Source organism: Haliotis cracherodii, unplaced genomic scaffold (assembly GCF_022045235.1).
Source record: "Haliotis cracherodii isolate W230 unplaced genomic scaffold, xgHalCrac1.p SCAF_17, whole genome shotgun sequence".
In the NCBI taxonomy this organism is placed as follows: Eukaryota; Metazoa; Mollusca; class Gastropoda; order Lepetellida; family Haliotidae; genus Haliotis; species Haliotis cracherodii.
In genome coordinates, this window is record NW_027266272.1 from 20,999,244 (window position 1) to 21,287,601 (window position 288,358).

At 41.0% G+C, this 288,358-nt stretch overlaps 13 protein-coding genes and 2 pseudogenes across 16 annotated transcripts; 7 read left to right on the top strand and 8 right to left on the bottom strand.

Annotated features, from left to right (window-relative positions):
* Window positions 1-7,309: 7,309 nt before the first annotated feature.
* LOC139464677 (uncharacterized) lies at window positions 7,310-10,417 on the top strand. Its single transcript, XM_071246199.1, has 2 exons — window positions 7,310-8,647; window positions 10,406-10,417. The coding sequence occupies exons 1-2, from the start codon at window positions 7,310-7,312 to the stop codon at window positions 10,415-10,417; spliced, it is 1,350 nt and encodes a 449-aa protein (XP_071102300.1).
* A 9,625-nt stretch (window positions 10,418-20,042) lies between these two features.
* Window positions 20,043-53,645, top strand: LOC139464951 (late secretory pathway protein AVL9 homolog). 2 transcript variants are annotated; one of them, XM_071246581.1, is made up of 15 exons: window positions 20,043-20,194; window positions 24,560-24,680; window positions 27,799-27,884; window positions 29,621-29,692; window positions 31,020-31,176; window positions 32,279-32,358; window positions 33,512-33,581; window positions 34,946-36,246; window positions 39,225-39,359; window positions 39,804-39,942; window positions 43,943-44,035; window positions 44,407-44,521; window positions 46,498-46,551; window positions 48,110-48,198; window positions 50,263-53,645. In XM_071246581.1, the coding sequence occupies exons 1-15, from the start codon at window positions 20,114-20,116 to the stop codon at window positions 50,382-50,384; spliced, it is 2,715 nt and encodes a 904-aa protein (XP_071102682.1). In that variant the 5' UTR covers window positions 20,043-20,113; the 3' UTR covers window positions 50,385-53,645. The 2 variants fall into 2 exon arrangements, with proteins under 2 accessions (XP_071102682.1, XP_071102683.1); XM_071246582.1 differs by having other exon boundaries at window positions 43,955-44,035.
* Window positions 53,646-60,249: 6,604 nt separating this feature from the next.
* Window positions 60,250-92,377, bottom strand: LOC139464953 (uncharacterized). 2 transcript variants are annotated; one of them, XM_071246583.1, is made up of 12 exons: window positions 92,308-92,377; window positions 90,561-90,659; window positions 88,149-88,258; window positions 86,207-87,344; window positions 84,704-84,827; window positions 81,917-82,004; window positions 80,207-80,299; window positions 78,385-78,550; window positions 74,469-74,572; window positions 70,482-70,550; window positions 67,591-67,675; window positions 60,250-65,797 (listed from the first exon to the last, which is right to left on the bottom strand). In XM_071246583.1, the coding sequence occupies exons 1-12, from the start codon at window positions 92,315-92,317 to the stop codon at window positions 65,556-65,558; spliced, it is 2,328 nt and encodes a 775-aa protein (XP_071102684.1). In that variant the 5' UTR covers window positions 92,318-92,377; the 3' UTR covers window positions 60,250-65,555. The 2 variants fall into 2 exon arrangements, with proteins under 2 accessions (XP_071102684.1, XP_071102685.1); XM_071246584.1 differs by lacking the exon at window positions 92,308-92,377 and adding an exon at window positions 92,068-92,300.
* A 335-nt stretch (window positions 92,378-92,712) lies between these two features.
* LOC139464525 (uncharacterized) lies at window positions 92,713-117,015 on the top strand. Of its 2 annotated transcripts, none has more exons than XM_071246050.1 (11): window positions 92,713-92,808; window positions 98,963-99,072; window positions 100,699-100,845; window positions 103,052-103,204; window positions 104,129-104,229; window positions 105,769-105,892; window positions 107,439-107,540; window positions 108,946-109,014; window positions 110,901-111,041; window positions 114,399-114,474; window positions 115,477-117,015. In XM_071246050.1, the coding sequence occupies exons 1-11, from the start codon at window positions 92,766-92,768 to the stop codon at window positions 115,569-115,571; spliced, it is 1,161 nt and encodes a 386-aa protein (XP_071102151.1). In that variant the 5' UTR covers window positions 92,713-92,765; the 3' UTR covers window positions 115,572-117,015. The 2 variants fall into 2 exon arrangements, with proteins under 2 accessions (XP_071102151.1, XP_071102152.1); XM_071246051.1 differs by having other exon boundaries at window positions 92,714-92,796.
* Window positions 117,016-118,074: 1,059 nt separating this feature from the next.
* On the bottom strand, window positions 118,075-128,332 carry LOC139464527 (uncharacterized). Its single transcript, XM_071246052.1, has 3 exons — window positions 128,072-128,332; window positions 119,460-119,837; window positions 118,075-118,221 (listed from the first exon to the last, which is right to left on the bottom strand). The coding sequence occupies exons 1-3, from the start codon at window positions 128,112-128,114 to the stop codon at window positions 118,130-118,132; spliced, it is 513 nt and encodes a 170-aa protein (XP_071102153.1). The 5' UTR covers window positions 128,115-128,332; the 3' UTR covers window positions 118,075-118,129.
* A 7,021-nt stretch (window positions 128,333-135,353) lies between these two features.
* On the bottom strand, window positions 135,354-138,562 carry LOC139464678 (uncharacterized; annotated as a pseudogene).
* Window positions 138,112-149,248, bottom strand: LOC139464954 (serine/threonine-protein kinase 16-like). The gene is made up of 8 exons (XM_071246586.1): window positions 149,188-149,248; window positions 147,507-147,668; window positions 146,370-146,610; window positions 144,899-145,038; window positions 144,007-144,127; window positions 142,981-143,076; window positions 141,531-141,655; window positions 138,112-139,611 (listed from the first exon to the last, which is right to left on the bottom strand). The coding sequence occupies exons 2-8, from the start codon at window positions 147,614-147,616 to the stop codon at window positions 139,485-139,487; spliced, it is 960 nt and encodes a 319-aa protein (XP_071102687.1). The 5' UTR covers window positions 147,617-147,668; window positions 149,188-149,248; the 3' UTR covers window positions 138,112-139,484.
* A 244-nt stretch (window positions 149,249-149,492) lies between these two features.
* On the top strand, window positions 149,493-169,675 carry LOC139464956 (dynactin subunit 2-B-like). The gene is made up of 13 exons (XM_071246587.1): window positions 149,493-149,552; window positions 152,195-152,266; window positions 153,019-153,115; window positions 154,349-154,416; window positions 155,618-155,716; window positions 156,624-156,784; window positions 157,155-157,296; window positions 158,160-158,225; window positions 158,630-158,668; window positions 160,401-160,550; window positions 161,554-161,656; window positions 163,195-163,286; window positions 166,973-169,675. The coding sequence occupies exons 1-13, from the start codon at window positions 149,517-149,519 to the stop codon at window positions 167,057-167,059; spliced, it is 1,212 nt and encodes a 403-aa protein (XP_071102688.1). The 5' UTR covers window positions 149,493-149,516; the 3' UTR covers window positions 167,060-169,675.
* Window positions 169,676-175,614: 5,939 nt separating this feature from the next.
* On the bottom strand, window positions 175,615-186,391 carry LOC139464679 (uncharacterized). Its single transcript, XM_071246200.1, has 5 exons — window positions 185,093-186,391; window positions 178,547-178,700; window positions 176,879-176,979; window positions 175,878-176,178; window positions 175,615-175,793 (listed from the first exon to the last, which is right to left on the bottom strand). The coding sequence occupies exons 1-5, from the start codon at window positions 186,389-186,391 to the stop codon at window positions 175,615-175,617; spliced, it is 2,034 nt and encodes a 677-aa protein (XP_071102301.1).
* Window positions 186,392-186,979: 588 nt separating this feature from the next.
* Window positions 186,980-192,202, bottom strand: LOC139464680 (uncharacterized). Its single transcript, XM_071246201.1, has 3 exons — window positions 190,904-192,202; window positions 187,769-188,557; window positions 186,980-187,207 (listed from the first exon to the last, which is right to left on the bottom strand). The coding sequence occupies exons 1-3, from the start codon at window positions 192,200-192,202 to the stop codon at window positions 186,980-186,982; spliced, it is 2,316 nt and encodes a 771-aa protein (XP_071102302.1).
* A 14,777-nt stretch (window positions 192,203-206,979) lies between these two features.
* Window positions 206,980-218,389, bottom strand: LOC139464957 (slit homolog 2 protein-like). The gene is made up of 2 exons (XM_071246588.1): window positions 218,259-218,389; window positions 206,980-212,157 (listed from the first exon to the last, which is right to left on the bottom strand). Exons 1-2 carry the CDS (start codon window positions 218,259-218,261, stop codon window positions 209,746-209,748), a joined length of 2,415 nt encoding a protein of 804 aa, XP_071102689.1. The 5' UTR covers window positions 218,262-218,389; the 3' UTR covers window positions 206,980-209,745.
* A 15,304-nt stretch (window positions 218,390-233,693) lies between these two features.
* On the top strand, window positions 233,694-241,391 carry LOC139464528 (uncharacterized). The gene is made up of 7 exons (XM_071246053.1): window positions 233,694-233,712; window positions 234,687-234,863; window positions 235,507-235,609; window positions 237,977-238,113; window positions 239,173-239,260; window positions 239,702-239,859; window positions 241,142-241,391. Exons 1-7 carry the CDS (start codon window positions 233,699-233,701, stop codon window positions 241,281-241,283), a joined length of 819 nt encoding a protein of 272 aa, XP_071102154.1. The 5' UTR covers window positions 233,694-233,698; the 3' UTR covers window positions 241,284-241,391.
* Window positions 241,392-244,394: 3,003 nt separating this feature from the next.
* On the bottom strand, window positions 244,395-262,513 carry LOC139464958 (heat shock protein 60A-like). The gene is made up of 13 exons (XM_071246589.1): window positions 262,436-262,513; window positions 260,494-260,675; window positions 259,062-259,314; window positions 258,571-258,653; window positions 258,014-258,109; window positions 255,688-255,781; window positions 254,232-254,400; window positions 252,776-252,875; window positions 250,544-250,651; window positions 249,445-249,582; window positions 248,034-248,208; window positions 246,879-247,057; window positions 244,395-246,343 (listed from the first exon to the last, which is right to left on the bottom strand). The coding sequence occupies exons 2-13, from the start codon at window positions 260,659-260,661 to the stop codon at window positions 246,176-246,178; spliced, it is 1,731 nt and encodes a 576-aa protein (XP_071102690.1). The 5' UTR covers window positions 260,662-260,675; window positions 262,436-262,513; the 3' UTR covers window positions 244,395-246,175.
* A 209-nt stretch (window positions 262,514-262,722) lies between these two features.
* LOC139464530 (10 kDa heat shock protein, mitochondrial-like) lies at window positions 262,723-278,035 on the top strand. The gene is made up of 4 exons (XM_071246055.1): window positions 262,723-262,807; window positions 273,342-273,503; window positions 275,021-275,110; window positions 277,757-278,035. The coding sequence occupies exons 1-4, from the start codon at window positions 262,805-262,807 to the stop codon at window positions 277,808-277,810; spliced, it is 309 nt and encodes a 102-aa protein (XP_071102156.1). The 5' UTR covers window positions 262,723-262,804; the 3' UTR covers window positions 277,811-278,035.
* LOC139464529 (transcription factor AP-2-alpha pseudogene) lies at window positions 264,154-265,413 on the top strand (annotated as a pseudogene).
* Window positions 278,036-288,358: the final 10,323 nt, after the last annotated feature.

Below are 288,358 nucleotides of genomic sequence, written 5' to 3' on the forward strand. Positions count from 1 at the left end.
ATCCTAATCAAATTTATTGCATGACTTACATACGGACCTAACCAAGTATATACTTTACATTTTGCGGGTGTGGAGGATGGGACTGAGGGAGAATGCAAATGTTTTTTTCTAACTGTTTCTAATAACGAGTTGAAGATATTGGAAATGACTGAACATGATGAAGAAAGCATCATCAAATTCGTGACAGATCCCACAGGGTAACATTCAACACGCTCATTACCTTGTGATCACGTTAACGTACGCGTGTTTCTTAACAGTTCAGAAGAACTGAAAAAATGAAAATGAATTACATGTAAATTGTAGTCACGTGAAGATGCGGGGTAGAATAGGTCTTCAGCAACCCATGCTTGCCGTAAAATGTGACTATGCTTGTCGTTAAAGGCGAATAACGGGATCGGGTGGTCATGCTCGCATGGTTGATGCATGTCATCGATACCAATTGCGTGGATCGATGCTCATGATATTAATCACTGGGTTGTCGGGTCCAGACTCGATTATTTACAGACCGCCGTCATATAGCTGGACTTTTGCAGAGTGCGGCGTTAAACAACAAACCAACTAACCAACATGTAAATTGGAAAGTGAGAGAAGAAATGAATAGTCTCCGTTCAATAAACAACAGTTGTTTTTATGCTTGTGTACTGTAATACCATCTCCAAAACCTTCTCTTACTCTGTTATGGTATAAATTTAAAAGTACGCTGTTAGTATAATTGGTACCGATTAAACAATTATTTTTTTTTTCCATCATTGCCTTCTATACAATTATTTGTCCATTATTAGGTTCCTTAGCACTAAGTAGACACGAGTTATGGATAACAACTTCTTTAATTACTGTAACAAAGCGACGTTTCGCTATAGATCTTTATTACCGTTGTCAAGCAAGACTGAAAGCTAATTTCTCAAGTACCTGAATGCAAACTGCATGTTTTTGTGTAACCATCCAGTGTCCTAACTCTCGTGTATCACAAAACACTGTGTCATAGCGACTGATTTATGACTACCATTGTCTGAAGTACATTTGACTCCAAAGGCAAATTACCCTGTAGCCATGTCTCCATAACTTAATTGTCCTTACGTTTTAGGCGCTAATCCCTGTTGTTAATCTTCACCAACATTTCATTTGATATTGAATGACAGCCAACCTGGGCTACTTTATCACTTCCCGTTAATTACTGTTATTTATTGTATGACATTTATTGCCTTAATTGTTCATCCCCTGAGCTGTGTCTGTTAGTCACCCCCAGAAGCCCCATGTCCAGAGCAACGTCATTGTATTTCCATTGTTGTTCATATATGTGCTACCATTACACTGTTACTACGGTGTTAGTCAGGCTTGGTATTCCGAGTGCTGGTGTAGGGACGACCTCGAGCAGGATGTGCCGCTCGTAGGAAACACCCGGGGGTGAGCTGGTGCTCCACTCACCTCATGTATGCCTGAGCTGGAAGGTCCGCTCACCGCTGTGTTTGTGTTGTCAGAGCAGGTATTCCGCTCATTGTGGATTGTTGTTTATTGTTTACATGTTCTGCAGAAAGCGTTCCGGGACACTGATGTCGATTTTGTCCTTTATTCCCCCTTTTCTTCCCCCAATTCCCCGTCAACATGCGCGTTGACAACTATAATGTCTCGCCCTCGTGATCTAACGATATAACATTTTGGTAACCTCCCAAACACAGTGTCCCCACAGGGAATTGAACAAACCAGTGTCCACACTGGGACAACTGATCGTAATTCATTAAGTAATTGAGGAAGGAGGGATTACCAACTAGTTCACAACACAGTCCGAAGGTTGTTGCCATCATCAAACCTGAAGGTCACAGTGGGAATTTTCACCGTAACCAATTAAAACACGGTGGCCACACTGGGAAGGGCCACACTGGGAATAAACCAACATTTCTGGGCATCTGAATACCATTATCTTATACATAACAGATGTTTCCTGGACATGTTACATTTCGGTTCCATTGCCTATACTGTCGTATACTTGATTGTAATAGTCTTTAGCAAATAAGTGGACTGTCAATAACAAATAATTCATGACATACAACTTTTTCATAGCTATCACAAAAATCCTTTGACGGATTAGATGACTCCTTCCGACAGAGTGGGTTGGTTGTTGAAAGCGATTCCCTGTGTGGACCCTGTGTTCAGTGAGGCGTAGGTAGGTCGGGGGCCACACATCCGTTCGAATAGAGATTGGTATTCCGAGCCGTCAGCTTCAACTGTGTCAATGAGATCGAAGATGAGATGCATGTCCTTCTATAATGCCCAGTATACGAAGAAGAACGAAGAGATATCCCAACCAAATGTCAACAAAACGTTAAGTTTCAGTATCTCTATATGCAAGATAAGTTACCCTAGGTTTTAACCGACAAGGGCCTTATCTTTCATGTTCCCAAACCTGCCAAAGTATTTTATTAAAGCGTCGTTTAACTTTGTAAATCTAATTTTATCCTTTTCATTGTGTATTTTAATGCCTGTTTACTGTTTATACGTTGTCTTAACTATATGTATAATTTTATAGTCTCTCATAAATCGACGGGCGATTGGTCATGGTTTAATTTTTCATGTATTTTATACTTTGTGATTAAAGCGTTCGCTCAATAGTCCGAAACCCCGGGTTCGATTTCCCTCATGGTTACAATGTGTCAAGCCCATTTCTGGTACCCCCCGCTGTATTATTGCTGGAATATTGCTAAAAAGGGAGTTCCATCCTTCAGCTTCAGATACAGATACGAACATCGGGTCATTTCAGCCTTCAGTCGGACATACAGGTAGGAAACATCGGATCATTTGATCCTTCAGCCTGAAATACGAACATCGGATCTTCTCATCCTTCAGTCAGAGATACAGGTACGAACATCGGATCATCTCATCCTTCAGTCAGAGTTACAGGTACGAACATCGGATCTTCTCATTCGTCAGCTAGAGTTACAGGTACGAACATCGGATCTTCTCATCCTTCAGCCAGAGTTACAGGTACGAACATCGGATCTTCTCATCCTTCAGCCAGAGTTACAGGTACGAACATCGGATCTTCTCATACTTCAGCCAGCGTTATAGGTACGAACATCGGATCTTCTCATCCTTCAGCCAGAGTTATAGGTACGAACATCGGATCTTCTCATCCTTCAGCCAGCGTTATAGGTACGCAAATCGGATCATCGCATCCTTCAGCCAGAGTTAAAGGTACGAACATCGTATCTTCTCATCCTTCAGTCAGAGTTACAGGTACGAACATCGGATCATCTCATCCTTCAGCCAGAGTTACAGGTACGAACATCGGATCTTCTCATTCGTCATCAGGAGATACAGGTACGCACATCGGGGCTTTTCGTCTTTCAGACAGACCGTCTCCGGGACTGGGTGGAGGAAGAAGCATTTGAAAGCTGTTTACGACTAAAGAATTGTTTGTGAACATGTTATGTCCGTTTAAGTTAGCTTGGTATAACGCCACTTTGAACAGAAACATGTATAAACAATATTGCCTTGATGGAAACTTCTCTTCTACACCAATAACGTTGCCATCTCCATGTCATGGAAACAGGGAAACAAGAGCTCCCCGCTGTTTCAATGGCATTTACAGTTCTCAGTCCATTGCATTCTCGTAAGATAAATAGAAAATAGAAATATCAATAGATTTTTTTATTCTCCGACTCCTAAAGAGAATTATTATGACAGAAACAAGCTTATATATTTCAGAACAAGTTAAATATCACATCAAACATTTGCCATAAATATTGATTTCTTAAAGATAATATAAACCCAGGAGCCATTTCTCCAAACAGTCTCGGCTTATGACTTTGTACACAAATCTACATCGGACAATGTAAAGAAAAGTCAGTTAAGACAGACATGCTGAACTCTCTAAGGTTGCTAATGACATATCGCAGAAGAGGTCTTGGCGGAAGCTGCGAATGTCATGAGATCAATTAGTGCTATTATATTAATTGTACAGCTGTCATTACCCGCCTTTAATGTAAATATGTGAGACTCATTATGAAGCCAAGGGGTATGACAAATTCAATGTTGTTGACGAAAAGGATAAAAGCAATAGCGGAAATGGAAGGCACTGGCTCTTCATTTCCTAACTCCGGTTGTGATATTTCTGAACCGGTCGCTGTATCACAGCAGTGAGAGACGATCTTGTTGTGACATGGAGGAATACGGAAAGTTATGAGTCCGGGAATTTGTTTTCTGGTTGTCAGGGATACAAATTGTTTGTCTTGAATACAAGGTAAATTCACACGGCATATATACCACTGTTTTGAACAGCATACATCAAGCACCTGTTAAGTATTTATTTCATGACATGGTTTGTGAAAAAGTATTATTCTTGAATTGTCTCCAGCCTATTGCTGGTGTCCCCCACCGTAAAACATGGAGCACTGCTAAAAGCGGCGAAAAACAATACTCACTCACCAAATTGTCTCCAGATAACAATAATGTAATAGGATTTTGCAGTCATTACGTTTGTCTTTAATACATGTAGCTCCCAACAATGAGTTTGTAAAATAGATTCAGATATGACGTAATTCATACCCAGATTTAGCTCAAGGCTGTTCTACATCTATAGAGACAGTTTGATAAATCAAAGCAACTCGAACGTATATAAACAGAGCAGCCAAGGATAAAAATGAAATCATATCAATATAAGAAAATAGAAATCATATCAATGCAAAAACAGAAATTATGTGAACACCGAACTCACAATAGATATGTGAACCCTTCTCACACGCAGGAGTCCCAAAGAGGGACAGGTCAGCCGAAATTGCCTAGGCAGAAGGCGACCTCCTAAACACTTAATGCAACAACAACAACAACAACTGACTGGCAATCTCATCACGAGTTTGAAACAAAAACGCCATGCTTACGATGCTGAATTCCAACTGCGAGTCTTCGCTCTAGCTGATATATTTTCTCACGGGTTCATACTTCTATATACACCGATTCACAAAATGGCGCTTCGTTGTTGATGGCAGCATATAACGATCATTTTGAGATTAAAAAAACCCAAGAGAAACAGCTTCCCACATTATGAAAGTGGATGACTGGTTTGTTAAATCTTTATTAGAAATAATAATGACTTTTTCAATATAATTACAACGTTAAGCACATTATTGACTTCTTTGTCACCTTGGAGGGACGTGGGGTGATTAAACATATCGTCTAATATATGGATTGAGCATTTTAAAGGACTGACATCATAACAAAGTAGACACAATTTATGGATAACAACTTTAATACTGTAAAGGTTGCGTTTTGGTATAGATTCTTACACCGTTGTCAGGTAAATAAGGATCTATTCCGAAACGTCGCCTTTACAGTATTAAAGAAGTTGTTATCCATAAGTTGTGTCTACTTTGTCATCCGCCAACTTCAAAGCAATGCCTATCAAACGACTTACATCATGGCTACAGTCCGGATTTTAATACAGTAACAGAAGTTGACAACACAGTAACCGAATACATTAAATGTCAGCGCTTTACAGAGGATTTATACAAACCATTATCTGAAGACGAAATCTATAAGAACGTATGCTACTGGTGAGGATGGCATTGCAACAAATTCAAAAGTCTACAAGGCACTATATAACTAACCCCCTTACTGACACTACTCTTTAATAACTCACCAATGGGAGAAAAGTATCATCTGTCCCCTCTAAGCGTCTGGAGATGAAGACAATACAGGAAACTACAGAGGAACATCTAAATTCCATATGTTAAGTGTTTACAACAGTCATCAACTAACGACTACAGATATGGTGCGACATCAATAGTTTCACTGATGAAACCCAGGCTGGAATCAGACCAGGATATTCTACTGTGGATCAAGTTTTTACTCTACAAGCTCTTGCACAAAAGTATCTATCTAAACGAAATTGATTTTTTTCATTGATTTTACTAAATCTGAAAAGGAAATCTATATATAAGACCTTATGCTGTCTAAGCTCCCGGAGAGAATGAAATTGCAAGCAACTTCCAAAAGTCAACAAGGCACTATATAACCCCCATACTGACAATACTCTTTAATAACTCACCTGCCCCTTCTATAAGCCTGCAGACAAAGACAATACAGGAAACTACAGAGGAATATCTTTAATAAACGCCATATGTTAAGTGTTTACAACAGTCATCAACTAACGACTACAGATATGGTGCGACATCAGTAGTTTCACTGATGAAACCCAGGCTGGAATCAAACCAGGATATTCTACTGTGGATCAAGTTTTTACTCTACAAGCTATTGCACAAAAAGTATCTATCTAAACGAAGCTGCAGATTATATTGTTTATTTATTGATTTTACTAAAGCCTTTGCTTACGTCCATCATGATATTCTACTGAATCAACTCAATGATATTGGTCTCAGAGGGAAAATATTGAACATATTTACTTATGTATGCAAGATGGTCTGCTTGTTTTCGGACAGGAGATGGAATATCAAACTACTTCAGCTGCAACATGGGTACCCGTCAGGGAAGCATTTTAAGTCCTGAACTATACATCATATTCATAAATCAACTTGTATCTATGTTGAAAGAGAATGGTGGAAGAGGCATATTTGTATCAACAGACACACCTAACGTCCTCGCTCTGGTTAAAAAGAAAATATATGTACTAGATATTAACCTTTGTGATGAAACTGACATGAATATAGACTTAAATAAGAATACAACAGTAGTATTTAGAAATGGTGGACCACTAAGAAATAATGAACAATCGTACTTCAAAGGTGAAAAGATAAATGATGCTAATCATTACAGATACCTTGGTCTAATGTTTACGCCTAACTTATCATGGAGTAAAAGCACAGAGCTGGTATGTATACATGGACGTGTTTTGTGTGGTTAATTTATCTAGACGTTAATATTATCATCCCATTCTGGATTACTGCTCTTACACAGCGACGTGTATGTTTGTGTGGCTGCTTGCTTGTAGTCCGGACTAATGCCTGTTTTATAGTGCTTGCCCACTGAGATGCAATGCCGCAGTTTAACATGAATACCCCGCTCTGTATACTGTACACTGTATACTGACAAGACCTTGTTTTATCCATCTAAAGCCGAACGACAGGCAGGATAACAACGAGTACCATATTTAAAGGTCTTCGGTATGACGCGGACGGCGATCGAACCGCCGACCTTCCGGGTCACTTACTTTCGAAACGCACGTGGTAGTATTACTAAAGTCCGTCGTTGGTCAGTTATTGATTACACAAGGCAGGGTCTGCGATTGGTCAGCTGCACCTATTATCATGTACAGGCGTATGTTGACGCCGCTTCACTAAAGGGCAGACAGCACACCGACATGGACAACACATCAGCCGTGAGTTTTAACATCTCTGACATTTTACCTCCTCAGGAAATAGCCACAGAATGCAACGCTACTAATATTTCATCTGGATGCGATGGTCATGACGCTAACCAAACTAATCATTTGTTTGATAGCCTTCAGCATATCATGGATATCACTTTTACGTGCTGTGATGTTCTGAACGTACTCGGTAACGCTGTCGTGACGTTGCTGATCTACAAGGCCACCACAAAGATGGAAGCTTCAGGACGCCTCCTCATGAACCAGGCTGTTGCTGACGCAGGAATGGGACTATCCTGGCTTGTTCTGTATGGGATCATTTACACCAACCCTCACAGAAATATCCTACAGACGGCCATCCTTGTACACCGGATCGTCATTGGCATCTTTGATAGTGAGTCTACGCTGTCATTGGCCATGACGCTCTTCGCCCTCCACATGGCCATCTGCAATCCTATTCTCTACAAAGTCCACTACAAACCCAAACAAATCTCTATCTTCATGGTAGTATCCTGGCTCGTGGTCATTGGATGCGGCGGTTTAGCATTGGCAGCAGACAACGTCTTCGTTCTGGAACGTGATAATATCCTATTGATGAATGTTAGTAAACAGAATGCCTGGTTTGTATGTCTTGCTATGTTCCTTCACACCATTCTACCATTTGCAATTATCATCATCGCCTTCACACGCATATGCCTCCATATGCGCAAGAAAGAGAACGTTTCCATCACATCCGCCTCCGCTACCAAGGTTTATGTCCATCAAGCAAAGGGCATCCTTGTCGTATATATCACCTGCATATTAACACATATCCCTATGTGGGTTTTTTACTCCTTCAACATTAATTTTAAAAGTGACAATGGCATTCTTCTCTTCATTATTGGAAACAGCGTTATTTTCCTGAACTATGTGTACCTTGTCTTCAAGCTACCCCTGTTTCTGTTGGCCTTCAAATCCTACCGTCGAGTTGCCTCCCAAATCTTCTGTCAACACCTGACATCGGGATCTTCATCAGTGTCCTCTGACGATCGAGGCAAATTGCCACAGAGGAAATACCAGACTGCAGCAAACATCAACCAAACGCTTGATGACAGTGGCCACCAACGCTCTTCAGAGGCTGCCAGATCTACTCCGATACAGATGGATGAGACAACCGAGATGAAGGGGAATATTGGAAGAGTTAACCATGGCTTCACCAGCACCTGTTCTTTGTACCATGGGGACACAGCGAGAATAAACGGTGCAAACGATGACGTCAGTTCCAGTACAAGTGATGACGTCAGTTCGAATGCCAACAGCTCCAGCACTAACGTTTACGTCAGTAATAGACCGGTAAGTGATATATGTATATTAATTACTGATACACAAACAATTACCCATGTTTTCGCATCCTTGCCATGAGTAATCAATTGTTTTCTTATACCGAAATTTACTTCATAAAGTGTTACTGTACTTCCTGTTATCAAACGTTTGAAAGAGACTTTCTTCAGCAAGATCGGCAAGCCATATATTGCCACTCGCAAAAACACCATATTGTTCATAGCAAACGAAGGCACGTGATATGGATTATTCAATTAAATTCGTAATAGAGGTATAGCAAATGTGTTTGTTGTCTTGAGAGATTTCAAGTCGTGGTAGAAGAACGTTTCTCAAAATACCAATCAACGGATTATCTGGTCCAGACTTAATTAACAGTATTTTGTACAAGCCGTCACCTTGACATAGTTAAGTGCGGCGTTAAGCAACATACTAATTACTGCTACTACAGTCACTACTAGCATTATTACAATTATATTATTATAACTACTGAAAATAATTATAATAAAAATAAAAATAACAGTGCTACATTAACAAATTCCAAAACCGTCGAAAATAATCATCTCGAAATCGTAATTGATCTCCAAAAGATATATGGAAAGGACTGATGAAATGGCAAGTCTCGTGCGAGGAGGACAAGCCGGTGACGAACTGCAAATGACTTCCGCATTTTACGTACTTCTCCAACCGCACAGTTATCTCCTTTCTATTAGTTTTCGGGGCGGTCGGGTAGCCTAGTGGTTAAAGCGTTCGCTCGTCACGCCGAAGACCCGGGTTCGATTCCCGACATGGGTACAATGTGTGAAGCCCATTTCTGGTGTCCCCCGCCGTGATATTGCTGGAATATTGCTAAAAGCGGCGTAAAACCATACTCACTCACTCACTCACTATTAGTTTTCACCAATATGCCAATTTCACCAATATGCCAATTTCACCAATATGCCAATTTCACCAATATGCACCCCCTTCGTAACTCCAAACTGTATATATTGAAGTAAGGTCACTTCCATCACTGCCACGTTTTCATTCTAATTCATTTATAATGAGAATCAGGCTTAAGCTCTCTGTCCCGTAGCTATAAAAACTTTGTATTTTGCTATTATCTTATCATAAGCTGGGATTTTACAGTCTGATATACAAGAAGTTGTTTCTGAATAATTATATAAATAACCTGTCGTGAATAATGTTCTTTAAAATTTTAAAAAATGAGTGAGTGAGTATGGTTTTGCTTCACTTTTAGCAGTATTCCAGCAATATCACGGCGGGGGACACCAGAAATGGGCTTCGCACATTGTACCCATGTCGGGAATCGAACCCGGGTCTTCAGTGTGACGAGCGAACGCTTTAACCACTAGGCTACCCGACCGCCCCTTAAAATATTAAATAAACATGACGGATTGCCTTATATATGTCGGAGCTGTTATTTGTATTACGGTAATTACATGTGTTTGAAACAATAACACACAATCACTCACAAAAAACCCAAACGCGATTCCAAAACGGGGACAGTGTGTAATTACCATTTTGGCTCTCCCCTTCATTTATATCATTGCTCAAAGGCGTACTCACGCTCTCCCCTTGCAAGACAACAAAAAGGGCATTAAAACATATTGTGATATAGACGATAAACACCATTTCGATATCAACTGACACAGACACGTTCATTCCTTCTTTTATTACCGGACCCTCGACAGTATATTTTCAATGAAAGCATCTTCACATAATTGTATGCTGCATGTGAATATTTTCCTGTATCTGTTTTTGTTTTAACAGGTCGCCACCTAAAGGGCTATGGATAGCGCCAAAACCCAACAAGCTGTCGCCTACAGGGGCCAACTACATGGGGACAGGGTCTCTCTGCTCATACCGATAGGGCAGTATCCAATCTCATTAAAATCAGATCTGCCGCTAAACAAAGATCTGAGGACATCCCATTAGGGGTCACGTCAGAACGACATTTCATCCGACCAATCAGAGCATCGCTTACCAGATTATGAAAGTGACAGTCGGAATGTGATTTCTCATCATGTAACCTCGAAAACTTTAACTCCGAACGATAGTTACAGGTTTAACGACTGAATCCATACAATCTAGACCATCTATTACCCATTCCAGAATGTTCTTTTGTTCAGGTTTCAAATTTGTAATCGAGAATTTGTCAAAATATATTTCGAAGCGTAGTCGCCAATTTGAAATTAGTGCCGTAAAGCACGAGAAAGCTGCCTTCTGATTGGTCATTCCATTGGTCGGTCAAAGTTCGCGCAAGGTCGGTCTGACGTGACCCGTAATGGGATGTCTTCAGATCTTTGTTTAGCGGTAGCGAGAACTAAGATCTGATTTTAATGGGATTGGGCAGTATCTGAAGCTTGCACACCTGTTCGTATACACTTCATATTTAATCATTCTTAAAGGAGCACCTGTCTCGGGCAAGTTGGCAGCCCCAGCAAATGTGACCGACTTCGTTCAAACGCTACTTTGTCTGTCTGTTTCCTCAAAATTTATCATGTATACTTATCTCAATAATTAAAACACCTAAGCCAGACTATTGACCAACAGACCCAAGAGTCTAATCCTATTTAAGGTGTCTGCAACCGTTATATCAATTTTCAACCCTTGTGAGTCGCTGACACATGTACTTCAACAACACGTCTTATTGTTTCAAATACTGAGGTGGGGCTTTGTTGGCTTGTTGTGGGTAAATATGCTATGGATCTGTCTCATGTTTATGGTTTGTTTATTGAAAAGTGTAAGACCGATTATAAGGCTTACGTCACATCAACACAAACTTCAGCCCGCTGCCCACCACCCACACAATTCCTGAAACTCCAGCCTCAACCTTCCAACTCAATACCTGAAACGCCATCTGCCATACTCTCGCATATACATTATTCACCCTACAAAACAAAACCTGAAACTGCATCCTCCTGCAATACACCACCCATCCACCCCCACCCCATCCCCCATGCCCATGCCCCAACCCCAAACCCCCATCCAACACAGAGAGAGAGAGAGGGAGACACAGAGAGAGACAGAGAGAGACTCAATCCTTCACTCACCCGCACATCACCTTTCTCCATCTCCCACACAGGCACCTGAAACTCCCATCCCCCAGCTCCAACACAACACCTGAAGCTCCATCCTCCACTCTCCCACAAAAACCCTGAAACTCCATCTTCCACCTTCCCACATATCACCTGAAATACCACCCTCAATCCTCCACACAATACCTGAAATTCCATTCTCCACCCTCTCTAACATCATCAGTAACCCCATCCTCCACCCTCCCACACAACACCTGAAACTCCATCCTCCACTCTTCCACAAAGACCCTGAAACTCCACCTTCCACCTTCCCACATATCACCTGAAATACCACCCTCAATCCTCCACACAATACCTGAAATTCCATTCTCCACCCTCTCTAACATCACCAGTAACCCCATCCTCCACCCTCCCACACAACACCTGAAACTCCATCCTCCACTCTTCCACAAAGACCCTGAAACTCCATCTTCAACCTTCCCACACATCACCTGAAATACCACCCTCAATCCTCCACACAATACCTGAAATTCCATTCTCCACCCTCTCTAACATCACCAGTAACCCCATCATCTACCCTCCCACACAACACCTGAAACTCCATCCTCCACTCTTCCACAAAGACCCTGAAACTCCATCTTCCACCTTCCCACACATCACCTGAAATACCACCCTCAATCCTCCACACAATACCTGAAATTCCATTCTCCACCCTCTCTAACATCACCAGTAACCCCACCCTCCACCCTCCCTTGAATGAGGATGTTTTAATGTTTTGTTTTTGAGATTTGCCGCTGTCGCTCCACTTTCCTTTTTGAAACCACACGGAGCTTGGACGTCTCATGGATATAATTCCATGTGTATATACGTATCTACGTTTTGACACATTGCCCAGTCATGTTTATGGTCAAGGTCACCTTCCGAATTATAGATTGATGAAAATCAATGTCACATTCCACTAAAATGCCCTTTTCTGTCGACCTTCTTTAAGTTATATGCATATGGTGATTATATTGTTTGTGAAAATCAATGTCACATTCCACTAAAATGCCCTTTTCTGTCGACTTTCTTTAAGTTATATGCATATGGTGATTATATTGTTTGTGTCTTGTAATATCACTGGTAGGTCACTGTCACCTATTTTTAATTGTTCATTTTTCGTTGTTACGTTTCATTCCACAAAGGGACATTTGATTCATATGCTGGATTGCCATTTGAAATATTCATGAAATACATGTAACTGATATTGACGTTCAGATTTACTTTCTAAGTCATGCACTCCAAAACTGTTTAATGTTCGTGACAACTCAAGTGTTGACATGTCATCCTTTGGGAGGGCATTGAAGTGGCCAGGTTTTGAGCGACCGTAATTGAAGTTCAAAGTCGCTGGAATTGTCATTCCTAAGGTATTGTGATGCTTCTTTGTGTACTGCACAAACTCTCTATGTTTGTCCGAGATGTTTGGAAGAGCATGAACCCATGTTTTCATCTCAAAATAATCAAGGATGCGATTGGCAAAAAATGAGGATCAAATCCAGTGCAACAGGAAGTGCATCGTTGTTTTTCAGTTATCTAGAGTTTGGTACTTTCTGTTTTAAATATTTCTTATATTCCTAATGCGTTTTTATAAAGGAGCAAAGTTATGAAACAGGAACTGCATGGTAAATAAATACGACAAAACCATCTCCATAATCATAAGAACTCTGATCTAATTTGGCAGAGATCTCTTTAAACATGGAAGGGCTTTATTGTTAGTCCAGCTTAAGAGGTATGGAGCTTTCTGTTTAAAAGTGGCACTGCTTATGGTATGTATGTCCTCAAACCGAAAGTAATAGGATCAAACGGGAGTGCACATAACCTTATTTTTAAGGTAGTTACAGGCATAGGACGTTTGTTTAAAAGTTGACATGCCTTAGATATATGTTCTCCCAAACCATAAGTAATATCACCAAAAAGTGCATTTCATTTTGTTATTAATCTTGTGAAAGGCATAGTAGTTTCTGTTTGAAGTGCTCTTGCATTAGACAGATTCGCCTAAACCGGAAGTGAAGTCATGAACCGGAAGTGGTTTTAAATTTTCAATGAAAGCGCAATATCAAATATGACATTTATATAGCTTTTTAGGGGGGCATTCGGGAAAGTGTGGAGGCGGGTCTGATTCTGTTTTGTTCATGTAGTGCAAACACCTTTCTAGTTGTGTGAAATTTTATACGTTTGTTTTTGTATATGTGTTTTTATCACCATACTGCTTTCTCAAAATTCTCGATTCAATTTCTACCAGATTTCCCGTGGATGCATCCGTGTACGCTGGTCTTCGCTCAGAACACATGGTCCAGAGTACCCGGATAATGCGGATGCATTGAAGTTTAAACTTTACAAAGCGAGGTACAATCGTACGAAAATGCAGTCCACGAGTTTAATCGGGAGTTGCTGCTAAATTTGATATTTTAAAATATTTATCTCATATTGGACCACATGATGGATTTCTAAAGTGAATATGCTAAAGAAGATATCATTATCCGTTTTCAGCACTTAACGTTAAAAACAAACCCTAAGCTCGATGATCATTCCACTTAGATGTAAGCCAGTGTTGTTGTTTGGTATTGTGTTGTGTGTTAATAATTAGTCATTTTCACTTTCATTTCATACGGGACTGTACACAATAACACCGGAACATCCATCATGTATAGAAAGTTTCATTGTCATCTAATCAAGATAACGGTCACTTGACCCACCTCAATACCATAAGATATATTGGTCAGCATTGGTGGGAATCCATATTTCACAAGGTCAACTGTTCACGTGACTTCGATGTAACACAATCCGGTGGCAGTCTGATCATCATACAAACGTTGCTAGATATCAAATTATTTGCGTATCATATGTTATTCTTCAATCAATAAACACCTACCCTCATTTTGCGGGCACTAAAGACATCAGTGGGAGTGCAATTTACAATGAAATCATTCAATATCACCCCTCTACTGCAGTCCAGGGTATGACGTAGGTAACGGAATAAGCCGAGTGGATCCGAATCCAAAGGTGCCAAGGTGCAAGTGGTCTTATGATATACCATCTGTCAATCCGTTATCCATCCGTCCGCAACATTCAAACTTCACTCCGATTCGATACCGTTAATCGTTGACGGAGAGAGGTGTCGATTCTGGGTACAGAGTTTAATGATGCTGATGTACCAAATGTGGTCGTACAGGAATGTTTGTTACAATAACATTATATTGATTTGTGCATGAGGGTAATTTGGATGTTACGTCAATGTCCTGCTGCCCTCACTCGACAAGCAGATCACATGTATTTAGCACTAACTTATTGTCATGAAATACATTTACTGCCAACACGCGTTCTTACGTTTTGGCTAAACATTTGACTACTTATATCTGGCACGGCATGGACATATGATGCATAAAAATAACGTGACTCAAAAACTATATTTTGACAATTTCCACATTGTCCTTTTTGCTGCATTCAATACGCCCAAAAGCCAATTGCATGGATCTTTACATAACCCAAGCTGTCTACAATATGACAAATAAAAATAATCTGAAAGTGAAATATGCTGTGGTTTTTGTTGTTTCTGGTTTCGGGATCAAATGTAGTCTGTGTGAAGAGTCCCTCGTCCATTTGCCATTAGCAACAGCAGGTCGGGGTGGAAAGTGTCATGAGCATGGCGAGCTCTTGGACAATCGGACAACAGCTGGTTGGTCCTGAGGGCAAAAGTGATCACTTGACCGAATGTTTTCATCTCAGATTCCATCCACCTCTGCCTGACTGAAGTGTTTGTTTGTTTGCTTGTTTGTTGTTTGACGCCACACTCAGCAATATTCCAGCTTTATGACGGCGGTGTGTAAATAAGTGAGTCACGACAAGACGATCCAGTGATTGACATCATGAGCATCTATCTATGAAAATGGGACACGATGGCATGCATCAACCAAGTCAGCGAATCTGACCATCCGATATCGTTAGGCGCCTCTACCGACAAGCATAAGTTTCTGAAGAACACATTTAACCCGGATCATCATTGGTTCTGACTGAAGTGAGTGAGTGAGTGAGTTGGGTTTAACGCCGCTTTTAACAGTATTCCAATTACATCGCGGCGTGTCAGCTTAATGTGGGAGGAAGGCCAGAAGTGATGCAGGTCTCAGACGTTTACCACTTCGGTGAAACCAATGAGCACGGGTATGGTTCTGACAAACCTAGAAACATAATCGGGGCGAACCGGGATTCGAACCCACAATCATAGGTTTCTGGCGTGCTCAAGGGACGCAACTCTGCACAGCGAATCGCGGCGCCTTAGACGACTGGGCCACCCGTGCCCCCACCTGACTGAAGTAAAGATATTATCTACAAAACAAGGATAAGTGATATATAGGCCAAATATCCCTCTTATTAGTGAAGATTTTGGAATGCAACCCCCAAAATGTACCACGTCTTTATATCTTTTTCAACAGGGTTAAAAAAACACAATATGCATACATATGATTTGTTGAAATATAACTTAAACACTTACTGCTAAATCAATATCTCTGCATGATGAAATTATTCAAGAAACATCTGCTGGAAGCAGAGCCCAAAGAACGATTCCGATCATTATACCACAAGCATGGAATTTTTAGGATTTATGGAATTGGGGTGTGTGGGAGATTGGGGGTGGTTCCTTACAATATTTTACAAACCATTGGGCAAAGTAAACATATCAAACATGAGACAGATATATTTTACACTAGGCATAAAAGGAAGCTTTACCAAAACCAAATTAGTTGCTTCATTAACGCTGTTTCAGTGTTGAACTGACTACCGTTTTAACGCTGTTTCAGTGTTGAATACAGACCACTACTATAAAGCTGCCCCTGTTTACAACAGACTACCGTATTAACGCTGTTTCAGTGTTGAACAGATTACCGTTTTAACGCTGTTTTAGAGTTGAATACAGACCGGTAATATAAAGCTGTCACTGCTTACAACAGACTACCGTATTAACGCTGTTTCAGTGTTGAATACAGACCACTACTATAAAGCTGCCCCTGTTTACAACAGACTACCGTATTAACGCTGTTTTAGTGTTGAACAGACTACCGTTTTAACGCTGTTTTAGAGTTGAATACAGACCGGTAATATAAAGCTGTCACTGCTTACAACAGAATACCGTATTAACGCTGTTTCAGTGTTGAATACAGACCACTACTATAAAGCTGCCCCTGTTTACAACAGACTACCGTATTAACGCTGTTTCAGTGTTGAACAGATTACCGTTTTAACGCTGTTTTAGAGTTGAATACAGACCGGTAATATAAAGCTGTCACTGCTTACAACAGACTACCGTATTAACGCTGTTTCAGTGTTGAATACAGACCACTACTATAAAGCTGCCCCTGTTTACAACAGACTACCGTATTAACGCTGTTTCAGTGTTGAACAGACTACCGTTTTAACGCTGTTTTAGAGTTGAATACAGACTGCTACTATAAAGCTGTCACTGCTTACAACAGACTACCGTATTAACGCTGTTTCAGTGTTGAATACAGACCACTACTATAAAGCTGCCCCTGTTTACAACAGACTACCGTATTAACGCTGTTTCAGTGTTGAACAGACTACCGTTTTAACGCTGTTTTAGAGTTGAATACAGACCGGTAATATAAAGCTGTCACTGCTTACAACAGACTACCGTATTAACGCTGTTTCAGTGTTGAATACAGACCACTACTATAAAGCTGCCCCTGTTTACAACAGACTACCGTATTAACGCTGTTTCAGTGTTGAACAGACTACCGTTTTAACGCTGTTTTAGAGTTGAATACAGACCGGTAATATAAAGCTGTCACTGCTTACAACAGACTACCGTATTAACGCTGTTTTAGAGTTGAATACAGATCGCTACTATAAAGCTGTCACTGCTTACAACAGACTACCGTATTAACGCTGTTTCAGTGTTGAATACAGACCACTACTATAAAGCTGTCACTGCTTACAACAGACTATCGTATTAACGCTGTTTTAGAGTTGAATACAAGACCACTACTATAAAGCTGTCACTGCTTACAACAGACTACCGTATTAACGCTGTTTTAGAGTTGAATACAGACCACTACTATAAAGCTGTCACTGCTTACAACAGACTACCGTATTAACGCTGTTTCAGTGTTGAATACAGACCGCTACTATAAAGCTGTCACTGCTTACAACAGACTACCGTATTAACGCTGTTTCAGTGTTGAATACAGACCACTACTATAAAGCTGTCACTGCTTACAACAGACTACCGTATTAACGCTGTTTTAGAGTTGAATACAGACCGCTACTATAAAGCTGTCACTGCTTACAACAGACTACCGTATTAACGCTGTTTTAGAGTTGAATACAGACCGCTGCTTTAAAGCTGTCACTGCTTACAACAGACTACCGTATTAACGCTGTTTCAGTGTTGAATACAGACCGGTAATATAAAGCTGTCACTGCTTACAACAGACTACCGTATTAACGCTGTTTCAGTGTTGAATACAGACCGCTACTATAAAGCTGTCACTGCTTACAACAGACTACCGTATTAACGCTGTTTCAGTGTTGAATACAGACCGCTACTATAAAGCTGTCACTGCTTACAACAGACTACCGTATTAACGATGTTTCAGTGTTGAATACAGACCGCTACTATGAAGCTGTCACTGCTTACAATAGACTACCGTATTAACGCTGTTTCAGTGTTGAATACAGACGGCTACTATAAAGCTGTCACTGCTTACAACAGACTACCGTATTAACGCTGTTTCAGTGTTGAATACAGACCGCTACTATAAAGCTGCCCCTGCTTACACCAGACTACCGTATTAACGCTGTTTTAGTGTTGAATACAGACCGCTACTATAAAGCTGTTCCTGCTTACAACAGACTACCGTATTAACGTTGTTTTAGTGTTGAAAACAGACCACTACTATAAAGCTGTCACTGCTTACAACAGACTACCGTATTGACGCTGTTTCAGTGTTGAAAAAACAGACTGCTACTATAAAGCTGCCCCTGCTTACAACAGACTACCGTATTAACGCTGTTTCAGTGTTGAATACAGACTGCTACTATATAGCTCTCTCTGCTTACAACAGACTACCGTATTAACGCTGTTTTAGAGTTGAATACAGACCGGTAATATAAAGCTGTCACTGCTTACAACAGACTACCGTATTAACGCTGTTTCAGTGTTGAAAATAGACCACTACTATAAAGCTGTCACTGCTTACAACAGACTACCGTATTAACGCTGTTTTAGTGTTGAAAACAGACCACTACTATAAAGCTGTCACTGCTTACAACAGACTACCGTATTGACGCTGTTTCAGTGTTGAAAAAACAGACTGCTACTATAAAGCTGCCCCTGCTTACAACAGACTACCGTATTAACGCTGTTTCAGTGTTGAATACAGACTGCTACTATATAGCTCTCTCTGCTTACAACAGACTACCGTATTAACGCTGTTTTAGTGTTGAATACAGACCGGTAATATAAAGCTGTCACTGCTTACAACAGACTACCGTATTAACGCTGTTTCAGTGTTGAATACAGACCGCTACTATAAAGCTGTCACTGCTTACAACAGACTACCGTATTCCCCTCAAGCCTGTTATATAGCCACCTCACTGACTAATTCTTCTCGTGCCACACACAACCCTAAGAAATCTGGCCATGTGACTTTATTACGCTTATTGTGTTTTGGTTTGTATGACGTGCAAATCTGTGGGCTATCTTTCATGATGAGACAATTCTTTTGGACTCGGACTGTGTCTGCAGTCTTGTGGTATCGCTGGCTCAATGTAAAAAAAACAACAGAATTCATCAGAAATTGTCAATCAATCCTAATTCATAGGTTGAGCTCAACTAATGTCATATCACACGTATTTCACTGATAACAGGGCATGTGAAGAGAGGGAGAGAGAGATAGAGAGAGCGGCTTTATATTTTTAGCTTTACTTTATTACTTTGAATGCAATGTCAAAATACCACCGAGTTTCAGAAAAAAAAATGTATTATATCCCAATGTTTAAAAAATAATTCGATTTGAGCAGGCCTAGATAAATTCAAATCCTTGCCCAATCTTAAAAGAGTGCATAAAACATGTTTCATGTCCATTGTTTCAAACAGGGCAAGTTCCTAATTACCATAAAGAAGACATCATGCTTTAAGTGATTGATATGGAATACAACACGCAAACAACCATTTGTTTGAGTGGTATGCAAAATATGTTATCACGTTGCGTTGTCTCCCCTTATGAACTGTAAAGTTAGTTCTGATTGGATAAGCTTTTCACGATAAACCAATGAACTGAAGTGTATTTTGTTTTCCATTGCAGTATCAACACGTTCCCCAAGTTCATGGGGGTGGAAGTTAGCTAAAATGTTGCAAAAATCTATATATTGACGCATCTGAAATATGGCAGATTCAAAGGTTGCAGAAGACAGCCCTATTTTGCATGTTGTAGTCATTGGATTTCATCACAAAAAAGGATGTCAGGTAGAAATGTCTTCCTCTTTGCGAAACAGGCGTCGTTTGACAGCCATCATGTAAATATTGGAATCATGGATTACAAGTATGAACGTATGCATGTTTTGCCTGAAATAATGCAAAAAATAACTCACATGTCATGCTTGTTTTGTCAAAGTGCGTGTCATGTACAAGACTTTAATTGATGATACACAGCCCAGACTACCTCTGAATCAGCTGTGAATGCCCATGCAAACCAACAAATCATTGACTGATCGAGACCAAGATTAACAGCTAGTCCACTGAAAATAAGGTTTACGATGAACACGAGGTATACTAACGGCTGCCAATGGTAATATTGATTTTTTTTTTCATATTTTATGTCATTCAAGACAGTCAACAATGGCTAGACTCTATATCATGTGTATTCTCTAGTAAGTGGGGGTGTTGCCTCTGAAGACTGAGTATTGACCAGTGTAAACCCAAACATGGACCCTACATCTTGGTAGTAGTATGATGGTTGCATACCTACTAAATTTGGTTTACATTAATGTATATTATATCCTTAATAAGTAAGCAAAAACTGAAGTTTAGTTGGAGTAGCTATATCGTCTTCACATACTTAAAGGGGGGCACGGGTGGCCCAGTGGTCTAAGGCGCCGCTATTCGCTGTGCAAAGTTGCGTCCCTTGGGCACACCAGAAACCTATAATTGTGGGTTCGAATCCCGGTTCGCCCCGATTATGTTTCTAGGTTTGTCAGCACCATACTCGTGCTCGTGGGCTTCACCGAAGTGGTAAACGTCTGAGACCTGTATCACTTCGGGCTTTCCTCCCACATTAAGCTGACACGCCGCGATATAACTGGAATACTGTTAAAAGCGGCGTTAAGCCAAACTCACTCACTCACATACTTAAAAGGGAAACAACACTTCAAGTTTGAAAGCATTGAAATATGGATCGTCTTTTTCTTCGCGGATTCTAAATTTGCTTATTATGGACTATAAGTTTGACTGGTTTGACTTGTGTTCAGAACTATTCTCGCTGCGCTTAACGACATCTTTCAGAGGCTCAAAGAAATAGAAGCTGTATATCATAACAATGGTATACAATAAGGAGCTGCAGCCAAACTGACATGTTTTTGTTGCTGATTAATGCATACATGATTTGAAAGGGTGAAGCTTTTGTTCAACATCATATTATGTACAATAAAAAACTGAATATGGTATCCCTTCAGAGCATCCAGGTAAACAAACAGGTGATAACAAACTTGGTCAATAAAAACATGAAATTTGAGATAAATTATCACTTAAAATGATGATTCACCATTTAATTTGTATTTTCTGATTTGCTAGGCATTGTTTTTGTATGCAGAAATATAGATTACCGTGTGTATTTTCTTGTAAACTTCGTGGAAACAGAGACCATATAATAGATTATAATCTATAAAATAGTCTCTAGTGGAAGTAGCTATCAGCTGTAAACACCTTTTCGACCAATCAACTGGTGATAAAATACATATAATATACTAATAATAACCATAAATGTAGCATAGCATTTTGGAACAATGTCTATTGCTGGATATGTTTTATGTATGTAACTATTTGATCAGTCTCCGCTGAGCAAATGAATGAAAACAAAATACAAATATCTTAATAACAACTGACAAAAGTTAATACTTATAATATTGGGCAGTTACCTTGTTTGAGGAATGTATCCGTCAATATGCTCATATAGAATCAATATCCCACGCAGCTGAAACTGTACAGAGAATCTTCTTTGAAGTGACATGTCTTGTAACAATGTAAAGATTTAAAGTATGTATTGTGTTTTGTGATATTAATATCTCTGTTCGTCTCTCAACTGAGCACCTAAGATTGTTTCAGGTCAAGTCTCATTGATCAGCTGACATAGTACACATGACAACTATGTTGCTGATGTCCATGTTTCTTGCTGCTCTGCCATAACTTGTAATACCGTATTCGACGTAATAAGCGCCCCGCTCTAATAAGCGCCCACGGCAATATTTGCTAATATATTGGCTAGTGAACAATCTCAATTAGCACCCCTTCCGATTGATCAATGTACACAAGACTTATTTATTCATGTATAATACGCATTCGTGTGTTTTATGCACCCTTAATTATGGGCAATTAAATCCTGGAAAAATATATTTGTCGTATATAAATATTTCAGGCTGTCAGAATAAACGATGAAATTTACGAACTTTTTTCACCAAAATAATATTCCAATAAGAGCCCCCTATTTCTAATTTTGAGAGCGCCCTAGGCGCTTATTACGTCGAAGACGGTACATTGCCTTTTTTTCTAGTGTGTTTAGAAAGTGATCAAATGTCACTTGCTCTATATGGAATAATACTTTCTCAGTAAACTACGGATTCTTTACCATGTTTACTAAGAAAGTGTTGTTCCAAACATAACATTTGTTACATTTGACCTCTTTCTAAATGGCAATTGTGTGTTCATAGCTTTCGCATGGGAGACATGCCAATTTACACACGTCAGGGGTACACAAAGTATGTGATCTAAAATAATAGTTGTCAGACTTTCATTTTTGTGGAAGCCTTGGTGGCTGAGTGGGTTATGTCGCTGACTTTGTGTGCTGGCGATTAGGTGCCTCACTCTGGCAGTGTGGGTTCGAATCCCGAATGGGACTCAACCCCCAAAAGTACTAGAATCTATACTTTACTTAGAAAGTGTTATCCCAAATGTAACATTTGTTACATGTACATGTAATACATTCACCACATCACATAGAGCTCCAGATAAGCTTTTGGTGTTGTGGGTATTTTACCCATGCATTTTAAAATCATTGGGTATCAGTAATTCTATCTGTGTATTCAGTTAAATATTTAAAAACACTATTCATCTAGTCCCTGCAAACTGGTGTCGTGTGGGTTTGAGAGCTCCATAGGACTAAAAAATACCACGATACTTCCACATGAAAGTGTGATGGCAAATGATCATGTTGTGACTGTCATCGTGGAGTTTGGCAAGGTTGACGGAATGCCCGTTTATAATTTCAAAATAAGTTGCTGATTTGCTAATCGAATACGCAGGGTTACTTCACAATATTTTGACGATACGCACAAATTTTATTTTTGTAGCGTATCTGTAATGTTTGTTGCGTATTTGATACGCTTGGATTATATTTCACTGCGTATTTCTGCATTTCTGATGCGTATTTCACGCAGAAACGCAGCTTATCTGGAGCTTTGATCACACCTGTATTTATTACCCATGCTAAGATTGAATGATTACCCCAGACACAAGAAATGCCAAATGTGAGCCACTGATTGCTATATACTCTTGACAGCCTCAGAGGCTGGGGTGAACATTATTGAGTTATTTTGCATTGTCTTTGTCTGGTAATTTGAGTGGTTCTGCCACTAATTATACCTGTAATAAAGTCATTAAATGAGCTTCAAATGAATAACAACAAATACACAGGTGTAGGGTTTGACCATGACACATGGATGACAAGAAGGGAGTAGTATTTGTTGTAGAATATGCACCCTACTGTGCTATAATAACACCATCAGTCAGTATGGACATCTTGATTACCTATTTGCTTGTGCCACAATAGCCAACACTTTGTCATCTCTATACCTCGAGTTTACTAATTAATTGAATCCTCTCCTGTTGATTCTGTTGGCTTCTTCATTAAATTGTAATCTTTGTACATTTAACCCACCTTGTTTTGCGTGAACATGTCATGATTAACAAGAGGTGGTGAGGTGAAATAGGGTTTAGAGTGTGTGCGTGTGTGACATTTTAATTTGAAGTTTACACGATATATGGCTCTTCCCTTCAACGAGAGATTGGTCACATGGCCCCAAAATTTATGTTCATAAGCGTAAGAACAACACAATTTGATATTTTTCACAAGACCATGTTTTTGAAATAACATAAACCCTGATGGACTACTTCAACATTCCTGGAAGAACACCGGGGAATTCCCTAGCACGAATATATACAGAAGCGTTCTTTCTGATTATTTAGACCCTTTAATCTTTAACTTAGCATTTTTTGATACATTGTGAAACGTCAGAGAATTTGACTGCATGATCGTTCACGAATATCTACGCTACAACCCATCGTAGTGAACAAAACAAGGAAACACACATCCAAACTATTGTAATATCGACTCGATCTGTGTCTCACCTGACAGTGACAGTCTACAGCAATCTATGAATTTACCTTAGTGTCTATTTGACACATCCTAAATCGAAATGAACAAAATATACTGCAGTTAACTGGTGCATCAATAGGTCATTTCATCCATCAAGAGTTGCATTCTAAATTTACAACACTGATGGGTGTGAGGATTGTGAGTGTGCTACTTCCAACTTACAGATGTGATATGTCTTTGGGCAGGTGGAGTATTCCTACCCGCCACTGATACCGGGGAATGCAGTCGACAGCCATGATGTCCCTGACAAGTGGAGGCACCTGCCATCCCTGGCCCTTCCTGATGGGGCTCACAACTATGTTAAAGGTAGAACACGTGATTGGATGTTTGTTTGTTGTTTAACGCCGCACTCAGCAATATTCCAGCTATCCAGCGGTCTGTAAATAATTGAGCCTTGACCAGGCAATAGATTGATTGACATCATGAGCATCGATCCACGCATTTGGGATACAATGATATGCGTCAACGAAGTCAGCGAGCCTGACTACCTGATCCCGTTAGTCACCTCTTACGACAAGCAGAGTCACCTTTTACGTCAAGCATGGGTTGCTGAAGACCTCTTCTACCCCAGATCTTCAGGGGTCAGAACATTTGAACAAATATTGGCCAGATTGCAATATACCGGATACCTTCCATCATCTATATCTCAGGGGCTAACATTTCAGTAGACCTACACTAACCCCTGTATCAATTCCCATGCTTCTTGCAATCTCAAATTATCTTCCCTTCAGAGCTCCAGATAAGCTGCGTATCTGTGTAAAATACGCATCAGAATTGCAGAAATACGCAGTAAAATGATATCCAAGCGTATCAAATACGCAACGAACATTACAGATACGCTACAAAAATAAAACTTGTGTGTATCATCAAAATATTGTGAAGTAACCCCGCGTATTCGATTGGCAAATCAGCAACTTATTTTGAAATTATAAACGGGCATTCCGTCAACCTTGCCAAACTCCACGATGACAGTTACATCATGATCATTTGCCATCACAGTCTCTTGTGGAAGTATCGTGGTATTTTTGAGTCCTCTAAAGCTCTCGGGACTAGAGCTAGGACTAGATCATGTAGATGAATAGTGTTTTTAAATATTTAACTTAAATACCCACATGTGTAAAAACTAGTGGGTAACAGAAATTTGAATACCCAGATAGAATTACTGATACCCAGTGATTTTAAAATGCATGGGAAAAATACCCACAACACCAAAAGCTTATCTGGAGCTCTGTCCCTTGGTTTTCATCAGCCACTTTGCTTTGCTACGCTGCTCTGTTTAACGGACCAATCATAATGCATGTTACAAACCAGCCTCAATGTTGGGATGGCGATATCAACAAAATGACGGCCAGTTCCATTGTCAACATTGGCAATCTGACTGACACGCAAAAGAAAGCCCTAAAAAATCTTTTTGGTGGAAAGGATGTCTTCATGTCCATTAAATGTGGCAGTGGCTTTGGTTTCTGGGCAATACGAGTTACTAACCTAACCATGTCCTTCCTTACAGCAATGTTTGATTGGTCGGTATAAATGTTGATCAAAATCAAGGGCGGGTAATTAGAGATTGCGAGAACCACATCTATGGATCCAGGGGCTACTGTTGGTTACACATTCATTAAACTATTATTCTGTTGGTAAAAAAATCATTGTATTGCTTCAGGTGAACGAAACAATGCGATAACAAACTTTGTCAATGAAAATGTGTAATTTGTGAAGACACATCACTAGACATGATGATTTACCTTTTCAGTTGTATTTCTTGTCATGCTAGGCATTGTTTTATCATGTGTATATGCAGGTGTAGCAGGGCATGGAGTCATCCGACAGATGACATACTTACCTTGTCAGCTTGCTGACGGGGTTAACGTCTTTGGTCATGTGGACAAGGCGTCCGATCTCGGATCAGGTCCATGGTTCAAATCCCATCACGGGACTCGGAAATTTTATGGCCGCTACACAGGGATTAGGATAACTGTGTTTATTTTCTCATAAACTCAGCTTGAAATAGCAATCAGCGGTACCCATGTTTCCTCCCAATCTACCGGTGACTAAGTTACAACATACCCAATAACATAACGGAAAAGAATTTTGATGTAATAATCAGAAAAAAATAGTATCTGAAACTAGTATTTTGACAGGATATAATCTGATATCATGTTATCTTAATTGCAAGTTTTGCTATGTATATTTTAAATGATAATAACCATAACCAGAGAAGCACTTTCGTATACTCTTTTTATGTATGGAATAATTTGACCAGTCCAATGCAAAACCAATGCCAAATATATATAATGCATATAACAGTCAAAATAAAACAAATTCACTTTTAACGAGTCAAAGTATGGCAGTTGTGATATAATATGTGTTCATTCTCTGTCAACTGAAGTTCGTTTCAAGGTGTCAGTGGTGGTAATATGTTCGTGGTTGTTGTGACTAATGTGAGTTAGTGCTGTCAAGGTATGTGGTAAAGTGGACCCTAGGGAACAGGGTAAACGGAAGTAAGTATCGGAGGGACACACAATTTGGCCAAAATTTATGTAAGCATTGAATGAAATATTGAATGAGATCATTAAAATAGGTCCAGGTATGCAATGAACAACTTTCGTCATTACCAGATAGTGTAACAATAGGATTAACATGAGTAGGCCAATATGGATTTGTTATTCTATTCATCATGGCGAGAAGATGTAGGTAGGTTGTGGTCCGGCCTATGTTCCAGACATACCATTTTGATACAGATTTCAAGGAGCAAGTTTATGCATTGGCTTATCTATGAGATCGGCTTATCTACGATCATATACAGTAATGCTATGCATAGACATCTTTAGTCCATCCAAAATATAACTCCATAATTTCAGCTTAGTTCGGCAAGGGTGGAAACAGATAACTGTTTGAGCAGTTGAGTTTTTACTTGACGGTTTCTATTTTAATTGGTTAATTACATTTTTCATTGGGTAACCAATATTTTTTTCCTCATCTCTTCATCTCTCCTTGTGTTTTTTCCCAAAATGAGTAAACATTTTAAGATTTAAAAAAAAATGAAATAATGTTTCACATATAACGGCTCTAAATATTGGATTGACCCGGAAAGTAAATTAGCTCGTAATTGTGTTTCTGAAATTAGCTCCATTGTACGCACGCTGAAAAAGCTTCATTGTGTATTTACGCGTGGTGTTGTTATACATTTGAGTTTTTCATTTAGTACATGCATTTCTGTACACAAGTTAGTTGAAAGTGATTGGGTTTTGAGGGGTATTTTACACTAATACGCAGCTTATCTGTAGCTCGGCTTTAATAGTTCAGGGGAAACTATACATTGTTGAATTACGCATGGGGGTAGAGCAAACTTTATTTTGTTAATTCATTATTCAACTGACTCAGTTCTCTTACTTTACTTACTTAACTTTTTTGTGATTCCTTTCAGATACAGTATTTTTCCACCTTCCTTCACAAGATGGTGGACGCAAGACAGTGTACTGTGTGTCCTGCTACAGACAGATGGATGCCAAGGTAGGCCTGTACTTCTTGTATTGATAAGGACTGTACTAGTTCGTCTGGGATCTCTGTGGGATAGGTCCCTTGCCATGGGGAGAAGAGATCGCTGTGGAGATGGTGGGCAGAATAGATCGCTGTTGGTATGGTGGGTAGATTATGGGGGAGAGTATGTAGAATAGATCCCTGTGAAGATGACGTAAAGAATAGATCTCTGTGAAGATGACGTAAAGAATAGATCCCTGTGGAGATGAAGGAAAGAATAGATCCCTGTGAAGATGAAGGAAAGAATAGATCTCTGTGAAGATGACGTTAAGAATAGATCCCTGTGGAGATGAAGTAAAGAATAGATCCCTGTTGAGATGAAGGAAAGAATAGATCCCTGTGAAGATGACATAAAGAATAGATCCTGTGGAGATGAAGGAAAGAATAGATCCCTGTTGAGATGAAGGAAAGAATAGATCCCTGTGGAGATGACGTAAAGAATAGATCCCTGTTGAGATGAAGGAAAGAATAGATCCCTGTTGAGATGAAGGAAAGAATAGAACCCTGTGAAGATGACGTTAAGAATAGATCCCTGTGAAGATGAAGGAAAGAATAGATCCCTGTGAAGATGAAGGAAAGAAAAGATCCCTGTGAAGATGACGTAAAGAATAGATCCCTGTGGAGATGAAGGAAAGAATAGATCACTGTGAAGATGACATAAAGAATAGATCCCTATGGAGATGATGTTAAGAATAGATCCCTGTGAAGATGAAGGAAAGAATAGATCCCTGTGAAGATGAAGGAAAGAATAGATCCCTGTGGAGATGAAGGAAAGAATAGATCCCTGTGGAGATGAAGGAAAGAATAGATCACTGTGGAGATGACATAAAGAATAGATCCCTGTGAAGATGACGTAAAGAATAGATCCCTGTGGAGATGAAGGAAAGAATAGATCCCTGTGGAGATGACATAAAGAATAGATCCCTGTGAAGATGACATAAAGAATAGATCCCTGTGGAGATGAAGGAAAGAATAGATCCCTGTGGAGATGAAGGAAAGAATAGATCCCTGTGGAGATGAAGGAAAGAATAGATCCCTGTCGAGATGACGTAAAGAATAGATCCCTGTGGAGATGAAGGAAAGAATAGATCACTGTGGAGATGACGTAAAGTATAGATCCCTGTATAGATGAAGGAAAGAATAGATCCCTGTATAGATGAAGGAAAGAATAGATCCCTGTGGAGATGACGTAAAGAATACTAAGTAGATCCCTGTGAAGATGACGTAAAGAATAGATCCCTGTGGAGATGAAGGAAAGAATAGATCCCTGTGGAGATGAAGGAAAGAATAGATCCCTGTGGAGATGGTGGGCTGAGTAGATCGCTGTGGAGTTGATGGGTAGATTATATCTTTTAGGGGAGAGTATGTAGAATAGATTGCTGTGGAGATGCAGGTTAGAATAGATCCCTGTGAAGATGCAGGTTAGAATAGATCCCTGTGAAGATGCAGGTTAGAATAGATTGCTGTGGAGATGCAGGTTAGAATAGATCCTTGTGAAGATGCAGGTTAGAATAGATCCCTGTGAAGATGAAAGAAAGAATACATCCCTGTGGGGTTGATGGATAGAATAGATCGCTATGGAGATTTTGGATAGAATAGATTCTTATGGTTAAAATTAAGACAAGGACCCCTTGACTTCCATGTATATATTCGCCCACTGACAAGTGTGTTTGTATTGTGTTTGTACCTGCTGTTGTTGATGTGTACAGGACCTGATCAACAGGACAGCGGATGTGACTCGCAGCACGGTCCAGAAGAGTGTGTGCGTCCTCAGCAGGCTGGTAGGTAGTGCTGGTGATCAACTTTTTTCACTTCAGTTTGGAGGGACACACTAGTGTTTACATTGATACCTCTATTAACTCAAAAGAATATCATAAAGAAATATGTCAAAACAATGAAAATAATAACCTCCCTGTGGACTGATTAAGGCTATACATTATTCCATGTGTTGTGTTTGTTCATAGCCTCTGTATAGACTGATCAAGGCAATGTAATCCCCATCTGTTTGTGTTTGTTCATAGCCTCTGTATAGACTGATCAAGGCAATGTAATCTCCATTTGTTTGTGTTTGTTCATAGCCTCTGTATGGACTGATCAAGGCAATGCAATATGTCATCTGTTTGTGTTTGTTCATAGCCTCTGTATGGACTGATCAAGGCAATGCAATATTCCATCTGTTTGTGTTTGTTCATAGCCTCTGTATGGACTGATCAAGGCAATGCAATATTCCATGTGTTGTGTTTGTTCATAGCCTCTGTATGGACTGATCAAGACAATGCAATATTCCATGTTGTGTGTTTGTTCATAGCCTCTGTATGAACTGATCAAGGCAATGCAATATTCCATGTGTTGTGTTTGTTCATAGCCTCTGTATGGACTGATCAAGGCAATGTAATATTCCATCTGTTTGTGTTTGTTTGTAGCCTCTGTATGGACTGATAAAGGCAATGTAATCCCCATCTGTTTGTGTTTGTTCATAGCCTCTGTATGGACTGATCAAGGCAATGTAATATTCCATCTGTTTGTGTTTGTTTGTAGCCTCTGTATGGACTGATAAAGGCAATGTAATCCCCATCTGTTTGTGTTTGTTCATAGCCTCTGTATGGACTGATCATGGCAATACAATATTCCATGTGTTGTGTTTGTTCATAGCCTCTGTATGGACTGATCAAGGCAATGTAATCCCCATCTGTTTGTGTTTGTTCATAGCCTCTGTATGGACTGATCAAGGCAATGTAATCCCCATCTGTTTATGTTTGTTCATAGCCTCTGTATGGACTGATCAAGGCAATGTAATCTCCATCTGTTTGTGTTTGTTCATAGCCTCTGTATGGACTGATCAAGGCAATGTAATCTCCATCTGTTTGTGTTTGTTCATAGCCTCTGTATGGACTGATCAAGGCAATGTAATCTCCATCTGTTTGTGTTTGTTCATAGCCTCTGTATGGACTGATCAAGGCAATGTAATCTCCATCTGTTTGTGTTTGTTCGTAGCCTCTGTATGGACTGATCAAGGCAATGTAATCTCCATCTGTTTGTGTTTGTTCGTAGCCTCTGTATGGACTGATCAAGGCAATGTAATCTCCATCTGTTTGTGTTTGTTCCTAGCCTCTGTATGGACTGATCAAGGCCAAGCTGGAGCTGATTACACATGCCTACTTCGATGAGCGGGACTTCAGCAAGGTGGAGCTGCTACAGCAGACCTTCAACAACCTCAGCCAGTCCATGACCGACAGCTTGCTGGATGGGTCACAGGTCTTTCTGGGTAAGTACTGTTCTTATATGCTAGCATCTAGGAGCCACTGTTTCCTATGCTGAATTGCGTTCTTTAGGTGGGTTTGGATCCTGGGTAGCCTGGATCTTGTTTCCAGGTTTGTCACCCAAGGTCAGCTGTATCAGTCGCAGACGTAACGTGTACGCGTGACGGCTCTGCCGTCTCTTGTATGCGAGACGGGTGCGGTCCGCAGTACTCAGTGAAGCGCTTGATACTAATTAATTCAATCACCGTGGCTGTGATGTCACCCGCGACCTCCGCGAAAGTAATTAAAGCGCTATGTAAAATCATCCACTGCCGAGAGGGACCTCAACAATCCACCCAAGGTCGTGACTGGCGGGTCGCATGTGCATTGGGGCATCCGCCTTCCTATTTTCACATACCCTATTTTCGAACAGTTAAAACATGTCAACATGTCATTCTGGACTGGATACACTTGAAAGTGTACACGTCGAAGCTAGCGACCAGTTATCGCCATTTTTTCATGTTATTTCTGACATATTCCATGTATACTCGGACCTCGTGGTACCGCGGCATTCATCGTATCGCGCCATTAGTGTGTATGGTTCAACCTTCAAAGATCTGCATTACCTTGGACTGTCCTTCAGCATCCAGCTGACACATTGTAATGTAACTAAAATAATGTAAAAGCCACTCACTCCCTCCCTCACTCCATTTCACAAAACACCTCCATGTCATTTCCTAGAAGGGGGGCCAATCCAAATCCATTTTTTTGGCTAAGAAAATGTAATCCCAGATATGTTTCATATGATCCCTGTGGATCAAACTTTTGGCAATGGGAGCCATGCCAATTTACAGAGGGGTATATGATCTGTATGTGATCTGGACTAACAGTTGTCAGACTTTCATTTTGTTGAAGCCCCGTGGCTGTGTGGGTTAGGTCGCCGACTTTGTGTGCTGGCGATTAGGTGCCTCACTCAGTGTGAGTTCGAATCCTGTCTGGGTCCCCACCCAAAAAATGACTAGAATTTGTACTTTATTAAGAGTAATTCCAAATATAACATATGTTACATTTTTGTTTCAAACAACTATTTTGGTGACTTACCTTTGTTTTTGTTGGTAATACTTTCAGGCCTGTCTGCTAGGGATGTGGTGATGAAGTTCAAGCACAAGATTGTCGTACTCTTCAAGCTGCTGCTGCTGGAGAGGAAGGTTTGTTTCTTTGTTTATTTGTTGATTAACGCCGCACTCTTCAATATTTCAGCTATATGACGGTGGTCTGTAAATATTTGAGCACGGACCAGACAATCCGGGGATTGACATCATGAGCATCGATCTATATGATTGGTTGGTTGGTTGGTTTGTTGTTTAATGCCACACTTAGCAATATTCCAGCTATATGACGCGGTCTGTAAATAATCGAGTCTGGACCAGACAATCCCGTGATTAATATCATGAGCATCGATCCACGCAATTGGGAACCTGACCACCCGATCCTGTTAGTCGCCTTTTAAGACAAGCATAGTCGCCTTTTACGGCAAGCATGGGTTGCTGAAGACCTATTCTATCCCGGATCTTCGCGGGTCCTATATGATTGGAATACGATGACATGCATCAACCAAGTCAGAGAACCTGACCACCAGATCCTGTTAGTCGCCTCTTTCAACTAGCATAGTTGCCGTTTACGACAAGAATGGGTTGATGAAGACCTATTCTACTCATAATCTTGACGGGTCTTGAGAGAAAGGTAGAACAGCTGATATATTGTAGTTTGATTACACCAGTCAGTAAACAAATGCCTTAGGATGCCCCTCTGCATTATGATCTGAGGAAACTGCCTCTGTGCTCTAGTGGTAGATCGTCCGTCCTCAGAGCGGAGGGTCCTGGGGTCAGTCCCAGGTCGTGTCATACCAAAATATGTTAAAAGATGGTACTTGTTGTTACCCTGCCTCGATTGACATTAAGGGGCTAAAACAAGGACTGGTCGTCTCGAAGTCAGTACACTGTGTCTGAGTGGGGTATGCATGTTAAGCTACGGCATGGTATCTCAGTGGGTTAGTACAATGAAATTGGCATTTGTCCAGACTAGCACAAGCAGCCAAACACGCATGCACGCACGCACGCACACAATTTAATGTTGTGGCCTTCTTTCTGTACAGTTGGTAGTCGTCACACATTTGTACCCCTCTATGTGAAGCAGTGTTAAACAAGATCTTTTTTTTAATTTGGTTAATTTCATTGATATTTTGTTGGTATTTTGGTTAATAATGTTGCTATCATGTTGGTATTTCAGATGTAGTTCTGCTAACATCTTGGTTTATGTGCTAAATAGTGTCCCTTCAACACTTAATATGTTCTGTTTCAGATTCTGTTCTTTGGCTCACCAGTAGAGAATCTAAGCGGAACTCTGCTATCTGTTTTGGCTCTCTTTCCAAGTAAGTCACAAGTGGATTAATAGAAAGAAATGCTTTGTACGAGGGGCATTCAATAAGTTTTGCAACTTCAACATAAGACCAAGTCGCAGAATATCTTTTGCACTTCTTTTTTTTCAATATAATCTCCATTCACCACAATACACTTATTCCATTTGTCCTTCAAGCTTTTAATACCACTTTTATAGAAATCTGCAGATTGACCCTCTAACCACGCCTCTGTGGCAGCCTTTATGTCCTTGTCATCCTGGAAGCGTCTTCCACGTAGGGCAGATTTCATTTGGGCTGTAGGGTGGGTGATTTAACTGTACAGCCCAGACTTAGCCCCCAGTGACTATTTCCTGTTCCGGCAAATGAAATCTGCCCTACCTGGAAGACGCTTCCAGGATGACAAGGACATAAAGGCTGCCATAGAGGCGTGGTTAGAGGGCCAATCTGCAGATTTCTATAAAAGTGGTATTAAAAGCTCGAACTGTTGAAAGAAAAATGGAATAAGTGTATTGAGGTGAATGGAGATGATACTGAAAAATAAAAGTGCAAAAGATATTCTGCGACTTTGTCTTATATTGACGTTGCAAAACTTATTGAACGCCCCTCGTATCATTTGCCTGTATTTGTTTGTTTGTTAGCCATAGTCAGCAGTATTCCTGTAAGAGATAGCAGTCAGTAAATAATCCAGGCAGTCATTGATGGTATAAGCCTTCCCTCATCGTCAGGGCCATCTGGTCTAATAGTTATCCTAACTTTGAATTCCTGTGAGGTTAGTCAGAAATAACTGACCACAGTCACTGTGATATGGTTGGAACAATACTAAAAGCAGTGTAAAACACTCACGAACGAACGAACGAAAGCAACAACAAACGAACGACAAATAATTTAAGATATTTGTTTTGAGGTGACATTGGTTGTGGAACCACATGCTCCTGTGCAAAGTTCTGGTCAAAACTCAAGCAGAATTGGGTAAAGTTGGTTGTGGAGAGTTGTTGGATGGGAGACCTGAGAGTTTCTAGGGAAAGTGACTTTTAATATTTAAAATATGCCTCTGTTCACCCAGCAGTGAATGGGTACCCAGTAGTATGAGATGGTAATGTGACTGTTAACCTTCTAGCCCCTCACAGCCAGCTTTGGTTGTATACTCCCCAGGGAGCTGAGAAAGAAAATCAGGTGCACACTGATCCATTGACTGGGGTAATAATGGTTAGCACTTTGAGCAGGCTTTACCAGGTGGATTAAGCGCATTACAAATATCCATTTATTATTTTATGTTAATTATTATTTTTTACATGTTTATCAAAGACATTTTATGGAATCAGGGCACCTGTTTCTTTGACATGAAATTTGTCCTCATTTTTAACATCTGCTTTCAGATATGGTGGAGTTTGGCTTAGATGAGTCGGTAATGAAACAACTTAGGGAACTTTCGCCCACATTAGGCATGGCATCCTTAGACAGTGAGGGGGATGAGAACGAGTCGTTTCTGGAGGTCAGGTACTCTTCTGAGAAGGATGTTAAGAATATGTCTGACATTACGATGCACATGAGGAATGAACCGATTAAACGCAGTAACAGTGTCGAGCCTCAGTCACCAACTATACCAAGAGATGGTAGTTTAGTCATGTCAGGGACTGCGTATAATAATGACAAGGACATGCAGGACTCTTTTCATGGGCAAGTGCAATCGTTGGATGGACAGAGGTCTAAAGCTTTGAAAAACTCTGAAAACGAACAGCTCAAAATGGCTGTCGGACGTGATCAGGTAAAGAGCTCAAAACCAACACGATGCTCTTCTGTTGACGAAGATTCAAAAGTTCACGACCATGCCAAAGTTCACGACCTCTCAAAAGTACATGACCTTTCAAAGCATAAGGGTGATGGTGGAGGATCATCAAAAGATGATCCAAGTGCTTCATGTGATATTCAAGACTGTTTTCAAGATGAAGAAAATTTTACTGCATTTGGAAGCCCGAAAGATAAGGGTGCGATTGTGTATAGCAAGGAGGACAGCCCCCTACAGCACATGCCAAGCATAACTCAGATAGAGGCTGTACAGACTGGAATAACGATGCCAAACAGTAGCGAGAAAATGGAGGAATACTCACACGAGGTTGAACTGGCATGTAGCCCTGAAAGCCCTCAGCCTGACCTGAGGAGAGACTTGCCACTTTCTCTGGAGGACAAGGAGACTGTGCTTTCTCTCAGGAAGACAGACAGCTTTGAGGACCTAGATTCTCCAGAAAGTATCAGCAGAATAGACAGGGAAGATTGTTTCTCCTGGGAAGATGACCGCGTTCTGTTGTCCATCGAGCATGAACCAGAAATCAAAGATGGCATAGATTCCAAGGGAGATAACTCTGCTAATGTTGGTTCTGCATCTGCCACGGGGCCTGTCCTGCAGACGGACGGTAGTTTTGATGAAAAGAGTTCTGTGTCGGAGAGTGATAAGGGAAGTGTTTCCTCTGAGAAAAGTGTAACCCGGCGGTCTGGTCGCCATGGTAGCCCCGGAGTGAAGGCTGCTGCTCTGAAACATAAACTGACTGCTGCTTTTGGGAATTTACACATTAAAGGAAAAGGGAAGACTACTGGTCAGATTGAGATGAAACCGATGTCGAGAGAAGAGTCTTTGATTCAGCAGGATGACTATGGTTTTCCTCTTGCTGTTTTCACAAAGGTAACTGTCAGATTCACCCCTTCATCACTCCTTCAATTATGCTATGCCCAAGCCAAAACGAGCCCCAATCAGACCTTGTCCTTTATTCAAGCCTTTTTCACTGGGCACAGCGTTGTCCTGATAAACTTAGCACCACTCGCTCCACATGGGACCCAGAATGACCCTGTGCCTAGTGAAATTGACAAATAAAGGACAGGTTCTGATAAGGGAATGTCTTAACCCATGTCATGAGCATAACTTAGTAAGTGAAGAAAATGTTACAATTCATTATCAAAGTGGGGCGGTTGGGTAGCCTAGCAGTTAAAGCATTCGCTCATCACGCCGAAGACCCGGGTTCAATTCCCAACATGGGTACAATGTGTGATGCCCATTTCTGGTGTCCCCCGCCGTGATATTGCTGGAATATTTCTAAAAGCGGCGTAAAATCAAACTCACTCACTCATTATCAAAGTAATTAGATGTGTTCATATGAACGAGAATTAAGATGTATCTAAAAACAGTACAAACATAGGGTATCCTAATTCTTGGGTCACAAACTTGCTCATACTTAGATGTATTCTTGACGTCCAAAAAAACAGACTTATGGCTCATTTACCCATACTGATATATTTATTATCATGCCAGAAGTCCAAAATTTGGAAGTGTAAGAAGGGATAAATGGCTAGGTATCAGCCATTTCAACATGCCTGATCATTTTCACCTAAGACGAGTACAGTTGAGGCTCTTCAAATGAACCGGGATTTATTAGGTTATCCAGGATTCTAAACTAAGTAGCCCTGGGTCTAGATCTTGAAATGATCTTAGCCAAGATAAATCTTAACTTAAGTTCAAAGATAGGATAGATAGATTTTCAAAACAGAGCTATGATACCTATCGTAACTCTGACACTCATTTGTGTTTATTATTTTAAAATCAGTCCAATAATTGCAAAATTCAAAGATTATTATGGTGAAAATATCTATTGTATATTGATCAGTAAATTTCATTCAAATAAACTTTTTCTGCCAAAATATATTGGAAAGTGAATTTTGGACAATGTTCAAAATATGCTACCATACTCTTTATACGAATACACTCAAGAAATATTTGATGACATGTATTGCCTTGTTAAATCAATAAATACTACACTGTATTGTTAAAATGAAATTGTTAGAACTGCTTGTCCCACACCATTTAAGATGTAATAACCGATGAGAAACGCTTATGGTTTTGCACTTAGTCACATGTAGATTGATAGAATTTTATAAAATGCTAAAATAAAGACTAAAGCATTGACACAAATGCAATCGAGAAAACATAACAGCTCTTTATGAAAACTAACATTGAGCAAGGTCTCGCCAGGCGAATACAAAGCGAAACCACTCTCAACTAGAGTATGTACTAAGATTTAGCTGCTCCTGAGTTATCAATAAGGTCACGGTCATTACTATAGCCTGCCGACACCTTCTCCAAATTAGCGAAAAGGTATGTTGTTTAACTCTTCTTCAGCATGGATTCAGCTAGAAAGATATTGTAAGCTATCGACTCCATAGTTATGGGATCGCTGTTGCGATTAAGAACATTTCTGATGTGAATTTTTTTATGCGTTCTTCATGTTTTCGACGTGTCAATTTGAATCAAACAGTTTAGCAAAATGAAATGTCAATGTTTGAACGTAAAGCTTGTTTGAAAAATATCTAAGGCACAGTATTTCTTCATCTTTGATGAAGATGAAATATACTTTCGACAGGTATGGCTCTATTTTACATTTATGACAATCTTAGGATATCTTAATGCTGTGTAGGTTTCGAAAATAGACTACAATAGTCTACGATTTCCTTACGATAATTTTAGGGCTACGATAGTTTCGAAAATCTAGGCCCTGGCAGACAAGTTAGGAAATCATCATATTTATACTTATCCTGACTCATACACTAAAAACACCCACCCAGCCACCCCCTCTTCCATAAGGATGCATGTTTCAGCGGTTAAGTAGGGAAGTGACAGAATGACGAGTACACCGGCTTAGTCAGGTGGTTCCTGGTGCGCCTTGGCGGCTCAGGTGTGCGTTCAGGTGAGATTTGTTACTGTTCTCCGTGAACACAGCACAGGAAGTTTCCACTACATTCCGAAAATGAGATGAGATAAGCTTTTTAGTATGAGTTTGGATAAGTATCAATGATATTTTACTCTAAAAGATACTTACTAAATATTAAAACCTCTTCCTATTTATTGGTTCTGTTATCTACAAAGCCATCTCTCCCATAGTATTAGTTGTACATACTAGGGCCGTTACGAGTCACTCGCGTATTCGGTGAATCGAACCGTATCCATTCATGGATTGAATTGTAGCCACTAGAATCAAATATTTATGAACAGTCAATCATGTGCATTTACATACCCTGTACCTAAAAACATCCATGAGAAGATATGATATGCATAGATTTCTTCAAAGACAACACTCTTATGATACTTCATTTGACAGTATTGTGGTCACTGGTCATTGTAGCATTTGAGCAGATACTGGTACTTGGACAAGTGCAGTATATAAATGTATAATATATATAATTAACAAACCATGTCAAATAACTTATGTTGTTAATGTTTCACTGAATATAACAAATAATACATCAACTGCTGACTTGTTATTGTATTCGTGAATTGATATTCGTATTCATTACCCTATATCCGTGATATGAATCGTATTAGCCTCATAGTGTATTCGTTCCAGCCCTAGTACATATATTAACATGAGTTGGGCAACTTAAAATTCCAATTTGCGAATTTATAAAGACATTTGCTGCAGGTGGGTGGCCAAATATCAGCCTCTGAGCAGGTCCAGATGAAACCTGGTGCAGGAGGACAATGACTGTATCTTATAATGGCTGACACATAAATCTCATGAAAATGTTGCTACTGGCCAAGTTTGGGCTGGTAGATTCAATTATTGGCACAGTATGTCCATGTGTTTTATACTGTTTGTCCATGCATGATTTCAGGGCAGTGTCTGCCACCCGTACTTGAGTCTGCAATACCATGACATTCTGCAGGACGTCAACATCAGAAGCTTCTTGATTGGGGCCACCAACATTCTGTTTAAACAGAGGAGATCCCTGATGGACGTCATTGTAGAGGTGAGTCTTCATCTTGATTGGGGCCACCAATGTACTTTTTTTTAAACAGAGGAAATCCCAAATGGACGGCATTGTAGAGGTGAGTCTTCTTCTTGATTGGGGCCACCAATGTACTGTTTAAACAGGAAATCCCTGATGGACGTCATTGTAGAGGTGAGTCTTCATCTTGATTGGAGGCACCATTGTACTGTTTAAACAGGAGATCCCTGATGGACGTCATTGTAGAGGTGAGTCTTCATCTTGATTAGGGCCACCATTGTACTGTTTAAACAGATCCCTGTAGACGTCATTGTAGAGGTGAGTCTTCATCTTGATTAGGGCCATCAGTGTTCTGTTCAAAGAGAGGAGATCCGTCATTATCGGGATAGATGTCATCCTTTGACCCAAAAATCCTTAGGCCGTCCGCCGCTGTCAGGCGATGATAAACTGTGTTTCATGTGGCAGATTGACGAAGGCAAAGTTGAAATCCTGGACAAGGAGCTGCAGCGGTACTTACACCTAACAACAGCCGACCTCCGCTTTGCCGACTACCTCGTCAAGATGGTTGTGGAGGACAAGAATGACATCTACCTGGACGGGACTGGTAGGGAGCATGCATTGCAGTTGCTCTACATTTTGTTAGTCATCATGACAAACTTTAAGAAATAAGACAAAATTATGTTTGCGTATGTCATTTCAAATCTATTTCACCAGCTTTGTTTCTCCGTCAGCCCTGAATAGATTTGCGGTGTAGTCATTATTTTTAGCACCTGGTTCAAGCGATATAGAAACCAGCAACAATCAGTGCTTGTTTTACTAGTGGCTCAGCCGTATGAGATGCATCAATTTGCTATGCCGGGTTGTGCCTCTGGGGCATGCCAAAAAACCTACGATTGTGGTAGGGCTGTAATGATTCACTGATACCTATGATGTCATCATTTCTTAGTTACAGATGACACTATTATCGTAAGTTTGTGGGATCGCAATGTGCTATTAATAGAACAGAAATCAATGGCGTAATGGCAGAAGTAGCATAGCAACACCTGTATTCATGGCAGAACATGAAGATGTGGTAGTAATAGAGGACACGCCCGCTACATATGGTCTTCAGTTTGGTTTTGAAAAGTCCTCAAATAGAAAATAGGTTGTATGCAGAGATTTTAGAGTTGTATTTCAGTAATTTCATCGTTTATTTGATGTGGATTATCATGATACAAGTGGTATCGTCTGTCTGTATTGTGATATGTATCATTTCGGGTGATATGTTTCATTTTGCGAGATGTCGGGCAGTACTCACCTCTAGGTCGTGGGTTCAAATCCCAGTTTGCCCCGTTCATGTTTCTAGGTTTGTGAGCACCATACCCATGCTAGTGGGTTTCACTGAAGTGGTAAACGTCTGAGACCTGCATCACTTCAGACTTTCCTCATCATCAAGCTGACATGCCGTGATAAAACTGAAATACTGTTCAAAGCAGCATCAGACCAAACTCACTCATTTGACTACCATGAGTAATAAACACCCTGATATCATTAACTGACTACAAAGAGACTTCCACCAATGTTACACCTCAAAGTGGTCATTTGATCATCTTCCCCAGGCAAGGGAGTTAACTGACTGTAAAAGTCCAGTTTCTATTGTGGCTATTATGAGTTATGTCCCTTCTATGCCCCTCCTATTGACCAATCAGATTCCACCTCATATAACTTGCATTTGCTTCAAACAAAATGGCAGCACCCAGTGAAGGCGATCTGATTGATGATAAGGATATGTATTGTAATAAAACAGGTCTTACCTCATGAAGTGCATCAAATCACGTGAGCACCTTGATTAAAAACATGAAAACATTAGGAAAATGTCTGTCAACGCCCAGTTGACGGTACACATCGTTTGCAAATTCTGCAGTCAGGCGAAATCTGCATGTTTAAATCCATGTTTACGAACTGGTTGTCCATTTTGTTACACGATTTTGATTTGACCATGCATGGACTCATTGGTCGAGCCAAAATATAACTCCATAATTGCAGCCAAGTTCGGCAAAAGTGGACTTTTATAGTCAGTTGACTCCAATGGCTGGGGAAGATGTCATATGATGGGAGAGGAGTGTAGTGTGTTGAAAGTGTGAAGAATTGATGATGATCAGATCAAATAAATCACTATCAGACCCATGAAGATCTGGGGTAGAATAGGTCTTCAGCAACCCATGCTTGCCGTAAAAGGCAACAATGCTTGTCATTAGAGGCGACTAACAGGATCGGGTGGTCAGGCTCGCTGACTTGGTTGATGCTGGTCATTGTATCCCAATTGCATGGATCGATGCTCATGATGTCAATCACAGGTTTGTCTGGTCCAGACTCGATTATTTACAGAACGCCATCATATAGCTGGAATATTGTTGAGTGTGACGTTAAACAACAAAAGAACAAATATCACTATCAATATTAGTACCTCTTCAACATGTTTTGCCTGAGGAATTTAGATCTGCAACCATGCTAATTGCCAGTAATGTTGGTGAGGGTGTTAATGGGAATACGTAGCAGCATTCAGATGGATTTATAATGACAAGTCCTTGGTGTTATTTGGTCAAGCTCTGAGTATTACTTTCTGATCAAAGTAGCCAGAGGCTTGAAATTATCTTTGTAAAGATAGCACTGTACTGCATCGGAGAAAATAAGTGAGTAAAGGTGAATATTGAATATTGATTGATATTGATATTTGTGACCTGATTTGATCAGGTTCAAGTGGTTCAGGATACATATATTTGGAAGGAGAGTTTGGGGCATTAAGCATGTTTGATCAAATGTGGATGTGGCCCATTTCTTCTAGTTACAAGTTATTTTTGCAAGTTTCATGAGGCTTATGTTTTTAGACCCCTGGAAGAAGTTTTAAACAGGTCATTGAAAGAGAGACGATACTCTCTTGGACATGGGCCCACTCCCCCATCTTCCTCACTCTGTAGGTCCACACATTCCTAGCAGTCTGATTGAAGAAGCACCCAATCTTAACCCATCTCCCCGAGGTAAGCGTGTCCACTTGCCTATATAAAAGCCTAGTTTCAAACCCTTCCACATCAAGGCAACTAATTTTGGCTCGACCCTGGCAACACCTCGCCTAGATCAGGATTTTTGCCCCTTGCAATGAAAACGTCATATCCAATCAGATCGCTGTTCTAATCTTGTGCAGCTTCACAAAGATGGCGACTACCATAGGCGATGATTTAGCTGATCAGATAACCTAAAACATTCACAGTTTCATCCCTGACACAAAAACATAGGCAATCGTTTGGAGGGGTTAAGAAAAAAAAGAAGACATTTTCGTGTCAACAAAGACCATGAAGACCGACAGCGGTAAATCACTTTCATACGAAAGTGAAAAGTCGTGGATGTTGATTTTGTAAAAGGTTCTCTGATTGGACTATTGATATGTGACTTAGTTACAGGAAAGTGGGCTTGATGTGGCAAGGGTAGAAACATGACTTTGATGAAAAAAAGGCTAGTGGACGCTCTTGCCCCGGGAAGATGCCCCTAACCTTGGAGTGACTATATTAACTGGTCCATTACAATTAGTTTGAACATTTCCGATCTCACGCAATACATATTATCATGCACACTTGATAAGTCTTCTGCATGTGGCTTCCGAGGCAGAATAGGACCCCAGTATCCGATGGGAGTCCCTGTCGGGATTTTAGGGAAGAATAGGTCCCCAGTATCCCATGCTTGTCTCCCTGTGGGATTCCAGGGCAGACTAGGTCCTGAGTACTCCATGCTTGTCTCCCTGTGGGATTCCAGGGCAGAATAGGACCAGACAATCCAGTGATTGATATCATGAGCATCGATCCACACAACTGGGATACGATGACATGCACCAACCAAGTCAGCGAGCCTGACCACCCGATCCCGTTAGTCGCCTCTTACGACAAGCAAAGTCGCCTTTTACAGCAAGCATGGGTTGCTGAAGACTTATTCTACCCCGGACCTTCACGGGACTAAAGACGTGGATTGATGCTCTTGCTCTCAACCACTTGTCTGCCTGAACCAAACTTGATGTGGCCGTAATATCTCTGACTGCAGTAAAACAACATTCACTCACTAACTTACTAAGTTCTAACAGCTGGTAGATATGTATACATGTATACCTTACAAGCATTGTTTTTCTTTTCTTTCTTTATTTTTTGGGCATTTACAGAAGGATATCTAAACTAATTGTAACATGCTTATTACAGCTGGAAATTTAGTTAACTTTGATGCAGTGGAAAAATGTATGAATTTGCTGACACTAATGGCTGGTGGCGTGTCTATTCAATTGCTCAAAAACTCTATGATATGCTTGCTAAATTTTTAGTCAGTCAGCTTCACTCACTCACTCACTCGGGAACTCTTAGCAGTTCACTCACTCACTGAATCCCTCAAGTTACATTTTTTATGCTGGCTCAACACTGACTCCCCAACACCAATACACAGTTGATCCTTGTAGACACATCCACATACACATCCCAAGCCAAGGAGTCCCCTCTGGTTGCCACACCCTGTCCACCCCACCCTGTCCACCCCACCCTGTCTGCCTACCCCATGTGCACTGTTGTTGATCCTTATTGGCTATGTGATAGTCTCCTTTCCAGAGTGGGAGGGTGGAGACGAGTGGATCCGTGCTCAGTTCCGCCTTTACCTGCAGTCTCTGCTGGCTTCAGTCATCAATGAAGGTGAGTGTCAGGGAGACAGAGAAAATGTATGTTGGAGATTTAGAGGGGACTGATATCAAATAGCTAAGCGATAAATAAAAAATTAAGAACAAGGCATGGTTTATTTCACGATATGACATTTTTAGCTCACCGGGTCCGAAGGACCAAGGTAATTTGTCTATATTGCTTTAAACGACTTCCCCTCTGGAACTAAGAGATAGTTATCAACCATAATTTGTTGGACGCATTCTCTGGTGGTGAGGATGTGCATGTGCATGCACATTGTTAAATAAGTACAATAATCTTGGACCCAACGATAAACCTAATTTCACCTCACCTCACCTCACCTCACCTCACCTCACCTCATGCTGCTGGTGTTGTGCTTGTTTCAGATACCAAACTTCTAGATGATTATGGCTCCAGCTTTGTTCAGGCATGGAAGATGACCCACAACTTCAGGGTTTGGTCTAAAACTGATCATGCTGGTCTCAAGGAGTTCCCTCCCGGGTAATCAGCCAATCCTCTAAGTCATCTCATATTTGTGTTATATATATATCCCCATGTAACATGTTTTCCAGCCCCTACACAGTACCTAACCACGCACTTAATGACATAAGCAAGGTAGACACTTCAAAGCTCACTGAAGAGCATCAAAATGTTTGCCACTTGGCACTGAAGGTATGATACCATTTAAGCTATACAAGGTAAGATATTCAATAGGTAATGAAAACATACCTCAAAACTTACTTTTCCACTAATGCAATTTTCATTCAAACTTGATCTGATGATAATTTGGCATCAAAACGATCATATGCACCGCTGATGTATCGGCTGCTGTCTGTAAACTTCCTGTCAGTAATGTCATGTGACTGACCATGTTGTGCATCTATTTTTAACTTGACTGTAATGAAGGATCTTCCTGAGGCAAGAGAGTTAACTGACTTTTAAAGTCCAGTTTCCACTCTTTCCGAACTAAGCTGGAATTACTGGGCTCGATCGTAGTGCAACCAGTGGCTATTGCCAGTTATGTCTCCTCTAAGCCTCTCCTATGGACCAACTAGTTGGCGGTGCACATGCTTTGCAAATCCTGCAATCAACCGAAATCTGCACGACAGTTTACGAACCAGATTTCGATTTCGGTGCGTGATTTTGTTTGGACAATGCATAGACTCGTTAGTCCAGCCAAAATGTAACTCCATAATACCAGCCTAGTTCGGCAAGGGTGGAAACTGGACTTTTATAGTCAGTTAACTCTCTTGCCTCAGGAAGATGGTAATGAAGGGGCTCAAAATCAGGTGACGGTAACAAGAGGGCACCTGATTGACTCGTCTCGCTTGGCGAGGCATTATCATGAGTTAATTGACAAGATGAGGTCATTCAACTTTCCAATTGTAAATAGATCCGTGAAGATCCGGGGTAGAATAGGTCTTCAGCAACCCATGCTTACCGTAAAAGGTGAATATGCTTGTCATAGGAGGCGACTAACGGGATCGGGTGGTCAGGCTCTCTGACTTGGTTGATGCATGTCATCGATCCCAATTGCGTTGATCGATGTTCATGATGTCAATCCCTGAATTGCCTGGTCCTGCCTCAATTATTTATCATATAGCTGGAATATTGCCGAGTGCAGCTTTAAACAACAAACCAACCAACCAATTGTATATAGAAATAAGTGTTCTCAAAGGTAAGACTTAATTTTAGTGTCTCCCTGTTGTTATTAGACACGTAATGAGAAATATTTCTTAGGGGAAACGAGGATACTACAGAACTGCTGAAAGTCCAGACAGCTTATGCCATAGCGAGTTGTCTGCCAGTCCGTCTGTCGTAAACATATATCTTTTAAACTTCTGCAAATACAAGGTCTATGCCGCTGCAACTTGCTGGATGATCCCAGCAATGACATTTCAAATATCCTCAAACAATTGCAATTCATTGCGTGGGACATCAGACTTGTGTGGGATTGTTACAAGGCGATCTGGGCCTTGTTCCACAAAGTGACTGTATCTCCAAGACAATTATAAGTCCCATACTTTAACTTTGACTTACAGCAGTCATAGCACTATGATCACTTCGTAGCCCCTGCCAATCAGACTGCTAGATTCTCTGATACTTTTGTTGACATTGGCATGAAAACATTCTCTCCATATTACAAACCGTGACATTGCCAGATGTTGACAAATGATGACGAAGATTTGGGTCATGATATCAGCTGTAATTGATGAACACAATGGACTTACCCCTCGCGGGGATTACAGTGTACAATTGGTCACTAGCAGCCTATGCTGGTCGTAAGAGGAGTCTTAATGGATCAGGTGGTTAGGCTTGGTGACTGGTTGATTGCGTGCTATCATCTGATGGCGTGGAACATTGCTCATAATGTCAGTCACTGGATTGTCTTTTCCTGAGAACAAAACAAACACACACACACCAGAGTTACCTTGAGGTGAAAAACTCTAATTCAATGTCTTTCTTTCAATTTTCAGACATCCATACCAAGGGCATTTGAATGTTGCAGATCTCAGAGTGAGGCTGTCCCAGTAAGTTCCAGTAGGAAGTCGTTATTTTTAGTCATTTCATTTGCTGATTGGTTTGTCTGGTTTAAACTAGTTTTGTTACTATGTGCTATTGCCAACCTTTGTCATATCACCATAACTCCCTGCAGTAAGAGGCATATCACCATAACTCCCTGCAGTAAGAGGCATATCACCATAACTCCCTGCAGTGAGGGGCTTATCACCATAACTCCCTGCAGTAAGAGGCATATCACCATAACTCCCTCCAGTAAGGGGCATATCACCTTAACTCCGACCAGTAAGAAGCATATCACCATAACTTCCTCCAGTAAGGGGCATATCACCATAACTCCCTCCAGTAAGGGGCATATCACCATAACTCCTTGCAGTAACAGGCATATCACCATAACTCCCTCTAGTAGGGGAATATCACCATAACTCTCTCCATTAAGGGGCATATCACCATAACTCCCTGCAGTAAGGGGCATATCACCATTACTCCTTGCAGTAAGGGTCATATCACCATAACTCCCTCCAGTAAGAGGCATATCACCATAACTCCCTGCAGTAAGGGGCATATCACCATAACTCCCTCCAGTAAGGGGCATATCACCATAACTCCCTCCAGTAAGGGGCATATCACCATAACTCTCTCCAGTAAGGGGCATATCACTGTAACTCCCTGCAGTAAGGGGCATATCACTGTAACTCCCTCTAGTAAGGGGCATATCACCATAACTCCCTCCAGTAAGGGGCATATCACCATAACTCCCTCCAGTAAGGGGCATATCACTGTAACTCCCTCTAGTAAGGGGCATATCACCATAACTCCCTCTAGTAAGGGGCATATCACCATAACTCCTTCTAGTAAGGGGCATATCACCATAACTCCAGCTAGTAAGAGGCATATCACCATAACTCCCTCTAGTAAGGGGCATATCACCATAACTCCCTCTAGTAAGGGGCATATCACCATAACTCCCTCTAGTAAGAGGCATGACACCATTACTCCCTCTAGTAAGAGGTATGACACCATAACTCCCTCTAGTAAGGGGCATGAAAGGTTTAAGTGGCCACAAATTCATTGTGCAGAATAGTTTGAGTCCTTAGTCAGGATCATCTGGCCTGGGGTTCAAATCCAAGATTCATTTTGTTTATGGACTTTCTGAACCACACCTCACAGGTTTCACCAAAGTAGAGAACATCACTTCAGGCTTTCCTCCCACAATAAGTTGATGCAGTGGGATGTTAGAGAAATCACTACCCCAGCTCCTGCTACGGAGTTACTTCATGGTAAAAGTGGAAGTCTTTCATAAGGAAATGCCACTTGTCCTTAGACATAGACTTTTAATCCTGTGTGCCGCTGTGGAACACTGCTGTGAAGAGCTGCTTTCACTCACTCACTCACTCACTCTGGACACACTGTGATGTAAATGAAGCAATGAAGTCTCACTCACTCACTCACTCTCACTCTCACTCTCACTCACTCACTCACTCACTCTGTTGCAGCAACCTGCAGAACACGGACCGTGGCACTCACTCACTCACTCACTCACTCACTCACTCACTCACTCTGTTGCAGCAACCTGCAGAACACGGAGCGTGGCAAGAAGATCAACGCAGCCGTTGTCCAGACAGGGAAGTACATGGTGCAGACAGGCAAGGCTGTAGGTATGTGCACCACACACAGACATCCTCCCAGGGTGTTCCAGCTCCTTAGTTATGAAAATAATAATAATAATATAATCTATTTAAATAGTTCCACCAAAGATATAGGCATGTCCACCACACAGACGTCCTCCCACTGGACATTCCAGCCCCTTCGTTATAACAATAATGGTAATAATATCAATATAATCGATTTACATAGCACCAAGTTCCACCAAAGATATAGGTATGTCCACCACACAAAGACGTCCTCCCACTGGACATTCCAGCCCCTTCGTTATAACAATAATGGTAATAATATCAATATGATCGATTTACATAGCACCAAGTTCCACCAAAGATGTAGGTATGTCCACCACACATGGACGTTCTCCCACTGGACATTCCAGCCCCTTCATTATAACAATAATGGTAATAATATTAATATAATCCATTTACATAGCGCCAAGTTCCAGCAAAGATATAGGTATGTGCACCACACAAAGACGTTCTCCCACTGGACATTCCAGCCCCTTCGTTATAACAATAATGATAATAATATTAGTATAATCTATTTACATAGCGCCAAGTTCCAGCAAAGATATAGGTATGTCCACCACACAGACGTCCTCCCACTGGACATTCCAGCCCCTTCGTTATAACAATAATGGTAATAATATTAATATAATCCATTTACATAGCGCCAAGTTCCAGCAAAGATATAGGTATGTCCACCACACATAGACGTCCTCCCACTGGACATTCCAGCCCCTTCGTTATAACAATAATGATAATAATATTAATATAATCCATTTTCATAGCGCCATGTTCCACCAAAGATATAGGTAGGTGCCCAAAACCCCAGTGGGGAATCTCTGTTAGGATTAGTCTCCATCAACCCAAGAGGGGACTTAATGGCTTGGATGTCTTAGTTGATTGCAGGTCATCGCACCCTGACCGCATGGATTGTTGCTCCTAATATCAATCACTTGAGTGTCTGGTCCATTATTTACATACCACTGTCATTCAGCTGTAATATTGCCAAGTCTGACATTAAACAAAAAACACTTACAAATGTTTTTGTCTCTCGGCATCAATTTCAGTAGATCTCAGTGTCCCAATCTCGATCATTATTTGCTGAGTTTACTGGAACAAACGACCCGTGAAAAGACCCCGGGTAGAATAGGTCTTCAGCAACCCATGTTTGACGTAAAAGGTGACTATGCTTGTCGTAAAAGGCGACTAACAGTTGGTTGGCTTGGTCAGGCTCGCTGACTTGGTTGCTGCATGTCATCATAACCCAATTGGGTGGATAGATGCTCATGATGTAAATCACTTGATTGTCTGGTCCAGACTCGATTATTTACAGAGCGCTGTCATATAGCTGGAATATACAGGCCTTAAACAAGTACAAGACCAAATAAAATTTTACTTGACTCGAGCTTTGGGCCAATGACTTTGTTTGCAATCTGTTAGTCTTGCTAGAAACGTTACTACTGGATGGTTTCAATGAGCTGCACCCTGGCTGATATCGTCTATTGTACCCAGACAGCCTGATTTGTATTCTTGTGCTGGTCTAGAGGACCAAATATTTTTACCATATTCGACGTAATAAGCGCCTCGCTCTAATAAGCGCCCACGGCGACATATGCTGAGATATTGGCTAGTGAACAATCCCAATTAGCACCCCTTCCGATTGATCAAAGTACACAAGACTTATTTATTCGCGTATAATACGCACTCATGTTTTATATGCACCCTTAATTATGGGCATTTAATTCTGGAAAAATATATCTGTCGTACATAAACATTTCAGACTGTCAGCATAAACCTCAAAATTTATCTTTCAACTCTGTTTTTTTCACCAAAATAACATTCCAATAAGAGCTCCCTATTTCTTATTTTGAGAGCGCCCTGGGCGCTTATTACGTCGAATACGGTATATACATTAGTTGCTATGATATAACTGCAATATTGCTGACCTTCATCGACACTCATCCTGAAAATATAAACAGCTGAAATTTTTACCAAAAAAATCTAATAGTCCATCCACTGTCATGTCATTCATCGCTGATTTTCTTCCACCAGGGGGCGCTTTAAGTAATGCAAGATCAGCCCTGTCGTCATGGTTCAGTGGTTTCTCCGCGGAGAAGTCCCAGATATCGCCGTCAGAGTCAGCGGAGACAGTGTCAGAACCAGAGTCCAGCTAACCCCTCCAGGCGTGGATGCTGTTCTTGTTTATGCATATTACTTTATCTGAGGTCTGCTCATGTGGTTGTTTGTTTACTAGGTCAAAGAGACATCAATGGCTCAGTTTGTAAACTTTGTATCAGTGTCACTGCATACTTGTAACTATTGCAAGATGCAGTTTATTACTCATTCCAATACTGATATTGTGTATTTTCACACGTCGCTTACAGTATCATATATGATAAAATAAGGATGCAATAAAACATCTCTTCTGTTAAAGTCAGAAATCGATGCAGCGTTAGAAATTGGCACTAGTCCTATAGTCCTTGCGATATTATACAGTATGAAAAAGATAAGATGGCTGAGAAAGTGGATAGGAGAGGGGGAGATAGAACAACGGTCAGTGTCAGTAGTGTCTGGTGTTGCTTGGGCGATGATAAAGTGGGACTCACATCGAGTACTGTGGAAATAGGGCTTGCCATTATGAGAGGAGCTCGAATTGTGATTACAGTATTTTAATTAGATTCATATAAGAATGCTGTCAGAACACTTTGTGTTTCATGTTCATCACTGAAGGGACGGCTTCAGTCCCCATAGGTACATTTTCTTAAGTTCTTATTTTTTTAATTCCGAAGGAGGCCCATTTTTTTGCCATAATATATAACTTAGCCCCTTCGTCCTGTTGTCAGTGAAATACAGGTTATCTCTACAAAGCCATAAACTTAGCTATTTGTTATTAGCATTAATAGGTAAACTTTAAAATCCATTTTGGGAATTCTTTAATGTTGTTTGCTACAGATTTGGGGCTGATTATCAGCTTCTGAGCAGGTCTAGATAAATCCCAGAGAGTGGTTCCAACATGAGAAGATGACGTGGGTGCTTCAGTTGTTTTAAATGCCGTAATTCTGCGGTCATGCCATAATCCACTGATTGTAGGTTTGAACTGGGATTTGCTGATTCTTGGTTTTGTTGCACCATTCCCATCACTTGGCTTCGTCACGTCCAACGGCGTTGAATATCCATCACTTGGCTTCGTCATGCCCAACGGCCTTGAATATCCATTACTTGGCTTCGTCATGCCCAACGGCCTTGAATATCCATCACTCGGCTTCGTCATGCCCAACGGCGTTGAATATCCATCACTTGGCTTCGTCATGCCCAACGGCGTTGAATATCCATCACTTGGCTTCGTCATGCCCAACGGCGTTGAATATCCATCACTTGGCTTCTTCATGCCCAACGGCATTGAATATCCATTACTTGGCTTCGTCATGCCCAACGGCGTTGAATATCCATCACTTGGCTTCGTCATGCCCAACAGCGTTGAATATCCATCACTTGGCTTTGTCATGCCCAACGGCGTTGAATATCCATCACTTGGCTTCGTCATGCCCAACGGCGTTGAATATCCATCACTTGGCTTTGTCATGCCCAACGGCGTTGAATATCCATCACTTGGCTTCTTCATGCCCAACGGCATTGAATATCCATCACTTGGCTTTGTCATGCCCAACGGCGTTGAATATCCATCACTTGCATTCCATGACTCAACCCTACACATTACCATGTTTCAAGTAGGGCTGGGACGAGTCCAAATTTACCACCCGGGTACCCACCCCCCTATTACCCGACTCCCACTGTACCCTCTGTAGGACTCAAGAGATGGGTACAAAATGTCCGATTGGGAATTCTTCTACCATAGCCCTGGCAAAATGTATTTAGACACATGCATTAAACAACCTGGCCATACATACACTGAAGTTGAATTAAGTTAAATATTTATTCAACCATGTGAAAAGTCAGAAGGAATGGGTGCATAGTCAGAAAGAAATGCGAACATTAGTGACTTGTAGTGTAACCATAGAGTTCTAGATAATTTTTGTCAGTAAACAATATATCACGTGACTAACCACGGGTCCGGGTAGTCCTGTGGGTACCCGGGTCCTACTCAGTACCCACCCGACCCGGGTACCAGTGACCCGTCCCAGCCCTACTCAAGGAGCCCCTTTTATTCTGTGAAACCAAAGACGTTATGTTGATACAAAAGGCCACAACCATATTGCCAAAATCCCCACATGTCCTGAAGTGGTGATTTGGATGCACCCAGCTATTTCCCCACCCGGCCTTACGAGCCTTACTGTGACAGCGTTCTGCAGTAGACAAGAACCATGATTGTAGTTTATGTTTAATGTAGAAGATAAATAAACATGATCTTGTCCTTCTCTTCTATTTTTAGAACAACTGGGTTGAAATTGAAAGCAAACGATCAATAAAAAAAATATTCTGCAGAGGTCAAAGTTTGCCATAATATACTTCTTTGAGTTTGACAAATGTTCAATATTAAGAAGTTTTTAGCATAGTAACCATGACGGATAGTGGCAATTGTTCAACCATTAAGGTCAAATGGGCTCGTTAAGGCTTAACAAAATAAAAGAATGGGTTCTCAGGCAACAGTTTTTGGAAATATAGTGCGGCGGGCGTTGTCTTTATATTTTTTTGTAGTTCGAACTAGTATGTTACCAAATAAACAGTTGTGAAACCAAATAAACAATTGTGTACAATCAACCTGGGAAAGGGCCTCCCTACCTAAATGTATTCCTTGATGAGTAAAATACTGGAATAATGTATTTGACTACCGTTGGACTTGGAATATTTAATTTAGGAATGGAAATAAAAACAAAACATGCGGCGAACTTTATGATGATGCGGGCAGTGCCCTGAGAACCAAGACTATTATTTTTTTTAGCCTAAATTAAGAGATTTTCTTTCCCAGGACTCATGTCAAGTTCTTGGACTCACGGCATTGATATACAATGAAGTGCCCAATGAGTTACCATTTACTATGACAGTTTCTCTCTATAAGATTTAGTCACCAGAGAAAGAAGGGGGTCGTTGTCCATGCTTTGGTTCTCTTGGCACTTATCAACTATTGCGCCAAATTCACACTTCACTGTAGACACATTTGTATCATTGATAGTATTGTACTTCAAACATAGCTGAACCACATGCTGATAAAACATGCTTCTATAAGACAACTTCATTTGTATATGTTAGTGTGCTAATATAGGAGTGAGTGGACAAAAATGTGCAATTACTTGTGTTTCTTCAACTTCTAACTCGCTGTGCAGAGTTGCGTCCCTTCGGCATGCCAGAAACCTATGAATGTGGGTTCGAAACCCGGGTCGCCTCAATTATGTTTCTAGGTTTGTCAGCACTATACCCGTGCTCGTGGGTTTCACCGAAGTGGTAAACACCTGAGACCTGCATCACTTCAGGCTTTCCTCCCACATTAAGCTGACACGCCGTGGTATAACTGGAATACTGTTAAAAGCAGCGTTAAACCCAACTCACTATTATCTGACCTGCTCACCATCTTGTTTTAAAAGTTGTAGTGTCTGGGAAGAGATTGATACACATGATGGTCCTAGCATCTGTTACTGTTAAAACCTTTTGATGGATGGCCTGAAACTGCTAACAGTGTTATGTGGACTAAGGGACGGACAATTGCATATCTTTGGGATGCCTGGGATTTTGTACCTATAATCCCAGCCCACCCCAACCCCGCATCCAAATAGGAAATAGTCGGCCCCTAAGACTGGATGCTAAGTCATATAAACTCTCTATCTCTGTACTGAAACTGCGAACAGTGTTATGTGGACTAAAGGGACCGACCATTGGATATCTTGTGGATGCCTTGGATTTTGATGCATAAACCAATCACATGATAGTTTTCATGAAATAGAAATTCAAATTGACAAACAAAGAAATTTAGCAGAGGTAAGTGTATTCGGCGTCACGACAGTCGTCACTTGTTTGTAAACATAACAGTCATTCGGTTGCGAGTTCAACTCCAAGCATGATAGTGGTCATCTGTCACTGTGGGGAGTTTTGACTGGTGGCACCAATAGTATAGAGAGCTCTGCGAACGGGATATCGCTGTGAGAAGCTTGCCTCTCTTACTGACCCTACACCCTGGCACCAAAAGCCAGCTCAACATCACTGTTCACACCAACCCTGTTCCAGTACCAGGGCCCAAACTACCATCCACTCTCACACCATCCCAAAATATCAACCCCCGAGGATCCTGATGAGTAAGACTACAGGTCCCCAGGAAACTATGTTTGTCGTAAGAGGCGACCAAATGGATCGGGTGCTCCGGCGCGGTGTCTTGGTTGATTGCGTGCCATGCGAGTGATACTCATGATGTCAGTCACTGGATTGTCTGGTCCAGACGCAATTACTTACAGACAGACGTCATATAGATGCAACAATGCAGAGTATGGCAAGCAAACTATCTCAAAATAATATCTTATCAACACGTAAGGACAAAGATGATACATGTTTCAGAAGATAAGGCATTTAGACATGAAGGTTGTGTATTTGAAGATAAGGTAATGCTTATGCTTAATCTTAACCTATTCTGCGTGACCTTTACCTCGTGAATGACCTTGACTTTATTATGGCTGACTTTATTCCAAGTGCAATGAGTATGTTTTTGCTAACAAGCTTTATCACATTTATACCACAATGAAACCAGATGCATGTGGTGACAAAAGAGGTGATACTGTTTGTGGTCTTGTATTTATGTGTGATATGTATGTTTTAAGTGTATTAAGTCATAATTACAACATTCCTGCAAAAAAAGGAAATCACTTCAACACATTTGATGTACTTATATTTCTGTACCTTTTATCAACTTGTATATTGGTTGTATGTGTGTATATTCTGACATTCATCTAATTGAAGTGAGATCTTTTACCCTAATATCACACCCCTCTGCATGAAGATCCGAGGACACCACCAGAGAAGATTGCATCCCCTGAACTTTATTTGTTGTTTAACGCCGCACACAGCAATATTCCAGCCGTCTGTAAATAATCGAGTCTGGACCAGACATTCCAGTGATTGACATCATGAGCATCGATCCACGCAATTGAGGTACGATGACATGTATCAACCAAGTCGGCCTGATTCAGATATTTTGATCACTGCCACAGAGCACCTACCAGGTAAATGCTCTCCATAGTAACCCTAATAGGTGTAGACGAGAAGGCACTCAAAAACAACAGGATGCTTGCCGTAAAAGGCAACTATGCTTGTCGTATGAGGTGACTAACGGGATTGGGTGGTCAGGCTCGTTGACTTTGTTGATGCATGTCATCGTATCCCAATTGCGTGGATCGATGCTCATGATATCAATCACTGGATTGTCTGGTCCAGACTCGAATATTTACAGACTGCCGTCATATAGCTGGAATATTGCTCAGTGTGGCGTTAAAGCACAAACAAAAAAACAAAACAACAAGATGTATGAAATATCCACAACAATTGACAGAGCGGCGTTATTTTTCACATTTGGATTTCCTCGATTATATTTGTTTTCAAGAAACAGAAATTAGATATGCTTGTCTGAATGCTATGCTCATTCCAACCGAGGAATTAGAAAGTTTGACACTGATTGGTTGATTAGAAAGTTCCCGAGGCGACCTCCAACAGAGGTGTCCTCAGATCTTTTCACAAAGTGAGGTTTCATGTTGGAGAAAGAAATATGATTTTAATGAGATTGATCATGACATGTTATTACTTTGACCTCAGATGACTGCCTTGTTTGCAATTTGGGGTTCAACATCAGGGCCCCGTTCCACAAAGCGATCGTAACTACAATCAATCTTAGAGACTTACGTCGATTATAAAATCGTCTTAGCTAAAGTTTACGCCCGTTCCACAAAGCGACTTAGGGCGATTGTAACTTTACAAGTTCTTAAGTAGCCGATCTTAACAAAGATCGGAATCTTCAGCCAAGAGTGGCCTCCCTTGGTCATGTTTAGCAGACGACGCATTGTCGAAATATGGCCGAATCGCAGACCTCTGTCGGCGTCAAACACTTTCGTCACAGCAATTTTTCAGCAAGCGAGATCGCTGTCCTTGTTGATGAGGTGGCTGTTCACCACACGACACTGAATTCCTCATTCAGCTCTACCGTCACCAATAAGCTGAAAGGCAGCATATAGGAGGACATCGCTAACAAGTAAGTGAGCTGTGGACTGTCAGAATGTTATCTGATATAATAATAATAAGTCAACATACGCCATCTTTGTTGTTATGGTACAATATTTAAGATCGATTTTAGCGATCCTAAGTTGGTCCGGAGCAACTTAGCATTTTGATCTTAACTTACAACTCTCTTAGTTAAGATTGCTTTGTGGAACGGGCGGCCGATCGTAACAAAAATTTAAGATCGCGTACTTAGTGAGTTACAATCAACTTAGCCCTAAGATCGCTTTGTGGAACGGGGCCCAGGGCACCGTTCCACAAAGCGATTTTAGCGCTATGATTGTCGTAAACCAGTGTTAAAGTATGGGAGTTACGATCACCTTAGCGCTAAGATGGCTTTGTGGAACGGGGCCCAGGTCTGTTCTGGTTTGTATTTCCTGCAAAATACAATACATAGTTCTGGTGGAACAAGCAGGAAGGTTAGGGAGAAAAAATATCATCTGATGTGTTTAGTGCTGTATAATAAGGATATTTTGATATATATATTTGGAATTTAAAATATATATCAAAATATCCTTGTTATAGAGTATGGTAATTGCTAATTACTTAGAGAGAAGGCTATCGCAAGCCCAACTTCTAATGTAATATCTGTTTTTGGTACTGGGAATAAAGTTGTTTCAGTTATTTTAGCAGAAAAAAAGTTATACTATTTTTGTATTCTTTAGAGTAACATGTCAGAAGGCTTTGTGCCCTTTGTAGGTTGTTTTCTGTTGAAGAGATTCTAAACAGTGCATTTGATCAATTATTATTGAAAAGTTGGATGTTAATTTGTTTGATTTTTGAAGTAATATTATTTACTTTTCTAGTCTCTCAAAACTAGATTGGTCAGAAAAACACAATTAATATAAACCATACTAGTATCAATTCTTTGGGCTTCAGTCTGTCAAATTCATGTGGTCAGTGAAATCCGTAAACGGAAAAATACAACAGTACTGCTTAGTGATGATGTTTTGGATTTCTACATTGGTAAAGGTAGCTCATGAGGTTCGATTCTCTTCAGACTGCGAACCAGATCCAGAACTGTTGCCAGGACAATACCTTCGTCCACTATCATAATAAATACTGTTGGTAACCATGGTAACAGAAAATATGGTTTGCAGATGATTGGATGTACATAGCACTTCAGGTGTCCACAGGGAAGAATAGTGATACTGAAATAGGTTAAAGTGGGTTAGTTTCAGATTGCCAAGCAACAGATTAACAGTGATAGGTAAAATATACAGTGAGACTATGACTGGAGAAGCCAACAGCAGGCACGACGTCATACAGGAAATCTTGCTTGATAGTCACAAGTTTGGTTTCAACAGGGAGATTTTAGTGTCCAAAATTTATGCTGGCCATTACCATAATAATAGGATTGCTATACTTTGTTGCTGAGTCTATTCCCCCAAATTTGTTGTAGTGACTTTTGTATGATTTAATAAAAGTTCAATCCCATTAAAATCAGATCTTAGTTCTCGCTACCTCTAAACAAAGATCTGCGGACATCCCATTTCAGGTCATGTCAGAACGACCTTTCATCTGACCAATCAGAGCATAGTTTATCAGACCATGAAAGTGACAGTTGGACTGTGATTTTTGATCGTGCAGTCGTGCAACCTCGAAAAACACACAGAGCGTATTCCGAATGACAGGTTTGGGCTTTATGTATTCATACAATCTAGACCATCTATCTGCCATTCCAGATTCTTCTTTTGTTCAATTTTTAATTTTTTCATCGAGTATATGTCAAAATATGTTTCGAAGCGCAGTCGCCAGTTTGAAACTTGTGCCGTAAAGCTCAATTAAGCTGCCTTCTGATTGGCTATTTTCGACTACTTGTTAGTCATTCCATTTGTCGGTCAAAGTTCACGAAAGGTCGTTTTGACGTGACCCATAACGGGATGTCCTCAGATCTTTGTTTAGCGGTAGCGAAAACTAAGATCTGATTTTAATGAGATTGATAAAAAGTGTTTTTTCAGGTGATCTCATAAACATGCTGTTGAGTTACCTCCCTTGCATGTCAATTCATTTTTTTACTTGTACTTGAATTTGGTGGAAGTAAAATTACTTGTTAAATCTTTGTTGCATTACTTGTGGATTTCTTATCAGCAGATGCATAAATAGAATGAAAACAAATATGTCAAGTACTTATAGATAGACTGAGAGCCAATCTCATTAAAATGAGATCTAAGTTCTCGCTGCCGCTAAACAAAGATCTGAGGACATCCCATTACAGGTCACGTCAGAACAAACTTTCACGAACTTGTGACCTGTAATGGGATGTCCTCAGATCTTTGTTTAGCGAAAGCGAGAACTTAGATCTGATTTTAATGAGATTGACTGAGAGCCATAATAAAATAGTGTATAGAAAAGGTTATAGAAATACATCTTGGCTGGTTCAGTGTATTGAGAGGTAAATATCAGATAGATTGTGATTCAAGAATGATACCGAGGGTACTGACTGAGCTTTTTCACTCACACATCTTAAAAACAGCACCAGTATTTTCTAGAAATGATTTCAGTCTGTTTTTATTTTACTCCATGCAAATAAATTGGAGAAGTATTTTGCATCTCAGTCCGTACTGATATGTTCCATGTATTTAAAACATCATTCCTGTTGGGTAGAAGTAAGTAATTGTGATTTTAGTGCCTCGCACTTCCTAAGAGTTATCTCCCCATTATGGTTGTTGTCGTGGAGATTTGGCATAAATTTTGTAATATATTTACAAACCTTCATTCTGGTTATGTGGTTTGAAAAGTAATATAGACATGTTGATACTGAATATCAATTAAAATTATGACATTAATGAACTATTAAATCATGTTTGTGATTGTCTTGGGCACTGCTGTAGATTTTTTTTTATCAGAATTCAAAATATTGATGTGTTATGATGTTGATCATAATTGTTCAAGTTTAATGAAATAAATATTAATATATTTCCCAAACTTGTTGATATTTCCTGTATGTCCTGCGACACACTAAATAAAACATTTTAATGGTTTGTGCGTTTTGGTTTTCATTTTGAAGGAGTCAATCATTTTTGTAAACCAAATGTATGTTTGTTTGTTATTTGTTTGTTTGTTGCTTAACGCTGCACTCTGCAATATTCCACCTATATGACGGAGGTCTGTAAATAATCGAGTCTGGACCAGACAATCCAGTGATTGACATCATGAGCATTTGTGTAATTGGTATAAGATGAAATGAATCAACTAAGTCAGCAAGCCTGACCACCCGAGGGGCAGTCTGGTAGCCTAGTGGTTAAAGCGTTTGCTCGTCACGCCGAAGACCCAGGTTCAATTCCTGACATGGGATGGGTACAATGTCTGAAGCCCATTTCTAGTGTCTGTCCCCCACTATGATATTGCTGGAATATTGCTAAAAGCGGCGTAAAACCATATTTACTCGCTCAATGACTGACTGACCACCTGATCCCGTTATTCATCTCATATGACAAGCATGTTTGCTTCTTACAAGACCAATTCTTATCCGGCTCTTGAAGGGCAACAAGAATGGATTTGGTGGTCACTGGCTGGGCGGATACGGCATTTGTAAAATGTAGGGGTCCAAAATATCAAGATTCTTTCAGTCAATTGTAATGCCCAGAACACACACACACACACACACACACACACACACACACACACACACACAGATACGCGATTTTGTTGGACTATCCATAGACTTGTTAGTCCAGCCAAAATGTAACTCCATAATACCAGCCTAGTTCGGCAAGGGTGGAAACTGGACTTTTATAGTCCGTTAACTCACTTGCCTCAGGAAGATGTCACTCAAATGAAATAACCAACAGATACAGCATGCAATAAATATACATTTATTTCACACAATATTTTCTATCAAGCTGAATGCATACATCTTTTGTCTGATGTTCGATTCAAGAAGAGGGACTTGAAGGAGTTCTTGCCCGCTATAAGACGGTGGTCTGTAAATGATCAAGTTTGGACTAGACAATCCAGTGATTGCATCAATCTACACAATTGGGACATGGTAATATGATTTAACCAAGTGAGCGAGTCTGACCATGTCTCTTTCGACACGGGCATAGTAGCCTCTTACTGCAAGTATGGGTTGCTGAAACCTATTCCAACCCAGATCTTCGCAGGTTTTGTCATACAACACACCCCGCAACTTACCAAAGTCGTAAGTCTCATCTCCTTGTGATACCTGGGCCCACTTGTAAGAATCAATCCTATTTGAATACAATATGTAACATGTCCACTTTCTGCATTCAGAGGGCGTTGCGGTAGCCTAGTGGTTAAAGCGTTTGCCTGTCACTATCAAAACCCGGGTTTGATTCCCCCATAGGTACAATGTGTGAAGCCCACTTCTGGTGTCTCCTGCTGTGATATTGCTGGAATATTACTAAAAGCAGCATAAAACCATACTCACTCCTCATTCACAAGAACTATTTGACTTTTGCCAATGTAGTAATTTTTCAAATCAAATAAAAAAGAATGAAGTGGCCTCGTAAAATGGGAATTAATTCCTTTTTGTTTCTATTACCCTGTATCTGTGGCAACTCGTCTGAGTCAATGATGCTCGGCCGGACTGCTTCATTCCAGCCATTGGTTGACTAAAACATGTCGAACACCACCACATACGCCGTGATTAAAAAGTCGTACCAGCAGACACCTTCCTGGTTGTGCTTCATCATTCGTGACCAACTCGTGCTAATCCGGGACAAGCCAAAAAGAGACTCGTGCCCCTCTCGTGGCCATTTTTTCTGACTTGGTTCCGTCTAAGCTCAAACGGGCATAGCTGAAAGAATTTTCAACTCGTTGTGTAATGATTCACGTATATTTTCCCCCATGTCATATATCCAGATGCTATTTAAAACACATCGTGACTTACGATATTATATAGCATGTTAGAACACATTTAACTGTACGTTCGGTATATGTTTATATGCAAGATATATGTAAAGTACAAATATATTCCTGAGGGATTCTTTGACCGAGGTACTAGAAGTCATATGCGCAGTTTGTGTGGTTTGTCGTATTTTTGCACATAACATTCACGAGTCTTAACAAGGTTACGGAATGGGGCGAGTGGTGACGAATGGTGCTTCATCAGACCATGATTGACCATACTTTACTGAACCAAAAACGTAAGGGATCATGAACATTTTGGGGTTATTATCATGAAATCGCCTGCTCATTGTTCAATACGAAACAACATTCACAAAACTATTCATGATCCTTAACTTTGGGGGTTCAGTATATGAACATGATATGGGATAAACATATGATTTGAGAGTGTTATTTAGTATTAGATGTCCTGGAATTCTGTTTTTACTGACAGTTAGCCAAAGGTTTTAATGATTTGCAGCAAACACTCAATAACATCTGCATCTCTGGCAACATAAAAATATTACTGAACTAATATATACAAATGATTGAATGTTTTCATAGAACTTGCTTTGTATCTAGATCTACCATATTCGACGTAATAAGCTCCCAGGACGCTCTCAAAATTAGAAATAGGGGGCTCTGATTAGAATATAATTTTGGCGAAAGAGTTGTAGATCGTAAATCGTAAATTTTGTGGTTTATGCTGACAGCCTGAAATGATACAAAAGAAAAGTCTGTGCGACAGATATATTTTTCCAGAATTTAATTGCCTGTAATTAAGGGTGCGTATAACACACGAGTGCGTATTATACACGAATAAATAAGTCTTGTGTACATTGATCAATCGGAAGGGTGCTAATTGGGATTGTTCACTAGCCAATATATTAGCAAATATCGCCGTTGGCGCTTATTACATCAAATACAGTATTCCAACCAATGTGAAACAATCATGTCATCATATGTTTCCATGACAAATAACCTCTTGGTTATCAGAATGCAGAAAACAAATAAAGCAAAGTTTTACAATATGGGTTATAATCAAAATAAATGAATATACATAATATGATATTCAATCGTGCCAAACGCAATGTCTTTTCAATAATCAACTATCTTCCCGAGGCAAGGGAGTTACCTGTCTATAAAAGCCCAGTTTCCACCCTTGCCAAAGTACACCATAAGCCGTAATGACATAGAATGGTTAGTACAAAAATATGGCTGATAACTTTCACGTTTCACGTGAAAATGGCAAATTCATCTCTGCCCTAAACATATCACCAGAAAATCAACCACTATCATTGACTATCAACAAAGGGGCTATGGAACATCAACCATAGCGGCACGGATATATAATGACAAAAAAACCATCTGGATCAACAGGTTTCTCCATGTACAGGAGAGTAAGTCTTCATATATTAAATGAATGTTTAATTTATTTGGCCTTACCATGGAGGAAAGCAATCGCCATATCACGTCTGAGACCTGCATCACTTCGGGCTTTCCTCCCACATTTAGCTGACATGCCGTGATATGACTGGAATACTGTTAAAAGCGGCATTAAACCCAACTCACTCACTCACTCAGAATAGTGTGACACATGCTTTGTTCACAGCTTGTTCCAAAGTCCGGCCGACAAATGCAAAGGGCTGGGTATGATTCATTCATGTTTATTTAATAACACGCCAACTCATTCACAACTGCATGATCAAATATGTCCTTGTCAATATGTCAAACGATACAAGATCGACACTGACGAGAAGTTATACACCAAGTGGTCAGCAGTATATATACTCATCGCCAAAAGAAACATGAATACCACACATGTTGGTTAATATATGATATTACTCATATTCAAGAGATACATTTATTATATTGGTTCGATGCACAAATGAACATAGTGGTAAGTTGAGTGAGGTGAGGTGAGGTGAGGTGAGGTGAGGTGAGGTGAGGTGAGGTGAAGTGAAATGGGGTTTAACGTCGCGTCAAAGATCATTGCACTTGTATAGCGATGTGCATGCACATGTGTGTGTGTGGCTGCTTGTACTTGTCCGGATTGATGCCGATTTATAGTGCTAGCCAACTGAGATACCATGCCACAGTTTAACGTGGATACCCCACTCCGAGCCGACCAGTCCTTGTTTTAGCCCCTTAATGCCGAGCGCCAGACAGGGTAACTACAAGTACCATCTTTTAACGACTTTTGGTATGACGTGGCCGGGCATCGAATCCCGGACCTTCTGCTCTCCGGGCGGACGCTCTACCACTAGACAGAGCAGTCTTAAGTTGAGTGAACAGACGCTCATGAATGTGAAACATGTGATGCGATTGATCCATGACTCCAGATGCACCATTTGTCTCGTGCAGGATTCGCATGTAAAGTTTGGAAATCACGAGCAGCATATAGTGATAAGAATAAAGACACTGTGGTAACATATGACTGATTGTTAGTTTTGTCATTAACTGATACACATTGCAAACATCTCTTCTTAATGTACATACTTCTCTATGTTTCTATGGTTTTCATTTCTTTTGGCAGTGAGTAAAAATGGAATTATTTATAGCTGAGCATTATATTTGTTTCATGCTGATTGGTGAGTTTGTTCCAATTGCTCTATTATTTTCATTGGTTGTTAAAATGGCCTTTTGGGAAATTGGAAATTATGTCAATTTTGTGTATGATTTGGTTGGTTTGTTTGTTGTTTAACTTCACACTCAGCAATATTCCAGCTATATGATGGCGGTCTGTAAATAATCGAGTCTGGACCAGAAAATCCAGTGATTAATATCATGAGCATCAATCCACGCAAATGGGATCGATGACATGCATCAACCAAGTCAGCGATCCTGACCACCTGATCCCATTTAGTCACATCTTACGACAAGCACAGTCACCTTTTACGGCAAGCATGGGTTGCTGAAGACCTATTCTACCCCGGATCTTCACGGGTATTTTTTGGTATGAAAACAAGAAAGGTGTTTGCATTGCATGCAAACACAGAAACAGTGCCATCCCCATCTTTTCCTAAATGCCCCCAAACATTCCTACCAGACACATGTGAGTGAGTGAGTGAGTTAAAGTTTAACGTCACATCGGCAATATTTCAGCCATATCGTGACGTCCAGACACATGTAACCATCTTAACATCACCAAATTAGGAGACAGCAAACCTGGCCATTGGTGTATCTATGTCAAATGCAGTACAACTTTTTATTTCTGCCTTGGGAAAACATACATCAAATGCAAGACACCTTTAAAACGGATTATCCCTCTAGCTACCATAATAAGAAAGTCATATGTACTTGACGATCAATTTCAGCCAATCACACGCTTTATTATTTCTAGCTGCGGTTATCTCCAGCTGAAAACATGGGTAAAAGCTCTGGCAAACATGTCATACAAACACTGGGGTTGATTCAGAATGCAAAGAAGCAAAGCTACCTTCAGAATGACTATTCCAGTGACCTGACCTTCAATGAAGGTCACGTAAAAACCTTACCACCAATGACCCACTCTGAGGATGATATGTGCCAAATTTCATCCTACTACAATGAACACTTCTTGGGTTATAGTGAACTTAATACATTCTTTAGCATATGACCTTGAGAGTGAATTTGACCTTTAATATCAATTTCAAGAAGATTCCCAAGGGCTATCTTGCCTGTAACCCAATATGATGATCCTCAGTGGAATTCAACATATCCTTCTCGATGTTAGGTGGTAAACAAACTGTATTTCAGGCTATGGCCTTGAGGATGACCTTGACCCTTGATAAGACATGTATTCAAATAACATAACAACTACACCCTTAAGACTTTATGAAACTATCTGCAGAAAAAGCATTTTAGTGATAATGGCAGACATACTTTACAAATAACCTTCACTGTGATCTTGACGTCATATGTAGGTCACTCGCAACAACTTCCAATCTCGGCCCCACCCTAAGAAAGAACCATAGTATCCCATGGGCCAAAAAAGACCCCATATCACACCTTGTCTTTTGACTAAACTGATAGAATGCCGAAGCAGTCGCTATCTTTTTAAAACAAAATGGCAATAATATAAACAAGCAAACAAACAAACTTTACAAGAACAAAAACATACACTGAAACAAGTTTAACTGAAGTCATGATGACTTAATTGAGTCAGAAACTGCTCCCAGTCTGTCCTGCACTCTCACCATTATTACGGAGGGCAACATTAACTTGACAAATGTAGTCACAGTTATTAGTCTCAAAACAGTTCAGCATAAGAGATGGGAATTTAAAGATTACATGCACAATTTCTCTCATAACTCCTCCTCATAATACAACAGCAAAGCTTGGTCTAAGTTCATCCCCGACTTTTGCAAGTAGTCCCTGGCCTTCTGAACATTGTCAATCTTTGTGACCTCGAGGAAGTCTGAAATGAGACTGCCCATCACCATCTCTACAGTGTCGTCTTCCGGTTCTGCAGCTAGTGACCTTGCAGTTGCAAGTTCAAGGTCACTATCATTATTGTTGTTAGTGTTATTTGTTGTGAGGCTCCCAGCTGCGTAAAAAAATGAAAAGAATTAGTGAATAACAGCTTCAGTTTCAATGCATAATTCCAGTTTAGAAGGAAAAAAAGCATTCATTCAACCTTTCCTCATAGTTGAGATGTTCAAAGAAGATACATGTCTGTATTATTTTACAAGTAATGGCCAGTGTCTGCTGGTAATAGAGGGTGAGTGTCAGGATGTTATCAGGACATAAACGACTAGTTGCAAGAACAATGGGCGAGGCGAAGCTGTCACAAGTCCTCTATCTGTCTTAGAGCACAGCCAAATACTCTAGTTCTACAAATACATCTACACGTAAAGAGTGGACAGTTTGCCAGACAGGACTTTTCACATTTCCACTGTGGTCGAGGACCCTACAACCCAAGCATCTGTGTAAATTTTGTGGTACACACAGTTAGACTCACATTGCTGTAGACAGTGTATCAGTCGGAGTGCCTATCAGGAAATAATTGTACGACATGTGACCAAAGTGATGACTGCAATGCTCTAATCTGAATGAGAGGCTTGTTTTGCATTGCACATAGTATTCACCAAGACTAGGGCTGGGATGGGTAACTCGGGTACTCGGATGGGTTTTGAGTAGGACCTGGATACCCACAGGACTACCCGGACCCAAGATTAGTCATGAGATATATTTTAGTTAAATGGCAAAAATTACCTAGAAATCTATGGTTACCATGGTTACACTATAAGTGACAAATGTTTGCATTTCTTTCTGACTATGCACATATTCCTTCTGATTTCATATATATGGATAAAGATAAAACATCAGTCAACTTCAGCATTTACATGACCATATCGTTTTATATGTGTATCTAAATACATTTTTACAGGAGTAAGGTCGAGCTTTTCCCAATCGGACATTTTGTACCCATCTCTTGTGACCTATAGCGAGTGCCTGGGTTGGGCCGGGTACCAAATTTGGACTCATCCCAGTCCTAACCATGAACTAACAATGTTACTTGTGGGTCACATTTGATAACGTCATACTATTGTTTATATTCATTATTCTGAACCAGCATTTCAATTAATTTACACTCGGAATAGAGGAAATATTTTGTTATATTTTGACAAGTGAATGATTTCAATATTTGTAGGAAAACGAGTTGCCTGCATGTTCGAACCCGCATCGTATGATTTGATAATGTCTAACAGACGATCTCAGCTTCGGGACAGTACTATGACAGAGCGTTGTGAAATTAATCATGAAATATCTTCAAATATTTGTATAATCCTTAACCTGTTAACATTTGTATACCGTTTTCCACGTAATAAGCGCCCTGCTCTAATAAGCGCCCACGGCGATATATGCTGATATACTGGTTAGTGAACAATCCCAATTAACATCCCTTCACATTGATCATTGTACACAAGACTTATTTATTTGTGTATAATACACACTCGCGTGTTATGTGCCCCCTTAATTATGGGCAATTAAATTCTGGAAAATATAATCTGTCGTGTATAATACACACAGACCTTTCTTCTGTATCATTTCAGGCTGTCAGCATAAACCACGAAATTTACAATCTTTCAACTCTCTTTCTTTTTTTCACCAAACTTATACTCTAATAAGAGCCCCCTATTTCTAATTTTGAGAACGCCCTGGGCGCTTATTACGTCGAATACGGTAATCCTTGAAAGAGAGACAAGGAAGAGATGCAGACAGCGGAGACTGACATAAGGAGGAGAGACAATTAGGAGAGACACTACTAGGAGAGACACTACGATGAGATTCCCGAATAATCATGGCAGGCTCTGATTATGATTCTTCCTGGCTTACCTCCACTCGCTGCAGCCTTAGAATTTGCATCCTCTTGCTCTTCTTTCTTTAAGTATTCAAAGATTCCTACCGCATTGTCATAGCCCTGAAACAGGTGAGGTGAAGTGAAGTTTAACGTCTCGTCCAAGATTATGACACTTATGCATGCATGTGTGTTTGTGTGGCTGCTTGTTCTTGTCTCGACTAAAGCGGATTTTAGTGCTAGCCCACTGAGATACCAAACCGCAGTTTAACATTAATACCCACTTAGACACAGTATACTGACTGAGCCAACCAGTCCATGTTTTAGCCCCTTAATGCCGAACGCCAGACAGGGTAGCAACAAGTACCATCTTTTAAAGTCTTTAGGTATGATGGGGCTAGGGGATCGAACCCCGGACCTTCCGCTCTCTGGGCAAATGCTCCAAAACTAGATCACAGTGGCGGCCCCCCCTGAAAAGGGTGACTAGCTTGTTGATCACCATTAACCCATCGGGTCTAAATGATGAAGTTGGCAACAGTTTTGATGCAGGCTGTCAGATACCCACAAGTGACCAATCTTAGTGAGGGAGTGAGTGATTTTGTTTTTACGCCACTTTTAGTAATATTATAGCAATATCACGGCGGGGGACACCAGAAATGGGCTTCACACATTGTACCCATGTCGGGAATCGAACCCGGGTCTTCGGCGTGACAAGCGAACGCTTTAACCACTAGGCTACCCGACCGCCCCTACCAATCTTAGTGCTAAAAAAAGTATTGGCACCAAAATATCGATCTTTTAACGTTTTTTTGTATGACACGGCCAGAGATCGAACCCCAGACCTTCCGCCCTCCGGGCAGATGCTCTTACCACTAGACCACGGAGGTCACGAAGAAAGCATCTCCTATAAAACTAAACAGGCAAGTTAATTTTTTCTTGGAGATCATCCACCAACTTAGTTCAAATATCATTAAAACTAAAACATTTTTGATGATAGTTACGAGGCAAATACTAGGCTGCTGTTTTCTGTAAACAAGCTTGTAACTGTCTGGTAGTTCGGGGCGCTTATAAAGATTACTTACTGATTGGTTGAGTAGTCGGTCATGGTGTGCATATTTTTTTGGAACAGGGGGTTAAATACGGGGCATACGGTACTCTCTTTTATAGATACCATCAACATTATGGAATAATTAATTATTCACATTAATCATTATTATATTTTGTTCATATTTCAGGAAAATACATTTTGTGGTTACATAATTACAAAGGATGATTATCGCAGTCAGCAATATTCGAGCTATATCACAGGTCACCCTGTAAATAAATATATCTGATTCTGAACTGACAACCACCAGGCAATCTGTACTCTGACAACCACCAGGCAATCTGAACTCTGGCAACCACCAGGCAATCTGAACTCTGACAACAATGAGGCAATCTGAACTCTGACAACAATGAGGCAATCTGAACTCTGACAACCACCAGGCAATCTGTACTCTGACAACCACCAGGCAATCTGAACTCTGACAACAATGAGGCAATCTGAACTCTGACAACAATGAGGCAATCTGAACTCTGACAACCACCAGGCAATCTGTACTCTGACAACCACCAGGCAATCTGAACTCTGACAACAATGAGGCAATCTGTACTCTGACAACAATGAGGCAATCTGAACTCTGACAACAATACGGCAATCAACCCAGACCATGTTTGTCCATCCCATCCAATGTAGTTTCCTCCATATACAGACAGACTGCTGGGATACTATTGCAACGACCTGTGAAGATCTAGGGTAGAATAGGCCTTCAGCAACCCATGCTTGCGGCAAAAGACGACTATGCTTGTTGTAAGAGGTGACTAACGGGATCGGGTGGTCAGACTCACTGACTTGGTTGATGCATGTCATCGTATCCCAATTATGTGGATTGATGTTCATAATGTCAATCACTTGATTGTCTGGTCCAGACTTTGTTAATAGACCAAAGTCATATAGCTGGAATATTGCTGAGTGCAGTGCTTAACAACAAACAAACAAACAAACAAACAAGCAATTGCAACCCGTGTCCCTAACAATGGGTGACATTCACTGGATGAACTAGATCCATAAAAATTGTAAACACATTGAGGATCAGAGACTACTGAATCTAACAACAACAAAAAATATCCCCCAATTAGCATGTCAGGGGCACTTGGCTTGGAATTCTAGATCCATCCCTGGTCACTGCATGTTTTCCAGCAAGGGACATGTATTTTTTTCATTTATCTCACCACGTACAAGCTTGCATTAGCTTGAAGATTTAAAGTGTTCATTAGAAGCTGTTCCTGTCATGGTTGGATGGTACGCTATATTATCACTGTAGTTAATTCATCATGGATCATAATGGCGTACGCTTACAGACCTATTACATATGTCATATACAAAATGTTCTTTGTTCAACTTTTATGACACATTAATTAGTATTGATCGATGCTGATTTTCTTTTCTGAGTTCGGTAAACAAAGTACCTGTCATAGGGACTCAAGGGCGGGTAACTCCATATTATCACTGTATGGCTATTTTGTGGTGTACCGGGTAATACGTGTGGATTATGTGGTTTACATCACTTCCTGTTTTGGATTATGCATAATCAGTATGCATACGAACTAGGTTGGGTCAAGGGACTTCGCTAAACAAATGGGTTCTTTTCTAATCTTTTTCGAATGGAGGTAGGGGTACTTAAAAAACATTCCAGAAACCATCATAAAAAGTTAATGTGTACACTTACTAGAAGCCATGACATACCACAACAGTCCTGTATTCGATCAACTGTTGAAATATCGTGCTTAGATTTCCATAAGTAAACAGTCGACAGGGGGTGTGGATTATGAGATTTACCGATACCTCAATGATATAGAGCCCGCGATAATATAGTGTCATATACTGTACCTCAGAGCCGGGTGGGCAGGTCACCTTTAACACTCGTCTCCAAACATCTCGGTCCTTCTGCCTCTGAGCCTGAGACATAAAACAACAAACAAGTCCTCAACTAAACAACAAATATGTCCTCAACTAAACAACAAATATACATATGCTTGTCTGTCACAATGCTCTCACTTAGGGGTGAAACAATACATTGGTGCATCGTGTGTTTTCGTGTGACGATACGATACACGATACGTTTTTTCTGTATTGATACAAGATGATACATTTGGTGAAATGTATTACTTACTACTTGTTTAATGACCCTTGCTGTTTTTGTCGGTCAGATATTGCAAAATGTGTTGTAATTAGCATTTTAAGTTCACTACTTAAAGGGGCACTGATCTAACGCAATTCCCCAGGACTGGTTGTTGCCTTTGTTATTGTTTTTTCCCAGTGAGTACCCGGATGTAGAGCAGAAATCTAGACTAGCTCGCGACCTCTGTTGCGCCATTCGTAAGCGCATTAGTCACTTTTATGGATACCGGTAGTAATAAGACCGTATGGTCACATTGATTAACAAAATGAAATACAGTTTTCGAGATAATAAGGAAATGTTGGCATCTTTGTGGGTAGCATCGGTAATGGTGACGAAGTTTTGATAAGTCACTTGCTTGGTAATTTTGCGATTTTCGTTTACACTATTTTGACTTGCAACACAAAGTAAATATTTCACCTGAGCATTGCTTTTTTATAGTGTGTATATTTTTTTACTGTCAAAATGTGTAACATATTTATTAAACGTCTAAATATTCAGTTATTTTACAAAGTGACTGAAAAACATTTCCATCTGTATTATTATGATAACGAATTCCAAACATTTTGATGTTTAATGTCATCACCAAGAGACTGAAAATGTTACGTTGAAAAGTACATTTCTATGTTGTTTGGCTTCTAATCCTACATAATAATCTGTTGTGATGTTTGTAGGCCCTTTTGATCGTCTTAATCAATCTGGACAGATTTTTTAGTCAAAATGACTGAAATATTTACACATTATAAAAAATTGCCTGAGAGAATCACATTTTACAAATTGACGGTAATATATACACGCTTACAAAGGAAATAACCTGTGAAAACAACGTCTATCGCGCATTGAAGAATTTCCCAACCAAGACGTAGAAAAACAAGAACGAATCGGTTCAAATGAAGGAAAACAAAATGCAAATACCATAATTACAACTTACCAAATTTATGTGTATAAATAGGCAGCTTCCTTATTCGAGGAATGTATCCGTGAATATCCACACAAAGGAATAATATCCCACTTGTCTGCAGCTATACAAAATAACTTATTCGATGTCACGTGTCTCTGTAACTATCAAATATTCTAAAAGATATATATCGTTTCGGGTGTCAAGTCTCAAGGGTCGGCTGAGAAAGGCCACGTGACAACTATTTTCATTACGTCGACGGTTCCTAAAAAATCCATTGAGTTTGATAACAATGAGCAACCAATCAACGTATTATCAGTTAACCCTTTGAACAAATTGTATGTTGTTTTTACATCGGCACTTCACGCCATGATATGAGTGTATTCCCTTTGTTTTAGTAAACCATGACATGTAAACACTCACTTTTGACATATCCACTGTGCAAGATAACAGTGATTAATCAATCAACGTATTTTCTGTTAATCCTTTGATGACTAGGAACGATCCGTTGATTTACAAAAAAAGTAAATCAACTGATCATTCATCTCTTGCTGGGCTGCCACGTGCATATTACATAACCTCACTTCAAACCTGGATTTAGATTGAATAATTACCCCAGACACAATAAATGCCAAATGAGAACCTTTGTCAGGTAATCTAAGTGGTGCTACCACTAATTGTACCTGTAATAAATTCATTAACTGAGCATCAAGTGAATGACGACAAATACACAAGTGTAGGGTTATACGAGAAAACGTGTATGACAACAAGGGAGTAGTAATCGTATTACACAATCCGAAATCCGAAAATGCTTTCACTGCATGGATACTTTTTTTAGTATTAAACTATAACCATCTGGGGTATTTCCAAATGACGACTTGCGATGAGCTCCGCCGTTCTTTTTGTCTGTTTGTTTAGGCTGAAGAAATCATTTAACATGCACCCTTTGTCGAATCTTTATAGATCACAGTTAACCAATCAGTGTTTATGCAAAAATGCGTAAAACAAATATTGCCACCAGCCTCCAAGTTTATTTAGCTGTCCTTGCAGACGGTAGCCCAGTCTCTGGTCACGCTCAGTTGCGTTACATATCATCCGGGTACTCACGGGGGAAAAAACAATAACAAAGGCAACAACCAGTCCGGGGAATGGCGTTAGATCAGGGCCCCTTTAAAATAGCTGCTACAAACATGTGTCTTCAGCTAGCTTTTCTTTTTGAACCTGCTCTGTAATATTTCTTGTCAAGAAGTTTCCATGCGATATGACGTGAATATGCATCTCGGGATCCGTATTGTATCATGACCTTGCTGTATCATTTCACCCCTACTCTCACTGCGATCATCCTGCTTACAAACTTTCATGGCTGCCTTGCCATATGAACAATTCAAACAAGGCATCAGGTTTTTGTAGGGACATAATTCTGATTCATGATGTGATTCCCTTTGGTGTTCTTCATTTTTACCACTGTGAGACCAAGATTTATCATCAAAAACTTACTTCTACAAGAGAGGTTGATCAAGCAAAATCTCCCCAGAGATCTCACATGTATTTGCATCACAATGCTTTGCAGACAATTGTGACGGCATTGGTTACCATGACATCACAATCAAATGACATCATTCATATCTCTGCCACTGAGATTCAATAGCTGTTCTTTTCACACACAAAGCAATCCCCACCCCCTCGCCAGTATGAGACCAGTATACCTCTCCCCCTTTACCTCTGAGGACAAGTATATATACCCCCCACACATACACACACACTCACCTCTGTAGGGCCAGTATATATCTCTCCCCTGTCAATCCCCTACACTCACCTGTGGGGCCAGTATATATCTTTCCCCTGTCAATCCCCTACACTCACCTCTGTGGGGCCAGTATATATCTCTCCCCTCTCTTTCCCCTATACTCACCTCTGTAGGGCCAGTATATATCTCTCCCCTCACCTTCCCCTACACTCACCTCTGTGGGGCCAGTATATATCTCTCCCTCTCCTTCCCCTACACTCACCTCTGTAGGGCCAGTATATATCTCTCCCCTCTCCTTCCCCTACACTCACCTCTGTAGGGCCAGTATATATCTCTCCCCCCCCCCCCCCCACACACACACTCACTTCTGTAGGGCCAGTATATATTTCTCCCTCTCCTTCCCCTACACTCACCTCTGTGGGGCCAGTATATATCTCTCCCCCCCCCCCCCACACACACACACTCACCTCTGTGGGGCCAGTATATATTTCTCCCTCTCCTTCCCCTACACTCACCTCTGTGGGGCCAGTATATATTTCTCCCTCTCCTTCCCCTACACTCACCTCTGTGGGGCCAGTATATATCTCTCCCCTCTCCTTCCCCTACACTCACCTCTGTAGGGCCAGTATATATCTCTCCCCTCTCCTTCCCCTACACTCACCTCTGTGGGGCCTGTATATATCTCTCCCCTCACCTTCCCCTACACTCACCTCTGTAGGGCCAGTATATATCTCTCCCCTCTCCTTCCCCTACACTCACCTCTGTGGGGCCAGTATATATCTCCCCCCCTCTCCTTCCCCTACACTCACCTCTGTGGGGCCAGTATATATCTCTCCCCTCTCCTTCCCCTACACTCACCTCTGTGGGGCCAGTATATATCTCTCCCCTCACCTTCCCCTACACTCACCTCTGTGGGGCCAGTATATATCTCTCCCCTCTCCTTCCCCTATACTCACCTCTGTAGGGCCAGTATATATCTCTCCCCCCACACACACACACACTCACCTCTGTGGGGCCAGTATATATCTCTCCCTCACCTTCCCCTACACTCACCTCTGTGGGGCCAGTATATATCTCTCCCCTCTCTTCAGCTCGTTTTATACGGATCTCCTCCCGGACTTGTGCGATTCTTTTCATGTGGTCCTCAACACTTTCCTCTGAAGAAATTAATAAAATCTATATATTTTTTACATTTGTATACTTATCCTGCATTTCTCCTTAATGCATTCACTGCTTACCTTAGGACAACAAAAAGACAGTGCACAGGGATGATTTTGGGTGAAGAAATTGTTTCTATAAGGTCCATCGCCGCTGTCATGTGACCTTGATGCCAAGTTACCTTCTTCACATCACGGCCTGTCGCCCGAGCTTAAAAAACATACTTTTGAGGTTTCTGAAGCCAAAGTGGGAGGCACGTCTGCGACGGGTGGGCCTTAAACGTAGTAATGCAGGATAAGCATACAAATGTAATTTTTTTTTAGATTTTACTATATTTTATACTTATCCTGCATTACTCCTTAATGGATCTGTATCGGACAGTTTGGAGGCGGGAGACCTTCAGAAAGTCCCAAACCTCAACAATTCACCCCCCAAAACAACGACACATGTTTGTCAATAATCCATGAGGTGTAAAAAGCACAGAAAAAACGCCATTACGGTAGGGTCGTTCAATCTTCTTACAGAAGGAACGTAAGAAATAAAGGGTAGATCCCTATACATAATTAGTAATAAATAGAAACAATCTAAACGGCTAATTCTTTACCTACTGTCATCAAGCCAAAGCCTCATAGAAAAGCTTTCTTCCACTGGCCAAGCGTCAGCGACTTGCGGGGAGTAAAAAATATCGTTTCTACTTATCCTGACCTATACTAATGGCTTCCCTTACCTCATTTCCGAAAAGGTAGTGGAAACTTCCTGTGCTGTGTTCCGGGAGAACAGCTCACCTGATCACACCTGAGCCGCGCAGGCGCATCAGTTCCACGTGACTAAGCCAGTATTCTTGTCACTCTCAATTTCCCTTACCTATCGGCCAAAACACACGAGGGGATGAGGGGACGAGGGGACGGCTGAGAGGGTTACTCTAGCGTATGAGTCAGGATAAGTATAAAAGATATTTTTACTCTAAAAAATACATATATGACTTTATCCTGACTCATACTTATGGCTTGAATCACACAGAAGGTGATGGGTTCCACCTGTGTGCGTGATTCAGATGGTGATATAACATGAAAACATCCTGATGATGATCTTACATCTAGTGGGGAACCACCTCCTTATTGATGAAATAAGGAGTGAAAACTGTTTCTGTGGATTTGATAAAGTGCGCCGAGAAAAGATTTTTCCAGCTTACTTGAAACGATTATTGTGTTAAGAGAAAGTCATAAACTTATCACAATGATTTTCAATCATGTTCTGAATTGCAAAGTAAAACAGGGGAGCATGGACTCTAGGTCAGTGGCTATGGTAACCTGACCTCAACAAGTCGGCGCGATCGTGGGTGAGTGTAGTGGTCTATCTTCTGGGAGGGATTGTAAGTCGTTGTGCGACTACTAAAAGTGGGAATTGGTGAATTCTGGCAACATCATGAGTGGAGAAATCTCTGAGATAGTGATTTGCGAAGACAGTGTCTGATCTCAAGAAACAACCTTCCATAATGGTCGGATGGAGCAGTTGCTGTGATGAGTGAGTGAGTGAGTGAGTGAGTGAGTGAGTGAGTTTGGTTTTACGCCGCTTTTAGCAATATTCCAGCAATATCACGGTGGGGGCCACCAGAAATGGGCTTCACACATTGTACCCATGTCGGGATTCGAACCTGGGTCTTCGGTGTGACGAGCGAACGCTTTAACCACTAGGCTACCCGACCGCCCCAGTTGCTGTGATGTGCTAGGGTAGATTTGGCTCTCACTAGGAAGAGATTGGATGCTGATGGTTGATGGAGCCCTGCTGCCTTGCAGGCTCTGAGAATGACTGCTCTCATCCAGTAGGAGATGGTTGTTCTGGATATTTCTGCTTGATGAAAGAATTCTAATTTTTGTCTTCTGGAGCTTGTCCTTTGCAGGAATATGCATAAGGTTCTAACTGGGCATCATGAAAACTCTCCAACGTCTGTGAGGATCACGATGAGAAACACGCACATGACATATACCGGTAGTACATGATTTCATTAGGAGAACAGAGGTAATGTTAAGTCCCCCAAAAAGAATTCATTTTAGCCAAATACAAAAATTATTTGTTAGTTATGATGCACAAAGGAAGAATGTAATCTGAGTAAATTTCTTTTATAAAAAAAAGAGTTAATTTTGACAGGATTACAGAGCACACAAAAAAATTCAAAACTATTCAGTTGGCACGAAAATGGGAGAGTGATGAGTATAAGAGCTTGGTAACGTGGTTCTGGAGTGCCTGCGTGGCTGGCGGGGTGTGTTCGGGTGAGCTGTTGTCCAGGAACACAGCACAGGAAGTTTCCACAACCTTTCTAAAACGAGATGACATAAGTTATTTGAATCAGTAAGATAAAATTCACATATAAAAAAAAGGCTTGAAAAAAAAAAATAGGTTCTCACGCAATGGTATATAAAACAAATAGTGCAGTCAGTGTAGAGCAGTGTTTTTTCCAGTGTTTTTTTCTTTTGGTGGGGGTGGGTGGGTGTTCAAACTAATATGTAACCAAATAAACAGTTTGTATTCTTTGATGAGTGAAAAATACTGGAATACAGTATACAGTATTTGACTACCTTTGGACTTGGAACATTTAAGGATTAAAAATGAATAAATTTTTAAATTGAAATTAAAATGACATGCAGCAAACTTTGTGATGATGTTGGCAGTGCCTGAGAACTAAGACAAGGAATCCTGAAATCGGTCTGTGCACTGCACTTGTCGGATTGTGACTGCAAAATGTCCGATTTTGAAATAGTGCAAACCAGACATTTTACAATTCGGTCAACATCAATGGCAACTGGCACACTATTATTTTTTCTAGCCTATGGAGTCAAGACTTTTTCTGAACCAAAGTTTTCTTGTTTGTTATTCAATGACGTACTCAGCAATATTCCATCTATATGACAATGGTCTGTTAATAATCAAGACCAAAATAATGACTGACATGACGAGCATCGATCTACGCAATTGGAATACATTGACATGCATCAACCAACCAAAGCCGTTAGTCGCCTCTTAAGACAAGCATGGGTTGCCGAAGACTGATTCTAACCCGGATCTTCAAAGGGAATAAAACAGTGACACAGCATGTCAAAGTGTGAGGAGACGCCGACATATCCCAGCCCATACTTTAACAAAGGCTTACGATAGTCTTAGCGCTAAGATAGCTTTGTGCAAGTGGGCCCTGAGGCAATCCAGACAGATGGAATACCAAGTGTCAACCCCCGTTCCTCTTTTCTTCTGGTATTCAATAACCATGTCTAGTATGTCTAGCACCAGAATGGTGATTTTAACTATGTTACCATTTTTTAATTATAACCATAATGAGCCCTCTGTTTGAGTTTGTAATTTGTAAATTGTCTTCACAGGTAGAGATAATGACAGAAATGCTATACAGCTGCTGATGTGAAACAAGGCAATTAAGCACTAAATAGAACGTGGTGTTCTTAAAAGTCATTTTAGCGAATAGGCTCGAGATTACAGTGGCGTGAGAGAGTCAGTTTTGTTGTAAAAGAGTGAGTCTCACACCAAATGGAAGGTATGGATATGTGAATGACAACTTCAATGGAAATCTGTCATAAGAGGTGACTTAGAGGATCGGGTGGTTATACTCGCTGGCTTGGTTGATGCATGTCATTGTATACCAATTGTGTGGATCGATGCTCATGACTTGACGGTATGGTCCAGACTCGATTATTAACAGACTGCCATGATAGAGCTGGAAAATATCGGAGTAAGGTGTAACCCACAAACAAACAAACAAACAATCAATGCTAATCCTACTTGTTGCTGAAAGATCACTACATACCTAGAAGTAATGGAGCAAGTGAATTGGCAGCTACAGCTCCGCCGACCTCCTCCTGTTCTGTGTCATCGGCTGGCGCACCCTGTTGGCGTTGGAATGTGATGATGTACTCAATCATGGCTCGGCGGTTTTCATATATCACATATTCATTGAAGTCAACTGGTCGACCCTGCAAGAAAGATGCATCAAAAGTTGACATGATGCACTGGCAGAGTAGTCTCTCATGAAACATCAGAACAGACCAGAACAAAGGCTATTTCTCTCATATCAAGATGTACAAACGGGCATGAGTGGCAAACAGTGGTCAAATTGCTTTTTTCATCAAGGTACAGTCAGCACATTACTCAATTACCGCCACAGCCACAGCCATATCATCCCTCGATGACAAACAGTCAGTACATTACACCATGACAATCACAGTCAGTACATTACTTGACAACAACCACAGCCAGTCCATTACTCCATGACAACCACAGTCTGTACATTACTCAATGACAACCACAGTCAGCACATTACTTGACAACAACCACAGCCAGTCCATTACTCCATGACAACCACAGTCTGTACATTACTCAATGACAACCACAGCCAGTACATTACTCCATGACAACCACAGTCTGTACATTACTCAATGACAACCACAGCCAGTACATTACTCCATGACAACCACAGTCAGTACATTACTCCATGACAACCACAGTCTGTACATTACTCAATGACAACCACAGCCAGTACATTACTCCATGACAACCACAGTCTGTACATTACTCAATGTCAACCACAGCCAGTACATTACTTGACAACAACCACAGCCAGTACATTACTCCATGACAACCACAGTCTGTACATTACTCAATGACAACCACAGTCAGTACATTACTTCATGACAACCACAGTCTGTACATTACTCAATGACAACCACAGCCAGTACATTACTCAATGACAACCACATTCAGTACATTACTCAATGACAACCACAGCCAGTACATTACTCCATGACAACCACAGTCTGTACATTACTCCATGACAACCACAGTCTGTACATTACTCCATGACAACCACAGTCAGTACATTACTCCATGATAACCCCAGTCAGCACCTTGCTCGATGACAACCAAGTCAGTACATTACCCTATGACAACCACAGTCAGTACATTACTCAATGACAACCACACCCAGTACATTACTCAATGACAACCACACCCAGAACATTACTCAATGTCAACCACAGTCAGTACATTACTCAATGACAACCACAGTCAGTACATTACTCAATGACAACCACACCCAGTACATTACTCAATGACAACCACACCCAGAACATTACTCAATGTCAACCACAGTCAGTACATTACTCAATGACAACCACAGTCAGTACATTACTCAATGACAACCAAACCCAGTACATTACTCAATGACAACCACACCCAGAACATTACTCTATGACAACCACAGTCAGTACATTACTCCATGACAACCACAGTCAGCACATTACTCCATGACAACCACAGTCAGTACATTACTCCATGACAACCACAGTCAATACATTACTCGACAACAACCACATCCAAACAGTCATAAACCACCTATCTGAGAGGTACATTACTACCCTGGTTTAGCTGACAAGGTACACAACAACCTCACCCGAACAGTGAGTGAGTGAGTGAGTTTGGTTTTACGCCGCTTTTAGCAATATTCCAGCAATATCACGGCGGGGGACACCAGAAATGGGCCTCACACATTGTACCCATGTCAGGAATCGAACCCGGATCTTTGGCGTGACGAGCGAACGCTTTAACCACTAGGCTACCCGACCGCCCCTCACCCGAACAGAGTCATAGAACCTCCATCTTCCTGCTGGGTCTTTTTTCGGTGGTTCTCGCTTCAAGTCTCGTTCCATTTCGCCCCGAGGATATATCTACAATTGAAAACAATATGTCAGTAATGTGTGCAATCTGATTGGCTAAGAAACGGTTATAAAGGGATTCAAACTCAGAAATCTTTAGTACTTAACATTAAAATTCAAGGCATATTAAAAAGTTAATTGAGAAATATGACAAAAGTCGCATATTTTCAGTCACACCTTTGAAAAACTTTGTTTTTGACCTTGTGACATGAATACCCAATATAGTCTTTTTAATATATTTGTGAGAAAACACTGGAAACAACTTTATTTTCCACATTTCTGGTTATACAGTTTCGAACATTGCATATTTAGTACGTAAAGTGTCAGGAAATGCTATTAAACTTCATAAACATGACAAGATGTCTTGTGATCCAGATTGCAAGGTGACAGATGACAGACAGTACCCCATGAGCGAACAGACCAAGGGCACATTCCACAAAAGGAAATATTAGCACTACAACTTTCGTAAGGCTATGTACAGGAGTTGGCATCAATAGATACAGTGATGCCTCGCTATTGTGCTCTTCGATAAAGCGCTACCTCGGTTACTACGAGCGGTAACGCATGGCTCCTAAAATTTATGTACACTTTTAATACTGAGAGTTTTACACAGACATGATTGTATTGTTGTTCTTTGTTCATTTGCATATAACGCTTCTCATTGCATAATCAACCGTTTATCGCTGAATGGAGTTCTAATAATCTGTTTGAAAACATCCGCGGCAAGTCCCGGATTGTTCTACAAGTTAACTTTTCACACTATACATCCTTTGATCTTAGAAGCGCAAGCATGCAATAAAAGAGAACCACAAGCGAAGTTTATATTCTTAATTAGGGGGCAATCCAATTTGAGGCGACACTGTCACACACATGTAGTTGCTGTCACAACACGGCGGTCACTTCTTTTGAATCAAGTAACCGTATCAAACCAATTAACCTGGCTTGAATGTGTATCTATATTTGTATGAATGTGTATGAATGCGCGCATAGTGCTAGTCAAAACTTTACCAAATCTATTAATGTTTTTAATCAAGGTCCTCATGTGATTTGATGCACTTCGAGAAGTAAGACCTGTTTTATCACAATAGAGATTTTGATTATCGATCAGATCGCCTTGACTGGGCGCCGACATTGTGTTTGAATAAAATGCTGGCGATGTAAGAGGTAGAATCTGATTGGTCAATAGGAGGGACATAGAAGGGACATAACTTGTAATAGTCACTGATGGGGCTACGATCGACCCAGAAATTCCAGTTTAGTTCGGCAAGGGTGGAAACTGGACGTATACACAGCTGATAAAGTCAGTTAGCTCCCTTGCCTGGGGAAGATGGTAAATGTAGTGACAAGACTGCAACAAGCCAATAGCCTGCAGGCCCCGTGAAGATCCGCGTTAAATAGGTTTGTCGTAAGAGGCGACTAACGGGATTCGGGGTGTTGAGGCCTGCTGTCTTGGTTGATGCATGTCATCGATCTCAATTGCGTGGATCGATGCATGATATTGATCACAGGATTGTCAAGTCAAGATTTGATTATTTACAGACCGCCGTCATATAGCTGGAATAATTGCTGAGTTTGGCGTTAAACAACAAACAAACAAACAAACAAACAAAACAGCCTGTTGCGTATTACCTTGGCCTCGCCCAGCATGACCCGACACATGAGAATGTACTTCACAGATGACCTGGACACATACTGAACACACTTCTTGGGGTTGTCGCTGAAGAAAAACACAAACACAGTGAATGCTGTTGCAAATCCCTTCATTGTACGCATGATGTACTGAACGAGAAATCCTGCATCCTATACGCAAAAACAAGTAAAATGGACACAAAAATAATACAGTGCATCTAGTGGGACACAGAAGAATAGAACTATAACACAAAACCACAGTAAAATCATTTATTATGAACCCAAAAGGACCACTAATTTTTAGTTGGTTATCACTGTAGTTTGTTATATAATAAGCATAAATACACAGTGATAGAAACTAACACTGTTAGTCCACAAGTCCTTGTGATGATAACATACAGCAAAATCCTTAAAAATGACAAATCTCTTCTCGTCCTTATCATACCTTAACTATTGGGCAGTTTGGCAAGGACTCCAGGACTAAAGTACTCATGGAAATGAAAAAAAATATGTTTTGATGGATTTAATAATCGACACAAAGCATTACGTAGATGTAAATACGAAATAACAAAACAACTGGAAAAGTACTAGTCTGGATTTGCTAGTTTTATCTCAGCGCTCAAAACAAAATGTACTTTACAGGAGGTAATTTGTAGGCACTTTCAACATTCAAAAATAAAACTAAGTCCAAATTGACATGGCAGAAACAGGCTATAGGCATTATGCAAATTAGCCTGGAAAAAAGTTATCAAAACAACAATAAAAATAACAGCTATGTCCATGTATATAATAATAATAATGACATGTAAGTTGTTGTTTGAGAAGGGAATATGTTACTTTTACGTTCTGATATTTTGACGATGATTCACTATCCCACAATGCCACTCACAAATCACTAATCACTGACAAATCACATGCACGTGGGTTTCAAGCACCTGTTTTCACCTGTCGTCAGGTGTCATAGGTCATGGACATTCACCTTGATCTACTAACACCTTGTTATGCTCAGTTTCACAATAGTCTGTTTTGTTCATATTTTTACACACTTTTACGTGTAAAAAGACATAAAAACCTTTGATACGCTGTATTTGCACCAAGGCCCAATTAGTACTAATTGAGTTGTTTGAATATTTATATATTTTGTATAGTAACTGCATTTATTTAAAATCTGAGATCGAAAAACTTTTTTTTTTCATTTCCGTGGGTACTTTAGTCCTTATCATACCTTAACTATTGGGCAGTTTGGCAAGGACTCCAGGACTCCAGCCAATTTCTAGCACTGCATAAACCCATATACAGCAAATGACTGGGACCAAAAAAACAGTTTGTTATATCCATCAGTTTGTTATATGCGTGTTTGTTATAAACTTAGTTTATTGTATACAGTAAAGTATGTTTATAACGAACATGCTTATAACAAACTGGCAAATATACCGAACTGTTGTTTTGGACCCATACATATGTTGTATATATGCTGTATATATGCTTATAATGAACTACGGTTTTAACAAACTAAATTTAGGGGTCGCTTTTAACCATAGTTCAATGTAATACAAAGTCGAATGCTTCACAATTTTCTAGTGTTCTAGCTTTGTTTCATTTGGGGTTTTCCATATCTATTTTAAACTGACGACCTCTGACCATGTACAATCTTACATCACTTTCGGTAGTGTGCTGTCTCCGTACTAATCAGGGTCAAGCGGGTTCAACAATGGCAAAAAAACAAGAATTGTGACAGTTGACAAGGTAGAGTGGACAATTTTTAATGTGGCTTCAAGTGCAATTTCAGCAAACAAATATGAGTAAAAGTTATATATGATATTTTATATTAGTCTAAAATTAATAATAGTCTGGGTTCACAGGCACCGCCCGCATCATCATAAAGTTCGCCACATGTTTCGTTTATATTTCCATTTTATAAAAAACAAAAAAATCATTAATATTTCCAAGTCCAATGGTAGTCAAATACTGTATTCCAGTATTTTACTCATCAAGGAATACATTAATGTAGGAGGTCCTTTCCCAGGTTGATTGTACACAACTGTTTATTTGGTGACCCAACTGTTTGTTTGGTTACATACTAGTTTGAACAACCCAAAGAAAAAAAAGACACAGCCGGCCCGCTCGGATTATATTTTCAAAAACCATTGCTTGAGAACCACTTCTTGTATTTTAATAAGCCTTATATACAATAAAAAGAAGCAGGAACATAGTTGCTTTATTTGAATTAATATTGTTACATTTAATTTTAAATATTTCTACCAGTATTTTGCAGCTTTTAACCTTGTTATGCCTGAAGTGTATAGTGTGAATGGTTGGGTGTACGGGACTTGACAAGCTGGGCGTACTTGTACACCCACACCAAAAGGAGTTTCAGATTGCAAAATCCTGTAAACCCTACCAATGACAAATTTATCATTATTTATATTATATCATTCTCATTCGATGAAACAGTCATTTGTGACATTAAGTAGTCCCGCTGCCACACCCCAGTTTGTTTGTTTGTTTGTTTGTTTGTATGTTGTCTAAAACTGCACTCAGGAATATATCAGCCATATGACGTGGGTCTGTAAATAATCGAGTCTGGACCAGACAATCCAGTGATTGACAAACAATTGGGATAGGATGACATGCATCAACCAAGTCAGCAAGCCTGACCACCTGATGCCGTTAGTCCCCTTTTGACGTCCAGCATAGTCGCCTTTTACGGCAAGCATGGGTTTTCATTCTTCCCAAGATCTTCACGTGTCCACACCCTAGTTATGATATTTAGTTCCTGGTGTTTACCTGAAATAGATGCCTTTTCCAAAACATCCACTCATCCCGAGCCTGGCATCCAGCCCCTCTTCACAGAGAATCATCTTGTTGGCCGCAGACCCGTGGTACAAGTACCGGGCGTTTACATCAAAATCTGAAAACGTTACAATGGATACAGAAGAGAATTATACTCATGTTCTCATTTCTTTTGTTTAACTGTAGGTGTATTGCCCAATATGCCTCTCCTTTTCCCTTACAAGTGTATATGTATAATACAACGTTATCAAGCTGCCCTTTTTCAGAGTACAGTGTTACCGTTTATTGGTAATTACCAATTGGTGTTTTACTAGTGAAATTAGGCGTGGATAAAATTTTGTTTTGTGTGTTTGTTTGTTGTTAATGCCGCACGTCTGAGACCTGCATCACCTCGGGCTTTCCTCCCACATTAAGCTGACACGCCGTGATATAACTGGAATAATGTTAAAAGCGGCGTTAAACCCAACTCACTCACTCACTATCAATAGCAATTGTTGCCCTTCTACATACAGTATGGCAGACCGCCTGTGTTTTGTTTGTTACCACTCAGCAATATTCCAGCTATATGACAGCAATCTGTAAACAATCAAGTCTGGACCAGACAATCCAGTGATTGACATTATAAGCATCGATCGACACAATTCGGATACGATGACATGCATCAACCTAGTCTGCAAGCCTGACCACTCGATCCCGTTAGTGGCCTCTTACGACAAAAATAGTTGCCCTTTACGGCAAGCATGGGTTGAGGGTCACTGTATTTGAATTTAATGACGCCCTAATCTTGAACTCCTACTAGGGCTGGGACGGGTAACACGGGTACCCGGGTCGGGTGGGTACTGAGTAGGACCCAGGTAGCCACAGGACTACCCGGACCCGTGGTTAGTCACATGTAAATAATCAATGACATGCATTGTTAGTAAACAGAGAAGTGATGACACAACTAGGGCTGTGATGAGTAACTCGGGTACTCGGGTCGGATGGGTACTGAGTAGGACATCTGTACCCACAGGACTACCCGAACCCTTGGTTAGTCACATAATATATCGTCTAATGACAAAAATTATCTAGAACTATGATCATGATGGTTACACTGTAAGTCACCAATGTTCGCATTTTCTGACTACGCACCGATTCCTTCTGACTTTTCATATGGTTGAATAAAGAAAAAACTTAAGCATGTTAAGTGTATGCTTAACCAGATTGTTTAAAACATGTATCTAAATATGCTTTGCCAGGGCTATAGTAAACAAATTCCCAATCAGACATTTGTACCTATCTCTTGAGACCTACAGTGGGTACCTGGGTAGGGTCGGGTAATAGGGGGATAGGTACCCGGGTAGTAAATTTGGACTCATCTCAGCCCTAACTCCTACCATCAAGGCAGCGACGAGGACTTAATCACGAACTCTGGTAAATGAACACATGATGAAAGCATACAAAATCAGAATCTTTTTTGAATAAAAGACACAACTGATATAATTAGGAAGATCTTACCTCTTCCTCTGCTCTTCATTAAAAGCTCCTTTTCTCCCTTGTACCGATCCAGGAGATGAACATTCTGGAGACGCTCCATCTTCTTAACTTCAAGGTCGGCGATGTGGAAGTCACGGGCTATCGTCTCGTACTCCTCTTCCCCTGGCAATATTTCTACAAGCTGGAACAATTCGCCTGCCATTCCATCTGGAATTCTTGATCTCTCCCAATTCACGGGGAATTCATCATCGGCAAAAGGAAAGGGATTCTTGAAGTCTATTCTATGATTCTGAGGTATTCTAGTGTTAGCATGTGCTCGTGTTTTCCGCCTCTGAACATGATGGTCTGTAGGGTCTTCACCACCACTGCTTGGATGTAGACTGCCGTCACCAAACAGTTCACTGTCACTGTCAGGCATTGCACCAGATCTGTTGGAAGACAGAGGTGCTCTGTGATCCGGTTTTATAATACCCCTTCGAATGAGTTCTTCAATTTCACGGGAAACTTCCTCATCTTCACCAATGTTAACAGTTTCAACAGGTCTTAAACTTCTTTTCCGCATTGGCAGATTATAGTAGGTGCTACTTTCTCCATTTTGACTATCTTCCAACATTTGTCTCCGCATTTCCTCTGCCATTTCAACGCTCCGCCTACGACCGGTTGGGTGAAACTGTTCATCATCACTTCCTTGTGCTGACACTTGTCTCCGCATTTCTTCAGCCATTTCAACGCTCCGCCTACGACCGGATGGGTGAAACTGTTCTTCATCACTTCCTTGTGCTAACACTTGTCTCCGCATTTCTTCCGCCATTTCAACACTCCGCCTACGACCGGATGGATGAAACTGTTCACCATCACTGCTCTGAGCTCCATCTAACATTTTCTTTCTCATTTCCTCTGCCATTTCAACACTTCTCCGCCGACCAGACGGATGATTCTGAGTTGAATCCGTTGAATCCTCTGCATCCTCTATAACCTGTCTCCTCATCTGTTCTGCTAGTTCAATACTGCGTGGTCTGCCAGATGGGTGGCTACCACTATTGTAATTATCTCCCCCTGAGGCCATGGCGTCTGCATCAGGTGATGAATCAGTCACAAACCGTCTGTTCTTTCTGGAATGTTGTCTTCGATTACCTGGCTGATCAGCAACTAAATTTTCCTGAAATTATTTGTTTTCCATTCTGAACATGCTGAATACACATCAAGTACAATGTCAGATTAAATTCAAGGATTACAAAATTGTTTAAACATAATTGTAATTATTAAAATATAATTCCAGATACCAAATGTAAATCTCTTTATTTATGGCAGGATATTTCCAGATACAAATTGCCCATATCTGTCCATAAAAGATCAGTTTCCACCCTTGCCGAAATAGGCTGGAATCATGGAGTTATATACATTTTGGCTGGACTAACGAGTCTATGCCTAGTCCAATCAAGATCTTGTAATGAAATCAACATCTGGTTTTGGTTTTGGTCGTTTGCAGGATTTGCAGGATTTGCAATGCATGAGTACTGTCAACTGGGCGTCAACAAATATTTTCTAAATCTTTTCATGTTTTTAATCCAAGCGCTCATGTGATTTAATGCACTTCGCAAGGTAAGACCCATTTAATACAACAAAGAACTTGATAATCGATCAGATCGTCTTGATTGGGAGGTGGAATCTGACTGGTCAACAGGAGGGGCATAGAAGAGACGTAACTCATAACTGCCACAGGTGGCGCTACAATCGAGCCACGAAATTCATGCCTTGTTCGGCAAAGATGGAAACTGAACTTTTATAGTCAGTTACTCCCTTGCCTAGGGAAGATGATCCAACTAAAATTTGAAGATGAAGGTACTAGTCCACTAACAAATGCATAACTCCACATCACTGATAAGCAGAATGATTTCAGTGTGTTTTCAGAGTTCTCAACTCCATGGGGAGTATACAATTGTTGGTAAAGCGTGGTACTTACATGTGGAAAATCTATGACAGGGTCGGTGTCACCTGACTGTGTTCCCGTGACAACTGTTTCTTCACAGAGGCTCAAGGCTAGAGCACGCTCGAGATCCTCTTCGAACTGAGCTAGAAAAAGTAGAACATACTATGAATTTATTTTACTGGCATCTTGTGTCTATTGAAACTCTCTCCTAATAATGTTTTAATGGCTTTCCCTTTGGATGAGAGGTGAGTGAGTGAGTGAGTTATTATTTAACGTCACATCGGCAGTATTTCAGCCATATCGTGACGAGAACTGACAAATAACACATAGATTTAAATGGAATGAATATCTGTCAGCGCTGGTCACATGACCACAAGGCTGTATCTTAGATATAATATAAACACTGACTGACTAACACATAGATTTAAATGGAATGAATATCTGTCAGCGCTGGTCACATGACCACAAGGCTGTATCTTAGATATAATGTAAACACTGACTGACTACTTTCACATTCCGAAATGTGAAGATCCGGGTTAGAATAGGTCTTCAGCAACCGATGCTTATCGTAAGAGGCGACTTATGGGATCAGGCTCGTTGACTTAGTTCTTGCATGTTATCTTTCAAAATGTTCAAAATGTAGAAATGTTTACAAAGACAAGACTTTTACATGTCCTCAGCCCTGTATCCCATCTGCTTATACAAATTTGGTCACATATGTAGTCTCTGTGCTTGTCAGTGATGTACAGGGAAAACAGGATATATCCGGTATAGTATTTCATTAAATTCCTTGACCCCAGCTTGTTATTTTTATAACAAGACGTCACTTCCCTAGCAAAACAGACTGGAAATGAAACAATACATTGGTTCATCATGTTTTCATATGACAATACAATACACGACACATTTTTTACTGTGTCGATACAAGACAATACACTTGCTAAAATAAATTACTTACTACTCTTTTATTGATCCCCTGTGCTCTTGTCAGTCAATAGGTCAAAATGAGCTGTAGTTTGCGTTTTAAGTTCACAACTAAACATAGCCGCTACCAACATGTGTCTGCAGCTAGCTTTTCCTTTTCAGTCTACTCTGAAATATTTAGTGTCGAGAGGATTCCATGCGATTTGACGTATTTGAGTATCGTGATATGTATCGTACCATGACCGATGTATGGTGATACGTATCGTATATCATGACCTTCATGTATTGTTTCACCCCAAATACAGACCATGATTCCTCATCAATCATGTCAGCCTCCTAACATGGAAATACAAGATGCAACTTTTTTAAAAGAAATATAAAAAAGGTGTTATAAACACCATGATTTTAAATTCAATCAATTTAATTTTAGTCAAATATTATTTGGGAAATTATTTTATGACATAGAAGAAAGTACAAGAATCATTTTAATACATTACATCACAAGTATAAACTTTATAAAGAGGTTATACATAATATCTACAAAAAAGGGTCACATTGTTGAAAATATTAAACATAAAAATAATATTATTTTACGAAACCTCCGGTTATATCATTTGGTTGTTTGGATTACTTACATGTACTTTGTTTAAAACACATTAATATGCATTTTAGCTCACTGTTTAAATACAAAAAATAAAAAATGGTGAATTAATCATGATTTTGAGAGATTGTTTTTTCCTTACACTGGAATAACTATGAAAAACTGTTTCTAAAAAACAATCAGTCTTTCAAGAGAGCAATCTAGTGAAATGTCAGCCTTGTTCCTCCTTGTTCTTGCAAAAGCCTGACTCAGCCACAAGTTGCCTACAGTGAGTCAAGTTAATGAAGTCCTGACCGATTTCCTCAAACAGGCCCCACACAAGGATGGTGGCAAATTCTAAAGTTTTATCATAACCTCAACATGTCCCTGATCAGGGCTCGATTTAACGACATATACATGTACATGTGCATCCTATTATTGAAAAATAATATTAAATGTAGCTTAATATTGCATGTAAAACTACTTCAAATTTGTGGTTGGTTGGTACTTGTTTAATGCCACACTCAGCAATATTCCAGCTATATGACGGTGGTCTGTAAATAATCGAGTCTGGACCAGACAATCCAGTGATTGACATCATGAGCATTGAACCATGCAATTGGGATCAATGACATGAGGTCACCCTAATCTATTTTCGTTTTCAAGAGAGAGTCGTCAAAAGTTTCAAACAAATGCATTTTTGGACATTTTCACTTCGTCGATATGAATGTGTCTTTTAATTTTTTTTGCCAACGAGGTAGGTTTTTGTTAATTTTAAATTTATTACAAAAATTGGAATGAACCGAATCGAAATCTAGGCATTGTAGATCGAATCGAGACGACAAGTCCCTGATCTCGCAGCCCTACCTTTCAGGCACTGAGAACTTATTTAAACTGTACCAGAAGTCCCTTACAACAAAGACTTTCAAACCCTGAACTACCTTCAGCTTCTCTCTCTTCTTCCTTCTCCTCGTCTTTGTACTTCGCCAACAAATCAAAATATGCTTGTTCTTCTGGGGTCCTCTCATTTGCCATCAAACCTGAAACAACCATCACAAACCATGACACCTGGTGTCTTTCACAAAAATAATTACCGTATTCGACGTAATAAGCGCCCCGCTCTAAGCGCCAATGGCGATATTTGATAATATATTGGCTAGTGAACAATCCCAATTAGCCCCCTTCCGATTGATCAATGTACACAAGACTAATTTATTTGTGTATAATCATGATAATACGCACCTGTGTGTTATATGCACCCTTAATTACAGGGAATTAAATTCTGGAAACATGTATGTGCGTGCATAATAAGCACATAATTTTCTTTTGTATCATTTCAGGCTGTCAGCATAAACCACGAAATTTACAATCTTTGAACTCTTTCACCAAAATGATATTCTAATAAGAGCCCCCTATTTCTAATTTTGAGAGCAGCCTGGGCACTTATTAAGTCGAATACGGTATGTTGGTGAAACCTTTGTGAAGTACTGTAACTACACCTAATGAGCCATATGTAAGCAATAAAACTATCCAATGGGAGGATCCCTCCTGATGAAATGAGTTCCTGAAAACATAGCCAGGGAAAAATATATACGATGACTTTTATATATTTGAATGAAATAAAGTTATATCTTCATTCAACTTCAGTACATGCATGATCAGATCATTTTATATGTGTATCTATATACTCTTTGCCAGAGCTCTGAAAAAACCATTCCCAATCGGACATTTTGTACCGAATCTGGAGGCTTACAGTGTGTTCCTGGGTAGGTTTGGGAAATAAGGGTTCGAGTATCGAGTAAACTTAGACTTGACCCAGGCCGAATAAGATTACCACAGCTGCCTTGAGGTTTGCTGCTTTGTTTATTAATCTAAGGACTCCTTTGACAAACAAATCTGCAGTAAACATGGTATACGTATAACTGTGATGCTTCTTATAAACGATTTTTGATACTGACTTTTCTCTATTATCAAAATGGTTTATAGAAAGGAGACAGGCATGCAATAACCGCGGACAAAGACTGTTGCAATATCGAGTAATGAACGCTCCCTAGCACACCACTGTCCATTACAATAACTGATCCCTGTACATCCGGGCTTTTTAGATCATGGCCTCCGAGAGTAAATGTGTCAAGTCAGACCTGTTTCTTGTTTATCTGTAATTAGTGTTTGGATAACACGGAATATTGAAACAAAGACAACTTTGGCACAATAGTTTATAAGTGTGTCCCATGCATACTAATCACTCTCTTTTTTTCATTTGGAAAGAGTGATTAAACTATAAAGATTCTCAATATAGGAAGCTTATCTCCGGAAAGCTCTGAATACAGACCAGCTATAGTATTAGCAGATTAGTAGCTCATTAAGCTTGTAGTTGTTAATTTATTTCCCTACTCAAGCATTCTATTTTTTACATTTTAACAAGATGTCAAAACATATTACTCTCACATTTGCAACATGATGCCAACTTAGATCAAGGAAGGACTATCATAATCGAGTATTAAACCAACTGCGTCGATGTGTGTCGGTTCGGAGTCCTTCAACTGGTGTGTCGAACCTATTGTAAGTTTTCTACCATTTGAGTGACAGGTCAGCAACTTGGCAACAAGTCTGAATATGTCCTTCGGGATGGGAAGAGTTGTATCCTATCGTGATAGCATATGTATATATATACGTATATATATATACCTTGTGTCATGCGCAAATCCGCAAACAGAAAGTAAGCCCGTCGCGACAGACGGAAGTCTGGAAGTGTTGATCACTAAGCTCTGTGTCACCGTTTTCTCTTCGTGCTTGCTCTGTTGAAAATTAGCACAGAAAATACGGTGTTAGGAGCTTAAGGGTGATAACACACCAGAGTTACTTCCCCTGAATCTTTATATCGATATAACCCGTAACATACTTGAATATGTTTTCATTAATAAATTACATTTGCCAAACAACCTGTGAAATTCACATACTATACGTGAGATATTTACATGTTTAACCTTTTTTAAATTGAGTTTTAATTTACAAACTACAGTAAGATGTTTATAAGGAAAAAGATAACGGGAAGAAAATGTACTTGTGAGTAGTTGAGGGAAAATATCTATGTGTCACGTCCATGTGTTCGGATTTGGACAGCGGATTCTAGCTGGATTTTAAAGATGCCAAAGAATAAATTCAAGAAAAAGCCAGGTTCATCCCTTGGTATACACATTTTGCTTATGTAGTTATCTCACTGCTATGTGTCGATCATGTTTTTCACAGTAACAGCTCTTGGAGACATTACAGATCAAATTGCAATACCCTCTCGCTTCACGATCCAACACCCGTTTTCGGACTTAGGGAGACTTACACGTCTTTACGATCCAACACCCCTTTTTCCGTCTTCGGGAGACCCGTGAAGATCCGTGGTCTTCAACAACCCTTGCTTGCCGTAAAAGGCGACTATGCTTGTCGTAAAAGGCGACTAACGGGATCGGGTGGTCAGGCTCGCTGATGTGTGGATCGATGCTCATGATGTCAGTCACTGGATTGTCTGGTCCAGACTCGATTATTTACAGACCCCCGTCATATAGCTGGAATATTGCCGAGTGTGGCATTTAACAACAAACCAACCAACCAACCATCTTAGGGAAACTTACACGTCGATCCAACATTCCTTTACAATCCTTAGCGTTAGTTGTGGGTTAGGGTATGGGCTAGCTGTCTCTTTAAACAAATTAATCCAATGTAATTTGTGGTAACTCTGTACAAACTTTTCAAGTTTCGAATTTCACAGAAAATCGCTACTGCACATGCATATAAAGGTAAACAATCAGGTATTGATGATGTGGTCAATGAGCGCAAATCTTTGGGTAGGGTGTTGGTTAATTAGATTAGCCCTTTAGACTATCTTAAGTTCAAGCTGGCAATCTGTGTTTCATCCTCAATGTTGCGCTGGTTGAAATTTAAAAAAGTACACCCAGTATTAAAATTGCACCACTCCCATTTCATGAACGAGGGCCATTAATTATCTCATTTTTTAACATATTTATGGTGCCAACTGCATCACTGCAGTAGCACAGATAGGATAGTGAGTCTCCTTATATATAGTCCCAGATAGATTGTCAGTTATAAGGGCTAGACTGAATAACCTGCACTTTTCAACTTAGGTCGAGAGTAGACGATCTTATAGCAACTTCTTTTGATACTGTAAAGGCGACTTACTTACTTACTTACTTACTTTGGAGATTTAACGTGCGCTTTCCGACTGATGTGTATTTCGCACACGGGCCCGGCCAGGCCATTTAATGTGTTTCCGAAAGGGGCGAGGGTGGTCTGTGCAACCCAAGAGGGGGCTTTAGGGGTTGCTTATATAGAATTTGGGAATTTTGAGATTTGGAATAGATGCTGATGGGGTTGGGGAGGAGAACTAAGGGAGCTGGGTATGGTGGATGATTGTTTGTTTATGTGATTTTGATTTGGTAGGTTATTATGGTTTTAGATGCGTTTTATTAGTTCCGTTTTTATTAAGAATACGCCTAAGGCCTTGAAGTTTTCTAGTTTATTTTGTGGGTTTAGTATTGCTTCTAGAGTGAGAGCCTTGTTTAGATTGAGGGTGGTTTGTAATGCGGTTCGATGTGTTAGGTAGTGTGTGCAGTGGATGAGTGCGTGTTCTGGGGTTTCTGGTTGTTTGCAGTGTGGGCAGTTACCTGTAGTGTGTTTTTTAAATTTTTTTAGGTGGTTATTTAGGTTGGTGTGTCCTGTTTGGAGTTTAGTGATTACTCTGTCGATTTTTTTTGATGGATGGAGAATTTTTGGTTTGGTTAGTGGTTTGCTGAGCACTCTTTTGATTTTGCTATTTGAGTTTAGATATAGGTTATGCCATTTTTTTGTGATTTTTTGTTTGTTTACACTTTTAATTTCTGATTTTGAGATGGGTAAGTTTAAGCTTATTTCTGGGATTCTAAGGGATAGTTTAGCTGCTTTATCGGCGTTTTCATTACCGTATATTCCTACGTGGGCGGGTATCCACAAGAAGGTTATTTGTTTGCCTGCTTTTGTTAGGTCGTTGGAGCTTTTAAGTATTTGATTTATTAATTTAGGTCGGTTTTTGGTATTTTTGTTTTGGAGGGCTTGTAGTCCACTTAGGGAGTCAGTAAGTATTAGGATTTTTTGGTTGTTTTTGGATTCTTGATTGTGGAGGGCTGAGGCCATGCCCATTAGTTCGGCCGTGAATATTGATTGGTTATTTGGGAGTCGGAAGGATTGTGTGGTTTTAGTTGGTTGTGTGGTATGGACTCCGAAACCCGTGTGTTTGGAGGTCGGATCTGAGGATCCGTCCGTGTAAATGTGACACCAATTTGGCCAATTTTTGTGTATGTATGCTAGTGTGGTAGTTTTAGCTATGTTTGGGTCGGTTTGTTTATTTATTTGGCTAGCTAGTGTTGTGTCTATTTTGGGTATTTTAAGTTTAGGGGTGAAGATATTTGATTGTTTGCAGTTTTGTTTAAGATTTTTAATTTGGTGTTCATTTAGGTAGTTTGTTATTCTTTGGGATATTGGGGTAAGTAAGGGGTGTTTACGAGCTAGAGCTTGGTTTTTAGGGCTGATGTTTTGGTTTATTAAGTTTTGGATGAGAGGGTTTGATTGGGACGCGGCCCAGAAATTTAAGCTTAGCTGTTCCCTGCGTAGACTTAGTGGCATTTCTCCTGTTAAGGCCTGAAGTGAGGTGTAGGAGGTGCCATGTTGGGTGCGTGTAATGAGTTTGAGAGCCTGATATTGTATTGAGTCAAGTTTTTTGGATAGAGAGTTGTTTAGGGTGTTGTATATGGCGCAGCCGTAGTCTAGTTTTGATCTAATTAGGGATATGTAGAGAGAGAGGAGAGTATCTTTGGAGGCTCCCCAGTTAGAGCCAGTTAGGCATCTTAGGGTGTTTAGGTCTTTACTGCATTTAGTTGTTAGGTTTTGGATGTGAGCATCCCAGGTGAGATGTTCATCGAAAATAAGTCCTAAGAATTTGGTTTGTTTTTGAAATTTGATTGTTTGGTTGTTTAGCTGGAGGATTGGGGAGGCGGGTTTCATGTTTTTATGTTTGAATACTATTCCTGTTGTTTTTTCTGAGTTAAGGGAGAAGCCCCATTTGTCAGCCCATTGTTGTATTTTATTAAGAGATTTTTGGAGTAGATTTGTGGCCATTTTCATGCTTTTAGTGCGGATCCAGATGGCTCCATCATCCGCGAATTTTGATGTGTTTACTTTAGGGGATAGACCCTCGAATAGATCGTTTATCATTATATTGAAGAGGGTGGGGCTGAGGATACTGCCCTGTGGAGTGCCATTTTCTAGGGGACATTGGTCCGATAGAGTTTGGTCTATACACACGGTTATTTTACGATTGTTTAGGAAGTCCAGGATGTAGTTTATTATCTGACCTTTGAGTCCTATTTTTTTAAGTTTTTGTATTAGCCCATCGTGCCATACCATGTCGAAAGCTTTAGAGAAGTCTAAGAAGATGCCTGTGGTATATTGTTTATTTAGTTGTCCTGTCTTAATATCTTGTTCTAGTCGGGCGAGGTTATCTAGGGTTGAGCGGCCAGGAGTGAAACCGCTTTGATCTGGGTTTATGGTGTTATTTTGGTTTAAGTAATGTTGTAATCTATTTTTAGCCATTGATTCCATTACTTTACATAAGTTTGAAGTTAGGGATATTGGTCTGTAAAGGCGACGTTTCGGTATAGATCCTTATACCGTTTTCAAGATTTCACTTAAACATGTTAAAGGAAACTAACAGAAGCAGTCCACATTCGCCGCCACTCGCCATCAATCAACAGAGATCAAGGCTATTTCATCCCATCCGCCTACTATGAACTCATTAAGCATTAACCACTACACCTATGCAATTTATCCTGTTTAATTGGCTTCGTGTCCCACTGGCTTCCACCTATGTGTTCTCTGTCCATCGTGTTGTGACAGTATTATCCTTCTGTTGTCATTACTTATTCATGTTATCCCACTCATGGATGCTATTGTTGTTACTGTTAATCCTCTACAATGAATCCTCCACCTACGGTATATATTCTGTACAATGTTCCTCATTCAGTTTGGCTAGTGGTTTTCTGAGCACTTTTTTGATTTGGCTATTTGAGTTTTGATATTGATTATGCCATTTTTTGGTTATTTTTTGTTTGTTTACACTTTTAATTTCTGATTTTGAGATGGGTAGGTTTAGGCTTATTTCTGGTATTTTGAGATAATTTAGCTGCTTTATCGGCGCTTTCGTTGCCGTAAATTCCTACGTGGGCGGGGATCCACAAGAAGGTTATTTGTTTGCCTGCTTTTGTTAGGTCGTTGGAGCTTTTAAGTATTTGGTTTATTAATTTAGGTCGTTTTTTTGTATTTTTGTTTTGGAGGGCTTGTAGTCCACTAAGGGAGTCAGTGAGAATTAGGATTTTTTTGTTGTTTTTAGATTGTTGGTTATGCAGGGCTGAGGCCATGCCCATAAGTTCGGCCGTGAATATAGATTGGTTGTTAGGGAGTCGGAACCACTAGCCAAACCTAAAATCCTACACCCCTCTAAAAAAATCGACAGATTAATTACAAAACTCCAAACAGGACACACTAACCTAAATAACCACCTAAAACAACTTAAAAGACACACCACAGGCAACTGCCCCCACTGCAAACAACCCGAAACCACAGAACACGCACTCATTCACTGCACCCACTATCAAACACACAGAACCACACTACAAACCACCCTCAATCTAAATAAGGTTCCTACTCTAGATGAAATACTAAACCCTCAAAATAAACTAGAAAACTTCAAGGCCCTAGGCGTATTCCTAATCTCAACAGACCTAATTAAGCGCATCTAAAAACTCATTAATCTACCAATCCAAAATCCAATAAACATACAAACACCCACCTCACCCGGCTCCCTTAGTTCCCTCCTCCACCCACCTCGGCATTTATTCCAAATTTAAAAATTTCAAAAAATCAGTATAAGCAACCCTTAAAAGCCCCCTCTTGGGTTGCACACACCACTTTCACCCTTCTCGGAATACTTTAAATGGTCCGGCCAGGCCCGTGTGCGAAATACGCTGTAGTCGGAAAGCGCACGTTAAATCTTCTATATCAGTCAGGCAGTCAGCCTCATTCAGTCTTGCTTCACAACAGTATAAGGATCTATACCGAAACGTTGCCGTTACAGTATTAAAGAAGTTGTTATCCATAAATTGTGTCTACTTTGTCATCCATCAACTTCTAAGAACCGTATTCGACTTGATAAGCACCCCGCTCTAATAAGCGCCCACTGCAGTATTTGCTAATATATTGGCAAGTGAACAATCCCAATTAGCACCCCGATTGATCCGATTGATCAATGTTCACAAGACTTATTTATTCGCGTACAATACGCACTCGTGTGTTATATGCACCCTTAATTATGGGCAATTAAATTCTACAAAAATATATCTGTCGTACATAAACATTTCAGGCTGTCAGCATAACCCACGAAATTTATCTTTCAACTCTTTTTTTTCACCACCAAAATAATATTCTAATAAGAGCCCCTATTTCTAATTTTGAGAGGGCACTGGGCGCTTATTATGTTGAATACAGTAATGCCTATCAAACAATTGTTCTGTAGCAGGCCCCATCTCATTAAAATCAGATCTAGGTTCTCGCTGCCGCTAAACAAAGATCTGAGGACATCCCATTACGGGTCACGTCAAAACGACCTTTCGCAAACTTTGACCGACCACTGAAATGACTAACAAGAAGTTGACATCAGCCAATTAAAAAGCAGCTTTCTCGAGCTTTACGGCACTTGTTTCAACCTGACGACTTCCATTTCAGACTACGCTTGGAACATATGTTGACACAGTTCTCGATAAAAAAATTTGAAAACTGAACAATCGAATAATCCAGAATGTCTAATATATGGTTGAGATTGTGTGGCAGTGCTTCCCACGTACTGTGCAATGCCTCCTCCTTTCAAATATTTATCCCATGGAAGAGAGAGACAAACGATAATTTTGACGGAATCAGTCGTACGGGCCGTAACTGTCGTTCAGAATAGCCCATGTTAACATTTTGGAGGTTGCATGATTAGAAAACACATTCCAACTATCACTTTCACAATCTGATCAGCCATGCTTTGATTGGTCGGATGAAAGGTCGTCTCAGGGATGTCCTCAGATCTTTGTTTAGCGATAGCGAGAACTAATATCTGATTTTAATGAGTTTGTAACAGGCCCAGACAAATTCGGCAAGTTGTCTGCAATAGGTAATTACTATTTCTGCAAATCTTTCCCCAATATGACCAGTAGGAATCCCTCTGAAACTGTGTGTACAAGCGTGGTGCATTGTGTTTCAGTGGAGCGGAAGAAGGCTCTGAGGGAGGCAGCTCGGGAAGCCAAACAGGAAGAAGCCAGATCAAGCCTGAAGGGAAAACAGAACTACTCTGTAGACCAGCTTCTGGACAAGGTGAACTGTAGCTTTGATGTACAAGAGGGAATTATCTAGGATACCTAACTAAATCCCCATCGCAGACAATATAGGAAAAAATCCCAAATGAGAATAAAAAAGTTGTCAAGTTACATTATCATAGTCATAAATAATGTTTTTTCAGGGGTGACTTTCAAGGCATTTCAATGACAACAGGACCAATAGACAAGAAGAGGCTTTAATCATGTTAATGTTCACTTTTACATTTGTGAATGAAATATTCTAATACACCTGCATTTTAACAAATTAAGGACTTTTAAAAAGTCCCATTTGTGACATTTTGAACAAAATTACTCATGTTTACTGACAATTACTTCAGAATTGGGGCTAGATGTCAACCCCTGAGCAGGTCTAGATAAATCAGCGTTAGAAATTGGCACTAGTCCTGTAGTCCTTGCCAAACTGCCCAATAGTTAAGGTATCATAAGGACTTGTAGAAATTTGCCCTTTTTAAGGGTTTTGCTTTGTCATTATAAGGACTAGTGGACGAAAACTGTTAGTTTCTACCACTGAATAAATCCCTGGTTAAGCAAACAATGAACACAAGTGTTACAGGTCTGTTTGGTTGGTGCCTTAACTGGTCCAGTCACATTTACTGATCAGGAAGTGCTTTTTGCTAATTAGGTGGTGGGCTTGATCATGGAGATGGGTAACTTTACATTTTTACTTAACCAGCCAAAAATGTGTATTTATTGGTGCTGAAAGATGGGCCTACACCAATGTTGTATCCCCAGTCGGTCAGGTTGCCGAGTGGTTAAAGTGTTCACTCGTCACGCCTAAGACCCGGGTTCGATTCCCGAGATGTTTACGATGTGTGAAGCCCATTTCCATTGTCCCTAAAGCATTGATGCTTTATTAACTAATTGCTGCTCATGAATACTTCCAATATCCTGGGGGGCGGTCGGGTGGCCTAGTGGTTAAAGCGTTCGTTCGTCACGCTGAAGACCCGGGTTCGATTCCCGACATGGGTACAATGTGTGAAGCCCATTTCTGGTGTCCCCCGCGGTGATATTGCTGGAATATAGCTAGAAGTGGCGTAAAACTACACTCACTCACTCACTCACTCACTCACTCACTCACTCACTCACTCACTCACTCACTCACTCACTCACTCACTCACTCACTCACTCACTCACATGTCCTGGATAGAGATGCCAATGGTTTTATTCTCCGTGCTACAGATTTTGGAGAGTTCGTATTTGTGAGCAGACAGGTTCAATGTGTACAATGTGTTAAGTCCTGGTGTGTATTGATGAAGGTGACACAAGGGGTCCAACAACATGACGGGGATACGGGTGGCCCAGTCGTCTAAATCGACGCAATTCGCTGTGCAGTGTCCCTTGGGCACGCCAGAAATCTATGATTGTGGGTTCGAATCCCGGTTTGTCCCGATCATGTTTCTCTGTATGTCAGCACCACACCTGTGCTCGTGGGTTTCACCGAAGTGGTAAACGTCTGTGACCAGCATCACTTCAGGCTTTCCTCCCACAATATTCTGACACGCTGTGATATAACTGGAATACTGTTAGAAGCGGCTTTAAACATGTTAAACCCAACTCACTCACTCACTCCACCAACATGAACATGGTACATGTCTATTCACAGGCAGAAGACTGCATTGACAGGTTTGAGTTTGAAGTGGCCCAGAAGTTCTGCCAGCGAGCATTGGAGCTGGAGCCCGATCACATCCGAGCCCTAGAGACAGTAGGGACGCTGCTGCTGGAGGTCGGAAACACTGATGGCGCCAAGCAGGTAGGTACATAGTTTGGGGGGACTACTAGGAGCATCTTTACTGGGTCACTGAGTTTGACAAGAGTTGTTCCCCTTAGGTATGCCAGAAACATGATCGACAATTCAAATCCAAGATTCACCCTGTTTTTGTTCCAAGCTTTGTCAGCATTATACCCGTGCTCATGTGTTTCACCAAAACGTTAAAGGTCTGAAGAAAGATGTGCCTCACTTCATGCCCTCCTCCCACATCAAGAGACCTGTGAAGATTCCGGGGTAGAATAGGTCTTCAGCAACCCATGCTTGCCGTAAAAGGCAACTATGCTTGTCGTAAAAGGCGACTAATGGGATCGGGTGGTCAGGCTTGCTGACTTGGTTGATGCATCTCATCGAACCTTATTGCGTGGATCGATGCTCATGATGTCAATCACTGGATTGTCTGGTCCAGACTCGATTATTTACAGACCGCCGTCATATAGCTGGAATATTGCTGAGTGCGGCGTTAAACAACAAACCAACCAACCAACCAATTAAAATGCAGGTCGTGTCATCACTTCTCTGTTTACTAACCAGGCCAGATGCCAGTGTTTAGTCTGGTGGAGTCCACGGGAGGGTCATACCAAGTTCCTGGGTCATCAGCTTCTCTATTGTCTGACCCATGAAGATCTGGGATAGAGTAGGTCTTCAGCAACCCATGCTTGTTGTAAGAGCGACTATGCTTGTCATAAGAGGCATCGGGTGGTCATACTCACTGACTTGGTTGATGCATGTCATTGATTATTTACATGTGACTAACCACGGGTCCGGGTAGTCCTGTGGCTACCCAGGTCCAACTCAGTACCCACCCGACCCGAGTACCCGAGTTACCCGTCACAGCCCTAGTCGTGTCATCACTTCTCTGTTTACTAACAAGGCCGTGACTATGCTTGTCATAACAGGCGACCAACGGGATTGGATGGTCAGACTCACTGACTTGGTTGATGCATGTCATCGTATCCCAATCGATTATATACAGATCACCGTCATATAACCGGAATATTGCTGAGTGCGATGTAAAACAACAAATGAAACAAAACAAAGAATCATTGTCTGTTACGTTAAATGAGGGATGAGGCACTGCAACTGAGCTACAGATAAGCTGCGTATTTGCATTAAATACCCCCCAAAAATATTCAAAACCCAATGACTTTCAATTAACTTGCATACAGAAACGCATCCATCAAATGAAAAACTCAAATGTATAAAAACAGCATGAGTAAATATCCAATGAAGCTTTTTCAGCATGCGTACAATGGAGCTAATTTTCAGAAACACAATTACGAGCTAATTTACTTTTCGAGTCAAGCCTATAGTTAGAACCCTTATATACATCTAAAACATTATTTCATTTTTCTCAAATGTTAGCTCATTTTGGGAAAAAACTAACAGAGTAATGAATAGATGAGTGAAAAAATATTTGTTACCCAAAGAAAAATGAAATAACCCAATTAAAATAGAAACCTTTGAGTAAAAACTCAATTGCTCAAAAAGTTATCTGGAACTCTGCTGCAAGTACCAATGGTACGGGGGGGTACGGGTGGCCCAGTCGTCTAAGGCGCAGAGATTCGCTGTGCAGAGTTGTGTCCTTTGGGCTCACCAGAAACCTATGATTGTGGGTTCGAATCCCGGTTCGCCCCGATTATGTCTCTAGGTTTGTCAGCACCATACCCGTGCTCGTGGGTTTCACCGAAGTGGTTAACGTCTGAGACCTGCATCACTTTGGTCTTTCCTCCCACATCAAGCTGAATGCTGTGATAAAACTGGAATTCTGTTAAAAACGGCATTAAACCCAACTCACTCACTTACTCACTCATCAAATGGTAAGATGTTCACACCCTAACTTCTTCCACTGACGCCTCCGTGGTCTAGTGGTAGAGCGTCCGGCCGGAGAGCGGAAGGTCCGGGACCAAAAGACGTTAAAAGATGGTACTTGTTGTTACCCTGTCTGGCGCTCGGCATTAAGGGGCTAAAACAAGGACTGGTCGGCTCGGAGTCAGTATACTGTGTCTGAGTGGGGTATTCATGTTAAACTGCGGCATGGTATCTCAGTGAGCTAGCACTATAAATCGGCATCAGTCCGGTCTAGTACAAGCAGCCTCACACACATGCACACACGCGTATATGCATATATAAGTGCAATACTCTTGGACGCGACGTTAAACCCCATTTCACCTCACCTCACTTCTTCCAGTGTTTTGGGCGGGCGGTGGAGGTGAGTCCGGAGGAGGGTCACGCCAAGTACATGTACCTGGGCCAACTGATGGAGGGCGCCACCGCGGTGCAGTGCTTCCAGAAGGGCATAGAGCTGATGGTCAAGGAGAAGGGAGAGAGGGAAGCCAAGGAGGTGAGACCACCATTGTCAATAATTGGCCTTCAGCAGTAGAAGCTAACATTTTTAGTCCACTAGTCCTCATAATGGTAACATATAGCAAAACCCTTAAAAATGGCAAATTTCTACCCGTCCTCATGATACCTTAGCTATTGGTCAGTTTGGCAAGGACTACAAGACTAAAGTACTCACGGAAATGGAAAAAAACTTTTTTTCTCAATTTAAAAATCGACACAAAGTGTTACGTAGCTGTAAATACGAAATAACAAAACAACTCGAAAAGTACTAGTCTGGATTTGCTAGTTTGATCTCAGTGAACAATACAAAATGTACTTTACAGGAGGTTATTTGTCGGCACTTTCAACGTTCAAAAATAAAACTAAGTCCAAATTGACATAGCAGAAACAGACTATAGGCATTATGCACCTGTTCTCACCTGTCGTCAAGGTGTCATAGGTCACCTTGATCTACTTACACCTGGTTATGCCCTGTTTCACAATAGTCTGTTTTATTCACATTTTTACACACTTTTACGCGTAAAAAGGCATAAAAACATTTGATACACTGTATTTGTTTTGTTTGTTGTTTGAATATTTACATATTTTGTATATTAACTGCAATAATCTAAGATCTGAGGTCGAAAAAACAGTTTTTTTTCATTTCCGTGAGTACTTTAGTACCTATTTCTAACGCTGGTCTTGCGCACACCACATTTCTCCATCACACTTCAAAACAAACAGATATTTTGCAGTGTCCAATATGTGTCACAGCTTTCTGGGACAGTGAAACTATAAATTTATTCATGTTTAGTGATGAAGTACTTCCCTTCTGATTGTATAATATAACTATTCCCTTCGACATTACTTCCCAAACTCAATTTGACAAGACTGGCCAAAGATCGTCAAACATTTGTTACAACTGTGTTTGGGATGTCGTCAGGTTGCAGCGGCATGCCGAGGAGCCGAAGACACCACCATCACAGACAGAGACATCTCCAACGCCTTCTGCTCCATCGCAGAGATATACATGACAGACTCGTGGTGTGTACTTGCCCCAAAACAAAATTTTCTCCTTCAAATTCCTCTGCTTGACATTTGTTCTTGGAAGAAACAGGACCCCGAATACTGTATGTCTTGAAATTAATGCGTCTCCAGATGAATGCGACTGCGGCCCCCAGCCAAAAATGCGACTCAGTATGAATTTCTAGTGTTTGAATGACATTGTTAGATACTTGTTACAAGGGCTGCTCAAGAAACACTGATATGCAATATATATATATACTTGTTTATTTTTTACCGAGATGGTATTTCAGCTATCCAAAATGTGAAGTGAGCCGTCTTCTTGTGTCATTTTGAGATATAAATGTGATGTTTAATCAATGCAAGCAAAGACCACTCTTGTTATTTCGCATTTAGTTCATGCTCACATTAGTTTCAAGATTTACAGTAATTAATTTCAAGGGTCCTTACAGGAAATATGAGGGTCCTGCAAAGTAACAAAGTTTTGACAAAGGTACAATGAATATTATTGTGTGTGTGTGTGTGTGTGATGCAACATGTTACTTCTCCTGCGTCCACTGTTATACATCTGTTAGTACTGGATGCTCCTCTCTGTGACAGGTAAACCCTGGGATTTGCTGGTTTGTCTAGTCTAGACTCAATTTGTGACAGGTCCCGTGATATAGCTGGAGTATTTCTTACTGCCCTGTTAAAAGCATGCACATACTCCTCTACTCTTTGTGCCAGCCGGGTGGTGGGGTAGCCTAGTGGTTAAAGCGTTCGCTTGTCATGCCAAAGGCCTGTGTTCGATTCCCCAATTTTCTGGTGTCCTCCGCCAGCATGAGCAACCAACCAACAAACCAACCGTCCACCCAACCAAACAACCACCCATCCACCCACCCACCCACCCACTCACTCACTCACCCACCCACCCACCCACCCACCCACTCACTCACTCACTCACTCATCCACTCTCTAATCAACTCGCTCACCCACTCACTCACTCTCACTCACCCACTCACTCACTAATCAACTCGCTCACTCACTCACTCACCCACCCACTCACTCACTAACCCACTCGCTCACTCACTCACTCACTCACTCACTCACTCTCACTCACCCACTCACTCACTAATCAACTCGCTCACTCACTCACTCACCCACCCACTCACTCACTAACCCACTCGCTCGCTCACTCACTCACTCTCTAACCCACTCACTCACTAACCCACTCACTCACCCACTCACTAACCCACTCACTCACTCACTAACCCACTCACTCACTCACTCACTCACTCACTCACTCACTCACTCACTCACTCACTCACTCACTCACTCACTCACTCACTCACCCACCCACCCACCCACCCACACACCCACTAACTCACTCACTCACTCACTCACTCACCCACCCACCCACCCACACACCCACTAACTCACTCACTCACTCACTCACTCACTCACTCACTCACTCACTCACCCACTCACCCACTCACCCACCCACCCACCCTCATCTTAGTTCACGTTTGATTATTTTCATTTATCCACACGGTTTGGATTTAAGCTGTGTCGTAATTTCAGTTTTGACGAAGATGCAGAAAACAAATGTAAAGAGAATGTGGAGAAGGCGATTGAGACAGACGGAGAAAACCCCGAAGCCTATCAACTGAGAGCCAGCTTCATGCTGTCTAAAGACAAGAAACATGTAAGTTTAGTATTATGCTATTCATTACTTTTGCTCCATAGTCTAGTGGTAGGGTGTCCGCCTGGACACCCAATCAGGGGTTTGATCCATGGCCATGTCATACCAAAAGATGTTAAAAGATGGTAGTTGTTGTTACCCTGCCTGGCGCTTGGCATTAAGGACTGGTCGGCTCATCAGAGTCGGTATACTGTGTCTGAGTGGGGTATTTATGTTAAACTGCGGTATGATATCTCAGTGGGCTAACTCTATAAAATCAGCATTAGTCCGGACTAGTATGAGCAGCCACACACACAAACGTGCACCCACGCAATAATCTGGAACTCGACGTTATGCTCCATTTCACCTTACCTCACAGCACCTCACCTCACCTCACCTCACCTCACCTCAATTTTGTTCATGAAAACTTCTTTGTGATAGATATTTTGAATACTGACAAATAACAATACAGTTGTGCCATATTAAGCATTCTCTTCTCTTCTGTCCCGTGAAGATTCCGGGTTAGAATTGGTGTTCAGTGACCCATGCTTATCGTAAGAGGAGATCGGGTGGTGAGACTGGCTGACTTGGTTGATGCATGTCATCGTATCCCAATTGCTAGGATTGATGCTCATGATGTCAGTCACTGGATTGTCTAGTCCAGATTCGATTACTGTAAACAGGGAATTTTTTGCGACTGTTTTATTATTGCGAGTTTTGCGAACGAGACTCAATCGCAAAAATTAAAAACGCAAAAATAAGTATAAATGATACATACATACTTTATTCATTGCAACACGTCATCAAATGTTGAAATCATCAACCAGAACTACAAGTTACTCAATAAGTTAAAAACACAAATGAATACAGAATGGTCACACAATACATCACAAATGACAGTGTAAACAGACCAGTTAGTGTCACTGTTACCTCACAGTAATTCTGCCTTCTTCCAACCTCGCTTGATTGCGTCAGTGTCCTTTGCAATTTTGTCCACACATGACATGACACTGAGTTGAGTCAATTATCGTATTTGATAATTGGTCGCAATCTCTTCGGGCCAACTTTCCGGCCAACTCAGAAAAACTAGCTTAGGAGAGAAGCTGTCTATTGTTTGGTACGCAAGGGGTCATCTCAACACGGCAACTCGCAAAAATATCTCGTCGCAGTATTGTCTTTGGCGTGGTATTCGCAATATTTTAACGGCGCAGAAATAAAGCTGTTTACAGTACTTACAGGTTGCCGTCATATAGCTGGAATATTGCCGAGTGCTGCGTTTAACAACAAATAAGCATAACTCTTGTCTCTTCTACACACACACACACACACACACACACACACACACACACACACACACACACACAGACACACTTGGACGCGACGTTAAACCCAATTTCACTTCACTTTTTCATAACATATGTCAGAATTAAGTTTTGAGATGAATTTGCTCAGTTTTGTCAATATGTTCAGTAAACAAATATTAATTTCATGTGTAGAGGTAAAACATCACTGGAAGTAATCCTTCCTCACAGCTGGTATTAACATTTTAAAACTTATTTCTTGTGAGTAGGAAGCAAAAGAAGATATTAAGAAGAGTGTGTCGCTATGGTTACCAAAGGTGCAAGCGCTGGATAAAGGTGATGTCCCTGATGAAGAATTTGACCCAGTTGAGGTAAGGACAATTAATGAATTTACTGTGATGAAAAAACTGCACAATCTCATTTTTTAGGATTATGTTAAGTGAAGGATAAATTGTTTTTAAAGTGATTGATTTTTAAAACAAGTTTCATTATCTTACAAAAATGGATTTAGGCTTGGAAGGGTAGTTGACTGTGTGCCCTTGTGTGGCCTGGTGTGGCCAAATGTGGCCTAGTGTGGTCTAGAGTGGCATGGTGTGGCCTAGAACGGCCTTGTGTGGCCTAGAGCGGCCTTGTGTGGCCTAGAGCGGCCTTGTGTGGCCTAGAGCGGTCTTGTGCGGCCTAGAGTGGTCTTGTGCAGCCTAGAGTGGTCTTGTGCGGCCTAGAGTGGCCTTGTGCGGCCTAGAGTGGTCTTGTGCGGCCTAGAGTGGTCTTGTGCGGCCTAGAGTGGTCTTGTGTGGCCTAGAGTGGTCTTGTGAGGCCTAGAGTGGTCTTGTGTGGCCTAGAGTGGTCTTGTGTGGCCTAGAATGGTCTTGTTTGGCCTTGTGTGGCCTAGAGTGGCCTTGTGTGGCCTAGAGTGGTCTTGTGTGGCCTAGAGTGGTCTTGTGTCGCCTAGAGTGGACTTGTGTGGCCTAGAGTGGTCTTGTGTGGCCTAGAGTGGCCTAGAGTGGCCTTGTGCGGCCTAGAGTGGTCTTGTGTGGCCTAGAGTGGTCTTGTGTAGCCTAAAGTGGTCTTGTGCGGCCTAGAGTGGTCTTGTGTGGCCTGGTGTGGTCTTGTGTGGCCTGGTGTGGTCTTGTGTGGCCTAGAGTGGTCTTGTGTGGCCTAGAATGGTCTTGTTTGGCCTTGTGTGGCCTTGTGTGGCCTAAAGTGGTCTTGTGTGGCCTAGAGTGGTCTTGTGTGGCCTAGAGTGGTCTTGTGTGGCCTAAAGTGGTCTTGTGCGGCCTAGAGTGGTCTTGTGTGGCCTAGAGTGGTCTTGTGTGGCCTAGAGTGGTCTTGTGCGGCCTTGAGTGGTCTTGTGTGGCCTAGAGTGGTCTTGTGTGGCCTAGAGTGGTCTTGTGTGGCCTTGAGTGGCCTAGAGTGGTCTTGTGTGGCCTAGAGTGGTCTTGTGTGGCCTAGACTGGTCTTGTGTGGCCTAGAGTGGTCTTGTGTGGCCTGGATTTGCAAAGTGTGGCCTTGTGTAGCCTCAAGTAGCCTGGTGTGGGCTAGGGCCGTCTGGTATGGCCTTGATGGCCTTGTATGGCATCATGGAGCCCAGTGTGGCCTAGTGTTCAGGTAGTATAGTTTGATGCTCATGTTTTTAGTTGCAGCTTTGCCTTGTACAGACTTGATATTGCTGAAATATTGTTGACTGTGGCATTATTGGACAATTACTTGCTTTGAAATACCCCTACCGCTTTGTAGTATTCTCATGCCTGTAGCCATGGTTACTTGTATTTCCAGACCGTTTCGCTGACCTTTGATGCCAGAATGGCCGCAGGGAAGATTCTGATTGAGGTGGAGGAATTTGAGGTAGCTTACACATGTGTACACCTTCTTTTATACATGATATTATTCCCCCATGGAGCCATTTGCTACCATAACTTTGGAAGTGACATCACTACATCAACAATTAAAATGAAAACAAAATGATGGTCCAGGCAGTCTATTCACAAAACTGTCTTAGCGCTAAGATTGACTTCAAGGTGTCGTAGCTAAAAACTGCTAAGTCTATTCTTTAAGCTGTCTTAGCGCTAAGATTGATTTCAAGGTGTTGTAGCTAAAAATATCTTAGCTAAGTCTATTTTGAAGCTCTCTTAGTACTAAGTTATCTGAAGTTGACGACAAAAATTAAGACAGGGTCAGACCTGTATTAGGAGCTTACAATAGGTACAATGGCGGCCCAAAGATGGCATGTTGAAGAAAACGATTCGACAGTATGGGTCTGTTGTATCATTTCTTTCATTACGCAAACAACAGATGCAACCAAACACCACTGAAACATTGTGTGTTTACTGATTATGACTTACGACTAACTGTGAGTCGATAACAGATGATAGCTTATATTCATTCCATACAAAATTTTACTTGAAACAACATCCCGTTTTTTTGTTTCTGTTAAAACACTAGCAGCGTATGTGCATGCTGTCGCAGTGACCTTTTCTTGTTAAAGGCAGTTAGTTTATATGGAGAGTGAGAGTGGTTTCCCTTTGACTACGAGTACAGCGTAGGCAGTAACAAATAATCTCAACCAATTTCAAACATTGTGCCTAGCAAGTATAAGGAGAAAGGTGTTAGCATCACAAAAAATTTATATTCCCTTGAAAAATCTACGATTGGGGCAACATCGACTTGATGTCTAATGGACTGAAAGCCACCAATCATGCTGTGGACAAACTAAAGCATGGCATATTAGACAGCTGGATTTTCACAAACCTTCTGCAACTTTCTTTGGAGTAGTGAGTGAGGTGTGGGTCTTCAGCAACCCATGCTTGCCGTTAATGGTGACTATGCTTGTTGTAAGAGGCAACTAACGGGATCAGGTGTTCAGACTTGTTGACTTGCTTGATGCATGTCATTGTATCCCAACCCTGTAGTTCGATGATCATAATGTCAATCACTGGATTGGCTGGTCCATAATGTCAGTCACTGGATTGGCTGGTCCAGACTTTATTATTTACAGACCGCCGTCATATAGCTTGAATATTGCTGAGTGCGGCATTAAACAACAAACAAACAAACAAACAAACATAGACTGGGGGCGTGGGGGGCCTAGTTGTCTAAGGTGCCATAATTCGCTGGGCAGAGTTGTGTCCCTTAGGCAAGCCAGAATCCTTTGATTATGGCTGGGACGAGTCCAAATTTACTAACCGGGTACCCACCCCCCTATTACCCGACCCTACCCGGTACCCGCTGTAGGTCTCAAGAGGTAGGTGAAAACTGTCCGATTGTGAAAAGTTTGACCGTAGCTCTGGTAAAATGTGTTTAGATATATGTATGAAATGACCTGCTGTATACACTAACGTTGACTGAAGTTATATTCAGAAGGAATGGGCGTGGTAGTCAGGAAGAACTGCGAACATTAGTGACTTGTTTAAACATAGAGTTTTAGATACCTTTTGTCATTAAACAATGTATCACGTGACTTACCAGGGGTCCGGGTAGTTCTGTGGGTACCCGGGTCCTACTCAGTACCCACCCGACCCAAGTACCCGAGTACCCGAGTTACCCGTCCCAGCCCTACCTTTGATCATCGGTTCGTATCCCGGTTCACCCCGATTAAGTTTCTAGGTCAGCACGACATCCACATCCAGACTTGATTATTTAGAGACTGGCGTCATATAGCTGGAATTTTGCTGAGTGAGGCATTAGACAAGAAACAAACAAATACTAATGCTGTCGTTCACTTGCTGTTCTAGCTGGCGTGTGAGGTGTTGGAGTCTCTGCTGGATGAGGATGACGAGGTGCCGCCGGTGTGGTACATGCTCGGCTGGGCCAACTACCTGCAGGGCCAGGACTTCAGGGAGAATGCTAGGTACTATCTCACCAAGGCCAACAAGGTAAGGCACCCAACATGTCAGGAACACATAGTACCATCTCACCAAGGCCAACAAGGTAAGGCACCCAACATGTCGGGAACACTAGGTACCATCTCACCGAACATGTCGGGAACGCTAGGTACCATCTCACCGAACATGTCGGGAACACTAGGTACCATCTCACCCAACATGTCAGAAACACTAGGTACACCCAACATGCCGGGAACAGTAGGTACACTCCACATATCGGGAACACAAGGTACACCCCACATGTCGGGAACACTAGGTACACCCTACATAGGGGGAACACAAGGTACACCCTACATAGGGGGAACACAAGGTACACCCCACATGTCGGGAACACAAGGTACACCCCACATGTCGGGAACACAAGGTACACCCTACATAGGGGGAACACAAGGTACACCCCACATGTCGGGAACACAAGGTACACCCTACATAGGGGGAACACTAGGTACACCCCACATGTTGGGAACACTAGGTACACCCCACATGTCGGGAACACTAGGTACACCCCACATGTCGGGAACACTAGGTACACCCTACATAGGGGGAACACAAGGTACACCCCACATGTCGGGAACACTAGGTACACCCCACATGTCGGGAACACAAGGTACACCCCACATGTCGGGAACACTAGGTACACCCCACATGTCGGAAACACTAGGTACACCCTACATAGGGGGAACACAAGGTACACCCCACATGTCGGGAACACTAGGTACACCCCACATGTCGGGAACACTAGGTACACCCCACATGTCGGGAACACTAGGTACACCCTACATAGGGGGAACACAAGGTACACCCCACATGTCGGGAACACTAGGTACACCCCACATGTCGGGAACACTAGGTACACCCCACATGTCGGGAACACTAGGTACACCCTACATAGGGGGAACACAAGGTACACCCCACATGTCGGGAACACTAGGTACACCCTACATAGGGGGAACACAAGGTACACCCCACATGTCGGGAACACTAGGTACACCCCACATGTCGGGAACACAAGGTACACCCCACATGTCGGGAACACTAGGTACACCCCACATGTCGGGAACACTAGGTACACCCTACATAGGGGGAACACAAGGTACACCCCACATGTCGGGAACACTAGGTACACCCTACATAGGGGGAACACAAGGTACACCCCACATGTCGGGAACACTAGGTACACCCCACATGTCGGGAACACTAGGTACACCCCACATGTCGGGAACACTAGGTACACCCCACATGTCGGGAACACTAGGTACACCCTACATAGGGGGAACACAAGGTACACCCCACATGTCGGGAACACTAGGTACACCCCACATGTCGGGAACACTAGGTACACCCCACATGTCGGGAACACTAGGTACACCCCACATGTCGGGAACACTAGGTACACCCTACATAGGGGGAACACTAGGTACACCCCACATGTCGGGAACACTAGGTACACCCCACATGTCGGGAACACTAGGTACACCCCACATGTCGGGAACACTAGGTACACCCCACATGTCGGGAACACTAGGTACACCCCACATGTCGGGAACACTAGGTACACCCCACATAGGGGGAACACAAGGTACACCCCACATGTCGGGAACACTAGGTACACCCTACATAGGGGGAACACAAGGTACACCCCACGTGTCGGGAACACTAGGTACACCCCACATGTCGGGAACACAAGGTACACCCCACATGTCGGGAACACTAGGTACACCCCACATGTCGGGAACACTAGGTACACCCTACATAGGGGGAACACAAGGTACACCCCACATGTCGGGAACACTAGGTACACCCCACATGTCGGGAACACTAGGTACACCCCACATGTCGGGAACACTAGGTACACCCTACATAGGGGGAACACAAGGTACACCCCACATGTCGGGAACACTAGGTACACCCCACATGTCGGGAACACTAGGTACACCCCACATGTCGGGAACACTAGGTACACCCCACATGTCGGGAACACTAGGTACACCCTACATAGGGGGAACACAAGGTACACCCCACATGTCGGGAACACTAGGTACACCCCACATGTCGGGAACACTAGGTACACCCTACATAGGGGGAACACTAGGTACACCCTACATAGGGGGAACACTAGGTACACCCCACATGTCGGGAACACTAGGTACACCCCACATGTCGGGAACACTAGGTACACCCCACATGTCGGGAACACTAGGTACACCCCACATGTCGGGAACACTAGGTACACCCCACATAGGGGGAACACAAGGTACACCCCACATGTCGGGAACACTAGGTACACCCTACATAGGGGGAACACAAGGTACACCCCACATGTCGGGAACACTAGGTACACCCCACATGTCGGGAACACAAGGTACACCCCACATGTCGGGAACACTAGGTACACCCCACATGTCGGGAACACTAGGTACACCCTACATAGGGGGAACACAAGGTACACCCCACATGTCGGGAACACTAGGTACACCCCACATGTCGGGAACACTAGGTACACCCCACATGTCGGGAACACTAGGTACACCCTACATAGGGGGAACACAAGGTACACCCCACATGTCGGGAACACTAGGTACACCCTACATAGGGGGAACACAAGGTACACCCCACATGTCGGGAACACTAGGTACACCCTACATAGGGGGAACACAAGGTACACCCCACATGTCGGGAACACTAGGTACACCGAACATTTCGGGAACAGTAGGTACACTGAACATGTCGGGAACACTAGGTACATCGACATGTCGGAAACACTAGGTACATCGAACATATCGGGAACAGTAGGTACTATCTCAGTGCACCGAACATGTCGAGAACACAGTGTTCGAAATTAGCGCCTGTGGTAGGTAGATCTTGTGTCAGGCCTGAAGTTTCAAATTTGTATGGGTCCTTATACAATTGTCACAATAAACTGCATTTTTTTTAATTGAGGTCCTGAGCTTCTAAAGTCTGTGGGTCCTGATGGCAGCCTGGCAATTTCTTAATTTCAGACACTGCTTGAACATGTTGAAAAGCTACAAAATAGCTCATGAGTACTTCAAATTTGACAAGGACGCTTGTAAAGACTTTGATTTATCATTAAGAAGTTTAGTATAAATAAGCACTAATCCATACGAACAGTACGTACGTACTGCCATTTTCATGCAAAACTATAGATGACTTTTTAAATACATCATTAAGTCATCAACTAAAACCATTGTTGTGAATTAATGTTTTACAGAGGTGTGGCATCGATTTAATTCACTTGTCGGACCTAAATTCAATTGGGCTTCTGTGATATGGCTTCAATATTGTGATGGTGACATACACTCATTCACACTTGTGTTTCCTTGGTTACAGGTGTATGCCAAGGTGAAGTACGAGGATGCTGATCTGTTGAAGCATATCACAGATTTGTTGGAGGAGCTTGGACCAGGTGAGCTCCAATTGTCAAACCGATTGCTCCACTTTCTTCTGCCTAACAGGGCTGTCGGGTAGCCTAGTGGTTAAAGTGTTCGCTCGTCATGCCGAAGACACGGGTTCGATTCCCAACATGGGTAAAATGCGTGAAGCCCATTTCTGTTGTCCCCCGCTGTGATATTGCTGGAATATTGCTAAAAGCGGCGTAAAACCATACTCACTCACTCTGCCTAACAGATGCCTCACTTAACATTGCTTGGTTTCTTGAAACTGGAGAGGTGGGGTAGCCTTGTGGTATAAACGTTCAAAGACCGTATATGGTATAAATCTGGCACTAAGACCGTTTGAGGTATGAATCTGGCACCAAGACAGTATTGGGTATATATGTCATGAAGACCGTCTTGGGAATAAATCTGGCACCAAGACAATATGGATTTAAATCTGGTATGAAGACCCTCTTGGGTAACGGTCTGGCAACAAGACTGTATATGGTAAAAACCTGGAACCAAGGCTGTATTAGGTATAAATCTAGCACCACAACTGTGTTGTGTATAAATCTAACAACAAGACAGTATATCATCTAAATCGGGCACCAAGACCTTATTGGGTATGTATTTGGCACCAAGACCATATATGGTAAAAATCTGGCACCAAGACCGTATAGGGTATAAATCTGGCAACAACACTGTATATGGTAAAAATCTGGCACTAAGACCGTATAGGGTATAAATCTGGCAACAACACTGTATATGGTAAAAATCTGGCACCAAGACCGTATAGGGTATAAATCTGGCAACAACACTGTATATGGTAAAAATCTGGCACCAAGACCGTATAGTGTATAAATCTGGCACCAAGACAGTGTTGGGTATAAATCTGGCAACAAGACCGTTTGAGGTATGAATCTGGCACAAAGACAACATTGGGTATAAATCTGGCGCCAACACTGTATTGGGTATAAACTCATACACAACAGCAGACACGCTTGTCTTTGAGTCCATATTGTTTCCTTCTACAGGTGAAGGTGATGAAGATGATGATGACGCTCAAAATGGCGTCAACGACGTTGAACCAGACAGTACTGATGATGAGGGCGAGGCTATGGAACACTAGACTGCATGGCCAATGTACACCGTTTGTTGTATCAGAAATGTGGTGATAGTAATTAAAAGATGCTGTAAATATCACCAAGATGGATCTGTCCTGGGGGTGCATGTATGTGGTCCTGCCCAGATTATTCGTGTGGCAGTATGTTTTGCATGCTGTTTTGTCTTGTATCATAAGCTTGACAACAACAAAACTGTTCTGGTGTGCCTTAAGGGACAGCAATGAAATTGGGACAGCTTTAACGCCTTTTACAGCCTTCTGTAAGTACACTCGTGACAAACATAAATCAAGACTACCAGTAGTGATTTCTAAGTCAAAGCTATCCATCTGGCTTGTGGAAAAAATGATGCTTTGGTGTAGTCTTGCAAATGTTCTCTAGGCCACATGAAAAACGTGTTGATACCCAGAGTGAGGGGTAAAGCTTTATCTTGTGGCTTAAACAGTTTATTCAAGATATGATGTGATATTTGGCTAATTGCAATGTACAGAGGCTGCTTGTTATGTGTAAGTATGTAAGACATATATTAGCATTACCAGCACAGCCAGGGTGTAGAGGTTTGCAATGTACAAAAAACTGCATCCTTGGTCTCGTTCCACAAAACGATCGTGGCACTAAGATGATCATAACTCCCATACTTTAACAAAGGCTAAAACTGTCGTAGCGCTACAGCCGCGTTGTGGAAAAGGGCTCTATTCAAGAAACTGCGAGACATGGACTGCCCACGGTTTGTTCAGTTTAAGTCAAGATCTGGACCGTGGAGTGCAGAGTTATCATTTCTGGTTTGTCAGCACCAGAAACTTTCGTTACACCTGAGTGGTAAAGTCTTAGCACCTGCATCACTTTGGGCTTGCTACCCACATAACGTGACACACTGTGATAGCTGAAATATTGTACCGAGTGGCCTTCTGTGCATCTCGCTGATGCGGATGCAGTGACTGTTACAGGCATTTGTAGGGCTGAGACTGAACTGTCTGGGCGTGGCACTGTCTTATTTATCAGGGGGCACAGGAGGCCCAGTCGTCTAAGGCGCCGCGATTCGCTGTGCAGAGTTGTGTCACTTAGGCACGCCAGAAACCTATGATTGTGGGTTCGAATCCCGGTTCGCCCCGATTATGTTTCAAGGTTTCTCAGCACCATACCCATGCTAGTCGATTTCACCGAAGTGGTAAACGTCTTAGACCTGCATCACTTCGGGCTTTCCTCCCACTTTAAGCTGACACGCCGTGATATGACTAGAATACTGTTAAAAGTGGCGTTAAACCCAACTCACTCACTCACTCACTCTTATTTATCAATGGTTTCCGTAAAACAGTAAAACGTTAATAATCCACCTGACTCCGATGCTTCTATAAAATGGGTTTGTTTGCACCAGTTTGTTTGTTGAAGTTTGTTGATGCTATGAAGTCAGTACAAATATTGGTTCATGTGAAAGTTTGTTGAGAAATAAAGTTGTCAAACAGTTTCAGAAGTTGTGTTATTTTGCGCTCATTATTAAAATGGGCTAATTGGAACCTAGTCAGGCCACATTACACATTCCAAGTACCATATTGATTGTAAGAGGCGACCAAGGGATCGGGTGGACAGGCTCGCTGATTTGGTTGATGCATGTCATCGTATCCCATTTGCGTGGATCGATGTCAGTCACTGGATTGTCTGGGCCAGATTTGATTATTTACAGACCAACATCTTTCTTTTTGGATGGCATGGCCAGGGGACTGATCTATTAGACTCAAGGCAGATGCTCTATCCACTAGACTGACATTGTACTCAGACAATGTTGCTCATTATATCGACCACTGGTTTGTCTGCCTTGATTATTTACAGGCTGTGGTAATATAGCTTGAATGAGCTGTGTCATTGATTAAAACATTTAGCAGTGATGTATCAACTCAAAAGTATCATGTTATATTGATATATTGATTAGGTTTAGAAGAGGTCTTCAGTGACCCATTCTTGTAAGAGGCGACTATTCTTGTACGAGGTAGGGTGACGGGTGGCCCAGTCGTCTTAAGGCGCCGCGATTTTGGTGTGCAGAGTTGTGTCCCTTGGCCACATCAGAAACCTATGATTATGGGTTTGAATCCCAGTTTGCCCCGATTATTTTTCTAGGTCTGTCAGCACCATACCATGCTTATGGGTTTTACCGAAGTGGTAAACGCCTGACACCTGCATCACTTCGGGCTTTCCTCCCACATTAAGCTGACACGCCATGATATAACTGTAATACTGTTAAAAGCAGGGTTAAATCCAACTCACTCACTCATAGGCAAGTCTCACAGGAATATCAATTAGGTCAGGCTCACAACCTTGGTTGATGCATGTCATTGTATCCCAATTGTATGGATCAATGCTCATGATGTCAATCACTGGATTGTCTGGTCCAGACTCGGTTATTTACAGACTGCCATCATATAGCTGGGCGCAATGTTAAACAACAAACAAATAAACTGTGTTTGTAGTTATGCAGCTCACTCACTCACTCACTCACAATACACTACAGACACTGAGCAACTATTGTATAATTTTATGATGATGATGGTGACAGTGTACAATGAGGGAACATTTACATCAGCAGCGATTTGGCCAAGAGGAGGATGCCTAGGTGTAGAACGCTGATGGTGTGCCATGGAGCTCCACAGGGCTCCCCGACCTCATCTGGAATACACAAATATCAATACATTAATTCACTGTATTAGTTATCAATAGCAGGGGGCATGGGTGGCCCAGTCGTCTAAGTCGCCGCGGTTCGCTGTGCAGAGTTGCGTCCCCTGGACACGCCAGAAACCTATGATTGTGGCTTCGAATCCCGGTTCACCCCGATTATGTTTCTAGGTTTGTCAGCACCATACCCGTGCTCGTGGGTTTCACCGAAGTGGTAAACGTCTGAGACCTGCATCACTTTAAGCTGACACGCCGTGATATAACTGGAATAATGTTAAAACAATAGCAATTGTTGCCCTTCTACATACAGTATGGCAGACAGCCTGTGTTTTGTTTGTTTCGCACTCAGCAATATTCCAGCCATATGATGACGGTCTAAAAACGATGGGGTCTGGACCAGACAATCCAGTGATTGACATGATGAGCAACGATCGGATACGATGACGTGCATCAGCAACCTGACCACCCGATCCGTTAGTCTACTCTCCATTTTATGTACTGGGGATAAGTTTGGTATTCTCATAATTTTCACGTGAATTATCTGTACCTTTTCTCCCAATACGGATTTTGATATCTCTTCTGCTTTTGGGTGTGATCGTTCTGCTATTGCGTTTATCTGCGTTGCCCAGCTACATGTACGGGCAGCAACACACCAGACACTTCCCTCTCAAAAATAGCGTCCAAAAGTTGCGAGCACATGTTCAAATCTCCAGATATGTGCAGAGTTGCGCCCCTTAGGCAAGCCAGAAACCTATGATCATGGGTTCGAATCCCGGTTTGCCCCGATTATGTTTCTAGGTTTATCCGCACCATACCCTTGCTCGTGGGTTGCACCAAAGTGGTAAACGTCTGAGACCGGTATCACTTGGGACGTTCCTCTCACATCAAGCTGACACGCCGTGATATAACTGGAATACTATTCATATCAGCGTTAAACCCATCTCACTCACTCACTCACTCACTCAGAAGGCGACTTACGGGATCGGGTCGACTTGGTTGATGCATGTCATCGTATCTCAATTGCGTGGATCGACGCTCATGATGTCAATGACTTGATTGTCTGGTCCAGACTCGATTATTTACAGACCGCCGTCATATAGCTGGAATATTGCTGAGTGCGGCGTTAAACAACAAAGCAACCAAACCAGATTTGATTATTTACAGACCGCCGTCATATAGGTGGAATATTGCTGGGTGCAAACAAACAAACAAACAAACAAGGTGCTACTTACCCAACACATCTATTGACGTTGTACTGTAGATTGCAAGCCTTTCATCAGTGCTAGGCATGATCTGACATTTATATTTTGCAGTGTCGTTGCATTGTGTACTATAGAGGTTTAAGCTCACAGATCCATTCGCCATAGACAATTCAGCTCTGGCTTTAAGGTCAAGGCCGCTTCCTTCAAGTTGGGATGTATTCCTGGAGATGCTGAAGCGGGCCAGGGCCTTCCACGACCCATCAGCCCTCCTCATCCTGTCGATTGTCACCGACAGCGCTTCACCCGTATAAGTGCATTTCAGATCAACGGTGGAGTTGCCCCGCGTAGGTGTAGAGTCCGTCGTCGTGATGTTGACCGTGTAGTCGCTTGTATCTGCACCAATGGACACTGCAGAAGACAGAAATTGTTGATAAAATACATGTATATTATATAACCTACACGAATGTTGTATCATCCCGTATCCGTCGAAGTTCCGGGGTAGAATAGGTCTTCAGCAACTCATGCTTGTCGTAAAAGGCCACTATGCTTGGCGACTAACGGGATCGGGTTGTCAGGCTCGCTGACTTGGTTGGTGCATGTCGTATCCCATCTGTGTGGATCGATGCTCATGATGTCATTCACTGGATTGTCTGGTCCAGCCTCGATTACTTACAGACCGCCGTCATATAGCTGGAATATTGCTGAGTGCGGCGTTAAACAACAAACAAACAAAAAACAAAAACTCAATTTGTCGAGAGGATAGTCAACAGCCATTACGTTCTTTACGTTTTCGGGGTCTCTAGGTACCGGTTTTATGTGTTATGCCTAATCCATATGGCCACGGGTTCGAATCCTGATAATTATTTTTAGTTTGTGGTCAGAATACCCACGCATCGCAGTAGAAACATCACCAAGGAATATCTGGAATACGATGTTTTTCATAGATTAGGAGACCGCTAATGGTAGAGCGTCCGCCCGGAGAGCGGAAGGTCCGGGGTTCGATCCCCAGCCGCGTCATACCAAAAGACGTTAAAAGATTGTACTTGTTGTTACCCTGTCTGGCGCTCGACATTTAGGGACTAAAACAAGGACTGGTCAGTATACTGTGTCTGAGTGGGGTATTCATGTTAAACTGTGGCATGGTATCTCTGTGTGCTAGCACTATAAATCGGCATCAGTCCGGACTAGTACACGCAGCCACCACACACACACACACACACACACACACACACATACACGTGCATGCACGTCGCTATATAAACCCCATTTCACCTCACCTCAAAGATTAGGTACTTCCTGAGATAAAGTTTGATTTTCTCCTTGTGCTGCGGTTAAATCTCCAGGAATTCCAATTTTAACATAATCTTATGTTTTGAACTTTGCTTTCTTGTGTGTTCGTTTTTTTATGTTAAAGCATGATCGCCATGTAAAATGACAGTATGGTATAATATATATCACTGAAGTCTTTGATTGTGACATTTTCTGCACAGTCAGTGGAAGGAAAAGGCGTCAATATCAGCTTTTCTACAGTCCCTTCTGAAAACCAAATGTAATATGTTGTAAGCATTAAAATTGACTGAGAGAGGAATTTGTTATTTTTGACCCGCCCTTGCAAAGTCTGTTTCCGTTCACATTTTCCAGGTGAAAGAAATCACGCTTCTCTCAAGACAATATTCATTGATTCTTTTGAACACATGTTGCGTTGGCCAAGGAAAAATCTATGTTGTTTAGTGCAGTCTATTCATCACAGTAATATGTGTAGGCTTAACGCTCTCTCTGTCTATTTCCGATCAATGCTTAAAGTTAGAAATATATATGCGACATGCCATGCCTCCGCGTGTCTGCCACCACAGGTCGTATGGGACGTCGCGGTTCACACAAGATACACCGTCAGGAAATAGTATTTGCATGAATCAACACGTGACATGGTTGGATTCCCACCATATCACCATCGTGGCGGCTTATTCCAATCGCATCATTATTATATTACGTTTGACATTTAAATAGGCCATTCGTCAGTCCTTCCATTGAGAGACCTGTCAAAATTTTCACAAGTGCAAATGTCAACTTTTTCAGGTCACGAGATGAGATAAAATATGTCATGTGACAAAAAAAAGACATATTCTGTTTATTATGTATTTTCATAACGATGTTCATTATCTTTCTCTGAAAATTATAATGTCACTGATGCATACAGAAGGTAATTCCGACATAATGGGTGAAATAAATCGAGTGAAATATCAATTTTATGTTTTTTCAGATAAATATAGTCAGTATTTCATCACTTAAAAAACATAAATGCTTCTATGTGATATTTTGTTTTTAAAATGTAACTATGGTGTATGTATTTCTGGTGTCCCCCACCGTGATATTGCTTGGATATTGCTAAAAGCGGCGTAAAACTATGCTCACTCACCGAATCCCGAATACTACTTAACACAATTCTCAAGGACCATGAAAAGGGTGTGATTTGAAGTTAAATTACTGAAAAATTAGCAAAAAAAAATAAAATATTTGTACACCTTTCTACACCATTATATCTTTTTAAACTTTGCATCTGAGAACCAAATACGATTTTATTTGCATCCCCCCAGTACCACACTACCGAGTACCGAATATCCTCTAAATAGACACCTGAATCTTGGTACAAAAAGGGCGGTCGGTAGCCTAGTGGTTAAAGCGTTCGCTTGTCACGCCGAAGACAAGGGTTCGATTCCCAACATGGGTATAATGTGTGAAGCCCATTTCTGGTCCCCCGCCGTGATATTGCTGGAATATTGCTAAAAGCGGCGTAAAATCAAACTCACTCTCACACTCACCTGGTACCAAAACGGGGTAAACAGTCTCATCAATAAGCTTTGGAAGCGTGATACGTGTTTGTATGGGGGTAGTGCGTATATCTTCGGGAGTTGTATATATGTTACACCCTATCTTTGCAACTGCCCAGTGCGTGCATTGGGCAGGCCGTTTGCTCAATGCGTGCAATGGGCAATACAGCTTGACCAGTGCACGCAATGTACAAACAATTATCTGCTCATTGCATGCAATGGGCAATAGTTGCGAAAGAAGACTAACTCTCCAAATTTCACAATATGGGCAACCAGCTTGCTCATTTCACGCAATGGGCAGGTAATTGTTCTGCCCAAAGCACGCAATTGAAATTGGTATTGTTTTACATATCTTGTTTTTAACAAGCATCACTATATGTTTTAACAAACTCTCTTAATTTGAGTCGATATAATTATTGTCCTTATAAAATAACTTGGTCCTTTTGACTTCTGTGAATAAGATTTTAAAACTCATACACGTTACTGTCCATCGCATGCATTGGGCAAGCTGTATTGACCATTGTGTGCATTGGGCAAGTTGTATTGACCATTGCGTGCATTGGGCAAGCTGTATTGACCATTGTGTGCATTGGGCAAGTTGTATTGCCCATTGTGTGCATTGGACAAGCTGTATTTCCCATTGTGTGCATTGGACAAGCTGCATTGACCATTGCGTGCATTGGGCAAGCTGTATTGACCATTGTGTGCATTGGGCAAGTTGTATTGCCCATTGTGTGCATTGGACAAGTTGTGTTGACCATTGCGTGCATTGGGCAAGTTGTATTGCCCATTGCGTGCATTGGGCAAGTTGTGTTGACCATTGCGTGCATTGGGCAATTTGTATTGACCATTGTGTGCATTGGACAAGTTGTGTTGACCATTGCGTGCATTGGGCAAGTTGTATTGCCCATTGTGTGCATTGGGCAAGTTGTATTCACAATTGCGTGCATTGGACAAGCTGCATTGACCATTGCGTGCATTGGGCAAGCTGTATTGCCCATTGTGTGCATTGGGCAAGTTGTGTTGACCATTGTGTGCATTGGGCAAGTTGTATTGACCATTGCGTGCATTGGGCAAGCTGTATTGGCCATTGCGTGCATTGGACAAGCTGTATTGACCATTGCGTGCATTGGACAAGCTGTATTTCCCATTGCGTGCATTGGGCAAGCTTTATTGCCCATTGCGTGCATTGGACAAGCTGTATTGACCATTGCGTGCATTGGACAAGCTGTATTTCCCATTGCGTGCATTGGGCAAGTTGTATTGCCCATTGCGTGCATTGGGGTAAGCTGTATTGCCCATTGCGTGCATTGGGCAAGCTGTATTGACCATTGCGTGCATTGGGCATATGGCCAATGCACACAATGGGAAGTAGCGCGGATTGGGTGTAACATATATACAGTTCTCATATTCCACACGATATGTCTACATTTCTTATAAATATTTCACGAGTTAATTACTGGTTTTACATGGAACCATTATTTGGTGCCACTCTTCGTGCATGACTAAGTAGATTTCTGATTCTAAGAATATAACATGGGCACGTCTCTTGTTTACTTTCGTGAACAAAACTACCGGATGGTGGCTAACATTGATTATTGTTTGTTTGTTTGTTGTTTAACGTGACACTCAGCAATATTCTAGCTATATGATGGCGGTCTGTAAATCATCGAGTCTGGACCAGAATATCCAGTGATTGACATCATGCACATCGATCTATACGTAATTGGGATACGATGACATGCATCAACTAAATCAGCAAGCCAATCCCGTTAGTCGCCTCTTAGGACAAGTTTGGGTTGCTGAAGACCAATTTGAAACAAATACGAAAAGGTATTCGCGGGTGATGTATTTGATGTGAGTGTCATAGTTGTGTTTTTATACCTAAGGTGTGTAGTGTTTCAACATTTATAATGTTTTGGTCTAAGGAAGCCTACAGGGCATTTTTATGTTTTTATTGAAATTTCAAGATACTGGCCTGAAATCGTTATGTTATATTCAAGGTAATGTCTTGAAATTTTAAGATTATAACTTGAACTTTCAACTTAGTATCTTGAAAGTTCAAGATGCTATGTTGAAATTTCACGATACGAAAGTTGAAATTTCAAAATAATGATCTTGAAAAGTCAAAATAATGATCTTGAAATGTCAAGATAATAAGTTGAAAGTTTAACTTAGTATGTATCTTGAAATGTCAACTTCGTATCTTGAAAGTTTAAGTTAGTATCTTGAAATTTCAAGAAAAAAATGAAAAAACCCAAAAACAAATGGTCCTAAAAGGCTTCCGTACCAATCCGATTTTCAAGCATAGACCTTCTTTTACCCGACAGTTCTGTTGTGCCAGGGATACCAATATCTCAGTGTCAGTTTGTCTGTTTGGCAGAGAATGTGCCGCACTGACAGCTGTTGTACCGATATATCAAGCCCACAACGTACATCACTCAACATGTGTTGCCATAGGCAAGTCTCGGGGGCACGGATGGCCCAGTCGTCTAAGGCGCCGCGATTCGCTGTGCAGAGTTGTGTCCCTTGGGCACGCCAGAAACCTATGATTGTGGGTTCGAATCACGGTGCGCCCCGATTATGTTTCTAGGTTTGTCAGCACCACACCCGTGCTTCTGGGTTTCACCGAAGTGGTAAACGTCTGAAACCTGCATCACTTCAGGCTTTCCTCCCACATTAAGCTGACACACCGCGATATAATTGGACTGCTGTTAAAAGCGGCGTTAAAACCAACTCACTCACTCACACAGGCAAGACTCACGGAAATCTCAATCATATAACGTGCAGGTATTTGTGAAGTGAGTGAGTGAGTATGGTTTTATGTCGCTTTTAGTAAGATCCCAGCAGTATCACGGTGGGGGACACCCGAAATGGGCTTCACACATTGTACCCATGTCGGGTAAACGTGGCTACGCCAGCGCCTAGCTTTTGTGTAGAACTTAACGCAAAGCAGAGGTTAAAAAAGAGACTTGAATATTTATACTCCACCAAACACGCCACATCCTATGGACATCCGTGCCAACCTCTTCCATATGGAAATATAAGCAGTAAACATGCATACCTGTTCTTGCAACAAAATATCTCCAAAAGAAACTTTTGTATTTTTGTGACTGAGTCAACTTATGTTTAAACAATTTTACATGAAGAAACCTAGACTTATTTCTAACGACCTTGAGTGTTTGAGTGCCACAATTATCAAGGCTTCGCGAAGGACTTGTAAACACAGATGCGGCCCTGTTTCTTTGGGGAAGACGTGCTTCGCGATGTAATGTGCGGGGCTTGCCAAAACATATACACGTTTACACTGTATATGCTAGACATTCATGTTTATCTCACCTTACATTAGATTACAAGCTTCTGGTTGGTTAAGGAGCGGGCAATTATTTTATTACCCCGCTCATGTAGGTCTCTGAGAAATCAATCGGAAAGGTAGCTTGCTTGGACATGTCTAGCATGAGTATCGTTGAACTGAGATGTGTTGTGTTATATAGTCTGTTACAAGGATGTATGTATATCATACAGTGTTGTGCTATATAGTCTGTTCCAATGATGTGTTTATCTCAGATAGTTTTGTGTTATATAGTCTGTTACAAGGATGTATGTATACCAAATAGTGTTGTGTTATATAGTCTGTTACAAGGATGTATGCATATCAAATAGTGTTGTGTTATATAGTATGTTACAAGGATGTATGCATATCAAATAGTGTTGTGTTATATAGTCTTTTACAAGGATGCATGCATATCAAATAGTGTTGTGTTATATAGTCTGTTTTAAGGATGTATGCATAACAAATAGTGTTCTGTTATATAGTCTGTTACAATGATGTATGCATATCAAATAGTGTTGTGTTATAGTCTGTTACAAGGATGTATGCATATCAAATAGTGTTGTGTTATATAGTCTGTTACAAGGATGTATGCATATCAAATAGTGTTGTGTTATAGTCTGTTACAAGGATGTATGCATATCAAATAGTGTTGTGTTATATAGTATGTTACAAGGATGTATGCATATCAAAAAGTGTTGTGTTATATAGTATGTTACAAGGATGCATGCATATCAAATAGTATTGTGTTATATCGTCTGTTACAATGATCACTGTTGTTGAGTGGTGCGTTGCAATTTAGCAATATTCCAGCAATATCATGGCGAAGAAATACCAACAATACGTTTCACACAATGTACATGCAGGAAATCGAACCCGGGCCTTCTGCATGAGAAGCGAGCGTCTGAACCACTAAGCTACCCCGCAGCCTCGTTATTTTTGGGAACAGTGTGAAATAGTACCGACTGACTGGCAACATTCTTCACACGCCGAGCCTTACAGTATTACACACAAGCCCATGCCATGTAGCATCCCCCAGACAGTAGATGCTGGAGGTTCAAGGTCAAATGAGCGTAAAACTTGGCGATGACTATGCGACACGCTCCTCTCCTATGGAATGTTTAGACAATGGCATATAACGGCACCCGGGTCACGCGAGAATTTCAACACGTGATAAGTCATGTCGACATGTGTGTTTGTTTGTTTGTAATGACTGATCAGTGTCATGTTTAACATTCCATACAGTCTGTTAACCCTTCGTTAATCTTGGTCCAATGATACGCGTGTATTGGAACTGTAATGAGCAATGGCTCAGATAACGTCCTTGCTGTGGCTCTGGTATACAAGTATACAGTGAGAGTTGAATATGTTCAGGGGCGGAGGGGAGGGGCGTGTGAACGAGGTCATATCGACCCGGTAATAAGCCCATGCGTTCATTTCACTGTGAATAGCGTCATCTCTCACCTGTCTTCAGATTAACCAGTTGAGCCGTGACTATATGTATCCATTTTCATAACTATTGGTACCGCCTCCGTGGTCTAGTGGTAGAGCGTCCGCCCGGAGAGCGGAAGGTCCGGGGTTCGATCCCCAGCCGCGTCATACTAAAAGACGTTAAAAGATGTTACCCTGTCTGGCGGTCGGCATTAAGGGGCTTTAACAAGGACTGGTCGGCTCGGAGTCAGTATACTGTGTGTCAGTGGGGTGTTCTTGTTAAACTGCGGCATGGTATCTCAATGTACTAGCACTATATATCGGCATCAGTCCGGACTAGTACAAGCAGACACACACACACCATGCTCGTCACTATACAAGTGCAATAATCTTGGACGCGACGTTAAACCCCATTTCACCTCACAACTATTGTCACCTCTTGGTACAGACGTGGCTATATTTAAGAGCATGGGTATATATCCATGTGTATAATCTTGTTGATGTATGGTATAAAACCCTACAAGCATCTACAGTCAAATACCGTTGTGTCGAAGTTGAAGGAACCTACGTAAATACTTCGAGTTAACCGAGGTTCGACACAACCGAACATGATAAATAAATAAAGAATACGCATGCAGTGACCAAGCTTTTACATCGAGACAACCATAAGTTCGACACGTCAATGTTCAACCGAACGGTATTTACATGTGATTCGGAAAACTCTGAATCCTAATAGCGCACCCTCTCCATATCAGACCTTTACTATTTTTTTTAGAAATTGGCTTGTTTTGTTCTGACATATGCATTCCTTTTGAAAACACACGAGGATTTCCTTATGAAATACACACGACAAAAGTTCTTATACCAACAATGTTATTTAAATCGGTAGCGAGAACTAAGATCTCATTTACATGACATTGAAATATTGTATATATGGATATTTTATATTGTCATATGTAGCTATGGTAAATATGGTAGCTATGATACACGAACTCAGTGCAAATAAGCATACTGTGACACAATAGATCGTGAAATGCACATCAATGACTTACCCGTACAGCAGAGAAGTACTATCCAGAAAAACTCCAGCACCATTACTGCGCAGTGCTTTCCGCGTTGCGAGATCTCCAAACTAAAACTTGCTAACGGCCCACTGAGGATATAGTCACTATTAGCTGCTTCATGTGCGAACGCTGTGCCCGGTGAGTGAAGTACACATCCGCCAGCTGCTACATAGTTTTGAACGATGGCAATACCATCGACACACTAACTCTCCCCATACCAGGGAACCGTATATGGAAGCTCCCGATGCAAGTTCTGCAGTGCACGGGTTTTATTGGACTGTGCATCTTTACAAATAACAACAAATCCTGCGCGGTTTCACTAAGCGAAGAGGGTAGCGCGGCGCTCGGTTGTTATCCGCCATTAGTATACGTGGTAACGGTGAATGTCAGGTTTTATGCACGGGGATAGTTTAAGCTCTCATCTGAAGGTCAAATTTAAAAAAGAGAATTTTACAGCTTCGTAGTAAATGCTTTCGACTTTCTTCATGAAGTATGATATCCGTGTGCATATGAATATATAGACATACTTATATTTCATGTATCAATATTCTTTATGTAACGAAGGAGGTTTTTCTTAATTTTTGAGGCGTATATTTCCTCATTGCCATAGTGATGTAACATTTGCCACTAATTGTTAAAAAACCGAAAACAATTATAGTTCTAGATGAGATCACTTCTTCCCTAGGGAGATATAAAAAAATATAACCTTGACATTTTGAGGAGGAACCAGCAACGGGGTCAGTAAGATGGATTGAAAATGGATTGTGAGCTCTTTTTTGGAGTTCTGTGTGACGCCTCAGTGCATTCGACTATTTTATCTCTGGGTTCCAGAGCTCCGAAGACCCCAAGAGTTATCTACCTTTTCAGCTGTGCGTCACAGATCGCGCTAACGAACATCAATTCACAGACAGACTGGGTAGCTCGATCAGTTTCTCTGGCATATGGTATCAAACTGGTGAGGTAGAGAGCACTTTTAAAACTATGTGAATGAAAACATGTGAATGTTTTATTTCGTTGATAGAAATAGCCAAAGTAGCCAATATAGTTCCAACTGAAATCTGTTTCTTATACAGTGGCGAAGCAACATATACGCAAAACAGCTATTGTTTTTATTTGCCTTTCGCGGCAATCCATCGGTCTGTCCGCTAGAGTAACTGCCCTTTGTCAAAGGGAAGCTACTCTAAACCTAGTCTATGAGACGTCACGGCCACGGTCAAACGTTGTTGACAGTCGGTCTGTCCTGTCATAACGATAAGAAGTGTACTCAGATGTTCACATAGCGACAAAACGAAACCAGGTAACAATTCAAACATATTTCCGTCAAATCCAACTATTTTAATTTGTGGGGAAGGTTTCAAGCCGCAGAGGTCTACAAGCACAGATATGGCTACTGATCCCGCTTGGCTAGCCCTCGTGCCCTCGCCAAATTGTTTCGAAATTTATATCTCCAAAGTTGCCAAAACTTATAAAATGCCTTAGCTGCGTCACAGTTAGACACAGATTTTCAGTTTATTAGACTGTTCTTTTGATAATGATAGCAATTATCTCTGTAGTTTATCCAGATTCCCGATGGTTAATTCTGGCTCGATCGCCGAATGACGAGTGCGACCCCATGTTTGTTTATAAACAGTGAAAGTAGTCCCTACTTGACCTGTGATATTTGCATCTCTATCTGCATATGACCCCAACGGATATCGTTTTTATCCGTTGGCTTTCTCCTGCCGAGAAACCTACCCATTATATGATAAAGCTAAATTTTCTGCAGGTTTCGGACGTGTACCACTTCGATGAAACCCAAGAGCACAGATATGTAGTCTGTCTTACAGACCCTGCTACAAATATACCAACTACAGCCCATGCAAATCTATAATGTTTGGAAAGTCTAGATTACTGCAGTATCTGAAAATGAAGAGAATCACTGGGCTCCCTTTTTATTATATTTTTATTAAGATAACTGAGCAACTTTTTTTCTGTACGATATGTTCATTTCAGAGACTATATGTTAGTCTAACAGATATGGTACTGACAGACCTAGAGAAACATAATCAAGTTCGTTCTTAGTCCTGGTGGTATATGTGTTATCAAGGCCGTAGTTAACTTTTTTTGACAGGCAGGTCAAATATTTGTACAAGTATCACTTGTCCCCAACTTGATTCAAATAAAACTGTTTCCTATACAAAAATCCAGGGGGGCAACTGACAGTTACGACCCGTACCACTGATTCCGTCTAAAATTTTATCGTATGTCTCTCGCTTCAGTGACATAAACATTTGAACACGGAGGAGGCGTTGAACAGTACGTGGGAAGCACTGCCATACAATCGCAACCATATATTAGACATTCTGGAGTGTTCGTTTGTTCAGTTTTCAAAATTTTAACCGAGAACTGTGTCAACATATTTTTCAAGCGTAGTCTGAAATGGAAGTCGCCTGGTTGAAACGAGTGCTGTGACGCCCGAGAAAGCTGCTTTATGATTGGCTGATGTCGACTTCTTGTTAGTCGTTTGAGTGGTCGGTCAAAGTTCGCGAAAGTTCGTTCTGACGTGACCCGTAATGGGATGTCCTCAGATCTTTGTTTAGCGGCAGAGAGAACTAAGATCTGATTTTAATGAGATGGTGAAAGTAACACTTGCACCCTTTTGATACGACTTTGAGGGTCCAGCAATCGCACGTGATCTGCTTCCAGTTCTGTGCGTATGACAGCTAGGACGTCCCCGATTTCGGTTGTATCAGAGGTATTAGATGACACGGCTGTTCAATTTGCTCCGAGGTAGAGAAATGAAGTTGAAAATCTCCTAACGGACCATAATCAGGTGAATCGAACGTTTCTTCAACTTCCTCTGAATCTGTAGAGTCAGAGGTAAACCTTGGGGGTGATAAAGCCTTGCGTATGGCAGCTGGATCAATCAAAGGATCCATGTCATCATTCTGCGAGTCATCGTCGGAGGGTGATCACGACTCGGGGAGGATTAAGGTCCGTGGAAAGTAAGACTCTTATCTATATGGAACGGTTCCCGAACTGTCGGTGTGGTCTTGATTGTCTTCTATAAGGTCGTTATCCCAACTGTCACCGGTAGCCGAATTTGAGTGCTTCTCAGACGCTCAAGAGTCCATGGACTTGGGCTTAGAAGAACCCATACGGGAACCTTGCGGTGACCGTGAGGATCCGGTAACGGACGTTGGCTTGGCTCCTGCCTGGTCCGTGCGGGTTCCATGCGATGACCGTTGAGATATGCTGTGCTTCGACGGCTTGTTGCTCGTCTGGTCAATGTGGAGGATATAGTGAGTGAGTTGGGTTTAACACCGCTTTTAACAGTATTCCAGTTATATCACGGCGTGTCAGCTTAATGTGGGAGGAAAGCCCGAAGTGATGCAGGTCTCAGACGTTTATCACATCGGTGAAACCCACGAGCACGGGTATGGTGCTGAAAAAACGAGAAACATAATCTGGGCGAACCGGTATTCGAACCCACAATCAAAGGTTTCTGGCGTGCTCAAGGGACACAACTCTGCACGGCGAAACGCGGCGCCTTAGACGACTGGGCCCCCCTGGAGGATATATGGTTGGCTTCCCTCGCCATGGTCTTGGTCATCGTGCGGTGACCGTACTATATGTGATTCTTGGTGAAATAAAGCTGACTGGCTTCCAGCTCTCTAGCTCCCTCATGCGGTGGTGCGGCCGAGGCTTATCCAGCGGCTGCACCCATTGTAGCCGTATGCCAGGAGACTTCTTCTTGGCTTGTTCCGTTGTTGTTCTTTCAACTGTTCCATCTCGGTGGATAGGACCGTTTGGGTGGGAAGCAAACATTGATTCCATCGCCGTCCTCTGTCTTGGAAACAACTGTTCTATAAGGTCCACCGGTATGACGGAGCAGGAGTCTTAGGTGTTTCGGATCCTGATGGCGACTCAAGATTTTGTATCAAGATTAGATATTTTTCAGCGACAGCTACAAAACCAGGTATTTTATCATTTAAAACTATGAGCCTGAATTCTTTTACACCTTGCAACAATGTCATTTTTGTAGCAGGCAATTTATATATTTTTTAACAGTGTGAAGCATAATCATTGTTTTCAAGAATTCTCGGGGACATTTTTGTTCCCAATAAAATCCACCCCGACCCCCACCCATATCAAATGGTTGGTTCCTAAGTGCTAGAGGACTCTAGCACACACATGAAAAGAAATGAGGTTTTCGGCATTGACAAGGTAAAGATCTAGATGGTGATTGGCGTTCCTATTGTCTTGACAACTACTTATGTGTGGCTGACAGTGAAGAGGACTTCTGTTGAAAATTCTGGAGATTAGTTTGTGTGATTGCATCCAAAATACATGATTTATGGCAATGATGTAATAGAGGTAGAGATAGAGGATTTATAAGAATTAGAGGATTCTGGCATGCCCAAGGGATGCAACTCTGAACTGCGAACTGCAGTGCCGAAGATGACTTGACCGGGCCCATGAGACAACAAAGTTGGTTATCTCAGAGATGAGGTTTTATTTGATACAAATATGGTACAATGATACAAAATTTGTCACTCCTTTTTATGTACAATACTAATGTGAAATATGTCTGGAATGTAACTATTGCACCATTATTACTATTTATAGCTAAAATGGATAGAATTATCGCATGTAATCAGAAATTATAGCTAAAATGAATAGAATTATCATTAAACCGCCCGCATGTTATCAGATATGAGCCGGCCACTGTAACTTTATAATGCCCTCATATTGCTTGAAGACGGGCCATTATCACGCCCGTTGTTAGGTGACGTGATAGGATAGGGATAGGTGACGTCACGTTGAATGGTGAATTCATCTGGTTTATTCTATGACGTCTCTATATTTGTAAAAGTGGTCAGTGACATTCGTGTTGATTGCAGTAAATGTTTCTAAACCGATATTGTATTTATCTTTTTAATTGATAAGAAATTCCATCCAATTTAGCTATAATATCGGTAACGATATTTTTGAGAGCATTATCATTTGCAGAAGCCCTCGGTCTTTTCAATTGGCCTCCTTCATCGGCCGTTAATGGAAGACCTCAGGCTTCTGCAAAAGATAATGCCCTGAAAAATAGCATTACCCTTATATTATCACTACATAGTTTGAGCTAATGGGTTTGGTTGAACCCTTCTTTGCACAATATTTCAGATTTTTCACGAGCCTAGCGCCTACCTGGGAGGCAAACCTGAACTGGTCTATGACGTTAACCTCTTTGGTGAAACCCACCAAACTGGGCATGGCAATGACAAACCTAGAAATATAAACAGGACGAATCAGGATTCAAACCCACCTGTGTCATCTAAACATTTTGAAACCCTGAAACAAAAAGCCAGAATTGCTCGCCACAACTGCTTATCCCACGATGATGACCCTGAATGAATGTCTCTTCAACAGTCACAATATTTCATGGCAATTGGTATCTGCAACATTGAAACTTGTGTATGGTGTATTGACACACACCTCTGTCAATTCTCTAAGCCCCCAAGGCTCTTATTACCACAAATACGGTATCACGATTTCTATGAAATAGTAAGAACAAACGTGACTAAGTGAGTGAGTTGGGTTTAACGCCGCTTTTAACAGTATTCCAGTTACATCATGGTGTGTCAGCTTAATGTGGGAGGAAAGCCCAAAGTGATGCAGGTCTCAGACGTTTACCACTTTGGTGAAACCCACGAGCACGGGTATGGTGCTGACAAACCTAGAAACATAATTAGGGCAAACCGGGATTCGAACCCACAATCATAGGTTTCTGGCGTGCCCAAGGGACGCAACTCTGCACAGCGAATCGCGGTGCCTTAGACGACTGGGCCACCCGTGCCCACAAACCCATGGAAATCTGTGTAATTCTCGATGTAAATGCAGCATTGATGTGTAAGGTTGGTCTACAATTATGGGATATAATTGTGCTGCATGTGATTCAAATGAGTAACACCCATTGGATGAGAACCTTGAACTATGCCCCAGTTGCAAGTGTATGATACAATTCTGTCCTGAAATCCCTTGGGCCCTTTGCCTGTGATGCTATGAAATATTGTAATGATCACTATCAAGATCTGCACTTGAAAAGATGAAGAAACACCACTTAGGGACTAGTAATACTTATTACAGGCGGTGTGGGGGTGTCAGATCTTTTGGAAACACTAATTTAATGAAAATAATTACCTTGCTAAAAGCTTGTCATATTTTTGGATGACCCACCCTAAATCTTTATAAAAAATTGTGACCCTCCCTAAAAAAGACAAAATGCAAAAGCACTTTACATTTTATTATAAAACATCCATTTTGCCATGACCTTCCTCAAATATGTGTACATGTAATATGTTTTATGACCCTTCCCTAGAGTCATATTTTTGGGTGACCCTCCCCTGATTCCCTCAGACTCCCCCCCCCCCCCCCGAATAAATGACCTTATATATTGCCATGTAAAATAGCCATTGTTCTTAATCATATCATGACTTAACTGTGTATGTGTTTACAAAGTGACATACTCATATATAAACAGAAACTGAAGATCTAATGATGTGTTTGTTGTTCCATGGCACTAGTTATAAGACTATCCATTCAATAGCTCCATCTGCCCATGTTTCCTTAACCATCAAGTGCAGCCATGAGGTTATCTCATTTAAAATCAGATCTTCGTTCTCACTACCGCTGAACAAAGATTTAAAGACATCCCAGTGAGGGTCATGTCAGAACGACCTTTCATCTGACCAAGCAGAGCATCGCTTATCAGATCATGAAAGTGACAGTTGGAATGGGATTTTTGATCATGCAACCTCGAAAAAAAAACCACAGGATATTCGGAACGAGTTTTGGGCTTTATGCCTGTATTCATACAATCTGGACCATCTATTAGCCATTCCAGAATGTTCTTTTGTTCAGTTTTTAAGTTTTTAATGGAGTATATGTCAAAATATGATTCGAAGCATAATCGCCAGGTTGAAACTTGGGCTGTCAAGCTCGATTAAGCTGCCTTCTGATTGGCTATTATAAACTACTTGTAAGTTGTTAGTCATTCCATTAGTCGGTCAAAGTTCGCGAAAGGTCGGTCTGACGTGACCCGTAATGGGATGTCCTCAGATCTTTGTTTAACGGCAGCGAGAACTAAGATCTGATTTTAATGAGATTGAGCCATGAGGAGAAACAGTGTTCTTATACCAACATTGTAGCAGATATTCATAGTAATCTTGACATACATTTTAAAATTAGATCAATCCAAAAGATTGAGTTAGTGAGTGAATATTGTTTTATTTCCATTTTAGCAATATCATGGCAGAGACACCAGTACTAGGCTTCACACATTGTACCCATGTGTAAAAGATTGATGGAAGTTCAGGATATATGGAAAAAAATCTCATTAAAATCAGATCTTAGTTCTCGCTACCGCTAAACAAAGATCTGAGGACATCCCATTACGGGTCATGTCAGAACGACCTTTCATCCGACCAATCAGAGCATCACTTACCAGATTATGAAAGTGACAGTCGGAATTTGATTTCTAATCATGCAACCTCGAAAACTTTAACTCCGAACGATAGTTACGGGTTTAACGACTGAATCCATACAATCTAGACTATCTATTAGCCATTCCTGAATGTTCTTTTGTTCAGGTTTCAAACTTGTAATCGAGAATTTGTCAAAATATGTTTCGAAGCGGGAGCCAATTTGAAATTAGTGCCGTAAATCACGAGAAAGCTGCCTTCTGATTGGTCATTCCATTGGTCAGTCAAAGTTCGTGCAAGTTCGGTCTGTCGGTCTATGGGATGTCCTCAGATCTTTGTTTAGCGGTAGCGAGAACTAAGATCTGATTTTCATGAGATTGGTATGGAAATAAAGAAGGGTGGGGCTTATGTGTTTTTCATGTGTATAGAGTGACATAATCATGGTGCAACCAGCAAATATTATACCACAAATACGGAGTGAAGCCACCGTAACATAAACTTGAAACAACAAATTGGTTGAATCTGTTTACATAAACACAAAATTATCGACATAAACACCTAAATCCCTATAAAATAAGCTACCACCTCATTCATCAGCTGTAGAAAACCACCAACGTAATGTTTGCTGTCATTGCCTACCTTATTCTCATTATGTCACAAATTTCGGGCACATTGGCCAAGCAGATTCTGAAACTTCCATTCAGCATATGGTTCTTATCGTCACAAAGAATATTCTCTTTTCTTAGTCAAGTGTTCTTCCCAAAAACTGAACGAGTGGGGACAGGGACCCCTTCAGCATTAAAAAAATTTGGAAAATGAGACACTAAAAAGAGGAAATTTACATTCAATAACAGCTGCAACAGATGCGTGAGTGATGTAACAATTTTTGAGACAGTCAGTAGCCCCCATAACTATATATAATAAACCTAGCTACATGAACGCGCCCTATGTGCCACTGAGTGTAAAAATTATGCATCAATCATAAACTTATTGCATGAATCCCGCAAGGTCACAACCTCGGCACAACGCTGCTTAAGTCATCCAATTTCTGTGTTGACAGATGAATAGATTGTATACATTATCATTTATAATAAAACCAAATAAATATATAATATAATTTTTTAAACTGACTGAAATCGTCACTCTGCTTAACAGGGGAGGACACCATGAATAAAATCAAACCAAGTCCAAGATTCTTTTCGGATTAGGATGGTATGTACTTTGTTTCAGGGGCATATAGAAGCTGTCCTGACAATAAGACAGGGTTCACTTGCGGAATTCAACTTCTTTAGTTTTTTAACGTGATGTTTCAGCACAGCAGACTCTTGCTTGACAAAGGGTAAAGCATCCTTCATTGGTTTAAGAAACAAAATTTTAATTTTGGGGGAATTTCACAAAAACTTTCAGAAAAACAGTTGAGGCTTGAGTAGAATTCCTTTTGCCGTTACAGTTATTGTTTTGAAACTATCAGTATTCATATTGTGACAATTTGATGTTTTCACTATAAAATAGTACACATTTCCAAGAATCAGACTGACAAGCATGGTTTGTTTTCACACAAGTCTTACCTATGCGTCAATCTGATTCAAAGCAAGTCCAGGCAAAGCAGACACTAATGCAATGAATTTCATTCAGGAAGCATAGTGGAGTGTGTTAATCTTTTGGGACAGTTGTACCTTCCACTGAAGAAGGTTTTTATGCCATAAACAGTTGATCAGATACAAAACAGTTTTAGTAAGATGACTTAGTTACCGTTCAGGATTTTTCAAACCATGACATCATTATACAAAAGGTTATCAAAAGATCTGAATGTATCTTGAAACATGAATTCAATAGAGGAATATTTTATTATTTCTAGCAACCCGTTCCAGAAAGCAATCATTGTTTCACAACTGTCATATGTCAATTATCCTGAACAAATCGTAATGCCTGTGTCCCCACCATGGCCTGTGTCCCCACCATGGCCTGTGTCCCCACCATGGCCTGTGTCCCCCCATGGCCTGTGTCCCCACCATGGCCTGTGTCCCCACCATGGCCTGTGTCCCCACCATGGCTTGTGTCCCCACCATGGCCTGTGTCCCACCATGGCCTGTGTCCCCACCATGGCCTGTGTCCCCACCATGGCCTGTGTCCCCGCCATGGCTTGTGTCCCACCATGGCCTGTGTCCCCACCATGGCCTGTGTCCCACCATGGCCCGTGTCCTACCGTGACCCGTGTCCCCACCATGGCCTGTGTCCCCACCATGACCTGTGTCCCACCATGGCTTGTGTCCCACCATGACCTGTGTCCCCACCATGGCCTGTGTCCCCACCATGACCTGTGTCCCCACCATGGCCTGTGTCCCCACCATGGCCTGTGTCCCCACCATGACCTGAGTACCCACCATGGTCTGTGTCCCACCATGGTCTGTGTCCCACCATGGCCTGTGTCCCCACCATGGCCTGTGTCCCCACCATGGCCTGTGTCCCCACCATGGCCTGTGTCCCCACCGTGGCCTGTGTCCCCACCATGGCTTGTGTCCCCACCGTGGCCTGTGTCCCCACCATGGCCTGTGTCCCCACCGTGGCCTGTGTCCCCACCATGGCCTGTGTCCCCACCATGGCCTGTGTCCCCACCATGGCCTGTGTCCCCCCCATGGCCTGTGTCCCCACCGTGGCCTGTGTCCCCACCATGGCTTGTATCAACAAGGTGTGCGGCTATACCCCTTGAGATCTCCGAATACCAACACACTGCACATACACATAGTATATTATAAATATGTAAAAAAGCCTATCAAATATGAAAATTGATCACATCCTTCTAAGAAAACAAAACATTCAAAATTAACAATGATTTCATATCATAATTCATATCATATCATGTACTTATGATACTGATCACAGCCAATGAAATTGTTTGATTTAATGTGACAAACACAACCTATACAAAATTGACCCAAAATCAAAACAGCATCAGATAAAAACACTTACCGTATTTCCTCAATTAAATTCCTGGACAAATCTTTCAGAAACTCTTTACCCCTGCCATTATTATAATTGGGGAGAATTCCGTGCATAAAAACTACCCAACGATAATTGTGGTCTGCCATTTAAATGAGGAATTACGGTAATACCCTCTGAGGCTAGAAGTCTGAAACATTGACCAGTCCTTATGAACAGGAACCTAGTAAAATCCTAGATATTTTATATATTTGTATACTTATCCTGCATTACTTCTTAAAGCATCTACTGCTTGTTCTTAACAGAAAGAAGAGCTGTGTGAGGTCTTGCTGAAGAAGAAGTTGTTTCAACTAGCTGTGAGGACAACCTTATCACACAGCTCCCACGTGACCACGGAACTGATGACATCATGGATCAGCATATTAATCACTTTAACATATTAAAATCCATTAAACTAAATCATCTGATGACACGTTTTTGCCAGAAAACTATTAACTTCTTAATGTTTGGATAACAAATGCAAATTGTTCAACAAATTATGTGCTATCAGATTTTTATTCTAAGTGCATCCCCCTTTTACAAAGAGCTGTATCTGCACTTGCATTGTATCTATGGGAATAGAACCCAGGTCTCAGGCATCAGGAGCCAACCACTGGGCCATCCAGTCTCACCCTTAAGTTAACCTAACTTACTCTTAATACATTTCGACACATGTTAACTTGTCTCTAGCAGTGGGCTTGTGTTAATTTCTGATGCTGTAAATGGATGAGTAAGTCCGTTAAGTTCCATATCACAGTGTCTCCCACAACCAAGACAACCAATACATCAGAGACAATCACAGGAAGCAGACAGAATACTGTATCTGTTCTCTGAACAAAGACCATCGTTAATGGTAGGATGTTAGGGCAGATCACACGATGCATACGGTCAAGTCACATGACACAGAGGACAAGGATGAGTCACATGATATGAATAACTAATCACTTTGATCACATGACAAAGGGAGCCAATCAGACTCGGTTTTCACTTGCTTGTGTGACACTGTCCACTCGGGAAATAACTTGGTCAATAAATGGCCGCTCCATTACATTCACGGTCATCAGATAGAGAATCATATCTTCCACAGACTTGCTGAAACTGACAAAAAAGTGGGAAAATTTCAATATCTTACACACTAAACCACTTTTATATAGGTTACCCAAATCTCCTTTACATGTGAACTGTAATAACACACCGATACTATTTAACATGATTTAAATATTTGGTTTACAGATTTAAAAAAAAATCAATTTGGTTTGTGATCCAACAAAAATCAACATGAAATTGTAAAATTATGTTTAAATGTCATATTTAAGGCCAGAACTGTTTAAGGAGTAGTTAGGGAGTCCATTGATTCAAATTATATAGCTGGAAAACTTAACGACATAAAAACAAAATGAACAAAATAAATCATGTGAGCTCTCTTTTTGATTTTTAGTACTTCTATTTACTATTAGTTAAGAATGTTTGCTGGTGTTTTTTGTGTGCATTTTTGGCATTAACAGAGTAACTGAACTGTCCTGTATCTGGAGCCCTTTAAAAAGTCTTTCAAAGTCATCTGATGGATAATATGATGTTTGTTTGATGCTTAAAGATGCACTCAGCAATATTCCATCCATATGACAGTGATTCGTAAATAAACGAGACTGGCCCAGACAATCCAGGGATTGATATTGTGAAGAACGATCCACGCCATTGACACATTGACACGCCAACAACCAAATTACCGAGGCTGACCACCTGATCAATTTAGTCCAACTCTTACGACCAGGATAGATTGCTGGGGACCTATTCTAACCCTGAATGCATCACTGAGAATTGTAGACAAAGAGTTAAACTGTCGATGATACAGACAAGAATTGTAGACAAAGAGTTAAACTGTCAATACAGACGAGAATTGTAGACAAAGAGTTAAACTGTCAATACAGCCAAGAATTGTAGACAAAGAGTTAAACTGTCGATGATACAGACAAGAATTGTAGACAAAGAGTTAAACTGTCGATGATACATACAAGAATTGTAGACAAAGAGTTAAACTGTCGATGATACAGGCAAGAATTGTAGACAAAGAGTTAAACTGTCGATGATACAGCCAAGAATTGTAGACAAAGAGTTAAACTGTCGATGATACAGCTAAGAATTCAAGACAAACAATTCAACTGTCGATGATACAGCCAAGAATTGTAGACAAAGAGTTAAACTGTCGATGATACAGCCAAGAATTGTAGACAAAGAGTTAAACTGTCGATGATACAGACAAGAATTGTAGACAAAGAGTTAAACTGTCGATGATACAGACAAGAATTGTAGACAAAGAGTTAAACTGTCGATGATACAGACAAGAATTGTAGACAAAGAGTTAAACTGTCGATGATACAGACAAGAATTGTAGACAAAGAGTTAAACTGTCGATGATACAGACAAGAATTCAAGACAAAGAGTTAAAATGTCAATACAGCCAAGAATTCAAGACAAACAATTCAACTGTCGATGGATACAGACAAGAATTCAAGACAAAGAGTTAAACTGTCAATACAGCCAAGAATTGTAGACAAAGAGTTAAACTGTCAATACAGCCAAGAATTGTAGACAAAGAGTTAAACTGTCAATACAGCCAAGAATTCAAGACAAACAATTAAACTGTCGATGATACGGACAAGAATTGTAGACAAAGAGTTAAACTGTCAATACAGCCAAGAATTGTAGACAAAGAGTTAAACTGTCAATACAGCCAAGAATTCAAGACAAAGAGTTAAACTGTCAATACAGCCAAGAATTCAAGACAAACAATTAAACTGTCGATGATACAGACAAGAATTGTAGACAAAGAGTTAAACTGTCGATACAGCTGAGAATTCAATTCAAAGAGTTAAACTGTCGATGACGAAACCAAGAATTGTAGCTCTGCAACGTTCATTAAACTACAACATCACTGCACTGCAACTCATTGTGGAAGTCCCATGGCTAAACCCTTTGTGTATTGACTAGTACACTTGAAAACCACATAAATCACATACCTTGAATTTTCAGGGAATTTAACATTGCGTCCGAGTGAAGCCAGTGCGATACTATCCCCTCTTTGGTATGCCTTCTCAAAGGGAGACTCCAGGAAGGCCATAGCATACAGCACACAGCCCAGGCTCTGTCAACAAGACATGAAACATCAGGAATTGGTTGACATAACATGCATAATTTCTTACATTCAATGTCTCTTATCGTACCTTCATGTCAGAATGTTGTGATCTCATTGGTTCACATGATCTTGATAAAATACTATGAAATAATTTCTGTGGGGGAGAATAAATCTCTTTGTCCCGCCACGAAGAAAACTGGCTTCACAGGGTCTTCTGAGTGGAAGAACAAATCCCCTATACCCAGCCACAAAGAAAACTGGCTATACATGGATTTCTGAGTGGTAGAATAAATCCCTTATACCCAGCCACAAAGAAAACTGGCTATACATTGATTTCTGAGTGGTAGAATAAATCCCTTATACCCCGCCATGAAGAAAACTGGCTACACATGGATTTCTGAGTGGTAGAATAAATCCCTTATACCCAGCCACAAAGAAAACTGGCTATACATGGATTTCTGAGTGGTAGAATAAATCCCTTATACCCAGCCACAAAGAAAACTGGCTATACATTGATTTCTGAGTGGTAGAATAAATCCCTTATACCCCGCCATGAAGAAAACTGGCTATACATGGATTTCTGAGTGGTAGAATAAATCCCTTATACCCAGCCACAAAGAAAACTGGCTATACATGGATTTCTGAGTGGTAGAATAAATCCCTTATACCCCGCCAAGAAGAAAACTGGCCATACATGGATTTTTGAGTGGTAGAATAAATCCCTTACACCCTGTTACGAAGCAAAAAGCTGCACATTGTTTTACGAGTCAATGAAAGTCACGAGGCATAGCACAAGTTAGCCTCAGCTCAACCAAACATCTGTTTTCCATCAAATATTAATTTATTTTAATTCTTTTATAATGGCAGATTAAACATGGCAATATAAATTCTTTGTAGCAGTAGGACTTGGAGTATATGTGGAATCAAACCTAACGTGTGACGTATAATATCACATATAACCCCGTGTCATACTGCTAGAAGTTATAATCTAATCATAAAAGAACAGAGTTAGGCCCTCACAAATTCATTTTGGTTCTCCTCTACCCCAAACATTTGATTAAAATAATTTTGCTTGCAGTCAGACTCACACAGGAAAACTTCCAATCTTTTATTCCATTAGCTTATGAAATATTACATGCTGTTCTGAGTTTCCTGACATAACTGGGTCCTTAAGTTTTGCTGCTGTGTAATTTGAATCTATGGCCTCCCTATCTCCTCATTAAACAGATCTGGGGCCCTGATATTGTATACTCACCCAAATGTCTGTTCTTTCATCGATATTAGCGTTGGAGTCCACGTTAAACAGTTCCGGGGCCCTGATATTGTATACTCACCCAAATGTCTGTTCTTTCATCGATATTAGCGTTGGAGTCCACGTTAAACAGTTCGGGGGCTCTGTACAGCATAGAACACCTCTCTTCTGCCGTGTCCTGGAGTTACATACAGGTTAAATAGGTAGTTGTCATGGCAACCCTACACAGGACACCCTGGCAACCCTGCAAGGCCACCATGCCTTTTTAAAAACTGCACAATGATCGGAAAAGACATTGTTAATAAAAGGGGATTATTCCATGGACTGATCACCATATGGTACCTCACACATAAAGGAATTATTTTCACTTAAATCAATTAATGTTTCAAAACATTTTGATGCTGTCTAAAGATTTTCAAAGCATTTCCAAAATGTTTTGGGGAACTTGTGACCCCATCCTCGAGTATCCAGGGTACTATATCTCCATTCTATATTGATAAATACCCTAGACCCAATTGCTACCACAGCTTGAGTCGTATAGTATGATGCTACACATAGCAATCCAACCAAATTAAACTTGGGAATGAGAGAAATTATGGGCTTTGATAGAGATGGTGGTGATGGAGGTGGTGACATCACTTCTGAAAAGAAGCTACAGTGGGTTCAGGATATTATTTTCCTCATAATGGAAAGCTCTTATAATACCCTGGATAACTGAGGATGGAATGACCCCTGCAGTGCTAGGCCTGCCATGTTACATTCCAGTGTCTGAAATAACTGCCTGCCTGTCTGCCAGTGGCTGGTAACTTTTCTGTCGGACTGCATGAAAATTTCCTCCACCTGCCCGACTGTCTGGCAGATAATTTTTAGACTACTTTAAAACTCCTAGAAGATTCTCAAGTAATTGTTAGCATTATTTAAACTGAATCATGACGTGATTTGTTTCTTAATTTTTGCACTTTTTCAATATTTACAACGTCTGAATGTGGGCAGGTAACTTTGAAGATGGGCTGGCACCACTCACAGATCACCTGCCTGACTGTCTTGTACTTTGTAGGGTTCAAAAATTATTTCAAACACTGTGACACTGGATACCACGGATACTAACCTGCAGTGCCCGAGCCTCGCGGAGATTCCTGACATCCACCCTAGCTTTGGCTGCTGAGCCCAGATCCATCAACACTGGGGTTTCATCATCTGCTATCATGATGTTAGCCGGCTTCAGGTCTCTGTGAGTGAACGAGTGAATTTTGGTTAAAATCTGCTTTAAAAAGAACTGCAGTGTGTTGGCTTGTTATGGAAGGAAAGCCCACTGGCACTGAGCCAGCCAGTCCGTATTTTATCCCCCGAATACTAAGTGCCAGGCGGGATAACAAGTACCATCTCTTACATCTTGTGGTATGACACGGACGGGGATCGAACCCCCGGCCTTTAATTTTCCGGAGAACGCCCTATTCATTACACCACAGAGGCAGTATATGAGACCTTGTCAACCAATTTATTGAGAGACCAAGGGAACAAACCACGGGCAGATGCTCTATCCACTGCACCACAGAGGCAGTATATGAGACCCAGTTACCCAATTTATTGTGGGTCGAAGGGATCAAACCACGGGCAAACGCTCTATCCACTGCACCACAGAGGCAGTATATGAGACCCAGTCAACCACCGGGAAGATGCTCTATCCACTGCACCACAGAGGCAGTATATGAGACCCAGTTACCCAATTTATTGAGGAACCAAGGGATCAAACCACGGGCAAACGCTCTATCCACTGCACCACAGAGGCAGTATATGAGACCCAGTTACCCAATTTATTGAGGGACCAAGGGATCAAACCACGGGCAGACACTCTATCCACTACACCACAGAGGCAGTTTATGAGACCCAGTTACCCAATTTATTAAGGGACCAAGGGATCGAACACTGGGCAGATGCTCTATCCACTGCACCACAGAGGCAGTATATGGCAGCATGTGAGTGAAACACTACAATATCACCTGTGTGCATATGGAGGGTTGAATGAATGTAAAGCTCGGACACCATGACAGATGCCTAAGAACATTCTCCACAGCTTGTCCTCCGCCATCTTCTCAGACCTGGCGGTGAGGAACTCCATCTTGTCTTGTAGGCCGCCTCTCTGTGGGTGAGAGAGTGAAAGGAAATAAACTTTTTTTCAGATCTGTGGGTAGTGATGAGCATTCTAACCCGGAACCCGAAATTTTAATGTTTGAAATGAAATGTCCAAGGCCCTGTTCCACAAAGCGATCATAGTGCTAATTTGGTTGTAACTCCCATACTTTAACACAGGTTTATGATCAACATAGCACAAAAATCGCTTTGTGGAACAGGGCCCTGGACGTTTCATTTCAAATGTTAAAATTTTGGGGCACTGAACACTCAATAACACCTGTAGATCTGAATACACATGTTTATCAACATTTTTTTGTTTGTTTTTGTTTGTTCAAACTAATATGTAACCAAATAAACAGCAGTGTATCATAAACCTTGGAAAGGGCCTCCCTACATTAATAAGCATACGAACTCCTTTTGCCGCCATAACACGAGCTGCGCAGTAAAGCACATTCGTCACCACTCGCCTCTTTCCGTAACCTGCAAGAAGACTCGTCCCCCATACGATGAATGTTATGTGCGAAAATATGACAAACCAATCAGAACACGTGAATGATTTCAAGTTCTTCAAAAGGGAACCCCTCAGAAATAATATTTGATTTTACATATGTCTTGCATCTAAAAATATACCCAACAGTTAAATGTGTTCAATTATACTGTATAATTCTGCACGTCCCGATGTGCTTTAAATTGCATCTGAAATATATATAATATATGGGGAAATATTAGTGAACCATTATGCAACGAGTTGACAATTGTTTTAGGTATGCCTGTTTGCGCTAAGACAGAACCTGATCGCAAAAATGGCCATGAGAGGGGCACGATGTCGCTATTCAGCTTGTCCCTGAATAATACGAGTTGGTCACGAATGAGTAAAGCAGTGCCCTTGTAAAGGGAAGTAACTGCGTGCCATATTGGATCGCATTGTTGCGCTGCAGACTTTAGGATGGTGCAGGTGGTGCCAGAGAACCAAGACTATTATTTTTTTTAGTAAAGTAAAGTTACTCTGATAAATATTGATCAAACTTAAAACAAATTAATGTGGTGTCCATTTTGCCTGTGACGAACTAATTCAAATTTCAAATTTGAGATTGAGAAAGAAAAGATATTTATCAAAAAAGTATTCATCATCTGATTACACAGTAAAAAGTGAAAAGATAGCTGGGATTGATGTGAATCCCTACTAATGGTTTTCATCCAATCAGAATGCAGCATGTGTGTGCGCACATAAACACACACGCAGACACACGCACACGTGTCTTTTGGTATAACAGAGCCCGGGATCGAACTACTGACTTTCCTCTCTCTGAATGTGGGAAGTACTGTCCTTCTACCTACCCTATAATACGGCATGATGATGAACACCTCACTGGTGATGTCGAGTGTTTTGGTGTAGTGTCCGACAGGCTTCATGCAGTGAGCTTCAAGGGGCACGATGTTGTTGTGGTGAAATGTTCCCATGATCTCCACCTCTTGCATGGCCACCCTTTCATCATCCTTGGAGTGACACGTGATTCTCTTGAGGGCAAACAGCTTGTGAGACCGTGCCTCTTCTATCAGGTCAACATAACTGAACCCTCTGAAGAAGACATTGGAAAACATAGCACTTAATTTTTGGTCTTGACTTTGAAGCTTTAGGTAGTGAGTGTGTGTTTATTGTGTTTATTGAAGCACTTTGCAACATTCCAGCTATACGACACTGATCTGTGTATAATCGAGTCTGGACTAGGCAATCCAGTGATTGATATTGTGAGCAACTATTCACACCATCACATTACAATAACACACAATCAAACAAGTCACGAAGTTTGACCATCCAATTAACCAAGTCACTGAAACCTGACCATCCAATTAACAAAGTCACTGAAACCTGACCATCCAATCAACCAAGTCACTGAAACCTGACCATCCAATCAACCAAGTCACCGAGCATAACCACACTATCCATTTGGTCGCCTGCTACAAACAGCATAGGTTCCTGCATGGGTATATATTCCCATCACTTCATGGGTACTGGTAAATTGCAGTGCAGTTATTTGTAATTGCAATATCATGAGAGAAAATAATAAGTTACACTTTTTAGTTTGTGCTGACCACCCGATCCCGTTAGTCGCCTCTTACAACAAGCATAGTCGCCTTTTACGGCAAGCATGGGTTTTTGAAGACCTATTCTTACCCAGATCTTCACGGGTAGGATTAACTTCTCATCTTAATCCCTCTTATGTATGATAATTGTTGTTACTGTTAATCCATCACCTACCACATATAATTCTGTAGCATGTTCATTATTCAGTCTTTCTTGACAACGGTATAAAGATCTATACCTTAACGTCACTTTTAACAGTATAATAAAGAATTTTGTTATCTATAAACTTTTGCCTACTTTGACACAAACTTATATCAGACCCCAATTTTAAAACCTGCAACCCCAAAATTGAAGTGTAAATCAGATCTTGATCTTGTTGTCATTATTACCCTTCTCCAAGTCTTGACCGAATGTAGAAGTTCCTGTTGTCAATGTTGATTGATTCCTTGCCACAAATGCAGCCCATTTTTAACATCAAACTCAGTCCGAGTGTATTCATACGTGGTTGCTTGGCAACTATTCTTTATGAAGATGCTCCTTCATTTCACATCCTGTTATTTAAAAAAAATTAAAAGCATAGTCACAAAATAGTACCAAGGCAGGTAAATGTGTATCTCGCATCGTATTGTCTTAGAATGTTATCAATGCATTGATATATTGTGAGCCATGACATGTTAAAGCATAGTACCAAGGGAGGTAATGTGTATCTCACATCGTATTGTCTTTGAATGTTATTGATGCATCGATATATGGGGAACTGTGACATCCCTAACACATAGTACCAAGGGACTGCTGTTCACTAATTACCGTAATAAGCCCCCTGCTCCAATCAGCACACACTGGTAATGTGGTCTGTGAGTGAGAGGACAGTAGGAGCTCAACAATGTTTAACATTGTTCAAAGTGATATTCTTTAAACTTCAATATGGTAACATACATCAATATCACATTTGGTATGCAGTTCTGGGATAGGCCTTGTAAGAAATCTAATCTTAACATCAACAACACATTGTTCGAAATTAACATAACTCTGCTATTCCGAGACTTGTAAGATTCAGCAGGACGAGTTATTTCCTTGTAGACTACCACTTTTACCATTATGTACATGGCAGATCATTTCTGCGGACAGGTGAAAGTGTAAATTAAATTCTAACCCTACAGCAACAAAGATAAATGATGATGGTCCCTAAATGTAAAGGAAACTGTCAAGAATTATCATTTTTTGCCACAACTGATGACGATATTTACAATGTGAAACAAGTTATTAATTTTCTCAATTAATTCAATGCCATGACCAAATCAAAGTTACATTATGTGACATAATCATGGAAATTCAGCTCTTCTGGCCTACTGATATCTGATTTTCAAAATTACTGGCATTCATGATCAAATTTGAGTCCAATCACTGCTAATTGTGTGTTGCCACACACAAGTCCGATGTCCAGATGCCACATTGTGGAATCCTCATGATTAGAAAGGCGACAATGACAAATGCTTCCTGACCAAATATTTCCAAGCTGTCTTCTAACGTAAAATCAGGTATGCTGTCAAGAAGGAAACAACCACATGTAATGCCAGATTCTATTCAGGGTAATAACCTTAAGGAGACTGCATTGATATAATCAGGTGCTACAATAAACAAGCTTGTAATGGAAATATGTCACAAAATCATACTTGAAACTTGACACTTCATGCTGATTACGTCCATATACGCCTTACTGTTGAAACGAACTCAAATATTGATTTATCATGAAAAGACAAACCTATAAATAAATTTGACCCAGAATATAGTAAATCAAAAACCGGATAACGGATTTCAAAATGGTTCCATAATTATACTAATTATAACCGACAGACATTATATGCATAAAATCAAACGCTATCTAGCAGACGAATTTAGGGAGGTGATCAACTGCTCATACGCATATAAATATGAAAAAAGGTTTCTGTTGTGAACGTAAAACGTTCCGACTACCTAAAAAGACACATCACTTAAAATCCATATGGGGCATCACTAATTTAGATACATTACAAACTATATAAGCGGCATATAATCTAAAACGACACTTACACGAACATGTATTGATTGTTACAGCATTGGCTAGCCAAATGAAAACAAGCACCTGTCTTCTGCTACCGGAAGTGACATTGCATAGTCTATTACCCACTAAACTGCTTAACTAGTGTAAATTTGTATGGCATTTGAAGGGCAAAAAAACGTCATTTAAATTATATTTTCTTGTAGATTAATATATGTGACAATAACTTTATACATTATGCGAATTGTAACACCCACAAGTATTGAATAAATGACAAGAATTACAACATGATTGAAGGAGTTGTAATAAGTGGTACACCTTATAATATCGGTCTCGCGAGAGTTCATCTTGGACGATAAAGATGGCTGACCCAAAATATGCTAATCTTCCTGGGATTGTAAGTCATAATTTCTAAAATGATGTTCAAGAATTATGTACTGAACTTACAGTTTCAAATGTAGTGGCATTGTTTTAAGGCGGGTGAAACAATTAGTGCTATGCATCACCAGTTATCACGGTACAACCCAGCCGATTTCAAGTTTCTCGCTATGTCAATTGTCATTTCAACAGACAACACTTTAGTCAAGTGACTCACCTGACATATACACATTTAGTGGTAGTTATTTAGCAGATTACTCATATTTCCTTGTTTCCGACAGTTACCGGGCGCTAAGTGGCTGTTGTTCCCGCTCCACTGATCTTACGTGCCTCTACGTTTTCGACCCGTAGCCCTAGGATCAGTTCTACAGATTGCCCCCCAATTCTATCCTTATCCCCAGATCCCCATTTCCTAACAAGCATACTTTTGCAATCATTAGGATTAGGGGCACCCGATACCCTCTTCCGATCAAACCCCCCTTCATGTCCTTCAGTTTAGGCACCACTTTACTATCCTTAGGGTTAGTTTTGAGTTGGGGTATGGTATGGTAGGGACGGGCCAAGTAGCTCGAGTATCCGGCTCAACGGGGGGGTCCAGAACCCAGGAACCCACAGGATTATACTCGGACCCTGTGGTACCACGGCATTCATCGTATTGAGGCATTTGTGATTTCTGGTAGTGCACACATGAAAAGCATCCTAGCTGCCATTTACTAATGCAAACCAGTAACCAGGAAGTGCTCGCTTTGTAAACAGTTTCAATTTCTGTGGAATGTTACGTCTTCTGTAAGTAAGGTTTTATAAACATGTTGATACTTACTTCTGGCATCTTTTTAATATTGCCTTACACCTATCTATCTATGGACTACGATATAACCCACTGTTTCCCAAGTGAAATTTCTCTATCGACCTGAACTTGATCATCTACATATTCCTGGTGATAAATAAGGTAACGGAAGTGATGTAGTCCGCACATTTTTGCCACTATGTGGCCAGAATTTGTTTGGAGATAATAAGGGCCTTAATGCCCTACTTAGCAATAAGTTCTTCACCAGTAGCCAAATGATAAATACATACTGTTGTCATTTAAGGAGTGCTATTATGTATGAATTGTTAACTTTTAACATTTTTTTCCCATTTTTTATCGACAAATTATTTTCTTCCATTTTTTAAAAGAAAATCTTAAAATATTTTTTCTGATATTTTGTTTTTGTTTTGATATTTCTTTTCTTAATTTTTGTTAAATATGCATTGAATACCTATTAATTATTACACATACTAAATTTTACTGGTGCTGTGTTTGCATTTGTCTGGATAAAATCACTGAAGTCAGGCATCATCATACTTAGTGGTCGGTAGAATCATGTCCTGTTTTTGTCCAATTCGGACCTCCAAACACAACTTGTCCCTGTACCACGATACGCTGGAGTACTCTCCCTTGTCACACCGAGCACGAGGCCCACCTCTCTATCTGCATGACTCATGTAAATAATGAACTTTTATCGGTAAGATACATGATATGGGCATAGTTAGTTAAAATAAATGACATCTGACATGGAGAACAGGAATAATCATAAAGCTTAGCAAGTGTATTTTGTTCCATTTTGTTCCGTTTAGCGTACATAACAAGTAAGGTGATACACCGAGGTTGCTGGCTACATCATCAGCGTTTAGTCACATGATGCATTGTTTAATGACAAAAAAATCACTACTATAACTACTGGTTACCCTCAAGCCACTAATGTTCACATTTCTATATGACTATGCACTCATTCCTACTGCCTTTTAGGCCTTGATCTTTGAATAACAATGAAGCTTCTGTCAACTTCAGTGTGGATATTATGAGATAATTTTATATTGGTATCTGAATAGTTTTTGCCAGGGCTCCAGTAACACAATTCCCAAGTGGACATTTTGTACCCAACTTGAGACCTACATCGGGTACCCGGGGATTAAATTTGGACTCATCCCAGCCCAAGGAAATGGGTTACTTATATCATCCTTTTAACAAATTAAATCAATGTGATCAAGTTTTGATTTTCATCGGGGGAAAATGGCTACTGTGGGAGTGGACAAGGCAGCCTGTGCTCAAAATGATAAAACCTACTAGCTGGAACTTGACTACAACTTAGTATAAGGATGACTTTTCTGTAGATTGTGATGTTGTTATTGGACTATTGCTAGCTGAGCTTACTAGAATTTTACTAGCCTGAGGCTTTTCAGACTGAAGGAATACAATCAAGTGCTGATCACTTGGTAAACAAGCACTTATTTTCTGTGATGGCACTTGTGGTCATGTCACAATCTAGGGTGAAGTGTTGGCAAATTAGACTATACTATTATCTTATCTTAGTTCAAGCTGGCTGGGTACAATGTGTGAAGCCCATTTCTGGTGTCCCCCCGCCGTGATATTGCTGGAAAATTGCTAAAAGCAGCGTAAAACCATACTCACTCACTCACTGATTAGATCAAGCTGGCAGTGTGAGTTTGATCCTCTTTGGATTAGTTGTGTTAGAGTTAGAGTAGAATACCCTAACTTTTACCTTCAGCCCTCATATCCTTTTTTCAGATCAAGCGCCCTTTCCAAATATTATTGTTATAGAAGTTGCTCTAAATTTGGTAGTCTTGACATGAAATGTATGTCCTGGTTTTATGTTGCAGGATGTCAACTCTCCAGATGTCTTTGAGACGAATGAGCTGCCTGAAGATGACCAGGCTATTCATAAAGATGCCGTAAGTTGATCTCTAGACGGAGGTGGGGCGGTTGGGTAGCCTAGTGGTTAAAGCGTTGGCTCGTCACACCGAAGACCCGGGTTCGATTCCCGACATGGGTACAATGTATGAAGCCTATTTCTGGTGTCCCCCGCCGTGATATTGCTGGATTATTGCTAAAAGCAGCGTTAAACCATACTCACTCACTCACTCACTCACTCACTCACTCACTCACTCACTCACTCACTCACTCATTCACTCATTCATAACCAGATGACATGGGACTCGTAGTACCAATCATTGATTTGTCCAGTCCTGGCTTACTTACAGACTGCCGCATGTAGCTGGAATATTGCTGAGTGCGGGGTTAAACAACAAACAACCAAAACCAATACTCTTTTTGAAGACTGCGCTTATGTCAAAGGCAGAACAAGGTCCTATTCCACAAAGCAATCTTAGTGCAAAGACTGTTGTAAGTCTGTGTTTAGGTATGGAAGTTAAATGTTTTTTGTGTAAGCGGACACAAGTTCCCAGTACCAGATGAGATGAGAGGATGAGAGATCAGATCAGTTGCTATCTGTTAGTTTTATTATGCCTCAAAGTACTGATAGAAAGATGAAACTAAATCGTTCAAATGTATGTTTAAGGATACACCATTTTGCACAAATATTGAAAACAAGGGTGACAACTCTAGTTTGCTTTGTAAAATTAGAGTGATCTCCCCTTCCCAATATAAGCCACTGATAATGCACTTTCACCCTTTCCTTTTGCAGACAGATATAAGTCCTGACTGTGTAGAGAAGTTGCCTATAGACACCAAGGCTGCCCACGGTGTTTTCAAGGGGAAAGAGGCCAGCTCTTCTGGCATAGGTAATCAGCCCAGATGTAACATGTTTCAGAGACAAATATGTTTTGGACGGCATAACGACACAGAGTGGAGTTCATTGTGTCCACCTTTAAGATGGTTGTTTGTTCTGAGTCGATCATTGCAAAGTGGTTCTGGGCCAGTTTGTTCCTCGCTTCATCCTTCATCCTTCACCCTGTTGTCATCATGTAGTCCTTGAAGTAGGCTGGCTATCGATATGGATCATAGATATCGATAATTGTTGAATAAATATCTATCAATTATCGATAAAATGTAACTTTGAGCAAATATGCAAAAAAAGTCTAAAAGAAATCAACACACTTCATGCCACTGGTGGGGGGCACGGGTGGCCCAGTCGTCTATGGCGCCGCGATTCGCTGTGCAGAGTTGGATCCCTTAGGCATGCCAGAAACCTATGATTGTGGGTTCGAATCCCGGTTCGCCCCGATTATGTTTCTAGGTTTGTCAGCACCATACGCGTGCTCGTGGGTTTCACCGAAGTGGTAAACGTCTAAGACCTGCATCACTTCGGGCTTTCCTCCCACATTAAGCTGACACGCCGTGATATGACTGGAATACTGTTAAAAGCGGCGTTAAACCAGACTCACTCACTCACTCACTCACTCATGCCACTGGTGAGTGGTAACACATTTATGCATGGATTACTCTGTGGACAATTACGTGTGACAAAAACAGTTGCTCTCCGTCTTTGGCAGTTCACATGATTGACAATAACAAGTCGTTTTGGTAAATTTAAATTTTATTTCATCTCAATTTTTTATGTAAGATATTATCGATGACACAATTTTCAAATCGATAATCGTTAATATTTCTTCCCATCGATGATAATTCTGAATAACAATCATTTTAGCCAGCCCTACCATGAAGTCTGTTAATGCTTCTCCTTGTGGACTTTTTAGCAATTGAATCCACTCATATGTTGACTTGATTCAATGAAACAAGGGGAGGGGTCTTTGTACAGACTGTGAAATTCGCCATCTTCTTTGTCGGTCACAAGTCACCAATTAAAGAAGATAAAAATTTGAAAGATGGACTCCAGATAATATTTTCAGCCATTGTGTAAATTGTTTGCTTATTCCGCATTACTCCTTTATGAGTATTGCTGCCGCCATTAAATTTCTGTGAAAGTAAGAATCCTGAATGTATCTTCAAGCAGTGATTCAGGGCTCCACGAATAAATTCATCGTCTGAGCGTTTGTGTGGCCTATCTGTTTCAGATTTCTCGGACAGGATCAGTAAGTCACGGCGCACTGGCTACGATGTTCATCAGGCTGAATATGAAATAGTAAGTTGACTGATTAATACCGCCCTGGGTGTCGTTGTACAAAACAACCTTAGCGCTACAACTATCGTAAGCCTATGTTAAGGTATGGGAGTTAAGATCACCTTAGTGCTAAGATCGCTTTGTACAATGGCACCCTGCACTACTTTTATATAATCATTATTAATTGGTATGAGGTCAATAGGTTTATTGCTTGGACGCAATGATTGAAATGTGTTTACTTGATCTGAAGATTTATCAAGTGGGAAAAACGTGAGCAAATTCGATTTTGTTTCCACTCTTGACGAAGGCTTTTCTTGTCTCTATTCGGGGTGCAGAGTTGTTTCCCTTGGATGTGCCTGAGATCTATGATCGTGCATCAGAGCATGCTCCTGTTGTTCACCAAAGTGGTAAATCTTTAACACCTGCATTCCTTCAGGCTTTCCTCCCACATCAAGCTGACATGCTGTGTTACTGAAATACTGATCACACAGCATTATTTTGTGTGTTTGTTTGTTGTTTAACCCCACACGCCATATTCCAGCTATATGGTGCCGGTCTGTTGATAATTGTGTCTGGACTAGACAATCCAGTGATTGACATCATGAGCATCAATCCACACAATTAGGATACGATGACATACATCAACCAAGTCAGCGAGCCTGACGACCCGATCTCTTAAGTAGCCTTTTACGACAAGCATAGTTGCCTTTCATGGCAAGCATGGGTTGCTGAAGACCTATTCTACCCTGGATCTTCACTGGTCTCAAACGGTATTAAACTCACTCACTCATGTTTCCCTTTTAACAGTATTCCAGTTATATCGTGTCAGCTTATTGTGAGAGGAAAGCCCGAAGTGATGCAGGTCTCAGACGTTTACTACTTCGGTGAAACCCACGAGCACGGGTATGGTGCTGAAACCTAGAAACATAATTGGGGCGAACCAGGATTCAAACCCACAATCATAGATTTCTGCACAGTGAATCGCAGTGCCTTAGACGACTGGGCCACCCGCGCCCCTGTTTCTAGTGCCCAAGGTATGGCAGTGTAAAGCTGACTGAGGATGCTGCCTTGTAAAGTTGCACCAGAAACCAAAAGGAATTGTCAGCATCTGGAACAAATATAGCTGACTGTCCCAGGGCATACGACATTTTAATATTCAATTTTAGGGAGGAAGCCTTGACATTGCATTTGAAATGCCCCAAGAGTTATCTCCCTTTTCCAGCTGGAACAGGGGTCAACGGCCAGGGAAACTCCTCAGCAGAAGTACCAACGCCTACAACATGAGATCCGTGAGCTTGCAGAGGAGGTCAACAAGATCAAGGTCAGTTGTGGGTCATTGTTTAAAGTTGTTCAACAGACACAGTCACTTGTTCAAGTAGTTCTCTGTGACACAAGATCACGATCATCGCTTGTACAACATTTGTAGTCATTTTTATGTGTAGGTCCTTGTCCACATCATTGTGGTGATTCCAGGTTAGACGTAGCCCCCAGCAACCTAGTGTGTGGAGGCATCATAAAACAGCAACTTGTAATGACTCCTTTGGGGAATCTGAGACAGGAGAGGCTTCTGGTGAACAGTGCTTGTAAGATTCATCAAAAATGAATTTGCTAATAGAGTCATCATGACCCAATGGTGTGCTCTTGCATTGGCTTACCTGGGCCCACTTGCACAAGCGATCTTAGCACTAAGAATGATTGTAACTCTCATGCTTTTACATAGGCTTACAATAGTCTTAGCGCTAAGATCGCTTTGTGCAAGTGGGCCCAGGTCCTTATGGTTGGAATATTGCTGACTGCAGCATAAAGAACAATTCACTCACTCACAGTCTGTGTGAAGCAAGCACCTGTGTGTATTCTCCAGGACTGTGTGAAGTAGGTTTGATGTGGTGGTGTTACATTGCTCTAGTGTTGAAGCAAGCACCTGTGTGTATTCTCCAGGACTGTGTGAAGTAGGTTTGATGTGGTGGTGTTACATTGCTCTAGTGTTGAAGCAAGTACCTGTGTGTATTCTCCAGGACTATGTGAAGTAGGTTTGATGTGGTGGTGTTACATTGCTCTAGTGTTGAAGCAAGCACCTGCATGTATTCTCCAGGACTATGTGAAGTAGGTTTGATGTGATGGTGCTCTAGTGTTGAAGCAAGCACCTGCGTGTATTCTCCAGGACTGTGTGAAGTAGGTTTGATGTGGTGGCTCTAGTGTTGAAGCAAGCACCTGCGTGTATTCTCCAGGACACTGTGAAGGATGAGAAGTCCACGGAGAAGCTGTCGCCAGTGCAGATGGGGAAGCAGCTGGAGTACCTGCAACACCAGCTTGTGGACCTCCACCTGGAGAAGCTCCTGGGACCAGAGGCGTCCGTGGATCTCTCTGACCCTCAGGGAGCGCTCAGAAAGTAGGTCGACATCACTCACAGTTTAACAACAGCAATATGCACTCAGACCTGAAATAGCCCATTTTCTGAATAGGTCACAAAAAAGACATGTATGAACATTAACCTTTGAAAATGCAGAAACGTCCTGCTGAGCATGTCTATATCTTGAATTTAGCTATCTGTAACCATGGTAACTCTGCATGCTAGACATGCAAATTTGTCCAATATTTTTTCACAATTAATCTTAATTTGTAAAATAATTTGGAATTTGTGGATAACAGTTAGCATGATTAGAAGTTGACACTGAATAGTAAGTTTAACTAGTCTGTAAATCAGTCCAGACAGGTTGTTGTGTAATATTATGTTTACAATATCATATTCCCCTGTGTAGGCGTTTAATGAGTCAGATTGATGCATACAAGCCTGTTCAGGCAGCCAAGAATGTGCCAGCCAATCAGCAAGGAGGACCAGATCATGTGACTTATGAGCTGTACTACAGACCTGAGCAAGCTCAGTTCAGTAAAAATGCTCGGGTAGGTAATTGTAATCATCAGTACATAAGGGTTGATGCTTGTTTGCATAAATAATAAGTGTGTGAGGTTACCGGTGTATCAGTAAATTAAGGTTCATTCTTTCCACGATTTTTTTCATGCTCGATATGTCGGATGATTTCAATTTGGGATCTTGATTATGTGTTTAATGTTATATACTTGCCAAATGCCTTCGGTGCCCAGGAGAGAGGATCCGGGGACCCAAGATGGCTGCATATTTATTGAATGAGTAGCGTGATACGTATCACAATACGACCTTGTGCATTTCAAAATATTGTGATACACTTTAAATCTCAAATACCTATCCCTAGTAAATAATTATAAAAAATAGAAATGTGTAATATTTTCATGGCTATCCACATAAAGTTCTTATTAAATTTGGCGATCCCTTTTTTTCGCTCTCATGTTTTTATGACATCACAAATCCGAGTGGTGCAAAAGTAGGGCTGGCTATCGATAAAGATCACAGAGATCAATAACTGTTATCAGAATATCGAGCAATTATCGATAAATATCAGAGAAGTAACTTTGAGAAAATATGCGAAAAAGTCCGAAAGAAATCAACACATTTCACATCAATGGTGAGTGGTGATACATTTATGCATGGATTACTTTTTGGACATTTTAGACATTACAAAAACATTTTGCCATCCGTCTTTGGCAATTAGCGATTGACAATAACAAGTCCTTATTGGTATATTTATGTATGAAATTGTCGAGAATACAATTTTCATATCGATAATCGTAAATATTTCTCCCCATTGACTATAATTCTGATTATCGATCTCTTTAGCCAGCCCTACGTGTTTGTATATCGTTCAGTTAGTGGTCTGTCTCGCTTACAGATGGCAAGTCTAGAAGAGAGGCTGGAGCGTCTGGAAGCTGTCCTAGGACAAAATGGAGATAAGATGGTAAGGATACGATGGCTCTCAGTGGTTAAAGCATTTGCTTGTAAAGCTGGGGTACAATTTGTGAAGCCTATTTTCCTGTGTCCTCCGCCGTGATATTGCTGGAATATTGCTAAAAGCGGCATAAAACCATACTCGCTCCCTCCCTCACTCACTCCCTCACTCACTCCCTCTCACTCACTCCCTTCGATCCTTTTATGCCGGCGTAAGGCTTCTAAGTTTGTCAGCATCATGAGATTGCTCGTGGGTTTCATCAAAGATGACAAGGCTCCGCAATTCACTGTTCAGAGTTGCGTCCCTTGGGTGCGCCAGAATTCTATTATCGTGGGTTCCAATCCCGGTTCGCCACGATTATGTTTCTGGGTTTGACAAACAAAACATAATCACTCAACATTGTAATGTTTCAGACACTGCTGACAAATGACACTGACAACAAGAGCGTTGTGGTAAGTTATTGTATGATGTCATATGTATTGGACACTGTTTACCAGTATATATTCGAGCACTTAATCAGAAGGTAGTGGGATTGGGGGAAGTGTAGGCGCTCAGAGTTCAGTCTCTAATCATATACTGTAAATCATGAAATTAATGCGTCTCCAAAAGAATGCGAACGCTGGCCCCTTGCCAAAAATGCGACTCAATATGAATGCGACACCCCCTCCTCTCAAGCATCAGTGGATATGTTATCTAAAGAAAATGTCCTCTGTCAGGTTTACCCAAGAATCCTCGCATGAATCCAACCTTACATTAATCCTATCACACACCAAATAGAACTGCTTATTAGCGCTGAGTAGTGTATTTCTGCTAAAACAATGCATGCGCGCTGGCTCGTGTCAGCCTTTGATGCAGTCGTAAAGAAAAAAGGCACTGTGTTGCGTGGATGGCGTCTGTCTGGACTTGCAGGTGTGATCAGTGATGACATAAGTAAGTAGAACTCTTGTCATGACCCCAGCAGTGACAATTCACAGGATGTAATTAGTGTTTGAATGACATTCTTTATATACTTGTTACAAGTGCTGCTCAATAAACAGTGATGTGGAAAACATAGTTGTTTGTTTTCAGCGTATTTCCAAGTTGGTATTTCTGCTAAACAGTTATTGTTGATATAAATGCGATGTTTAATAATGCGAGCCAAGACCTATCGCATTTTTTCGCATTTAATTGACGCTCGCGTTAATTTTAAGATTTACAGTATATATTCGTATATATTATCTCCATCCAGGAGAGTCATGGGGTGTGTTGGAGACAGTGGGGTAGCCATGTGGAGGAAGTGTTGAGTCATCACACCAACACTTTGGTTTGTTTCCCGAGATGGGTACAGTGTGGCCCATTTTGAATCCTCTGCCATGATATGCCTGGAATATTGCTGAAAGTGAAAGAAAACCTCACTCGCTCATTCGCTTACATACTCAGGCATGTCCTCAGAGCTGAAACTTGATGTTGAACTATGAACACAGATGATTTGATGTTATCAGCTACCATTTTAATAATGTGATCTCAAATCTTCCATTCAGTCGTCACATGGCTTACAATGATCACACATTGTAATCATCATCTCCTGGGCCCACTTGCACAAAGCGATCTTAGCGCTAAGACTATTGTAAGCCTATGTTAAAGTATGGGAGTTACGATCATCTTAGCGCTAAGATCGCTTTGTGCAAGTGGGCCCTGTTCTGTAGATCGGTAGTGTTTATTTAGTCCACCATTATCATTGATGACTTTGAAGAATGTGTGATTCTGATTAAAATGAGGTATCACTTTTCTGATTGATACCTCTAAATTAGGCCTTTACTTGAACATGTCGATAGCCTGCATGTTGAGCCATAAAAAATGGCTGCTGATAAACCATCAGAACTGAATAGGTTCGATATCGGAACATTAAGTAAGTCACAAGAAGAACATCCAAGCGACTATGCTTGATGCAAGATGTGGCTAACGGGATTGGGTGGTCAGGCCGGCTGACTTGGTTGATGCATGTCATCCTATCCCAATTTTCGTGGATCGATGCTCATGACGTCAATCACTGGATTGTCTGGTCCAGACTTGAATATTTACAGACCGCCTTCATATAGCTTGAATATTGCTGAGTCTGGCGTTGAACAACAAACAAACAAACACCATACTTGCATTGTTTGTTGCTACGAGCAGCCATGTTGCAGCCTGTTGTTCCTTGTGCAGGGAGCCGTGAGTGTCCTCAACTCCAAACTGTCGCTGCTGGAGCAGAGTAACCTAGAACAGGTGGACATCCGCTTACAGAGCGTGCTGCAGAAACTCACACAGATAGCAGAGAAGAAGGCCTCACAGGAAGACGTGGAAAAACAGAAAAAGGTAGCATTGTTTGCTGATCATAGGGTCAGGTGTCACAGTGGTCTTTTGCACTGCACTTTACTGTGCATCTTGCATCCCTTTAGATCCGATGTTGGTTCAACCCGTGAAGAATAGGTCTTCAGCAACCCATGCTTGCTGTAAAACGTGATTATGCTTGTCGTAAGAGGCGACTAACAGGATTGGGTGGTCAGGCTCCCTGAATTGGTTGATGCATGTCATCGATCCGAATTGCGTGGATCGATGCTCATGATATCAATCACTGGATTGTCTGGTCCAGACTTGATTATTTACAAACAGCCGTCATATAGCTGGAATATTGCTGAGTGTGGTGTTAAACAATAGCCTATGATTGTGGGTTCCAATCCCGGTTCGCCACGATTATGTTTCTGGGTGGGTCAGCACCATACCTGTGCTCATGGGTTTCACCAAACTGGTAAACGTCTGAGACCTGCATCACTTCCGGCTTTCCTCCCACATTTCAACACTTGCATGTTTTGGATGTAATATAAGAAGCAAAAAAGTATATTTATGAGTCATTTTTCTGATTGTGGTAAAATCCAAGACCTTCATCACTTCAAACTTTCCTATTAATCTGACATGCCATGATATAACTGGAATACTGTTCAAGGCAGCGTTAAACCCAACTCACTCACTCATTTCACTCTTATTAGCAGGAATATAAGGATTCACTGTTTATGTCCACCAACACCCCAGCCCCTACACCCCAGCCCCTACACCCCAGCCCCTACACCCCAATTTGGAAATTCTTAAATGTCTTTATACTAAGCATGAAGTACTGTTTGTTCATTATGACTGCTTCCAATTGCACAATACAATCTATCATCGAAACTAGTCGGGTAGCCTAGTGATGTAAGCGTTCGCTCGTCAAGCCAAAGACCCGGGTTCAATGGGTACAATGTGCGAAGCCCATTGCTGCAATATTGCTAAAAGCGGCGTAAAATCGAACTCACTCACTCACTTATTAATGCTTTCATGTTTTAAGGTGTCCGAGTTATACGAGCTAGTCATGAAGTGGGAGAGTGTTGCTGATTCCCTTCCTCAAGTAGTCGACAGGATGGTGGCTCTCAAAGATCTCCATGAACAAGGTACTTTTCTGAGGAGTGGAACACTCTGCTTAAAAACTTCGGGTTATATTTCTCATGACTGAAAACCTATTAGTATTTCTTCATGAGACCCGTGAAGATTCCGGGGCAGATTAGGTCTTCAGCAACCCATACTTGCCGTAAAAGGCGACTAACGGGATCGGGTGGTGAGGCTCGCTGACTTGGTTGATACATGTCATCGATCCCATTTGCGTGGATCGATGTTCATGCTGTCAGTCACTGGATTGTCTGGTCCAGACTCAATTATGTACAGACCGCCGTCATATAGCTGGAATATTGCTGAGTGTGGCGTTAAACAACAAACAAACAAAACATAATGTTGTATAATATGAAATATCAATAGTAAGGATTTTATGATTCACCATTTGATGCCATGTAGATTGAATGTTGACGAGTGTGCCATTATACAACAAACAAAAAATGTGATGATATTAGGACTGGCTAAAAAGATTGATGATCAGAATTATCGTAGATGGGAAGAACTATTAACGATTATCGATATGAATTGTTGTCATTGATAATCACTAACATAAACTATTGGGATGAAATAAAATTTGGATTTACTGAAATAGACGTGTTATTGTCAATCACGTCAATTGTTGAAGACGGAAAGCAACTGTTTTTGTAATATCTCAAATGTACACAAAATAATCTATGTATACTGGGTCACCATTCACCAGTGTCATGAAATATGTTGATTTCTCTCAGGACTTTCTTGCATATTGGCTTATAGTTACTTTTCCAATATTTATCAATAATTGATTGATATTTAGTTAGCCATTATCGATCTCTATAATCTCTATCGATAGCCAGATTGACAAACAGAAAATAATTTGGCAGGGGTAAGAGTATTCAGGGTAGTCAACACTTGTTTGTAAACCTAACGGTCAGTCGGTTGCGAGTTCAAGGCCAAGCATGATTGTGGCCACCTATCACAGTGGGGAGCTTTGACTGGTGGCAGCGATAGTAGAGAGCTCCGCGAACAGGATATGGCTGTGAGGAAAATCTCAACAGAACTGATGGGTCCTGATGAATTTTAATGCTTAACGTAAAACACCATTCAAACACTATCGTAAACATAAAATTCATCTTTTTTTATCGTAAATGCTTAACGTAAAATACCAAAAAATAACTGCTTAACATAAATAAATAATTTACTGCTTATTGTAAAATGATTAAAATGGTCAAAAACAGTCTTCAAGACCCAAATGCTTCGCCACAGAAAGCAGGCTGCGCAACTGACGCAGGGGACCAGTCTAGAATGTTTAGCGATTTGAGATTTTACCCGGTATAAGAAATATGAATTGTCAGGATGAAACGAAAGCAGAATTAAAAGTCCCATGTCCCGCCATGGCCGATTTAGGAATTTTCACGACGATTTTATGGAAAAAGAAGAAAAATTACTGCTTAATGAAAAAGTACCCTTAATTTTACTGCTTACTGCTTAAGGGACCCCCCCATCAGGACCCTCTTTCATTTTTTGTTAAACAATAAAATACGCTGCCATATTTATTTCCCAGCTCTACAGTTCAGCCAGGCCTTAACCCACCTGGACACATCTCAGCAGGAGATTAATGGCAGTCTCAAGGCCCATACAGACATGCTGGCACAGGTACGTGTCTAGGTGGAGATTCAGCATTGCTCCCCAGAAACCGATGCTGGTGGTAAGAAGCGACTAAATGATCAGGGTGCCATTGTACAAAACAACCTTAGCGCTACGACTGTTGTAAGTCTATGTTAAGGTATGGGGGCTACGATAACCTTAGTTCTACGACTGTCGTAAGTCTGTGTTAAGGTATGGGGGTAAAGATAACCTTAGCGCTACGACTGTTGTAAGTCTATGTTAAGGTATGGGGGTAACGATAACCTTAGCGCTACGACAATTGTAAGTTTATGTTAAGGTATGGGGGTTACGATAACCTTAGTGCTACGACTGTCTTAAGTCTGTGTTAAGGTATGGGGGTAACGATAACCTTAGCGCTACGACTGTTGTAAGTCTATGTTAAAGGGGCACTAATCTAACGCCATTCCCCGGACTGGTTGTTGCCTTTGTTATTGTTTTTTCCCCCGTGAGTACCCGGATGATACGCAACGCAACTGAGCGTGACCAGAGACTGGGCTACCGCCTGCAAGGACAGCTAAATAAACTTGGAGGCTGGAGGAAATATTTGTTTTACGCATTTTTGCATAAACACTGATTGGTTAACTGTGATCTATAAAGATTTCGACAAAGGACACATGTTAATTAATTTCTTCAGCCTAAACAAACAGACAAAAAGAACAGCGGAGCTCATCAGATGTCATTTGGAAATACCCCAGATGGTTATAGTTTAATACTAAAAAGAGTATCCATGCAGTGAAAGGATTTTCGGATTTCGGCTTGCGTCGATAATACGATTACTACTCCCTTGTTGTCATCCACGTTTTCTCGTATAACCCTACACTTGTGTATTTGTCGTCATTCACTTGATGCTCAGTTAATGAATTTATTACAGGTGCAATTAGTGGTAGCACCACTTACATTACCTGACAAAGGTTCCCATTTGGCATTTATTGTGTCTGGGGTAATTATTCAATCTAAATCCAGGTTTGAAGTGAGGTGAAATGTGTGTTATGTAATATGCACGTGGCAGCCCAGCAAGAGATGAATGATCAGTTGATTTACTTTGTTTTGTAAATCAACGGATCGTTCCTAGTCATCAAAGGATTAACAGAAAATACGTTGATTGATTTATCACTGTTATCTTGCACAGTGGATATGTCAAGAGTGAGTGTTTACATGTCTAGGTTTTCTAATACAAAGGGAATACACTCATATATTGGCGTGAAGTGCCGCTGTAAAAACAACATACTTTGTTCAAATGGTTAACTGATAATACGTTGATTGATTGATCATTGTTATCTATCACTCAATGGATTTTTTAGGAACCGTGGACGTTATGAAAATAGTTGTCACGTGGGCTTTCTCAGCCGACCATTGAGACGTGACACCTATGTAAAACACCTGAAACAATCCAAGTGATCAGTTGAGAAACGAACACGGGTTATAATATCCCAAAACGATATATATCTTTTAAAATATTTGATTGTTAGTGAGACACGTGACATCGAATAAGTTTCTTTGTAAAGCTGCAGACGAGTGGGATATTGTTCCTTTGTGTGGATATTCATGGATACATTCCTCGAACAAGGAAGCTGCCTAAAATTTATACACATAAATTTGGTAGGTTGTAATTATGATATTTGCATTTTGTTTTCCTTCTTTTGAACCGATTCGTTCTTGTTTCTCTACGTCTTGGTTGGGAAATTCTTCAATGCGCGATAGACGTTATTTTCACAGGTCTTTTCCTTTGTAAGCGTGTATATATTACTGTCAATTTGTAAAATGTGATTCTCTCAGGCAATTTATAAAATGTGTAAATATTTCAGTCATTTCGACTAAAAAATCTATCCAGATTGATTAAGACGATCAAAAAGGCCTACAAACATCACAACAGATTATTATGTAGGATTAGCAGCTTTTCAACGTAACATTTTCAGTTTCTTGGTGATGACATTAAACATCAAAATGTTTGGAATTTGTTATCATGATAATACAGATAGAAATGTTTTTCAGTCACTTTGTAAAATAACTGAATATTTAGACGTTTAATAAATGTGTTACACATTTGACAGTAAAAAAAATATACACACTATAAAAAAAGCAATGCTCGGGTGAAATATTTACTTTGTGTTGCAAGTCAAAAGTGTAAACGAAAATCGCAAAATTACCAAGCAAGTGACTTCGTCACCATTACCGATGCTATTTCATTTTGTTGATCAATTTGACCATACGCCCTTATTACTAACAATAAAAGTGACTAATGCGCTTACGAATGGCGCAGCAGAGGTCGCGAACTAGTCTAGATTTCTGCTATACATCCGGGTACGCACTGGGGAAAAACAATAACAAAGGCAACAACCAGTCCCGGGGAATTGCGTTAGATCAGTGCCCCTTTAAGGTATGGGGGTAACGATAACCTTAGTGCTACGACTGTCGTAAGTCTATGTTAAGGTATGGGGGTAACGATAACCTTAGCGCTACGACTGTTGTAAGTCTATGTTAAGGTATGGGGGTAACGATAACCTTAGCGCTACTACTGTCGTAAGTCTATGTTAAGGTATGGGGGTTACGATCACCTTAGCGCTAAGAACGGCACCCAGGTGTATCAATCACTGGATTATCTGGTCTAGATTCAGTTATTTACAGGCCATCGTCATATAGCTGGGATATTGCTGAGTGTGGCTTTAAATTGCAAAAGCAGACAAAAAACACCCAAACAAACATGTCGCTATATAACACGACGTTAAACCACATTTCACCTCACCTTGTATGCCTTGACGTAAAAAATATTTCTAACAAAATTTACATGATTTTTTCCTACCTATCACCATTTTCTTCTTTAATAAATCTGTGAACATGTAAACAAGGAAATACACAAGTCGGACAAAACTATGTGTTAGTGTCTGTATGACCTAAAATATCTCTAAATAAAAAGTACATTATTTTTTCGAACTTATCAACCAGAATGATTCATAAATAAATGTGCAAACCAAACAATACAGAAGTCTGGCTTAAAACACATCGTTGATGTCATTCTATTGTTTGAGCGCTCCATTATTTTTAGGGAACGGAGAGATGATAGTGTTCTCTGCCGCTGTTGCACATGCTCCGTCGCGAGCTGATCTTCACAGTGCATGTAATAAACTAGAAAACTTCAAGGCCTTAGGCGTGTTCTTAATCAAAACGGAACTAATAAAACGCATCTAAAAACACTACAATCTACCAAATCAAAATTACATAAACACACAAACATCCACCATACCCAGCTCCCTTAGTTCTCCTCCCCTACCCCATCGGCATCTATTCCAAATCTCAAAATTCCCAAATTCTATATAAGCAATCCCTAAAGCCCCCTCTTGGGTTGCACACACCACTTTCGCCCCTTTCGGAAACACATTAAATGGCCCTGGCCGGGCCCGTGTGCGAAATACGCATCAGTCGGAAAGCACACGTTAAATCTCCAAAGTAAGTAAGTAAGTGCATGTTTTATGACTCTTCAGAATGTGTTTTCAAAGTGTAGGAGTAGAGATGTGTTTCAAGTTGGGGAATATCCTCGTAACTCTCCATCCCTTAAAAATAATTGGCCTCTGTCCCTGCGGGTCCCTGCTCCATTATGTTTGAGGAATGGGGAGTTACTCGGACATCCTCCTCTTCATAGTGATGTACGGGTCTTTATCAACCATGTTATCTTACAGCTCCAGACAACGTTCAAGCAGAACACTGACGCCATTAAGAAGAACTGTGAAAGTCTAGAAGGCCGAATAAAGACCCTGCAGAAATAATGGATTGCTGACCATGACATTGTCTTATTTATTGATGTGCAATCTTCTCCTTCATCTTTTATGCCACTGGTTTGGAAGGGGTTTGTTAGAGTTTGATACAGATATGTATGAAGAAGGCAGATTTCTTGGATCAGTTAAGGATGAATTAAGCCTATTTAAACTAGGCTAAAAAGAATAAAAGTCTTGGTTCTCAAGCACCACCCGCATCATCATAAAGTCTGCTGCATGTTTCAATTTTATTTCCATTTTTAAAAAAATATAAAAATCCCAATACTTAAAAAGAATGCGATCCATTATAGCAATTATTTCCCTTCATATGTGGACTGCTTTACTGCACATCATGTATTATGGTCATGGCGGCAATAGGAGTTTGTATGCTTGTTTATGTAGGAGGCCCTTTCCCAGGTTGATGGTACACAACTGTTTGTTTGGTTACAAACCTCACCCCCACCCCAAGTAAAAAAAAAACCAAACCAAAAAAACCACTCCTGCCCGCGCTATATTTTCAAAAGTCATTGCCTGAGAACCAATTCTTTTATTATTTTTTTGCCTTGCCTATTTTTCTTCATAAATTAAAGAGCTGAAGAAGGGTATTTCAGTGATGGCATTTGTTTCGGTTACATTGTCTAGTTTTGTATATGTTCTGTTATAACAGTGTAACATATTGGTTTTATTCATCGAAAATTTCAAAAAGTTAGTACAAGACAAATGAAGGACTTCAATATTTGTATCCCTGTCAAATTTACGTAGCCAATCATTGGTGAAGCACCTGACAAGAATGGGGACCATGAGTTGGACATTTATCATACCACAAAATGAGTTCTCATTGTTATGGCTTAAAAAAATAATAGAATTGGGTCTCAGACAATGACTTTGAAAATATAGGGTGGGCGGACGGGCATTGTTTTTTTCTTCTTTGTTTTTCCTTGTTCAAACTAGTGTGTAGCCAAATAAGCAGCGAAACCTGGCAAAGGGACACACATAAACAGGCACACAAACTCCTATAGCTGCTATATAGCTGCCATGAGATGCGCAGGGAAGCAGTGCCCCTGAGAAAGGAAGTAACTGTGTGCCAAATTGGATCGCAGGACTTTATAAGTTTTACCTTACCTGACGCCACACAGTGCTTTAGCTTCCCTACCTTATACAAACAGACAGTGCTTGAACGAAGAGACAGTTTGGGCAGACTACAGCCTGTGCCATTAATCAGAAATGCTCATTTTTGTTTGGAATGGAAATATAAACGAAACATGCTGCAGCTTAGTGATGATGGGAACGGAGCCTGAGAACCAAGACTATTATTTTGTTTAGCCTAAGAAAACAGGAGTGCTTGCGGCATTGCAAACATTGCCAAAATATGTCCTACATTTAACTTGTCTTGTATCTGAATATGTTAGTGTGTTCACGTTGCCTCATGAATATACATTATGTCATGCATTTATCAGCAGTGGTTGAAAACATGTACTCAGTGACCTTCCCAGACCATGGTAAACTTGATCTGAATAAACGTGAGTATGTTAAATCGGTTAACTACGTAACTTTCAACCTCGTTTTTGTTTTGAAAAGCAGTTTATTATAAACATTATGATTAGTTTAATATGAGTTGTTTTGCTGTTCTATATGCCAGTATGTATGTTTCATTTATTATGGCAAGGTATCTAATACTTGTCTGGAATTGTTTGATAGGCATTACTTATACCTGTCTTGCTATCCGAATGGTAATGGTTTCTGTAATTTACCTAAAGAACAGCCTTTAGCTTATAATCCCCATTCCTTCTTAATATCTGCACATATTGATAAAATGTAATGTTTGTTTGTTTGTTGTTCAACGCCACACTCAGCAATATTACAGCTATTTGATGGCGGTCTGTACATAATCAAGTCTGGACCAGACAAACCAGTGACTGACAGCATGAGCATCGATCCACGCAGTTGGGATCAATGACATGCATCAACCAAGTTTTGGCGCCTGACCACCCGATCCCGTTAATCGCCTCTTGCGACAAGCATAGTCTCGCTTTACGGCAAGCTAGGACTGCTGAAGACTTATTCTACCCTGAATCTTCAGGGGCCTAAAATGTAATGTAATGTAATGTTGTACTTGGACAGTTATTACAATTTAAGGAGCTTCCAAAGCAAGTGGGGTCATGGATAGCCCAGTTGTCTAAGGTGCCTAGGTGGTTATGTAGAGTTGCATCCCTTTGAGATGGCAGAAACCTATGAACGTGGGTTCGAATCCCGATCATGTTTTAAGGTTTGTCAGCACCATACCTGTGCTTGTTGGTATCGCCAAAGTCTGAGACCTGCATCACTTTAGGCTTTTCTTCCACATCAAGCTGACATGCTGTGATGTAACTGGAATACTGTTCAAAGCGGTGTTAAACCCAACTCACTCACTCATTCCAAATCAAGTTATTGATATACATAGCCGTTCCACTGTCACTAAGGAAGCTTTGTAATTGTGCTCTGAAGTTACCTTGTGAGTATCTACTTAATGTGGGGGGCACGGGTGGCCCAGTTGTCTAAGGCGCCGCGATTCGCTCTGCAGAGTTGCGTCCCTTGGGCACGCCAGAAACCTATGATTGTGGGTTCGAATCCCGGTTCGCCCTTATTATGTTTCTATACCATACCTGTGCTCGTGGGTTTCACCGAAGTGGTAAACGTCTGATACCTGCATCACTTCGGGCTTTCCTTCCACATTAAGCTGACAAGCCATAATATAACTGGAATACTGTTAAAAGTGGTGTTAAACCCAACTCACTCACTCACTCTACTTAACGTGTCATCAGCCAAGAAAAATGTCATTTATTGCAGCACACAAATTAAACATTTTCTGAAGCCCAAGATCATAGGAGTATTATTATAGTTAGTGTTGGTATGTACATAAACTCCCAATGTGCAGGTCCCTGTAATATACATCTGTTGTGTTTCATGGTGCATTTCTGTGTGCTTGGTAAATGCCTCTATTGAATAAAGCTTTATTCCCATCGATGTTTGTGTGTGTGTACTGCCTGAACTGATCGCACTGTGGAGATTTATGTATACCAACCCACCCAAAGGTGATATGGATTTCATGGCTCAACAATGCAAAGTTGCGAACAACAAACAAACACTTCAGACAGGCAGATGAGGTGGATGGACTCAAAGAAGAAAACATTCGGTCAAGTGATCACCTTTTCCCTGAGAAGAAAACAGCTGTTGTCCAAGAGCTTGCCATGCTTATGACACTTTCCACCCCGACCTGCTGTGGCTAATGGCAAATTGAGGACGGACTCTTCACACAGACTACATTTGGTCTCGAAACCAGAAACAATAAAAACCATAGCATTTTTCACTTTCAGATATTTTTTATTTGTCATATTGCAGACAGCTGGGTTATATAAACATCGGGCATATGGAATGCAGCAAAAAGGACAATGTAACAATTGTCAAAATATAGTTTTTGAGTCATGTCATTGTTACGCATCATATGTCGATGCCGTTTTAGGTATATGCAGTAAAAAGTAAGAATGTGCGGTGGCAATAATAAAGTTAAGTTACCGTATTCCACTAATAAGCGCCCACGGCGGTATTTGCTAATATATTGGCTAGTGAACAATCCCAATTAGCACCACTTCCGATTGATCAAGGTTCACAAGAAATGTTTATTCGCGTACAATACGCACTTGTGTGTTATATGCACCCATAATTATGGGCAATTAAATTCTAGGAAAATATATCTGTCGTATATAAACATTTCAGGCTGTCAGCATAAACCACGAAATTTATCTTACAACTCTGTCTTTTTTACCAAAATAATATTCTAATAAGAGCCATCCTATTTCTAATTTTGAGAGGGCCCTGGGCGCTTATTACGTCGAATACGGTAATGCTAAATAAATGTGATCTGATTGTGAAGCACAAATCAATACAATGTTATGGTTACAAACATTCCTGTACGACCAGATTTGGTACATCAGCATCATTAAACTCTGTACCCAGATTCGACAACTCTCTCCGTCAACGATTAACGGTATCGAATCGGAGTGAAGTTTGAATGTTGCGGGTGGATGGACAACGGATTGACAGATGGTATATCATAAAATCACTTGCACCTTTGCAGCTTTGGATTCGGATCCACTCTGCTTATTCCGTTACCTACGTCATACCCTGGACTGCAGGGGAGGGGTGATATTGAATTGTTTCATTGTAAATTGCACACCCACTGGTATCTATAGTGAATACAAAATGAGGCCTGATATTGTAGTTGTTAGAATATATTATAAGACGCAAGTAATCTAGCGACGTTTGTATGAGGGTCAGACTGCCACCAAATTGTGTAACATTGTTGTCACGTGAACAGTTGACCTTGTAAAATATGGATTCCCACAATGCTGACCAAGATGTCCTATGGTGTTGAGGTGAGTCTTGATTAGATGACAATGAAACTTTCTATGTATGATCGAAATTCCGTTGATATTGTGTACAGTCCCGTATGAAATGAAAGTGAAATTGACTATTTAATAACACACTACACAAGACACAAAGAACAACACTGGCTTACATCTGAGTGACGGGAAGGCTTAAGCATGATAATGCATGTTTTTATCAAGTTATTGACAAGCAAAGGATTTTCTTCAATAACTAAGACATATCGCCAACAACTAATCTCAATGCTGCAGTGGAATGATGCTTGAGCAGAGGGATTTTTTTTACGCAATATAATTAAAATCAGATCTAAGTTCTCGCTGCCGCTAAACAAGATCCGAGGACATCCCATTACGGGTCACGTCAGAACGACCTTTCGCGAACTTTGACCGACCACTGAAACGACAGACAAGAAGTCGACATCAGCCAATTAGAAAGCCGCTTTCTTGAGCTTTACGGCACTCGTTTCAACCTGGCGACTTTCATTTCAGACTACGCTTGAAAAATATGTTGACACAGTTCTCGATAAAAAAATTGAAAACTGAAAATTCCGGAATGTCTAATATATGGTTGAGATTGTGTGGCAGTGATTCCCACGTACTGTGCAACGCCTCCTCCGTTCAAATGTTTATCCCATGGAAGCGAGAGATAAACGATAATTTTGACGGAATCGGTCGTACGGACCGGGACTGTCGTTCGGAATACCCCGTTTTAACGTTTTCGAGTTTGCATGATAAAAAACACATTCCGACTGTCACTTTCATTTTCTGGTAAGCGACGCTTTGATTGGTCGGATGAAAGGTCGTGACCCGTAATGGGATGTCCTCAGATCTTTGTTTTGCGATAACGAGAACTACGATCTGATTTCAATGAGATTGTTTTTTTTACGTTAAGTGCTGAAAACTGATAATCATATCTTTACTTTATTTCATATTCACTTCAGAAATACACCACACAAACTATTTTGGGAACACTATTTTTAAATATAAAATTAACAGCAACTCTCGACATCACTAGTGGTCTGCATTTTCTTACGATTGTACCTCGCTTTGTAAGTTTATACTTCACCGCATTCAGGGCGACCAAACATATAAACTTTCACACAACTAGAAAGGTGTTTGCACAACATAAAACAAAATCAGACCCGCCTCCACACTTTCCCGAATGCAACGGAAATGTTCTATGCAATTAGGTACTTTCAGTGAAAAGTAATGAGCACTTCCGGTTTATTTACGTCACTTCCGGTTTGAGAAAGCATGTCTATTGTAAGACCACTTTGAAACAGAAACTACTGTGCCTTTTTCAAGATTAATAAGAAAACGAAATGCACTTTTTGGTGACATTATTTCCGGTTAGGGAAAAAACATATCTGAAGCATGTCAATATTAATCAGAAAATTCTATTCCGTTTTAATGCTATCACTTCGGGTCAGAAGACACAACACATACCCTAAGCAGTGCTACTTTAAAACAGAAAGTCCCATGCCTCTATAGCTACACAATAAAACCTTCCATGTTCATAAGAAATCACTGCCCAATTAGAGTGGCTTTCTCATGATTATGGCAATGGTTTTGTCGTGTCTATTTACATGCTGGGTTCGAATCCCGGTTCGCCCCGATTATGTTTCACGCCGTGAAACGCCGTGATATAACTAGAATAATGTTAAAAGCGGCGTTAAACCCAACTCCTTCACTCACTATTTACATGCACTTCCGGTTTCATAACTTGACTCCCGGGTTAAGTAAAAGAATAACATTGCTCCTTCAGAAAAACGCTTTTGGAATTCAAGAAATATTTAAAACAGAAGTACCAACCTCTAGATAACTGTAAGAAAGATGTATGCACTTCCGGTTGCACTGATCTTGATCCTCAATTGTTGCCAATCGCATCCTTGATTATTTTGAGATTAAAACATGGGTTCATGCTCTTCCAAACATCTCGGACAAACACAGAGGGTTTGTTCAGTACACAAAGAAGCATCACAATACCTCAGGAATGACAATTCCAGTGACTTTGAACTTTAATTACGGTCGCTCAAAACCTGGCCACTTCAATGCCCTCCCAAAGGATGACATGTGCCAATCACAGTGAACACTTGAGTTGTCACGAACATTAAACATTTTTTGAGTGCCTGACCTAGAAAGTGAATTTAAACGTCAATATGAATTACATGTATTTCATGAATATTTCAAATGGCAATCCAGCATATGAATCGAATGTCCTTTGGTGGAATGAAACGTAACAACGAAAAATGAACGATTAAAAATAGGTGACAGTGACCTACCAGTGATATTACAAGATTGTCATCACTTGTCATACTTAAGAAGTCAAACAATATAATCACCATATGCATATAACTTAAACAAAGTCGACAGAAAATGGCAGATATGATATTGATTTTTATCAATCTAGAATCCCGAGGATGACCTTGATCATTGACATGACTGGGCAATGTACCGAAACGTAGATACACATGAAATGATATCAACGAGACGTCCAAGCTCCGCGTGGTTTCAAAAAGGAAAGTGGAGCGACAGCAGCGCGGCAACACTCAAAAACAAAACATTAAAACATCCCCATTCACAAAGGGCTGAATACCAGCTCAAACAAACGACATTTTTCTTGATACTTAACAACAAACTACGTGTCAATCATGAAATTGACGGTACTGAATACATTCGAAGGCGTGGCCGTTAATTATAAAATGAAATCGTTTCATATAAAAATATAAATACGTTTAAATGCCAAAGACATTTATTTTTTGTAATTCTATTTTATTTCATGAGTCATATCACATTTATGGTTTCAGGTACTTCAGTACATAAACTGCCTGGCAAAAGAAAGTTTACACCCATGTTTGATGTTGACTAAAATGAATCAAACAAGAAATAGTTAGTAGATGGTTATGTATTTGATTCGAGTATCCTAGGCGATATTACATGCATCAGATCAATGACTATCTTACAACAGGTGACGTGCACACAACGTCTCAACGAAAATGGGGTTGAAATTTCACAGTACGCAGTAATGAGCAGAGTGAAGCAGGTATTTTTAGTGTACACTTTCTTATGTCTGGCAGTTTATACCAATGGTGTATATTTCAGTGTATACGCTACAGCTATGTATAAGTGAGTGAGAATGGTTTAAAGTCGCTCTGTGTTTCAGTTCGGTGTGGCAGCATAGTGTGAGAGAGAAGCAAAAAAACACACTAAATACATCAACGAAGTGCGAAACAAAAAAATCACAAACATTTTCTAACACATCAACGAATTGTGAAACAATAAACGGTGAATAATCAAGTATGACACTTTGCTATTAGTCAATTCCTATTAACAATAAAATAGCATGCCACACAGAAACAAAAGTATGTGTACGTCTCATGCTTCAATCGTTTAGAGTTGAAAAAGCCAAGATAAAATATCAGAAACATCACTTATGGCTTATAACGCACGAATGGACCTAAACGTGGACATGTATACTTTGCCAGTATGTAAACACAGTGACATTTCTAAATCAATATATTAGTATCAGGGAACTCGTTCGCCTTGTTGTTTTCCAAGAGTCGGTGGGATGGTTAATCAGGCGGTGTGTGCGTTGATAAAGGGTTATAGCCCTAGGTGTTACGTGGGTAGAGTGGTGCTGGTGTGGGAGGAGTCTCGAGCGTCAGGTGTAAATGATATGTGGGAGGAGTCTCGAGCTTCAGGTGTACATGTTGTGAGGGTGGAGTCTCGAGCTTCAGGTGTGGGAGGAGTCTCGAGCTTCAGGTGTACACGATGTGTGGGAGGAGTCTCGTGCTTCAGGTGTACATGTTGTGTGGGAGGAGTCTCGAGCTTCAGGTGTGGGAGGAGTCTCGAGCTTCAGGTGTAGATGATGTGTGGGAGGAGTCTCGAGCTTCAGGTGTACATTTTGTCTGGGAGGAGTCTCATGCTTCAGGTGTACATGTTGTGTGGAAGGAGTCTCGAGCTTCAGGTGTGGGAGGAGTCTCGAGCTTCAGGTGTACAAGTTGTGCGGCAGGAGTCTCGAGCTTCAGGTGTGGGAAGAGTCTCGAGCTTCAGGTGTAGATGTTGTGAGGCAGGAGTCTCGAGCTTCAGGTGTTGGAGGAGTCTCGAGCTTCAGGTGTAGATGTTGTGAGGCAGGAGTCTCGAGCTTCAGGTGTTGGAGGAGTCTCGAGCTTCAGGTGAGGGGGGATTCTCGAGCTTCAGGTGTACAGGTTGTGTGGGAGGTGCTCGAGCTTCAGGTGCACATGTTGTGTGGGTGGAGTCTCGAGCTTCAGGTGTGGGAGGTGCTCGAGCTTCAGGTGTAGATGTAGTGAGGCAGGAGGCTTGAGCTTCAGGTGTTCATGTTGTGAGGGTAGAGTCTCGAGCTTCAGGTTTACATGTTGTGTTGGTGGAGTCTCGAGCTTAAGGTGTACATGTTGTGTCTCGAGGTCTGAGGTCCAGGCGTGTACATGGGAGGTTGGAGGCGGCAGTTTCAGGTGTTGTGTAGGACGGTGAAGGCTTGAGTTTCAGGTGTTGTGCGGGAGGCTGGAGTTTCAGGTGTTGTGCGGGAGGCTGGAGTTTCAGACGGTTTGTGGGAGGCTGGAGTTTCAGACGGTGTGCGGGAGGCTGGAGTTTCAGACGGTGTGCGGGAGGCTGGAGTTTCAGACGGTGTGCGGGAGGCTGGAGTTTCAGACGGTTTGTGGGAGGCTGGAGTTTCAAGTTGTGTGTGGGAGGCTGGGGTGTCATGTGTTGTGTGGAAGGAAGGAGGCAGGAGTTTCTAGGGTTGTGTGGTAGGCTATAGATTTAGGTGTTGTGTTGGAGGCTGGAGGTAGCATTTGCAGGTATTGAGTTTGAGGTTTGAGGCTGGAGTTTCAGGTGTTGTGTGGGAGTGAGGAGGTTTGAGGCTGGGGTTTCAGGTGTTGTATTGGAGGGTTGAGGATTTTGGTAATGTGATGGAAGCCTGATAATCGATGATATCAGATTCCTGTATCTCTTCACGTATACATAAAGTTCAATTTCAGCTCAAAGATCTCGGAACCCCAAAGAACAAACCATAAACATAAGGCATATCAATGTCATATTCAACCCATAACAAGCTAGCAAAACCAAACGCGAGTATTTGCAACAATGAATCTGGTTTTTTAAGTACATGTATCATCACAAGGATTAAGAATTAGTGTAACCGTTGCAGACATTTTAAAGGAGGACTACACTCATCTGTCTGTTGGTCATTTGTCTAGCTTCAGGCGTATTTATTATTGCCTGCAAGATTGATATACATAATAAACTTTGAGGAAGCAGACAGACAAACTAGGGTTTGAACGAAGTGGACCACACTTTCTGGGACTGCCAATTTGCTCGAGTCAAGCTCCCCTTTGAATGTGATTAAACGGAATGTGTGTACAATCAGGTGTGTAAGCTTCATTTACTTCACCGTCAGCATCAGCAGAAAGAGTCTCTCCAGAATGTAGTCCCCATGCAGTTGGAGACAGCTTGTTGGAGTGTAGCGCTGTTCACAGCCATTTAGGTGGCAACCTGTAAGAGAACAACAGATACAGGAAAATGTTCAGATGCAGCATACACAAATGAAACGATGATTTCATTGAAAGGATGCTGTCGAGAGTCCGGTAATAAAAGAAGGAATGAACGTGTCAGTTTGATATCGAAATGGATTTGATTGTATATATCTCAATATATTTTAATACTCTATCATTGTTTTACATGGGGAGTAAGTGAGTGTGTTTTACATCTTTTTTAGCAATGATACAACAATACGTGGAACGTTCCCCTTTACCATTAGATAATGGTTTTCCTATGAGTGAGGGATATATGTGGAGCTTGCACCGGTAGGACACGTATCACATCGGCTCCGTAAAGTCTCAGCAAAATACAGACGTAGAGCATTTACAACAACTTGAAAATTACTCACACGAGTTAAATAGTGGTCTTAGCACATGCTATTGAAAAAGGTTAGTAATATTTGTGTAAACTGAAGCCTTGTATGCACAATTTTACGATGTTGATAAAATGTGAGTGAGTGGCGTACTGCCGGCTGTCACGGAAAGCTCGTTAAAAAAGAGCATGAGTATCTCTGTTCGGTGTTGGGGGGCCGGGTCGGCTCGTTCGTACCCAGGAGTCGAAAACCACCGGTGACAAATAGTTCGTTGATTTTGAATGGTGGATTTATTTCTAGACAGATACAATTGTTGCTTATTCTGAACTTGTGTATTTTCCTGAATTGCCGGTTGTCTCAACATGGCGGTGTTAAGGCCAGTTGTCTGTCGACAGTGGGTGTATTGCAAACGAAATCAAATCAGACCATGTGCAATGAACTAACTATTTGTAGTAAACCACATGTACCAAGACTATTGCAACTATGTTGTGACATAGAACTGAATCCTGGCCCACGAGTACGTAGTCAGAAGGGACCAACTGAAAAGCAAACGAGACTCCCTTATCACACGAGTGTTGACAGCGATAATGACGAGCAAGGCGACATTGTTTCTATGTTCAGAGACATTAAGAAGGAAATACAGTCTTCAAACTCAAAGTTTGAGAGTTTCAGGGAAGAGCTCATGGACGAACAAATTCGTTTGAAAGAAGAAAATAAGGAACTTAAGACTAAACTTAAAAGGCTTGAAGTAAAGTTTGACAGATACGAAGCCCAGAGCAGAAGGAACAACATCATAATACATGGTCTTGAGGGCGTGGCCGGCGAGTCGTGGGATGACACAGAGAAGTTAGCCCGTGACTTCATGAGTGAGAAGCTTGGGGTGAAAGACGTAGATAAGAATTCAATTGAGCGAGCACACCGCTTGAATACTAAATCAAAAGTTAAACCTGTCATCGTTAAGTTTACCTTTTTTAAAGATAAAAGTTGCGTTTTGGATGCAGCCAAAACCAAACTCCGAGATGATAAATCGTTGAGAGTTGTAAATGATCTCACTGAGAGGGTAAGAAATGTTCGATCAGAGCTGATACCGTTCATGGTTCAAGCCCGAAATGATGGTAAAAGGGCATACTTAACATATGACAAATTGGTTATATCTGATCAAGTATATGTTCTGGCAGATGATGGCAGTTCCCTGAAACCAGTGGGTACCACCAGGCGAGTTCCTCACCCTGGTCGTAATGCTGGCACAGATAGAGCTGCACAGGGAGTCCACGAGCTTCATGAGGTGCTTGAGAACCAACCCATGAGCCACAGGGTGGGACACTCCAGGGGTGAGCAGGAAACTTAGGGACTCGGCAGTGGTCTGGACCACAAACCCATAATGGACACTGATTCCCGCTTTGGTAGTTGCCACATAGATATGTCAACTTGCCTATATATATGTTCATGGAACGTTCAAGGACTGCTAACAAAAATAAATGATACTAATTTTAAAAGTTTTCTTGAAGGGTTCGATATATTTTGCCTAATTGAAACAATGGTGTACAACGTTGATAAAATCCGTTATCTGTTTAATGATTATATCTGTCTCCCTGTCCCAGCAAAACGTATCAGTACATTTGGTAGATTTTCTGGTGGCGTAGCACTGTACATAAGAAAGACATATGCTCACTACTTCAAGAGAATTCACACAGAATAGGAAAACTGTGTGTTTGTAAGGTTATTAGGCTGTAGAGAACCAGTTATTTTAGGAGGAATATATATACTGCCAGAAAATTCCCCATTGTATGAAAATCCTAAAGGTAATGGTATCGAAGATCTTGATGATAAAATAGCTGCCATTAAGTCCGAACATGATAGTGACATAGACCTACTCCTATTTGGGGATTTGAACGCTCGAGTTGCACAGCAGGATGATTTTATTATTGAAAGTGAAGAAGATGTAGATTTGCTGAATCTAGGGGAAATGTATAGCTCTGATGTATTCTGTATGCCTAGAACTTCTCAGGATGAAAAAGTAAATAAGTTTGGTTTATCACTTCTTTACATCTGTAAACTTTGGGGTATCCATATAGTTAATGGAAGAAAGCTTGGGGACAGTGAGGGGTGTTTTACGTTTATCGGCTTTAATGGAATGAGCTTGATAGACTATTTTATAGCATCAACTACTATATTTGCTCATATTACCAACATGTTTGTGCATAGTCGTACAGAGAGTGATCACTTACCAATATCATGCCATTTTAGTTATTGTCCAAATCAAATCCCTCAGTATCCCAAAGATAACGTACACACAACAAGTATCCCAAGATATATTTGGGAAGAAGGTGGAAAACAACAATTTAACGCCAATTTCTCTTCGGATAAAGTACAATAAATTATTCAGAAATTCTCTAACTTAGTAAATGAGAACATAGATGAAGCTGCAGATGAATTAACAAATCTATTTTATGTTGCAGGATCTCATTTTGAGAAAGTAAGGAAAGTACAATCAGGTGCATTTCAGGTTCATAATCAACCTCAGTGGTTCGATAATGAATGTAATATATTAAAGAAGTTGAAATACAACTGTTTGCACCTTCTTCGAACAACAAAAAGTCCCCTAAATTTGAGGTTGTACCTTGAGTCTAAAAGAAATTTTAGAAAATTATGTCATGAAAAACAAGAGTGTTTTAAGCAAAAAACGATTGAGTCCATAAATTCTGCCCTACTAAATAAAAACTGCCAAACTTTCTGGAGTAGTGTTAAACGTTTATTACAATACCGCAGTCGAAAATCTGGGGTGCCACCGTCTGTATGGGTTACTTACTTTCATGAACTTTTAAATCCTGAACAAGTTTCCGATAATGAGTTTGATAAATCTGTGGCAGATTTTATCAGACATCATGATCCTCTGAATTGTGAGAAATGTAACGATACTGAGGTGCTTTCAGATATGATAACAGATGAGGAAATAAAACAAGTATTGAAAACTTTAAAATTAGGTAAGGCGCCTGGATCGGATGGAATACCACCCGAGTTTTATAAATATTGCATGAATATCGTCCCATACTTAAATATACTTTTCAATGCCATTTTAAAGACAGGGACTTTCCCTTGTGCCTGGAATATTGGCCTTATAATTCCTTTGTATAAATCTGGTGAGTCAACAAATCCTAACAATTATAGAGGAATATCCCTCCTAAATGTAATGGGTAAAATATTTACTTCTGTTGTTGAACATAGACTTAGATACTGGGCTGAAATCAATGAGATGTTATCGGAATCCCAAGCTGGATTTAGAGAGGATCATTCAACAACTGATAATATTTTTGTTTTGCAGGCGTTGTGTCAAAAGTATTTAAGAAAACCAAAACATCGCTTTTATGCCGCCTTTATAGATTTTAGAAAGGCGTTCGATTTTGTTGATAGAAAGAAACTATTGTTTGTACTTCTCCAAAAAGGCGTTCATGGTAAAATGTATAAAGTTATTGAAAATATGTATAAAAATGTTTGTGCATGTGTGAAGATAAGTAATAGCAGATCGGATGTTTTTAACACCTCTTGTGGTGTAAGACAGGGCTGTATGTTGGGCCCATTATTGTTTATCCTCTTTATTAATCAATTAGTGTCTGAAATTGAGGCAAGTGAATGCGGGGCATTTTTGTAAATGAAGTTATTGAAACAATTAAGCTGCTGCTCTTTGCAGATGATGTTGTCCTACTTGCAGACTCCGTGATAGAATTGCAAAGAAAATTAGATATATTAGAATTATTTTGCAATAAATGGGCAATGGAGGTAAATATGGAAAAATCAAATATTATTGTTTTCAGAAACGGTGGGTATCTAAAAAAAGTGGAAAAATGGTTTTATAAATCTATGGAAATGCAAGCAACTTCACATTATAAATACCTGGGCATTATATTTTCTTCCAGGTTAATCTGGTCTAAAGCTTGTGAGACTATTTCATTACAAGCTAGAAAGTCATGTTTTCCGTTATTTCAACTTATGAAAACTTATCCAGATATATCTTTGAAGACAATTGTTGCTTTGTTTGATTCAAAAATTGCACCCATTCTATATTATGGTAGTGAAATTTGGGGATATACATACAGAGGATCTATAGAAAGAGTACAAAGTTTATATTTTAAAAGATTTTTGAAACTGGGAAAACAAGCGTCTTCAAGTGCCGTTTTGGGCGAAGTTGGCCGTTTTAACCTATGTATAAATTGTTTTAGCAGGTGTCTAAAATATTGGTGTAGACTTATTCGTATGAACCCGAAGCGTTACCCCTATGCCTGTTATAAAATGTTACAGTCACACGATGCGAATGGGGCTTTGAACTGGGTTTCACATGTCAGGATGTTGTTATTTCAAACAGGTTTTGGTTATTTCTGGATTGCTAAGGATTGTGGAAACACGAAGGGTTTCATAACCATGTTTAAACAGAGATGTGTAGATATGGAGATACAGAAATGGTTTCAAAAGATTACCAGCTCACATTTCCTGTCACATTATAATTCATACAAGTCATTACTAGCGCCAGAGATGTATATCACATCGGGTGTTTTAGATAAAGACTTGATCTGTGTATTAGCTAAGTTCCGCACTCTTTCGCATAGTTCGAAAATACAAAAACTGCGTTATAGTAAAAATAATGCGAAAACAAATGTTGATCAGCTGATGCTATACTGTGACCAGTGTGATGAATTAGTTGTAGAGGACGAGTACCATTTTGTACTAGTCTGTTCATACTATAAGCAAAGTAGAAACACATTTATTCCACAGTATTACCATAATCATCCTTCTCGTCAAAAATTAATTGAACTAATGTCCTTTACAACACATTCAACAATCAAAGGTCTTGCTTTGTACCTAAAGAGAAATTTGAAAAACACAAGAAACAAACAAACATAATTATGTAGTATGTATTACGTCACATATTACGGAAACATTGTAAATCAACTGTGTGAGATCCACAAATAAGTTAGATATAAATGTATTGTACTCTGGGCCACGAGGCCTCCAATACTGAAATAAAGAATCTTGAATCTTGAAAAAAAGAATCTTGAGTGCTTATGTAACCAACCTGGTTTAATCTGTCTTAAACTTCGATTATCTTAAGAATGATATCATATGATAAAGCGATTAGTATCCTCGTGTGCTTCCGTATCGAAAAATCGTATATTAGGATCACTCAGGGTTTATATTCCTACTCAGTTTCTGAAGTTATTACAGTGAATTGCAATCTGTCTTAACTTTGATTGTTTTAAGAATGACATCATATGATAAAGCGATTATTACCCTCGTGTGCTTTCTTAACCTAAACCCGCCTCCGTGGTCTAGTTGTAGAGCGTCCGCCCGGAGAGCGGAAGTTCGATCCCCGGGGGCATCATACCAAAAGACGTTATAATATGGTACTTGTTGTTTCCCTGGTCGGCTCGGAGTCAGTATACTGTGTCTGAGTGGGGTATTCATGTTAAGCCGCGGCATGGTATCTCAGTGATTATATAACCGGCACACGCCAAGGTTAGTACAATCAGTAAATGATGTTACTATTAACATCCGAGTAAAACTTCAGAACCACGGGAGGCAACGCACGCACGTCGCTATAAGAGTGTAATATTCTTGGACGCGAAATTAAACCCTATTTCACCTCCGTATCATAAATTAGAAATAAAACATATTTTTAAAGGCTCGCATAATACAATTCTTACTCCTGATATAGGATATTTACGATACAAAAACACACTCAGCTAATAATCCCTATTCAACAGACAATATGACTTAGAAGGGTATAAGGTATCCGTAATACAACTAGAATCTCCGATTTATCAGGCAATCTACCAAGTTTATTTAAACTTTGAATCAAAATAAAGATAAGGTCAACACAAAAGAAACATAAAAATAATAAGATTATTTATTTATTCCAGAATTAAATGTTTTCTTGAATGTAAACAAGTGAATTTTCTTGGCCACGAGGACTTTGTGATGAAGCGAAAATTCAAAGAGAACTCCTTGTATGTCCGAATGTAAAATCTCAGTTTATGATATTACTTTGTTACACAGAGGCTTTTGCTTGGTAATATCATCTCCGTTAAATGTCTTCAAGATAAGCCATCCCCAGCCCTCTCTGTATAAGGACCAGGACTGAGTCTGTTAATGGTATGTCAATTTGTAACTTGAAACTCCACAATCTCTGCTCGGATCCGAGCACATTCTGACCAGTGGAGGATATAGTAATAAGGCCATATCAAAAGTTTTATAGCCACTGGACAGTGAGCTTATAATGTCAATGTCTGATACTTATTACCAATCATTTTGAATAAAATTTGGTATTGAGAGGGTCGTGACTTTGGAAGTTACATGCACATTGATGGTAGAGAGGGAAGTGTCTTTTCTTCAATAAATATATATAGCAATAGTCTACCCTAGGGGCAGTCACGTGCACATTGATGGTTGAGAGGGAAGTGTCTTTCCTTCAATAAATATATATAGCAATAGTCTACCCTAGGGGCAGTTACGTGCATATTGATGGTTGAGAGGGAAGTGACTTTTCTTCAATAAATATATATAGCAATAGTCTACCCTAGGGGCAGTTACGTGCATATTGATGGTAGAGAGGGAAGTGACTTTTCTTCAATAAATATACATAGCAATAGCCTAGTCTAGGGGCAGTCACGTGCATATTGATGGTAGAGAGGGAAGTGACTTTCTTTCAATAAATATATATAGCAATAATCTAGTCTAGGGGCAGTCACGTGCATATTGATGGTTGAGAGGGAAGTGTCTTTCCTTCAATAAATATATATAGCAATAGTCTACCCTAGGGGCAGTTACGTGCATATTGATGGTAGAGAGGGAAGTGACTTTTCTTCAATAAATATATATAGCAATAGTCTAGTCTAGGGGCAGTCACGTGCATATCGATGGTAGAGAGGGAAGTGTCTTTTCTTCAATAAATATACATAGCAAAAGTCTAGTCTAGGGGCAGTTACGTGCATATTGATGGTAGAGAGGGAAGTGACTTTTCTTCAATAATTATATATAGCAATAGCCTAGTCTAGGGGCAGTCACGTGCATATCGATGGTAGAGAGGGAAGTGTCTTTTCTTCAATAAATATACATAGCAATAGTCTAGTCTAGGGGCAGTTACATGCATATTGATGGTTGAGAGGGAAGTGACTTTTCTTCAATAAATATACATAGCAATAGCCTAGTCTAGGGGCAGTCACGTGCATATTGATGGTAGAGAGGGAAGTGTCTTTTTTCAATAAATATACATAGCAAAAGTCACGTGCATATTGATGGTAGAGAGGGAAGAGTCTTTTCTTCAATAAATATATATAGCAATAGCCTAGTCTAGGGGCAGTTACGTGCATATTGATGGTAGAAACTAATAGGAACCACATAGCAGTAGGTTGGAGCAGCAAGAAAAATGCAGAAGTAATTTGCAGTTTGTGACAGGATAACCCTACCTGTCCTCTTCGCACGAGACTTGACATAACATCATTGGTCTATTTGATGTAATTTGGAGCTGCACCCTGTCTTTTTTTAAAGCCAGGTACGCTTTTAGAACCATCGTTACGGACATTACCTTATCACAATTGTTATCAGTAGTAGTAATAATATTATATATAATAATGCTAGAACAGCATGGTGTCTGCGAGTGCCATTCACGGCTCGCCGATCTTTCTAAAGAAGGTCTTTATAACAGGAACAACAGTAACACTTCATAAATGAATTTCCGTATAAGAAAAACAATTGATTACTTACCGGTCTCTTACTGACGTCATCGTTTGCACTGGAACTGACGTCATCGTTTGCACCGTTTGGTCTCGCCGTGTCGCCATGGTACAAAGAACAGGTGCTGGTGAAGCCATGGTTAACTCTTCCAATATTCCCCTTCATCTCGGTTGTCTCATCCATCTGTATCGGAGTAGATCTGACATCCGCTGAAGGTCGTTGATAGCCAGTGTCATCAAGCCTGTGGTTGGTGTTTGTTGCAGTCTTGTATTTCCTTTGTGGCAATTGGCCTCGATCGCCAGAGGGCCCTGATGAAGATCCCGATGTCAGATGTTGACAGAAGATTTGGGAGGCAACTCGACGGTAGGATTTGAAGGCCAACAGAAACAGGGGTAGCTTGAAGACAAGGTACACATAGTTCAGGAAAATAAGGCTGTTTCCAATAATGAAGAGAAGAACGCCATTGTCACTTTTAAAATGAATGTGGGAGGAGTCAAAAACCCATATAGGGATAAATGTTACCAAGTAGGTGATAGATACGACAAGGATGCCCTTTGCTTGACGGACATAAAGCTTGGTAGCGGAGGCGGATGTGTTTGAAACGTTCTCTTTCTTGCGCATGTGGAGGCATATGCGTGTGAAGGCGATGATGATAATTGCAAGTGGCAGAATGGTGTGAACGAACACAGTAAGACATACAAACCAGGCATTCTGTTTACTAACATTCATCAATAGGCTATTATCACGTTCTAGAACGAAGACGTTGTCTGCTGCCAATGCTAAACTGCCACATCCAAAGACCACGAGCCAGGATACTACCATGAAGATAGTGATTAGTTTGGGTTTGTAGTGGACTTTGTAGAGAATAGGATTGCAGATGACTATGTGGAGGGCGAAGAGCGTCATGGCCAATGACAGCGTAGACTCACTAGTAAAGATGCCAATGACGATGCGCTGTACAAGGATGGCCGTCTGCAGGACATTTTTGTGAGGGTTGGTGTATATGATCCCATACAGAACAAGCCAGGATAGTCCCATTCCTGCGTCAGCAACAGCCTGGTTCATGAGGAGGCGTCCTGAAGCTTCCATCTTTGTCGTGGCCTTGTAGATCAGCAACAACAAGACAGCGTTACCAAATACATTCAGAACATCACAGCACGTAAAAGTGGTTTCTATTATATGCTGAAGGCTATCAAACAAATGATTAGTTTGGTTGGCCCCATGACCGTCGCATCCAGATGACATGTTAGCAGCGTTGCATTCTGCGGCTATTTCCTGAGGAGGTAACATGTCAGAGATGTTAAAACCCACAGCTGATGTGTTGTCCATGTTGGTGTGCTGTCCACTCTTCAGTGAAGTGGCGTCAACATACGCCTGTACATGGCAGCAGGTGCAGCTGACCAATGACAGACCCTGCCTTGTGTAATCAATAACTGACCAACGATAGGCTAGAGTAATGTTACCGTGGAGGTCTCTGAAGTAAGCGACTCTGATAGATTAAAACATTTCTTAGCAATGATAAAGATAATTTATTTTAGTCATACCTCTTTGCGATAAGTTTAATATATTAAACTGTTAATCGTGAAATTGATCAAAAATTATTAACATTCTCTGATTATAGTTTTTACGACCTAATATTATTTCTGATAGAATCGATGCAAACAATCGCAGTTAACACTAAACTAACGGGCAAAAGAAACGCCACCAAACAATTTTCTGGTCTAAAACAAAACAGACAGAAAATTTAGTAACAGTTGATGTTTTATTATAAAAAAAAGCAACTATTCAAAAACGGTATTTGAAAATGACAAGATCAAAACCAATGTACTTAAAGTTCTGCATATACGTTTATCATGCTGGGTGCACTTCCAAGTATCGACGTTGATCTCCTTTAAAGTCCCGTGCTACACAAGTGGCTCAGTATCGGACGTGACCCCCTCCAGCAACGATGCAGGCCCTAACACAACGTCGAACTGAGTACACGAGTCTCCTGACATCCTGATTAGGGATCCTACGCCATTCTTCCTGCAGGGCAATCGCCAAGGCATCCCACTTCAATGGCGGTTGTTGACGTTTCCGAATCCTGCGTCCAAGTTGGTCCCAGAGGTGCTCTATGGGTGACAGGTCCGATGATCTGGCTGGCCACTGTAATACGGTCACGTTGTTTGCGTTCAGAAAGTCGCTTGCGATTCAAACTATGTGAGATGTGGCGTTGTTCTGCTGAAACAGCGTCCATTGGTGTCGTTGCAGGAAAGGCAGTACCACAGGCCGCAAAACCTCGTCAATGTAACGACGCGCAGTGAGATTTCCGTCGATGATGATCAGATCCGTCTTCTGGTCCCCGCAGATGCCACCCCAGACCATGACACTTCCACCTCCATGAGACTCCACTTCTTGGACGCTACAACGTGCCATCCGTTCGCCACGTCGTCGGTAGATTCGAACCCGCCCATCAGACTTGAAGAGGTGACACCTGCTCTCATCGCTGAAGAGCACTCTTCGCCAATTTCTCTGCTGCCACTGTCCTGGCCCATCTAGGTCTGTGACGTCGGTGTAGAAACGTTAACGTCATGCCCTTGAAAGGCTGATAGGCACGGAGACCATACAGGCGTCGTCTTCTAGCAACGGTCCTTCTGGTGACTGAATGTCCAAGACTGTTTGCGGATGATGACGTCACAGTTCGGAATCTAGACCACCCGTAAATACCGGTCTTCCTGTGGGATCGTGACCTTGGGTCTTCCACTCCTCGGCCTGTCTGCAGTACTTCCAGTTTGCCTGTGACGTGTGGCGATGGTGCACTTGAAGCAGCCCATGATCCTGGCAACGTGCTCCCATTTTCAACATACCAATGGCTCTCTCCCTCTGCTCTGCAGTTAGTCGAGGCATGTTCGTTGTTTTAAACGGTTTCATGTGATGAGAGAGTACAATCCTGCTCATGTTTGGTGGTGTTGGGATGTGGTGGTGTTGGAGTGTGGTGGTGTTGGGATGTGGTGTTTGGGTGTGATGGTGTTGGAACGTGATGGTATTGAGATGTGATGGTGTTGGGGTTTGGTGGTGTTGGGGTGTGGTGGTGTTGGAGTGTGGTGGTGTTGGGATGTGGTGTTTGGGTGTGATGGTGTTGGAACGTGATGGTATTGAGATGTGATGGTGTTGGGGTTTGGTGGTGGTGGGATGTGGTGGTGTTGGAGTGTGGTGGTGTTGGGGTGTGGTGGTGTTGGAGTGTGGTGGTGTTGGGATGTGGTGTTTGGGTGTGATGGTGTTGGAACGTGATGGTATTGAGATGTGATGGTGTTGGGGTTTGGTGGTGTTGGGGTGTGGTGGTGTTGGAGTGTGGTGGTGTTGGGATGTGGTGGTGTTGGAGTGTGGCGGTGTTGGGATGTGGTGGAGTTGGGATGTGATGTGTTTGGATGCTAAGGTGCTGGGGTGTGGTGGTGTTGGGGTTTGGTGGTGTTGGAGTGTGGTGGTTTTGGGATGTGGTGTTTGGGTGTGATGTTGCTGGGATGTGGTGGTGTTGGGATGCTATGGTGCTAGGATGTGGTGGTGTTGGGGTTCGGTGGTGTTGGAATATGAAAGTGCTGGAGGGTGGTGGTGTTGGGGTTTGTTGGTGTTAGGGTGTGGTTGTGTTGGGTTGTGGGTTTTGGATGCTTTGGTGTTGTGTGGTGTCGGGATGTGATGGCGTTGGGTTGTGGTGTTCTTTGGGTGCAGTTGTCTCGAGGTTAGGTGATGTTGAGGTTGTATCGGGGAGTGTTGGTGATGGGTTGTGGTGGTGTTAGGGTGCCGTGGGGATGGGTAAAGGTGGTTTAGGGAGTGGTGGTGTTGGGGTTAATTTGTATCGAGGTGTGGTTGTTTTAGCGGTGTTGTTTCTGGGTGTTAGCATCAAATGTTAAAAGATATACATCATTACTAGTTACTTTAGACCAAGAGGAGCTATTTCTGAAGAAATCCAATGTGGCAATTAGTCTTTTCCTTGTACATGCTATACGGGAAATAATCTTGAATGATAGGGGCAGATACGCGAAGTACATGCTAATTAGATACAGGAGATATGTAGCAGGTAATAGGTCTAATAGACATAAATTACGTGTAGAAACAGGAAATAAGGAGCAGTTATGGCTGGCGACACCAAATCTACTAATTAGGAGGAGAATTTAGATCGTCTTACAATATAATTTGTATTGATTCTGTTTGACCGTAAAGTTTTGACGTCTACATTAACAGAGAGGGATATTTATAATAAGTCAGTTAGTTATGTTTACCAAGTCCTTTCGAGTTCAGATGAAGAAAATGTGTTTAAGCTACAAATCAGGTGTGCTGTCCAGCAATTCACTGGTGCATGCACACGTTTGAATTTGTAAAGAGGTAAAATGCTTCAAGCTGAACAGGCTTTCTATACTAATGTAACGTGTTCTGTAAAGTTATTGTGTTTCATTCAAGATTCAGTTAATGGTTCACTTGGTGGAAAACAAGGATGCAAAATGTCACCGACTTTGCTCTCTTTTTAATATGTGAACGATTTAGTGGCTGAAATGAACACTATACAATGTGGTGTAACTATTGATTACTGTGTACTGTCAGTGGTGTTATAGGCTGCTGATATTACCTTGCTTGCCGCAGCCCATCACCACTTCATGTCCATAGATGGTGGAGAGCTCAGTCTTTTCCCGGTGGATTATTTTTTCTGTTATTTAGCAGCAACTCTTTTTTTTAAAGATTTGGGAATGGTTTTGTAGCTTTTATTTTGTTGCTGTTATTTTGCAGAGATTTGCATCATTCGTCACAACTCGCCCCTTTCCGTAACCCGCAAGAAGACTCACCCTATCGATGAATGGTATGTGCGAAAATAAGACAAACCAATCAGAATACGCGTATGATTTCAAGTTCTTCGGAAAAGAATCTCTCAGAAATAATATTTGATTTTACATATGTCTTGCATCTAAAAATATACCCAAGACACAGTTAAATGTGTTCAATCATACTGTATAATTCCGCATGTCCCGATGTGCTTTAAATTGCATGTGAAATATATATAATATATGGGGAAATATATATGAACCATTAGCAACGAGTTGACAATTGTTTTAGGTATGCCCGTTTGCGCTAAGACGGAACCCGGTCGCAAAAATGGCCATGAGAGGGACACGAGTCGCTATTCGGCTATCTCGTATTTTCGCACATAACATTCATCGATAGGGGGACGAGTCTTCTTGCAGGTTACGGAAAGGGGCGAGTGGTGACGAATGCACACACGCATCTGAATAAAGTAACTTCCCGACGACTAATCACTGCCCAAATACAATGCAATGAGCGTCCACCAACTCTCAACAGAAACAATGTAACATTGTTAAAATAATTGTTCAACAGTAAAATACATTACCATATAACAACATTCAAATAGCAAATGTAGGATATATCCAGTTTCAGTAGTTCGATAAGAAGTGAGGAAGTGATAAATTAATACTTGTTCAAATCGTTATTTGTGGTCAGATTTCTATGAATAATACGGTATTGGAACCATCTAAGCTTTGTGTTGTTTGTTGTTCTAAATGGTGAGTGAGTGAGTGAGTATGACTTTATCCTGCTTTCAGCAAAATTCCAGGTATATCACGGCGGGGACACCATATATGGACTTCACACATTGTACCCATGTTCTAAATGGTAAATAGTTGAGGGTTCTCCAAATGTCTTATAATATAATATTATATATAATAATGCTAGAACAGCATGGTGTCTGCGAGTGCCATGCACGGCTCGCCGATCTTTCTAAAGAAGGTCTTTATAACAGGAACAACAGTAACACTTCATAAATGAATTTCCGTATAAGAAAAACAATTGATTACTTACCGGTCTCTTACTGACGTCATCGTTTGTACTGGAACTGACGTCATCGTTTGCACCGTTTGGTCTCGCCGTGTCGCCATGGTACAAAGAACAGGTGCTGGTGAAGCCATGGTTAACTCTTCCAATATTCCCCTTCATCTCGGTTGTCTCATCCATCTGTATCGGAGTAGATCTGGCATCCTCTGAAGAGCGTTGGTGGCCACTGTCATCAAGCGTTTGGTTGATGTTGGTTGCAGTCTGGTATTTCCTCTGTGGCAATTTGCCTCGACCGTCAGAGGACACCGATGAAGATCCCGATGTCAGGTGTTGACAGAAGATTTGAGAGGCAACTCGACGGTAGTATTTGAAGGCCAACAGAAACAGGGGTAGCTTGAAGACAATGTACACATAGTTCAGGAAAGTAAGGATGTTTCCAATAATGAAGAGAAGAATGTCATTGTCACTTTTAAAATGAATGTGGAAGGAGTCAAAAACCCACAGAGGGATATGTGTTACTATGTAGGTGATAGATACGACAAGGATGCCCTTTGCTTGACGGACATAAAGCTTGGTAGCGGAGGCGGATGTGATGGAAACGTTCTCTTTCTTGCGCATGTGGAGGCATATGCGTGTGAAGGCGATGATGATAATTGCAAGTGGTAGAATGGTGTGACCGAACACAGCAAGACATACAAACCAGGCATTCTCCTTACTGACATTCATGAATATGATGTTATCACGTTCCAGAACGAAGGCGTTGTCTGCTGCCAGTGCTAAAGCGCCACATCCAATGTTTAGAAGCCAGGTTACTGCCATGAAGATAGTGATTTGTTTGGGTTTGTAGTGGACTTTGTAGAGAATAGGATTGCAGATGGCTATGTGGAGGGCGAAGAGCGTCATGGCCAATGACAGCGTAGACTCACTAGTAAAGATGCCAATGACGATGCGCTGTACAAGGATGGCCGTCTGCAGGACATTTTTGTGAGGGTTGGTGTACATGATCCCATACAGAACAAGCCAGGATAGTCCCATTCCTGCGTCAGCAACAGCCTGGTTCATGAGGAGGCGTCCTGAAGCTTCCATCTTTGTCGTGGCCTTGTAGATCAGCAACAACAAGACAGCGTTACCAAATACATTCAGAACATCACAGCACGTAAAAGTGGTTTCTATTATATGCTGAAGGCTATCAAACAAATGATTAGTTTGGTTGGCCCCATGACCGTCGCATCCAGATGACATGTTAGCAGCGTTGCATTCTGCGGCTATTTCCTCAGGAGGTAAAATGTCAGAGATGTTAAAACTCACGGCTGATGTGTTGTCCATGTTGGTGTGCTGTCCACTCTTCAGTGAAGTGGCGTCAACATACGCCTGTACATGGCAGCAGGTGCAGCTGACCAATGACAGACCCTGCCTTGTGTAATCAATAACTGACCAACGATAGGCTAGAGTAATGTTACCGTGGAGGTCTCTGAAGTAAGCGACTCTGATAGATTAAAACATTTCTTAGCAATGATAAAGATAATTTATTTTAGTCATACCTCTTTGCGATAAGTTTAATATATTAAACTGTTAATCGTGTAATTGATCAAAAATTATTAACATTCTCTGAACATAGTTTTTACGACCTAATATTTATTTCTGATAGAATCGATGCAAACAATCGCAGTTAACACTAAACTAACGGGCAAAAGAAACGCCACCAAACAATTTTCTGGTCTAAAACAAAACAGACAGAAAATTTAATAACAGTTGATGTTTTATTATAAAAAAGCAACTATTCAAAAACGGTATTTGAAAAAGACAATATCAAAACCAATGTACTTAAAGTTCTGCATATACGTTATCAGGCTGGGTGCACTGCCAAGTATCGACGTTGATCTCCTTTAAAGTCCCGTGCTACACACGTGGCTCAGTATCGGACGTGACCCCCTCCAGCAACGATGCAGGCCCTAACACAACGTCGAACTGAGTACACGAGTCTCCTGACATCCTGATTAGGGATCCTACGCCATTCTTCCTGCAGGGCAATCGCCAAGGCATCCCACTTCAATGGCGGTTGTTGACGTTTCCGAATCCTGCGTCCAAGTTGGTCCCAGAGGTGCTCTATGGGTGACAGGTCCGATGATCTGGCTGGCCACTGTAATACGGTCACGTTGTTTGCGTTCAGAAAGTCGCTTGCGATTCAAACTATGTGAGATGTGGCGTTGTTCTGCTGAAACAGCGTCCATTGGTGTCGTTGCAGGAAAGGCAGTACCACAGGCCGCAAAACCTCGTCAATGTAACGACGTGCAGTGAGATTTCCGTCGATGATGATCAGATCCGTCTTCTGGTCCCCGCAGTTGTGCCATCCGTTCGCCACGTCGTCGGTAGATTCGAACCCGCCCATCAGACTTGAAGAGGTGACACCTGCTCTCATCGCTGAAGAGCACTCTTCGCCAATTTCTCTGCTGCCACTGTCCTGGCCCATCTAGGTCTGTGACGTCGGTGTAGAAACGTTAACGTCATGCCCTTGAAAGGCTGATAGGCACGGAGACCATACAGGCGTCGTCTTCTAGCAACGGTCCTTCTGGTGACTGAATGTCCAAGACTGTTTGCGGATGATGACATCACAGTTCGGAATCTAGACCACCCGTAAATACCGGTCTTCCTGTGGGATCGTGACCTTGGGTCTTCCACTCCTCGGCCTGTCTGCAGTACTTCCAGTTTGCCTGTGACGTGTGGCGATGGTGCACTTGAAGCAGCCCATGATCCTGGCAACGTGCTCCCATTTTCAACATACCAATGGCTCTCTCCCTCTGCTCTGCAGTTAGTCGAGGCATGTTCGTTGTTTTAAACGGTTTCATGTGATGAGAGAGTACAATCCTGCTCATGTTTGGTGGTGTTGGGATGTGGTGGTGTTGGAGTGTGGTGGTGTTGGGATGTGGTGTTTGGGTATGATGGTGTTGGAACGTGATGGTATTGAGATGTGATGGTGTTGGGGTTTGGTGGTGTTGGGGTGTGGTGGTGTTGGAGTGTGGTGGTGTTGGGATGTGGTGTTTGGGTGTGATGGTGTTGGAACGTGATGGTATTGAGATGTGATGGTGTTGGGGTTTGGTGGTGGTGGGATGTGGTGGTGTTGGAGTGTGGTGGTGTTGGGGTGTGGTGGTGTTGGAGTGTGGTGGTGTTGGGATGTGGTGTTTGGGTGTGATGGTGTTGGAACGTGATGGTATTGAGATGTGATGGTGTTGGGGTTTGGTGGTGTTGGGGTGTGGTGGTGTTGGAGTGTGGTGGTGTTGGGATGTGGTGGTGTTGGAGTGTGGCGGTGTTGGGATGTGGTGGTGTTGGATGTGATGTGTTTGGATGCTAAGGTGCTGGGGTGTGGTGATGTTGGGGTTTGGTGGTGTTGGAGTGTGGTGGTTTTGGGATGTGGTGTTTGGGTGTGATGTTGCTGGGATGTGGTGGTGTTGGGATGCTATGGTGCTGGGATGTGGTGGTGTTGGGGTTCGGTGGTCTTGGAATATGAAAGTGCTGGAGGGTGGTGGTGTTGGGGTTTGTTGGTGTTAGGGTGTGGTTGTGTTGGGTTGTGGGTTTGGGACGTTGTGGTGTTGTGTGGTGTCGGGGTGTGATGGCGTTGGGTTGTGGTGTTCTTTGGGTGCAGTTGTCTCGAGGTTAGGTGATGTTGAGGTTGTATCGGGGAGTGTTGGTGATGGGTTGTGGTGGTGTTGGGGTGCCGTGGGGATGCATAATGGTGGTTTAGGGAGTGGTGGTGTTGGGGTTAATTTGTATCGAGGTGTGGTTGTTTTAGCGGTGTTGTTTCTGGGTGTTAGCATCAAATGTTAAAAGATATACATCATTACTAGTTTCTTTAAACCAAGAGGAGCTATCTATGAAGACAATCAACTTGGATGTGCTAATTAGTCTTCTCCTTGTACATGCTATACGGGAAATAATCTTGAATGATAGGGGCAGATACGCGAAGTACATGCTAATTAGATACAGGAGATATGTAGCAGGCAATAGGTCTAATAGACATAAATTACGTGTAGAAACAGGAAATAAGGAGCAGTTATGGCTGGCGACACCAAATCTACTAATTAGGAGGAGAATTTACATCGTCTTACAATATAATTTGTATTGATTCTGTTTGACCGTAAAGTTTTGACGTCTACATTAACAGAGAGGGATATTTATAATAAGTCAGTTAGTTATGTTTACCAAGTCCTTTCGAGTTCAGATGAAGAAAATGTGTTTAAGCTACAAATCAGGTGTGCTGTCCAGCAATTCACTGGTGCATGCACACGTTTGAATTTGTAAAGAGGTAAAATGCTTCAAGCTGAACAGGCTTTCTATACTAATGTAACGTGTTCTGTAAAGTTATTGTGTTTCATTCAAGATTCAGTTAATGGTTCACTTGGTGGAAAACAAGGATGCAAAATGTCACCGACTTTGTTCTCTTTTTAATATGTGAACGATTTAGTGGCTGAAATGAACACTATACAATGTGGTGTAACTATTGATTACTGTGTACTGTCAGTGGTGTTATAGGCTGCTGATATTACCTTGCTTGCCGCAGCCCATCACCACTTCATGTCCATAGATGGCGGAGAGCTCAGTCTTTGCCCGGGAGATTATTTTTTCTGTTATTTAGCAGAAACTCTTTTTTAAAGATTTGGGAATGGTTCTGTCGCTTTTATTCTGTTGCTGTGATTATGCAGAGATTTGCATCATTCGTCACCACTCGCCCCTTTCCGTAACCCGCAAGAAGACTCACCCTATCGATGAATGGTATGTGCGAAAATAAGACAAACCAATCAGAATACGCGAATGATTTCAAGTTCTTCGGAAAAGAATCTCTCAGAAATAATATTTGATTTTACATATGTCTTGCATCTAAAAATATACCCAAGACACAGTTAAATGTGTTCAATCATACTGTATAATTCCGCATGTCCCGATGTGCTTTAAATTGCATGTGAAATATATATAATATATGGGGAAATATATATGAACCATTAGCAACGAGTTGACAATTGTTTTAGGTATGCCCGTTTGCGCTAAGACGGAACCCGGTCGCAAGAATGGCCATGAGAGGGACACGAGTCGCTATTCGGCTATCTCGTATTTTCGCACATAACATTCATCGATAGGGGGACGAGTCTTCTTGCAGGTTACGGAAAGGGGCGAGTGGTGACGAATGCACACACGCATCTGAATAAAGTAACTTCCCGACGACTAATCACTGCCCAAATACAATGCAATGAGCGTCCACCGAATCTCAACAGAAACAACGTAACATTGTTAAAATAATTGTTCAACAGTAAAATACATTACCATATAACAACATTCAAATAGCAAATGTAGGATATATCCAGTTTCAGTAGTTCGATAAGAAGTGAGGAAGTGATAAATTAATACTTGTTCAAATCGTTATTTGTGGTCAGATTTCTATGAATAATACGGTATTGGAACCATCTTAGCTTTGTGTTGTTTGTTGTTCTAAATGGTGAGTGAGTGAGTGAGTATGGTTTTATCCTGCTTTCAGCAAAATTCCAGGTATATCACGGCGGGGACACAATATATGGACTTCACACATTGTACCCATGTTCTAAATGGTAAATAGTTTAGCGTTCTCCAAATGTCTTCCGATATTTCTGTGTTAATATAATTTTCCCATTTCAATTGACTCCGTATTTTTTTCTGTTAATGCATATTCGTTTAATAACGTGGCACAGACTAATCGGCTTCCATTTTATTCTTTATATAGAGTTTTGAAATAACATGGAATAAATGGTTTTCAATTTTCCTATCTAATGATACAGATTTGGAACCCACATATTGTGTGTGTGGATTTAATCAGATTTTGGCACACAGACTAGTAATAGTGTCTGTTATGGGATTATGAAGTGTTGTAAAAGTATGATCTGGAGATGGTAAATTCTACCAAAAGGTGTGAGGTCTCGTAGGGACCACAGTGTCATTATTCTATCAATTTGTTTTAGTTTGTCTTTATAGTTCCGATCAACCATTTCTGCCTTGTTATGTTGAAACTGAATCCCCAGTAGAGTAAAGGGTCGTTGGGACCAGTCTAAATGTTGTGAATTACCGCACTGAGTGAATGAATATTGTTCCGAGCCTGTCCATATCATTTTAGTTTTTCGATGTTTATTTTCAGTCTAGAAAAAGATGCGTATGTTTCACAGAATGTCTATAGTTGCCTGAAAGCATGATTCTGATCCGTCAAGTATGATTGTTTTTATCGTCTGCAAATTGTGCCAAGAGGTATTCTGTATCGAGCAGTTGTATGCCTTTTACTTTTGTTGTTTTCTCGCAGCAGGAATTTCTGCAAATATAAGACATATGTACGGCGACAGTGGGTCACCTTGTCTGCATCCTCTTTGGTAGGAAGTATTAGAAAGAATGATACAGAGATCACAAAGCCGAGAGAATCAGAATGGTGCAAAACAGTCAGTCTAAAGCCTCTATGGCTATGCACCTACAGTCACAGAAATTATACAAGTTAAAGTCAAATAATATTCCCGACAATTAGCACACATGCAGCAAAATGCCTCTGTACGTATTTTAGAAGAAAAACCAATTTGCAAATATTATGATTACATTACAGAGAATGCTAACACATCATAAGATTATTACTTATTCTCTAAAGCCAATAAATGCCATCTAATAGGCATAATTATGTTTTCAAGTCTCAGTCTACATCAATGATATATGCATAATGAGATTTACAATATTAAGGAGTAATCACATTGCAGTCTGGTATCATAACATTATGCAACACGATAAATGAAATACAGCTCTCTCTACGGATGGATCTATTAGCTCGATCATATAGCAGATAATAAAATCAGGTGCAGCCTAGTTCTTAGTTAACATCATATATTATTCCATACACTCTTGTAACTGTAAAGACATCAGACGTAAATCCATTAACCCAAACACCTGACCTTATATTAATGTCTTTATCCATTTTTTTATTGGAGGCCCAAAATTAAAGAAATCAAAGCAATTCAACTAAATCAAAGGCTTTTTCGAAGTCAATCTATATAAGTCAATATAAGTAAGCCCAGTATTTTCATGTAATATGTTTAATGTCGTATATAAGTCTGGTACATTCACCGATATGTATCTGCTTTAAAAACCCTTTTTGATCGTGACTAATGATAGTCGGGACTACTATTTTAATTCGATTTGCTATTGCTGCTGAAAGAAATTTCAGGAGGGATATATGTCGGGAATATTTTATCATAACATGGCGTTCATCCTCAATAACATATGTTTTACGTAAGACGGCATCATCCTCAATAATTGATCATTGTAATTCCGTCAGTTTTAATTTTGTTAAGTTCCATTTGTTGATTTCTAATTTCGTCCATTTCTTTTAAAATGTATTATTTCTTTCAAAGTCATTTCCTTTTCTAATTCAACTTCTTTAATGTTCAAGCTTTTCAATATTTTCTGTTTCTATCACGTTACTTGATTGATGAATATTTTAGCGTGCATCATCTGACTATAAAAGTCCAGTTTTCTCCCTTGCCGAACTATGCTGGAATTTCGGAGTAATATTTTGCCGTCTTAATATTAAGTATCAAATAATTGTTATTTTCTTTGTCACTCGAAATTACCCCCCCCCCCCCCCCCCCCCCCCCTTTCTCGCGTTCTCGGGTATTTGTGTCAAGTGCTTATGCAGTCATATGTAACTATTTATCTCGCGTTTTTTCTGCCAATTACTGATGCAGTCATCTGGTTTCAGTCGTCTGAGGCGTCGCAATTTACTGTGTAGAGTTGCATCCCTTGGGCATGCCAGGAACCTATGATGGTGGGTTTCGTCCTATTTCAAGCTGACAAGCCGTTATATAACCGAAATATAAATACTTTTCAAAGTGGTGCCAAAATCTCTCACTTATTCAGAGGCATGCTGATCCCCCAGACTGTATATTGGGGGACATTTCCAGTATAAGCATGACTAGCATTTGGATGTTAAGGCCGCAATGAATTAATAGTTAGAATTTGATTGATTTTTTTTAAAACATGGGAGAAGGGAGGCATTTTATTTTTTACTTATCGAACTAATTGAGGCATCTGTGTACAATTGCTGTCGAAGGATGCGATTCACATGCATCATGCGTGTTCAGTTGGGCTACGTGTGTTGAGTACTTCATCAAGTAAAGAACGTGAGAACGCACATATTTCCATTTCTAGGAACTTGGAGCCAAAAGAATAATGTAAGGCGGGATGTTTTGTAGTCAGGCGGTAGCGGTAGGAAATACATTAATCAATTTTGTATGGCCTAAAGTAGCAAATATGCTGTCGTGTAAAAACATCTCAGCCGAATGCTATTAATTGGGTTATGAGAAGTTTGTTTTAATGAATATACTAGCCATGTATAATATTGCCTCATGGAGAAAATCGCTGGTGGCTGGAATTGTTTCTATAACTGTGAATAGCTGCAATACTGCTGATGCGGCATTAACCAATAGTTACTCACTCACTGACGGGGATAGTTTTGTTTCCAGCTTTCGGACACTTCCGTTTTCACTACCATTGGACATTACTGTACACAGTTTCTTTTATTTAATTATATTGAGCATGTTGAAGGTTTTTATTTATTGTACACAGGAAACTGTTACATCGGGAGAGGACTCTAATCTACTCTACATAGGACTTTGTTTATGTAAATTACATAGCATTTTCAAGCTCAAGTCATAATTTTGCTAAATGCTACTTGGAGAATGAAGAGCATGAAAGAAGCATGACCACAGGACTACTAACGAGCGCATGCGCCTTGAACTTATGATATGTTCGTCTGAAACGCGATAACGCGAAAACGTGAGATCGCGAGAAAATGAAATGTCGCATTCTCTCGTTCTCGCGATTTCGTGTTTTGTTTGTGGCCTAATTTGACAAGTCGACATTGCGAGATTTTACATCATGTCCAAATGTCGCATGTTCGCGTTGTCTACTTTTTACAAAAAGAGCAATGTAACAAAAACACGTGAATGCGAGATCACGAGATTTTGGCCAAATGTCGCGTTCTCGTGTTATTGACAAATTAAACTCGTTTCCAAAGATTGATTCGCGAGAATGTTCCTTACAGTGTTCCATATTTTAGCTACTGGTGGTACTGCACAATACTAGCCAATATTAATGTCCATGCAATAAAGCAAGATATGCATGACGTTGAACCTTTCACCACAAGGGATACACTTTGGAGGTGTGTCGCAAAATGACTTCCTCGTGTCTTGACTGACAACCCAAGTAGCTACAACCGATCGTTGGTTTAAATTCCTGAAATTTATTGATTCCACATTGGGTATCCCAACTGTTTTTGCATAAGGGGTAAGGTGAAATGGGGTTTAACGTCGCGTCCAAGATTATTGCACTTATATGGCCACATGCATGCACGTGTGAGTGTGTGGCTGCTAGTACTAGTCCGGACTGATGCCGATTTATAGTGCTAGCCCACTGAGATACCATGCCGCAGTTAAACATGAATACCCCACTCAGACACAGTATACTGACTCCCAGCCGACCAGTACTTGTTTTAGGCCCTTAAAGGGCAAGTTCACACGGAAATAAACCTATTTTTCTTGTACTTTTTTCATCATGAAAAGTATTTACTAAGTAGTTTCTGAGGGAAAACAATAAAAAAATATCACAAGTATCTAAAAAATTGTATTATTTAAATCGGTTCATATATTTCATATTTACCGAGAGTTCTATTTCAATAATAAACACACCGTATGCAATATGACTTTATCAGACCCGTTTCACGTGGTGTGTGATTCTATTTTCTCAGATGCACAGCCTATTGTTCTGTTCGGCGTCGTGCTGTTGAAAATACAACCCTCAGCACAATCACTCTGAAATTATTTCGTTTTCCAAAATCGCGACTGAGAAGACAACAATGCACTGATAACATATTGTAAGATTCGCGGTGATGGTTGGAAGGGTCCGTTGTCTGAATTGCACTTATTAGTTCATTTGTGTTGCGCTTATTGACTCTTGCTGAGTTGCTGTCCTGTTCCTTGAGAGTTTGTACCTGCTGGTTCTAAAACTGATCTGAAGCGGATGGTGTACGATCCTTGCATGGAAACGGGCTAAAGGGACAGCACTCTCATGAAGGCCCCGCTGGCTGTGCTGCTTTTGTAATCGAACGAAGCCCTATATGGTAAATTTGCTCACGTGAGGCACTGTCTTCATCAGATGATGAACGTCAACAAATAAAACGTCAATCCTTATATTGACAGATACACAAATCATAACAAAACAATCCATTAAACATCAAACTTAAGTTATTTGAAGCGAACTATATCAACGCGGAGATTCATGACGTCGTGACGTCATCCGTCCAAACATTCCATTTGGAGTGACATTCCTTGGTTTTACAAACGGCAGAAAATGGCGACTCGGGGAAAATCTCAACACCGTAACAATTTACCTGTACATCAGTAGTTTGTTTGCAGAAATGTATTTAAAGAATTAGATTTCTTACTCAAGACTATTCACATTTACCTTTTTTCAAATGTAAAATGCTAAAAAAGGTACTTTCAAGTTAATATTTGTTTGTTTATAAGCAAATACTTTCCTGGACCAGATTAAAACATAATACGTGAACTAGATCAAAATTACACAAATGTAAAAAAAATGTTTTCCAGACACTCAGATGAATATTAATTACATGTATCCTATCATTACTACTAGTATCTAAAACCTAATTTTACAAAAATAAATTAGGAAAAAAAGATGTCGCTCAAAAAGCACTCAACTCCGTTACAACGAAACTCAAAAATAACTGCGCTATGGGAGATAACTCTCATACGCTTCCTCTTTTGGCAATATGTCTATAAAGATCATCTGCTGGTGATAGATAGATGTCACATGTATGTACAATGTACAAGCCAATGACATCAAGATGTCTCTGGTTTGTACAGTATGTTTCCTAAGTCTCAACTCTGTTACACTGTCTGTATATCTATATCTAATTCTAATTTACTACACTTTTCCAAGATAAATTGGTTTGTAAGACCATGCTAGCAATGAGTATTTTAATTTCCATAAAAAGCAAAGCATCGTGGGATTTGTGCCATATATAGTAAGGTTTCTCAACTCCGTTACACTCAACTCTGTAATGTTGTACAGCGCAACAGAGGGGACAAAATTGTACATCTGCACAATTGCGACAGTTATTGCCAGTACATAGATTTTTATATTTTTTTTAACCCTATACCTATACCCTATCCAAATAATTTGTCCACAGTCAATTATAAGAATTTTTCTTTAAAATGGTCACTCACACTACTCTGAACTGTTGTTTTTCACATTGATGGGACTGACTGGCTATGGTGTTTTGGCTGCAGAAAGCCTGTCATTATGCATGTAAACTCACGGGCAAAAGAAACGCTGGCTTCTCTTATTCGCATCTAATAAAGACATATGAAAAATTATGTCAACAGATATCATTTTATTTTACAGAAACAACAATAGACATCAGGTCTACGAACTCTGACAGCAACGTGATGATATGTTCAGGAATTATGAGCATTTTTGGAAGAGGTGTTTGAATGTCCATAATTCGATCATGTTCTTTTTCTTGTTGTCAAACAATAACACACCTGAAAATCACAATTAATCGTAAATATCGAGTGTGCCCGCCTCTAGCACGTATGCACTCCCTGACACGACGTCACACTAGCTGGAGTGATGAGACGCCACTCTTCTTGCAGTGCCTGCGTCAAGGTATGTGTGTCATGTGGGGGATACTGACGTTGCCGAATACGTCTCCCAAGATGGTCCCAGAGGTGTTCTATTGGATTCATGTCAGGGGATCGGGCTGGCCACGGGAGAACTTGTATGTTGTTTGCATTCAAAAAGTCTCTTGTAACACGTGCAGAATGTGGAGTGGCGTTATCCTGTTGCAACAGCGTTCTTGGATTATTCTGCAGGAATGGAAGAACGGCTGGTGTAAGGACCTGGCTGATATAGCCGTTAGCATTGAGGTTCCCATTTATAACCACCAGGTCGGTCTTGGTGTCACCGCAAATACCGCCCCAGATCATCACCTGCCAACGCCATGGGGGTGCACTTCCTGAACGCAGCAACGTGACGTACGTTCGCCTCTACGCCGGTAAACTCGCAATCGGCCGTCAGCACTCAAAACCTGGAACCTACTCTCATCGGTAAACAGCACTCTGTCCAAATGTCGTCTTTGCCAGCGTTGCACTGTACGAGCCCACCTCAATCTGTTGAGTCTATGTTGTCGGGTCAAGGTCATTCCCCTCAAAGGTCGATAAGCTCTCAAACCAAAATGGCGAAGACGTCGGGGTACAGTCCTTCTGCTGACGGTGTGATTGAAAGCATTTTGTGCTGATGACGTCACAGTGAGGAATCTGTTACGTAGGTGCAACATACGCAAATAGCGGTCTTCGTTGGGCGTGGTTACTCATGGTCTGCCACTTCGTGATTTGTCTGATGTCCGGCCAGTATCTCTTAAACGTTTCACCAGTCTCTCGATGGTGGTTTTGTGACAGTTCATGATTTCTGCAACTCTGGTCTGAGTTTCACCCATCTGCAACATTCCTATTGCCCTCTCTCGCTGCTCAGACGTCAAACGTGGCATTCTTGTTGGTGAAATCTAAACGATTCAATGCTACAGAAGGTTTCTGTGCACAATTTATATCTAAATCTAGCACGAAATTTTCCGTATGCAATTTTTACAAAAAGAGGGAAAAAACGTATTTCTCCGAAAATCACGTGCTGCAGATTCGCCACAACCCCTAGGAAATAATTGGTGCGTTTGGGAGAATGTTTTTATATGGTATCGAATCATGGTTTTAGCTTTTGATCAAAACTGTGTCAACGTTTATAAAACCAGCGTTTCTTTTGCCCGTGAGTTTATAAACAGCATATTTTGTGACAGTGTTAATGTAATGATTGATAGGGAATTTGATCATTACAATTGTGAATTTTGTAACTAAAAGTGATCTAAAATGGCATAATAAGAAGTTTTTGTGCTTATTTATTTCAACGTCTATACAAAGGGCTGAACATTAGTAATTTAGTAGACCTACTTTTGTATGCCATTACTGCAGTAACTGGCTTAAAAACCATGAGTACCAAAGTCCTAACAAGTAACACAATTCAGTACATGTATTTTAACATTTCATCTCAAAATGGATGACAAGGTTGCTATTGTATGCTATATAGCAATAACAAAATTTATGAGTTACAACTCCGTTACAACAAACTCAACTCTGTTACATCAGGATTTTTTAAATAGATGACTTCTTATGACAACTGCCGAAAAACTTTGTTGTTTTTATGAGTGTTAACTTTAGATTAGGATTAATGATAATATATGTTGTGACAAAAGATGAAAAATAACATATTTTGGATACCGTCCTTCATGTAAATGATTTTGTTGTCTAAACAAACTTTTGAAATATTGAGGGAGCACTTACAAATGTCCAGTCATACATTTTATTTAGCCAATTTCCATTTGTATTAACATTGAATTGTATTCACATTTAAAGTAATTGTTGAATATGATTTTATATTTAACGTAGCGCTATTTAAATTACTTTCCATTTTGTGACCCGTAACGGAGTTGAATGTCCTAGTGGATAAGGCTAATTAATTAATTATTTTCTTATTAATTAAACACATCAATGCACTGCATTGATCTAGAAAGTACTTCTCAAGTATCATATTCTCTAATATCAAGAGAAAAATTATATAAAGGACACTTTTATTTTGGCAAGTTGATAATCAGAAAATTTGCCGGTTTTGAGATTTTTACACGGCTACGGCAATGTCATTCGCTTGAAATGAAAGTTGCACCTAGTTATGTTTGCGTTGGAAAGAAGTCCAGACCCGGCTGATGCTGAAAATGGATTGCTATTAACGTTCCGTGAACTTTGGGTGTGTGTTTGAGTCTTACTACGACTGCTGATAACGGGGATTACTGCTTGAGGTGGCGCGTTTCGATTTCCAGATGCAATACACGACAGTGTGGATCTCAGTGATTTCTTTTGGTAAGTCGAGCATTCTGTGTTATAGCTTCGAATGGACGCTTCATTTCGAAGACACGACATATACACGATCTGTCTGGCTTCAAAGCCTGCGTCATTCTTAGCCTGAATCGATTATGCATCAATTTCAAGCGAATTCAACTCATTATCGGAATTTCATAAGTCAATTACCATGTCTTGCTTATATGTGAAACGTATTCCCATTTAAGGTATAAATTTCTCCCCATGTTGCAAGGTATTTTTAAAGACCGTCAGTTAATGATAAATCTGCTAAACTCTGAAAATCCTGATATGATCCATGTTGTTTCTGTATTCTTAAAACATGTCTTTAAAATGAGGAATGTGTAACTTGATTTAAAATCTAATCATGTACATCATGTGACAAATGTTAATATCCAATCTGCGTTGTACTATGGGCCTTGATGCCTAAAATACTGAATAAACTGTCTGTCTGTCTGTTTCCGCTTCTGAAATGTCGTAATGAGCATATAGGTAATTTAGGTATACACACATCAAAGTGTTATTCTTACCACCTTGTCACTGGTAGGCCTAAGTATGTAGATGTTGAGTCGGGGTCGGGTGACACATCAGGTGATGTGGGTCTTCTCTTGTTTCCACTTGCTTTTCATCGTTTCCATACCGCGAAGCTTACTCTGATGGTTCATAAGCGAATGGTTTTGCGATTTCTTGAAGGGTCAAGGGAACTTCTTCGGATCAGGTATCGGATGCCATGTTGAATCACCATAAACCGGTACTTAATATCCTTTGCGTTGTGAGAAGACAGGAACCCAGTTACATTGGCACCAATTACATCATAATCTAAGGGGGATAACTCAGGCCTGTTTAGCTCGGAAACCGAAGGCCTCATAACGGCATGACATTTTCACACTTACCGTGAGCTTCCTACTTTCACTGTGAGAGTATATTTTTGAGGGTATATTTTTAAACACTGATACCAACTTATTCTAAAATTGCGTTTTGATTAAAATAAGAAAGAAAGTGATTTTTCGTGTACACTTCCCCTTTAAAGCCTAGCGCCAGACATGGTAACAATAAGTACGATCTTTCAACGTCTTTTGACAGGACGCAGTCGGGTCCAGTCGTCTAAGGCGCCGCGATTCGCTGTGCAGATTTGCGTCCCTTGGGCACGCCAGAAACCTATGGTTGTGGGTTCGAATCCCGGTTTGCCGCAATTATGTTTGTAGGTTTGTCAGCACCATACCCGTGCTTGTGGGTTTCAGCGAAGTGGTAAACGTCTGAGACCTGCATCACTTCTGGCTTTCCTCCCACATTAAGCTGACACATCGCGATATAACTGGAATACTGTTAAAAGCGACGTTAAACTCAACTCAGTCACTTGAACCCCGGACCTTCCGCTCTCCGGGCGGACGCTCTACCACTAGACTAGTCCACGGAGGCGGTCCGTTTTGTTCCATCAGTTGTTTCGAATCGCTGAACGGGATAAGGAGTTGAGATTACTCTTTGTCAAGATCTGCTTCAGTAGAGCGGCTTTTGAGTTACCTGCTATGCCAACATGCGTTCTCGAAAATCTGCGCTTCGAAAGGTGATAGAAGATTGATGAGGATGAAATTTTGATGTTTGTACAGGTAAGGGTCCGCAAAGATAAAACAGCTGCTTCACATTTTAGATTAATGACTACAATAAACATGATCTTGTATTATGAATGCCAAAAGACTTCCGCTACTTCCGTGATGATTCTGTGTTAGAATTGGTCTTCAACAACCCCATGCTTGTTATAAGAGGCGACTAACTGGATCGTGTGGTCAGGTTCGCTGAATTGGTTTATGCATGACATACTATCACAATTGCGTAGATCGATGTCCATGATGCCAAGTACTGGACTGTCTGGTCCAGACTCGATTATTTACAGACCGCCGTCATATAGCTGGAATTTTGCTGACTGGGCGTTAAACAACAAACCAACAAAACCCCACAATGTGAATCGCATTGTTACATTGTTGGTCAACACTTCGAAAGGAATATCAACTTGCTTACTTGCAGTGTTATATATACATAATATATCAGTATGTTAACAATAATATAAACGTTAAATAATTGTTTTATTGTAATGATAGCATACAAACGAGACTACATAAGGGTGAATGAGTGTGTCAGCCACAGATGCTGATTGGTTTTTTTTGGTCATGTTTATTTATTATTACCACAAGAAATTCAATGCTGGGTAATAAAAACTACTCGAAAACTAACTTGAAGACAAAAATGCTCGAAATGCGAAAGGCGTGACACATCAAGAAAGCTCACCAGGTTACATATCATAACATTATATATACATTTTGACAACAGAAGCAAACGTGAACATAACCAACAATTAATAGTATTTAATACAGTTGTAAACATGTAAACAATCCAAAACGTTAATGTCATGATTTAATGATATGAAACGATCCTGAAATTGCCCACAGGGGAAAAGCGCCAGTGAAGATGTTTATCAGCCCATACAAGATCTAGCGAGGCTTGGTCGTACATCACCTCATGAATTTGCAGAACCATTGTGAAGTACCAATGAGCATTTGTACGTTCATTATACTATAGATTGATATAAGGTAATATCCATATAGCTCTGTTTACATGGGCTGCTGTGATTATATATAGGTACCGGAAGCCTGCAGTGTGTCATAATGAGGCTCAGAAACAATTGGAGATACTTCAAACTCTGACGGTAGCCTCCATCAATTAGTTAGACACCCATTACATGGACACCCATAAGTTAGACACACATAAGTTGGATACCCATAAGTTAGACACCCATAAGTTAGACACCCATAAGTTGGATACCCATAAGTTAGACACCCATAAGTTGGATACCCATAAGTTAGACACCCATAAGTTGGATACCCATTATTTAGACTCTCATTACATGGACACCCTAAGTTAGACACCCATTTGTTAGTCTCTCATTACATGGACACCCTAAGTTTGATACCCATAAGTTGGATACCCATTAGTTAGACTCTCATTACATGGACACCCATAAGTTAGACACCCATAAGTTGGATACCCATTAGTTAGACTCTCATTACATGGACACCCATAAGTTAGACACCCATTAGTTAGACTCTCATTACATGGACACCCATAAGTTAGACACCCATAAGTTGGATACCCATTAGTTAGACTCTCATTACATGGACACCCTAAGTTTGATACCCATAAGTTGGATACCCATTAGTTAGACTCTCATTACATGGACACCCTAAGTTTGATACCCATAAGTTGGATACCCATTAGTTAGACTCTCATTACATGGACACCCATAAGTTAGACACCCATAAGTTGGATACCCATTAGTTAGACTCTCATTACATGGACACCCTAAGTTTGATATCCATAAGTTGGATACCCATTAGTTAGACTCTCATTACATGGACACCCATAAGTTAGGCAGTTTGATACCCATTACAAATAGACATCCATTAGTTGGACGCAAATGAGTTAGACACCCATTAGTTATAGATTTCCATTAGTTATGCACCCATTAGTGAGACACCCATGATTTAGACACCCATTAGTTAGACATCCTGAAGTTGGACACCCATTAGTTAGACACCAATTAGTTATAGACACCCATCAGTTATAGACATACATTAGTTTTACACCCATTAGTTAGACACCCATTAGTTATACACCCATTAGTTAGACACCCTTTAGGTGGACACCCGTTTGTTAGACACCCATTAGTTAGACAGGTTAAAACAACACAATTTATAGTTGAGTGCACAGCAATAAACTGATTGTTACCTCAGAATCCTATTGGGAGAATCCAGTCAATGAAAAAGGTCCAATTTGAAGATTAAACTTATTCGTTTTCATGTTGTACAAATGACCGTTTCTACGGAGGACTATTATCATATTACTATGTTGCATAGTGTACATTTGCAAGAAAACATACCTAAATATACTGTACATGAAGCATTAATGTTGTTCACTTTGTAAACTTGGTTTGTTCATATTGTTCATTCTCAGACGACCAAAGGCGAGGAAGGTGGCCAACAGCATCCAGGTACTCGAGTTGAGTCTTATGTGCCTTGTCGGAGATGGTCTTTTAGTCGAGCAAGGCTGTTTTTAATTTCTTAGTGGATTATTTTGTGGTTCGGTGGTGCAGCTCTAAAGTTTGGTTTGGGAAAGGGACCTCTCGCTTCGTAATCAACCCATGGGTTCACAATGTAATCTCTGAAGTCCACGACGTAGTCAACATCTGGTGTTTTAGACAAGATGCAGGGGACGCAGTGCCAGACCATAAGCTCTTCTAACCCACTGCCTAACTCGTTTGTTTGTTTATTGCTAAACTCAGCAATATTCCAGCTATACGACGGCGGTCTGTAAATAATCGAGTCCAGACCAGAAAATCAAGTTATTGACATCATGAGTATCGATCTACTCAAATGGGATTCGATGACATGCATCAACCAATTAAGCGAGCCTGACCACCCGATCCCGTTAGTCGCTTCTTACGACAAGTATAGTCACCTGTTACAGCAAGCATGGGTTGCTGGAGACCTATTCTAAAACGGATCTTCACGGGTCTCTAGTCGACTTCGGATCTTCACGGGTAGACTCACTTGTGGGTCTTTCTTGTTCAGACTCTTGTGTCCAAGGTTTAGAGTTTTTCTCCACAGGGTTTGACAGTGGTGGAAGAAGCAGGCCTAACTAATGAGATATGACCACTCTTAAACACTGTTTGACAGCAATTAGTCATTGTTTGTTATACCTATAGGAAGTTGATTTCACTGGTCATTGGGTCCATCATCTGCTCAGTTACCAGCAGACGAGTGTGTTTGACTTGACCTTGACGTATTGAAGCTACTGCAACATCAATAGACCAGTTACTAATGTAAAGAAAAATCCAAGGTCATAGAAATACGTGACATGCGCAATGCCACCATTTTGAGGTATGACTTCCACTTCTAAACTGCTGTTACATTTTCTAAGAAAGGTAACGTTCCTGGTCCTCCCTACACCGTTTAGAGCTTGACACCCGCCTTCAGTGACGACCATGTTGTACACGAATGCGCGAACAACGGCGCTGCTTTTGTTGTTAAAGGCGTAGTCGTGGAGAGTGGTGATGGTGCTGTTATAGAAGTTGAAGAAGGAAGCAGTTAAGTTTTCTCCAAAGCCTTGTGGCTGGATGGTGGTAATGTTGACACTGAAGATGTTGAGGAATGAGATGGTGAGATTGCTGAAGGCTTGAGACTGGATGGTGGTGATGTTTGCATTGTACAGTTTCATGTGAAAGACAGTCATGTTGTTGAAGGCATAAGGTTGGATAGAGATGATGCTTACGTTGTATATATTCAGGAAGGATGCTGTAAGATTACCGAAAGAGTTTGAACCGATCGTCGAGATGTTTGAATTATAAATGTCAAAGAAGGACGCTGTGACATTCTGAAAGGCGTGAGGCTGAAGGGTCGTGATGCTGACTTTGTGTATCTTCAGGAATGAAACATCCATATGGCTGAAGGCTTGTGACTGGACTGTTGTGACTCGTCCATGTGATAGAGAAAAGGAGGATGAGGACACATTGTGGAATGTTCTGGAGGGCAGCACGTCCAGCTCAAAGTTAGAAATATCAACCCTTGTTCTATTCAAGTTGTAGAAAGCGTCCTCTTCAACTGCCAAGATGGAGACATTATTCAGCAGCACAGCACCTCCCGACATATCCTTGAAGGCATGTCTTTCTATTCTTGTGATGTTCACATTACCCAAACTAATCTGGGTCAGTTTTGGCAGTGTACTGAAGGCGGTGGTTGGTAGTGGAAGGGTTGAGTTGGTGATTGTCACACTAACAGCAGAATCGGAGCGGATGTCTGGGAAGAGTGTGAGACCCGAACATGTGATAGTCGAAGCACTGCACGTACATCTGTCTGGACACTGTCTGCTACCATCATTTGTGTCATCAATACCACCACATTTTCTAAGAAAGGTAACGTTCCTGGTCCTCCCTACACCGTTTAGAGCTTGACACCCGCCTTCAGTGACGACCATGTTGTACACGAATGCGCGAACAACGGCGCTGCTTTTGTTGTTAAAGGCGTAGTCGTGGAGAGTGGTAATGGTGCTGTTATAGAAGTTGAAGAAGGAAGCAGTTAAGTTTTCTCCAAAGCCGTGTGGCTGGATGGTGGTAATGTTGACACTGAAGATGTTGAGGAATGAGATGGTGAGATTGCTGAAGGCTTGAGACTGGATGGTGGTGATGTTTGCATTGTACAGTTTCATGTGAGAGACAGTCATGTTGTTAAAGGCATAGGATTGGATGGTAGTGATGGTCGCATTGTATATGTTCATGTGTGCGACAGTCATATTATGAAAGGCATAGGGCTGGATAGTGGTGATATTAACATTGAACATACTCATATGTGATACAGTCACGTTGTTGAAAGCTCGAAACTGAAGACTGTCAATGTAAGCATTGTTGATTGTCATGTGGGATGCAGACATGTTGTTGAAGGCATATTGCTGGATAGAGGTGATGTTAGCATTGTACAGTTTCATGTGAGTGACAGTCATGTTGTTGAAGGCATAAGGTTGGATGGAGATGATTCTTACGTTGTATATATTCAGGAAGGATGCTGTAAGATTACCGAAAGAGTTTGAACCGATCGTCGAGATGTTTGAATTATAAATGTCAAAGTAGGACGCTGTGACATTCTGAAAGGCGTGAGGCTGAAGGGTCGTGATGCTGACTTTGTGTATCTTCAGGAATGAAACATCCATATGGCTGAAGGCTTGTGACTGGACTGTTGTGACTCGTCCATGTGATAGAGAAAAGGAGGATGAGGACACATTGTGAAATGTTCTGGAGGGCAGCACGTCCAGCTCAAAGTTAGAAATATCAACCCTTGTTCTATTCAAGTTGTAGAATGCTTCCTCTTCAATTGCCAAGATGGAGACATTATTCAGCAGCACAGCACCTCCCGATATATCCTTGAAGGCACGTCTTTCTATTCTTGTGATGTTCACATTACCCAAACTAATCTGGGTCAGTTTTGGCAGTGTATTGAAGGCGGTGGTTGGTAGTGAAAGGGTAGAGCTGGTGATTGTCACAGTAACAGCAGAATCGGAGCGGATGTCTGGGAAGAGTGTGAGACCCGAACATGTGATAGTCGAAGCACTGCACGTGCATCTGTCTGGACATAAATATGGTTCTGTATTTCCGGATACTATCCACATCAGGAGAGATACGCATGTAAATCTCATCATGCCTCGGGGAACGATCTGGAATGTGACATCAAGACATACAAGCAGGTTACAAATAATATACATGTTATGTTCGGTGAGGTGAAGTGACGTGGAATTATCGTCGCCCTCAAGATCCTTTCACTCACATGGCGACGTATATGTATGTGGCTGCTTGTACTAATTTAGATTTTTTCCGTACCATCTATTTTCCCATACCCAATGTTTTCATGGAATAACCACACCTACAGTGTGTTCGTTATGAGTGAATTAAATATAGAGAACGTACAATGTGAATGGAAGTTTCATTTTTAGAGCACAATGTCAATGTCATTTTAAAAAGTCAACAAACAAATTGACATTGTTCATATCCTTTATAGAGTAGTGGCCAGACCCTCAAACTGCCGACATACCCAACCCCAAAGTAGAACAAAGCAAACTTAGGTTTTCCTTATCTTTTTGTATCCAACAGACTAGAAAATGGTGGTTGTGGTCACATGTTTTAGTGGCACATACTGTTTTGGGGTCAAAATGCAATTTTCTGTTTTTAAAATGGAGAAAATAGAGAAAATCAAATATAGTCCCCCAAACTTTTTAATAGATATTTTGTTGTGCTATCTGCTGCAATACTGAATTTTAAGGGTCGCTGACAGGAACAAAAGGAACAAAAGCTTTGTGTGTTTTAACTCTACACGTTAATGACATGTAACACATGTCAGGGGCTCAATATCCAAGATATCAACATACTTTGAACATAACATGGTCATGAAAAATGTGGAATATAGTTATTGCAGTCATTCATTAATTACCCCTTCCCGCTCTCGAGTCAACGCGAGGTACGTCTAGAAGAGTCAGAAGAGAAATGTCAACTGTTGTGCGATGTCCAATCGAAACACATTTAGACATTAAAAAAGTGATTATCTGAATATTTCATCACTTTACTTTGATATATACAGCAGCAAGCAAGAGTCGAGCAATGATTGTAGGAATGTACAGAACGGATACGTCTAAGCTCTTGCTTCGTGTTGATGTTGTCGTATTGTGAGCATCTCAGAGCAAGATGCACCAAGTACTGAAACTGTTTAAACGGTTAAGAGGGTTAGAGAGAGGGGTGGGTGGGTCGGTGGAGTGTGCCAACCTCTAATATCAAGTTAGATATCATATTAGATGGCTAAATATTAGCCGAGATAATGATAAGGATAAGATCTTATGAAAATTATTTGAACTCACATTTTTGTGTAACTTAACGATATACTGCTTTGGACTCAAGCTTCAATACCGTAATTGCACTGAGCTGAGTTAATCTAGACTGGGTATTCTCTGTTATTTATTTGTAAGTGAATCGTGAAAGGCAGTTGCACGCTGGTAATTGTGATCTAGAAGAACATTGTGAAACGTGATATTCTTAAAGTGATGCCTGGTTATAAATTCAAAGAAGACAGCTTTCTCGACATTGCTGACACATGATGAAATGTTGAGGAAGTTGTCATTTTGGATTGAGACCCCTAGAAATGTCCCTTAACTCTGCTGGAGCATTCGTCCTCCTGTTATACTTTTGAACACTTGGATAATCTAGGCTATGTCCAAGCCTCAAACACTAACAAGGCAGCTACAATGTTCCACCTATATAAGATGTTTTCAAGCAACACATGTTGAGAGCCATGTTTTAGACGACCCTATTGCTGCAGATATATCACTCATCTGATTTGCAGTGACAGATCATATGTCAAATGAACCTGAACGTTTTAATGACAGTGTCAATGGTGGCAGAGACTAGATGTATTTTACTGCATTGGAGAAAAATAATGTATTTAGTAATGAGTTACTTACAATATTGAAGCAGTTGCACATAAGTGCTTCACATTGACACTTCAAAGTAAGTCAATATGATCAGCAATTATAGTACATAACATAGGCGATAATTATCTTATATATGACAATAACATGATAGATGGAGTTCCTGGTCGAAACCTAAATTTTGACATTTAACTTTCTCATACATTCCGAAGTGAAGATGAAATATTGTCATTTTCATGTATTGGTGGCCATCTTGGAGGCTATTTTGTCCGCCATATTGGATACATACATATACGTAAGATACTAAAACGAATCATGTGTTCAAATAAAACAAATTGGTGTACGAGAACGTTAGTGTTCTCATACATGTAGTAATTTTAAAACTATGTTTGTATGCATTTGTTGTTTCCTTAACAGGATTGGGGTGGGATCACAATTACTAAATTTTTATACATCATGTTATACCTACATTAATTGTGGATTTTTTTGTAAGTTCCTAAAGCATTCAGGCAGATTTTGAGATATCATACGACATGAATGTCAAAATAGAGATTACATTATCTTCAGTTTTGGAATAATTTGAAAAAGAAAATTGAGTGATTTTGTCCTGTTTTTGACATATTTTGGCCCATAAGTCGACTTAAACAATTTTGCTTATTGTTCATTTGTTTTTTTTATAGGTTTCCTAAGTCAGCACACAGATTTTGTTTATAATATTTTGTTTATTGCAATATGCAAACTGACTTCTTTAGAGACATTCATTTGATTTACTTAATTTTTACACACAAATGTGCATTTTACCACCAAAAACATGTCTGCCACCAAAAGAAAACACCACAACCATCGTTTTATTGTGCTTTGCTCTACTGTGGGGATGGGCTACTCCTTATATAAGCCTCTTTTTAAGGGTTACCTCATTGTGATACACGTGACAGAACAAGGTCACCCTACATGTTACCTCACTGTGATACACGTGACAGAACAAGGTCACTCTAAATGTTACCTCACTGTGATACACGTGACAGAACAAGGTCACACTACATGTTACCTCACTGTGGTACACGTGACAGAACAAGGTCACTCTTCATGTTACCTCACTGTGATACACGTGACAGAACAAGGTCACTCTCCATGTTACCCCACTGTGATACACGTGACAGAACAAGGTCACTCTACATGTTACCTCACTGTGATACACGTGACAGAACAAGGTCACTCTCCATGTTACCCCACTGTGATACACGTGACAGGACAAGGCAACTCTACATGTTACCTCACTGTGATACACGTGACAGAACAAGGTCACTCTACATGTTACACCACTGTGATACACGTGACAGAACAAGGTCACTCTACATGTTACACCACTGTGATACACGTGACAGAACAAGGTCACTCTACATGTTACCTCACTGTGATACACGTGACAGGACAAGGCAACTCTACATGTTACACCACTGTGATACACGTGACAGAACAAGGTCACTCTACATGTTACACCACTGTGATACACGTGACAGAACAAGGCAACTCTACATGTTACACCACTGTGATACACGTGACAGAACAAGGTCACTCTTCATGTTACCTCACTGTGATACACGTGACAGAACAAGGCAACTCTACATGTTACACCACTGTGATACACGTGACAGGACAAGGCAACTCTACATGTTACACCACTGTGATACACGTGACAGGACAAGGCAACTCTACATGTTACACCACTGTGATACACGTGACAGGACAAGGCAACTCTACATGTTACACCACTGTGATACACGTGACAGGACAGGGCAACTCTACATGTTACACCACTGTGATACACGTGACAGGACAAGGCAACTCTACATGTTACACCACTGTGATACACGTGACAGGACAAGGTCACTCTACATGTTACACCACTGTGATACACGTGGCAGGACAAGGCAACTCTACATGTTACACCACTGTGATACACGTGACAGGACAAGGCAACTCTACATGTTACACCACTGTGATACACGTGACAGGACAACGCAACTCTACATGTTACACCACTGTGATACACGTGACAGGACAAGGCAACTCTACATGTTACACCACTGTGATACACGTGACAGGACAAGGCAACTCTACATGTTACACCACTGTGATACACGTGACAGGACAAGGCAACTCTACATGTTACACCACTGTGATACACGTGACAGAACAAGGCAACTCTACATGTTACACCACTGTGATACACGTGGCAGGACAAGGCAACTCTACATGTTACACCACTGTGATACACGTGACAGGACAAGGTCACTCTACATGTTACCTCACTGTGATACACGTGACAGAACAAGGCAACTCTACATGTTACACCACTGTGATACACGTGACAGAACAAGGTCACTCTACATGTTACACCACTGTGATACACGTGACAGAACAAGGTCACTCTTCATGTTACCTCACTGTGATACACGTGACAGGACAAGGCAACTCTACATGTTACACCACTGTGATACACGTGACAGAACAAGGTCACTCTACATGTTACACCACTGTGATACACGTGACAGGACAAGGTCACTCTACATGTTACACCACTGTGATACACGTGACAGGACAAGGTCACTCTACATGTTACCTCACTGTGATACACGTGACAGAACAAGGCAACTCTACATGTTACACCACTGTGATACACGTGACAGAACAAGGCAACTCTACATGTTACACCACTGTGATACACGTGACAGAACAAGGCAACTCTACATGTTACACCACTGTGATACACGTGACAGGACAAGGTCACTCTACATGTTACCTCACTGTGATACACGTGACAGAACAAGGCAACTCTACATGTTACACCACTGTGATACACGTGACAGAACAAGGCAACTCTACATGTTACACCACTGTGATACACGTGACAGAACAAGGTCACTCTACATGTTACACCACTGTGATACACGTGACAGAACAAGGTCACTCTACATGTTACACCACTGTGATACACGTGACAGGACAAGGTCACTCTTCATGTTACCTCACTGTGATACACGTGACAGAACAAGGTCACTCTTCATGTTACCTCACTGTGATACACGTGACAGAACAAGGCAACTCTACATGTTACACCACTGTGATACACGTGACAGAACAAGGTCACTCTACATGTTACCTCACTGTGATACACGTGACAGAACAAGGTCACTCTTCATGTTACCTCACTGTGATACACGTGACAGGACAAGGCAACTCTACATGTTACACCACTGTGATACACGTGACAGAACAAGGTCACTCTACATGTTACACCACTGTGATACACGTGACAGAACAAGGCAACTCTACATGTTACACCACTGTGATACACGTGACAGGACAAGGCAACTCTACATGTTTCACCACTGTGATACACGTGACAGGACAAGGCAACTCTACATGTTACACCACTGTGATACACGTGACAGGACAAGGCAACTCTACATGTTACACCACTGTGATACACGTGACAGGACAAGGCAACTCTACATGTTACACCACTGTGATACACGTGACAGAACAAGGTCACTCTACATGTTACACCACTGTGATACACGTGACAGGACAAGGCAACTCTACACGTTACACCACTGTGATACACGTGACAGGACAAGGCAACTCTACATGTTACCCCACTGTGATACACGTGACAGGACAAGGCAACTCTACATGTTACCCCACTGTGATACACGTGACAGGACAAGGCAACTCTACATGTTACACCACTGTGATACACGTAACAGGACAAGGCAACTCTACATGTTACCCCACTGTGATACACGTGACAGGACAAGGCAACTCTACATGTTACACCACTGTGATACACGTGACAGGACAAGGCAACTCTACATGTTACCCCACTGTGATACACGTGACAGGACAAGGCAACTCTACATGTTACCCCACTGTGATACACGTGACAGGACAAGGCAACTCTACATGTTACCCCACTGTGATACACGTGACAGGACAAGGCAACTCTACATGTTACACCACTGTGATACACGTGACAGAACAAGGTCACTCTTCATGTTACCTCACTGTGATACACGTGACAGAACAAGGTCAATCTAAATGTTACACCACTGTGATACACGTTAAACAAAGTCATCCTACATATTACCTCACTGATACACGTGCCAAAACAAGGTTGTACCTGATACGAAATATACATGTTCTGGGTAAGATTCAGCACCGTCGACAGTTCACTAGCAATGATACAATGATAAGAGTAAACACAAATTATAAAGATACGATTGTCGGATTATACGGAATAAAAGTCTAGATATTCTAACGAGGGTATTGAAAAACCTCACCATCGTTGTAACTGGGAACACACAGCACTTGAACTTGTATGAACACCCTGTAACGACTGTCTTTGAGACCAACAAACACCGTATGGATACGACGTGAAAGGCTACGTGTGAAAGGCTGAACGCTCCCTGCCTGATTCACATAGACAAAACAATGTATGAATAACACCAAGATGACGCATGATGCATGACATAGCTACCCGTGTGCGTTGGGCAAACAGAAAGTGCTCTGTGGTATTTACGAATTCCGGGTGCAATCTGATACCCATCTGCAATGGGACGTTGTTGTCACCGGAGAACCGGAGAACTGTCACGTCGCAGTCACAGGTCAGACTCGTAATAACCAGGGTGCGACGACCTCAGTCAGTGAGATTTGTGCAGGTGTTTCTCGGTGAGTGAATGGAAACATGATCGACTTGGAAATGAAAGTAAATTTCTATCCAGTTTAACGGTGATCGCTGTTGGTTGCCCTTAGACTTCGTCGTGTGCAAAATGTTAAATATATGTCCTGACTTCCTATCTTTTTTGAAAATATTACCTTTTGTTGAATATATTATTTTGATCTAGTTTCTTTATGATGACGGCTTATTTATTTTGGATCGGCGTGTTTCTTTAATGTATTAACTAACCATTGAAATAGTAATTATACTAAAGCAACAACAGTTTACTGTACGATTCCGACTACATCATGAACATGTGTTTTGAATCACTGTCAAATAGTAATGATAGCAGGTGTTCGCACAAAGGTGACAGTATCCTGCAACACTGGTCTAACCCTTTACAAACACATGCAAAGGCAAGTCAATTGTTCTGATAAAACAAGGGAACATTGTCATTCAGCCTTGGTTTTTTGGTATCCCTTGATCTTTAATCTAAACATAAAGCAGACGACCGGTTCTACTGATATACTAGTATTTTATTTCTAGTTCAGGTAGGTTAATCACTGGAAGAGAATTAGCTATTTAGCCATAAATGAGCAATATCAGATCATCAATAAACCTGGAGCTTAAGTTAAACGCATTGGCCGAATTACCTCGTTTTGACTTTGCCAATTCGAGAAGAAAGTCTGAGTTGTATACAGAGGAAATGCAGTTTGAAAAAAAATAGATCATCGGCTAAAGAGCACTATTTAAGATATCGGAAAAACGGAACATATTATGTTGAGCCCAACTACTAACTGCACATGTATCAAATTTCATGAAGGTGAATTGAATATGGGTATAAGTTGGGGATTGAGTCAGACTGAATTGGGAAATATTTCGAGGCATGCAGCCCATGATGACATTTTGCTTTCCGTCATGCATACCCAACGTTCTGTGGAATTGATGCATTAAATAGTTCGCGAACAGATATGGATATATGCTCTTCACATGAGGTACGACCAGAGACCTGTGTTAATGTTTACATATGGACGCTTGATGGTCGATGACAGGAAAACACTGGGCACATGTTCAATATGAACAGATTACGCCTGGGAACACAAGAATGGTCATGAGAACTCAGTATCTGCTGTGTCCCCATTAGCATCAAGTACTGCCTGGCACCTCCTGTTCAGGAACAGAATTGGCGGCTGTAGGCTGTTGGATTATTCCACAATAAGGATGGGCCGATAAGTTGCCGTGGTACAGGCTGAATTGGGTGGGGCGAAGTAGTAGAGGAATTGGGTGGAGTGTAGTGCAGGCTGGTTTGGATGGAGAGTAGTGGAGGCTGAATTGGGTGGAGTGTAGTGCAGGCTGAATTGGGTGGAGTGTAGTGCAGGCTGATTTGGGTGGAGTGTAGTACAGGCTGATTTGGGTGGAGTGTAGTGCAGGCTGATGTGGGTGGAGTGTAGTGGAGGCTGAATTGGATGGAGTGTAGTACAGGCTGATTTGGATGGAGCATAGTGCAGGCTGAATTTGGTGGAGTGTAGTACAGGCTGATTTGGATGGAGCATAGTGCAGCCTGAATTGGGTGGAGTGTAGTACAGGCTGATTTGGATGGAGCATAGTGCAGGCTGAATTTGGTGGAGTGTAGTGCAGGCTGAATTTGGTGGAGCGTAGAACAGGCTGAATTGGGTGGAGTGTAGTGCAGGCTGAATTGGATGGAGTGTAGTGCAGGCTGAATTGGATGGAGTGTAGTGCAGGCTGAATTTGGTGGAGTGTAGTACAGGCTGAATTGGGTGGAGTGTAGTGCAGGCTGAATTGGATGGAGCATAGTGCAGGCTGAATTTGGTGGAGTGTAGTGGAGGCTGAATTGGATGGAGCATAGTGCAGGCTGAATTGGGTGGAGCATAGTGCAGGCTGAATTTGGTGGAGTGTAGTACAGGCTGAATTGGGTGGAGTGTAGTGCAGGCTGAATTGGATGGAGCATAGTGCAGGCTGAATTTGGTGGAGTGTAGTGGAGGCTGAATTGGTAGGAGTGTAGTGCAGGCTGAATTGGGTGGAGCATAGTGCAGGCTGAATTGGGTGGAGCGTAGTGCAGGCTGAATTGGGTGGAGTGTAGTACAGGCTGAATTGGATGGAGCATAGTGCAGGCTGAATTTGGTGGAGTGTAGTGCAGGCTGAATTGGGTGGAGTGTAGTACAAGCTGAACTGAGTGGTGTGTAGTGCAGGCTGAATTGGGTGGAGCGTAGTGCAGGCTAAATTGGATGAAGCATAGTACAAGCTGAATTGAGTGGTGTATAGTGCAGGCTAAATTGGATGAAGCGTAGTGCAGGCTAAATTGGGTGGGGCATAGTGCAGGCTGATTTGGGTGGAGTGTAGTGCAGGCTGAATTGGGCGGAGCATAGTGCAGATTGAATTTGGTGGAGTGTAGTGCAGGCTGAATTGGGTGGAGCGTAGTGCAGGCTGAATTGGGTGGAGCATAGTGCAGGCTGAATTGGGTGGAGTGTAGTGCAGGCTGAATTGGGTGGAGCGTAGTGCGGGCTGAATTGGGTGGAGCATAGTGCAGGCTGAATTGGGTGGAGCGTAGTGCGGGCTGAATTGGATGGAGCATAGTGCAGGCTGAATTGGGTGGAGTGTAGTGCAGGCTGAATTGGGTGGAGCATAGTGCAGGCTGAATTGGGTGGAGCGTAGTGCGGGCTGAATTGGATGGAGCATAGTGCAGGCTGAATTGGGTGGAGTGTAGTGCAGGCTGAATTGGGTGGAGCATAGTGCAGGCTGAATTGGGTGGAGCGTAGTGCAGGCTGAATTGGTAGGAGTGTAGTGCAGGCTGAATTGGGTGGAGCATAGTGCAGGCTGAATTGGGTGGAGCGTAGTGCGGGCTGAATTGGATGGAGCATAGTGCAGGCTGAATTGGATGGAGTGTAGTGCAGGCTGAATTGGATGGAGCATAGTGCAGGCTGAATTGGATGGAGCGTAGTGCGGGCTGAATTGGATGGAGCATAGTGCAGGCTGAATTGGATGGAGCGTAGTGCGGGCTGAATTGGATGGAGCATAGTGCAGGCTGAATTGGATGGAGTGTAGTGCAGGCTGAATTGGGTGGAGTGTAGTGGAGGCTGAATTGGGTTGAGTGTAGTGGAGGCTGACTTAGGTGAAGTGTAGGGAGGCGATGACTGCTTCAAAACACCCTTTTTTTACACCACATGTTTTCAGGACATCCAGCTTGTCCCATTGAACATTTGTTTGTACAGTTTTATTCCTGGACAAAACACCACAACACTACTACCACTACCACCACCACCCACGCACCAACAATCACACTCAACCCAACCCACACTTCCCCACTTCCTATCTCCTCGCTTCCTCAGAATATTGGATCAAACTCTGACCGAATTTAGAATCAGTGCGATCAGAATACAAGTGTGTAACTACCCATGCGAACTGACAAGATCATTTTCTCCAGGAATAGTTTCATGTACCAGGATGTAACCACGCATGTATAAAGCATATCAACCTCAAAGTGTGTCTCACTCGTCGCACAGTATACGTACTTTACAGCACTCGATTTCATACTATCTGTGGATGAGCATAACATTGAGATCATGTGGAATTTTGTACCGAAGCACCTCCGCGGGCATTCCAATACACACGTGGCAAATGCTACAAAGGAGAAGATCTTTGCAAGAGTCGCCGAGGATAAGATCGTAGTCCAAGAAGTTGATGCTGGTTATAAAGTGGATGGCGGTGCCGGAGGCGTAAATGTAGGAATTGAGGCTCGTTCTGATGTAAAATACCTAACTGACAAGCTGAAACATGATGGGTATGTAGCCATCGGACCCCACGACTATCTGGCGTTCCCTACATCCAAAGAACCCTATGTGTCCGTCATTACACAGAGTGGGGGAAGGCCGTGTCACAACTACAGACCGGGAAAGGATATATCGGTTATCGTAACGGCCGATTTTACCATAAAGCAGGCGAAGTATGGCCACATTTGGATTGACGTTGATGGGAAAGAGCATTAGACAGCAAGGAATGCAACTTTAAGATACTGGCTTTGATAAGTATCCACACAGCAGTGAGGATGGATTTACCTTCTTGACACTAATTTAGGACGTTGGACGTTGTTTTGTATCGACAGAAGGCGACATCGGAACCCTACACTTGCAGCTGTTCTCACCCTGCATATTTTGCTTTGGTAAACATTAACGTGTGTTATACTGGACTTTTGAATGCACACATGATTCAGCGATTACATCATAGCTACATGCGATTTGTTTTTGTTAACTGTTGTAGAGAAAAAGAAGTGTTTTAACCAGAAAAGTTCAAAATGCAGAACAACGGACTTGGAATACCCTAGACTGACTGAATTGACTTCAATATCGAAAACACCAGCGAGACAAACTTGTGCATTGGACATCTAACACGTCAACGAGACTGAATTGTCTTGTACATTGGACATCTAACACGTCAACGAGACTGAATTGTCTTGTACATTGGACATCTAACACTTCAACGAGACTGAATTGTCTTGTGCATTGGACATCTAACACGTCAACGAGACTGAATTGTCTTGTACATTGAACATCTAACACGCCAACGAGACTGAATTGTCTTGTGCATTGGACATCTAACACGTCAACGAGACTGAATTGTCTTGTACATTGGACATCTAACACGTCAACGAGACTGAATTGTCTTGTACATTGGACATCTAACACGTCAACGAGACTGAATTGTCTTGTACATTGGACATCTAACACGTCAACGAGACTGAATTGTCTTGTACATTGGACATCTAACACGTCAACGAGACTGAATTGTCTTGTACATTGGACATCTAACACGTCAACGAGACTGAATTGTCTTGTGCATTGGACATCTAACACGTCAACGAGACTGAATTGTCTTGTACATTGGACATCTAACACGCCAACGAGACTGAATTGTCTTGTGCATTGGACATCTAACACGTCAACGAGACTGAATTGTCTTGTACATTGGACATCTAACAAGTCAACAAGACTGAATTGTCTTGTACATTGGACATCTAACACGTCAACGAGACTGAATTGTCTTGTGCATTGGACATCTAACACGCCAACGAGACTGAATTGTCTTGTGCATTGGACATCTAACACGCCAACGAGACTGAATTGTCTTGTACATTGGACATCTAACACGTCAACGAGACTGAATTGTCTTGTACATTGGACATCTAACACGTCAACGAGACTGAATTGTCTTGTACATTGGACATCTAACACGTCAACGAGACTGAATTGTCTTGTGCATTGGACATCTAACACGTCAACGATACTGAATTGTCTTGTACATTGGACATCTAACACGTCAACGAGACTGAAATGTCTTGGCTTGGAAAACAGGAACTGTGCGAAACACGTTCATCCCCTGTCCAGTGATTGAAGAGTGTTAACATCAGACAATGCAACACATTTTTAAAGTTTGCTACCCCCTCTATTAGGTGGGAGTTTGTTGTTTGGACATTGAGACAGAAATGACACTGAAGTCTCGTTTGACAATCATTGCTTCAAAGGACCAATCGAAATGGACATTGGCTTCTGTCGGTATATATGCCATTGAATAATACAAAGTGAGTATGTCCATCACCACCCTATCCCGTCATGTTAAAGCGGGCAGCGATATTGAAGGTGATATTTGTCACTGAATGTAAAGCTAAATGTCTATGTCAAAATAAACAAATAAAAGTTAACCGTGTCTTTGTGCATGGGGATGTTGACATTAAGTCATCCTCACCTAATCTCTGTGCATATGGATGTCCACAGCAACTTATCATAACCTAATGTTTGTGTAAGGTGATGTCGACAGTAACTCGTCCTCACCTAATCTCTGTGCATATGGATGTCGACAGTAACTTATCATTACCTAATTTATGTGTATGGTGATGTCGACATTAACTAAACATTACCTTATCTTTGTGTATGGTGATGTCGACAGTAACTTATCATTACCTTATCTTTGTGTATGGTGATGTCGACAGTAACTTATCATTACCTAATCTTTGTGTATGGTGATGTCGACAGTAACTTATCATTACCTAATCTTTGTGTATGGTGATGTCGACAGTAACTTATCATTACCTAATCTTTGTGTATGCTGATGTCGACAGTAACTTATCATTACCTTATCTTTGTGTATGCTGATGTCGACAGTAACTTATCATTACCTTATCTTTGTGTATGCTGATGTCGACAGTAACTTATCATTACCTTATCTTTGTGTATGGTGATGTCGACAGTAACTTATCATTACCTTATCTTTGTGTATGGTGATGTCGACAGTAACTTATCATTACCTAATCTTTGTGTATGCTGATGTCGACAGTAACTTATCATTACCTTATCTTTGTGTATGCTGATGTCGACAGTAACTTATCATTACCTTATCTTTGTGTATGGTGATGTCGACAGTAACTTATCATTACCTCATCTTTGTGTATGGTGATGTCGACAGTAACTTATCATTACCTTATCTTTGTGTATGGTGATGTCGACAGTAACTTGTCATTACCTTATCTTTGTGTATGCTGATGTCGACAGTAACTTATCATTACCTAATTTATGTGTATGGTGATGTCGACAGTAACTTATCATTACCTAATCTTTGTGTATGGTGATGACGACAGTAACTTATCATTACCTTATCTTTGTGTATGGTGATGTCGACAGTAACTTATCATTACCTTATCTTTGTGTATGGTGATGACGACAGTAACTTATCATTACCTCATCTTTGTGTATGGTGATGTCGACAGTAGCTTATCATTACCTTATCTTTGTGTATGGTGATGTCGACAGTAACTTATCATTACCTAATCTTTGTGTATGGTGATGTCGACAGTAGCTTATCATTACCTAATCTTTGTGTATGGTGATGTCGACAGTAGCTTATCATTACCTAATATTTGTGTATGGTGATGACGACAGTAACTTATCATTACCTCATCTTTGTGTATGGTGATGACGACAGTAACTTATCATTACCTTATCTTTGTGTATGGTGATGTCGACAGTAGCTTATCATTACCTTATCTTTGTGTATGGTGATGTCGACACCGTAGTCAGTGGCAGTAAATAATATGATGACAGGGATCAGTATCAAATACAAAACTACAGTTATGTTAGCAAAGGTCAGTGATTATAACATGTTCACCAGCGGCGACAGCGGTCAAGCTTCCGAGAAAGTCCTGACGGGGAATCCGGGATGATGAGTGCTCTTCACACGAACGCTGGTCTTGATGTAACGAGATGTGCGTGAGATCCGAGAGCCACGTTCTTGTCCCCTTTTATAAGTCTAACTAGCTATTTCCACACAGTGCTATCACAACATGGAATATTCCACAAGTTTCAATAACACTCTATCTCAGTCCATGGTGTAAATATAGTAACTTCCTCAAAACTGCTTACATTCAACAGTACAAAATTCTTGACAAGTAATCACTGTCCAAATACAATGCAATGAGGGTTTACTGAATCTCAATAGAAACAATGTAATTCAGGTACAATCATTGTTTAAGAATAAAATAAACTACCATATATCTTTGATACGGGGTAGAACAGGTCTTCAGTGAACGATGCTTGTCCTAAAAGGCGACTATGCTTGTCGTAAGAGGCGACTAACGGGATCGGATGGTCAGGCTCGATGACTTGGTTGATGCACGTCATCGTATCAGAACTGCGTGGATCGATGCTCATGATGTCAGTCACTGGATTGTCTGGCCCAGACTCAATTATTTACAGACCGCCGTCATATAGCTGAAATATTGCAGAGTGTGGTGTTAAACAACAAACAAACTACTACCATTTCTGTATATAGTGTCAACTTGTCACGTCAGTGTGGTTTTACGCAACATCGTGCACAATACGATAATGGACAGCCAGTATTCGCTATATTCAGAAGGTTTCTGGTCATATTCAAATATATCCCTAAACGAAAATAACGTGCGAAAAGGAAATTCAAGGTTTACGTTTATCCGCTACATTTCAAGGAGTGAAAATTCGACATATTTTCCTTTGTTAACACAAATAATGCTGATGTCACTTGCATCTTTTCTCCCGAGGAATTCTAAAGGTAAATCTTACATGAATCATTCAGCGTCACGGATAAGGAACACGGACAACAATGTAAGAAGGCCTGGCGTCTGTATGGAAAGCAGTTTCACATTTCTTACCTAGTTAATGATATCCTTCTTTCCTTTCATCACCGTGAAGATCCGGGTTAGAACTAGTATTCACAAACCCATGCTTGTCGAAAAGAAACAAGATTGGGTGGTCAGGCTCCCTGACGTGATTGATTCATGCCATCGTATCCCAATTTACGACAGGGAACGCATACAATTTGCTGAAAAGTGAGCAGGCTGGTTTTCTTAGAACTCTGTAGGAGTATGTTTGATATGAAATGATTATCTAACCTTTTTTAATAATAATCTGGAGGTATAATAATGACAGTAAAATCATAATTAAAATTATATCACTAACTAACTGTTGAAGTCCTCTTCAATGAAGAAAGCGTCGTTTTCAAAGCGCTGTTGCCGTCATGGTAGAATGGAGATAAACCTATTGTGTTTTGAAATTTGATGTAGTCCCACTGTAGAGTAGATAGCTCTTTATTATAATTTGGAACCTCGAGCTACAGCGAGAAAGCGACGAATATCGATCACATAAAGGTTTGTAGACAACGTGTTGTCATGAATAGAGTTTTTTCCAACAATTCTTATAATGTTATATTTTACTTTCATTGTCGGTTGTTTCAATGAGGAAATAGCTTAAATTGTTCCGATTCTGGTCACCATAGAACATTTTCCTAACAGTTTCATAAACATTTCATCTATATGCAAAAGATATGCCTTCGTTAAATCTTTTAATGTCATCATCGAAGCAGTCAGGGTTGCGGCCTAGAACGCCCCAAACATCCGATATCAAACTACCGTATTTCCTCTACTTGACGCTATGCCGTCTATTAATTTCGCGAGAGTCCTTGACCAGGCGTGTATTAGAAACCTGTTTGGTATTAGAGACCCAGCGTGCATTAGAGGAAATATAGATACGTTTTACAATTCAGATGGGGGTTATCGATCGGCAGCCATTTTCTATGAATCGATACGTAGGCTATACATGTATTCATACGCATGTTTTTTTGTGAAAAGGCTTAATATATTTGAAAAGGGTTTCCACAGCAAAAAGGAAACCTCTTTTTACCATATCAGAATCAAGCATTCATCAATGTCATGGAATTCTAAGTCTACAGATTTCGTTTGCTTATTAGCTTTTACAGTTTAAAGGCAGTGCTTTCATGGCGCAATTTAGGCCAGCTGTCTACACTCGCATTTATTTGGCGACTAAGATCATGTTTTACAGTATTCGTGAAGAAAATATAATGTAGGATCAACCGCATGGGGGAGAACTGAAGGGGTTCTTGTCAGCACGGGAACGTTTCAGTATACAGAAATGTACCCTAAACAAAATCAGAATACAGAACTGTACCCGGTATCCTAAACATCTTCCCGAGGCAAGGAAGTTAACTGACCGAAATCTGCACGACAGTTTACTAACCGGATTTCGATTTCATTGTGCGATTTTGATTGGACTCGTTGGACCAACCAAAATGGTTTATCAACAGATGCAAACATCATGATAACATGCAAGCTTGCGTTGCAGCCTTGTGTGTCTTTAGAAGGGTCCACTCTGTGGGAACCTCTGTCTAAACATATTAGGACCGTTAAGAATTAGTTGAATGAACTTATTGGGAAAGTTATGCAACAGTTGAAAGTTATGAAAAGTTGCAATATCTAAATGAACTTCTTGGGAACGTTATGACATAGTTCAATGAACTCAGGGGGAACGTTAAGCAATAGTTGAATAAACCTATTCTACAGGCATAGTCTCGAGGGTTTCTGTGTCCGGATGCTTAAGGAGAATGTATCTTTTACTAAAGGTATCTTTATCACTTCAAGCTTAGTGTAGCCGCTCCATTCATAAGATTCCAACATTGTCTGGTTAGCTGGTGGCATATTTACCTCCCAGATTCCAAGGAGAGTGAGTGAGTGAGTGATTATGGTTTTACGCCGCTTTTAGCAATATTCCAGCAATATCACGGCGGGGGACACCAGAAATGGGTTTCACACTTTGTACCCATGTCGGGATTCGAACCCGGGTCTTCGGCGGGACGAGCGAACGCTTTAACCGCTAGGCTACCCGGCCGCCCTAGATTCCAAGGAGATAACGACACACATATTCTCTCTTCTGCAATATTCCTGTTTATTTGATTGCAGTTCCAAGTAATGTTTGTTTGTTGTTTAACGACACACTCAGCAATATTCCAGCTGTATGTAAATAATCGAGTCTGAACCAGACAATCCAGTAATTGACATCATGCGGACTGATCCACGCATTTGGTACACGATGACATGCATCAACCAAGTCAGCGAGCCAGACGACCCGATCCCGTTAGTTACCGCTTATGCTACTATTCCACACAGACCACGAATCCCACGAATTGATAAATTTTAGGATTCGTAGTTGAATCGTTATCAGTTCGTGAAATTCTTTACTGATTCGCATATATTCGTAGTTAGTTCTTACAATTCTTGAGCTATCGGGAATTCGTGGCAAAAGTTTTGAGCTGTTTAAAGTTTTAAAATTAAAAACATATCGTAGTTAATTCGTAACAAATTCGTAATGCATTCTTAGGCATCGCAACTGAATCGTAATCGAATCCTAGGCAATCATTCGGGGATTCGTGAATTAGTGGCTTTACGACGAATCGGCTACGAATCTGTCACGAATTCCATTTATACACGCCGAAGCTATCTTGAGGGAAACCCCCAAAAATTGTCAAGAATAGTCACGAATTCATTTTTATTCGTACCTGATTCGTACATGCATTCGGCGTATTCTTAACTGATTCCTAACTTTCGTGCAGTATTCGTAATAGCAAAGTCGTCTGTTACAACAAGCATGAGTTGCTGTAGACCTATTCTACCCCTGATCTTCAGGAGTTTCAGGGGGCGGTCTGGTAGCCTAGTGGTTAAAGCGTTCGCTCGTCCCGCCGAAGACCCGGGTTCGATTCCCGACATGGGTACAATGTGTGAAGCCCATTTCTGGTGTCCCCCGCCGTGATATTGCTGGAATACTGCTGAAAGCGGCGTAAAACCATACTCACTCACTCACTCACTCACTCAGGAGTTTCAAATAATGAAGTCTACATTGCCCATTGAACATGTATGAAGTCGAGGGTGGGGTGACATATTGTTTCATTGTTCATCTTACTGGGAATTCACAACACGGGGATTCCCCATTATTACACCACGCCTGGTACCACAATGTTGTCGCCTGTCGCTAGTGAGTTCTATTTAGCATGACGTCACCCCCTGACGCTCGGCGTCCATACGTTAGGTCGATCAAACTTCACCAATCATTACTACTTCATGAATCACATCCAGTTCTTGAGGTTACACATCCTTGCTGTCTAATGATATTTCCCATCCATGTCGATCCAAATCTGGCCATACTTTGTCGGTTTGATGGTCAAATCGGCCGTTACGATAACCGATATATCCCTTCCTGGTCTGTAGTTGTGACTCACCATGTATCCACTCTCTGTAAAGACAGACACATAGGGTTTGTTTGCAGGGAACGGCAGATAGTCGCGAGATCCGATGGCAACAACCCCATCATGTAGTAGTTTCTCAATGTAGTACTTTACATCACCACGACCGCCTCCGTGGTCTAGTGGTAGAGCGTCCGCCCGGAGAGCGGAAGGTCCGGGGTCATACCAAAAGACATTAAAAGATGGTACATGTTGTTACCCTGTCTGGCGCTCGGCATTAAGGGGCTAAAACAAGGACTGGTCGGCTCGGAGTCAGTATACTGTGTCTGAGTGGGGTATTCATGTTAAACTGCGGCATGGTATCTCAGTGAGCTAGCATTATAAATCGGCATCAATCCGGACTAGTACAAGCAGCCACACAAACACATACACGTGCATGCAGGTCGCTATATAAGTGTTATAATCTTGGACGCGTCGCCGCGAATAGCTGCAAAATTGCTGATGCGGCGTTAAGCAATATTCACTCACTCACTAGAACGCGACGTTAAACCGAATTTCACCTCACCTCACCTTACATCACCCTGAACATCGATTCCTCCTTTGAAGCCTTTGACACCTACTTTCCTGTTAACGCCCACAGAACACAAATCAGCTGGAAATACCTTCTTCGTGTCAAAAGGTAGCATTTTAACTATTGAAATACCAGTTGTATCTGACTGCGATGTCTTTTCAATTACACTAGAAATGGATCGTCTTAAGTGAATAGCCCCTCAATTTTATTGCATGTCAACCATCTAGCTAACGGAATGAATGAACATCAAAACACCTGTACACTGAAGGCACACAGAAAGTCTCTCCAAAGATGGACTTGCTAAATATCAACACTTTGTCAGTTTGACTGTGTGTTTGTATCATGTGTATATCGATATTGTCATACTAAATAACGAAAATAAAAATGTGAGGTATATGGCTATGTACAAGGCTATGTAATAACACATCTATTTTGGTGAACCCTGAATTATTAACGCTTTGCTTTGGAGACGGTGCCCTCTTAATCTAGATTAAGCAAGACATCAGCCCGACTGACAATAACAACAACAACAACAATAATAATAATAATAGGTGGTGACTTCGGAACCCATTTCTATTAGAAGAGGAATATTTCAGGGCGTTTAGCCCTTTGCTTTTCTGTTTGTCATTAAATCCTTTTAGCTTTTTGCTTAGCAAAGATGAAGGCTATCCTCCTGGACCTCCTCTGCACAGATCCCCAACACACATTACTCACCTCCTTGAACTTATTGTCAGTGGAGGATCTACACTTAAAAACAGATTCTGCTTGTCGAGTAGTTTTCTAATGATATCGGCATTGTCCTTTGGACTCGACAAATGCAACATTCTTCATTTGAAACGTGGCAAGGTAGAAGAGGTAGGATCAGTCAGTTTACTTGGAGGAGGAGTTATTGGCCAAATTCAGGGTAATGACACCCCATACGAAGAATCGTGGCAGACAATAGATCTCACCACCCTCGCTCTTCCCTCAATCTCTTTACCAATTAAAGGGAGGATGTGGTTTGATTAATGTGGAGGCTCTTCATTATAGAATTGTTTTGTGCACTTTTGCACACATTTATGTGTCTGGCGATCCTCTAGTGAAGGATGTCAAGACTCATGATCAAAACAAGGCATTCCACAGTTTTCGTAAACGAGCCAAGGGTATGGGACATAATCTCAATGTCGGTGTTCATTTTGTTGATGGGTCTGTATTGCTGAACGGTACAGAAATGAGTGTCAACCAAGCGAAGTTCCATATCAAATCGGCCCAGACTCAGTTTTTCAAGGCTATCTGAAAGACCAAAGCATCGCGTTATATGCAGTGTGTTGAGAAGATCAGCAACCCTGCAGAGTCCTTCGCTTGGATGAGGTCGGGTGGCCTGAAAAGTGAAACAGAAGGCTTTCTGTTTGCCAGGACCAGTCACTTCCCACTCGAAACCGTCAATGTGAGATTCAAAATGTAAATATGAAATGTAAATTATGTAATAAATTTAATGAGACTGTCCAACACATTGTCAGTGGATGTCTAGCTATGGCACAAGCACAGTGTCGTAAGCGACATGATGGAGTGGCTCGATCTTTTTATTACCGTATTCGCCATGCTTGGGGTTTTCACACATAGGTCCACCCATGGTACGACCCGGAATATGTAGCGGGCGTCATGGAAAATGATAAATTCAAACTTCTTTTGAATAGGCCCGTTTTACAGCATCAGACGTATCCAGGCCAACAAACCTGATCTTGTCCTTTTTGATAAATCCAATGAAATAATTCATATTATTGAATTTTCCGTCCCCTTTGACAGCAAAGTGATTGACAAGATTCAGGAAAAACATGGCAAATATGCGGACCTCGCTTTCGAAATGTCACGCTTGCATCCCAAAGACCAAGTTGTCCGACTCCCCATTGTTCTCGATGTCTTCACATTCTCCGAAAAGTTCTGGATTGGTTTGACTAGGCAGCGCTGCCTGGGAGAAGTCCCATTCGCTGTCTAGACTGCGTGTAGAGGGGGCAAGGGCCCTGAGCTGATGATCACCAGCCTGACTGTGCCAGGATCACCCAAACCCTCTTTGATGATTTTTTCAATAATAATAATAATAATAATAATAATAATAATAATAATAATAATAATAATAATAATAATAGGCTTATTTATATTGTGCTATATCCACACCACAGGGGCATACTCAAAGTGCCACACCATTATTACACCATTGTTCACTCAACCATTAATCTCAGCTCCCTCGGGAGTATGCAGCCCAAGCTGCCTGTGAGGCACTAGAAGTTTAACAATAACATTGCTATCTCATCCTACCGGGTACCCATTCACTGCTAGGCGAACAGAGGCACATTTCGAACAAAGTCACTTGCCCAAGGAGACACCACATGTGTTTCATATGCTTCAGTGTGGGGCAGGATCAAAGCCCAAATTACTCTTAGGAGCTAAGCTGCCTAACACGATCGTCCATCCAAGGTGAGTGAGTGAGTGAGTTGGGTTTAACGCCGCTTTTAACAGTATTCCAGTCATATCACGGCGTGTCAGCTTAATGTGGGAGGAAAGCCCGAAGTGATGCAGGTCTCAGACGTTTACCACTTCGGTGAAACCCACGAGCACGGGTATGGTGCTGACAAACCTAGAAACATAATCGGGGCGAATCAGGATTCGAACCCACAATAATAGGTTTCTGGCGTGCCCAAGGGACGCAACTCTGCAAGGCGAATCGCGGCGCCTTAGACGACTGGGCCACCCGTGCCCCGCGTCCATCCAAGGACTCTTGGCGACCAACGTTGCTTAACTTCGCCTGATATACTTGCGTGTAGACAGTCAAAAAAGAGACACAGGTAGTTTTCATCAACCGCTGATAACAACACTCTTTGACCAGATAACAACATGATAACAGCTTGATAACTACATGTTTAAATGATCACAAGGACATACACAGAATGAGCTGTACTAGGTAAGTGTAAATTTATGTTCATGTCGTGTGGTGTGGGGATGAGTCCCTTTAGATGAAAACAGGAAATCCTATCGGATTTGTACTCAACTCTATTATCTGCCCTCCGTTAGTGTGTGTACAACTATCATAATTTGTCCTCCATAGAAGCTGAAGCATCACTTGATCTCTGACCTATTTAATACTAGCCGATTTGGTTGGCTATCAGATAATAGTTTAAATGACATACGGATTCAGTTAACGTTCTTAGAGAACATTACCCTGCTTCAGGTATGGTAAAAGTCAAATTATTCCCAGTAATGTGAAGTGACGTCAGAACCGACACAGGAATACAGAGCTAGACATAGTGAAGGTGTTTATTGTGTAGTGTCAAGCTTGCGTTGCAGCCTTGTGTGTCTATAGAAGGACCCACTCGGTGGGAACCTCTGTCTAGACATATTGGGGACGTTAGGAAATAGTTGAATGAACATATTGGTAACGTTCAGAAATAATTGAACAAACTTATTGGGACCTTTTAGTCATGGGAATGTTAAGCGATAGTTGAATGACCTTACTGGGAACGTTAAGCGATAGTTGAATGACCTTAATGGGCAAGTTAAGCGATAGTTGAATGACCTTAATGGGAACGTTAAGCGATAGTTGAATGACCTTAATGAGAACATTAAACGATAGTTAAATGACCTTAATGAGAACATTAAGCGATAGTTAAATGACCTTAATGAGAACATTAAGCGATAGTTTAATGAACATATAGGGAACGTTAAGAAATACTTGAAAGAACTCATAGGGAACGTTAAGCAATAGATTGTTGAACTTATTGGGAACGTTAAGCGATAGTTGAACGACCTTATTGATAAGGTTATGCGATAGATGATGGAACCTATTGAAAACGTTAAGCGATTATAGTTGAAGAGAATTATTGATGTATAGAGCTTACTAAAACATAAAACGTATTTAAAAACAACTTTTACTTCAAGGCGAAACAAAGAAAGCGAAATGCCAACATTAGGACTTACTCTCTCGTTGATGTTGTTGGCCATTCCAAGTTCATACGGTGAAGGTCGAGTGTGCATGAAAACAGGTGCTTGCACATGCGCGACGTTAGATGGGACAATAGACCTCAGCTCTCTAGACAGTCAAGGCGATAAACCTAGGTAAGACTGGAACTTTGTTTTTATGTAAAAGAAATCCGAAATCTGAGTGGTTTAAAAATATGTTTGAAAATATTTGAAACCGGATTTTGTTTCTACGCTATATACAAGTGCAGATACAGCTTTTTTTGGAAAGCGGGTGGAGGGTTTAAAAAATCTCAGCATAATTAGTGATCACCCCCACCCCAAGAAATTCCAGTCATGTTTGGCAAGAGTAGAAACTGGACTTCTGTAGTCTAACTTCCCCTGCCTTGAGAAGATGGTATTTTATATGAGTAATATTTGCTTAATTGATAGTCCCTGCATTCTGTGATATTATGACACGTCATGTATTGCTTGATGAGGTCATTGCGTTCCATAGTAGCACCATGTGTGTCTTGGGGGGCAGGTGGGGCAGTCGTCAAAGGCGCCGCAATTCACTGTGCAGAGTTGCGTCATTTAGGCGTGCCGGAAACCTAATGAAAAAGTATGATCGCATGTACACATGCAAGTTCGCCCTGGTTGTGTTTCTGGGTTTGGCGGCAACCGTGCATGTGGGGTGAGTAAAACCTTTAACGGTTAAAATACATTGTTAGTGAGCGCGTGATGTCACGTATTAATGATGTTTGGATGTTGATGATGCTGGCGATGTCAACGTTTACTTCAGGTTCTTCAACATTTCGGCGACTGACGACACCTTCTACTACACCTGGAATCCATGTTCGGACTTCAATCTGCTCAACACCAGTTTCGTCTGTTCAAGTGTGGCGGTGGGAAAAAAATGAAAAAGGGGGGCGGTGGGAAGGAAAACAACTAAATAAGTGGGGCGGGGCAAAAAACAACTAAATAAGTTGGGCGGTGGAAAAAAAACCAACAAGATAATTGGTGCGGTGGGAAAAACACACAAAATAAGTGGGGCGGTGGGAAAAACACACATAATACGGGGGGCTGTGGGAAAAACACACATAATACGTGGGGCGGTGGGAAAAAACAAACAAGATAAGTGGGGCGGTGGGAAAAACACACAAAAGAAGTGGGGCGGTGGGAAAAACACAAAATAAGTGGGGCGGCGGGAAAAACACACATAATAATTGGGGCGGTGGGAAAAACACACAAAATAATTGGGGCGGTTGGAAAAAACAACAAGATAAGTTGGGCGGTGGGAAAAAAACACACAAAATAAGTGGGGCGGTGAGAAAAACACATAAAATAAGTGGGGCGGGGAAAAACAACAACCAGATAAGTGGGGCAGTGGGAAAAAACAACAAAATAAGTAGGGTGGTGGGGAAAAACCACAAGATAAGTGGGGCGGTGAGAAAAAACACACAAAATAAGTGGGGCGGTGGGAAAAACACACAAAATAAGTTGGGCGGTGGGGAAAAACAACAAAATAAGTGGGGCGGTGGGAACAAAAAAAACAAAATAAGAGAGGCGGGGAAAAAACCCACAAAATAAGTGGGGCGGTGGGAAAAAAGCAACAAAATAAGTAGGACGGTGGTGAAAAAATAAGTGGGGCGGGTGAAAAAACAACAAAATAAGTGGGGCGGTGGGGCATCTGTAGAAACTGATAGATGTTAAAAACATGCAAATACTGTTTTTCTAAACCGGGGACAGGAATAGCCTACAGTAGTCGCAGCGCGGAGTTACGTCCCTAAGCGTGTCAGGATCTGGGTTCACTCTGAATATGATCATTTATTGGTGAGCACCATACATGTCTTCGTGGGTTTCACGAAAGTAGTGAAAACCTGTTTCACTTCGGGCTACCCGCTCCATGCTGAAATGCAGTGATGTAACTGAAATAGTGTTTAAAGCGGCGTTATACCCATTCAATCACTCATTCCTTACAAACCGTGTATTCAAGAAACGCCTATGCCTATCACATTGGTACAATGTGTACAATGTGTAACCTTAGCTTATTTTGCGTCCTCGTTCCTGACGTCATGTAACGCTGCTCATGCAATCAGCTGCTTGTTTACCTGATCTCAGCTTATTGACAAGGCGCCATGACATAGCTGGTCAATGGCTGAAAGCGGCGTTAACCCTCTGCATGCCGAGTTAATTTCCTGACACTTCTTAAAAGCGTTTAAAAGTAAACGTTATGCGAGAATTCCTCTCGCGCGGCACCGAGTCTGCGTTTAACCATAAGGGGCGGTCGGGTAGCCTAGTGGTTAAAGCGTTCGCTCGTCACGCCGAAGACCCGGGTTCGATTCCCGACATGGGTACAATGTGTGAAGCCCATTTGTGGTGTCCCCCGCCGTGATATTGCTGGAATATTGCTAAAAGCGGCGTAAAACCATACTCACACACTCACTCTAACTATAAAATTACCCAGAGATGTCACACATTAAATTTTATTTCTGAGGGAGCAAAATAAGTTGAAAGTACCAGGCTCGTTTGAAAAACAGACATGCGTAAAAAGACACTACTCTAATACCAATAAAAGTACCGTGCTAGAACGTTTTAATTTGACAGTTTTACGTAACTGTGAGCGAAACAATGATATATCAAATGGATTTGAATGCGTAAGCCTTGCGTTGTACATGCGACATAAAAAAAATAACTTTTGAAGACGAAACCCGGTTTTGCGCGATGAGACGAAAGACGACAGAGAGATATGCACAGACACACTGACAATGGGGCCTAACTCCGCTATGGGTGAGCGAGTTTGATTTTACGCCGCTTTTAGCAATATTCCAGCAATTTCACGGCGGAGGACACCAGAAATGGGCATCGAACCCGGGTCTTCGGTGTGACGAGCGAACGCTTTAACCACTAGGCTACCCGACCGCCCCAACTCTGCTATGTTTATAGAACTAAAGTAAACTACGGTTATAACGAACTCTCTTATAACGAACTCACGGATATAACGAACTTACTTTTTTGGTCCCGACTATTTGCTGTAGTTATGCTGTATATATGCTTATAACGAACTACGGTTATAACGAACGAAAATTAGTAGTCCCTTTGAGTTCGTTATAACCGTACTTTACTGTAATTCACTGTAACTCAGAACACTAGGTGAGAATGCGGATCAAGATATTGATTTGACGTGATTTGATTTGTTCACGTTTTACAAACAAAAAAACATTAAAGGTATTTAAGGTCTGTATATTACAGAGCGTGCTATTGTGTTTCAGATTTGTCAGGGGTACTACGCTGATCCAAAAGGTCCGCGTTACTTCAGTCTGGGGTCACAAGCCGAGGTTCAGTTTGAGTACGACGACACAGATACCCTCACCATGCAGTATGTCCACGCTTACTTAAACGCAACCAGGTTTGTTTCCTTACCGAAGTGGGTGAGTATGGTTTTACGCCGGTTTTAGCAATATTTCTGCAATATCGCGACGGGGGACACCAGAAATGGGCTTCACAAATTATACTCATGTGGGAAATCGAACCCGGGCCTTCGGCGTGAAGAGCGAACGCTGTAACCACTAGGTTACCCCAGCGTCCCTTTTCCTTACTTGCACGCAACCAGGTCAGTTTCCTTACTTGCACGCAACCAGGTCTGTTTCCTTACTTGCACGCAACCAGGTCAGTTTCCTTAATTGCACGCAACCAGGTCTGTTTCCTTAATTGCACGCAACCAGGCCTGTTTCCTTACTTGCACGCAACCAGGTCTGTTTCCTTAATTGCACGCAACCAGGCCTGTTTCCTTACTTGCACGCAACCAGGTCTGTTTCCTTAATTGCACGCAACCAGGCCTGTTTCCTTACTTGCACGCAACCAGGTCTGTTTCCTTACTTGCACGCAACCAGGTCTGTTTCCTTACTTGCACGCAACTAGGTATGTTTCCTTACTTGCACGCAACCAGGTCTGTTTCCTTACTTGAACGCAACCAGGTATGTTTTCCTTACTTGCACGCAACCAGGTCTGCTTCCTTACTTCAACATATTTGTTTTAGCAAATCTCAGTTCTATATTCCGGGTGCCCAATCCCACCAAAAACACAGCCCAACCGATGCGTAATACAGTGAAAACAAGTTAGTTGAAACCCCGCCAATCCGGACACCCCCGTCTTCCGGGCATTAACAGCTGGTAACGTGTGCACTTTAATAAAGGGGCATAGCTCCGACCCGTGATTCGTTAAGTTGTTTATCTTGACGACTTCACCTGAACGCAATGGTCCGGTTAAACGAGGCTTCAGTTTACCGGACGTCAAATTGAAAGTCAGTGGGGTGGTCTAGTAGTTAAAGCGTTGTGCCGACCCCTGGGTTCGATTCCCAAAATGAAAAGTATGAAGCCGGTTATGGGTGCGTCCTGCAGGAATGTCGCCGGAGTGTATCTATGGCCATGGCGGTATTACATCACGTGTGCCTCCTCCTTCTCCCCAGGCTGACGGTGATCCGGCTCGTGTGTGACCAGACTGTGGAGGGAGACCTGATTGTGCACGGACAACAACCGCCATCACTGCTGGTTTACGTGAGTGTGCATTATAAGCTGGGCCCTGTCTCTAATATTACAATAAAGCGCCAAGTTGACGACGCGCAGAGGGAGGCGGGAACCAGCTTAGTATGTATGATATCTGCAGTGTATAAATCCGCAGTAGAATGGGTCTTCAGCAACCCATTCTTGCCGTAAAAGGCGACTAAGCTAGTCGTTAGAGGCGGCTAACGGGATCGGGTGGTCAGGCTGCTGACTTGGTTGATGCATGTCCTAATTGCGTGGATGTCAATGATGTCAGTCACGGGATTCTCTAGTAGAGACTTGATTATTTACAGACCGCCGTCATGTAGCTGGAATATTGTTGAGTGTGGCGTTAAACAACAAACAAACAAACAAACAATTGTATTATGTCAAGATGAAATATTTAACGTTTTGAACATTCTGTACTGACCATGACGTTTCTTGTTATTCGTACAGGACTTCGAACTGAGGAGCAAGTACGCCTGCGTTGTTCCTTTCCCAACAACATCCCCACCGCTTACCGTCACCAAGGAGACACGGGGTCCTCCCACAACAACACCATCCCCGCAAGTCAGAGACCTCAACACCATTGTCGTTCTTCTGGCCTGCATATTGTAAGAGTTATGTCTGTCTATTGAATCACTGGATCACGATTTACACGAAGAGTTGTCGTAATGTCACACATGGTGACCGCCTCTGTGGTCTAGTCTTAGAGCGTTTGCCAGGAGAGTGGAATTTCGGGTTTCGATCCCCGGCCGCGTCACACCTAAAGACGTTAAAAGATGGTACTTGTTGTTTCCCTGTCTGGCGCTCGGCATTAAAGGATAAAACAAGGCTTGGTCGGCTTGGTATCTATCTCTGAGTGGGGTATTCATGTTAAACTGCGACATGGTATCTCAGTGGGCAAGCACTATAAAACCGGCAATAGTTCGGAATAGTATCAGCAGCCACACACACACATTCACACACACACGTGCATGCACGTCGCTTTTCAAGTGCAATTATCTCGAACGCGACGTTAAACACCTGTTCACCTCACCTATACAATAAAGAATGGAGACATTGTTCCAACAGGCTGAATGCGGCCAAATTGTCGTGGTCATAACAGTGAAATCGCCATGTCAGAACGGCCATGTAGCCATAGTTAAACCAGCCAAATTGTCGCGGCCAAAGAAGAAATAAGTAAGGTACAATTGCTGCGACATGTTTTGTATTATTTGTTTGATTGTTTGTTTATTTGTTGTTTGGTTAACGCTGCACTCAGCAAAATTCCAGTCTTTTGACGGCGGTCTGTAAATAATCGAGTCTGGACCAGACAATCCAGTGATTGACATGAGCATCGATCTACACAATTGGGATACGATGACATGCATCAACCAAGTCAGCGGGGTTCACCACCCGATACCGTTAGTCGCCTTTTACGACAAGCATGGGTTGCTGAAGACCTATTCCACACCGGATCTTCACGGGTCACACATTGTAGCCATTTGGCGAATCGTGCTTCGGCGTGACGAGAGAACGCTTTGACCACTGGGGTCCCCATGGAGATCATGCATGTGCAGTGGGTGAGCGACTGGTTGCAATAACTATCTATAACTACAAGGACGGGAGACATGACATTTCTGCATATTTGATAAGTTTTTTGATTGAAAGGGGTCTTCTGTTTCCTGTAGTGAGTGAGTGAGTGGGTTTAACGCTGCTTTGAACAGTACTCCAGTCATATCACGGCGTGTCAGCTTGATGTGGGAGGAAAGCCCGAACGGATACAGATCTCAGACGTTTACCAATTCGGTGAAATCCACGAGCACGGATAGAAATCTGGAAACATAATCTGAGCAAACCAGTTTCCTGTAAAGTGCGGAAATAAAATATCTAAAACCTTCGCCTGTGTTTCAGCCTGGGGGTTTGTCTGGTGGCGTTTCTCCTGGTGACGCTCATATGTGTTCTCCTGTGCAAGCTCCCCAACACAACAGGCGTCCATCATGACCCTCCTGCCAGCGACCGTCACCAAGTGAGGTACAGTCAACTACGGTTATAACGAACACGCTTATAACGAACTGACAGATATAAGGAACTTACTTTTTGGTCCCGACTATTTGTTGTAGTTATGCTGTATATATGCTTATAACGAACTACGGTTATAACGAACTAAAATTAGTAGTCCCTTTGAGTTCGTTATAACCGTACTTTACTGTATTGATACAGAAGCTCATTTGTTTGTTGTTTTAACATGTGACCGGGTATGGAACATCGAATAATTTGCTTTTTGAAGTTACGTAGTGAATGCTTTGTTTGATACCACCCAGAAGAGTCCAAGTCTGATGTTAAGTAATGTATACTGTATATGTTTGTGTTTATGTCAAAAGTCAAGTTTATATTAGTGTAAACACCAACATAATACATGGAAACACTCAAAACAAAAATTGTTCAGGAAGCAGCGCACCCACAAGCAAGTTTTTATGACAATCTAAGCTTGTTAAGTTTCTTTTGTTATTTATGTATCCAATATATTTCACGAATTAACCAAGGAGTTAAGTACAATATCAAGCTATTAGTATTGAGATGATGAAATTATTTTTTATCTATCTAGATCCATAATTATTTTCAAAATTTAAAAGTGACTCTAATTTTCGTTCGCAAAGAGAGATAATTTCGGAATTGTCAAGTTATGTTGTCTCATGGAACACGCCACAAGTTAACGTGAACATACATATAATGTAGTCATTTTCTATCCTTTTAAAAAAAGTAGAGCTAATAAACTGATTTGTCTGATTTCATTTAAATCTGAGTAAGGAGCGAAATACTTTGTAATGTGTCAAATCTATTCCAGAACGTAGTTCAATGATGTTTGGCTTGTCGGACCCTAAACGTGACAATGATTTTATTGTTTGAATGATCTCAAGTATATCTATATATTTTTTAAACATAAAACGGGAAGATGTAGACTTAAATAATAAAAACACCAAAATATTTTAAAACCGGTTCATTGAATGAAAACATTATTGTGTTGAAAATGTGTATTTTATAGTGATCAGTAAATTTCATTCAATAAACTTTATTTCTGCGAACATATATTGGAAAGTGAATTTTGGACAATTTGCAAACTATGCTACATTTTGACGAGAACCAGAACGAGCATTGGAACCCATGTTTTATTTGATTTGTCGATACGAAAATCTGTGCTTAACTTTTACAGTAAAAATTCAGTAAATTGTTATATTTAATTGAATAGATCTACATCTATATGCCGTTAATCAATGTTTTTAAAGAATACAATTGTTCAACAGACAAAAACCTTGAAGTTGTTTTTTTACACACGAAGATTGATATAATTTTATAAAATGCGAAAATAAAGACTAAAGCATTGACACAAATGCAATCCAGAAAATATAACAGCGGAACTCTGCGCTTTATGAACACTGTAACCAATGGTAACATTGAGCAAGGTGTCCCGGTCGAACACGAAGGGAAACCACTCTCAACTAGAGTTTGAACTAAGATTAGCTCCCCCTGAGCTATCAAGAAGGTCACGGTCATTACTGTAGTCTGTCGACACCTTCCGTTTTGATCCATCCAAAATTATCGAAAGGTACGTTGTTTCACACTTCTTCAGCATAGACTCGGATAGAAATATATTGTAAGCTATCGACTCCACAGTTATGTGGATCGCTGTCGCGATTAAGAACATTTTTGACGTGAAATCCTTGATGCGTTCTTCGTGTTTTCCAAGTGTAAATTTGAATCACTCAGTTTTACAAAATGAAATGTTAATGTTTGAACGTAAAGCAGACTAATTGTTTGGCAAAATATCTTTAGAAAAGCATGCCGCCATCTTGGATGAAGATAAAATAAACTTACGACAGTTATGGGGCTATCTTAGATTTACGACAATCTTAAGATATCTTCGGGGTACGAAAGTTTCGAAAATAGGCAACGATAGCCTACGATTCCCTTACGATAACTTTACGATAATTTTAGGGCTACGATCGTTTCGAAAATCTAGACCCAGCGTCAAAACGGATGCAGGCTAAAACGGCATTCAGCAAAACGTCAGATTTCTCTGGCGAAAGGGTGACGTCAAAACAGACAAGGGAGGTTAACCAAAACACCACTGAACAAGTGTCCAACAGTTCTCCCATCTAAATAGACTATGATATTATGTCTACATTATGAATATACTAACCCATAACATGAGTATAACAATAAATTGCAACCGATTCCATGGCATTTGATTGACTAAACGCCCCATCTAGCGTTCTATCTTTTCCTGATTGACTGATAATAGAGGTGGTGCTGTGTTGTCTTATTGCACTAAACAGTGTCACTGATTGTCCATAGTTTCTGGCGTTTTGTGTTAATGATTAAATATGCATTCTGTGAAGTTATTGACTTATATTTGAGAATTACTTCGTTATTTTGCACTTATAGGGTTAAAACGCAAACACTGGTATGCACTTTTAGACAGTGTGGCCACGATCCTATCCAATTTGCATCCTCGGTTATCCAGTGATTGTGTGTCCACTACATTATGAACATAAGATTGGGGCTATCATACACTAAGGGGCCCTGTGTAACACGCTGAATAAGGGTGAGTGAGTGAGTGAGTATGGTTTCACGCAGCTTTTAGCAATATTCCAGCAATATCACAGTGGGGGACACCAGAAATGGGCTTCACACAATGTACCCATGTTGGGAATCGAACCCGGGTTTTCGGTGTGACGAGCGAACGCTTTAACCACTAGGCTACCCGACCAACCCCGCTGAATAAGGTATTTGAACCCACGATCATAGAATTCTGGCACAACTGCACAGCAAATTCAGTTGCCTTCGATTCCTTCCAGGATTCAAATTATTTGAAGCATAAACAATTTTATGCCAAGGTCCAAATATAATCATTTGATTGTCCACCTTCAAGTTGAAATTACTGAGAAGTTGATGGATGACAGAGTAGACACAATTCATCGATAACGACTTCTTTATTTACTGCAAAGGTGACATTTTGGTGTAGATCCTTATACTGTTGTCAAGCAAGGACTAACAGTAAATAAAGAAGTTGTTATCCATAAATTGTGTCACTTTCAAGTTGTTCATAGACCGTTACTTCTATTAAATAGACAAAACAAAAATTCATAGTATATAATCTGATTTTATTACAAAAAATCTTGTATATCACACTTGCTACCCCGAATACTGCCAGACATACCACACACATTGTATACTAACATTGAACCAGCACTAGACACATGCAAACACACGACACATGAGAACAGTCAGTCCCAGGGTATAAGCCAGCTTCAACAACAATCTCACTAAAATCAGATCTTATTTCTGACAACCCCTAAACAAAGATCTGAGCACATCCCATTACCGGTTACGTCAGAACATCCTTTCATCCGACCAATCAGAGCGTAGCCTACAAGATCGTGAAAGTGACAGTCGGAATGTGTTAGAATCCAGACCTCGAAAACTTTAACACGGGTATGCCGAACAACGGCGCTTTATGACTGAATCCATACAATCTAGGCCATCTGTAAGCCATTCCAGAATGTTCTTTTGTCCAATTTTCAAACTCTTAATCGAGAATTTATCAAAATATGTTTCAAAGCGTAACACCAGTGAGAGCTGCCTTATGATTGGCAAATGTGGACTTCTTGTCGGTCATTCCATTGGTTGGTCAAAGTTTGCAAAAGGTCGGTCTGACGTTACCCGTAAGGGGGGATGTCCTCAGATCTATATTTAGCGGTAGCGAGAACTAAGATAGTATTTTAATGAGATTGTCTTCAAAGACATCCTGTCTGGGGCACCCTGCCTTGCCTCACACTGTACCAATAGGAAGAATCTGGGTCCTACACAAGGATAGAGGGAACTCTTCACAACTGGGCCCAACAGCTAGAGACTATCAATTAGCACTAATCCAAAGCTGCTTAGGATGCATGGGACAAAGACATTTTCAGGCTATCCCCCATCACCCTTGATGACTAATCTGTGACAATATGCAGAATGTGGGACTGATGGTTCTCTTGTGGGGAATCAAACCAGTCTATGACAGATCACTCTGCCTGCTAGGCTACCCACACCACCATTTAAGGATTAGCTGTTAATGATGGTTTTCCTGCTGGGAATCAAAGAACTTAAGACTGTTTTGATACAATGCAATTCTGTAAATTCCATCTCACGTCAATCCCAGACCGATTGTTTCCCTGAATCCTGCCAGTTGTCAATGCATTCAGATCATATTGCTAATGCATGTAAATGCATTGGATACGACATGAAATACTGGCTGTATTTCAATGGAAATGAAAGCATTATGAATGCAATTTGAATGCATTAATATATACATACAAAATGTTGAAATATGATTTGATGTGCTATGACTCCCACCATCTCTTCAGCAATAGACTTGATACCTGTAGATCCAGAGTTGTGTCCCCTTGCAACTATTCATGTGACAATGTGAATAGTTTTAATTTACATCCGAGATTTATCATGTGCTAATGCCCTCAATTTGATTAGTATAAATACATTCGCAAGACCAACACACACTTTAAACTCACTCTTATATAGGCAAGGATAGCTAGATTCTTTAGGATGTATATATATATTTTGTACTCATTACCAAATATTACAAAGTCTATGTATTCAGGTAATGTAACTAGCATCAAAGGTTGGTCCACTTTGTCAATAGTGACTAGAGCATGTAAGCATCAGTAGCTACACAAACTGTTGCTAGGGTACATGAACTGTTGCTAGGGGACAACATGCTCCTATTTCTTCAGTTCACAAGATGGTCCATTGTCTTTCCACAACATCCTGCTCCATTGGTATCATCATCTCCAATGTCTATCAACAGAGTTCAACGATCAATCTTCTCAGAAGCTGTCCACATTTCCAGTTGACAAGGTCCCTCAACTGCAGGTCCGTGGAATCATGTTAGAAGCCCATGCCCCCCATTCCACCCATGCCTCCCATCCCCCCCATACCTCCCATCCCTCCAGCTGGTGCAGCAGGCTCTTCCTTAGGAATTTCTGTGACGACCGCCTCCGCTGTGGTGAGTAGAGAGGCTACTCCCGCAGCATCAACGATAGCTGTCCTCACAACCTGCAACAGACGACAGTGTCACTGTAGTCATAAGAACATTGGTCATGTTGGTCACGCACCAAATCACTGGGTGCTGATGTTGCCAGGTGATTATACCGCGCACCCAAACATAATGTGCGTGCGTGCGTGCGTGCGTGTGTGCATGCGTCTGTTGTTTAATGCCGCAAGCAGCAATATTCCATGTTTATGGTGGTCTGAAAATAATCGAGTCTGGACCCCTTCTAGGGAATGCAGTATTTAGGAACAGTTTTTTTAAGTATTAGGCACAGTAAAAACTACATTGTGTCCCTTCTGTGAATTCAGGTAAACAAACAGGTGCTTACACAATTGTTCCATAAAAATATGAAATTTGATCAAAATTCAAAAATGGTGATTTACCACATAAATTGCATTTACTGTTCTGCTAGGCATTGTTGCATCAATCTGTCAATACTTATAAATCCAGCACACCACACCAAATCATAAGACCCAACTTGAGGTACAAGACTGCTAAGCAATGAATAAAACAAAAAATCACCGGACTTAAATAAATTACCTTTGTTGGGTCAATAATTCCCTTCTCGAAGAGATTCCCATACTCGCCAGTGAGTGCGTCATACCCAAAGTCCCCGTTCTCATGAAGCACCTTCTCAACCACCACGTGGGCCTCCACGCCAGCATTGGAAGCGATGGTGAGACACGGCATCCGCAGAGCCTTGCGTACAATGTCAATACCTGGCAACAATGACCGGCACATATCACCATGCATGAAAAGCTTTGTTTGTTTTGCATGGACTGTATAAAAAAGCGTGTCTGGACCAATCCTCAACAATCTGTACTTGTTTGTTTATTTTCTGCTTAATGCCTCACTCAGCAATATTCCAGCTATATGATAGCAAAAATATATATGTTATATATGATGGCAAAGATTGGGTCTGGACCAGACATTAATATGAGGAGCAATGTCCCATAGTATAAGGTACAATGTCCCACAGAATCAAGGTACAATGTCCCACAGTATCAAGGTACAATGTCCGATAGTATAAGGTACAATGTCCCACAGTATCAAAAGAAATGTCCCAAAGTAAAAGGTACAATGTCCCACATTATCGAGGCACAATGTCCCACAGTATCGAGGTACAATGTCCCACAGTATCGAGGTACAATGTCCCACAGTATCAAGGTACAATGTCCCACAGTATCAAGGTACAATGTCCCACAGTATCAAGGTACAATGTCCCACAGTATAAGGTACAATGTCCCACAGTATCAAGGTACAATGTCCCACAATATAAGGTACAATGTCCCACAATATAAGGTACAATGTCCCACAGTATAAGGTACAATGTCCCACAGTATCGAGGTACAATGTCCCACAGTATAAGGTACAATGTCCCACAGTATCGAGGTACAATGTCCCACAGTATCAAGGTACAATGTCCCACAGTATAAGGTACAATGTCCCACAGTGTAAGGTACAATGTCCCACAGTATCAAGGTACAATGTCCCACAGTATCAAGGTACAATGTCCCACAGTATAAGGTACAATGTCCCACAGTATCAAGGTACAATGTCCCACAGTATAAGGTACAATGTCCCACAGTATCAAGGTACAATGTCCCACAGTATCAAGATGACACACAATCAACGAAGTCACCACTCAATCCATTTCGAAGACTAACTACCAGCAAAGGTTGCTGGCAACCATACCTGTTTTCTGGTCACTGTTGTCAGCTTTAATAGCATCCAGTACGGGCATACATCGGAGAAGTGCAGTTCCGCCTCCTGCAACAATGCCCTCCTCCACTGCAGCGCGTGTAGCGTTGAGTGCATCATTGATACGATCCTTCTTCTCGTTCACCTCCACTTCACTTGTCCCTCCAATCTGTGCAAGAGGCATAGTCAGGTTTAAATAGGTCGATTGACTGATTGTTTAACACCGCACTCAGCTATATTCCAGCTATATGACGGCGGTCTGTAAATTATCGAGTCTGGACCAGACAATCCAGTGATTGGGACCAAGTCAGCAAGCCTGATCATCCGATCCCATTAGTTACCTCTTATGGTAAGCATGAGTTGCTGAAGACCAATCCTCCTCTACCAAGATCTTCATAAGTCAATCGAACTTAATCGTTCTTCACGAGTCTATTGAACTTGATTGATATTCAGAAGTCGATCGAACTCGATCGATCTTCACGAGTCAATCGAGCTCGATCGATCGATCTTTATGAGTTAATCGAACTCGATCGATAAATCTTCCTGAGTAAATCAACCTCGAACTCAATTGAGAGAGAGACAGAGAGAGCGAGCTTATTCGCTAAGACGGTAAAACCCACAAACATCTGTATGGTGCTGACAAACCTAGAAACATAATCGGTGTCAACGGAAACCGGAATTTGAACCCACAATCATAACTTCTGCCATGCTCAAGGGACAACTCTGCAATTCGATTTGCGGCACCTTAGACGACTGGGTCACCCGTTCCCCCAGGTGCAACAGACATTAAGGAATCGCACATGTCTGTGCTTCCTGACTGACGCAGCACCAATTACACATGTACTTATCAATGCTTTGAAAATATATCTGCTGAAATAATATGGACAACTTACATATGTACCCGACATGTGAACCTGTACCTAGCCTAATCAGTACAGAGACAGCATGTTGATGTTGACTCCATGGTAACTGACCTGACAAGAGTTGATCTAGCACTACTGTGCACCCGAACAGTTACAGAACCGAGCAGGGTAGAAGAGTGCATTGTTCTATTGTTGCTACCTAGGATTCCCAATTGACACTCTTTCTTGTCCCAGAAACCCTTGAGTGAAAGAGCAAGTTTGGCTGTTGGGTTAACATGGTGAGTGAGTGAGTGAGTTTAACACCGTTTTGAACAGTATTTCAGTTATATCACAGCATGTTAGCTAAATGTGGGAGGAAAACCCAAAAGTGATGCAGGTCTAAGATGTTTACCATTTCGGTGAAACCCACGAGTTGACAAATCCAGAAGCAAACAAGAGGAACCTGGAAATTCCCAATCAATTATTGGGCAGGCATAGGAGATGCAACTCTGCACAGTGAACATGGTAAATTGTGTAGAAAGCAACAATCTTCAAGCACCAACCTTCAAGACTGCCACTCCATTGGACAACTTGGCAAGCCGCTCACTCAGCTTCTCCTTCTCGTACTCCGATGTGCTCAGCTCAATCTCATCCTTGATCTGGGCCACCCGCTTCTCAATCTCCGCCTTCTCTCCCTTACCCTGGACCAGCAAACACACAAGTCAAACATCTGCCTTCTCAAGCAAAATGGGAAAATAAACCTACCAGCAGGATTTACCCGACACAAAATACTCAATACGCTAAAACTTTGCAGATTTTACTACAGGAAGTCATTGAGTGACAGTGGTTCATTTCACAGGTTCATTTTGACAAGACATACAATATAAATTAATGAAGTACAGTCATCCCCTGCTAGTACGTGGGTCTCGGGGTCCATGGACGACCCCCAGCGTTATCAGGCACCCCTGTTATACATTATGGAATGTAGGTCGGGTGAAAGTTCAACTAACGAGGACACGAATACATGTACTGTATGTGTATGCACACCTGAGGACGTATGTGCATACATGTGCATGGTTACGACAGAAAAATTGACGGTGTTTGTGAGAAAAATAAAAATGTATGATTTTTATTTCTATATTTTTTCTTCGAGTAAGATCGATCTTTTGTACAAGTACCTACATGCTGTTATTGTTAACTACTTTGACTGCTGGGACCATTTGAACCGAATCCGCAATATCGTGAAGGGCGTTATCGCGGGGGTATGACTGTACATGTAATAAAAATGACCGTGCCCACAAGGCACTGTACATAGAATTCAACCATGCCATTACCCTTTATATGTCTGCCGCAGGCACGGCAGCACTAGTAATTTCGAGCCTTGCATATATAATCAGGAAATCCATGGTTTCAGATCATGCTCAATGCTATTACATCATTACAATTCTAGAAGGCAAGTGCAACGTCTGCCTGTCTGCATGTCACAGTTAAAACCCTGAGAACTATTCCTATCCCTTGTCTTCAGCAATTGGACAAGCACGGCGTACCAGGGCAGAAAAAGACCTGCATCGAGTCCGCTAGTCCAACATGAGTGGAAATCTGAACATATAGGTTGTTTCTTTAGTTATTTTACATAATCCACTTATTTTCCATTCTGATTACCTTCATAAGCAGTGTGTCGTCCTTGGTGACGGTGACCTCGCCGATGTTGCCAAAGTCCTGCATCTGGATGTCCTCCAGCTTGTACATGTCGCCCTCGTCCCCGAACACCTGCAACACGAACCGGCCCGTGTCAGTCCTCAACAGTCACGACAGGAGACCTTCCCAGAACCTTAGTCCTACAACACTTCTGGCAAGAACCATTACCATAACCTTGGTCCTACAAGTTACAACACTTCTGACAAGAACCATTACCATAACCTTGGTCCTTCAACACTTCTGACAAGAGCCATTATCAGAACCTTGGTCCTACAACACTTCTGGCAAGAACCATTACCATAACCTTGGTCCTACAACACTTCTGACAAGAACCAGAACCTTAGTCGTACAAAACACTTCTGGCAAGAACCATTACCAGAACCTTAGTCCTACAACACTTCTGACAAGAACCATTATCAGAACCTTAGTCCTACAACACTTCTGACAAGAACCAGAACCTTAGTCCTACAAAACACTTCTGGCAAGAACCATTACCAGAACCTTAGTCCTACAACACTTCTGGCAAGAACCATTACCATAACCTTGGTCCTACAACACTTCTGACAAGAACCATTACCAGAACCTTGGTCCTACAACACTTCTGGCAAGAACCATTACCATAACCTCAGTCCTACTACACTTCTGACAAGAACCGGAACCTTAGTCCTAAAAACACTTCTGGCAAGAACCATTACCAGAACCTTAGTCCTACAACACTTCTGGCAAGAACCATTACCATAACCTTGGTCCAACAACACTTCTGGCAAGAACCATTACCATAACCTCAGTCCTGCAACACTTCTGACAAGAACCAGAACCTTAGTCCTACAAAGCACTTCTGGCAAGAACCATTACCAGAACCTTAGTCTTACAACACTTCTGACAAGAACCATTATCAGAACCTTAGTCCTACAAAACACTTCTGGCAAGAACCATTACCATAACCTTGGTCCTACAACACTTCTGACAAGAACCATAATCAGAACCTTAGTCCTACAAAACACTTCTGGCAAGAACCATTACCAGAACCTTAGTCCTACAACACTTCTGGCAAGAACCATTACCATAACCTCAGTCCTACAACACTTCTGACAAGAACCATTATCAGAACCTTGGTCCTACAACACTTCTGGCAAGAACCATTACCATAACCTCAGTCCTACAACACTTCTGACAAGAACCAGAACCTTAGTCCTACAAAACACTTCTGGCAAGAACCATTACCATAACCTTGGTCCTACAACACTTCTGACAAGAACCATTACCAGAACCTTGGTCCTACAACACTTCTGACAAGAACCAGAACCTTAGTCCTACAAAACACTTCTGGCAAGAACCATTACCATAACCTTGGTCCTACAACACTTCTGACAAGAACCATTACCAGAACCTTGGTCCTTCAACACTACCAACAAGGACTCTACACAGAAACTTGGATTACATTTTAGAAAGTGATAGTCATGACTCAAATCATGAAATAAAAGTTATATTTGGCACTCAGAAATGTTCCCCCTACAGGACCAGACAATCCAATGATTGACACAATGAGCATTGATCCAAGCAGTTGGAATGGCACGCATCAACCAAGGCAGCTAGCTGGACCACCCAACCCTGTTTGTTGCCTCTTACGAGATGGGAGGTAACTCTGATAGTTCCTGCTCTATTTATAGTGTATCTTACACAATGCCAATTCAAGTATTGTGTGCATCTAAGTATCGATGATATTGTAGGTATCAGTGAATCGTTACAGCCCAAGAAACAAACACAGTGTATCCAGTCTGGTGGGAGCAGCAATATCGTGCCTACCTTATCCCGCCTGTCTGGAGCTGATCTAGCACTACTGTGCACCCAAACAGTCACAGAACCGCGCAGGGTAGAAGAGTGCGGATTGTCATCTGTGTGGCTCTACTTCCTCTCGACCTAGTGATCAGGCCATAAGCATGAACTGCTCCATTACATTAGATTTTAGTTGTTTAATGCGACACTCAGCAATATTACAGCTATATGATGGCCGTATGTAAATAATCGAGTCCGGACCGGACAATCCAGTGATTGACATCATGAGCATCAATTCACGCAATAAGGATGTGATGACCTACAAAAACATGGAGGTACTGGGTACCTATTCTACCCCAGAAACATTTAAGGAGACACAGAGTTTGGAATATGAACAAGACGGAGTAGACAGCTGCTTACCACTGCCCCAGTTGAGATGGCCACGTCTGTGAGGGTGTTCTTTCTGTTGTCTCCGAAGCCAGGTGCCTTCACAGCACACACCTGGAGACCCACCTTGATCCTGGAACACGGATGAGCAAGTATGGTTTTACGCCCATTTTATCAATATTTCAGCAATATCACGACGGGGAACACCAGAAATGGGCTTCACACATTGTACCCATGTCGGAAATCGAACCCAGGTCTTCGGCGTGAGGTGACGAGCGAACGCTTTAACCACTAGGCTAACCGACCGCCCCCACTACAGATAAACCAGTCATTATCTACATAAGAAATCAGATTTTTACTGACCTATCATTATTGCTATGGCAAGCAATCAAGGTGCTTTGCAAATTAACAAAGCTCTTATCTTCATCATATATAATTTGATCAAACAAAAACATTTTCAGTGTTTGGCAATAATACACCCCTTGACACTGCTGTTTTCTGTAAAACATCTGTAACACACACAAGCAAATATGCTATGTGACTAATATCAATTTTCGGTTATAGTGTATGTTTGTTTGTTGTTTAACGCCACACTCAGCAATATTCCAGCTATATGACGGCGGTCTGTAAATAAACGAGTCTGGACCAGACAATCCAGTGATTGATATCATGAGCATCGATCCACGCAATTGGAATCGATGACATGCATCAACCAAGTCAGTGAGCCTGACCACCTGTTCCCGTTAGTTTCCTTTTACGACAAGCATAGTCACCTTTTACGGCAAGCATGGGTTTTTGAAGACCTATTCTAGCCCGGATCTTCACGGGTCGGGGCGCTTAAAAGCGTGAATATGTTTTTAAAGGTCAACACAGACAGGCACTTAAAATAAGCGCTGATTTTCGAAAATGTTCTGCATAAGTCTGACCACCCAATCTTGTTATGGGGGCAAGCATGGACCTTTTCTTCCCAAGATCCCCCAGGGTTATCTGGCAATAATAGATTTCAAATTATCATTGTTTACACATCATATGCTACTCAAAAGAAGTTACAGAACACCCAATTCTTTCATATCACAACAGTTAGATTGTCATGCCATGACAGATTAACTATAGTATTATCAAACAAACAGGTGCTCTTAACTTCTTTTGAGTAGCATATATTAGCTAACAAGAAACTTGTTACCATGGTTACCATACATGTTACAGGTAGGAAACTTTGAGGATGCATTACTGCTGCAAGTAATTTCCAGCCCTTCTCATGAGTCAGTGAGTCAGTGAGTGAGTGAGTGAGTATGGATTTAAGCCGTATTTAGCAATATTCCAGCAATATCACGACAGGGGACACCAGAACTGGGCTTGCCTTCACACATTGTACCGATGTGGGGAATCGAACCCGGGCCTTCGGCGTGACGAGTGAACGCTTTAACCACTAGGCTACCCCACCACCCATGCAGGTCATGCTGAAAGCGGACGGATATTCTTCACTCACCTGTTGAGCACCAGCGTACTGATGGCCTCGCCGTCAATGTCTTCGGCGATGATGAGAAGGGGTTTGCGAGCCTGGTTGGCCAATTCCAGGGCTGGAATCATCGACTGGACGCTGGAGATTTTCTTTTCACATAGCAACACAAGGGCGTCCTGGAATTCACACTTGGCACCTGGAGACAATACAGGGCTACATGAGTGAGTGAGTGAGTTTATGCTTTACGTCACATCGGCAACATTTCAGCTATATCGTGACAAGAAGTTAAATATTTTTAATACACAGGGCTACATGAGCATTGGGAGATTTGGTTGGTTGGTTGGTTTGTTGTTTAACGCCGCAGCAATATTCCAGCTATATGACGGCGGTCTGTATAAATAATCGAGTCTGGACCAGAAATCATGAGCATCGATCCACGCAATTGGGATCAATGACATGCATCAAACAAGTCAGCGAGTCTGACCACCCGATCCCTTTAGTCGCCTTTTACGACAAGCATAGTCACCTTTTACGGCAAGCATGGGTTACTGAAGACCTATTCTACCCCGGAATCTTCATGGGTCGAGCATTGGGAGAACCACACCTGACAAAACCAGGTAGGTCAGATTCACGTGGGAGGAAAGCCCAAAGTGACGCGGGTATTAGATTTTGGTGAAACCCATGAAGAGTGTTCAAAATGAGAAAAATTCCCAGGCTGCCATCAGGACCCACAGACAATAGCAGCGGCAGGCCTGGACTAAACTTGTGAGGCCTTCATTTAAAAAACTCATGTTATTGTGACAAAAAAGTAGACACAGAAATTAATTGCTGGCCATAAAAACCATGGAACTTTGATTGGTTGGTTTGGTTTGTTGTTTTACGCCACACTCAGCAATATTTCAGCTAAATGACGGCTATAGAATCCAACCCTTGATCTCCCTGCCATGGGAGCTTACCTCAAACACTGCCCATGAGCAGAGGTATGGTGCTGACAAACAGGAAACATAATTGCTGCGAACCGAGATTCTAAAACTCGTTCATAGGTTTCTGACATGCCCGTGGGACATCACCCCGCACAGTGAAGTGCGACGCCTTAGATGACTGGTCTCTCTCTGCTCCTCTAAGCTGCTTTGATTTGTTTGTTGCTTAGCGCCCCACTCAGCAATATTCCAGCTATATGCAGGGGTCTGTAAATAATTGAGTCTGGACCAGACAATCCAATGATTGACATCATGAGCATTGATCCATGCAACTGGGATGACATGCATCAACCAAGTCAGCGAGCCTGACCACCTGATCCCGTTAATCGCCTCTTATGACAAGCATGGTGGCTTTTTACGGCAAGCATGGATCGTGCTGCTTTGAAAAGTATTTCGTTATATCAAGGCGATATAGGAGGAAAGTCGGAACTCATGAAAGTCTCAGACATAAAGGAAGTCGTCAAGCATTGGTCCCAATGCCAGAGTTCCTCGCAGTAGATCACCTTTAGCTGTGTTCATGAAGTAGGGGGAGATATAGCCGCGGTCGAACTTCATCCCCTCAATTGTCTCCAGCTCATCCTTCAAGGTCTTGCCATCCTGCAACAAATGCACTCCACAGTCAGGGAACAAGGTCATTACAATCATATACACTACGCCAAAAGAAACGTGAATACCATTCATGTTGGTTAATATATGAAGACCATCTTCCTAGGGCAACGTAGTTAACTGACTATAAAAGTTCAGTTTCCACCCTTGCTGAACTAGGCTGGTAGTATGAAGTTATAGTTTGGCTGGACTAACGAGTCTATGCATACTGCATAGTCTAATCAAAATCATGTAACGAACATGACATCGGGGTCGTAAACTGCCGTGCAGATTTAGGTCGATTGCAGGATTTGCAAAGCATGTGTTCTGCCAACTTGGCACAACAGATATTTTCCAAATCTTTTCATGTTTTTAATCAAGGTGCTCACGTGATTTGATGCACTTCATAAAGTAAGACCTGTTTTATCACAATATAGATCTTGATTATCGATCAGATCGTCTTGACTGAGCGCTGCCATTTTGTTTGAAGCAAATGCAAGTGATATGCAAGCTGGAATCCGATTGGTCAATAGGAGGGACAGCGAAGGGACACAACTCGTAATAGCCACTGGTGGCGCTACGATCGAGCCCAGAAATCCCAGGCTAGTTCGACAAGGGTGGAAACTGGACTTTTATAGTCAGTTACCTCCCTTGCCTTGGTAAGATGAAGACACTCATATTCAAGAGATATTAGATTGGTTCGATGCACAAACGAACATACGGGTATGTTATGTGAACTGATGCACATGAATGCATCACATGTGATGTCACAGATCCATGACATGCGCCATTTGTCTCGTACAGAATTAGCGTGGAAAGTTTGAAAATCATGTGCAGCATATCATAAAAAGAATAAAAACACTCTGTGGTAACACTTGATTGATTGTTGGTTTTGTCATGATCTGGAGCAAACACTGTCTGCCCAATCTATATGAATGAGGTTGGTCTAACACCGCTTTGACCAATATTCCAGTTATATCACAGCGTGTCAGCTTATAGTGAATGAGTATTGTTTTACCCCACTTTTAGCAATATTCCAGCAAAATCGCGATAGGGGGCACCAGAAATGGGCTTCACTCATTGTACACATGTCGGGAACTGAACCTGGGTCTTTGGCGTGATGAGCGAACGCTTTAACCACTAGGCGACACCATCGCCCCCAGTGTGAGGAAAGTCTGAAGTGATGCAGGTCTCAGACATTGACCACTTTGGTGAAACTCATGAGCACAGGTATGGTGCTGACCAATCGAAATAAAGGATGTGCGAGTTCTTGAGCTAATCAGATGTCACCTTTCTAAAACAATATGGTTTAATTTCTTCAATACATTGATTTGAGAAATCCTAACCTTAGCAACAACCAAAACAGACCAATGTAAACAATCACACCCTCGATAGCACACAAATTTGGGTGTAGATGCCATGGCTTAAGAAAAAAAAGGATTTACAATAAAATATCCAAATCCAAAACTTATCAGAGAAGTGTCAAATTTTGGCGTGAGCAACATAAACATAGTATGACATGAACACGAATATAATGTTCTATTTTGACAGATGTCAACAAACAGAGGAATTTTGGTGTTTACAGCAAGTCGCAGCAGAACCACAATTTGTCGAATGACATCAGCAATCTTCAGCTATGAAGTTGTTTCTAGTGAGAGGTCATTCCGACCTCACGTTACAATAAGATTCAAATGATGTCAACAATGCCGTCCGGATGACGGAAACAATACACTGTTGTCTCGTGATGTAATATGACCCTAGGTCACATATGATTTTTAAGAAACCCTGATATGTTGCCCTCGTAGGTAATAAACAGCCTAATCCTTCCCATTTTCAGGTGATGTGCTTTAGAACGACAAAACTGATCTTGGATATAGAAAACAACAATGCAGTATCCTCCAGCTGGTATAATGAGTGAGTTGGGTTTAACGCCGCTTTTAACATTATTCCAGTTATATCACGGCGTGTCAGCTTAATGTGGGAGGAAAGCCCGAAGTGATGCAGGTCTTAGATGTTTACCACTTCGGTGAAACCCACGAGCATGGGTATGGTGCTGACAAACCTGGAAACATAATCGGGGCGAACCGGGATTCAAACCCACAATCATAGGTTTCGGGCGTGCCCAAGTGACGCAACTCAGCACAGCCAATCGCGGCGCCTTAGACGACTGGGCCACCCGTGCCCCCCAGCTGGTATAGGAAGCAGCTGGTATATGAAGCTACTCGCTAACATTTCGCTCCTCACCTTGACTGTGATGACACCATCACGACCCACTTTCTTCATGGCGCTGGAGATGAGGTCCCCGATCTCCTGATCTCCATTGGCTGATATCGTGGCAACCTGAAGACCATACGTTAGTCATGTTTCAACAGCATTCTTCATGAACATGTATCTTGTTATTTCAGTTTATGAAGCTGACTTGTGCGGAATTCTGATTAGTTTCATGGAGAAAACAAATCAGCTGTCATCCCTTCATACACTGTAACAATATATGTAGCGGTAGTAGAAAGCAATGTAACAAGATATTCTTAGTGGTATGCACGTGTTTACAGAATTATCTCCCTTAGTAAGAAAAATATTTTTCGGGAAAACTGAGATGTTTTGATGTAAATGAAGAGGAACCATGGTGTTCACGGAGTCTACGATGTGTGTTAGAATAACTATATTTGCTGTGTGAATCATGAATAAACCTTCAAACTTTGAATTTTGTGTTAACGGTGAGTTGTATGTGTGAATGCATGCCTAGCAGGGTACCGCTATAATATATATTTCTTAAGACTATGCTCTACAAATGCCAATACCTGAGCAATTTCTTCTGGTGTTGTCACTGGTCTGGACATCTTCTTCAGGGTCTCCACGACAGTGTTCACGGCATTCATCACACCTGAAACCAGAGCATTACTCTCAGTCCTGGCATATTGCAGAGTGGGACTAAACAACAAACAAATAAACAAAACGAAACTAGCTCCATCCTCTGGCATATTGCCGAGTGGGACTAAACAACAAACAAATAAACAAAACGAAACTAGCTCCATCAGCTGGCATATTGCCGAGTGGGACTAAACAACAAACAAATAAACAAAATTAAAACTAGCTCCATCAGGTCAATGGATTAACAGTGTTTGTTGTTTAACATTGCATTCAATGCGATAACAGAAAATATTTATACACGGTATATATTCTCAAAAGAAGTCAAAGAACACACAATTTTTTCACATGACAAAAGTTAACCCCTTGACAGATTAACTAGTCATATTAAAAAATCACATGCATGAAAATCACATGCACTCACCTCGCCTAATTTCAACAGGATTAGCTCCCTTGCTGATTCTCTCAAACCCTTCTTTAGCAATGGCACGGGCAAGAACGGTGGCAGTGGTTGTTCCATCACCGGCTTCTTCGTTGGTGTTGTTTGCAACATCCTGTACGAGCTTGGCCCCGATGTTCTGATACCTGTCCTTCAGCTCAATACCCTTCGCCACAGTGACACCGTCCTTGGTAATTTTAGGACTGCCCCAACTCTGCTCCAGAATAACGTTCCTTCCCTGAATTTGAAAAAGTACAACAATAATGGAATGCTAAACAAACTGCACAAGTGAGGACAGAGACTCCTTCAGCATGAACACATGGGGTCATTTTCAAAACTTATGGGGCCACACTCATGTAAAACTTCAAACCGATATGCAGATTATTGATGCAGAATCACCATCCACAAGTTTTGTTTTTGTTTGTTGTTTAACACCGCACTCAGCAATATTCCAGCTATATGATGGCGGTCTGTAAATAATCGAGTCTGGACCATACAGTCCAGTGATTGACGTTATGAGCATCGATCCACGCAATTGAGATATGATGACATGCATCAACCAAGTCAGCGAGCTTGACCTCCCGATCCCGTCGGTCGCCTTTTACGACAAGCACAGTCGCCTTTTACGACAAGCATGGGTTGCTGAAGACCTATTCTACCCCCGATCTTCATGGGTATTCCACTCACAAGTAACAATACTGATACCCAGAATGTTTCAAATGGCATCTTAGTCAGATGTAACATATTGTCACATATTTAGCCTCAACAGTTTGTTTGAGAACACTGCCGTGAGCATGTCTCTTCATGGTACTCTTTCTCAAATAACAATTTAGCTATAACATTGAAATAGATTTCACATGACTTCTACAAAGCTGACATGTCGTAGTATTTCTTTCTGAGTTATGCTGCAACCATGTGTAAGCACGAAGCCATTCATTGAAAATCTCTACCTTTCACAGTCTTTACTACATTTCCTCAGTCCGTCACCATGGTCACTGCCAGGTGAACCATGCGACACATTCTGTGTATCCCCAACATAACTTGTGGTCGACGATTTGTGATACTGGTGTCATTTGAAGCAGAAACATCTTTGTCATAATCAGAACTATGACTACTATATTTGCAAAAATTTGTAAGCTTGATTCTCATTGGACCATTTGTGACTTTCAGCCAATGAAAGGCACTGATAGAAAATTGAGGATGTTTACACTGAATAGTAGAAGCAGCTGTCCGGGTGATGTAAAGATTTTTTGATACAGTCAGTGATTCCAAAAATAACATAAAATAAACCCATCTACATGAAGGCCCCCGATGTCCCACTGACTGTAAATATTATGCGCAAGTCACTATAGGAATTCCGTAAGACAGCTGCCTTGGCAGAACACTGACTGGGACTTATGGAATAGAGAATACGTACCTTTGGTCCCATAGTAACAGCAACGGCATCTGCTAGGACATCCACCCCTTGTAACATCAAGGCTCGGGCATCAGCACCAAATTTGATATCTTTGGCATAATTTCTGACAAGGGCTGGAGCGACTCTTCTTGCCAGACATGGACGGAGTAAACTTGGAAGTCTGTACATTTTGGCTAGTTTTACTGAAAAAATACAAAAATAAATTTGCGGCTAACTGTTTCATCTGTTAAAATTTACACCTGACATTTATTTGCATATTCTGTACCAGAACATACAAAATCTACTATTGTGATATGATTTTTTTTTGGGGGGGGGGGGGTTTAATGCCACACTCAGCAATATTCCAGCTATATGACAGCGGTCTGTAAATTATCGAGTCTGGACCAGACAATCCACTGATTGATATATCATGAGCATCGATCCACACAATTGGGATTGATGACATGCATCAACCAAGTCAGCAAGTCTGACCACCCGATCCCGTCAGTCACCTCTTACGACAAGCATAGTCGTCTTTTACGGCAAGCATGGGTTGTCGAAGACCTATTCTACCCCGATCTTCACTGGTCTCGTGATATGAAAATCAATTACAAATGTTGAAACAAATGAGGTAACTTTCAACAAACACATGTCAAACAATGAAGAGTGGTGGGATGCATAAAGCCATTTAACCAGTTCAATATCAAATGACTTGTTGCTACTTGTTCCTGACCCATGAAGATCAGGCTTAGAATTAGTCTCCAGCAACCTATGCCTGCCGCAAGAGGCGGCTAACCTGGTCGGGCGTTAGAAATTGTCACTAGTCCTGTGTAGTCCTTGTCAAACTGCCCAATAGTTAAGGTATCCTAAAGACTGGTAGACATGGAAGAAACTTGCCATTTTTAAGGGTTTTGCTATATGTTATCATTATAAGGACTAGCAGACTGAAACTGTTAGTTTCTACCCCTGGTGGAAGTTTTATATTTTGGAATGATATTGTAACCTATGACAATTAAGGTTTAAAACGAAAGCTACTCAGCAATGCTCAGCAGAGAATTTGCATGAGAATAATTAATGAATATGTGAAGAACGTGAAACCAACATCAAATGTCATTACCACTATATATAACTAATATTCTTACATAAACCATCATGCTATTCTTCTTGCAGTTGATTATGAGCAAGGAATTCACCCCCGATTCTGAATGTTTATTTTAAACAAGTAAAACTCACCACTAAAGCTCATTATCCATCAAGTAGTGAGATTATATTTCAACCTTAACATGGTTTAAATCTAAGAAATCACTCAAAACTGTTGTATCCGGATCTAAAATCAACTTGCTCCTTCGAGGCGTGTTGATTCTAATTCAGGAATCAAGAGATTCTCATGATTTCTACATTACTTAGAATTATCCCAGAAATTTTTTTACTGGATCTGTAGGTTGTAGCTGAATATTTACAGGTTACTATATGGAGTAGTAAAGTGAAAAACTCCTACCATTTTCTCCAACAAAACCTGATGAATGTTGGATTGTTTACGCCCACTCCTGGCACTTGAGTACTGCTATTGTCTCAGACAAAACCAATTAATATCCAACCGACTACTCAACCTAAGGGAGATAAGCGACTGCGAGAAATACCGAGAAGCATACAGCAACATTTCGAGAACGTTCTTCGACTTTTCATGCCTTATAGCAACAAAAATGTCCACAGAAAGGGATTTTTGTAAGATGATATAAAAAAGCAACAAATGATATTCATGCATCACACCTTCTACAACACTATTTATTTACATGGCCTGTAATCATAGACCATGTGCGTGCCCGGCGCACGTGGGTTGCCCATGCCTTGCTATTCTAAATTACATAACGCTCGTGCGCAATTTAAGACAAATGTCCGTTTTCGCAAATAACTGCTATGTGCGTTTGTAAGTAAAGGCAATGCATTGAAACTCTACTGTTACCTGAAACACCGTTACGATCTTCTTTTCGGACTCTGAACTTGCGATGCCTTCCTCTCGCCGACAGGTTTACTTATCAAGGTCAACAGGGACCGTTTCGCAATCGTCACCTTTCGTAATTTATGAACTTATGGACGAATGTAAATAAGGCATATTATCGCTTTTTTTGTAATAAAAAAATGTTACAAAGCTTTTTAATTCGTACGTTAAGATACTCATAGGTGCAAAATAACTTATGGTGAATTTTATTAATCTATTCTAATGACCTAACAATTGCCGCTCCCTTCAGAAAGGTCACGGAACATGAGCAGACAACCACGTGGTCTGCATCCAGAAAATTCCACCATCTGATGCAAGCTATCTAGTATCGAAATGGTAAGTTACTGTGGAGTTTTAAGAAGTTATAGTAGTTGCGTTTACAAAATGGATATATTTGTCTTTTAGATGGATGCATTATACAAACAGATTTGTCTTTTGATTGCCGTGCACGGTGTGCCGAGATGTTGTGCCAGGGGTCTGGAAATCGACCAGAACTTACTAGAAGTGACTGGCAAAACCCAGCCCCCGGTAGTTCTTGTTTTAAAACCAATTACTGATACCAACATTCTTCTTAATTGTTAACTAAATAATTTTGTGTTGTTAATTAATATTCATATTTTATTCTCAGTAGACAATTCGACAAAGCCCACATACTTGGTGTTCAAAAGCCCATATAAGTGTGCAGTAACTTTAGATGCCCCCTAATTCCATATTTACCAGCAGTAATATTGGAGCCTATTTTATGACTCTTTTACAGTAGGATTTTGTAGATACAGTCAAAGTAACTATATAAATGCAACAATAGATTAGTTATTTAATTAAAGTGGTCATTCAAAATTAAGTTCTTACCATGGTTACAATTTAATATGCCAGAAGAACACTGTCAGTAACATCGGCTGCCTTAATTGTTAAAGATGGTGAATTAAATAAATAATATCTCTTCACAGTTAACATTTTGGCTGGATCCAATCTATACACTGTCTAAATATTTACGATTCTATAGATTAACAGAATATGGGATGTGTGCACTGTCTGATGAACAATACTGTACAATACTGGGTCTGGTATTAACTGGGTGGCAGGGTAGACCTACTGGTGTGATGCAAAGAAATTGATTTAATAAAGGATTAAAGTAATTAAGTCAACACTGCCCCCTGGAGAGCATTCCTCACCTAGCATGGCTAGCCGATGTCAACAGTTATTGTCTTCATTTGTTTTTATAGTGTGGATTATGTTTCTTGTGTTTTCATAGTGAGGTGATGCCGTATAGTTAATCCCTAATCCATTGTGAAAACAAAGAGACTTTTTTCAGACTTAAAAGGCTTCTTGATTGTTAAAGAAAAACACCTTTCTTTTATTTAGATATACTCAATTGTCAGGTCTGTCAGTGTCAAGTTGAGGGATAATTGAATCATTTAGATGCTTCTGAACCCAAAGATGTGTTAATCCAATAAACATAAGTGGATACCATTGGTTGGCTAAGGTAAATATTGCACTGAGTGTATAAAAGCAAACATAGCTCAGTGGAAGATCAAGTTCTCTCAGTTGCCTACACGTGCACATACAGTGACCACAGTTCAACAGGATAGACCCTCAAGCACATTCGCAGTGAGAATATTACCGTCAAAGTACCTTCATATTTAAATTGTTGGAGTGTCCAGTGATTGAAAGATTTCTCCAACATGCCTTCTGCCTTCAGTCCAGTTGACCCTGAAGATCGTCGCCATGACCTTCAACAAAGTGGGCTAGGTCAAGGCATAGGTCAGGTTAATATTGGAAGTAATGGTGCTTTCTCTGCACCAGCACCACGTTTATCGCACCAGCTACAGACTACAGATTTCCAGCCGCCCTATTTTCCTCCGCCTTACAATCCGGTTCCCCAGCAACAACCTACTCAGCAGTCAGTTGACTACCACAGCCTGGCCAACATGGACCCATACAGTCACTTCAACTCGTACAATCAGATGCAGCAACACCATTACAATCCTGTGCATCAAGTCGATCGGAACACCATGAGGCATCCAGAGGAGAGCCATCTGCAGTACAACATGCACTCCGTACTCCCTAGCAACACCTACGACTCCAGGAGGGACGAGTACAATGTCCTCATGCATGGAGGACACGTACAGATGAACCTGGACCATGATGCCCGCATCATGAACATCCCCACAATGGATGATCATGTCATGATGAAGGAGGAATCGGAATCCAATTATCTCCTCGAGTCTGATTCCGATTCGGAAAAGGGAATTGTTCGACATAAGAACGAGAACCAGGAATTGATCGTGTCTAGTGTTGTGGCCCCGACTGATATATTTTGTTCCGTGCCGAGTCGCTTGTCATTGCTCAGTGCTACGGCCAAGTACAAGGTCAGTGTTGCAGAAGTCCAGAGAAGATTATCTGCCCCCGAATGTCTGAATGCTTCACTCCTAGGGGGCATTCTGCGACGTGCCAAGTCTAAAAATGGCGGGAAATCTTTGAGGGATAGCTTGGATAAGATTGGACTCAGTCTTCCAGCAGGGAAAAGGAAAACCGCCAATGTGACTCTCTTCACGTCTCTTGTGGAAGGGGAGACAATCCAGCTGGCGAAAGACTACAGTTACATATGCGAGACTGAATTTCCCTCCAAACAATGTGCAGAGTACAATCTTCAGAGGTACTCCGACCATAATGACCACAATCGCAGGAATCGCGTCATGGCAACCAAACAGCTGTTAAAGGAGCTTTGTGACCTGCTGTCAAAGGACCGGTCTCCTCTTGGTGTAACACGACCCCAGCCAATTCTTGACGCCAGTATACAGAAACCACTGACCCAGTTTAGTCTGATATCACATGGTTTTGGAGCACCGTCCATGGTTGCTTCGTTGACGGCAGTGCAGAGTTACCTCACAGAAATGGTGAAGCTCATTGACAAAAATGCCCCACCTACTCATCATGATTAGAAGTCTTATCATGAATGATGAACTTTGACAAAACGAACAGATTGAGACCCTGGACTGTATTACAGAAAGATTTGTGTATACTGCTTAATATAAATAGCTTTGAAAGAAGCTAAACAGCACTTGTTTTGTACAATCAACTTGTACAGTTTCTGTTTAGTGCGATCAACTTGTACAGTCTATATTTACATTTGTACATACACATCTATTTATGGAATAAATTTTTATTACTTTTAATCCTGTGATGTGTTTATTTTTCTCACAGAAGGGAGTGACAAAATGTATTGTATCATTTACATGATTTTTATCAAATTTTGATTGGATATTCTTCTAGAATGTTTTTGGTTTTTGGTTTGGTTTGTTGTTAAAAAATTTCAAAGGGGGCATGCCCTATAGTTTTCCTCTGTTTGGGGGGGGGGGGGGGGGGGGGGGGACCTGCTCACATCCCTGACTCTCCGATTGTGTTTGTTTGTTTAACGCCGCACTCAGCAATATTCCAGCTCTATGTCGGCGGCCTGTATATAATCTGGACCAGACAATCCAGTGATTGACAACATGAGCAGCAAATGTGGAAACAATGATCAGGATCGACAATCATTACTAAGGGCGTGCAGTATAACTGGTATGTGTAAGTGTTGCCTTAAACCAGTAGTTTCCGGTTATTTACCAGTAAAGTAGGCCAGTAAATACCAGCAGCAAATTATCACCTTAAAAAAGATACTTGACCAAATCTGTATGAGTAAGTGTTGCCTTAAACCAAGGAAATTCCTAGTTTTTATGTAGCCAGTCTTAACCATATGAATCAAATGTAAAGTGTGGTAGAAACTAACAGTTTCAGTCCACTAGTCCTTATAATGATAACATATAGAGAAAAAACCTTATAAATGGCAAATTTCTATTAGTCCTTATGATAGCTTAACTATTGGGCAGTTTGGCAGGTACTTCAGGACTGGTGCCAATTTCTGACGCTGTAAAGTAGAAAAATTGTGAACAGTGGAGACGTTGGTTTTGAGGCTAACATTTTGGGAAAGCAGTCATATGTTTTTGATTGTGTTTGAGTTTAGATTGGGTTGAAAGGGGCAATTGATTCAGAGGGTGGTGGTGGTAAAGGCCCACTTAGCGATGATAAAACACAGGAGAAAAATGAATGGCAATGGCTGCAACAATTAAATGCCTTCACAAAGGGATGTATAAACATAATAAATCAGCAATTATAAGCATAGCTAGTGCCAGTGCCAGTTGTGACCATGGGGCTGTTGCCACTGGATTAATTGGTTGTTGATTTGACTGTCACAATATTGAATGTACAAGTATTTCATGTGCTGCTGGCTCAGTGAACAGGTAAATTTATAACTGATGGAGACATTGTCAATGTGTGTTCCTAAACTATTTGTTACAATTTAGGCTTAAACCAGTGTTTGTTTACCGGTAATTACCAGTTTTTATACCAGTAAAATTAGGCTTGGACCAGTAATTCAGTTATTGATGTGACTGCAAGGCACTGTGGACTGGCAAATGAAGTACCTTATAATTCTTTGTTGTTGAACAAAACATCGGTGATATTTATATAAGTACATTTTTCAAACAAAGTCAGTCTGTTACCATCAGGGTTTCCCCTTATCTATTTCTAGGTTAAATATCCGTTTGTAGCGACTTCGTCTCGAAATATTAAAAAAAGGAGAAAATTGTGACTGAAGTTTGTATGTATGACATAAAGATCTAACTAAGTTACTTCAGAGATGACATCTTTGCACTGAACAAAGGTGAGGTGAAATGGGGTTTAACGTTGCGTCCAAAATTATTGCACTTATATAGCGATGTGCATGCACATGTGTGTGTGTGTGTGGCTGCTTGTACTAGTCCGGACTGATGCCGATTTATAGTGCTAGCTCACTGAGATACCATGCCGCAGTTTAACATGAATACACCACTCAGACACAGTATACTGACTCCGAGCCGACCAGTCCTTGTTTAAGCCCCTTAATGCCGAGCACCAGACAGGTTAACAACAAGTACCATCTTTTAACGTCTTTTAGTATGACGTGGCCGAGGATCGAACCCCGGACCTTCCGCTCTCCGGACGCTCTACCACTAGACCATGGAGGCGGTTGCACTGAACATGATGTTGAAAGAATTAAAACCAGATAATTTCATACAATTTTTATTTGTTGATAGTTGGGACTGGCATAAATTAGGGGGGACTGGTAATTTTTAGAGTCCTTGTGGACTGGCAGTTTCAAAAGCCAATGGGAACACTGTTAAACCCACCCATTCTCCAAGCATAGTGAAAAATGATGACCAATGTCAATGTCTGGTGGCCAAGGCTCGCTAAATACAATGTTTATTCCTAATGCAGGATATTTACCATCCCCAAACACACTCGCGTGATAACCTCTATGTATCTGTAGTGCGTAACTAATATGTGGCGTAATGGATGAAAATATTTACTTTTTCACGACTAATTTTCACTACTAATTAGTGTTTGGCATAACATATATTAAAGAATACATTTATGGTAAGAATCGATACATTTTTCTTCTCGTGCAACTGTGATCAATATTTGTATGGGAAAGTGAAATATCGCGATCCACCGATGCATCAGTGTATTGTCCCACCACTAGTTAGCACCATACCCATGCTCGTGGGTTTCATCAAAGTGGTAAAAATCTGCACGTGGTTGTGATGGCTGTGAGGTAGCCTTGTGATTTATACATTCACTTATCACACGGAAGACCTGGGTCCGATTCCCCACATTGACAAATGTGTGAAGCCCATTTCTGGTATTGCTGGAACAATGCAATAAGCAGCGTTAAGCCATGCTCACTCACTCCTTTTGTTGCGAGCAACAGACAAATGACAAACAACACTTCAAATGTGAAATAGGCTACACACTAGGGCTGCAACGAATACACTATGAGGTGAATACGATTCATATCACAAATATAGGGTAACGAATGCGAATATTTATTCACGAATACAATAACATTTGATGCAGTTGATGTATAATTTATTATATTTAGTGAAAAATAACAACATAAATTATTTGACATGGTTGGATAGTTATTAATATATTATACATTTATATACTGCCTTTATCCAGGTACTTAGTCTTAGTATCTGCTCAAATACGACAATGACTAGTGACCACAATACTGTCAAATTATATATATATATGAGTGTTGTCTTTAAAGAAATCTCTGCATATGAAATGTTCTTATGGATATTTTTAGGTACAGGGTATGTAGATGCACGTGCACATGACTGCATACTGTAAACAGCTTTATTTCTGCGCCGTTAAAATATTGCGAATACCACGCCAAAGACAATACTGCGACGAGATATTTTTGCGAGTTGCCGTGTTGAGATGACCCCTTGCGTACCAAACAATAGACAGCTTCTCTCCGAAGCTAGTTTTTCTGAGTTGGCCGGAAAGTTGACCGGAAGAGATTGCGACCAATTATCAAATACGATAATTGACTCAACTCAGTGTCATGTCATGTGTGGACAAAATTGCAAAGGACACTGACGCAGTCAAGCGAGGTTGGAAGAAGGCAGAATTACTGTGAGGTAACAGTGACACTAACTGGTCTGCTTACACTGTCATTTGTGATTTATTGTGTGACCATTCTGCATTCATTTGTGTTTTTAACTTATTGAGTAACTTGTAGTTCTGGTTGATGATTTCAACATTTGATGACGTGTTGCAATGAATAAAGTATGTATGTATTTATACTTATTTTTGCGTTTTTAATTTTTGCGATTGAGTCTCGTTCGCAAAACTCGCAATAATAAAACGGTCGCAAAAAATTCCCTGTTTACAGTATTCGTAAATAGTCGAGTTTAGTGACCACGAATAAGGAATTCATTTCATGAATGGATACGGTTTGATTCACCGAATACGCGAGTGTATTGTAATAGTCCTACTACATACTGCATAGTTGTACACTTGCTCTGGGCTCCAGAACATATTTCAGCATCATGAGTATGTTCTTTATATATTTTCAATATATGTTGATTCGTAACAGTCAAACTACAACAAATATGACTTTGCAGGCAATATGAGGGTCCTGTAAAGTAATGAAATGCTGTAGTGTACTGTACGTCTTGATAATTTCTTAAGAGCCTGGAATGAATCAATGATCTTGTGGACAGTGATCATGATTGATGGATGAAATAACAGACACCCATAACTTCTCTTGATGCACTGTAGGTACAATGAATATTATTGTGCTTCCCTCTGGACGCATTATTTTTCTTTTCTCCACCCATTCTCTACATTTGTGCGTACTGCGTCTCGTAAAACCCTGATAAGTATGCATTCTCGGTCAACTACAGTTTGTTTCAAGGCGTCAATAACGGGTTTCTGATCGTGGTGTTGCTGTAAATAACGGTCAGTTGTGTGATCTTCCAATCACTTCACACATGATTGCTGAAATTAATGTAAACAATATTGAATGATATTTTGAACAAAATTATTATGGCGTGCTGTTTTGTTAGAAAGTGTGGACTTTAGTCAAGAAAATACCCTGCTTGAAATCAGAATATAATTTTTTGTTTATAAATGAATGTCAGACCGTTTTTGTATGCTGTGGTGCGTATATGATACATTTTCTAAATTATCCTCCACCTTATTGTTCATATTTTCATCAGTACCACTCCTATAGGCCTTTGTCTGGAAGCCCATCTTCCTGATTAGGTGAGGGAATGTATTTATGCAAGGTGATTGCAACAGATGTAGAGCATTTTGTTCAGTTTGTTAATATTCCATACTATGTGGTATGTTTTGCTCAGGTTGCCATGGAAATCTGATGAACATTAAGACTAAAAGGTAATGTGCCATTAATTTGGTAATATGTCAGTATTGTCTTCTGTCAGCGCCATCTGGTGATCAGGCTTCATACGTGACATGAAGTGTTTAATTATGTTCATGGCTTGGAACAGATGGGTAATGGTTGATGGTGATGAACAAAGGTTTCAGGATATGTACAGTTGATTTACTAAGGTGGAGTCTATTTGAATTTATGCTGATAGGGACCTTTGTTGATGTTTAACAAACTATTTTATTCAAAGTGGCTCTTTGTTAAACCAAGGAATTCACCTCCGTCTGTCTGTACTTCAAGCCGTCCTTTGGAAGACATTTTTGTATACGCCCTATACTTTAACTTTAAAAATACTACATAGATTCTTTTTAAACTTCAGACTGAACACATTTTATACATATAGGACAGTTGCAGTGGAAAGTTTGATTTAAATATTTGGATTTTCTGAAAACAATCCAGAGCTATTTAAATTATTTTAATAAGAATTTTTTGCTTCAACATTTGTTTAATCTATAACTTGAAAACTGTTTCTATGCCAATATGCATGGTTAAGCTTGTTTCCAATATTTAAATTTTCTAAGAAACACAGCTATTTTAATTTATTTTACATGAATGTTTTTACGGAAACATTTGTGCGACCTATAACTAAACTAGTTAACATGGTTAATGGATCCTCTATATTTAGGGAACAGTTTTCATACTAATAGAAGAGGTGCAGCGCAAAGTTTAATTTTCATATTTGGAGTTCCTGAGAAAATATTGCTATTTTCATATTTTGAACTTAGAAATTTGTTGAAGTTGAAGTCAGGGGTATTAGCGAGCCCTGCTCACTTTTTGCCTTGTTTATTTGTACTTTTCCTGATCAAGAGGAGAGGAATAAAACAATTGTAAAGTTAGGTTATTATAGCAGTAGCTGATGTGATTGCTTTGGAAAGGTGGCTTGCGGTTTACTGACAACAGGGCAATAAACAAGATGCTCTCATATTAAGTTTTATAGTTTTGTGTTGAATAAAATTTTAAATAGCCCATAATTCAAGAAATAAGGACTGACGTACGTTTTCCCCTACACTTGGTGTGTCAAGGGCACTTAGAATCGGAGATCACTCCAGTCCTTGGTATGCACAAAGGAAAGCGATACCTAGCAGGTGACGTCATAGGGTAGGGATAGTGATAAATAACTTTGTTGTGAATATAGGCAAAGCTCCAGATAAGCTGCGTATCTGCGTGAAATACGCATCAGAAATGCAGAAATATGCAGTAAAATAAAATCCAAGCGTATCAAATATGCAACGAACATTACAGATACGCTACAAAAATAAAACTTGTGGGTATCATCAAAATATTGTGAAGTAACCCTGCTTATTTGATTAGCAAATCAGCAACTTATTTTGAAATTATAAACGGGCATTCCTCAACCTCACCAAACTCCATGATGACAGTTACGTCATGATTATTTGCCATCACACTTTCTTGTGGAAGTATCGTGGTATTTTTGAGTCCTATAAAGCTCTCGAACCCAGACGACACCAGTTTGCAGGGACTAGATGAATAGTGTTTTTAAATATTTAACTTAAATACCCACATGTCTAAAAACATGTGGGTAACATAAATTTGAATACCCAGATAGAATTACTGATACCCAATGATTTTAAAATGCATGGGTAAAATACCCACAACACCAAAAGCTTATCTGGAGCTCTGTATAGGTTTTCATTTTTGTAAAATAATGAACTCGGCTATACTAAGGAAGCTTTCATTATAAGTTTAAATTTTGTGACTTGTGTGTTTAAGGGGGCACAGGTTGTCAGTTATTGCAATACAATGTGCAGAGTTGCATCCCTTAGGTGTGGCAGGAAACTATAACATGTTTCTAGGTTTGTCAGTTCTAGTGCTTGTGGGTTTCACCAAGTGGTACATGTCATGGACAACATTGTTTAGGGCTCTCTTACTGCATAAGCTGGCACATAGTGCTATTAGTGAGATGCTGTTTAAAGGAGTGTTAAACTCACTCAGTCAATCAACCATACATATTTGATTGCAAAGTTGGGGGCACGGGTGGCCCAGTCATCTAAGGCGCAGCCATTTGCTGTGCAGAGTTGCAGCCCTTGGGCACGTCAGAAACCTATGATTGTGGGTTCGAATCCCGGTTCACCCCGATTATGTTTCTAGGTTTGTCAGCACCATACCCGTGCTCGTGGGTTTCACGGAAGTGGTAAATGTCTGAGACCTGCATCACTTCTGGCCTTCCTCCCACATTAAACTGACATGCCATGATATACTGTAATACTGTTAAAAGCGGCGTTAAACCCAACTCACTCACTCATTGCGAAGTTGCGATTCATCATAAAGAAAATCCACTTATTACCCGGGTTAAATGGCAAACACTCACACACACTGTGAATCAAATTTTATTGTGAACAGCCTTTAAATGTTTCTCTTTTTTGAGACTAGACTAGTCAGAGTCTGTAGCTAGTCCAGAACAGGACAAAAAACGTTTACTATGTTTTTGTTTTGTGCAATTTGTAGCAAATTTTAAGCTTTGAGAACTGGTTCAGAATTGTAACGTTTCAACATGTCAAATGTACTAGTCAATGAGGACAACCATCAGTGGACTAGCTTCAATTTCAAAAGCTGTTGAACTCCTACATCAGCATTAGAAATTGGCACTAGTCCTGTAGTCCTTGCCAAACTGCCCAATAGTTAAGCTATCATAAGGACTAGTAGAAATTTGCCTTTTATAAGGGGTTTTTTTTATATGTTATTATTGTTAGGACTAGTGGACTAAACATGGTAGTTTCTACTGCTGTACATATAACTCTACATGCTTTTTTGTTTTGTTTGTTTGTTGTTTAATGCCGCACACAGCAATATTCCAGCTTTATGACGGCGGTCTGAAAATAATCAAGTCTGGACCAGACAATCCAGTGATTGATATCATGTGCATCAGTCCGCGCAATTGGGATATGATGACATGCATCAATCAAGTTAGCGACCCTGACCACCTGATCCCGTTTACGACAAGCATAGTCGCATTTTATGGGAAGCATGGTTTGTTGAAGACCTATTCTAACCCGGATATTCATGGTCCTCTACATACACATTGTGTTGCAGGCACAGGCATTCAAGCGTTTTTTGCCGATGTTCGACCGTGTACTGGTGGAGAGGTTTCTCCCGGAGGTGAAGACCAAGAGCGGGCTGATGTTGCCGGAGAAGTCCCAGGGCAAGGTAGTGGAGGCCACGGTCGTCGCCATCGGGCCAGGATCCAGATCTGATGTGAGTTCCATGTAGCGATCTTTCAGGTGGAAATAAACTGTTTGGTTTATCTATAATTAATTTTAAACATGTTAAAGTGCTGACTGAAATATCTATCTTAAACGAAATATCCAGACCCTCTCCCTGCATAATATTGAAATAATAAATAGTTGGTTCTACTGACAGTGATGCAACACAGTCACACCATTACAACACTGTTATGACAGTTACAACACTGTTACAATACCATTACAATAGATGCAGCACTTATGCAACACCATTACAACACTGTAACAATACCATTACAATACTTTTACAACGTCACAACACTGTTACAATACGGTTACAACACAGAGCTCCAGATAAGCTTTTGGTGTTGTGGGTATTTTACCCATGCATTTTAAAATCATTGGGTATCAGTAATTCTATCTGCGTATTCAAATTTCTGTTACCCACTAGTTTTTATACATGTGGGTATTTAAGTTAAATATGAAAAAAAACACTCTGCATCTAGTCCCTGCAAACAGGTGTCGTGTGGGTTCGAGAGCTTTATAGGACTCAAAAATACCACGATACTTCCACAAGAAAGTGTGATAGCAAATGATCATGATGTGACTGTCATCGTGGAGTTTGGCAAGGTTGACGGAATGCCCGTTTATAATTTCAAAATAAGTTGCTGATTTGCTAATCGAATACGCAGGGTTACTTCACAATATGTTGATGATACGCACAAGTTTTATGTTTGTAGCGTATCTGTGTTGTTCATTGCGTATTTGATACGCTTGGATTATATTTTACTGCGTATTTCTGCATTTCTGATGCGTATTTCACGCAGATATGCAGCTTATCTGGAGCTCTGCAACAGATACACTACTGTTACAACATGGCTACAACAGTGTTACAACAGATACAACACACGGTAGACTTGCCTAGGCTTTTAGTAAAAGAAATATCGATATGTATCTATAAATTCCACAGTCATGGCGCAGGACTATATTGTGGGCCTCACTATACAATACTGTATTGACGTTTGGTTACACCACTACCAATTTATTGACATATTGGTCAGGGGTTCGATCCCCGTCCGCGTCATACCAAAAGACCTTAAAAGATGGTACTTGTTGTTACCCAGTCTGGCGCTCGGCATTAAGGGGCTAAAACAAGGACTGGTCGGCTCGGAGTCAGTATACTGTGTCTGAGTGGGGTATTCATGTTAAACTGCGGCATGGTACCTCAGTGAGCTAGCACTATATATCGGCATCAGTCCGGACCAGTACAAGCAGCCACACAAACACACACACGTACATGCACGTCGCTATATAAGTGCAATAATCTTGGACGCGACGTTAAACCCCATCTCACCTCACCTCACCTCACCTCACCTCACCTCACCTCACCTCACTGTACTCGTTAGAGTGGGGATTTGGTGTGTAATGTCTGTGATAACCCGATTTAAACAAATATTTGTTCCATCAGATTGGTTTGAAAACTGCTTTCTTATTACTGAGTGCGTTGTTACTCTCTGTGGTTTGTTGCAGGAAGGGAAGACCATCCCAATGAGTGTTGGTGTGGGAGACAAGGTGTTGTTGCCAGAGTACGGAGGAACCAAGGTGGTCCTGGAGGAGAAGGTGGGTGGAACCAGGGGCTACACCTTTGTTATGTCGGGTCATTATGCTGTGCCACTCTTGACCATCACAGGTCCAACCTCACATTGTTTCAGCAAGTGATATAAGCAACCCATTCTTGCCGTAAGAGGCGACTAACTGGATCGGGTGGGCAGGCTGGCTGACTTGGTTGAAGCACATCATCGATCCCGATTGTATGGATCGATGCCCTTGATATCAATCACTGGATTGTCTGGTCCAGACTCAATTATTTACAAACCGACGTCATATAGCTGGAATATTGCTGAGTGTGGCGTTAAACAACAAAAGGCGACTAACGGGAACTGGTGGTCAGGCTTGCTGACTTGGTTAATACACGTCATCGATCCCAATTGCGTGGATCGATACTCATGATATTAATCACTGTATTGTCTGGTCCAGACTCAATTATTTACAAACTGCCGTCATATAGCTGGAATATTGCTTAGTGCGGCGTAAAACAACCAACCAACCAACCAACCAATCAGCAGTTGTAGGATTCCGTTATATTTTCTTGTGTAAAGTGCACTCATTTAAAAAAGAATGCAGCGGTGTCGAGAGCAGTGTTGAAAATACTCGCCTGCCCGCAGGCCCGTGGCTAGCCAAATTTCTGTTGGGCTAAAGGTTCTGGAATGTCCCAGCTAATAACATTTTGACTTGGATTTTTTATGTATGCTTCAGTTGATTAAAAAAAAATGGTCTCCCTTTTCTGTAGATGAATACGACAGTCAAGAATAAAAATACATACCATAATTAATATCTGTAATGAATTGATTTTGCAAGGTAAGAGTTAATCTTATTCATCTTGTTTGAGTGACTTGTCACTGTAACAGCATGTATAAGAAACATGTTTAATTGGTTGTAATTTGAAGCTTAACCAATCATAAGCTGCGTTGCTCAACAAACTTTGTCTGCCATTATGTGTGACGCATGTTTAATCTGGTGAAATAAGAAACTGCCCAGAAACTTATAAGGCAAGCTGGCCCACTAGGACAGTAATATTTTCGGACTATTCCACAAGCTGGTAGAGAAGGATGGATAATACACATTAAAGTATTGTGAGCATGTAACATGTCAAGATAACCAACCATACTGATATAAGGCTTCAAAGTTTTAAGTTTTTACTAAGTAGCCATATGGCTACAAGTATTTTTTTCCAGGTAGCCAGCGTTAAAATCAAGAAGTCAAGCCAATATTGTAGGTTGCCAAAAGCATTTGAAAATTAATTATCTTCGATCAAATAACTGTACACTACTAGTCTTGGAATTGTGTATTATTGGAAACTACTTGATTTTTGTTATTTGTGACGGAACAATGATGCAATTTATGTTGCTAGATTATGTAGGTGTATCCTGAGCATTGCCAACTGAAATATAATTCTATTTACATTAATATTTATGTATTTCATTTTATTGTCGACTTTAGGAGGAAGTATTGGCGAGTACAATTGTTAGCAGACGTGATTTCCACAATCAGCTGTTATTTATTTTTACGTCCACATATGTGAAGCGATAGAATTTTAGTTTACACAAGATAATTTTCAAGGTAGTCATGTGGTGATCTCTGAATTTTAGACAGTAGTCAAGTGGTGATCTCTGAATTTTAGACAGTAGTCAAATTGAAATTTAAGTCACATTGGCGACCGTTTTAGTCGCAACTTTGAGGCCTGGATGTATGCAACTTAAACCTGTGATTGCACTATCCAGGGATGTAAAATCTCTGCGGAAGTGGAATAATTCCATATTTACTTAACAAATCAAGACAATAATTTGAAATATTCCACTTCCTAATTTATGATGAAACATATCACAGAACAATTTTCAAGAAATTCACGTTTGATGTACTCCATGATGTCACACATCACTTAATATGAATACTGTTATTTACTAAACAAGTTTGATTATACAAAGAATGACAGAGTATTCTGATTTCATATTAAATGATGTGTGACATAATGTGAATGTCTTATAATAGTTCTGTGATGTGTTTCAATATGAGCAAGAAGTGGAATATTTCAATATTTAATGGAATGTTTTATGGCTTTCTTATAGTTTATATTCATTGGTTATCATACTGCCAGAAATGCTAGGTAAATTTTAAACATTGAGATGGTGTGAATGTTGTCCAAATTGCACAAAATTGCTTAAAATGCAAATGTTTAAAAAATTTCATAGGGGGCATGCCCTATAGTTTTCCTGTTTTGGGGGGGGGACCTGCTCACATCCCTGACTCTCCGATTGTGTTTGTTTGTTTAACGGCGCACTCAGCAATATTCCAGCTATATGATGGCGGTGTGTAAATAATCGAGTCTGGACCAGACAATACAGTGATTAATATCACGAGCATCGATCCTCGCAATTGGGTCCGATGACATGTATTAACCAAGTTAGCGAGCCTGATCACCAGATCCTGTTAGTCGCCTTTTACGACAAGCATAGTCGCCTTTTACGGCAAGCATGGGTTGCTGAAGACCAATTCTAACCCCGGATCTTCACAGGTCCTATCTGATTATGAAAAGTGTTCATTGTACTGTATGGGCTTTAGGGGTAGTGAACTCAATCAGATGAACTGGGTGGTCAATGATATATTTCAGTTTGTGATTCACAATATTACTGAACTTGTTTGTTGCAGGACTATTATCTGTTCCGAGATGGTGATCTGCTGGGGAAGTTCAACTCTTCATAACGTCAGTGCTTCAGGACTATTTTGTACTGTGCAGATATACAGAGTAGCTGTCATTGTGTTGTGTGTGTGTCGAGAACATGAATACATGTTGTAGTGGAACTATTTGCTGGCCAAGTTCGGTACCAAACAGAGGGAAGAGGTACTGTGGAGAATGGAAGGAAATTGCATTTATCATATATTCAAGGGACATGTCATTATCAGATGAAAATTAAAAATTTATGTATATTGTTGTTTTGATTTCTTTATATTTGGGGCGGCACGGGTGGCCCAGTTGTTAAAGACGCCGTGATTTGTTGTGCAGAGTTGCCTCCCTTGGGCACGCCATGAACCTAAGATCATGGGTTTGAATCTTGGTTTGCCCCGATTAAGTTTCTAGGTTTGTCAGCACCATACCCATGCTAGTGGGTTTCCTCCCACATCAGGGGCGGTCGGGTAGCCTAGTGGTTAAAGCGTTAGCTCGTCGCGCCAAAGACCCGGGTTCGATTCCTGACATGGGTACAATGTGTAACCCCCGCTGTGATATTACTGGAATATTGCTAAAAGCGGCGTAAAATTAAACTCACTCACTCACTCCTCCCACATCAAACTGGCATACGGTACCTTAATATAACTAGAATACTGTTGAAAAGCAGTGTTAATCCCAACTCACAAAATCATTATTTAGGACCGCCTCCGTGGTCTAGTGGTAGAGCTACAGCCTGGAGAGTGGAAGGTTGGGGGTTCGATCCTCTGCCGCGTCATACCAAAAGACGTTAAAAGATGGTACTTGTTGTTACCCTGTCTAGCGCTCAGCATTAAGGGGCTAAAAAACAAGGACTGGTCGGCTCGGAGTCAGTATACTGTGTCTGAGTGGGGTATTCATGTTAAACTGCGGTATGGTATCTCAGTGAGCTAGCACTAAAAATCGGCATCAGTCCGGACTAGTACAAGCAGCCACACAAACACACACAGGTTCATGCACGTCGCTATATACCGGTAAGTGCAATAATCTTGGACGCAACCCCAATTCACCCCACCTCACCAATCTTTAATTGACTGCACAGTGAGGCTTCAAAGATCAGTGAAGATCAAGATGTGCAAAGTTTGTTGGTTCTGGGCCCCAACCCACTAGTGTCAGTTGTGTAATGACATTCAAAAGCCTATGTACCCGTGAAGATCCAGGGTAGAATAGGTCTTCAGCAACCCATGCATGAACTAAAAGGCGACCATGCTTGTCGTAAGAGGCGACTAACAGGATCAGGTGGTCAGGCTCTCTGACTTAGTTGAAGCATGTCATCGATCCCAATTGCACGGACTGATGCGCCTGATATCAATCTCTGGATTGTCTGGTCTAGACTCGATTATTTACAGATTGCCGTCATATAGCTGGAATATTGCTGAGTGCGGCATTAAACAACAAACAAACAAAAGCCTATGAGTTATGATAGGTCATGTTGCTGTGAAAACTTTGTGGATCAGCGTGCCATTGTACAAAGCGATCTTAGTGCTAAGGTGATTGTAACTCCCATACCTTAACATAGACTTACGACAGTCATAGGGCTAAGGTTGTTTTGTACAAGGGCACCTTTGGCCTAAAAAATAATTTGGTAAAAAAAATATTCAGTGGCCCCCATTGCCAAAACTACAGAATTGTTCCCTAAGGCAATATTTAGTAATTAGCTTTTTGATTCTGCCATTCCTCAACACTGCACACACAGGATCATATTCAGATAGCTTAATGAAGAAAAGCAAATATCTGATTTTTTTAATGTAGGGGGAGCAGGATTTTTCACCATATGTGCAATAAACCAGGAAATAAAAGTCTGGATTTAAGAACATTGAAGTAGGTTTTTGATAACTGCATTAAGACCTCCGTGTCAGTATGAAGAGATCTGCATGTTATCGTATCCGAATTGTGTGGATCGATGCTCATGATGTCAATCACTGGATTGTCTTGTCCAGACTTGATTATTTACAGACCACCATCATATAGCTGGAATATTGCTTATTGCGGTGTTAAACAACAAACAAACAAAAAATAACTGAGAATGGAAGGAATCTGCTATCAAGGTTCGACTCCCCACATCAGAATCAGTTGTGTGGTCATATGCTTTTCTGCTCCAATGTCCAGAGAAAGAGCTGGATGGTATTGTGTAAGGTTTACATATTGTTTAAATGTATATCAACCCAGTAATTAACACTGACCGTTTTTTTTTCAATATTGGATCCGTTTTTTAAACATCATCATGTGTCAGTGAATATTTTCAAGTAAGTGACATTGGGTGCAGAAGTTCCGGTGTTTAGCGTCCTTCACTGAGAAATCGAATTGGCTAAACTAGCGAAAATTTGTAATGTTATTGCAGCTTTAGGCCAGGTTATGCATGTACATGCATGCATATATATGCAGTGGATTCTGTTGAATGTGTAATTATTAACCATATAGCGTTACTAAAGAAGTCACTGGGAAAAGATTTGGTTGAATGTAACCTCAATGATAAGTGTACATTATCTTGGATATATTGTTTGTCAAACAAGAGACAGGTGCCCCTGAAACAGGATAGGGATTTTACTGAAACATCGGAGCCATATGTACATATATAAACTGTATGGCCCCGATATTTCAGAAACAGCATAAACCTGGGCCCGTGCAAAGGGAAACAACTCTGCACGACCCCCACACAAGATCTGCAACTGAAGAAAATGCCCACAGCCGGAGTGAAAGAAGCAAATAGCAGATCGTGTGTGTGTGTGTATATCACATACTTAGCAGTTTGTGTTGCTCCTGGTGTATAACCCAAAGTATTTGTTGGAGGTTGCACTCCCAACACGAGTCACGTGTTTGCATTCACACCAGCTGAAGATTAGTCAGACCGGACAATAGGGGATGGTCTTCGATATTTAGTATTATGACCTGACATCTCTAAATGAGCATCGGACAACAAGGTCACATCCAGGTCACATCCAGGTCGCACCCACCTTCCGTGCGATCTCATCAGACTTCCACATCGTCCCCAAAATGAAGCTAAATAATGTTTATTTCTTCTGAAAAGCAACCCCCAAGTATCTTTATTTCAGAGCTAAAAGGCTTTCAATAAATAAAAATATCATAAAATGAATAGATGAATTGTTTTGTTATAACGGGGAATAAATGATAGTAAAACGGCGCCTAATTTTGTGATGTCAATGTTTTTTTTATAAGAACATCGAATTGTGAGGGTGCAGGCTAAAATGGCAACTCAACAAAACGTCACCGCATTTGGCGAAAACGGCTACTATGTGTCGGGCGAATACAGCACCTCTATTTTTAATAACGATAACAACGATTTTTGTAGTAATATATATGGTTTATTTACATGGTATTTGATGTATTTACATGTTATTGGATGTATGTGATGTATTTACATGGTATTTCCTGTTTTCACAGATAAGTAAATATGTTTATACAGTTTTGTGGCTTGTCCGTCTTCATCCTGTTCACAATATTGGCCCATGGGGCCTCTCTGATCAGCTCTGGGATCAATCTGTATATACCCAGGGACTGCTCACCCACCTTGTTATTGATACGTCAGTGCCAACCTAAAGCGTGAGAAAACAGAAATTTTAATGTATAATAAAAACATTTTTATTGTTTAATATAGTTTAACTTAAATACAGTTTCAGCTTAAATTGAGTAAAGGTACTTAAAACTGTGTTTTCACAATAAGTTAACTGTGACTCCCAACTAGAGTCGGTGAGTAAATTGGAGTAGGGGCTAATTTCTTACTTGTTTTATGATATCCTATAATAGCCTCACTGGTATAAGCTATTCATTTTGTGATGTAAAATCATGCTGAACCTTCGATCAATAAATCGAATTTGTGATATCGGCACACATCATCTGTTTACATTAACTGCTTCCCTGATTGTGTAGATTAGGAATGTGGGGCTTAGATTATTAGCAGGACGTCAAAATTTGCTTATGGAATGGCATGAATTCGTGAAATCAGTAATTCACATGTCCACATTAACTGCTTCCTTGATTGTGTAGATTAGGAATGTGGGGCTTAGGTTATGAGCAGGATGTCAAAATTAGCTTATGAGAGGGCATGAATTCGTGAAATTCACTTTTCCCATAACCTAACTGTGTGATGGACGTGACACAATCACGTAGCATATTTTTTTCAATTTTTAGATATCAATATATATGTTTCGAATTTGTGATATGTAAAAAGACAGTGGTATCGAAAAATCGTGATAGCAATTATTCATTTTATGATATCAGTAATTGTATGTTTTGATGTAGAAAAATACATCGGTTTAATTGATATATAAAACATGTCTTTGTGATAGTAATGAATTTAAATTTAACTATTGATATAATATAATAAGTAACGTTGTTGCTTGAAGCCTAGTCGGTCATACAGACCCAGATACAAATATATCCAATGCAGCCCACCGCAGTATCTGAAAATGAAGAGAGTCTCTTGGCTCCTTTTTATTGTATTTTTATTAAGATAATTTAACAACTGTAAGATATGTACGTTTCAGAGAACAGATGTCAGATGTCAGTCAGCTTGAAGCCATTTGGCGTGTGTGGGTGGGTGGGTGGGTGGGGTGGGTGGTGGGGGGGGGGGGGGGGGGGTGGGGGGGGGGGAAGGGCGGAATACCAGCACTTTCGCCACCACTCGACCCTCCCGTAACCGTCGAGATGAACCAGAAGGACCAGAGTGCTCACAATGACACAGCTTGGACAACAGAAACCACGGATTGAAATAAAATCTATCAGCATGTATGATATCATATTCACCGAAGGAAGTTTTCAGATGTCTTCACTGGTTTGATTTCAAGTAACCTAGACTATTGCCAAAATCCCATTCTCTCATTCATGAGGAGAATTAATAGGGCTAGTTGAGTACTGTTGAATGTGCCATTCACAGCATGTACACATGGACAAGTTGAGTATTTTTGAATGTGTCATTCATAGCATGTACACCTGGACAAGTTGGGTACTGTTGAATGTGTCATTCATATCATATACACAGGGACAATTTGGGTACTGTTGAATGAACCATTCATAGCATGTACACAGGGACAATTTGGGTACTGTTGAATGTGTCATTCATATCATATACACAGGGACAATTTGGGTACTGTTGAATGTGTCATTCATAGCATGTACACAGGGACAACTTGGGTACTGTTGAATGTGTCAATCATAGCATGTACACCTGGACAAGTTGGGTACTGTTGAATGTGTCATTCATATCATATACACATGGACAAGTTGGGTACTGTTGAATGTGTCATTCATATCATATACACATGGACAAGTTGGGTACTTTTGATTGAGCCGTTCATAGCATGTACACATGGACAAGTTGGGTACTGTTGAATGTGTCATTCATAGCATATACAAAGGGACAAGTTGGGTACTGTTGAATGTGTCATTCATATCATATACACATGGACAAGTTGGGTACTGTTGATTGAGCCATTCATAGCATGTACACAGGGACAAGTTGGGTACTGTTGATTGAGCCATTCATAGTATGTACACATGGACAAGTTGGGTACTGTTGAATGTGTCATTCATATCATATACACAGGGACAAGTTGGGTACTGTTGAATGTGCCATTCATAGCATGTACACAGGGACAATTTGGGTACTGTTGAATGTGTCATTCCTATCATATATACATGGACAAGTTGGGTACTGTTGATTGAGCCATTCATAGCATGTACACCTGGACAAGTTGGGTACTGTTGAATGTGTCATTCATAGCATATACACATGGACAACTTGGGTACTGTTGAATGTGCCATTCATAGCATATACACATGGACAAGTTAGGTACTGTTGAATGTGCCATTCATAGCATGTACACAGGGACAAGTTGGGTACTGTTGAATGTGTAATTCATGGCATATACACAGGGACAAGTTGGGTACTGTTGAATGTGTCATTCATATCATATACACAGGGACAAGTTGGGTACTGTTGAATGTGCCATTCATAGCATGTACACAGGGACAATTTGGGTACTGTTGAATGTGTCATTCCTATCATATATACATGGACAAGTTGGGTACTGTTGATTGAGCCATTCATAGCATGTACACCTGGACAAGTTGGGTACTGTTGAATGTGTCATTCATAGCATATACACATGGACAAGTTGGGTACTGTTGAATGTGCCATTCATAGCATATACACATGGACAAGTTAGGTACTGTTGAATGTGCCATTCATAGCATGTACACAGGGACAAGTTAGGTACTGTTGAATGTGTAATTCATGGCATATACACAGGGACAAGTTGGGTACTGTTGAATGTGCCATTCATAGCATATACACATGGACAAGTTGGGTACTGTTGAATGTGTGATACATAGCATGTACACATGGACAATTTGGGTACTGTTGAATGTGTCATTCCTATCATATATACATGGACAAGTTGGGTACTGTTGATTGAGCCATTCATAGCATGTACACCTGGACAAGTTGGGTACTGTTGAATGTGTCATTCATAGCATGTACACAGGGACAACTTGGGTACTGTTGAATGTGTCAATCATAGCATGTACACCTGGACAAGTTGGGTACTGTTGAATGTGTCATTCATATCATATACACATGGACAAGTTGGGTACTGTTGAATGTGTCATTCATATCATATACACATGGACAAGTTGGGTACTTTTGATTGAGCCGTCCATAGCATGTACACATGGACAAGTTGGGTACTGTTGAATGTGTCATTCATAGCATATACACATGGACAAGTTGGGTACTGTTGAATGTGTCATTCATATCATATACACATGGACAAGTTGGGTACTGTTGATTGAGCCATTCATAGTATGTACACATGGACAAGTTGGGTACTGTTGAATGTGTCATTCATATCATATACACAGGGACAAGTTGGGTACTGTTGAATGTGCCATTCATAGCATGTACACAGGGACAATTTGGGTACTGTTGAATGTGTCATTCCTATCATATATACATGGACAAGTTGGGTACTGTTGATTGAGCCATTCATAGCATGTACACCTGGACAAGTTGGGTACTGTTGAATGTGTCATTCATAGCATATACACATGGACAACTTGGGTACTGTTGAATGTGCCATTCATAGCATATACACATGGACAACTTGGGTACTGTTGAATGTGCCATTCATAGCATGTACACAGGGACAAGTTAGGTACTGTTGAATGTGTAATTCATGGCATATACACAGGGACAAGTTGGGTACTGTTGAATGTGTCATTCATATCATATACACATGGACAAGTTGGGTACTGTTGAATGTGCCATTCATAGCATATACACATGGACAAGTTGGGTACTGTTGAATGTGTGATACATAGCATATACACATGGACAAGTTGGGTACTGTTGAATGTGTCATTCATAGCATATACACATGGACAACTTGGGTACTGTTGAATGTGCCATTCATAGCATGTACACACAGACAAGTTGGGTACTGTTGAATGTATCATTCAGAGCATATACATATTGACAAGTTGGGTAATGTTGAATGTGCCATTCATAGCATATGCATAGGGGCAACTTATGTAATGTTTAATGGGTCATTCACAGCATGTATATAGAGCCAACTTAGGTACTGTGGGATGTGCCATTCATAGCATGTACACAGGGATAAGTTAGGTACTGTTGAATGTGTAATTCATGGCATATACACATGGACAAGTTAGGTACTGTTGAATGTGTCATTCATATCATATACACAGGGACAAGTTGGGTACTGTTGAATGTGCCATTCATAGCATATACACATGGACAAGCTGGGTACTGTTGAATGTGTGATACATATCATATACACATGGACAATTTGGGTACTGTTGAATGTGTCATTCATATCATATACAAAGGGACAAGTTGGGTACTGTTGAATGTGTCATTCATAGCATATACACTTGGACAAGTTGGGTACTGTTGAATGTGCCATTCATAGCATGTACACAGGGACAATTTGGGTACTGTTGAATGTGTCATTCATAACATATACACATGGACAAGTTGGGTACTGTTGAATGTGCCATTCATAGCATGTACACATGGACAAGTTGGGTACTGTTGAATGTGTCATTCATAGCATATACACAGGGACAAGTTGGATACTGTTGAATGTGTCATTCATATCATATACATATGGACAAGTTGGGTACTGTTGAATGTGTCATTCATAGCATGTACACATGGACAAGTTGGGTACTGTTGAATGTGCCATTCATAGCATGTACACAGGGACAAGTTGGGTACTGTTGAATGTGTCATTCATATCATATACACAGGGACAAGTTGGGTACTGTTGAATGTGTCATTCATATCACATACAAGTAAGCATCAAGATGTCGCTAAATGCAATAAACCATCAGTCGGTGTCCATAGAGAAGTACATTTCCTTAAAACAAACTTCGTCAGAACATTTATGCAGTACATGAGTTTGATTAATTACTATCTATATATATATATGGAAATTTAAAGCAAGAAGTGTTTTTTTTATGCGATGATAAAATATAATATGAATAACATTAGGACATTCATGATTATGTATGAGGATGTATGCATGAATCATCCACGCGGATAGGATGCAGAACATCAACAAAACGCTAGCGTACCGGAAAACATAATGAATAAATCATTGAATACATTTCCGGTAAATGTATTCAAACATAAGTCTAGATATACAATGAACACTTTCAATAATCAGACAGTGTAATTACATGATTATCTTGAATACTTCAGTATGGATTTGTTGACATGGTGTTTCCGGTGTAACGCACAACATACGTGGTTGTGTGGGTTATGACATGGTGAGTATAAAACCAACAATATCCCCACTATATATCGTTGTGAAAGCGAATGACCGGGGATACAAATAAGACTACTGACAAGACATATCTCTAACATTGCATGTCAGCCCAACGTTTGAAGTCATATGAATATGTAAATTATGTCTAGTTTGATTGGCGTTAATATTCAGGTCAACAGTTACAAGACGTGCTGTCTTGTTATGCATGGACTTTATCATAACTGACATGTTCCGAAGGAGGATGCAGTTAAGTCAGGTAATTCAACATTAAAGTGCAGTGATAGAAATAGACTGTCGGTCAAAAGAAAGTATACATTGTTAGATTGTGAAGAGGTTTCAATTTCAGGGCTCAATGAAACTGAATTCAGCTTGAAACGACTTCCAATCACACCCATCACCCCACAGGTTTGACAAGAGAGAGAGGGTCTCTTGGAATGGCGCTGTTTGGGGGTTACGAGAGAGAGAGAGAGAGAGAGAGAGAGAGAGAGAGAGAGAGAGAGAGAGAGAGAGAGAGAGAGAGAGAGAGAGAGAGAGAGAGAGAGAGAGAGAGAGAGAGAGAGAGAGAGAGAGAGAGAGAGAGAGGTGTCTCTTGGACTGGTTGGAATGGCGCTGTTCGCAGGTCCATGTTGCAGGAATGATGCTCGGTGCAGGTTAATTTACGGACTTTTATCCGGGACAGGCCACGAAGCGGTAGGCCACGTACGTGTGACCGTCCCGCACCGACAGAACTTCAAAATACATTACATTTTCTTTTTTTCAAGCAGTCCAAATCGATGCATAGTTTCTTTTGAACAGCAGTATATTTCCTATGTCGGGACGCGGTGATCTGACCAAACAATGAGATGGCTTTGATTTGCATAAAATACATCTGGAATGTTATTATTAATCTCTTCTTGGATCTCTGGTTGTGAAAAATACCCATCACATTTTTGTCCCAGTCAGGTCAACTCGGTTTAATCCGGTCGTTGAGGTGAGCTGACTGCCGTGTGTTGGTTTGACAGTTTTCATCAACTCGGTGAAAAGGAGTTCAGCGCCTGGGTCGAACAGTGCTATCATGCACGACATGTCATCTGAGCGTTAGGTGAGTGAGTGAGTGAGTTTGGTTTAAGGCCGCTTTTAACAGTATTCCAGTTATATCGCGGCGTGTCAGCTTAATGTGGGAGGAAAGCCCGAAGTGATGCAGGTCTCAGACGTTTACCACTTCGGTACCACTGACTTAACTGCATCCTCGTTCGGAACACGTCAGTTATGATAAAGTCCATGCATAAAAAGACAGCACGTCTTGTAACTGTTGACCTGAATATTAACGCCAATCAAACTAGACATAATTATATATATAGTAATTTATCAAACTCATGTACTGCATAAATGTTCTGACGAAGTTTGTTTTAAAGAAATGTACTTCTCTATGGACACCGACTGATGGTTTATTGCATTTAGCGACATCTTGATGCTTACTTGTATGTGATATGACTCACTCACAGACCTCGATATGTCTGTTGTATTAAAGACAAATCAGAGTGAGTCTGTAATTTCAATGCGTATTTCCAGCAGGACCTAACAGTTAGGACAGTTGTGAATCGATTTTATTTTTCAACATTTCACAAAATATAGCTGTTGTGGTATATTTGTCATAAAAATGGCTGATTCTGTGTTCTTCACAAATCTGATTGCGGACAACAGATAATTCTGTATTTTATATTGGTAATTATTCCATAATTCTTTGTTGCAATCCGA

What these genes read in the sequence shown, in the direction of transcription:
- LOC139464677 (XM_071246199.1), top strand. Translation starts at nt 7,310, where the DNA reads ATGGACAACACATCAGCCGTGAGTTTTAACATCTCTGACATTTTACCT.
- LOC139464951 (XM_071246581.1), top strand. Translation starts at nt 20,114, where the DNA reads ATGGCAGATTCAAAGGTTGCAGAAGACAGCCCTATTTTGCATGTTGTA. An exon ending in TGATGGACGTCATTGTAGAG is followed by an intron (nt 39,360 to 39,803) that starts GTGAGTCTTCAT and finishes TTCATGTGGCAG; the next exon opens with ATTGACGAAGGCAAAGTTGA. An exon ending in CTCAGAGTGAGGCTGTCCCA is followed by an intron (nt 46,552 to 48,109) that starts GTAAGTTCCAGT and finishes ACTCTGTTGCAG; the next exon opens with CAACCTGCAGAACACGGAGC.
- LOC139464953 (XM_071246583.1), bottom strand. An exon ending in TCATGCTGGGCGAGGCCAAG is followed by an intron (nt 80,300 to 81,916) that starts GTAATACGCAAC and finishes TTTCAATTGTAG; the next exon opens with ATATATCCTCGGGGCGAAAT. An exon ending in TATATACTGGCCCCACAGAG is followed by an intron (nt 70,551 to 74,468) that starts GTGAGTGTAGGG and finishes TTTATGTCTCAG; the next exon opens with GCTCAGAGGCAGAAGGACCG.
- LOC139464525 (XM_071246050.1), top strand. Translation starts at nt 92,766, where the DNA reads ATGCCAAAGAATAAATTCAAGAAAAAGCCAGGTTCATCCCTTG. An exon ending in AAAGCCAGGTTCATCCCTTG is followed by an intron (nt 92,809 to 98,962) that starts GTATACACATTT and finishes ATTGTGTTTCAG; the next exon opens with TGGAGCGGAAGAAGGCTCTG. An exon ending in ATATACATGACAGACTCGTG is followed by an intron (nt 104,230 to 105,768) that starts GTGTGTACTTGC and finishes TCGTAATTTCAG; the next exon opens with TTTTGACGAAGATGCAGAAA.
- LOC139464527 (XM_071246052.1), bottom strand. Translation starts at nt 128,114, where the DNA reads ATGGTGCTGGAGTTTTTCTGGATAGTACTTCTCTGCTGTACGG. An exon ending in AGTACTTCTCTGCTGTACGG is followed by an intron (nt 119,838 to 128,071) that starts GTAAGTCATTGA and finishes TGTCTTCTGCAG; the next exon opens with TGTCCATTGGTGCAGATACA. An exon ending in AACGTCAATAGATGTGTTGG is followed by an intron (nt 118,222 to 119,459) that starts GTAAGTAGCACC and finishes TGTGTATTCCAG; the next exon opens with ATGAGGTCGGGGAGCCCTGT.
- LOC139464954 (XM_071246586.1), bottom strand. Translation starts at nt 147,616, where the DNA reads ATGAATACACTCGGACTGAGTTTGATGTTAAAAATGGGCTGCATTTGT. An exon ending in GCGAGGCTCGGGCACTGCAG is followed by an intron (nt 143,077 to 144,006) that starts GTTAGTATCCGT and finishes ATGTAACTCCAG; the next exon opens with GACACGGCAGAAGAGAGGTG. An exon ending in ATGAAAGAACAGACATTTGG is followed by an intron (nt 141,656 to 142,980) that starts GTGAGTATACAA and finishes TCTTGTTGACAG; the next exon opens with AGCCTGGGCTGTGTGCTGTA.
- LOC139464956 (XM_071246587.1), top strand. Translation starts at nt 149,517, where the DNA reads ATGGCTGACCCAAAATATGCTAATCTTCCTGGGATT. An exon ending in ATGCTAATCTTCCTGGGATT is followed by an intron (nt 149,553 to 152,194) that starts GTAAGTCATAAT and finishes TTTATGTTGCAG; the next exon opens with GATGTCAACTCTCCAGATGT. An exon ending in CTGACAACAAGAGCGTTGTG is followed by an intron (nt 158,669 to 160,400) that starts GTAAGTTATTGT and finishes TTCCTTGTGCAG; the next exon opens with GGAGCCGTGAGTGTCCTCAA.
- LOC139464679 (XM_071246200.1), bottom strand. Translation starts at nt 186,391, where the DNA reads ATGGACAACACATCAGCTGTGGGTTTTAACATCTCTGACATGTTACCT. An exon ending in TCTTTCTGCTGATGCTGACG is followed by an intron (nt 176,179 to 176,878) that starts GTGAAGTAAATG and finishes ATGACACCCCAG; the next exon opens with CCTCCCACACACAACTTGAA. An exon ending in CAGACCTCGAGACACAACAT is followed by an intron (nt 175,794 to 175,877) that starts GTACACCTTAAG and finishes GAACACCTGAAG; the next exon opens with CTCAAGCCTCCTGCCTCACT.
- LOC139464680 (XM_071246201.1), bottom strand. Translation starts at nt 192,202, where the DNA reads ATGGACAACACATCAGCCGTGAGTTTTAACATCTCTGACATTTTACCT. An exon ending in ATGACGTCAGTAAGAGACCG is followed by an intron (nt 188,558 to 190,903) that starts GTAAGTAATCAA and finishes ACCACATCCCAG; the next exon opens with CAACATCACACCCAAACACC. An exon ending in ACGATCCCACAGGAAGACCG is followed by an intron (nt 187,208 to 187,768) that starts GTATTTACGGGT and finishes ACCGTATTACAG; the next exon opens with TGGCCAGCCAGATCATCGGA.
- LOC139464528 (XM_071246053.1), top strand. An exon ending in TCGTCTGTTCAAGTGTGGCG is followed by an intron (nt 235,610 to 237,976) that starts GTGGGAAAAAAA and finishes ATTGTGTTTCAG; the next exon opens with ATTTGTCAGGGGTACTACGC. An exon ending in GTTCTTCTGGCCTGCATATT is followed by an intron (nt 239,860 to 241,141) that starts GTAAGAGTTATG and finishes CCTGTGTTTCAG; the next exon opens with CCTGGGGGTTTGTCTGGTGG.
- LOC139464958 (XM_071246589.1), bottom strand. Translation starts at nt 260,661, where the DNA reads ATGTACAGACTTCCAAGTTTACTCCGTCCATGTCTGGCAAGAAGAGTC. An exon ending in AGTACGCTGGTGCTCAACAG is followed by an intron (nt 252,876 to 254,231) that starts GTGAGTGAAGAA and finishes TCCGTGTTCCAG; the next exon opens with GATCAAGGTGGGTCTCCAGG. An exon ending in ACGACACACTGCTTATGAAG is followed by an intron (nt 249,583 to 250,543) that starts GTAATCAGAATG and finishes TTGCTGGTCCAG; the next exon opens with GGTAAGGGAGAGAAGGCGGA.
- LOC139464530 (XM_071246055.1), top strand. An exon ending in GGCCAGGATCCAGATCTGAT is followed by an intron (nt 273,504 to 275,020) that starts GTGAGTTCCATG and finishes GGTTTGTTGCAG; the next exon opens with GAAGGGAAGACCATCCCAAT. An exon ending in AGGTGGTCCTGGAGGAGAAG is followed by an intron (nt 275,111 to 277,756) that starts GTGGGTGGAACC and finishes TGTTTGTTGCAG; the next exon opens with GACTATTATCTGTTCCGAGA.